This window comes from Lynx canadensis, chromosome A1 (genome assembly GCF_007474595.2).
Source record: "Lynx canadensis isolate LIC74 chromosome A1, mLynCan4.pri.v2, whole genome shotgun sequence".
NCBI classification, from domain to species: Eukaryota; Metazoa; Chordata; class Mammalia; order Carnivora; family Felidae; genus Lynx; species Lynx canadensis.
Genome location: NC_044303.2, coordinates 195,953,252 through 196,240,679, shown reverse-complemented (window position 1 = coordinate 196,240,679; position 287,428 = coordinate 195,953,252). Strand labels below are relative to the sequence as shown.

The window sequence follows — 287,428 nt, the reverse complement described above, 5'->3', positions numbered from 1 at the left end:
AGTCTTGGTCTCCTCATCTGTAAAATGGGCATGGTGATACCAGCCTACCTTTCTTAGATGGATGTGGGTGAAGGGAAATGCTTTCATGAATGGAAAGGCTCTGAAAATCTTAAACAAGGAAAGTGATCTAAGCCAGTGGGCTTGGCCTCAACCTGCCCCAGGGGCAAGGGTTCTATTTGATTTTGCCTGTTGAATGAAGGCATAAGGACCTCCTGGCCTTATTTGCCTGGAGGATTCACAATTTGTCTGTGAATGTAGGTTGAGAATGTTTCTCTTGGCTTCAGGGCCCACCACTTTGAGGTGGAGACTGGCTAGAGCTCCAACGTGCCCTATATCCCCAATTCTCTTATATGTCTTGGCCATAGATGCCATCCCAGACCAGAGGGCTTTCAATCAGCGGTCTGGGGGAGGCCCTGAGACATCCGAGAGCTCACTCACCTCACGCAGGCCCACAGAGGATAGGGCCTCACTTAAGATTGCACAACACGTGGCACTTTCTGTTTTTCTCTGGGCTCATGTGATTCAGAGCCCCTATGCCTGAGACCATGGGGCAGATAAAAGCAGTGGGGTGATAGTGAGCATTTAAGCATCTGGAAACTTGAGTTTCATTTCCTCTTCTAGCATGAACCAGTTTCATGTCGCTGGGCTGTGGCCCACATTAGACAGGGGGGAGAATGTCTGGTCCCGTGCTGGGCATATAATAGGTGCTTAATAGACTCTGTGACACTGTATAATGACCGTCATTTATTGTGCACATACTCTGTGCTGTGTGTGTGTGTGTGTGTGTGTGTGTTTTCTAATAAGCTGTTTTGGGAAAATAGTTTTAGATTTACAGGAAAGTTGCAGAGACACTACAGAGTTCTCATATACTCCTCACCCGGTTTCCCCTCCTGTCAACATCTTGTGTTACCATTGCGCATTTGTCCAAACTGAGACATCAACATTGGCTCATCACCATTAGCTAAACTCTAGGCTTTATTTGGGTTTTACCAGTTTTCCCATGAATGCCCTCTTCCTGTTCCAGGATGCAGTCCAGGGCACCACAGTGCTCAGTCTCCTCTGACCTGTGACAGCTTCTCAGTCTCATGTTTCCATGGTTTGCCAGCCTTGAGGAGTGGTGATCTTACATTCTGTACAGTCTTCTCATTCTCCCAGTAGCCCTGTGAGAAGATAGAATTATGCCCATTTAATAGATGAGGAAACCGAACCTCAAGTGGGTAACTTAACCCATGGTCTCAGCTAGCGCCGAGTGGCTGAGGTATGATTGGAACCCGGGTCTGTGATAGTCACCCATATTTTTGCCTCCAGAGCTGCCCTTACTGGGGATGGCAAATACAGTAGTGTCCCGCCCCCATGCCACCTCCTTCTCCATGGTTTAGCTTTCCATCGTGTCCGTTAGTCCGGTCAGTCGCAATCTGGAAGCAGATGATCCTTCTTCAAATAGTAGCCCAATGCTATATCAGAGTGCCTGTATCCTGCACCTCACTCCCATCTCATTGGACAGGCACTTGGTCAAACCGATCTTCACAAGGAGGGTGAGTGCAGTACAATAAGATATCTTGAGGGAGAGAGACCACATTCACATAACTGTTACTATGGTATGTTATTGTAATTGTTCTATTTTATTATTAAGGTTGTTAATCTCTTCCTGTGCCTAATTTATAAGCTAAACTTTATCATAGATATATCATAGGTATGATATATCATTAAAAAAAGTATGTATAGAAAAAGACACAGTATATATAGGGTTCAGGACTCTCTGTGATTTTAGGCATTCACTGGGGGTCTTGGAATGTATCCCGCGCAGGTAAGAGGGAACCCCTGTGCCAGGCTTGGCCCTCAGTGGGCATTGCTAATCCTTCACGCCTGCTTTTCCAGATGAGACTGGACCCAGCTGCAGAATTCATTGCCATAGAAACCTCTAGTCGGGCACCAGGAAACTGAGTTCTTATGCCTCCCCCAGAGCCTGAAGGACAGGGAGCTTAGGAGAAGGGAGGGAGTTCCTCAGCTCCGACAGGATACTCAAGGCACCTGCCTGAGCCTGGAATCAGTTCTCAGGTTGCCTGAGAATCTGTGAAAGCAGCCCCGGAAAATGGCTAGGCCTCCAACTTACCCTCCAGCCCAACTCTTAAGTCTAGACATTTCTTTGATTTGACAGTGGCCTCCTGACTGGTCTCCCCCTTCCAGACTTGTCCCTCTCCAATCCATTCTGAACCATAAACCAGACTGTGGCACTTTCTTGCGATGGGGTTCCATTGCACTTATAGTAAATCCAGCGTCCCAATTATAACCTGTGAGGTCCTACATTAAATGACCTCACCACCCCTCCAACCTTATCTGTGTCAGTCATCCACTACATCTAGCCCAACGAACGGCCTTCTTGTAGTGCACAGACCAGCTAAGCTTCCCACCACAGGGCCTTTGCCCATGTTGCCTCTGCCTGGAAAGAACATTCTTTCTCTGCACTTACATGGCTGACTCCTCATCCTGCAGGATGAGCTTAAGTGTCATTTCCTTACCACCAGCTTAAGTGTCATTTCCTTACCACCCTATTTAAGTAAGTCATTCGTTACTCTCAACATTCTCTCTGTTAATCATAGTGGGTAATATTTATTGGCATTAGACTGTAAGCTCCTCAAGGCAGGGCAAGAACATTTCTAATTGTTTACCGCTATTAACACAGACTTAGCCCAGGGCCCGTGATCATTGCTCCGTAAATATTTGTGGGATGAATATTGAAGGAAACGTTTATTGGCACTTACCTTGTGTAAGGGGCTGTGGGGCATGCAGGCGTGAATCAGACCCTGTTTTGCTTTTCTTCCTCATGTCATGATGTTTCATTCCAAGGGACAGAAACCAATGCCCAAAAGCTCAAGTGAGGGGCAGTTTACTTGAATCTCATGAAACTAATGGTGGGAAGTGGAGGCTGGGCCATCCAATGGCTGTTTAGTGAGCCAGCTCATGCTTTGGGCCTGGCATTGTGTTAAGAGCTCTATGCGCATGCTATCATCCTGACTACAGCCCTGAGAAGAAAGTATGCAGCCCCCACTTAGAAGATATGGAAATTGGGGTGCCAAAGGGGAAACTGGCCTATAGAATCACGTAATATGGTGGTTGAGCTACACCTATTGACTAAAGCTTTTTTTTTTTTAATTTTTTTAACATTTATTTATTATTGAGAGACAGAGTGTGAGCAGGGGAGGGGCAGAGAGAGTGAGACACAGAATCTGAAGCAGGTTCCAGGCTCTGAGCTGGCAGCACAGAGCCTGACGCGGGGCTCGAACTCACAAACTGTGAGATCATGACCTGAGCTGAAGTCTGACGCTTAACTGACTGAGCCACCCAGGTGCCCCTTGACTATCTTTGATTTACCTTCTGTCTCACTCCAGAGGCATGCCTTTCACTGCTACCCCGTACTGCCTACTGAGATGGGTGGGTGGGTCAGGTGGGGTGACACTTCTGTTCCCTTTTCCAGAAATCAGTTAGTACTTGTCTCTTCCAGAACTTTGGCTTGGCTGTGGGTCACAGGTCTAGGTGTTCTGGCCTCATCCCAAAGGTTGAGCACAAAGCCCAAGTCCTCTTAGTGATTTTTGCCTTAATCACAATTTCCCAGAGGCAGAGAGAATCTGTCAGCCTAACTTGGGTTAGGTGTTTCCATTCAGCCCAGTCGGCTGTGTTGACGAGGAGGATGGGCTTGGGAGCTTGGGGGTGGTAGATTTTCCTTCCAAGATGGGATGTGCATTGTGGGAGTATTTGAAGTATCTCGTAGGTGGTCTTCAGGAGGCTGGGAAGGGTGTGAGTGGGCGAGCAGAGTCTGCACTATGTAGGAAATGTTAAAGATCATAGACAAGCAGGCAGGGTTCTGTGGGAGTGGGGAGTCAGTGGTCATGTGTATCCAGACAAGATGGTGGAATCTGGAGACCTCTAGGGGATGTGGAGAAAGAAGAGGAAGTGGCTCAGCAGAGCGGGGAGGGTGACCCAGATGGGGAATGGCATGGGCAATAGGATGAGAGGAAGGAAGCACTGGTTAAGACTGGTGAAGCTCATTCATTGGGGTTCATCAACGAGCAGCCCACTGGGGGTCTCTCCATGTGTGTCCAAGTCTCTCCCTGGGCCAATTGCATACCCCTTGAGGGTGGGCTTTCCCACAGTGTTAAGTTTCCTATTGTCCCTGGCCATGGATTGGGCACGGGTGTGACCTGAATAAGGTCCTGGACACGGGGCTGCAAAGGTGAATCCTCTGGGGGCTTCCCTCTAAGGAGATACCAAGACTGGCTGGAGAGGGGTGGTTGGGGTCAGGGGTGGGCGATCAGAGAAGGTACCTACTGAGGGTGGATATGAAGCTCAAGGTCTGGTATATTGTACTTTATACTTGACAGCATACTTTTGGGAGATGATGTCTTTCGAATCTTTTAGAATGGGTACAAACGTTATCCTGGGCTTACAGATATGGAGTTACAGATAAAGCCCGGGGAGGGGAGGCACCTTGCCCAACGTCATGCCATCAGTAGCCTGTTCTGTTGTTGTTTCTGACCTTTCTTTTCTTTCTGTCTCATTGTCCCTGGCCATCCCAGCTCAGTAGCTTTTCCTGGGATAACTGTGATGAGGGGAAGGACCCTGCCGTGATCAAAAGCCTGACTCTGGAACCTGACCCCATTGCCTTTCCTGGGAACTTGACTGTTAGCGTCGAGGCCCGGACTGAAGTCCCCCTCACTAGTCCTCAAAAGGTGAGCTTGGGGGTGGGCGGCGGGGTCAGGGCAAGGGGTGCTGGAGGGAAGGTGCCACGGGCCAGCTGGCAGGGGTCCTGATGGATGTATGCTCAGGCAACGGTGAGTAATTGTGCAATCCTGGAATCCCAGAGCAGCAAAGGATGTGGACATTCATAGACTGTCTGATAACTCCAGTTGGGCAATTTTGTTTTGGACAAACAGACACATCACTTAGTAAATACTATGTCATCCCTTTAGAAAATACACATGGTCAAAAGGGGTAAAATTAACTCGCCTGAAATCTCACTACCCAGTGATCAGGGATAAGCACTTTTAACATTTGGTAGGCTCGGCTCTGGAACTGTCCCCACACACATATTTTGAATGGGTATGTATGAAAATAAGCAATGCTTCTTGTAAATGTCCTCCTGTAATCTGAGTCCTCATGAGAGTCATTATTAGCTATTTACATATTGTCAGAATGTTTTATACAGTTGTAAATATATGTACATTTATACTAATGGTTTTTTTGTTAATGTTTATTTATTTTGAGAGAGAGAGGGAGAGCGTGAGCAGGGGAGGGAGGGAGAGAGAGAGAGAGAGAGAGAGAGAGAGAGAGAGAGAGAGAGAATCCCAAGCAGCCCCTGCACTGTCAGTGCAGAGTCCAATATGGGGCTCCAACCCATGAACCGTGATATCATGACCTGAGCCAAGACCAAGAGTGGGATGTTTAACCAACCGAGCCATCCAGCCTCCCCACACGAATGGGTTTTTGTGGCATGTGCTGTTAAACTTGCTTTTTGGGGCATCATACTGTATGTTCTTTCTTTCTTTCTCTTTCTTTCTTTCTTTCTTTCTTTCTTTCTTTCTTTCTTTCTTTCTTTCTTTTCTTTTAATGTTTATGTTTGAGAGAGAGAGAGAGAGACAGAGCTTGAGCAGGGAGGGGGAGAGAGAGAGGGAGTTACAGAATTTGAAGCAGGCTCCAGGCTCACAGCTGTCAGCCCAGAGCCCAACACGGGGCTCGAACCCCCGAACCTTGAGATCATGACCTGAGCCGAAGTCAAACGCTTAAACGACTGAACCACACAGGTTGCCCCTCTATACTTCTTTGTATGGTGTTTGGCATCATTTTTTTTTTTTTTTTTTTTGGCAGAAATATTCTATTGTAGATCTGTCCTGATATACTTAACAAATCTATTGTCAGACATTTAGTTTGTTTCTGGGGTGGTTTTTTGTTTGTTTGTCTGGCTTTTGTTTATTTTTTGGCTGGTATAAACACCTTTGCTGAAATTATCCTTGTAATGTATCTTTTTGTACTTTTCTGACTATCTAGACAGAGACTTTTTTAGGTCTTTAGATACATACTGCCCAAGTGCCTTCAGATGTTTGAGCCCATGTATTCCCTAACCAGCAAGGGATTTGCCTTTTTCCACACATTTGTTGATACTGAGCATTTTCTGAAAATGTTTTCTAGTATTTTATGTCATTCCTAATGAGGTTAAATGTCTTTCATAAGTTTTCTTGCCTTTTGTGTTTACTCTGGGAAGAGCCAGTTTTTTCATGCCTGTTGCCTATTTTGGGGGTGGCTATTTACATGCTTTTTTTTTTTTTTTTTAATTTGCAGCTTTTTTTTTTTTAAAGAACAATGAAGGTTTTTTATATACCATACATTGTATCCTTCTTACTACTTTGAATTGGTGCCTTTATTCCATATTCTGATAAGCCCTTCAGATTATCCTTTTGCAGATATTCTAGCACCAGTGTTGCTTTGATTCTTTAAAAGGTTTCTGCAGGTGCCTGGGTGGCTCAGTCAGTTGAGTGTCTGACTCTTGATTGCGGCTCAGGTCTTGGATCTCACAGTTGTGGCATCGAGACCCACTTTAGGCTCTGCACTGAGTATGGAGCCTTCTTGAGATTTTTTTCTCTCTCTCTAAAAAATATTTAAACGGTTAAAAAAAATAAACAGTTTCTGATTTGGAATCTGTGTCTATAACTGCCCTTAGACTTGGCTGAATTACAGCTACCTCATAGGTTGCTTGTGGACTGTGAGAAGTAAACTCACTGACTCAATCAAAGGGGGTGCGTGGAGACTCAGAGCACAGTGCAGCGAGGCTTTAATGAATGTTCTTGCAAGAGCGGGTGTCTGATGGAGAGGCACACTCAGGGAGGCACACTCAGGGCGGTTACAGCAGGCAATTTATCTCCTAGCCTGCAAGTCCCTCCCCTGATTCCTCATTGGCTGAGCACTACAGAGGTTACAGCCTTACCGGAAGTGGCCTATGCCCATGTAAGGCAAAAAGTAGTCTGATTGGAACAAATGTACATTCTTTGAGGTGATGCAGAGACTTCAGTTCTTTGGTGCATGTTCATTGCAAAGCCGAGAAACGGAGAGGGGAAGAACCAGGAAGTGAAGTGTCGGAGGGTTTGGGACTCCACTGTGGCGGGGGAGGGGTTCGTACATTTTCCAGTTGGTTGTAAACCTGTTGTTAATTAGACAATACAGCTTTTATTTGGTACTTCTGAAAATGAATCATCTCCCTTACTTCTCACACGGGCATTTACTGTGTTAATAACATAGAGTGCTTTGCACAAGACCTGCTCAGTACATGTCAACTCTTGTTAATGGTTCAGTTAGTGTCAGTCTTTTCCTGTGGCCCCAGACAGAAGCCCTGGTGTGTGGACAGCTCTTGGGCCCTGTCTTCCCTTGTACCTCCTTCCAAGTCTTCTCCAAGCTAGATCATTGCATTTTCTTTTTCAACTTTTTCTAATGTTTTATTTATTTTTGAGAGAGAGAGAAAGCATGAGTGTGGGGAGGGGCAGAGAGAGAGGGAGACACAGAATCTGAAGCAGGCTCCAGGCTCTGAGTTGTCAGCACAGAGCCTGACATGGGGCTTGAACTCACAAGCCGTGAGATCATGACTAGAGCAGGTCAGAGGCTTAACTGACTGAGCCACCCAGGTACCCTGATCATTGCATTTTCTTTAGCTGTTTATCAAGAGATAATCTATGAGAGTCACACAAATGCCATTTCCATGCTCCTTCTGCTGAATGTGGAGTGTAGGGCTCTTTGGCAGGTGCCACGATGCTTGCTCTCCTCTCACCATTACACAGAATGCTGGCTTTTCCCTGATGCTGTGCATCTGACATGGAAGGAAAAAGCCAGTGAACTCCTTCTGCCCCCAGCCTGCTTTTCATGGCTTCTTCAAAGGCCATTAAGACGGACCTCCCCTTTCCTTACCTGTTACAAATTTGGGCCATTGCACTTTGTAAAAACTGAGCTCAGATTCTCTTAGCCCTTTCCCTTCCCCCTACATTTCTCTTCGCATTTATTTTTGGTTTAGTTCCTTTACTTTTCAGGGTATATGCATATTAGCTATTAAATGAAAGCCTCTGAACACTTGTGTAGGAGAAAAGATGATTAGCCTCATCTTACAGATCAGGGAAAGGGAGACTCTCAGAAGCCGTGACCTGCCCCGGGTCCTGGAGTTATTAGCACATTCAAGGCTGGTGTCCTTTTGTTGTGTTCCCTGTTCCTGAACTCTTCCTGGCAAGGAGGTGGACTTAATGCTCGGTGTGTTTGCAGGAGAGTGCTCCAGAACTTTCCCTTGCCCGGCAGAGATCCCCTTGGGAGAGTTGCTCAGACTGTAGCCCCTTATGAACCTGGAGGCCTCTTGAGATCAGTGGCTTCTACCCCTTGTTACTGAGGCCCAGGGAGCGAGTGGTCCAGGCCCACACAGCCTGCTAGCAGGAGAGCCAGCCCATCCTCTTCCTCTGATCTTGCTGAAGTAGATTTTTTTTTTTTTTTTAATCCAGAGTTCCATCTTGGACCTGGATGGACTTAGCCCCTGCTTCAGTGTTTAGAAGCTGGATGCCCAGATTCCATGAGCCAAGGGCAAGACTGAACCTACCCCTGGAACTCCCTTTTCCTCTTTTGACTTGCTCCACTGGATTTGGCATTACTAACTCCCTTCTGCGGGTCCTCTCTCAAGTTCCAGCCTGGACCCTAGCTTTCCTATCCTCAGGAATCATAAATTGCTGCTTCGTTTGGCATATGTGCTTATTTTGGGCTTTGAGACATATGGCTTTCAGTCCGGATGGTTTGGACTCCCCCCCCCCCCCCCGGCCCCCCTCCCCGCCCACTAAAGTCATGTACCTGCAGTGCCCCTGCCTGAGGCCTCTATAACTGCCTCCCTTTCAGTTGGCTCCCTTTCAGTTGCTATCAGAGTGTCTAGACCTAGAGCCTTTGTGTGTCTATCCCTGTGGTGGAAGCCAAAAGAAATAATTTCTTTTCAACCTGTAAGAAATTTTTATGCTCAGGATGTCAGAACTGGTAGGTGTCTTTGAGATCATGAGATCCAAATATTCCATTGTTAAGTTGGAGGAGTGGACGCCTGATGGGGAAGGGACCTGCCCACGGGCCCCAGCAGGCGCAGGGATCCTGCCTCGCTTACCTGTCAGTGCCTCCGTCTGTCTTGTTTTCAGGACAGGTCCCATGACCACAAGTTTATTAAGGTAATCTATCTGAGCTACCTAACTGCCAAGGAAGCCTTGGACTGGAGAGACGGCTGGACTTAGGGCCCGGCCTTGCTTGCTTTCCTGAGCCAGAGGAGCAAGTAGGTTGAGAACAGGGATTGGGAAATAAGCCATGATTTGCAATCCCCAAATGGTAGGCATGGCTGCTGCCTCAAAAGCTCCTGTTGCCTTCTGTTCTGAGTACCTCCTGTGCTGTGCTTGTCCTGGCTGGGGGAGGCACGGTGCCTTCTGGCGGTACAGCCCCACAGCCTTCCAGCCTGGGGGGAACACCCCAGGCAGGACTTGGCCCCCGCTGGCCCCCTCATCTTGTTCAGGGCACATCTGGCTCAACCATTTTCATTGGGGTGTTGGTGAAGCAAGGGCTGGGGAGATGGTACTGGCTAAGAGAGAAGGTGGGACAGGTTGTCATGCAGGAGTTAACGTCTGGATTTCAGGCACCGCCACTAAGTGATTTACAGCCATTGTCTCACTCTGTGGTGGGGTGGTGTGAGAAAGCTAGGCACTCTAAAATACCCTGCTTTTGCCGGTAAGGGAAAGGGTGAAACGAGCAGTAGCTCCCCACCAGGGCACAACACTAGGACATGGCTGGAGTAGCTTTCCAAATACTCTTTCAGTGCAAAGGGGCTGGGGCAGGTTTGGCAGGAGAGCAGAAAAGAAGGCCGGGAGGGGACCATGCGGGATAATGTGTGTGTCAGCAGAGCGGCCTGAGGTCAGCCAGAGAAGTAGCTTGAGTTTGTCCACAGGCTATGTTGACGTCTCCCTTAGGCCCGGGCCTGGGTCCTGACCTCTGGGGCAGTTGGATAGCTGACAGCCTGGGGAGCCAGCCTAAAAAAAAACCCAGCAGGCTCTGGGGGAATAAGTGCCCACCGGGGTTTGTCTATTAGAAACAAAAGCCCTAAATCAAGCAAGCCTGAGGCTGAGGAACATAGAATGCTAGAATGTCAGAGCTGAAAGGGATCCTAAAGTTGTAGTTTCCTGCCCATACGGAATCAGATGCTTGAATGAGCTCGCTTCCTTCAGCCCTTTTCTGTTTTCCCTTGATACATTTGGTGGGGCACGAACATGGTCCAGAGAGACTACTCACTTAGTGAATGTTTAGCATGGGCCAGGCTCAGCTGGCATGTCCACCTGGAGGTCTGGCCACTTCTGGGTCAACCGCAAGCTCCAGAACAGGAGTTCAATCATGATGGCGTGGAGGTGTGACACGCATCACAGATCTTCTCATCTAGCTTCTCTCTGGGCTCAGGGGTCCTTCCGTGGCTGGGTCCAGGGAGCCCGCCACTTCTCGTGGTAGTTCTGTCTGTTGCACCCTAGCTGTGGTTGGTAAGAAGATCTTCCTTACATCAATCCCAAAGTGATCTCCCTATGAATTCCTCTTGTTTCAAATTCTGTCCTTTATGGCTCGACAGAGAAAGTTTGATCCACGAATAGCAAATCGGTTTCATGTTGGTCACCAGCTCCGATCGGCTGGTGGTACCGCCTGAAGTTCTCCACAGAGGGGGGTTGTAAAGCCAGGGTTGGGCCGAGAAGGGAGATCGAGGAAGCAATGCCAATTAGCCAGTTAGCAGTTCAAGGACGAATGCATTTCAACTCGAGTGTTAGCTTTAACCAGTGGAAATGACTATCTAAAGACACCTGAGACGGTGGTTCAGTCAACAGGGAGAAAAAAAAAAAAATCACAGCAATTATTAATGTCTGCCTCAGGCACAGGAAAAGGTTAGCAATGGAACATGTGCCGCAGTATTGTCATTTCTGAATCCGAATATCTCCAAGACCCCATCTAGTTAGAGATTCTGTGATTAAAATGAAATGCTGACCTTTCAAAGATGTAGAGGAGCTGGTATGTTTGCCTTGGGATTTATGCTTTTTCAAACTCTGTCTCGCCAGGTGGAGCTAACTGTGGAAAAAGAAGTGGCTGGCTTCTGGGCCAAAGTCCCATGTGTGGAACAAATTGGCAGCTGTACCTATGAAGACTTCTGCCAAATAATTGACACTGTAATTCCCCCTGGAGAGCCCTGCCCAGAGCCCCTGCACACCTATGGGCTTCCCTGCCACTGTCCCTTCAAAGCAGTACGTACTCAGGGAGGGAGAGCATCATTTCTGGGGCTGGAGTAAAGACATGGGGTCTGGAGAGAAGGGTTCTTGCCTTCTCCTCCTGCAGACCTAGATATCTGTGGATGTAAGTGGGTGTGATCTATCCCAAACCGCTTATCTTCCGGGAGCCTTGGTTTATCCACCGGTGTTCGAACCGGGAGACTTGCACTGCAGCGTGCCCTCCCCTGCCCTTTAGCGATCACACTCCGTGCTCTGCAGGGCTATGGCGATCTCTAATCTTGCGTGCTTGTCGGGAGAGTGGGAGGAGGAGCAGGTTCGTGGCTGCAGTCCGACAGGCAACTGCAGGAGAGTCCCATCAGGAGGCTGCCACTGACCTGTGACCCCTGGGTTTTCCTGCAGGGCGTCTACTCACTGCCGGAGAGTGATTTCACCCTGCCCCAGCTGGAGGTGCCCGGCTGGCTTAGCTCTGGGCACTACCGCATCAAGACGGTCCTCAGCAGCGGTGGGGAGCGTCTGGGCTGTGTCAAGATCTCTGCCTCTCTGAAGGGCAAATAATGTGGCACCAGCCACAGCAGAATGAAGGGGTGTGAGGAAGATGTCCCTCTTCTTCTGTCTTGCATTTGCCAAGGTCCAAGTCTGACTCTCTGTCCCCCTTCAAGGCCATTTCTGCAACGACGCCACTACCCTTGCTGAAAATCATTCTGTGCCACCGACATTTTAGACGCGGCCAGGCAGCCCCAACCTAGGGAGGAGCTGGGCAGTGCTTGATAGCCCGCGGCACCTGCCATGCTGGCCGCTCCATTTCCCTCCTCAACCCTGTGGCTTTCTAAGAGCTTAACTCTGTTTCTAAACAGTCAAGGAATGGGACCAATATATTTTGTACCCTCAAGCTCAGACTGACCCCATCTTGGTTTCCTGAAGTACCTTCGTGATTTTCTTTAATTTTTTTTTTTTTTTTTTTTTTTTCACTGACTCCAAAACAGAATGAGAGTATTAACAGTTGGTGTTTTACTCTAATCCCCTCTTACAACGAAGGGGCTGCAGTAGTTCATCTCGGTCTGTTCCTCCATTAACTCCTATGATTAATTCAGTATTCTTTTCTAGATTTACTCAGTGAACGGTGGGACATAGCGTATCCTGGAGAGGCAGGGCATGTAGCAGAGGGCTTCACTGGGAGAGGTATTTAAGAATGCTCCTATGTATTTAAGATAGGTTATAAACTCAGGTGCCTACAGGGCCAAGCACAAGTGACCAGGACCACCAGGAACATATTGCTTCCAGCATGTTTTTTTCCCTTTTTACAGCAGCACATATGCATTGTTACAAGGCAGCTGATGTCCAGTCTTGAGCTGGGATATTATCAGGGATGATGGGGCCTGGGATGAGTCAGAATGAGTGCATTCAGCCCTTAGGGGCAGCTGCTATGGAACTATGGCCACTTGGTGTCACCAGAGAATGTTGTGGGCCCAGTATTGCCAAATATTCTCAATTCCACCCCCCCTCCAACCCCCTGGCGAGGCCAGAAATCCAGACTTTTATATGAAATCTTACAGTTTTTAAATATTGGCAACTAATTATTTTTTAAGACACTGTGCACGCCAAAAGGGCCAAACAGACTTGTCAGTGGGGAAATCTGGCCCCGGATGGCCAGTTTGCGACCTCTGACGTACAAACCTGCATTCCCCCTGCCCTTTCAGTCTTGAGACCGCTCGTCCTGTACCGTCTCTCCCTCCCTCCATACGTACAAACCGATAGTGTCTGACCCACGGAGCAGCCTCTTCCAGCGCTAGGGGATGGGGACGCAGCCTTTCCGAGCTGTGGGCCGCAGGGATCATGACGCAGCCTGCCCCAGCCTGGGAGCGCTGTCAGGGTGAGTGGGGCAGACACTGAAAGAGCTGGAACCCACCGGCAGCTGCTCTGTAGAGCAAGGATCCAGCGAAGAACGGTGGCCTCACATCAGGTGCCTGGATTCGTCCATCGTCCCGTCCTCCATGACAACTTACTGACCCACAGATCACCCCCAGTTTCTGGGCTCATTTGAAGCCCGGAATGGCAATAAACCTTTTTAACTTGCTGACAATTCCTCCTTTGTCTTGGCCGTGTATTTGTCCATGGAGCACATCTCGGCATTTTAGGAGCTTGTCTGGGGTGAGCTGTTCCTGCCAGGGAGGTTTGTCGCGGAGCCCAGGCGATCCCGGGGACCGTCTCTTCTGTTTCTGCCTCTTGAGCTGCTTGGTATCTCTGCTTCGTTCTGCATCATCACCATCCAACTTTCCTTGGTTTGCTTTTTTGCTTTCCTGTCACTCGGTGACCTCTCCAGCCTTTTCCCTTGTTGGCCTTTTTTGGTCTTATTCTCACAGTTGTTCTTTAGTTCAGATCTCAGAATGAAGTCTCGTGAGCTTGGTTAATGTTTCCATTTCATGCCAGGCTCTTGGGTCAAATGCTCCCCCAGTTCTCGGGAGGAGGCAAGAAATCTCAAATCATAGGCAAGAGAGAATTTTTAAGAAATGGTGCTGTGCCGACTGGGAAGCCACTTGGAAAAAGTTGAAATTAGATTCACACTTCACACTGTATGCAGAATAAACTCCAAAGGGATCCAGGGTCTAAAAGTCAGAAAATGAAACCATACCTGTACTAAAAACAGGTGAAAACTCCAGAGATGGTAAAACATGGATACATGTGACTACATAGACCTAGAAAATTCCCTCAGCAAGAAGTACCATAAAGTCAAAAGACTGGAAGAAAATATTTATAGCACACATGGACAAAGGGCTGATATTTCTACTATATAAAGAATTAAACATTTAAAGGACTAAAAACCTGATAGGAAAAATTGAGAAAAGACCTAAATAAACAACTCTTCTCTATCTCTATACACTAAGATGTAAAAATGGCCCATGTAAAAATTGCGCATGAAAAATGTGCAAACTTACCCATGATGAGAGAAATGTAAATCAAAACAATACTGAAAGAATCACTTTTCAGGCTGATGAAAACACATGTACAACCACACTTCTGGGAAAACTATAGGGCAACAGGCCCTTCACAGTTGGTGGGAGTGCAAAGTAGTATGACCCTTGACAACCTAACTAAACTTCAAAAGCGCCACTCTTGGGGCACCTGGGTGGCTCAGTCGGTGAAGCATCTGACTTCGGCTCAGGTCATGGTCTCATGGTTCCTGCGTTCAAGCCCGGCATCGGGCTCTAAGCTGTCAGCACACAGCCTGCTTTAGATCCTGCCCACTCTCTCTGCCCCTCCCCTGCTGCCTCTCTCAAAAGTCAATGAACAAACTTAAAAAAAAGTGCTCGCTCTTTGACCCAACATTCCAGCACTGGGAATTTCCTCTTAAGATACATCTCCAACAAGACGAAAATACACCTGCATGAGATTATTCACTGCAGCGTTGTGATTGCAAATCTTGGAAATGCAAATGTCTATGAGAAAGTGACTGAACATAGCATGTCCACACTGAGTACTATTTGCTATAGAAAAGAAGGAGGAAGATCTTTGAATCCATTTTGAGTTATTTCCAGGATATATTGTTAAGTGCAAAGGCACAGTACAGAGAAGTGTAATGTGCTACTTTTCATGTAAGAAAGAAGGGTTGGATATAAATAAATACAAATGCATTTGCTCACTTGTAGAAAATAAGGAAAGATAAGCCAGAAACTAAAGAGATTAGTTATGTACAGAGGGTAGGTAGGAATATTGTGACAAGAAGGGGAAATGATAGGGTGTAAAGGATGAAGGGGGTGGGACAGTTCTGACTATATCTTTTTGTGTAACTGTGGCTCTTAGAACCATAATAATGTTCCTCATAGCCAGAGCATGATGAAAATCAACCACGAGATGAGTGGAGTTCAGAATTTCACCACTGTAAATGACTTGCTTTGGTCATTGCACTAGGGTTATGGAAGATGTTAACATTAGTGAAAGCTAGGTGCAAGGTATATTGGGAACTCTGTACTGTTTTTGCCACCTTAAAGTCTTTTTCAAGATAAAAATTTGTAAAAATATATTGCTGAAGTTTCCATTTTTGAGAACTAGCTCATGGAACTTCAGTCCAGGAAGGGAGACAAACATTTATGCAAATATGGGATGTGTTCCAAAATAGAGGTTAAGGGAGACTGCAGAATCTGGGTCGGTGCCTGAAGTCAGAGAGGGTTTTCGTGGGGGAGGTGATAGCTGACATCTGAAAAATGAGGAATTAAGTAGGTAAAGAGAGGAACAGCATATATGGAACCTCTGCAGCAAAGGGGGAACATGGTGCTTTTAGGGAGATGGACAAGGACCATTAAGACTGGAAGGAAAATTTGCTACAGGTGCAAGATGAAGCTGGAGTGGGCGGGGATGAGGGTGGGGGAGGGTGGGGAGGATTCAGATCACCTGGAGCCTTGCAACTGGGTCCAGTTGGGTCTCAATTGCCAGGTGCCAGATTTTGCCAAAGAAGCACAGACAGCAGAGAATTTATCCTACGTTGTTGCAACTAGAATGACCACTTGGGTCCTGTCAGTGATCTCAGGGTGCTGGTTGCAATCAGAGAGTGTGTTATACTTGTCACACGGTGCCTGAGCTTCTGTGTCTGGTGGTTTACCCCCTGAACTTTAAGTCTGGCTTCCTAAGTTCGAGTCGTCCTGAAGATTTTCCCTTTCGAGAGTCCTATCATCTCTATTTCACTTTCAAGTGGTATTGGCGTACCAGGTAAAAGTTCTGCCCCCACCCACTTTTCTTTGATCTTTAAACTCAGGAAATTGCTTCAGGGGCAGGCTCCTGTGTCGGCTGGATCAGCCTGGACATTGTTTGCCAATAGCAAATCTTGTCCAACCTTAGGAATTTGCCTTTTAGCGTCATTTCCAGGGGGGCACTGTGGCTTATAAACCATTGCACTGGGGCGCCTGGGTGGCTCAGTCAGCCTTCTGACTCCTGATTTTGGCTCAGGTCATGATCTCGAGGTTCGTGGGTTTGAGCCCTGCTTCGGGCTCTGCACTGACTGTGCAGAGCTTGCTTGGGATTCTCTCTCTGTCCCTCTCTCTGCCTGTCCCCCGCTTGTGCGCGTGCACTCTCTCTCTCTCAAAATAAATAAACTTAAAAAAGAAAACCATTGCACTTATGTCACTAATGTTCACTTGGAGCCAACTCTGAATGCCTCAGCTTCACACGGGTGACTTCTGCTGCTGCCTCCACACTCGCCCAGGGGGGACTTGTACTGCTTAGCAATCTCAGCTTGGGCTCTTAAGTAGCAATCCCAGTTCTTTCTTTCAGTGGGCTTGCTGAAGATCCAAATTAAGCCTCTCTTTAAAATGATGTTGCATATCTTTCCACTCTACACCCCAATCATAGTCCAGCTCCATCATTTTAAGATTGATCATATTTGTCCAGCAGAGAACTGCAATGGGAAATATTTGTGAGGGTCCTGGGGGACAGGAATCCCCCCTCCAGCCAACAACCAGGTCCAAGGCATATGGCAGTGGAGAATTCAGCCTACGTTGTGGCAACTGGAACGACCAGTTTGGGTCCTGTGATCTCAGAGTGCCAGTTGCCATCAGAAAGTGTGTGTTGCATGAGTCACGTGGTGGCCTGGGGTTCCTCGTCTGGTAGTTTACCTCCCTAATCTGATTTTGCAGCACTCTGTTTTGCATTCAAGCCTCTGCCAGTGCCAGATTGGCTACCTAACTGTCTGTATGTAGGTCGTTCAATGTTCTGAGAAGCAGAAAATCTTACATTCCTTTTTCCAGAGGTATTTTGCAACACAGGGTCTATTAACGTCATGGGCTTTGTGACTGTCTCTGAAATTGCATGTAAAATTTAGCATGTATGCGTCTATGTGAATTTTATGGAGGGTCCGTAGCTTCCATTAAAATCTCAACAAGGTGTATGACCATCCCCTTCCCCACCCCCAAGTCATAAACCATGGTCTTACCTGCATTTTATTCTTCTATATTCTATGCGAAGGTTTCCATATATTCCCCAAAGCCTCACCTTCTCCACACTCATGCATGGTCTGGATCCCAAAAGAGCAACGATTTTATTATTGGCTTATAGCTTTCTTATTTAGTGATGGGATGCTCCTCTCCACCTCCCTCTCTTTCATAGCTACTTCACATCTCCTCCAAGAGGTCGTTGCTTGACATTGGACCATTGGTAAAAAAAATAATGATTCACTGAGGATGAGGGCTCTAACTCCAGCTGGGATTCCTGGGATTCCATAGCATCAATCACGTAATAGAGGGTGGCTTTGAAAAGTGACGTTACCTATACATGTTCATTACACTATAGACTCATGCTTTATATACTTTTCCATATACACTGCTACAGCTCACAATAAAACATTTCTTAAAAATGGTGTTTCCATTAGAGTGACACAAATCATCGTTACATTTTCCCCTCACATGAAGTTGCTTTAGTTATAAAATCAATGCATCACTGTTTGTTTTTTTTTAACGTTTATTTATTATTGAGACACAGAGAGACACAGAGCGTGAGCAGGGGAGGGGCAGAGAGAAGGGGAGACACAGAATCCGAAGCAGGCTCCAGGCTCTGAGCTGTCAGCACAGAGCCCGACGTGGGGCTTGAACTCACAAACTGCGAGATCATGACCTGAGCCAAAGTTGGTTGCCTAACCAACTGAGCCACCCAGGCGCCCCAAAATCAATACATCACTGTTAAAAATGCAATAACAGAGGTAAGAAAACAAAAGAAAGAAAGAAAGGAGAAAGAAGAAAAGAAAAGAAAAGCATAAAATTTCACTCTTACGTCAATCGACTTGGTGAAAATTCCCAAAATGTTTTGTGTTCTGCATACACTTCAAAATTCCTTGACTATATGCATATGACTTCTTTTTAAAAAAGAGCCAAAATGGAATCATGCTTCACATTTTATTTTTAATAGCTGTATTGAGGTGTAGCTGATAACCATTAAACTGCGTGTACCTTAGAGACTATACTCGGTAAGTTTTGAAATAGACACACAGAATTGGGAAACGATCTTCCCAAAATTGGGAACACATTATCCATCACTTCGAAGAGTTTCCTCATGCCCTTTTGTAATACTTGCTGCTCATTCTGCCTCCCCTTTCCCCTTTAAGCAACTAGATATGCTTTCTGTCCCTACAGAGCAGGTGGCATTTTCAACTACGATAAAGCTACCATGAACATGTAGCTTTATCGTAGCTTGTACAAGAACATGTAGCTTGTACAAGTCGTTTTATAGCTATATGCTTCCTTTTCTTTTAGGGGAGTTCCAGTTCCTCCATATCCTTGCCAACACCACTATGGTCGGTCTTTTAATAGGGTCGACCCTTCTAACAGATACATAGTGGTATCTCATTATGGTTTTTATTTGGATTTCCCTAATTACGACTGATGTTGAACATTATTTTCATATGTTTATTTACCATCCATATATCTTCTTTGGTAACGGGTCTGTTCAAACCTTTGCCTATTTAAAAAGATGAAGTTGTTTTCTTACCGCTAGGCTTTGAGAGTTCTTCATGTATTCTGGATATGAGTGTTGTTTTTTTAAATTAATTTATTTAAATTCAAGTTAGTTAACATACTGTGTAGTGTTGGTTTCAGGAGTATAACCCAGTGCTTCATCCTTACGTATGACATCAGGTGCCCATCCCTGCAAGTGCCCTTTTAAATGCCCATCACCCATTTAGCCCATCCCCCCCACTCACTTCCCCTCCAACAACCCTGTTTGTTCTCTGTATTTAAGAGTCTCATATGGGTTGCCTTCCTCTCTGCTTTTATCATATTTTTCCTTCCCTTCCCTTATGTTCATCCGTTTTCTTTTTTAAAAAATATTTATTTTTGAGAGAGAGGGAGAGAATGCGCGGGTGCGAGAGTGTGGGAGGGGCAGAGAGAGGGAGACAGAGGATCTGAAGTGGGTTCTGCACCAACAGCAGACAGCCCGATGTGGGGCTCGAACTCATGAACCGTGAGATCATAACCTGAGCTGAAGTCGGACACTTAAGTGACCAAGCCACCCAGCCCCTATCTTTGTTATAATTCTTGAAATCAGACAACATTAGCACACCAACTTTGTTCTTCTTAAAAGATATTTTGGCTATTCTAGGTCCTTTACATTTTCAAATGAATTTTAGAATCAGCTGATCAACGTATACACACACACACACAAAAGCCTGCTGACTTTGGTGAGAATTGATATCTGAACCCCAGAGTCTTCTGAGTCATGAACAAGGTGTATTTCTCCACTTATTTAGGTGTTAATTTCTTTTAGCAGTATATTAGTCTTTATGAAGATTATATAATATAGTTTTTAACAGGTGTTTCATATCTGCCATGAGAGTTACCCCCAATTACTGCATATTTTTGATGCAATTATAAGTGCAACTTCTGATTGTTTGCAGCTAGTATAGAGAAATACAGTTGGATTTTGTATATTGACCTTGTATCCTGAAGCTTTGTAAACCAATTAGTAGTAGCATTTTGCAGATTCCATTGGATTTTCTGCATTGGTATTATGCCATCTTCATAGAAACAGTTATTTCTTCCTTTCCAATCTGGATGCTGTTTACTTCTTCTTCTTGCCTAATTTCATTGTCTGGATATCTGGCACAATATTGAATAGAAGTCTCTGATTTGCTTCTGATCTTACAGGGAAGGTATTCAGTTTTTTCCGTCAAGTATGACATTAGCTGTGGGTTTTCACAGATGCTTTTTACTGGTTGTGAAATCCCCTTGTATTCCTAGTTGCCGGGAGTTTTAGATTAAGGATAGATGTTGGATTTCACCAAATGCCTTTCCGTGTCCATTGAGATGATCATTTATTTTTTCTTTTCTAGTTTGTTAATAGTGGTGAATTACACTGATTTCAAATGTTAAACCAACCCTGGATTTTTTGTGTGTGTGTGTGGTCTTGGTGTAAGAGATGATTCCTTTTGTTTCCTCCAAGTTTTTATTTTTATTATTTTATTTACATTCTAGTTAGTTAACATATAGTGTAATATTGGTTCAGGAATAGAATTTAGTGATTCATCACTTACACATAACACCCAGCGCTCGTTATATAACAAGATCCCTCCTTAATGCCCACCACCCACTTAGCACGTTCCCCATCCACCTCCCTCCATCAACTCTCAGTTTGTTCTCTATCATTAAGAGTCTCTCATGGTTTGCTTCCCTCTCTCTTTTTTCCCCCCTTCCCACATATTCATCTGTTTCCTAAATTCCACATATAAGTTAAATCATATGTCTTTCTCTGACTTATTTCACTTAGCATAATACACTTTAGCTCAATCCATGTTGTTGCAAGTGGCAAGGTTTCATTCTTTTTGAAGGCTGAGTAATATTCCATTATATATATATACATATATATGTATATATATAACATTTATAAATGTTTTTATATATCTCACATACTATTTTTAATAAAACAGCTTTTCCCTACTGATCAACCACAAATATATTTGCATATCAATAGGTGAATTTTTGTAATGTTTGGGGGCATCATACCATTTTATTTGGGATAAATCATAATTTAACCTAACGTTGGATGTTTGTTTCCAACTTTTTACTATTATCAAAATACAAGCTCTCCTTTTGCATAAAGTTTTGCAAACACAAAATATTCTTAGGATAAATTCCCAGGTTTAATGGGTCAGAGGGCTACACATTTGAAGACTTATGTGTCGTAAAATCGCCCTTCAGAAAAGCCATAACAATGTATACCCCCATCTGCAGAGTATAAGATTGTCTATTTTTCAAAACCCTTCCCCAAACTAGGTATTTTTTTTTAAGCAGGTCGATAGTCCTTGCACATGATGAAATCCTTCTCCTTCACACAAATCGCTCAGCCTCTTCAGCCTAAATGGCTGTAAGTGGACTTAAGATATCAGAGAAGAAAAAGAAAGGTGATGTGCTTCTACGTAGGGAAGTTACCATAATGACAGATTGCTAAGAAATAAATTTGTATCCCTACCCTACTTCTGGTAGGCACATATCTCCGGGGCAATAGCATGTCTTGCTGATGGCAAACACCTTGATTTTCACACGTGGTTGAAAGATAAATTAATTTTTTTTCCTCTTTCAGAATGTCAGATCTAGATGAATCCTTAACAGATCCGTCTAGTCCTTCATTTCATAGATGGGAAAACGGTGTCAGAGAGAGTGAGTGAGGGAACTTGCCCAAGATACCACGGGAAATTAGTGGCAGGGCCAAATGGTTGGGTAAAATTACTGCTAAGTTCTGTTTTTGTTCTGTCTGTGACTCTTCCACTTAGAACAACATCGGAGCCTGGGTGGCTCAGTTGGTTAAGCATCCAACTCTTGATCTTGGCCCAGGTAATGCTCTCACAGTTCGTGGGACGGAGCCCGTATTGGGCTCAGTGCTAACAGCATCAAGCCTGCTTGAGATTCTCTCTCTCTCTCTCTCTCTCTCTCTCTCTCCCCCTCAAAATAAACAAACTTAAAAAAAATAAGAATATGTGAATAGAAAATCCCCCTTCCCCCAATATCCACTCTTCTAAATCTTATGCCTTAAGGGCAGCAACTGCAGATTAGAGAAAACAATTGCTTTTGCGTTTCCATCTATGCTTTGTCTGATTCCAGGAATGTCATGAGTGAATGGCATTCCTTTTCCCAGTAAATGAGGCTGATGGTACAAACGGTCAGATGAGGGTTTGGTTCATAGGTACAAAAGACCTCCGAAGCAATCCCAAACCAAAAAAGGCATACCCTGAGGGGTATGAGTACTGACTTGTGTCAGGTCCATTTCTCCTGGAAAGATAAAGATGCCGCTAATTAATATAGAGATGTTGGGGTTTGACGAACGTATATAACATCCACAACGGAAGTCAAGTTGGGGGTGGGAGGAGGGGAGAGCGATTAGAATAAAAATAGATAATTATGCATAGACACCTGTGGCGTTGGCTACGGAATGGCCGATGGGTTGGATCAACTCATAGAGGGCTTGGTATGTCCCGAATACACACCCCAAAAGGCCCAGGATGCTGATCATGATGTCCTTTGCAATGGTGACACAGCTCATGTCTTCAGGATAAAAGGTGATGAGCTCCAGGAGGGGCGGGATGATGAGGGCCAGGGCGCTGCTGCTCACGGAGCCCACAAAGGAGATGACCAGGTCCAGGCGGGGGATGAGGATGGCTGAGACACCTGCAACGAGAGAAGAAATTTAGAATCACTGAGTGTTCCTGCAAGAAGGGAGCTCAGAAACAAACCATTTCTTTGGAGCCTGATAACCCCACAGATGCCTGATCGACCATTTTGGGAAATGATGGTGGGAAATGATGGGAAAATGGGAATGGTGGGGAAAGATCCCATCGAGGACATGAACAGTAGGTCAGGCACTGTGGCTCTGGACTCCCACCTCTGTTTTAAAGACCAATGTAGGTGCTCTCCTTTTATTTTTTTTTAAGCTTATCTATTTATTTTAAGCAAGAAAGAGCACAAGTGGAAGAGAGAGAGAGAATCCCAAACAGGCTCCATACTGTCAGCGTGGAGCTCGGCATGGGGTTTGAGCCCATGAACTGTGAGATCTTGACCTGAGCTGAAATCAAGAGTCTGACACTTCACTGACTAAGCCACCCAGGCACCTGGGTGGCACCCCTCCTTTGGGTTTTTCACATATCATAGTTGTTAGAAAGTCTCCTCTACCACTTATCTATTATTACGTTCTCATTAAAGAGATCAGGAAATCTAGAGGTCTGGAGGGAATGAGATGTGGCCAAGGTCATACATTCTCTGAGATGAGAATCCATTGAAATGCCTATCTAAGCCTCTTTCTGCTCCACTATGCTGCCTCCCTTGTATATGAAAGAACTTGGTATATAGTAAGTGCTCAATAAACGTTTGACTCTTACTCAGACACTGAATCTACTGTGAATCTATACTACTCTACAAAATACAGCTACTGTCTAGAAGCAAGAATGAATAAAAAATGAGAGATGGATTTGTTGTCAGAATCTCAACCACTTGGTTCCCTATTCCTAGAAGGATCCTGGTAAATTAAAAAGAACATAAAACAGCCTTAGGCTGTCTGCTCCCTCCTCTTCTCTTCTCTTTCATTCCCTTCTCTTCCTCCAGGCGAGTCCAATTTCAATAATGTTTGAATGAACAAACATACAATTCATGTGACTTCACTTTGTACAACCATATGATTTTCCTATGAACAAATTAGGGAAAAAACTGCCCTGGGAAGCACCCATACTAGCTTCCTAGATCTGAAGAAAACATCACCTCTTTCTGAAATTGCTGCAACACATCCAAACAGAGAATGAGAGAGACTCATCAACTCTTGCAGGTGAGAATTCATCACCCCTCTGATGGGATGGTCCTGTCTAGTTTTCCCTCCCCAGGTATTTGATAAATTGCTTACTGCAGAAGGCACAGAGAAAGCTCAGTGTCCTCCCGGAGAGCTCACACTGACAGGGCAGAGAAAATATGTTATAGTAAAGCTATAATGCAAGATAGGCTGCAGGAGTTCTCTAGAAGGTTCATATCTGGTCATGCCAACCCACTGCTCACAGATCTTTCGCGGTTCCCCATTGCCCAGTCTCCTTAGCACAAGGTCCCTGATGACTTGGGCCCTTCCAGATCCTCTGCTCCTTGTCTTATCACTCCCCGCTGCTTTTAGTTCTCCAAAGAGGCCATAAGTACTTACCTCAGATCCGTGCATAGCGTGCTTCCTACACGTGGTACATTCTTTACTCCTCCTCTACCTCCTACTTGTCTCTTAGGTCTTAACTGAACCATCATTCCCCCGGACAGGACTTCCTGACCTGGCCTAGGCTAAAGCATAGGACCTTTGTGTGCTTTTAGGGAATCCTCCTCTTATGATCTTAACCATCATATGTTACATCATTATGTACCCTCTTAACACTGATCACAACGCACTATAATTATTTCCTTGCATATGTTTCTTACTCGATGGTAAGCCTCATGAGGGCAGGCGCCATGTCTGCTTTATTATTCATTATTGTATCCCGGGTGCCTAGCACAATAGTAGGTGCTCAACAAATGACTGTTGAATAAATAAGGAATAATGGAACTGACAGATGAATAAAGGAGGAGGAAGTGGTCACCCATGGTATAACAGAAGCAGTGCATATCATTAGAAGGTCAGCTCTGTCTAGCACTGCCTTCCCTGATCTCAAGTGGCCTCAGTTTTTCTCTTCAACTTAGACCATTCCTACTAGGAATGATCTCAAAACAATAGAGCTACAGGGCCCAAATGTCTTGGGTACATACTGGAAACTCTGTGATACCTTAAATCGAGCAGGAGTGCTGTTTCTGCCAATAGAACTCCATTTATGTGAAGCATAACATCGGATAGCATATTCTTCTGCTAGAAGGCTCCTAGAATTACACAATTTCTCCTGACCCTGAACCGAGACTGGATTTCCTCAACTTTAAACTCTGACTCCTGGAGTCTTTAAGACTTCATTTTCTCTCTCTCTTGCACAGTATCCCACAGGTGTTTAAAGACAGATATCCCTTAAGGACAGATACAGAAATTCCCCAAGGCTTTGCTTCTCTAGGAAAAACATCCCTAGTTCTTTTTCCCTTTCCTCACGGGGCACCTTTTCTCATTTCCTTTCTCTGGACATGCTTCAGAGAAAACATTCCCCAGCCTGTTCATGATGTTTCCCAAACATCTACAACAGCGCCTAATGTAGGATGAAAGAGTGAATAAATGAATGGAAGGAAGCATTAAGGAAGGAAGATCGGAGGGGGAGAGGAGAAAAGATTGCACCCCAAAAATGATCGCTAAGACTATAACAAATCAGCCCCTTGTTTTCCCCTGCAGTTCAACACCACTTTAGATAAGTGCCTCGATCTTAATTTAGGATAGGAAGGAATATGGCACGTGATGGAAAACAGACTTAGGCACTACACGACCTGTGGCTCAAACCCCAGCTCTGTCACTTAGCAGCTCTATCATCTGAGTGTGTTACCCAACTTCTCTGGGCCACAGTTCCTCCTGTTGGTGATATTACGTCGCTAGGCTGTCGTGAGTATTCGACAATGTCAGTATGGTGCCTGGCATACATACAGCAGGCATATAGGAGCGTGATTGAATGAATGGTATTTTTTTTTTCCTCCCATAAACCAGCCAGTGTCTACTTTCCATGTGTAGGCAACAGAGATGTCTGCAACATGTGATGGTTCTAGTAAGCCCGTTTTTCAGGTGGAAAGTTGAGGTTCAGGGAGGCAAAGTGTCTTGCACAAGGTCGCAAAGAAGGTAAGTGGCAGAGCCAGTGATAGTGGGACAGACGCCAGTGTGGCTCACAGGCACAGCTTTGGGCAAAGGGTGCCCTTTTATCCTACTCACAGGTCAGACAGACCAAGGCTATGCGGACAGACAGGTCTACAAACAGCGTCCACCTCTCTGACACCTGGGAGACGGCGAAGGGGAGGATGATGTCGGCCGGGACGTGGAACTGGAGGGCGTAAGTGAAGAAGATGCCAATGGAGTAGAGCAGCTTGACCGACTGGTACGGCCTGCAGAGAGATGGATAGGACGTGAAATGTAATGTGGCTCTGGGAAGGGCCATTCAAGACTCACTCATTGCTCAGAAACTGGTACCTTGTCACTGAGTCACGGAACTGGCTAACTTCCATTGACTTGGGCTCGATCCGCCATTAGAGCCGCCTGGGAAGCTTCTAAAAGTGCACGTTCCTGGAGATTCTGATTCAACTGGCCTACGGCTCAGGAATCTGTGCCTTTTATTCTTTTACTTCTTAAAAAAAGTGTATCTGTATAAAGTTTCTAGTTCAAAAGTCACGCAGTGAAAAGCTTCCCTCCCACCCTTAACTCCCAGCCTCCAGTTTTTCTTTCCATAGACAACTCCTCTAACAGTTTTCTTGTAGCTCTTTCAGAAATAATCAGTGTATATACAAGCTTATACCAAACGTATACACGCTTACACACACGTGGTTGCATCCTCTATATAATGCTAAGCTCCATTTTTGTTCATTAGATATATCTTGGAGATTGCTTTCTTTCTTTTTTCTAAATTTTATTTATTTATTCTGAGAGACAGAGAGAGAAAGAATCCCAAGCAGACTCTGCACAAGCGGGGGAGGGGCAGAGAGAAGGAGAGAGAGAATCCCAAATAGGCTCTGCGCCATTTGCACAGAGCCCTATATGGGGCTCAGTCCCACGACCTGGGAGGCCATGACCTGAGCTGAGATCAAGAGTTAGACGCTTAACCCCACTGAGCCACGCAGGCACCCCTCGGAGATTGTTTTCTAGTAGTCCACACAGAAGTGGCTTCTATTTAATCGATGCTTGGTATTCCTACAGCATATACTATAACTTTTTTGACGAGTCTTCAAATCATGGATATTTAGATTATTCCCCGTCTTTTGCTGGTAAAGAATGCTGGGAAGTATACCCTTGCACACAGATATCTATGCACATTTAGCATACAACCTGAGAAGTATAAATGCTGGCTAAAAGTATATGCGATTTAAACTTTTGAGAGCTACTGACCTACTGCCCCTTTGTTGTCCTAGCGTATAGAAGTACTTGCTTCCCCACATCCTTGCCAAAACGCAGCCTGTGTGCTGGTCTTTGCCATTCTGGGTTGTTTTTTTTTTTTCTTGGCATTTCTGTTATTATGAAGGAAACAAATGATCTTTTCAAATGTATAAAATGCCATTTAAAAAATCTGCCTGTGAACTGTGTGCTCATGCCCATCGTTTTCTTGGGCTGTGGGTCTTTCTCTTATTGGGAAGGGGTGCTTGTCTAAGACTCCTCTGGGGAAGCTGATGGCCAGCCAGGTTCAGAGCAGGTGTGATGTGCTCATGGGCTACGTTTTCCAGCCGAGGTCCCCGTAAGGAAAGTGCCCTGCCCAATGTAGCTAGTGGCAGCCCGAACTGCCCTGACCAGGAACAGAGTATTAGAATGATGTCTTACTGGTGTAATGTAAGTCGTGACTTCAAAGAAATCCCATATTATTATCCCATGCCTTATTCCACCACCGCACAATGAGGTGGGTGGGCTGCTGATATTTGTCTCATTTTACAACTGTGGCCTTGTGGGAAATGAATGCCCCGTCATTCTGCTCCCCATGAAAGAACAAGGCTGCGGGAAGACACAGCGATGATCGTAGCTAATACTCGATGAGTTCTTACTCTGTGCCAGATGCTTTTCTAAGCATTTTATGTGCATTAAACCAGTTAATCCTCACAATCACTCTTCGAGATCATGTGACAGTCATTTGTTTCTGCTGTTCACCAGTGCTTCCAGTTCTTCCAGACAACTGGTAGAATTTCACTTCTTCGCCCCCGGGAGTGAGGTGTGGCCCTGGGAGTTGTTTTGACCAAGGAAGTGCAAGCAGAAGAGATGTATGTCACTTCCCAGGGAACCTTTAGCAGCTCCATGGTGAAGGGCATGATTCACTGCACTCTGCCATGGCAATGTTTCAGGGAGTGGCTGTCTCAGCATTCTGTGTCCTGGGGAGGGGATGGTGCAGAGCTGAGCCCCAGCCACCCCGTAAGGGGCGGGCAACTTGAGCATAGAATCAAGCGTGTGTGTGTATTCAGCCACGGAGATTTTGGAGTTGTTTATTTCTGGAGCATAACCAAGCCTAGACAAATAGGCATTAGTATTATCCTCATTTTACTGAGGATGAGAATGAGGTCTGCAAGATGAGGCAGCTTGTCCAGGGTCACATAAGAACCAGGATGCAAATTCCTTTACTTAGTTTTGAAACCTTTGTTGTGAAACGCCTGGCTATACTGACTGCCTAGTCACAATGCACTCACTATAGTGCCGGAATAATGAGGATAGCTCACACTCGATGATGCTATGTGCCAGCCGCCCCCCCCAGATTGGTACCTGGAAGAATGAATGAATGCATGCATAAATAAATGAGCGATCAAATGTAAAAACTCCAAAACTAAATCCCCACTGGAGCACAGCAATGGCAGCCTAGGCCCATTTCTGGAACGTGGGGCCTGAGTAGTGATCCGTGGGCAGGACCCCCAGTCATCGTTTTGGAGTTATACTTTTTGTTGTTGCTGTTTGTGTTTCCCAAACACTCCCAGATCGTTTCATTTTAGGGTCTTTAAACCACAGAGTCGGACAGATTCAGTTTCAAGTTTCAGCTTCTCACACACATTGTGATCTGGGGAAGTTGCACACAGCCTCTCCAAAGAGCAACTTCCTCATCCATTAAATGGAGCTGATGATAATAATGGTAACTCGTAGGGCTGCTGTGAGGACTCAATGAGACAACATACAATGTCTGGATTATCACACCTACCTGTTATTATAATACTAATATTAGCAGTTAATATCTGGTGTTAATGATAACCCTAGGGGATGCCACGTTCTGTTGCAGAGGCTCAGATCCCATGACTCACCTCCCCTTCTCCCCCCAGGCAGGCAAGGATGGGCGTACCAGCAGTTGGGCAAGTTGAGGGTGATGGTGGCTTGGGTGCTTGACCCAAACTTCATGTAGCCCAGTGTCCCCAGGCAGATGTAGAGGGTGATGACAAGGGACATCCCCAAGTACAGAACAAAAGGAAACTGCTGTGGATCCCTCATCTGATTTTTGAGAGGCAAGACCTGAGGGGAAAGGAGATTGAGAAAGAAAGAAAAAAAAAGTAGTAAGAAATGTGGCACCTTGTGAAGGAGTAGGGTTCCCCCACAGACACAGACATCCTTTTCCAGGTGGCCCAGGGTCAAGAAGGGCCACGCCCCTTTTAATTTTCTATTTTCTATGGCCAGGAGTGCCCTACTCCATCTAGGCTAGTGAGTAAATTCACATTCAGTCTTCAAGGCTTAGTGTGGTGCATGGAGCAGTTGGTGCCCAGCGGGTGGGTCCTGATTTTCCTTCCCATCAGGAGAAGATCACATTCTGCACTTCATAAATACTTCTGGATATCTGGAAAAGCTGGCTTCCCTAGAGGGCAACAGGGACCAGCCACGCAGAGCCCTCATCCATCTTACCATACCAACACCTTCAAATGTGAAGATGGCTGTACCAAAGAACAGCAGGAAGGTCTTCCAGCTTGCCATCAAGGGGAGGTTGCTGGGATCTGGAATCTCCTGAAAGGAAGTAGAAGAAGGACCTTCGTTTTGCCATGGCATGGACGTCATCCCCAAACGTTGCCTGGTAGAGAGTTGATAGAAAGCTGGTAGAAAGCTGGGCCATACGTGTCATCAACAGAGACACGGTAGCTAGAGATAGCTAGAGATGAATCAGCCTTCCTGTTTTTAAAAGAAGTTCTTTGTTTTTATTGTAGTAAATTATACATGGCCTAAAAGTTACCATTTTATAAACATGTAAGGGTACAATCCAGCAGTATTAAGTACCTTCCCACTGAGCTACAACCGTCATCACCACCCATCTCCAGAACTTTTTTATCCTCCCAAACTTAAACTTTGTATTATTCATGAAATAGTAACCCCCTATTGCCCAGCTGCACTCCCCCCCCATCACCTCATATAAGTGAAATCATGTATCCGTCTTTTTGTGACTGGCTTATTTCGCTGAGCCTGGTGTCTTTAAAGTTCATTCATGTTGTAGTACAGATCAGAAGTTCATTCCTTCTTAAGGAATACATTGTGTATATTTACCACATTTTGATTTCCCACATCTTTACATGTGGGGAAAGTGGGAGCGAGGGAGGGGAAGGGAGTTGCCCGAGGCTATTCTGAAAGTTAGGGACATGACCCAGATAAGAATTCAGGTCTCCTGTCTTCACGTTCTCCAACGCCTCTTTCTCACCACTGCTCCCAGGGCTGTGCAGTCTAGTAGCTGGTACAGGTGCAGCGGGAATGATTATTCAATAGACTCCTGTGATGGGCAGAACAGTGGCTCTTTCCCGAAGATGTCTATATCCTAGTCCCTGGAAACTCTGAATATGTTACATTACATGGCAAGGGAGCATTAAGTTTTCAGACCGAATTAAGGTTGCTAATCAGCTGACCTTGAAATAAAGAGATTATCCTGGATTATCTGCGTGGGTCCAATGTAATCACAAGGGTCTTTAAAAGTGGAAAAGGGAATCAGAAGACAGAACTAGAGAGATGGTGGCAGGGGAAAGGTTCAGCCTTACATTCCTAGCTTTGGAGAAGGAAGGGGGCCATGAGCCCAAGGCATGTGGACAGCCTTTAAGAAGCTGGAGCAGGCCAGAAAACAGATTCTCCCCATAAGCTTCCAGAAAGAAACCCAGTCGGGCTGACACCTTGATTTTATTCCAGTGAGACCTACAGAACTCTAAGATAAATTTGCGTTGTTTTGAACGGCTAGATCTGTGATGATTTGTTACAGCAGCAATAGGAAAGTAACATAGCCCCAAAGACTCTCCGATTCAAAGAAATGAAGCTATAATGGTAGAATTTCAGGGCCTGTGTTAATAGCAAAGCATGGGCTTGGGAGGTAAACTGGTTGGAATTCGCCGAAAAATTACTTTCAGTTTATCAGTTTCCTTGTCTGTACACTGAGGATAAGGGTAGTACTTGCAAAATAGTATCGTCATAAAGAGTCAATGAGTTAATACATGTAAAGAACCTGGCACCAAGGAAAGAAAATTTCTTTATCATATATGCGTCCCTTGTCAACCTACCATTGTTACAATTTTTGTTGGTTATTTGTTGAGGTTTATCTCCGTGAATGAATGTAACCTGCATGAAGGCAGGTAGCCCCATCAGTTTCGCTTACCAGTGAATCCCAGCCCCATTTGCACAATGCCTGGATCACAGAAGGCGTTCAATAACTAATTGTTGAATGACTCACTGTTACCCAGTGTGACGACGACGACCATGACGAAGATGATGACTAGCTTTTACAGCTCGTGGGGCAGAAGTGTTCACACATGTCCCTTTAGCAGAGGCTGCTCGGAGCAGGTTACCTTCCTCACCTTCACCTGCCCATAATGGTACTCACCTTCCCCAGGTGTCTCACAACCCCCTCCTGCAGTGGTTTCAGGCACAGACCTGAACGATATACTCAAAGATCAGAGCCATGCTCCCCAGCGTGGTGATGTTGGCCAGCGATGAGAAGATGGACAGCAGCTTGAGGTTCTGGATAAACACCAACAGCATCAGGAAGGGCAGGATTGTCAGCATGTAGAAGCGGATGTCCAGGATCGGGGCCAGCACCAGGAACTTCCTGGGTTGGCAGTTGTTGGACGTCATGTGGGCTTCTTCAACCATCTGATGTAGAGACACAATGCGGGGCAGTGTATTTAGAGTTGCCAGATTAAACACAGGATGCCCAGTGAAGTTTCAACTTCAGATAATAAACAAATAGCTTTTTAGTAAAAGGATGTCCCAAATATTCCATAGGACACACTCATAGTAAAAAAATAAAAAATATTTGCTACGTATCTGAAATTCCAATTTAACTGTGTGTTGTATATTTTTATTTGTCAAATCTGGTAACCTCACCTGTAGTGCCCATGACTGTCACAATAGGAAACCCTTAGAATCTTAAAATCTCAAAACTGAAGGGTCCTTTTGTGATCTAACTCAACCTCTTCTTTCCTGCCACATGGTTTCCTTTCATTCACCCAGAGAACAGGAGTTGATAACACAAGAATATCTTCTTTAACTTAAGAGAGCCCTAAAAGTCAGAAAGCTCTGAATACTGAGTGGAATCTATCTTCTTGACTATTTCACCTAACATACTTGGCTGTTTGCGCAAAACTGATTATGCTCCCTCTAGCCCATGAAGCCAAGAAAGAATGCTGTGACTGATTCATAATGCCTCTTGGGAATGCAATGAGGGCAAGATTGCAGCTTGCTTGTCTTATATTTAGTTAGTCACCTTCTGTGTGACAACCCTGCCATACCTGAAGTGAATCTCACCGACACGTTTCAGGCTACAAATTCTCAATTATTTTTGATTGGACATAATTGCAAGCCTCTCCCTCCATCGTGGTTACACTCCTCAGATGTTGCTTTGGCTTCTCAATAATCCTTTACAAAAGTGATTCCCAGGACTGAGAGAACTCCCAAGTAGTCTGATCGGGGAGTCGAAATGCAGCCACTTTTCTCCCATGATCCAAACACTATGCTTTTGCTAAAGAAGCCTTAGGGATGTCTGTTTTTCTCCCACTCTGTCCAGAAGAAGCTTCTTTACCTGTTGTAAATTGTCTGCCATAAACATAAAATAAACACTGCAGAATCCCAGTTGGGTGGTGATTAGTAAGAAGCTGACAGTGTACCTGAGCCAGAAAAGAAGAGACAGAGAGAGAAAACAAATTACTTTTTAAAATGCACTTATTTTTGTTTTTTGAAGTGATCATTTCTGTTGTTATTTGTGATATTTTCCTACATTTTTTTATTTTGGAAATTTTCAAGTTCACAGAAACAATTGAGAGACAGGTATAATGGACACTCATATATCCTTTAAACTAAATATACCAGTTGTTAAATTTGGCCTTAACTGCGTTATATAAATATGTATGTGTATATGAATGTATGTATTCATCCAAACACAGACACACACACACACACACACACACACTCACACACACAGACACACACACACAGACACACACTCACACACACACACACACACACACACAGACACACACTCACAAACGCGGTTTTTTCCAGAACCATTTGAAAGTCAACTGCCGATATCCTAACACTTCAACCTTGACTCTCTCAGCCTATCCCTCTTAAGATCATAATATCCAGAAAATCAACTTCAATATCCTCAAATACATAGTCCATAATTTAAATAGCTCAATTATCTCCAAAATGTCTTTTATAGCTGTTAGTTATTTTTTGGATTCTGGATCTAATCATGGTTTACATATTGCATGTGGTTTTGTTTCTAGTGGTTATCCACATAGAACACGCACATTTTTTGGTTTTCCGTGACATTGGCTTTTGGAGAACGGTCCAGGCCAATTGTGTTGTAGAATGGTCCACACTGTGGACTTGGATGATTGTTTCCTCATGATTAGATTCAGGTAAGTATTTTTGCAAGCATAACACATTAGGGATATTTTGTACTTTTTCCATCATATTGGAAACCACGTGGTATCCTGTGGCTCCACTGTGGTGAAGGCCGTCAGACCTGTCCATTGTAGATGTACATTTCTCTTGTTATAATCCAGAGGTAAAACCGACATGGTATGAATATCCCCTTCCTCTCAAACCAAAGGGTCTTAATGGTCATTGATGATCCTTGTCTGAATCAACTATTTTATCAGTGGTTGCATGGTGATGTTTTTCTAACTCTCATTTTTTCTAAATTCATCAATTGGCATTTAAGAAAGATACATTCTTCCTCTTATTTTGTATCACAAAAAACTGCACGTTAATTTTTTAAATGCAATGTGTCATAATCTTGTATTGTCATTACTCTTTTTGGATTCTTCAATTGTCCCAAATTTGGAGATGCGTTCAGCGTGGGATGGCTGCGGACCTTAGATCAGTTTAGAGCAGTGGTTTGCAAAGCTGCTCTGTAGTACCAATTGTATCAGAATTGCCTGAGGTTTATGCAAAAAATACAGATTCCTGGCTCTCATATCAGCTTATCAAATCAGAAGCTCGGTGGCATCATGTGAGACCAGAGCAGAGATGTTCTCTCTCTCTTTATTATGGAAATTTTCAAACACATGCAAAAGCAATGACAATAATCCACTGACTCCTCGTGTGCCCCTTCCAGCTTCAATACTTATTAATTTTTTGCCAGTCCTCTTCCATCTATCCCTTTACCCCTACCACACACATGCTTATTTTGTTGGAGTATTTGTAGCAAACTAGAGAACTTAAGGCACTTCATCTGTAAATAATTCCATATGCAGCTCTTATGGACAAGGACTTAAAATATATATATATATATATATATATATATACACATACATATATATATATTCATATCCAATGTGCCATTATCATCACTTGCAAAATTAATAATAATTTCTTTGTGTCATTTAATAACAGCCCGCATTCAGATTTCTCCAATTGCCTCAAAACCATCTATTTTACCGCTGATTTATTCATTTATTTTTTGGAGAGAGAGAGAGAGAACTTGAATGGTAGAAGGAGAGGTAGAACTGGAGGCTGATGTGGGCCTTGGTCTCACAAACCATGACATCATGACCTGAGCCAAAATCAAGAGCCAGACGTTTAACTGACTGAGCCACCCAGGCGCCCCTTCCGTCTGATTTCTAAACAAGTCTATACATTGCATTTCGTTACTATGTCTCTTAAGTTTTTAGAACCGCTATATTCCCTTTGTTCTGCTTTCTTTTATTCCTTGTAACTTTTAACTTTTTGGTGGGGGTTGAAGACACCAGAGAATTTATCCTATAGTATGTTTCACTTACTAGATTTGATTTGGTTGATGACTTCTTCATAATGTCAGTTATCATATTTCTCCATCCCCTGTGTTTCCTGTGAACTGATATTAGATCTAGCAGCTTGACTAGATTGAGAGTCTTTCTTTATTGCTCTGCTAAGCATATTTCCAGGTCCCCACTATATCCCATTATAAGACACATTGTGTCTGGTTATCTCATTTCTAAACATGAGATGCTAAGATTAATACCTGGGACCAGGTGGTGTCAGTGTAGTCTTTCTTTATAAAGTTTCCCAGTTACCTTTCACCTTATGGCTTCAGCATCCATTGATGATTGTTGCCTACATCAAGTTCCTAGGTATCCCTTTTGCACACGAAAAATTACAAATCATTGTTTAAGATATTTTCCCAACTCTTTTGCAGTTACTGGGGCTCTAGAGAAATGGTGCATGGAATGGGTGGAAGCTAGGTGTTCTGGATTCTAGTTCTTGCTCTGCCCCTAAATTCCTAGGTAACATTGGGCACTTTTATTGCCCTATCTGGGCTTTATGTTCCTCCATTGAATTGCCTGGATACGATGGTCTCTTAGGATGCTTCTTACTCGAAAGTTTTATTTGGGGTGTCATCAGAAACATAAATCTTGGTGAGAAAGGATGAGCAATTGTGAGTCATTCATTATTACTGCCCCATGACCTCACCTGTCTGATCATTAGAGTGACTCCTGGTCAAGAGAGCGATGACCTACTGAGAGTCCCAAGAGAGGGGCTGAAGAAGGGATCTTGGCAGCCACAATACTGACTCACTACCTCCTGAAGGGCTCTGCTGGGAAAGGCTGAAATGTTAGGTTTGGGTCAAATTTTCGCACAACCACTATCTATATCTATTTGTGGACGTGTTATTTTTTGCCTTATGAGCCTTGGTCATCTCATATTTCCAGGACAATAAAGACCCACCCTGCCTACCTACAAGGTTGTGGAGATGATCAGAGGAGCTAAGACACAGAAAAACATCTTGTGTACCAGGCACTTTCATCAAGCAAGGGACAGCCTGAATGTTCACCATTAAGGGAAGGCTTCAATGAAACTATGGCACACATCCCCACTGAGGAACACTGTGAACCTTAAAAAATAATCAGGTAAGCCTGGGACCATCTTAAGCTGCCACAGGACGCCATGGAGTTGATGCCAGTGTTGAAGCCTGGAGACAAGCCCAGGAAAGCAACATGGTACACCATGACACCACCCCTCCCCACCGCCCCTAGAGACAGCTCTTGTCCTCAGATTGGCCACAGCTGCTCGTATTTAGCCCCAGTTGGTGATGCCAAGAGAGGGAAGGTCTTCATTGTTGGGGGGCCAGGTCCAAACAGGAGCTTCACAGATGTGCACACCATGGATCCGAGAACATACCAGTGGGATTTAGCCACCGTGGAGGGCCTTTGCCCTGTTACAAGCATGCCAGCTTTGTTCCCTCTTGGGCACCTCATACATAGCATCTGGGTGTTTGGAAGTGCTGACTAGTCAGGAAATCAAAATTACCTGTAAGTTCTGAATCCCGAAACTAGGACTTGGACCATGCCAGAGGTAACCAGCCCCCTGCCATCCCCAAGAACATTCTACACATCATCTATAGCCATCGGAAACCAGCTGTATGTCTTTGCAGGTAGAGAGAGATGTGCCCAGCCCGTGCGGGATGTGAATGCTGTGCCCAGCCCATGCGGGCTGCATATGTTGAAGGCAAACACTGTGACTTGGTCACAGACAGAGACACTTGGAAAACCTCCATCCCCCTGGCATGGTCATGTGGTGGTGGCAGCACGGACAAAGCTCTTCATCCATAGCAGCTTCGCAGGGGACAAATTTTATGATGATCTCCATTGTCTTGATATAAATGACAGGAAGTGGCAGAAGCTAAGTCCCACTGGGGCACCTCCCAGAGGCTGTGCTGCCCACTCAGCTCTACATATCCTAGAGGGATGACTCCCACAGGAGCACTGGATACCATGTATCAGTATCACATAGAAAAGTAGCACTGGACCTTGCTTAAATTTGACAGTTTTCTCCCCCTTGGACCATTGGATCATTCCATGTGTGTCATTCCATGGCCAGGGACTTCTGAGAAAGAAGATTCAAATTCTGTCGTTGTAAACTGTGATACTCAGAAAGGGGATTCCACCGACCAAGGAGTGACCCCTGGTGGTGATTCACATGACGAAAGCCATACTGATACATGCTCCCTTTTGTGTTTGGCAGGATGAATACGGAAGGGGAAATATACAGTGATTGCACTGTGACTGTAGTTGACTAACAAATCCCACGTTTTTATTAAATCACAAAAAATAGATATAATCAGGTAGATGTCTATGTCCCAGCGTGGGGAGAAATTAGCGACATGTCGTTAGATGAAAGAGCAAATTTCCAAAAAAAAAAAAAAAAAAAAATGTTCCAATTAGCGTAAAAGAAAATGCAAAATGCAATCTACATTTCCACTCACACACGTATATTCATGCACATGCAGAGAAAAAGTCCAGAGGGATATTTACTAACTAGATGTATCAGTGGATACGTATTGGATGAAGAGCAAGATGGGGCTGGAGTTCTCAGGGAAGGTTCCCTGGGTTGTTTGGTGGTTTGTAAGAACATATTCACCTAGCCCTGTGTAACTAAAAATAAAGGAAGATCAGGTGAGGATTATCATTGTTATTACTACGCCCACCACTACCAGTAGGACAGCAACGAGTCGTACCTGCCCCACGCCGAGTGGGTCCTCAGCCAGGCGTTTGGGCAGGTTTCTAGGCTGTACATCATGGCCTCTCCATAGTTCACAAAAGTCTTTTGCCATCTAGGGAAAGGACAAGAATGTGTAACTGGAACCGTTTTTGTTAAAGGTGCAACTTACTCCCAAAGTGAGTCATTATTATACATTTGTGTGTTAACATGGAACATCCTGGGAATTTCCCAGTAATAGTATTAATGAGATATTTTATCATACACTTTAAAAGCTTTCAGGAGTCTGCCTTTTCTTCTTTTTTGTAGTTGTCTTTGAAACAAAAATTTTTTTTAATGTTTATTTTTGAGAGAGAGACAGAGACAGAGTGTGAGCAGGGGAGGTACAGAGAGAGAAGGAGACACAGAATCCGAAGCAGGCTCCAGGCTCTGAGCTGTCAGCACAGAGCCTGATGCAGGGCTTGATCCCATGAATTGTGAGATCATGACCTGAGCCAAAGTTGGACGCTTCACTGACTGAGCCACCCAGGCGCCCCTATAGTTGTCTCTTTAAACACTAATATTTAAGTGAAAGAAAAATTTTAACTTAACAGTAGCTGTGCATTGACTTAGGTCTGTAAACCAGGAAAGCAGGGACATGAAAGGTGTGAGGTGTGCAAACCTAGTTAGGGGGAGGAGGAAATAGGGGCAGAGGGGTGTGAGTATGGCCAAGCCAGTAATGGTCTTTTCTGGACTTTATTCCTTCCTTCCCACTGCTGAGGATGTTGGGACATTTGAGGTGCCTGCCTCAGACCAGATCCCATGCAAACGTGGTACTTAGGCTTTTGCCCAGCACCCCTGTAGGATGTGACACCCAAGTTCCAGTCTGTCGTATCCCTCTTCCCTAGGTGGCCCTTCCTAAGGGCAGGGAAGGCCCTACTGAGGAACCATCTCTAAGCAAGTGGGAGCAGCAGGTAGCCAAGGAACGGATCCCCAGTGCTAACTGCATGACTGAGGGGAGTAGCTGGGAGAGGGCAGGAGACCGAGACTTGGGTCTTGGGTTTAAATCCCAACACACCCCCTCAGATGGCCAGGAGACCTTGAGCAAGTCTCTTTAGACTTCTGAGCCTCAGTGTTTTTCACACGCAGTCTGGGGTTGGGGGAAGGGACAGGGACAGATGAATGTGGAGACGCTTTGGAAACATGGCTCGATCCTTATTTTTATGATTGCTCATTGTGCTTGGCATTCCAAATACAAATGAGGTCACACTGCATAGGAGTGGCAAACGTATTAGTCTGAGGGTTACAAATTCAAAAGCTATGGGGCCAGACAGGTATCAGTAATATGGTGAGAGGGGCTGGTGCACCAGAAGGGGGAACAGTGGAGACAGTAGCATATACCACCGTCTGTTCTGAAAGTGATTTTTTTTTTTGAGAGAGAGAGGGTGCAAGTGAGCGAGGGGCAGAGAGAAAGAGAGAGGGAGGGAGAGAGAGAAGCAGGGTCACCTGAAGCGGGACTTGAACTCACAAACCGTGAGATCACAACCTGAGCCAAAGTCAGATGCTTAATCAACTGAGCCACCCAGGCGCCCAAAGAGGGATTGTTTGGGATTTGGTGCCCCCTGAGAAATGACGGAATGAGACCCCGGAGGTGCCAGATTGTCTAATTGGCAAGGAGAAGGTGGAATTTGCTTTTTTTTTTCTTCCAATGTGAAATCTCCAGGCCAAAACAAAACAAATCAAAAACTGGGAAGCTCTTAGGCCATCAGTCTGTCACCTCTATATTAAAAAAAAAAAAAAAGAAAACAAGTCATAAAAAAAAAAATCAGAAAAAGGCTATCGTGAATGGCTGAGGTGTCAGAAACCTTCATGGTGATATAATTGTCCCAGTAGGCTTGAGGGGAGAGAAGATACGCAAAATGGTTAGAGTGGGGTCAGATCAGACCGGCCTTCGAAGACCGGCTCTGCCATGTGACCCTGAGCCAGGCATTCAACTCAACCGAGTCTCAGTTTACTCATCTGTGAGATGGGAATAATAATAGTGCCTGCCATAGAGGTTTACTGTAAAGAGTAAATAAAAGGCTCGTTAAAGCTCTGGCCATGTACCCGGCACGTGTAATTGGGCAATACATTTAATTGCTGAATAAGTTAAGTGCTCTTAAAAGTGTTTTGCGAGCTGGAAAGTGGCCTACAAGTTAGGTGTGACTCATGTATTCTCCAGATACACCTATTTGGGTTTGATAATTTGGCTTTATGAGGAGTTTCAGTTGATGTCTCTCTCTACTCTGACCTGGGGGGAGTTTCTGATCTTGGGAGCCCCTAAGTGCTGCAGACAGAGAACCACCAGGCAGGTAGCTGTAAGGAATTACTAATTACCCTCGGCTTGTTGGTTTATAAATACGAAACTCTCTGCATTGTTTGTGTTCATTGTATTTGACTTCTGTTTCAGGATTTTTTTTTTTTTTTGCATTGGGATTTCAAATATGTAAACACTGAGTATTGTATGTATGCTTTATTAATGACAGGGGCCACTGCGAACTATTCATTTCAACTATGCTTTTTGCTCTTACTAAATTGTCCCAAAAGAGGCTTACCTAGAACAAATCACCCTTACAAGGTGTGTGTCTTGGGGCTGGGGGAGGCTGGGCAGGAGGAGATAAGAAGGAAGGAAGGACATCCTAAGTATCTTGCATATTTATGGCAGTGTTTAGAGCATGCTGGCATCTTTTATCACTTTTGATCTTGCCAGGTACGGATAGTTAGGGTCAAAGGGTACAGGAACTTGACAAAGTCATCCAGCAGGTTAGCAGAGCTGGGCCTAGACTTACTTAGGAGTTTCCAGTTGGGACTTTATCATCCTCTCCACCAGCTCTATAGAATCTACGGCAGCAGGTGCAGTGGCTGGACAAGTGGCCGGTCAACTGGGTCAGTGGTCAAAGGAAACTTAACACAGATGGGGCCTGATACAGGGTGAGAGAGAAGCAGGATTCTCACCTCTGACTGAGGTGATGGGCGCAGTTCAACAGGATGACCATGCAGTGCACGGTGAGGACCCCAATGCCCAGCAGGCTGATGGGACCCACCTGGAAGGGAAAAAGAAGTGGGGACAGTGAGCCATAGACTGAACATTCCTATAACTGGCCCTCTCCCAGTCTGGGTGTTGGGCCCCTCTCGTCATAAAGCTGCCTCTGGGATGCAAGTCCCTGCCTGGACGTCCTTGTGCTCCCAGACACTCTAGTTCTTCTAGAACACTTCTTAGCATCACTGCAAAGTGACCGCCCAATCTCTTCTAGGATACTGCCCGTGACTATTCCACCACCTCCACAGACAGCCCATGCTTTTCCTCATCTGCCTTGAGTTCTGCCTTCTAGATCCCTCATTCCTTTTTCACACCCTGGCCCTCACCTCCTCCAAGATACTTGAAGACCCAGGTTCCTCTTATGACTGGGTGCTCTTCCTCCAGCATAGAGTTGTCAACAGGGGCATTAGTGATATTTTCCAGGTGAGTCTTTGTTGTGGAGGCCCTGCTTGCATTGTAGGGTGTTCAGTACGTTACTTGGCCTCTATTCAAGGTGTCAGTAGCACGCTCTTTCCCCATGAGTTGTGACAGCTTAGACACTGTAAATGTCTTGGGGGGTGTATGTGCAAACGTGTCCCCAGTCAAGAATCCTTGCCCCTGGGGGCGCCTGGGTGGTGCAGTCGGTTAAGCGTCCGACTTCAGCCAGGTCACGATCTTGCGGTCCGGGAGTTCGAGCCCCGCGTCAGGCTCTGGGCTGATGGCTCAGAGCCTGGAGCCTGTTTCCGATTCTGTGTCTCCCTCTCTCTCTGCCCCTCCCCCGTTCATGCTCTGTCTCTCTCTGTCTTAAAAATAAATAAACGTTGGAAAAAAAAAATTAAAAAAAAAAGAATCCTTGCCCCTGTATGTCTAATTTGTCATTAATCCTTTTATTTTTTTTAAAGATTGTATATATTTAAGGTGTACAACATGATGATTTGACAAACATCTACATAGCAAAATGATTATTACAGTCAAGCTAATAAAATCTTACTCTCACATAGTTTCCATTTTTTATTTGTGTGATGAGATTAAAAAACAGAGCTAGCTCATTGTTAATTCTGATCTCCCAGATATGATCAGAAGGGCATAAAGAAGGACTCTTTCACCTCCTCTGTGCTGGACACTTGTGCCTTTATAGATATGACCTGATGTAACATTATCACAAAGAAACAAATGAGAGATCAAGGACACCACTAGATTTCACTAGAATTCACTAGATTTCACTAGCCTCCGTATAAGGGAGACTTCCTTTGATCTCGTTTACTTGCACATTCCGAGGACCTAAGAATGCACATAGTAGGTGCCCAATATGCATTTCTTTTTAAAAAAATTTTTTTTTCAACGTTTTTATTTATTTTTGGGACAGAGAGAGACAGAGCATGAACGGGGGAGGGGCAGAGAGAGAGGGAGACACAGAATCGGAAACAGGCTCCAGGCTCCGAGCCATCAGCCCAGAGCCTGACGCGGGGCTCGAACTCACGGACCGCGAGATCGTGACCTGGCTGAAGTCGGACGCTTAACCGACTGCGCCACCCAGGCGCCCCCCAATATGCATTTCTTAAATGAATCATGGTCAGAAGTTCTGATGGGAGTGGGGGGGGGCAGAGAAATAATCTAATGACTCTTGAGAGGCAAAAATCAGAGGATAAAAGAGCTAACAGCAAATACCACACTGACAAAGGCAGTTTGCCTGAGGGCCATGTGGTAATAATACTCTTCAGAAGTTCTAGAACCCTGAGGATTTCAAAGGGGGAGAGTCTCATCTCTGGGTTGGAACTGCGACAGATTGGAAGTCATATCAGAAGAAGCCAGGGTCTTGATATGCCTTCTTTTGACATGGGGACCACTAACCAGGCCTGGGAGAGAAGGAGGAATTAGCATCATCTAAAAGGAAATCGTATACTTGGCCAATTCAATAGACATGAATTGGGACTTCCTGTGTTCCTGTCTCTATAGCAGGTTTTGTGAAGAGGTGTAAAAATACATCAGAAAGTTCCTGCCCTCAGAGCTTTCAGGGAAGTGAGGAAGGTAGGTATACTAAAAAATTATGTCTCCTCTTTGTGAGTGCTGTAAGGATTCCAGGTGAGGTAGATAGAAGTTCTAGAAAAACACAAGGTGAAGGTGGCATTAATTTTAATAGGAAAAAGTAAAGTTTCACAGAGGAGGCAGATTTCGAAAGGCAGAACCAAGGGAGAAGGAACAGCATAAGCAAAGAGACAGAGGTGGGGTGACACAGGGTGTCAGGGGACTGGTGAAGCCTTCATCATCCTCGTCTCTCAAGCCATGTTCTCACAGCCACTATAATGGTGTGAAACAAGAGCTCAGACTCACGTATCTGCAGGGACCAGGCTACTAAGGTAAATGAGTGAAACGGGCTGGATATAGTTCTAGGGAGTGGGGAGGACTGTGGCAAAGTAGCTTGTGTGCCAGTGTGTGAGGATGGTGGGTGTTTAAGAATAGCTGCGGGGTGGGGGAGTTGTATGAAGGGGTTCAAAAGGTACAAGCCTCCAGTTAGGAGATAAACAGGTACTGGGGATGTAATGTGCAACATGATGACCATGGTTGACACAGGTGTATGGTATGCTTGCTTGAAATTTGCAAAATAGATGATATATAATATATATACATACACATGAAGAGATGATGTTAACTAAACTTATTGTAAGCATTTTTCAATATACATGTGTGTCATTATGTGGTACACCTTAAACTTATAGGGTACTCTGTGTCATTTATATCTCAATAAAACTGGGGGGACAAAAAAGAGTAATGGCCTGTCCCCTCCAGCCACACTCCATTTGACTCCACTGGATTGATGCCAAGAAGCACCTTTCCTATTGCAGAGGGTATCCCCAAACTGCCCATTGATAAACAGTGCAAAGACCTTAGGGGCCTACTACCTTCCCCCCCCACCCCAAACAGTGGGTAAACCTAGTTTCCATCACACAGACCCCTCTTACCAATAAGCCGGCATTTTTCATGGCCAGGGGAAGCCCCAGGAATCCTGTGCCAATGTTGCATTTCAGTAAATGGATCAAAGTTTGCATTCTCCTGTAGGGAAGAGTGGGGAGACAAGAGGGTTAGTGGGTGGGAAAGGTGATCCAAAGCTCAGGCTCCTTCCAGCATCTTCAGCACCTGCCACCCTTTGGGAGGAGGGACAAAACCCGATGAGGTGAACTCTGGAACATCTGATCCAGGGCTGGTGCTAGTTTAGGTGACTCAACACATACTTAACCCACAATAGGCTCGAAAGAAAAGGTTGACAATTGCTACCATTCTGGATAAGCCTCTAGTATCAGTTTATTCATTAATTCATCTAATGATTTCTTTCAGTTTATTCACTAAAATAATTTTTTTTAATTTTTTTTAACGTTTATTTATTTTTGAGACACAGAGAGACAGAGCATGAACAGGGGAGGGGCAGAGAGAGAGGGAGACAAAGAATCTGAAGCAGGCTCCAGGCTCCGAGCCATCAGCCCAGAGCCCGACGTGGGGCTCGAACTCACGGACCGTGAGATTGTGACCTGAGTTGAAGTTGGACGCCTAACCGACTGAGCCACCCAGGCGCCCCTAAAATAATTTTTATTGAGACATACTAGGCCTTGGCATCTAGATGGACAATGAAATAATTAATGATTTTCTTAATTTATAGAGTAATTATTGGTGCCAGTTTATTAATTCATTCACTAGAAAAAAAACCCATAACTTCTCCTGCTATATGGAGTATTTACTGGTTCTAGTTCATTCCTTCATCCGTTCACTCAACCAATATTCCTGTGAACTGTTCCATGCTCTTCATTGGATGCAATTTAGTAACAATTGTTATTGTGCATACAGAACGCTAACTATGTCTCGTAGGGTGCTGGGTACCAGGGTTCTAAATGCTCTCCATGCCTGTGCTGGCAGTTTCTGCTAAGGTACCACCCATTCACTGTGGGGGGGGGGGGGGGGGGGGGGGGGGTGGAAGGTGGGGCAGGATCATGAGAAGAGAATCAAGAAGGAACTGAAATGAAAAGCTGAGTGCAAGAGCAATGAACTCAGAGGTATGGAGCACTGATTTCTGAGTTCTAGCTCTGCCATTAACCTATGAAATTTGGTTACTACTTTGGAAAGACCCTTAGCTGCTTACATCTTCTGTTTCTTCATCTGCCAAAAAAGAAAGATAGAGGGAATAATTATTGCCCTGCCTACCTCCCAGGGAAGTGCTAAGAATCAGAAGAGGTAATGACATGATGAATCTTGGAATCGTGAAGTGCTTCTAAGATGTGAGGCATCATCACCGTCACCACCACCATCATCATCACCATTCTCATCCTCATCAGCGACACTACCACCTTTGGTCTGACGTTATGGTGCCTACCTGCTAGAAGGGCCTCCTTGAAGGGGAAGTAGAGCTGGGTGGATAGAAAACAGATAAGAAAGGGCTGGTTGAAGCAGGTGTACGTGTCCCTTCCTTGTGGAATATGGTGCCTTGAGGAGGCCTTTGGAGGTACCTCCTTGTGCAGTCTTGGAACTGTCTAGAGGCAGCCTAGCATGGTCACACAGCTAGTCCCTTAGAGACTGTGCTCATGTCTCTAGGTCTTTGTCTCAGTGGTTAGGGAGTCAGGGCCAGTTCAATACCGACCTGGGAGAGGGTTGGGACCACCCCCCCGACTTCTTGCGTCTTCATTAGCTCAGTCTATTCACCTGAGGATGGTGGGGGGGGGGCCCTGTTACACGTTCACTTCCAAGAGGCCATTTTTATAACCTTTATTTCTTGATAACTGCAGTCATTGGAAAATACATCAAAGCAAAAAGCAAAACAAAACACCACTTTTTATCTTTCATCAATTACTTGATAGTAGTGTCTCCAAAAGATGTGCTCTGTCTCCCCGCTTCCTACCCTCTGTCCTTCCATCTCCCATTTCTTTCCTACGGCAGCATCTTGTCCAAGTTGAATCAGATCTCTTGGAAAAAGTGAGACTAACTTTTGGAGAAACGATGTGCCTTAGCTAACAGCATCCTAGATCAGGGACTTGGAGAGTAAAATACATGTTGGGATTTTTAAAAGCATAACTTTATTTTTCCTTGAAAAATGATACATTGCCCTTATAAAAACAAAATAGTGAAATTCCACTAACTGGAAATAACCACTGTTAGTTTTGGCTAACATCCCTCTGGGCATTTCTGTCTGTTTCGAAATGCACTCAAGTTTACACAAGGAGAGCCATTATAATACTGTATCCTATATTAATTTTATGAATAGTGTGTCCTTCACGCTTTCCACCAACATAGGCATTCTTCATCACTTATAATGGCTGTGTATACAGGTATCACATTTATTTAAATAATCTCCTATTGTTTCCAAATTGTCAATATTATCATTGGTGCTTCAATAAAATTATCATGCACACTTGTGTTATTATTTCATTTGGAAAAATTCCTAGAAGTGGTATTTATCCATCAAAGGATATACTTATTTATATCTACACTTAAAAATACCTAAGTAACACACAGTAGGAAACTCAAAAGGTAAAACAAAAACGAGAACCAAGAAACCTTACATAGTGCATATAAATCTCTCTGCCTCTCAGTTTCCCAATTCTTTTACCCTAAGGAGCTACTGCAGCCAGTTGTGTGTGTGTGTGTGTGTGTGTGTGTGTGCATGTGTGTACTTCCAAAGGAAGCATATACCAAATAAGTATTTGCATGGTTTATTTTAAATTTATTTATTTAAATTCAAGTTAGTTAGCATACAGTGTAGTATTAGTTTCAGGAGTAGCCTTTGTATGTTTTATATAAATACGTGTTAGGATTTGACATACATTACAACACTGCTATCTGGAAAGGTCCCAGCTTAATTCTTCTTAAAAGGTCTAGAGGAAGGACATTTCCTGACATCCTTATCAACACTGGGTACGGTCACTTACAACCTCATTATGCCCAAGGTTATTATCTGATCTGATTAGCAGATAAGAGTCTAACTGGCAATAAAGTTCTAAGAAAAAGTTCCATGTGTCTGAGTTTGTAGCAGTGAAAGTAGGGACATGGGGCCAGGAGGGTTTATAGGGGAGAGGGAGGGAGAGAATAAATACTAGTGGATGTAGCAAGAGAGGAGAGCAGAGGAGACTGGAAGGGTGAGCAGCCAGCCTACGACAGAAAAGCGTTCCTAGAATCAAGCTCATGCTGGGGATGGCTCCTCTATCTGGGTTCTCGGTGACAACCGGGAAGCACGTGTAATACCCAGAGCCGCACGGATCGACCTTCTTAGTTTCTGCTTTCCTGTTTCCTCCATGCGTCTCCTGTTCCATGGGGGTGCAGGTGTTAGGAAGACAGAAGTGGGCAGATGTGGCCCAGAGCTGTGAAGGCAGCCGCGCTTGACCTCAGATCTAGAAGGGCAGGACAGCCACTTACGATAAGCCGCTGGCTTCCTCAGCAGGATGGACGTTCTCTGCAGTGACATTGCTGTTCCTCTCCAAAAGTGACTTGGACACATCATCCAAGGAGCTGTGGAAGTCCCTTCCAAGCAGTGACATCTTCAACAAGGTGGGACGGGGGTGGCAGCTCAGGGGAAAGGCCTGTAACAGCCTTGAACCAGCCTCCCATGGGTTTTTCTCCAGAGAAACCAGGGCTGCAGGCCCAGGACACTGGTTCCCGTTTCCCGAGGGTGCCTGACCCAGACTGACGCCCAAGTGTGCGGATCAGTGGAGCACTGGTGGCAGGAGAAGCTGATGTTGACTGGGCCTCACCTGGCTTTGGGGGCACTTATGAGAGTCTCATCTTGGCATGACCCTCAGTGCCCTTCACGATCGGTCGGCCACACGCCAGGACTCCTCCGGGCTTCCAGTCCCTCCCAGTTCAGCCCTTAACGCTATAGGGCAAAGTGAACAGTGTGCCCGGGAGGAGGAAGGCACCATTGGACTGCAGGTCCTGGTGCCTGGATGTGGGGCCAGGCTCCGTGCCCGTCTACCTCTGCGAGGAGGAGGCCAGAGCTACCTCACAATGGAGGCTGCCCAGCCAATAAGGACGCAGTCCCAGGATGCAGGTGTGGCCCAACCCAGGGCGGGAGTGAAGAGTGGCTCTTCACGGGCCCGAGTGCTACCTGCTCAGAATTCCTGTACAGGAAGGGTGTGTGGACTGTGCCTATTTGGAATGGAGTACAAAAGTAAACTTAAAAAAATCATTTATTCAATAATATCTACCTGTCTATTAAAATATATCTATTGGGCATCTAAGATATACTAGGCACTGTTCCGCCTGCTGGGAATACATTAGGGTAGAAACATACTACAATCTCTGCCCTCATGGGACTACAGTCTAGTGAGGAGACAGATAATAAATATGTCAAGTATGTATTGTTGGTAATAAGTACTATAGAGAAAAATGATGCAGTAAAGGGGAATGGGAAGGGCTGGCTGGGGGGAGGGTTTGCAATTCTTTGTTTTTAAATAAGTTTAAAAAAAGTTTATTTATTTTGAGAGAGTGTGCATGCGTGAGTGGGGGAGAAAGAGGGGGGGGGGGAAGAGAGAATCCCAAGCAGGTTCTGCGTTGTCAGCACAGAGCCGATATGGGGCTCAAACTGACAAATTGTGGGATCATGACCTGAGCCGAAATCAAGAGTCAGATGCTTAACCAACTGAGCCACCCAGGCACCCTGGGGGGTTGCAATTCTAGAATGGGTGGTCAGAGAGAGCCTCACTGAGAAAGTGACACCTGGGTAAAGGGCTGAACGGGATGAGGGAGCACGCCTCATGTATGTCTTGGGTGCGAAACTTAAAGCAGAGGGAAGAGTAAGTACAAAGGTCCTGAGGCAGGAGAGGGCCTGGGTGTTTCGGGAATGGTAGGAAGGCCATGTGGCTGGCTCAGCATGCACAGAGGAGAGGGGAGATGAGTAGAGTGGGCATATGTCTGGTTTGCCCAGGACTGTGTTGGTGTGTGTTTATTGCCTGGACATAATTACCAACAGTGCCTCTTTCCTGGTTTGGATGAGAAATTACATGGTCACACCAGAGATGCACTTAACCTAAGTGGAAGTAATGGAAGGGGGTGGAATGGGACGGGCAGGAACTTGTAGGCCACTGTAATGCCTTTAATTTTTACTCTGAGATGAGGAATCATGGAGGGTTTGAGAAGGGAAGTGATGTGACTTGCATTTTAACAGGATCTCTCCAGGCCATTTGTTGGGAGCAGATGGAAGGAGGGCAAGGGCCAAAGCGGGGAGATAGTTAGGAGGCCACTGCAATGAGCCCGGTGCTAGTCAACAGTGCGGTTTAGACCAGGGCGGTAGCTAAGGGATGATAAGTGCCTGAAGTCTGGGTACTTTTATTTTTATTTAATTTTTTAAATGTTGATTCATGTTTGAGAGAGAGTGTGAGGGGGGGAGAGGCAGAGACAGACGGAGACAGAGGATCCGAAGTGGGCTCTGCGCTGACAGCAGAGAGCCCGATGCAGGGCTCGACCTCACAAGCCGTGAGATTGTGACCTGAGCTGAAGTTGTGCTCACCCAGCTGAGCCACCCAGGCACCCCAGTCTGTGTACTTTTAAAAGGCACTTTTAAGAGGCACCCCAGTCTGTGTACTTTTAGAGGATGTGCTGATGGGTGTGAAGAAGGGGTATAGAAGGGTATAGAAGGAGGGGAAGGGTCAAGAGGACCTCACGAATTTTGACACAACGGGAAGGAAGGAGTTGGGGCACGCAAGCCTTGTCTCGAAGACGCACTTGCGGGCACGCCGTACTTGGCTTGTTCATTCGCGATGGTCTAGACAGGCTATGTATGAAGATCATGGCGGCCAGGTGCTGCCCATGGCAACTGGGTATGGCCGCAAAATCGACTCTTAGGGCTTCTCCCTTCCTCTGAATGTCGAATGAGACTTCTCCCTCCTCTGATGCGCTAAAGGCTTGTTCTCGCATTGAGAATTCCCTTCCCCTACAGCATGTATTCGCTGCTTAATACTTCTTAGAGTATGCCTACCCTGTCAGGCACTGCAAGCTAGCAAGGAGCACTTTTAAGGAGTCTGCGCTTCAGTGGAAAGTAGGGAGAGGACACGAAACCAGAAAACTAGACAGTGAGAGGTTATAACAAAAGCCATGCTCATTTTAAAGCAAGCAAAACACAACTCAAAACTACCAAAAGAAGACAGAATCACCGCCACCATCCAGGGAAGACAACTGTGAACACTTGGATGTGCTTTGTTCACACACACGTGAGCACTTGCACACAGCTCGCCACCAACTTAATGCGTAATAAAAAAACCCTGTGATACATGTAACATCGAATTGACCCTCTTAACCATTTTTAAGTGTGCAGTTCAGTAATGCTAAATGATCCCCAGCCTTGTGCAGCCGATCTCCAGCCCTCTTTTCTTCTTGCAGAACGGAACGTCTGTACCCATTCAACAGCCGCCTGTTCCACCCACCAGCCCACCCCCGCCCTTCTGGGTTTTTATGAGTCTGACTACTCCCGGTACCTCATAAAACTGACACAATGCATCATTTGTCTTTTGGTGACTGGCTTGTTTCACTGGACACGTTTTTGCTCTCTTTCATTTTGACCACCACCATTTGCGCCCTCTCTTGGGCCCTACAAAGGTGTTGTGCACAACTGTGTGAGTCCTAAACCCAACTGTCACTGCATGCTTGATCACCTACAAGTCACTTCATATCTCTAAGCCTGTTTCCTTACCTGAAAATAGGGACAATGACAGTACATACCTCATAGGGTGGTTGTAAGGATTAATCGGGAGATAATCCCATGTAAAACACAGTAAGCGCTCAGTGAGGGAAGGAAGAAAGGGTTTTCTATGATTCTTGATTCAAGCACAAGCTCTGAAACTTAAAAGAATCAGTTGGGATGAGGAGAGGGTGGAGAGCCTGTGTGTGTGTGTGTGTGTGTGTGTGTGTGCAAACCAGTACCAATAAACAAAAAAAACCCCTTAATATCCTCACACTCAGACACAGTTCTAATATTTGGTATTTTTTAGTGTTGCCGACAATGACTAACGAGTCTCACTAGCTTACTTTGATCAGTTACCTCTATGTTACTAAGTTTTTTTTCTTTAAAAACATTTTTTTTAACATTTATTTATTTTTGAGAGACAGACAGAGACAGAGCATGAGCAGGGGAGGGGCAGAGAGAGGGAGACACAGAATCTGGAAGCAGGCTCCAGGCTCCGAGCTGTCAGCACCGAGCCTGACGTGAGGCTTGAACTCACAAATTGCAAGATCATGACCTAGGTTGAAGTCGGACACTTAACCGACCGAGCCACCCAGGCGCCCCTAAATTTTTTTTTTTCTTTGCAAAGTTGAGCTTTAGCCAGATTAGCATAAGTGATAAGATTAGCCTGAGCATCTTACACCGTAGGGGTTTGTGCCTGGACAAGGAGTGTGACAGTTTTTTAATAACAGGACAATCTTAAACTTAGCAAGGTTGGTTGGGTGATGGTGGAATACGGTGGGAGAGGGGAGCTCAGAGAGAGGAAGAACGCTTTGCCGCAGCTCTGAGCCAGTCAGTGGGAGGGCTTTGGGTTTGCTGATGAAACAGAGAAGTACAGGGTGGAAGTGATGAGCCAGCTCCCTGGCCAGGTAGGTTGTGTACCATTGCATAGGCTAAGGGTGTGCTGCCTCCCAACAGGAACTCTGCAGACAGACTATGGGATGTGGGTGTGGTCTGCTGGCCCTCCTCCCACCTGAGCAAGGCTAGTGCTCATGAAGTACCTTCTTGAAGTCTAGCAGGTAGAAAGTAACACACAAAAGGAGCAGACCAGGATTTAGGAATTAGGGCAGACACTCCCCCAATATCTTCCCTAGGCCATATAGGGAGGATCATGGTTGAAAAGAAGCAAGAAAGGGCCTTTCAAACACCGTCTTAAAATGAATACTGAAACAAGCATGGGTCATTCCCATAAATTACAGGAAGTCCAATGGGAAACTCTCTCCCTTGGGACTACAGACCTGCCTCTAATATCTACTCAGTTATTTGGGGGCACTTTCCCAGTTTTAGTAATTTTAGGGATGAAGGAGCAAACGCTACCTGGAAGGTTGAGCTGGTGTTTCACGTTGGCTGGCTCTTGCTGTCAGCCGAGCGCAGACATGAGAAAAGGCCCAGGACTGTCAAGGAGGCAGGTCGGAGTGGAAGGAGGGAAAGGTTCAGTGTCAGGAGACCCAAGTTTTACTCAAAATCCAGTTTGATGGCACCACCTGTGGAAAGCCATCCTTTGTCCTCAAGAGCAGTTAGTGTCCCTCTGCCCTTATAAGGACCCGTTATGGTATCGACTTAGGTGATTACCTACAATTCTTCCCCCCTTGCCTCCCCCCCCGGTGAATAGTAAACTAGCTTTTTTGAGGGCAGGGATGCTTTCTCACTCATTGGTATATCTCCTTTAGAGTATCAGTTAACTTTTGCTGCATAAAAACTCCCACTTCTTATGGCTTAAAACCACATTTATTATTTCTCACAATTCTGTGGATCATCTGGGCAATTCTTACGACTTGGGTCAGCTTGACTGGAGCTGGATGTAGTCTAGGAGGCTTCCCTCATGTGTCAGAAGTTGGCAGGCTGGTTGATCTGAGGGATGGGCTCAACTGGGATGATTCGTTTCTGTGCAACATGGCTTCTCATCCTCCAGTAGGCTAGCTCAGGCTTCTTCCACTGGTGGATCTTCACCCCATAGCATAGGGAGAAATGAAAGTCCTGATGCACAAGCCATCACCAAATCTATGCTTGCATCACATTTACTGATGTTCAACGGGCCCAAATAAGTCACAAGGACAAGACCAGATTCAAGGAGTAGAGACATGGATTTCACCTCTTGATGGGAGGAGCTGCAAAGTCACATTGTCAAGAGGAATCTGTGGCCATTTTTGCAACCTACTATAAGAACCTTGAACTATGCTTGACACACCGTAGGGAGAATGCTTGTTGCAAGAGTTAAGAGGTAAATAATGCCAAATACTGAAATGGCATTATCCATTCCCCTACCCCATGCCATTGGCACATCAACTTCCCATGCCATTGGCACATTGGCACATCACGTTGGACCTCTTTGCCTACCCATTTTGACACAGGAGCCATGCATACCTTGTTGGATTATAGGTTCTGTCCCCTAGTCTTTGCTCATTGAACAGATCTGGAAAAGGGGAAACCCTTGGTCTACCAGATCAGGGTCAGCCTTAGCCAGCTGCAAGTCCTTCTGCCAGTTGCTGTCACTTGGTTTCCCCCTGGGTGGCTTCTTCGTGCCTAGCACCACTCAAGGCGACGTGAATTGCCCAAAAGTTGGATGGAATCAAGAGCCTTCCATGGGAGAGCTCTCGACTTAATGGAAAGCTAGAGATGGAAAGAAAAGGAATAACAAAACCAAATTTTTAAATTACCATCTAGACCCTGTAGCCAGTGAGTCTTTGCTTGTTTCACCACGACTTGCCCAGAAAAGGATAAAGCGGTAAAATAAAGATAGTGCATATAAAAGATATCCACATCAGTAAAAGTCAGGCGCTGGTGGGTACGGACAGGACAGTGCCATGCTCACTGAATAAAAACGGTGGAGTTGGAAAAGGTGAGAGGGCCTCCCGAGAAGATCAGCTCGTCCAGCGCCTGGTAGGTTCCTGCCACAAAGCCCGCAAAGCCCAGGATGCTGATCAGGGCGTCCTTGGCGATGGTGAGGGGGCTCATGCCCTCCGAGTAGTAGGTGGTGATCTCCAGGAGGGGCGGGATGATGAGGGCCAGGGCGCTGCTGCTCACGGACCCCACCAGGGAGAGGACCAGGTCCAGGCGGGGGACGAGGATGGCCAAGGTGCCTGCAGGAGATGATATGCGATGCATGGATTTTTGGGACTTAGCCAAGTTTTTCAAGTTTGGTTTTAAAATCCTTTTCTTAAAACACAAACCAGTTTTTTCTCACATTTAATTGCATAAGTAAAACATCGAAAGTCCTGTAATACTCTGATCATATTCACTAGAGGTTACGCATTAAAAATCTGGCATGTCTCAGGGCCCCTGGGTGGCTCAGTCGCCTAAGTGTCTGACTCTTGACCTCAGCTCAGGTCATGATCTCCCGGTTTGTGGGTTCAGGCCCCACATCAGGTTCTGCAGAGCTTGCTGGGGATTTCCCTCTCACACACACAAAATAAATAAACTTAAAAAAAATTGGTGTGTTTTTAATGATTTTTCTAAAATATGCATTCATATTTATTGGGAAGAGAAATCTTCCCTCTGCCTACTTAGGCCGGGTGGGGGCGAGGGGAGGCAGAGGCTGGGGATGAACTGACAATGGATTAACCGGTCAAAAGACAGTCTATTTAGGGTTAGGGAACCTTCAGATGAGTTGGCTCCTCCCAGAACAGCCAAAGATAGGGGTCCACATGCCTGTCTCATAGGGTGAAAGGAGTGGGCAGAAAGAGCATCTATGTAAGAAAAAGTGGAAGTCATAACTGGTTCCTATCATTTATTTAAGGAATTTGTCTGTGATGATGGTTAGTCTTTTTTTCTGGTTGAAAACCTTCCAGAGAGGGGATCTATAGAGGCTGTACTTCTTCTGGGATCCTCCTTAATTCAGCAATGGACGTTTAGACAAGGGTTTATTTTTCCCTTCCCTGTGGCTGCTGTTTGTTCAAATTTAGTTTAAAATAATTTTTATGCCACCGAGGCACACTTTGAATCCTCCATTATTCAACAACGATTAAGCTCTTACTCAATAAATAATATTAAATATCAGTTCTGGGAACTGTCCCATCTGTTTGGGACGCATCAATGTACAAAAAGACAGAAATTAAACACACACACACACACACACACACACACACACACACCTTGGGAGGGGGGGATGGGCTAAGTGGGTAAGGGGCACTAAGGAATCTACTCCTGAAATCATTGTTGCACTAGATGCTAACTAACTTGGATGCAAACTTAAAAAATAAATTAAATTAAAAAAACTTTTTAGAGCTAACATTTTAATAATTAACACAACTATAAGCACCTCTTACTTGCAAACAATTAGAATGTGAAATTATTTATAGGGGAAAGGGGTCTTCAGCTGGAACAAGATTGCAGGGGCTCATTAAAAGAGTATCTTCTCCAGGTTTTACATCCATGTCAGAAAACATCTAACAGACACTAGAAGCTAAGGATTTTGAACTTATCCATTTTTTACTAGGATATCTTACAGGTGTGGGCTTCTGCATTCCTTGTTTGACCTGTTGGCAGATTTTCACCAAGAAAGCCCAAAAGCCTCCCCCGGGCCTGCTGTGGAGGAGTGTGGTGTATCAGAACCGCAACAGGTCTGGAAGGCAGGGTTCTGGCTTCCCCTTGTGTGGCCTTGGGGAAGTCCCTAGCCTCCTTCTCAGCCTGTTGCCTCCTCTGCAGAATGGGGATAAATGCTATCTATCTTTGTAGGTAGCATGGCGCACACTGCAGGCGGTGTTAAAGTTTTAAACTGGTTTATGTCCCTAGATAACAGAGTTAATTGATGTAAAGCCCTTAGAAAAGTTATCTTTATTGTTACTTCAATTTGTTTCCTCATTTGTGCTGATTGAGGCAATGCATTCAGAAGCTGGAGGCCTCAGGAACTCTTATCTTGGAGGACAAAGTCCTTGATCTCTAAGGTTCCAAATGGTAGTGTCCCTGCTTCCTGGGGTAAACTGGGGACAAATCACTTTAAAGAAAGAAAACCAGTGTCCATTGAATTGCATAGGTTGGTCTAGTACAGCAAGAAGCAAGAATCTCCCTGAGAAGGAGTGTTAGAATCACAATTAAAAGGAACCTTAGAGCGGTGCCTGGGTGGCTCAGTCGGTTAAGCGTCCCACTTCCGCTCAGGTCATGATCTCACGGTTCGTGGGTTCAAGCCCTGCATTGGGCTCTGTGCTGACAGCTCAGAGCCTGGAGCCTGCTTCGGATTCTGTGTCTCCCTCCCTCTCTGCCCCTCCCCTGCTTGTGCGCGCGCGCTCTCTCAAAAATAACACATTAAAGGAGACTTAGGGATAGCTGGGGAATACCACACTCCACACAGAAATCTCTGTCATCTCCTTCGCCCCTGCTAAAACACCTGCACAGATGGGGTGCCCTGGATCATGGGGCCTGGAACATGAGGAGGGCTGCCAGGGGGTGACCGCGGCCAGCTGAAGCCCAGGGGGCAAGTCCAGCTCACTGCTGCCAGTGGGAACGTGAGCCTAGGCTTGCCAAATCATTTTGTTTCCTCCCCCCCCCAATGTTAGAAGTCTGGATGTATATCAGATCTCAGACATTTTAAACGTTGGCTGAAATTTATACAACACTCAGGCTCAAACAACACACCTCTGCTGTCCGATTAGACTCACTGGCCACAAACCTCTGTCTTGGAGGGTGTTGGCTCTGGACTCAGATGATGTGGGTTCAAATCCAAGTTCTGGCACCTCCTGGCCAATTATTTACTGCTCCCTGCTTCAGTTTTCTCCTTTGTAAAGTGAAGTGTATCATAGTCTTACCTCATTAGGGTTCCTGCGGGGCTGAATAAAATACTATGAAATACGGCCTATGGGGTGCCTGGGTGGCTCAGTCGGTTGAGTGTCCAACTTCGGCTCAGGTCATGACCTCACGGTCTATGAGTTCGAGCCCTGCGTCGGGCTCTGTGCTGACAGCTCGGAGCCTGCAGCCTGCTTTGGATTCTGTGTCTCCCTCTCTCTCTGCCCCTCCCCCACTCATGCTCTCTCTCTCTCTCTCTCTCTCTCTCTCTCTCTCTCTCTCTCTGTCAAAAATAAATAAACATTAAAAAAAAGAGCACAGTGGCTGGTACACAGTAGGTATTTAATATCAGTTCTTATGATGATGATTATTGTTCAATAAGCTGTCACTCCCTCAGGCTGGACACCTGCAAATCTGACTAATTAGGTACCTGTAAGAATTAGGTTGTCCTTGAGGCTTACATGAGTTACTACTTGTAAAGTATGGTCCTTGAAATACAATTAGTGCTCAAACAATGCTGGTTATCATGATTATCCTTCACCATCTGGCTGATTCCTGATAGCCCTCAGGGAAATAGCACCATTTTGCTGTGCCTTGTACTCACATGTCAGGCAGACCATGGCGAGGCGGATGGACAGGTCCAGAGGCAGTGCCCAGCGCTTTGACACCTGCGAGGTGGCAAAGGGGATGATGATTTCTGCAGGGACGTAGAACTGCAGGGCGTAAGTGCACAGGATACCCACGATGTACAAGAGCTTGACCGACTGGTACAGCCTGCGGGACAAAGCAGAGCATTGCTCCCTGAGGCCACTGTGCTCTGATGCCTGGGCCCTAGGAACATTAACCTCTGACCTTGGGATAGTCCCCGGGGCTGCAGTTTCCTTGTCAACATGATGGGCAGGGGGCTTCTTGGAGCTAAGAGGGAGTCACAGCAGAGCATGCAGTGAAAACTAAAGAATAAAGTATCACGAATTCGAATGGAAACCGGTCATCTCCAAATAGAATCTTGAGCATGGTTACATGCAACACCTTCACAAGCCACTATCACTTGGTGGTCAAGTTTAGGTTTTAGGAACTACAGGCTCAGGCCAGGTACCCCGTGCAGGGAGACAGAAGTGTTAAGTGGTGAAGACCAAAAACCCTGGGTCTGAAATACTCTCGTCCCTTGTGATCTAATGTCAGTCCTTAGCAATGCTCTGGATTCCCCCAGAGCTCTTGGCACATAACAGGCCCTCAACAAATGCTTCTAGTGGGTTGAGAGAACTGCAGAGTCCTGAACCCTTGCAGGAAGACGTGGTCTACAAATAGGGTCGTGTGCAGGCTGGGGGTGAAAGTAACGCTTGTAGGCCTTGGACTGAGGCAGAGACGGTGTGTCGGGTTTTACCAAAGCCTGTTTTGACCTATGGAGATAAGACTTTTTCCTTTAGTCCACTAATGTGGTAGCTACATCTCACATACTTAAGAAATGAGTGTGTGTGTGTGTGTGTGTGTGTGTGTGTGTGTGCTGGGAGCCATTCCTTAGACTAACTTCCACATTTCTGAGTTTCTTGTTCTCACTAGTCCTTCTGCCTGAAACACCACTTTCCTCCATTTCCACCTGTCCAAATCCCATTGATTTTTTTGAAATTCCCATCTTTTGAGCTGTACTGCACGCCAGATATTTTTAGACATGCCCAACTTAATCCCCGGGGAAACTCTGCATTATCGATGAAGAAACTGAGGGTCAGAAAGGTTGAGGAAATCACCCATGACCACAAGCTAGAAGGTGGCACAACAGAGACTTGGGCCCATGAGTGACAGAGTCGTCCTTGTCTGGACAGAGCTGCCTTGTTGGACAAAAAGATTCCCGTTCTGATGGATTTCTTTCCTCAAAGGTTCCCAAAGCCTCTTTGCTGCTCTGGAGGGCTCCTTTTTCTGTTCCATTTGTGTCTATACACTACCTATCCCTCCCCCATCCTCGCTGGATCACGAGCTGGGGCAGGTAGCGAAGTTCAAGATCTTAGCCTACTCAGTCGGTGCCCCCCAGCTCCCTCGTGCCTAGACTGGCGTCTCCACGTAACTGGCATGCAGGAAATGCTTGATGCATGACATTATCAACTTGAGAAAGGAGCCCCATTTAGGTAAATGAAGCCTCCAAGTGACCCTTAAAAAGACAAGCCCCCTGTCATTAATGACCTGCCTGGGTGTGGGAGACAGTGCCACACAACGCGATATGGGTTCCTGTGTCTATTTAAATCCTGGCTAAGTCTGGGTCAGCTAACTGTTGCATGAATTGGTTGCATTTGAACATAAAATGTTCACAGTGGTCGTCCCAAATTGGTCCTTGCTTCACTACTTTTTTCTCCTACTCTGACCGGGAGGATGTATACCCTTGGCTGTGGCAAGGAAGGCTTGGTAGCATAGGCCTTAGGAAGTGTCGCTGGAAATGAGTGTTGCTGCCCAACGACTCCTTTCTCTGCCTCTTATTCTCCCTGAGGGCCCCTCCTTTCTCTCCTTGGGTGCCCAAGGACTGTCACTTCTCTCTCTTCCTAAATCCTGTCCTCCATACTAAAGCTATCAAGGCCTCACTCAACACGGGAGGCCGTTGTTCAAAGAGGAGCTCCCTGGACAGAGAAACCAGAGCCCAGGGTGCCAACGAGAGTTCTGCTTCTCGCTGTGGAGGCCCTGTAGGCCTCAGTTGCCATCTGTGGAAGGCAGGAGGAAGTAACTCACACATTTCTACCCGGCCCCACATCCCCCCCACCTGAGGGCCTGTGAAGTTACCAGCAGTTGGGTAGGTTAAGGGTTATGCTGGCCTTGATGTCGTTTCCAAACCGCAGGTAGCCCAGGGCCCCGATGCCAATGTACAGGGCAGTGATGATGGACATTCCCAAAGACAGGATGGCTGGGAAGCGGCGGGCATCCTTCATCTTGTTTTCCAGGGGAAGAACCTACAGAAGCATCATAGCATAAAAAGAGAGAAGGAGAAAGAGGAACATGAACATAAAGAAGAAAGGCATGACACTTCTGAGTATATCCCAACATACCGGAAGCAAGGGCTGGAAATGATATTCATAGCAGCATTATTTCCAAAGCCAAAAGGCAGTAGCAACCCAAGGGTCCAGTGATGGATGAATGGATAAACAAAGACGGTATATACGTACGACAAATATCATTCAGCCTTAAAACAAAAGGAAATTCTGACACATGCCGTGATACGGATGAACCTTGAGGTCATTATTCCGAGTGAAATAAGCCGGTCATAAAATGGCACATACTGTGTGACTCCGTTTACATGAGGTGCCTGAAGTAGTTAAATTCAGAGAGTCAGAAAGTAGCATGCTGGGTTCATGGAGGGGGGAGTGAGTGGTTATTGCTCAATGGGTACAGAGTTTTGGTTCTGCAAGAAGAAAAGAATTCTGGGGACGGATGGTGGTGATGGTTGCCCAATAATGTGAATGTAGTTAATGCCACTGAACTCTACACTTAAACATGGTGAAGATGGTAAATGTTGTGTTAGGTGTATTTTACCACAATAAAAGACGAAGGAAGGAAGGAAGGCCGGCCGGCAGGCCTGGACTCACAAGATGAGCCCTGGAACATTCAGAGCTGGAAGGGCTCTTCAGGTTGTGCAGACCAAGGAGCTCAGTGCCCTGGGGCAGCCCCATCTGGCTAGCAGAAGCATTTTGTTAGGCCAGCATAGCCTTTTAGACAATTGAAGGTGAATGCCTTTGGGTACAATATTCTTGCCCCATTCACCAGGCCCGCCTCTTCCCTCACACTGACATATACCTGGCCTCTTTGCCCACATTGCCCGCTAAAGGCATTTGAGTTTGAGACTTCCGATTCTAGCGCATTTGCTGCTTTCTGTCCAGAAGGGGAGGCTGAGACTCGGCTTACACAGTGAGCCGGTGACAAGTGTTGGGACTGGGGGTTCTTGGTTCCCCAGCAGGACGCTCCACTGCACAACGCCTTCTCAGGATCCTTTTTCCCCACGTGTATATCTGGCCCTAAGAGCGTCCGAGTTGAGACCGCCTATCTGGAGCCTGCTGGGCACCCCAAGGTCACGTCTATCTTTGGAACCAACCTTCTGGCCTTCCGTCCCATATACGTTCCTCCTTAGGCTTCTCTCGGCTGACAGTCCGCTTCTACCTTCTCCTTCTCCTTGATCAGGCCGTGGGTAAAGCGCACTCTACACACACCATTAGGCTGATCTGTGCTTCAGTTTCTGTATCTGAAAACTTATCTGTTGGAATTTTTTTTTTTTTTTTGAGATTTACGTGAGGACCGTAATGGCATACAGTAAGGGCTTAGTAAATGTTAACTGTTCTTGTTTTTAATACTGTGAAGACCACATCTCTATGAAGATGGAGCCTATATAATTCTTATTTTGCAGATGAAGACTGCGGCAGACTGGGGCTGTCCCCCAAAGTTCAAGTACTTGCTTGTATCCAATCTTGCCTGTACCCCTCCAGTGCTAGATATATTTATTACTCGGTAGGACCTTAGCATCTAGTCCCTTGTACTGTTAACTCCTTTTTTTGTCCTATACGCATCCCAGCTCCATGCAAATGGAAAATGCTTGATGGGGATGCCATGTCAGGGTCATGGTTGTGTCTTTCCACTTTCTTCCAGATGAGGGGCAGGCTCCTAGCTGCTGCAGGTGCTCAGGAAAATGTCTGGGGGATTATATGGAAAGCGAACAATCCAACCTGAGTTCTCCCACCCTGCAATACATTTTGTTTTTAATTTTTAATGTTTTATTCTTTATTTTTGACAGAGACAGAGCATGAGCAGGAGAGGGGCAGAGGGAGAGGGAGACACAGAATCTGAAGCAGCTCCAGGCTCTGAGCTGTCAGCACAAAGCCCTATGTGGGGCTTGAAACTCACGAATTGCGAGATCATGACCTGAGCCAAAGTCAGACACTCAACCAACGGAGCCTCCCAGGTGCTCCTGCAATACGTTTTTGCTGCATAAATTCTCCAGGCTCACAATGACTTTTTTACACAGTAGCTGGATTTCTCCTTCTCTCCTTTCTCCTCCCACAATCAACCAAGGAGATAAATGGCCATTCACATAAAGTGGGAAGTCCCTGGACTGGGAGTAAGGAGTGCTTGGTTTTAGCCACAGCTGCAGCTGTTCCCAGCTGGTGACCTGACTCAAGTCCTTTTCCTGTCAGGGCTTAGGCTCCTCTTCTGTAAAGCTGGAGACTGGGCTAGAAGATTTCTAGTGGTAATCTGAACTCTGATACTGATCATCATTAGTATCTAGTAGGTGTTTGATACTTACTGAACAATTACTTCCATCATTAGCTGGGGAATTAGAGTTCAGAGAGTAACCCATGGCTGAAGTAAGATTCCAGCATAGTGTGCCTCCAAAGTCATTTACTCAACCACGGCACTCTGCTTTTTGCCATGAGTATCCAACATTCTAAATATAAAGTGCTTCCATTTCCATTAAGATGGTGTAAGCACGTTCCACCATAGCTCTCTTCCTGATTAAACCTAAAAGCCCTGGGCAGGATACACAAAACAACTACCCAAGGACTCTGAAAAGTATGAAGAGGGTCCCTACTTTTTTGTTTCCTTTTTACTCTCAACGCCACACTCCCAGGGCAAGTCCCCGTCACAAAGCAGCATCTTGGTGGACCAGTGACTGTGGTGGTCACACAGGCACCTAAAAATCTGACACAAGTTTTTCTCTTTGAGCAAAGGAACTAGGGGAGGGGGACTTGGGGGTCTATAGAATGTAGGGGTAAATCAGCACTGGTATATAATTTGCAGGGTCTAATGCAAAATGATAATGCAGGGCACCTTGTTCAAAAATCAAGAATTTCAAGATGAGGAAGGCAGAGCATTAAACCATGTACGGGATCCTTCCAAAGGCAGGTCTCTATGTGATTGCACAGGTTGCATGTCCATGAAGAAGGCCCTGGAAGGAATCCCTATTCATTCATTCATTTGTTTTTATTTTAGTTTTTCCCTCTCTTTTCTCTCAGTGCTTAACCCCAGTCAGACTCAGTCACAGGAAGTGTGCATAGCACTATAGGGAGGCTAAAACCCTAGCTTTCTAGCCAGAGAACCAGAAAAAAAAAAGCCACTGGAAGCTGATGAGTGTGCAGGAAAACATGGATAGAAGGATGCTGGAGACACTGATCTCCTGCATCTGTGGGTGAAGTCCTGGGCTCAGCCCTAAGTTGTGCGTGTATGGAAACGGGATGTGAAAGATCAAAACATTATTTAAAGAAATGAAAGAAGACCCAGATAAATGGAAGGACATCCCATGTTCATGGAGGACAATACTGTAAAGATGCAAAGGCAATTCAATGGAGAATGAACAGTCTTTTCAACAGATGATGCTGGAACAATTGGCCATCCTATTAAACAAAAATGAACTCCAATGCATAAACATCTTTATCAAAAATTAACTCAGAATGGATCACAGATCTAAATGTACGATAAAAGTATAAAATATTTAAAAGAAAATATAGGGGAAAATCTTTGTGGACTTATGTTAGGCAAAGTGGTTTTAGATAAAACATCAAAAGCAGGATCCATAAAACTAAAATTTTGATCTATCGGACGTCATCAAATTTTAAATCTTTTGCTCTATGAAAGGCACTGCTAAGAGAATGAAAAGACAAGCTACAGACTACAGAAAATATTTGCAAATTATATATCCAATAAAGGACTTGCATTTGGAATATGTATAGAATTCTTATAATTCAACAACTGTTAGGTCATTTCCAGTTTATGACTATTATGAACAATGTTGCCATTGTCATAAATTGGAAACAACCTAGCTGCTCTTCAACAGGTAAACCGATAAACAAATCGCGGTATTGCCCACACAGTGGATGTTCAGCCATCGAAAGCAAGGAGCTATTGATGGATGCAACAACACAGATGATCTTTTTAAAAAAAAAAAAAAAAAAAAAAATATATATATATATATATATATATATATATAAAGTTTATTTGAGAGAGAGAGAGAGAGAGAGAGAGAGAGAAAGGGCACTCATGTGCATGTATGCACAAGCAGGGGAGGGGCAGAGAGTGAGACAGGGAGAGAGAGAGGATCCCAAGCTCCGATGCGCGGCTCAAACTCACGAACAGTGAGATCATGACCTGAGCCGAAATCAAGAGTTGGGCGCTCACCCAGCTGAGCCACCCAGACGCCCCACAACACAGATAATCTTACATGCAGTCTCAAAAGGTTACATACAGCATGACCCCATGTGTATGATATTCGGGAAACAATAAAACAATAGAGACAGAGAACAGAAAGAGGGTGGTTGCCAGGGGTCGGTGGGGGGGGGGGGCGGGGAGAGCAGACTACAATGGGAGCAGCACAAGGGTTTTTTTTTTTTTTTTGTGGTGAGGGAGTTGTTCTGTGTCCTGATTGTGGTGTATCTATGACTCTATGCATTTCCCAAACTTAGAGAAATGTACACCCCCCCCAAGTGAATTGCACTGTATGTAAACTAGAAGTAAACAAAAATTACATGCACAGCACTTCCCTTCCTCAAGTGTGGAAGCACAAACTATATAATAATCCATCGTAAATGTGTAGTACTTTCCAGCTTAAAACTCCTTTTGTTTGCTTCATTACATCCTGTAAATTGTATACCTCCGTTTGCCTTGCTTTTAAAAGATTAGGAAACACATGTTGGCATGAAGATAAATGTTTAATAGATGTATTGGGACAAGAGGTTACTTTCTCCTATGTGCACACAGAAACCCAGAACCCCAGAGCTCCCGGCTCCTGTTCAGAAGGCCACCCACAGCACCGGGGAAAGGCTACCCCAATTCCAACCTTACCACGCCAATGCTTTCAAATGAAAAAATGGCTGTTCCAAAGAACAGAGGATAGGTCTTCCAACTTGCTACCAGTGGCAACCGGCTGGGGTCTGGAATTTCCTACGGGAGAGAGAAATGTAGTAGGACCTTTATTCTTAAAGCGTGTTTGGGCTCATTTAAGAGTCAGAATAAGAATATTCTGACAGTAAATCTAAATTAAAAAACAAAAACAAAACCAAAAACGAATGTCAAGAACTTCAGAAAACTTCAAAAGGAAGTAGGCACCAAAGCTGATTTTAACACCACACGATACTGAAGAGCCAGAGGAAAGAGACATTGAGGTATTCAAAGTACTGAAGGGTCAGGACCTCATGATGTGAGTATGGCTTACCAGAATCCTCCAAAAGAAAATCTTACACACCACAGATTGGTACCAGCCTGAAATGCCCTTGGACACTTGGTATGTACCAGAGGTTAGGGGTGACAGAAAGTGCTGTGTCTATAGTTTCAGTGATATTCTAGGGAGTCCGAAGTAGTTAGATAGATATGAAAGTCCCCTTTTATAGATCCTCAATGAGTTATAAATTGAAGGGAAGAAAAGTACTGGAATAAATATTTTATGTACCCTGTGACCTGGAATATGACACCAATTACAGAGCTATTTCTCTAACTGGGCCACCTCAGGAATGGTCTAAAAATGACTCGAAGGTAGCTATCTCATTAGGAAATTCACTTTTGTAGGATTTATTAATATATTGTCTTAAGGAATAAAAGACCGATTTGTAGTCCTCCTACAATACTTAACTAATTTGTTATTTTTATTAAATTCCATGGACAAGGGGCGCCTGGGTGGCTCAGTCGGTTAAGCGTCCGACTTCAGCTCAGGTCACGATCTCATGGTCCGTGAGTTCGAGCCCCGCGTCGGGCTCTGGGCTGATGGCCCAGAGCCTGGAGCCTGGTTCCGATTCTGTGTCTCCCTCTCTCTCTGCTCCTCCCCCGTTCATGCTCTGTCTCTCTCTGTCTCAAAAATAAATAAACGTTAAAAAAAATTAAAAAAAAATTCCATGGACACGATAATTTTTTTTCTTGTGACTTCTGAAAGAGAATAACATCTGAAAGGTATGAGGTAGGCCAAGGGTTTAAATTTCTATGCAGCCTTGTCCAATAAATACAATTAGAAAGGATGGAAAAGTAGAAATTGAGGGAAAATCAGTATCCATAATTCAACCTCAAAGGCGTCATAATTTGCATTGTGACAGATTTGCTTGTGGTCTTCTGAGATTAGTCTCTGTGATAATAGGATCCAGTAGGGGATCCTATTTTTCATTTGCCTTTTGCTGCTATCTAACCATTAGAGGAATGGTCTGGTAGTTCACCAATCAAGATGTTTTCCTTACAGAGTATAATTTTTTTCAAAGCCCAGAATTTGACAAGTATTGGAGAAGCAATATAAAAGAGGAGATACCGAGAAGAAGGAGATTGCGCAGAGACACCTTTGCGGAAAAAATGGTACAATGGTACTAGGCTGGAGAGTCAGGTACATACCTACCCTCAGGGCTGGCTCTAGGCAGGTATCTAGAGAAAAGCCTCTGCCCACTGGAGGGGTCAGGTGTGTGGTGTGCACTAACCTGGGCAATATACTGGGTGATGATGATCAAGCTGACCAGCATGCTGATGTTGGCCAACATGGAGAAGACGGTCAAGACCCTGAGGTTCCGGATGAGGACCAGCAGCACCAGGAAGGGCAGGAAGGCAAGCATGTAGAGTCGAGAGTCCATGGTGGGCGTCAGAATCACTGTCTCATTGTAATGGCAGTTGTTGGTGGTGCCATTAACTGCTTCCACTACCTGAGGAAGAAATGGGAAAAGCAAGGGGGAAGATTCAATGTATCTGTTGGCCACACGATGAGCTTAGTGCGTGGCCCATAATCAAATCCCTCACAAAGAGCTGGAATGTCTCACACGCCAGGGCCTCACAAGGAGTTAGGGTGGGTGTCTCTTTTGCTTCTAACCAAAAAACCCATGGCTTACTGTTTCTTAATTGGACCAATACTGGCATTCTGAGTGAGAGAATTATTCTTTGTCAGGACTGCATTCACTGCAGGACATTTAGCATCCCTGGACCCCACCCAATAAAAGCTATTTGCATCCCCCAATCATTGTGATGCACAAGAAACACCCCTCTGCACACAATACAAACATCCCCTGGTAAAGTCAGGGGGAATGGGGGAGAAGAGGGTCAGTACTACCCTCATTTAGAATCAGCCTGAATTAACTGATACAGTTGTATTCTGCAAGCAATACAATTAGAACAATTAGAAACTAGAGTTAGGCAAGAAGAAAACGTAAAAGCAATGATAATCTCAGTACCCGTTGGTAGCCAGGGTAATGTCCTGGAATATATTCATCTATGCATTTTCTTGTCTTTTTTTTAAAAAAATGTTTAAATGTTCTTATTTTTGAGAGAGAGAGAGAGAGAGAGAGAGAGAGAGCACGCACACATGGGGGAGGGGCAGAGAGAGAGGGAGTCACAGAATCGGAAGCAGGCTCCAGGCTCTGAGCTGCCGGCACAGAGCTTGACGCGGGGCTCAAACCCATGAACCCTGAGATCATGACCTGAGCTGAAGTCGGACGCTTAGCCTACTGAGCCACCTAGGTGCTCCCCATTTATGCATTTTCTATACCATATCACAAATTACATGTATCATATGCATCCTTTTCATTTTATAAGACTGCAATCACAGCATATGCTCTTATTTTGAAGTCTCCTTTTCATTTAACATACCACAGCTACTTGAATGAACGATTAAGTCTATTTTTTTTCTGATTCCTCACTATAATAGGAAAAATATTTGGCACATTAGCCAGCACTCATGGTCCTCTATACTGGGCACCATTCAATCTGGAAGGCTCTTCCTCTCCCAAAGCCGACACCTTCTACAACCAATTTTATTGCCTCTCCTGGCCAAGTCCTGCACATTCCTGCCTCCAGGTGTTCATGCCTCCCTTCTTGGCTGCTAGAACCTCTCCTCCAACCTTCCATCAATACCCAGCCCAGATGGACCTCCACAAGGGAGACTTCCCTTGCTCTAATGATCTTTTCTGCCCCCACGTATTTTGCCCCTTAAGTTCACAATTAAGCAGCCCTGCCCTCAGAGTGTTGTCAGTGGTGTCCTGACCCAGCACCAAAATACACTGATGCTAACTTTTTATTTTTTAGAACACATTCTACTGAGCCTGCAAACTCTTCAAGTGAATGCTTGTTATGTCTTTAGACAGAGATGATAACGTTCAGCAGACTGATTTCCAAGCGGCCATCTGATGACGTGTTTTAAGAGCCTTCAAACAATCAAACTCTTTGACCCCCATAATTTTACCTTAAGGAATATATGCTAAGGAAATAAAGGGGTATACAAACATTGCCACAGATTATAGTAGAAAAACAAAGGGAAAAAAAGAAAATATCCAACGACAGAAGACTAAGTCATGGCTAATCTGTGTGATGAAATATGAAACTAGCAGAAGTTATATTTAAAAATATAAGGACAGGGGCGCCTGGGTGGCTCAGTCGGTTGAGCGGCCGACTTCAGCTCAGGTCACGATCTCGCGGTCCGTGAGTTCGAGCCCCGCGTCAGGCTCTGTGCTGACAGCTCAGAGCCTGGAGCCTGTTTCGGATTCTGTGTCTCCCTCTCTCTGACCCTCCCCCGTTCATGCTCTGTCTCTCTCTGTCTCAAAAATAAATAAACGTTAAAAAAAAAATTTAAAAAAAAAAAAAAAAAAAAAAAAAAAAAAAAAAATATAAGGACATTACAAAATGCTCACCAGCTGATACTAACTTAAAACAATAACCTGAGTGGTTGAATTAACAATAATTTTGTTTCATTTTGAAAAGCAACATGGTATGGTGTTCAAGAACTGGAGCTCTGATGTCAAAAGGCCTGGATTTTTGACTGTGCTTCTGTGATCTTGTATACATTATAGTTCATAGCTTTAGTTTTCTCATCTGTGAAATGGGAATAGCCACAGTACCTACTCTGATAAGGCTATGGAGAGAACTGAATGAGGGGAAGCCCATACCATGCTCCCTGTTCCTGACATAGAACAGACGTTAACTCTGAACGCTTACTATTTTTTCCTTCTAATTTCTTTACATTTCTAAATTTCTAAATCATTGACTAAGGATGGCCTTTGTTACTACCCATATTATTTTGCTTATATTGCTACAAGATAACTTCTGGGCTAGATCAAAACAACGTCCTAGAGACAACAACTGTTAAACCGGAGGTTAAGAAGCTAAAGGTAGATAAAGATGGTCCAAAGAATGAGGCGCCTGAGTGGCTCAGTCGGTTAAGTGTCCAACTTCAGCTCAGGTCATGATCTCACAGCTCATGAGTTCAAGTCCTATGTCGGGCTCTGTGTTGGCAGCTCAGAGCCTGAAACCTGCTTCAGATTCTGTCTCTGTCTCTCTCTGCCCCTCCCCTGCTCATGCTCTGTGTCTCTCAAAAATAAATAAACGTTAAAAAAATTAAAAAAAAAAAGATCGTCCAAAGAAGATTAGATATCATCCAAAAAGAACCATATCCATTTTAGGAGAGTTAAGGGTGATTAAGCTCCAAGGCTGGACAACTGACAAGATCCAAGGTTCCTTCCAGCTCAGTTTTAGAGATGGGCTTTGAGAATGGGTCCAAGGTACCAGACCAAGGGTACTATGAAAAAAGTAACCACTTGTAGAACAGACACATGAATTGGGGGAAGTCTAGGTTCTTTGATAACATCTAATTTAACTTCCTTTGTTGTACTGATGAGGACACTAGGAGCCCAAGAGAAGAAGCCACATTTGCTGAACAACTAAATGAGGACCCTCCTCTTCCATGTCTTTTTCCCTTCCACCTTCTCTAGAAGACTCTACCTGTTTTAAATTATCAGCCAGAAACACAACGTACACACAGCAGAAGCCCAGCTGGGTGACTATAAGGAAGAAGCTCACGATATGCCTGGAAGAGAAGGGAGAGAGAGAAAATGCGTTATAAAAGAAGAGTTGATTTGTCAATTCGATGTCTGTCCCTAGGGCTTGGTGTCCCTGTACCAGCACCCTCCGTTCTGCTACCTCAGTCAACAATGGGGCAGTAAGAAGTGAGGTAACGACAGTTCTTTTTAAAAAATGTTTCTCAACCATCCTCACACTCTCAGCTCAGCAAGTGGTGAGATTCCTCGTGGTTAGGAAACTCCCCCATCCCTGGCTCTGTGGCATTCCTTACAATCGATACTAAATTGATGTAGGGCAGTAGGCACCACATTTTTAATTAGCTATCATTAACATTAAAATTTTTTCCACCAGGTGCCAGACACCTCATTAGGCTCTGAGGAAACACAAATAACACATGGCGCCTCCTCTAGGGGTTCATAGAGTCGTGGGTGAGATGGACAAAAAAGAATATGGCACCAAGGGCCACGGTGAAAAGGACACTTTCCCCAAATTATAGAGCAGGGAGCCTTCCTAGAAAAACCAATACCTCGGCGGGAATCCCTTGGGGAGGGGGAGAAAGAGAGATATTTTTAAAAAGAAGACGAGGAGGAGGAGATGGAGAGGAAGAAGTGAGGAAAGCATTTCAGCAGAGGAATTAGGCAGATTTCTCTGGCCGTGTGGAATCCATTGGAGGGGGCAGGACTCAGGATGGGAAGACTGGATAGGAGATTCTTACAAGAACAGAGGTGTCCAGCAGCCTGGACAAAGACAAAGGCATTAAAGCATTTTAAGGTGTACCAGGGATCTAGAACTTAAATAACCTGTTGACCACCTACATCTGGGGGAAAGGGAAAGGAAATGATGAAAGGTGACTGATGGGCTTTGGCTCAGACAACAAAACGAACTGGAAGGAAGGAACAGGTTTTAGGAGAAGGGCATGAATTGACACATTCAGTAACTGAATTGTTGAGCCTGAGGTTCCTAGAAGAGACATTCAGGAGACCACTCATATAGACGACTTATATGTAAGGAGACCCTTATATAGGGTCTGGAACTGCTGATTTGTCAGTAATGGATAAGGTCTTGAGAAGGCAGGTCAGTGCTGGGGAGTATGTGGGGGGAGGAGAAGAGACGGCAGAGTTTCAAACCCTAGAGAACACCAATATTTAAAGGGGAGACAGAAACAAAGGAGCCTGCAATGAAAGCAAAGGACTGGCCAGAGAGGTAGGTGGGAAACTAGGAGTGGGGAGAGGGTTTAGTAGAAGCCAAGGAAGAGGGTTTAGTAGAAGCCAAGGGAAGAGAGAATGTTTGAAGAAGAGAATAGCCAATTGTACCCACACTGTTGAGAGGCTCTCTAGGGCAAAGAAGGTGCAATAAAGAGGCCTTTTAGGACACTGGTGGAAAGAGCTTCAACAGAAGCGTAAGGACAGAAAATCTAGGTGACCCACGGAAGTGGTGTGAACCAGATGTACGGAAGCAAAGTCAGAGGGTGTGCTGTTCTTTCACGGAGCTAAGTGTGAGTCTGGGCTTGATGGGTCCATTCCTTCCATTCATCACTGTAGACCCATTGCCTAGAACACATCCTGACACACTGCAGGCATTCAGTACATATCTGCTGAATAAGCAGCTGCTGAATGTAAGATAGGATGGTTGCTGGAGGATGGCATGAGGTCCAGGAAACTTTATGAGTTTATTTCATTATTTTTAAGATGGCGATGCATGAGTGCATTTAAATGTTGAGAGGAAGAGGGGCGCCTGGGTGGCGCAGTCGGTTAAGCGTCCAACTTCAGCCAGGTCACGATCTCGCGGTCCGTGAGTTCGAGCCCCGCGTCGGGCTCTGGGCTGATGGCTCAGAGCCTGGAGCCTGTTTCCGATTCTGTGTCTCCCTCTCTCTCTGCCCCTCCCCCGTTCATGCTCTGTCTCTCTCTGTCCCAAAAATAAATAAACGTTGAAAAACATAAATAAATAAATGTTGAGAGGAAGAGACCATGGATCAAAATAGAAATTCAAGTTATAGGAGAGGGGATGATTCATGGAGCAACAGCCCCAAGAAGAGCAGGAAAAGCTGCTTTAACTTCATTTTAATTTTAACTAGGCTCAGGGCACTTGGGTGGCTCGGTCGGTTGAGAGTCCGACTCAGCTCAGGTCATGATCTCATGGTTTGTGAGTTCGAGCCCTGTGTCAGGTTCTGTGCTGACAGCTCAGAGCCTGGAGCCTCCTTCAGATACTGTGTTTCCCTCTCTCTCTGCCCCTCTCCTGCTCATGTTCTGTCTCTCTCTCAAAACTGAATAAACAGTAAAAAAAATTAAAAAAAAATTTTTTAACTAGGCTCCACACCCAGTGTGGGGCTTGAACTCATGGCCCTGAGGTTAAGAGTCGTATCTTCTACTGACTGAGCCAGCCAGGTAAATGCTGCTTAATATGTCCCATGATGAGTACAAGGATTTGAGGGGTAAGTGATAGGGGAAGCCTCCTCTTGGCTCACACTCTGGGAAAGTTCTGGTTATCATCCCAAAGTCTTCCCTCGTCCGCTCAGAGGCTGAATTTATTGATTCAGTATGTGAACAGGCTTTGGGCCAAAGGAGGCCCCAGACCCATGATGGTCTGTCGACTACATTACATGAGAGGGCACAGCGCAGGGACTGTAATGGTGTAGGGTATCCGAATTCAACAGCGACTTTGGCATACATGGTGCTCAGTAAAGAGTACGCAGACAGGGTGGGGACAGGCCTGAAAACAAAAACGGAAGAGTAGATTTAGCCCCAAGTACCACAGAATGGAAGGGGTTGACTTGTCAGTGTCACCCCTGAAAGCAAAAGACAGGAGTTGCCGGAGGAGGACTTCAGCACAGCCAAGGGTCCTTGACGTCTTGGTCTTTCTTCCCTTTTCTTCTCACGATAAATTCTCCCTGAGGGACCTCTTCTGACCCCTGCCACCATGGCTGATGACTTCGGTTCTGTATCTCTTGCATGAAGATATGTTCAAATCCATATATATCACTACCCACCTGCCATCTCCACTTGAACTTCAAACTCAACTTGTCCAAAACGGAAGTCCTCAGAAATCTGAGTCAACCTTGCCTTTCCTTTTCCCACAGTCCACGGTCCAAAGCATAACCAAATTCACTTTTCCCCATCCCTATTGCCACCAGCTTGGTCCCAGCTGTCACTGCTATCTGCCTTGATATTGTCAATAGCCTTCTCATGGGTCTCGCTAAATCTATGTTTGCTCGCTTACAATGTATTCTCCTAACAGAAGATTTTTTTTTTAAGATTTTTTTTAAATGTTTTTTATTTATGGAGTACTTGGGTAGCTCAGTTGGTTAAGTGTCTGACTTCAGCTCAGGTCATGGTCTCACAGTTTGTGAGTTCGAGCCCCACATTGGGCTCTGTGCTGACAGCTCGGAGCCTGGAGCCTGCTTTGGATTCTGTGTCTCCCTGTCTCTCTGCTCCTCCCCTGCTTGTGCTCTCTCTCTGTCTCAAGAATAACTAAACATTAAAAAAAATTTTTTTTAATGTTTTTTTATTTGAGAGAGAGATTGAGAGAGTGTGAGTGGGAGAGAGGCAGAAAGAGAGAGAGAGAGAGAGAGAGAGAGAGAGAGAGAGAATCCCAAGTAGGCTCTGCACTGGCAGCACAGAGCTCGACGTGGGGCTTGATTCCACAAACCATGAGATCATGACCTGAGTTGAAATCAAGAGTCAGACACTTAACGGACTGAGCTACCCAGGCGTCCCAAAGCCAGAGAGATCTTTAAACAATACAAATATGATCATTTGCCTGAATAACACACTCCGGTGGCTTCCTGGTTGTTTTGAAGAAAAGAACAAAGCCTTTAGGAGGGTCTAAAAGGTACAGGTTGCTTGGGCCCCTGGGTCATTCCTCAGTGTCATCTCCTTGATTCTCTGCCCTCAAGCTACCTAAGTATTTCTGTGCCTTGAAACTGTCACGCATACTTTCGTGCTTCAGACCTTCACACCCTGCTCTTCCTTCTTCCTGGAAGGCCGTCCAGGCTCCTGCCCACTTCCCCTAGGTAATTCCTCATACTCAAGAATTCTTCCCTTCTGGGCTCATCTCAACTGTTCCATCTTAGGCAGCCCACATGAGCTCATGCGCATCTCCTTACCTGCCCGGTAGCAACTAGTATTTTTTTTAACTTTTTTTCTAAAGTTTATTTATTTATTTTGAGAGAGAGAGAGAGAGAGAGAGAGAGAGAGAGAGAGAGAGACAGCATGAGTGGGAGAGGGACAGAGAGGGAGAGAGAGAATCCCAAGCAGGCTCCACACTGTCAGCACAGAGCCCGATGTGGGGCTCAAACTCATGAACTGTGAGATCCTGACATGAGCCAAAATCAAGAGTCAGGTGCTTAACCAACTGAGCCACCCAAGGCACCCCAGAAACTAGTATTTCTTTCCTTCATCACACTTATCCCAGTGGTTATTAAGTGGCTGTCTCCTAAACTGTGTAATGCTGGTCTTTGCCACTGGATTATGGGTTCTTTGAGAGCAAAGCCTCCTTGCCTTGCTCTCCACAGTATTTCCAGGGCCTAGTACATAGTACAATTGGACAAATGCAGTTTAATAAATAAGCAAACAATATTAAAGCTGCAAGACAAAGGAATGAGCACCCTGTCACTGGAGGTATACAAGGAGGGGGGCTGGATTGGGAAGATTGCCAATGAACCCCGTCCATGTGGAAAGTCCAACATTCTGTGCCACACGAGCCAGCTTTCCAGGGAAGAAGGCATCCCTGACAGCCACACATGTCCTCCTCCTGTACCTTACTCCACTTCAGGTAAAGCAAGAACAAGGTACCTTCCCCAGTGGGCATGGCTCCGGAGCCAGGCGCTGGGGCTGGTTTCCAGTCCGTGCAGTACTGTGTCCCCATAGTCCATGAAGGGCTTGTTAAGCCTGTGGGAGAAAGTACACACACAGTTACCAAGAGGCACTTTAACCTAAGATCATGTACTGAAAAGTCAGGAGACACACAGCAAGGCAGGACCCCGCTAGAGTGGAAAGAACACTGGGGCAGAGACCCAAGTTCTAGTTCAGACTTAGACACCTGGAGGTACTTCTTGGGTGGCTTGTGTTCCTTCCCTGTCAAGTGGGGTGGTTACTACACGACAAGGGTAATAATGCATACCTCACGTGGGCACAGCAGTTTTCAAGTCCATGATCCCAGTGGATTCTCATCACAGTTCTCTGAGGCAGGGTTAGGCATGGATTGTTTATGCCTGATTTCCAGATGAGCCAAGCAGATAAGCCCAGTGGCCTGATCAATATCACCTATTGAGTCATATGGCAGAGCCTCGCCTTAGATCCCTGTCCCACTGCTTTTCTCTTTTCCTTGGCCTTCTTGGACGAAATTCAGAACTCTGGCTTATTTAGGAGGTTTCTGGGATGTCCCTGAGACCCGAGTATCAAAGGAATCACCAGGAGGATGCTGTTCTCCTTACCTGTGGCAGAAGCGCCGGGCACACTTGACCAGGATGTGCATACAGTGGCAGGCGATGAAGCCCATTGCCAGCAAACTGAGCGGGCCCATCTGGAAGAAGGGGGAGTCAAGGGAAATGGGAAGAGAGAAGAGGATGGATTTATGAAGAGCACTGCAAGGAGATACCTGGTAGCACAGACGCCATTCAGCACTCGAGGGCCTTTCCAGCAAACTGCTTTGCAAGTCCCTGCTTGCTAAAGCAGCAACAGCTATTCTTTCGAATATAATCTCAAGTGGTACTCCGATAAAGTACCTAAAGCAATTCCAGTGGGTGTTGTGGTGGGAGTAGGGGGCTCCTTCTGAGACCCCCTACTGAGCGCTAGTGCTCCATAGGACACAACTGGAAAACTAGTCATAGTCCAACCCCTGCGTCCTACAAGGGAGAAAATGGAGTCCCAGAGAAGGGACAGAGTAGCCAAGGCCACTCAGAGTCTGTAGCAGAGCCAGAACTCAAACCCTGGCTAGATGTCTAGGCTCTAAGTCTGGACCCAGCTGCCTCCCAGAAAGACTGCTCATTGCAAGCCACTGAAAACCCTTAGAGCCTCTCCTCCCACTTCCTTCTACAATCCAGTCATACTGGTCCCCCCCCTGCAGCAGCCCCTCTTACCAGGATGCCTGCATTCTTCACAGCCAGGGGAAGTCCCAGGATCCCTGTGCCCATGTTGCCTTTTACCAGGTGAACCAAGGTCTGGAATGCTCTAAAGGAGAAGAGACATGAGGGTGTAGGTGTTTGAAGGTGAGGAGGTCCAACAGGCTCCTCTCACAGCATGCCAACACCAGAGTTCAGCTGGATAGGTGGGTTCCTGGCCATCTCTCGGTCCCCATGGCCTTGACTGGCACCTCTGGGTTTCCTGTGGGGTAACCAACCATCTCAGTTTGCCAAAACTCTTCTGGTTTTAGCAGCTATCACTCAGTGTATACGATTCTAATATTTAGTATATAATAGACACTATGCTAAGTACTTTACCCATATTACCTCATTTAACCCCTTGTCAAGACTAGGAAGTAGGTTATTGCTTTTATTTTGCTGATGAGGAAACTGAGCACAAAGATCTTTTTTTTTTTTTTTTAACGATATGTCCAAAGATAGACTAGGGAGTCAGGATTTGAACCCAGAACTGCCTCAGAGTCCTTGTTCTTTACCCCACTTTCACTGGACTGCCTCCTAGAAATAGGCCCAGACAGATGCATAAAGGGATAATGCTATTTCATAACCGAGGAAACAGAAGCCCAGAAAGGGAATGATCCAAGGTCAGAGAACTAGTAGCTGAAATAGGACTGAACTCAGGGAAAAGGGAAAAGGGCTGGCAGTAAAGAGAAATCACGGTGACTTCTGAATAAATAGGTCAGATGACTTGGGTCTCCAGATGGGGTCTATTGAGACAGGATCATTTGAGGACTGGGCTCCAGAGGAATTTCTTTTGCCCCTCAGGCCAGGACATCAAGCTAAGGAGTGGCTTGCCTCCTTCAACCCCCAACAAAAACAAAACCAAAAACTCAGACCCTTTCTTTAAGACAGACGGGAAGGTTGTGTGAAGGACACCATCAGGGCTAAGTTCCAGGAAGGTGAATTACAAAACAATCTATTGCTATACCTCTTTGTACATGGACCAGGTTAAACCAAGGTGGGTGTTGGGTTCACATCCACAACTTTAGAAACACTGGAAGTTCCCTACGGGAGCTTTCCAGCAAGGACACTGACTGTGAAGGACACTGACTGTGATGTGTTCTGGAAGGAGCCTGGTCTCTGAGGTTGGAGAAACCCGGGATTAAATCCCAAGGCCACTACTTAACTAGCTGTGTCATCTTGGGCAACTCGTCTACTTTGCTAAGCCTCTGCAAATGTTGGAATGCTGGGAGGAATGATATTTTTAAAGGATTGCCCCAACCACCCTCATCTTTATGTTAATCCCTAGATCCTGTAGCTTTCCAAGGATCTGCCCATCCATTTGTTAAGGGTTAAAGAGAACAATTGAGGGGGAAAGAGGGCGGAGAGTCGGGTGCCTTTCTCTCTCCCTGTGGGTGTCAGCATCGCTGACTGAGCACTTGTGCCGGCTCTCCAATAATAGGCTTGTTTTGCAACAAGGGAAGGGTCAGTAGGTCACATTAGACATTTCTAACCAAAGGACTTAGGAAATCAGAGTTTAACTTTGGGCTACTCAGCCAACTTAAAAACTTAGTGGGGTGAGCTGGGCAAAGCACTGGGCTGGGAGGCAGGAGACCCATGATTTATGGCCCTAACTCATTTGTTGACCTTGGACCTTTCTGGGATTCACAGCATCCAGCTTTTAAGGGTGCTGTACTTGAGGGCTTTATGCACAAATCACCTCTGCAGCCATCCTGGGAGGAGTGAAATGTCATTTCACAGAAAAGAAACTGGGGCACAGAGAAAGTTCCGTCACTTGCTCAGGCCAGTTAGCAGCTAAGTGGGAATGTGAACTCGGGTGAGCTGACCTGAGTTCCATGCTTGCCTGACTTGTTTCTCTTTCGCTCCAAAAGCCACAGAGGATCCCTCTACTTCTCTCATGCTTTTATTTCTTTGATTCTTGAGTAGTTGAAATTGCCTCCAAACCACGTGTCGTGTCGGTTTAGGACGTGAAAGCTAGTCTCTTCCCCGAAGGTCTCGGATTGAGAAATATCCCTACTCAGCAGTGGATGGCCCCAAGGCCTGGAGAGTTCACCCTCAGTGTCAGGAATTCACAGCCCCCAGGATTAGCCCCCGGGGCAGCTGAGCCCTGTCTGGTGGAGTCATTGTGTCCACAGGGTCCTGGGCAGCAATGGAAAGGAGCTTTGCTCGCCCTCCCCGCTGCTCGTCCCCTCCCTTCAGGTGTAATTCCCACAGGCAGCCTCTCTAAATTCGCGCTGAGGCCAAATTATCCCCATTTTGCATATGGGGAAAACTGAGGCTTGGGGAAGGGAAGGTGCAGAACCACAAGGTGAACGCGGGTGTTTTTTCTACTACACCAGTGGGGTCAACAGGTTCTCTTGAAGCGGCGGCACTCTCCACCACGCCACCTCACCCACATTTCCTAAGTGGACTGGCCACTCTGCTTGAGTGGTGGATGCCGAGGTTGCTGAGCCCCGTAGCTTGGCTTCCCCACCTAAACTCCTTCTGCAGACCCTTCCTTGTCATGGTTTGCAAGCCCCCTCCACTCCCAAACACACCCCAAGGAGGTGGAAGAAAGTCTTCCTCATACTGTGCTTTTGATGTCCTCACCATTGAAGTAGAGGCCGAAGTAGAGGCCAGGGTAGCTTGAGGATGGGGTGGGTGGTGGGTAAGGCGTGGCTGTCGGTGAGGCCACTGTGGTTTTAAGCCCAGATCTCACCTTCTCCTCTGAGAAGTTGGGGATTCTGCCCCACTTCCCAATGGTCAGGATTGACCAGGAACAAAACTGACGTAGGGCCAGCACTGGATTCTAGCGCCCCTCCTGCCAATGGCCCAGTGCATGGCCTGGGGTAACTAGGCCTTAACGTCCCCATCTGCACCTGTGGAGGGCGGGACCACAAGTCTCTACTCTCATCTGGACCCGGGTCTCTGACTGCTCCGTTTGTGACCTTGGTTTTCCCATCTGCACAATGGGGTGGGGGTCAGACGCAGCCACTCGAGGGTTTTTGCCAAGGCAAGCGTCCGGGCTCGAAGGCAGAAATGGGGGTGGCAGAAAAGAGCACTCACGTTATGCCTGTGGTTTTCTCTAAGCCTGGCGACTCGGAAGGGTGTCCATCCCAGAAACTGGAGTCCTTGCTGTGCAGCCTCTTGGCACTTTTGGGTGGGTACCTGAGGTCCAGTTTGAGGTCAACGGCTCCCTGGGGGCCCCCGGCACTCTTTGTCACGGGCATGACTGCTTCCGAGAGAGGGCTCCGGGTGATGAGGAGGTCTGCTCTGGAAGGAGGCAAGCAGGAAGGTATCTGTCAGGTGCAAACCCGCAGCTCAGCGGCTTGGCTCCTGCCTCAGCAGGCTCTGGCGGAGCTGGAATGAGGACCCGCCCACCTCCCCCGGAGCGCACTCGTCCTGCCCCAAGGAGCCCAGTGCAAGAGAGGCTGGAGCAGGACAGGCAGGAAGGGATCTGGGAGGGGAGTTACCCACCTCACCTGCACCAGTGACTGCAATACCCATTATTTTAAGAACTCACATTTATGAAGCCCTTCACTAAGAGACAGACGTTCTCCTGAGTGCTTTGCCTACATTTTCTCATTTCATCCTATAAATTAAATGCCAAGGAAATCAGACCCAACTAAAGGGACCTGCCTGAGATCACATAGCTAGAAAGTGACAGAGTAGGGACCAGAGCCCAACTCGTCAGGCTTTTTTTTGTTTTTTAATGTTTTTATTTATTTTTGAGAGAGAGAGAGAGACATAGAATCTGAGAGAGGGAGACATAGAGACTTGCGCGTGCGCAAGTGGGGGAGGGGCAAAGAGAGAGGGAGACATAGAATCTGAAGCAGGCTCCATGCTCTGAGCTGTCAGCTGTCAGCACAGAGTCCCATGTGGGGCTCGAACTCATGAACTACGCACGAGATCAAGACCTGAGCCGAAGTCCGTTGCTTAACCATCTAAGCCACCCGGCAGGCTTTTTAACTAACACCTTATTTCTGTCTCCAAGGGAATCCTATACATCCCATCTCCTTATTCATCCCAGGTTGGGGGCTCCACTTCCCACTGGCTGACATCTGTTGTAAGGCCTCCTTCCAGGTGCTTCCCTTTCTCGGGAAAAGTTGGGAGAAAAAAGAGCCAGCACTCACCCACCTCCAGAAGCCTCTTAGCTTTTGTGGAGCTCCAGGGAGAGAGCCGTGAGGGTTCTTTCGGAAAAGGCAGAGACTGTAACAACCCCCAGCCACATTTCACTGGGTAGGACACTGGCGCCTGGAGAGCACGTGATTTGCCTAAGGTCGCACATGACATTCAGGATTGAACTCCGTAGCTAAAGAAGGCCTTGAGGGGGGTTCTCTAGTGTTCCAAGCTCTGTCATTATCTCTGCTGCAGTGACAGATGAACAGGCCAAGATTTCCTCCTTCCTTCAAAATTATAGCATTTTACTCAAGCCACACCGCTCCCTGTACCATCATCTCATGGGCCAAAGGCTTTGCTCCAATGATCTCTCAGCTAACTGGTGGCATCTGAGACAGATTTGTCCAGGCCCTCCCTTCCACGGGACTCCTTCCAAGGTCCTGGGTGCAATTTTGAAATTGTAATTTTGTATTCTTATTCCGAAAGAGGCCCTTTCCACCCCTTACTGACACCCCCCACCCACCAAGTGGCTTAATCGTCAGGCTCCAAAAAATCTGGCTACCTCTCTGGGGAGCATTGCCACTTTGTTTTTACAGATGTGGAAACTGAGGCTTAGAGAGGTAAAGAATAGCATGCCCGAGGTCACAGCCAATCCTGGGCAGAGTCCCAAATCTACCCTAGCCAGATCTTTCTGTCTCTGAGGCCTGTGGCCCTGACCACTACATTGACCCCTTGGTTTGAATCCCGGCCCCACCCTTAAGCTTCTTGCCCTGAATCGACTGAGACACTTGCTGTGGTTTGAGAAACGCCCTCTCTTCGCTAGTCTGGCACCGTCTGTGGGACAGCAGGCTGCAGCCTCTGGTCTGTCCAGCCGCAGCACGGAGACTCTACAATTCGATGCTAATCTCGGCTCTCACCCCACCAATAGATCTGTGTGCCCGCTTAAGCAACAAGATGGAGAAATAAGATTGTCAAGGAGCTTGAGATGTTTGGATATGGGGCCAGTTCCTGTTTTCCTCCCCAGGTTGTGAGACGCCGGAGTTCGTCTTCGGACCTTTGGGAAAGGAGCTGCTGGAATCCGGGACTTTGCTGGGGCTCTTCCCAGGCATCCTCAGCTAAAAGGAAACTGGCAAGGTCACGATCTCGCGGTCCGGGAGTTCGAGCCCCGCGTCGGGCTCTGGGCTGATGGCTCAGAGCCTGGAGCCTGTTTCCGATTCTGTGTCTCCCTCTCTCTCTGCCCCTCCCCCGTTCATGCTCTGTCTCTCTCTGTCCCAAAAATAAAAATAAAACGTTGAAAAAAAAAATTAAAAGGAAACTGGCAGAGTGCTGCCCGTAGACCTCCACCTTGCTGTGCCACCTGCCAGCTGGCCAGAGGTCTTCTTCCAGGATGGGGGGGGGGGGGCCCTCCAAACAAGCCCTTTGACACTGGCCCAGGCACCTGTAGCTCTTGGTTCCACGGTGGCTCTTAACCACGAATCTGCGGTGACGCTGGGAAAGGTATTGCTCCTCTCTCTGTCCCCGCTTTGTGAAAAGGATACAAAGTGGTAGGGGATTTCCAAAGTGCCGAGGACCCCAGGGCTTGTGTTTTTCATCCCCACGGGATGCTGAGCTGCACACCCAGCTTCCCTTGTTGGGACACAAGCAGCTACTCACTCGGCATCTCCATAGAGGGTGGAATAAATGGGACTTAAATAGTGATAATCATCTTTTCTGACCCTGTACAGTAAACAGAGGGCCTTGTTTCTTTGATTCTTTGATGGCAGTTTGGAAAGCTGGAGGGTATCAGAAGCATCTCGGGGAGGTGCTAAAGCACAGAGAGACTCTGACTCATTGAAGTCGGGAGAATCTGGGCCTTTGCATTTAGACCCACTTCCCCGGGTGGTTCCGCTACCGGCCAGAGTTTGAGTTCCACTGTGTAATGGGGTAAAAGTAATTGTGCCCCTTTAACAGATTAGAGAACTGAGGCAGAGGGCTGGGAAGGGCGTGGAGTCATGCAACTTGGTGGAAATGAACACAAAGTAGTCCTTTGGGGCGGGGGGAGTTGGAGACTCCAGAAACAACACTGAAACTCCTACCCAGATGGGAATTCTTGCCCCGCCTTGTTCCCCGGGGAGCCCTTCACAGCCACTGGCTGACCACTGTGACCTTCTCACTGACTGCATGACAATGGTGATAATCGTAATTCTCGTGGATGGAGTCTATTCTCTGTGCCTAAATCTAGACTAAGTGTCTAGATTACATAAGGAAGGCACTATTATCACCCCCACTTTACAGATGAGGAAATCGAGGCTCAAGGAGGTTACTTCACTTGCCTAAGGCTGAGCTCTGATATGAATCCAGGCCTCTTGGAATGTGCCTCTGAAGCTGTAATTTATCCCTGTGTGCCCTGATTATGCTTAATGCATAGCAGAAACTCCAAAATAATAATAATTAGAAAAAACCCCTCCAGGGGTGCCTGTGTGGCACAGTCAGTTAAGCGTCCAACTCTTGATCTCGGCTCAGGTCGTGATCTCACGGTTCGTGAGCTCGAGCCCCACGTCGGGCTCTGCGCTGATGGTGCGGAGCCTGCTTGGGATTCTGTCTCTCCTTCTCTCTGGACCTCCCCTGCTTGTGCTCACTCTCTCTCTCTTTCTCAGCATAAATAAACTTAAAAAAACACCTTTCCATATACGTAATTTATGTGGCTCAAGACTTCGGGATTTCATACAGCTATCAAATTTCCAAATGAATTCTAGGGACTGGCACAGATGGCCAAATTCTCATTTTTCTCTCTAAGTACCTTAAAAGGGTCGCCATTTCCTAAAAGAAAGAACATTTCGATCTCTAAAAGCTGGAAGGACATAATCTCAGGATAAAGGACAATGTCTTTTGATGTTAAGAGCACTCCTTCCCTTTCTGGTGGGGACTGCTCTGGGGTTTCTCACCTGTGACATGCTGACGACGACGGGGTGTCTCTCCCTCTCTAGGCAGGAGGGAGGAGCAGCAGAGAAAAGGGACAAGTACAGTGAGTGCCCCGCTCACCGTCAGCACCCCAGAGAGGGGAGCTCTTTTTCTTATGTCATTTTATCACCAGAAGGAACTCAAAAGGTCATCTTGTTGAGTTGTACTACCTTACCGATCAGGGGACTGGGGCTCAGAGAGGAAAGGGACACAATGAGTTCACGGTGGTGCCATGGCAGGGCCAAGACTATGACCCAGTCCAGGTCCGTTGATTTCCAAGCCCTGATGCTTTCACCATTTCCCAGACACCTTGAAATGCAGCACAGAGGAAAAGTTTCGCTCCTTCCTTTAACTGATATTTACCAAGTCCCTGCCACGTGCCAACTGCTATGTCCCTCATAGGCAAACAAGCATCTGTGTCTTAGCTGGAGCCACAGGACAGAAAACACAGGCTGGGCAGATACAGCACAGACATTTACTCCCTCACAGTTCTGGAGGCTGGCAGTCCTAGGTCGAGGTCTGGCAGGGTCAGTGCTTGGTGCAAGCTCTCCTCCTGGTCTGTAGCCAGCCAGCCGCCTTCTCCTCATGGTCTCCCATGGTTCTCCTTGGTGTAGTGTGTGGACAGAGTGAGGTCCCTCTCCGGTGTCTCTTCTTATAGAAACACCAATCTTGGGGCACCTGGGTGGCTCAGTCGGTTAAGTGTCCGACTTCAGCTCAGGTCGTGATCTCGCGGTTTGTGGGTTCGAGCCCCGCGTCGGGCTCTGTGCTGATGGCTCAGAGCCTGGAGCCTGCTTCGGATTCTGTGTCTCCCTCTCTCTCTCTGTCCTTGCCCCTCTCACACTGTCTCTCTCTGTCTCTCGAAAACAGAATGAATGGTTAAAAAAAACTAGTAAGAAGAAGAATACTAATCTTATTGGATCAGAGACCCACCCTTGTGACCTCATTTAACCTTAATTACTGCCTTAGAGGCATCTCAGAATACAGCCATCCTGGGGTGGCGGTTAGGGCTTCAACATCTGAATGTTGGGAGACACAAACTTTCCGTCAGTGACAACCTGCTTAGTATGGGAGCCAGACAACAAAGGAGAAACAGATAATGGTAAACTGTGGTCAGCGCCTTGAAGGAAGATAAGGGTGGTGGGAAGGGAGAGGCAATCTAGGTAAATTTGTCAGAGAAGGACTTTGAGAAGGTGGCCCTGGAGCCAAGAACCAAAAAAGAAGAGAAGAGGCAAGCTGTGGGAAAACTGGGGACAGGGGCAGAGAGATGGCTGGCAGTGTGTTCCAGGCAGAGCTGGGAAGGGAGGGGGGGCCCAGGGGAGGGCACAGCAGAGTGTGGAAGGGGGCCAGGGAGGGGAGTTGTGGCAGTGCAGGGGACAGAGGCCAGACAAAGGCACAGGCAGGCGGCAGGGGGGGCGGGGGTGCAGGTCCTGGCAAACGGTCTGGATGTTATTCGAAGTATGCTCTGGAAGGTCTGCGTGGAGAAGAGGTGAGTGAAGAGCAAGACAGAGGCTGGGGGACACCGAGGAGGTGACTGCGGACCAAGTGAGAGACGATGGGGGCTTGGGCTGTCGGGGTGCTGGTGGCGATGGAGGTGTGTGTGTATGACAGAGACAGACAGGCAGACAAAGGCCCAAACAATGATACTTCGAGGAGCACACAGATCTAATTACAGATGAAAAAACTGTATCAGATCTAATCTCCAAAGGTCCACCAGGCTTACCATGTCATTTTTAATATTAAAAACTATCCCTCAGAGCTCCTAGATGGCCTAAGAATGTGTTTGTGTAAGCGGCCGTGGGCTCTGACCCATTTCTAGGATTATGGGCTTGTGGGCGGGGGGGAGAGGTAGATGGGTCAGAGAGGGGGAGAAAGTGGCTTCTCCTGGAGGACAGGAACATGGAAGGACACCATGGGGCCTCTTCCAGCTGCTGCGGGGCTATCTCCGCTCATACTATACGGAGTGAGTCGTGTTCCCTTTGCTTTCAGTAGACGTGAATAGCGATGATGGTGCTGATGATAATAATACCATAAGGAAGGCTTCCATTAATGGGCCTTTCCTACGTGCCAGGTACTCAACACTCATCATGTTACTTCACACTCCCGGCACCCTTCATCCTCACTGCCCTCTCCCTCCTCCGAGCCAGTACCACCTCCCCCTGGAAAGGCAGTGGGAGCTCCTTGGGCAGTTTCCTTGCCTTGCTCTTCCCCACCTAAAATCTGTCCTCACAGTGGCCAGTGGTGATGCCCCTCCCCTGCCTACAACCTCCCCCTGCCCCAAACTGCCCCGAGAATACAATCCAGACTCCTCACTGTGGCTCGCAAGGCCCTGCACGCTCTGGGCCCTGCCGTCCTGCCAACCTCGCCTTGTCGCCCCTCTCTCTAGAACAGGACACCCAGCCACGCCAGCTGCCTTTTTGTGCTCCAATGAACTCTGTCCTTTTCTCCTTGGAGATAAGCATTTTCTGCTCCTTCACTGTTTATCCTGTGCATTTGGCCCCTTGGTCTTAGCTCGAGTTTCTTCTCCTCCAAGGCCCTCCCCTGACCACCGTGTCCAAAGCAAGTGCCCTCGGCCACCCAGTAACTGTGTCCCACACCCACCGTTTACTGTCATGTTGCTTCGCACTGTATGTAATGGTCTTGCTTATGCTCTTGCTTCCTCACACTAGAATTTAAGCTCCACGAAAATAGGAAGGCCTTGGGCACCTGGAATCCCCAGTGCGTAGGGCCGGCCCACGATAGGTTCTCAAAAAACATTTGATGCATGAATGTATTTGCATTTAACAGACGGGAATAAGGCTCAGAGAGGTAAAGTCCTTGCCCTGCTTATATCAGTTTCCTTTGGCTGCCTTAAGACACTGCCACCAACTTGGTGGCTGGAAACATCACAAACTTATGCCCTTGGAGCTTTGGATGCCAGCCTAAAATCAGTTTCAATGGGCTAACGTTGGGTGTTGGCAGGGCCCCATCCCCTCCCGAGGCTCCAGGGGGAGTCCGTTTCCTCGTCTGTTCCGGCTTCTAGAGCTGCGTTCCTTGCCTCCCTTGGCTCCTGGCCCTTCCTGCATTTTCATGTAGTGACTTCTCTTTCTGACTCTGTGTCTGTCACATAGTTTTCTTTTGTCTGTCATCACATCTCCCTCTGCCTCCCTCTTAGAAGGATACTTTGTGATTAATTTAGGGCCCACCTAGATAATCAGGATCATCTCCTCATCTTGAGAGTCTTGATTTAACCATATCTGCAAAGTGCCATATAAAGTGACAATCACAGCTTCTGGGATTGGGATGTGGATATCTTTGGGGCCATCTTTCACCTGATTACTTTACACAGCCAGTCAGCAAACCCAGATCTGTCTGACTTTAGAAGCAAACTGTAGACCGTTAAGCACATAGTGTTTATATATAGACATTTCTTTTCCCTGGCTGGGTTAGTGTACCTAGCACATGGGTGTGCACACAATTCCCTCTCACTTAGTGCTCATCAAATAAATGTAACTGTCTCCCTTGGGGCATTAGAGCTTGTCTCATTCCAACTAAAGCCGCAGACACAGCTTCTGGGACAACCCATTTTCCTTGTCATATCTACCCAATACAGATACTGCTGATGGCTCTGGTTCAATTTGACTTCTTCCTTAGTTCCTTATCTACCACTTGATGACTTTGTGGTTGTTTTGTCCCATTTTCCTTCCCCTTCCCCTCCTTTTGCCACCTCCCCCTTCACCTTCTGCCTGTCTGTCTCTCTCCTTTCCTTCCTCCCTTTTTATTCTTAGAATGTCAGAGGCTCATAGAACCTGAAGCATAGAGTAGTTTCTTCATTCTGTAGGTCATGAAACCGAGGCTCAAAGAGGGGAAATGATCATGTACAAAGACACACTGTGTTTGGGACAGAGCCAGGAAAAGAACCTAAAATATGGTTCTCAGTTTAGGGACTATCTACCGAAACCTGATGTTGTCTTAAAAGTTGTTTTATTATTAGTAGAGCAGTTTTAGGTTCACAGTAAAACTGAGCAGAAAGTAGATTGTTCTCATTATACCTCCCGACCCCAAACGCTACAGCCTCTAGCCTCCCCCACTATCAACATCCCCCACCAGGGGGGGACATGTGTTACAATCAATCAATGAATCTACACTGACACATCATTATCACTCCAAATCCAGAGTTCACGTTAGAGTCAACCTTTGGTGTTGTACATTCTGTGGGTTTGGACAGATGTATAATGACATGTATCCATTGTTATATTATCATACAGAAGAGTTTTTCTGTCCTAAAATCCTCTGTCTATTCAACCCTTCCCTCCCCCCAGCCCCTGGCAACCACTGATCTTTTTACTGTCTCCATAGTTTGGCCTTTCCCAGAATGTATGTAATAGAAATCATTCAGTATGTAACCTTTTCACATTGACTTCTTTCCGTAAGTAATATCCATTTAAAGTTCCTCTATGTCTTTTCATGGCTTGATAGCCCTCTTTTTTTTTTTTAATGTTTATTCATTTTCTGAGAGAGAGATAGATAGAGTTGAGCAGGGGAGCCACCCAGGCACCTTACCCATTTCTTTTTAGTGTTGAATAGTATTGTCCTATCTGGGTGTACCACAATTTATTTATCCATTCGCCTACTGAAGGGTATTTTTTTTTTAACGTTTATTTATTTTTGAGACAGACAGAGAGCATGAACGGGGGAGGAGAGAGAGAGGGAGACACAGAATCTGAAACAGGCTCCAGGCTCTGAGCTGTCAGCACAGAGCCCGACGCGGGGCTCGAACTCATCGACCGCGAGATCATGACCTGAGCCGAAGTCGGACGCTTAACCGACTGAGCCACCCAGGCGCCCCCTTAAAGGGCATTTTGATTGCTTCCAAGCTTTGGCATTTGTGAACACACCTACTATAGACATCTGTGTGGATGTTTTTATGTGGACATAAGCTTTCAACTCATTTGGGTAAATACTGATGTGTTCATTTTATGAAGTCTGGTTTATAGAACAGCTATTCTGGAGGAAATGATCTCTTGCCTCGAAAAATATCTGTACTTTGGACAAGTCCCTGTGCTTCTCTGGACATAATCACATGAGCCAAAATGACCTTGGAGAACACAGAGTCCAACCTCCCTATTTTATATATGAAGAAGTAGGCCCAGGGAAACTGACTCTGCCCTGCACCTAGGCCCCCCCTCCTTTAGCTGGGGTTGGGGGTTGACGGATTGAGCTCTGCTTCCATAGGAGGACAAGAAGGAGGGGTGACTCGGGGCTACTCTCCCTCTTTCTCAGTAGTTCTAGAAACAGTCCTGGCACTAGCTACTATTAGGCAGACTGGGACACACACACATGCCTGAAGCAGCCACTGTGAGTCTGGTGGTCCAGGATTGGGTTATACGTTCATCCCTGGAGGGGAGGACAGAGTTGGCCTCAGAACGATGTACAGGGCGGGTGGCAGAAGTGGTTTTCCAAAGGATAATCAGGGAACAATTACCAGAGGAAGGGAGGATGGGTCCTGGGCGGCAGGCAGAGATGCTCATCACATAGGAGAAATAAAACTTGAACACTGGGTGCTGTAATGCAAGGGACAGCATGGTGAGACCTCTCCAATGATCAGAGACAGGCACTTTAAAATAACACTGACATAGCGCTGGAAGTTAACTTGGTGAGATCTATCGAAATTTTAGAAAGCACATTCCCTTTAACTCAGCAATGCACTTTCTAGAAATCTCTCCTACGGAGATGCTTGCATGGATAGACACCAGGGTGTTTATCACAGCATTATCTGTACCAGCAACAGGTTGGAGACCACCTGCACGTACATCAAGGGGATCCCGATGAAATAAACTATTGTAATTCTATTGAGGAAAATGTCGCTGCAGCTGTTAAAAAGATTCAAGTACATCTGTACCTACTAATGTGGAGGGATGTTCAGGGCATGTTATGGTGAAATACGAAATGCCCACCACACTAAGTGTAATGTAATACCCCCCCTTTTTTTTTCTAAAAATAAGAAGCCATCCACACATGCCACCATAAACACCCACCCATACATAAATACACATGCATATAGAAACACTGCTATGGTCTGAGTGTTTGCGTCCCCCTAAAATTCATATGTTGAAATCCTAATGCCCAATGTGATGGTATTAGGAAGTGGAGCCCTTGGGAGATGATTCGATCATGAGGGTAGAGCCCTCCTGAGTGAGATTAGCACCCTTATAAAGGAGGCCCCAGAGAGCTCCCTTTTCTCTTCTACCGCATGAGGATACGATGAGGATTCTGCAGCCTAGAAGAAGGGCCTCACCTGACCATGCTGCTACCCTGATCTTGGACTTCCAGTCTCCAGAACTGTGAAAACTGAAGTTCTGTTTAGAATCACCTAGTCTTTTTTTCTACAGCAGAGTGAATGGACTAAGACACACATAGATCACACCCATGTTTGTACGTGCATGCAAAGATCTGGACGACTTTACAATAGTCCTTCCTACACTGTAGCTGTGTAAGTGGAGACACAGGGGTGGAAGCAGGGGTGAGAATTTCACGTTTTAATTTCAATGCTTTAATTTTTAAAGATATATATGTCATTTTTGCAACAAAAATCAAAATTTTAAAAGGGTATGTTAAGCGTATGGTGGGGATGGGGTGGGGAGTCTGATAAGGTGCTAGAAGAAAAACAGAGGAGTGACAAGTATATGGAGTACCCAGGTCCCCCCTGAGCAGGAGACAATCAGCACCAGGAGGAGAGGGGGTGTGTATTCCTTTTCATTCTTAGTGCTGTGAGCCACACATAGTACATGCCTCTGCTGTCTCCTCCCTGCAATTCCCCTCTCAGGACTGGCTCTCCCCCTGCACTTTTGCAAGGAGAAATGCACACACTGAAGTCTAGCTTTGAGCCACCCTCCCATCCACTCATACAAAGACAAGGCAGGAAGCAGTTCAACAAAATCCTCCCATACTGAGGTTAACTGCTGGGTTTTAGGTTGTGGTCAATCTGTCTTCTTGGCTGTAGCTCTCTGCCATAAATTCAGTAAAACACATGCTATAGAACTGGTGATAATTTTTCTATCTCAAATTTAACTTCAGAGGTGTCTTTCCCCCTCTACCTGCTTATGATTCCTTGTTCAAAGGTGAGGATCATTAAGGAAGAAAAAAAGAGGAAAGTAACTGGGGCCAAGGAGAGAGATCCGGCAGCTAATATTTACCCAGGCAGGGTGCTCTTGTGGGTACAGGACTACGGTTCCCCAGGACTTAACCCATCCGGAATTCCATTGATGTTAACAACCAACCTGGGAGGAAGAAGGGGAGGGGTTATAGTCCCCTAGCTACCGATGAGATACTTGAGGCCAGAGAGGTTTAATGACACGTCCACATGTGCTGGTGGACAACCAGGAAATCCTCATTCCCAAAGTTTCAGTCTTCTATTCAGAAAGCCACAGGCCTGTTCCTAGGTCAGCCTTAACCTCCCTCCCAGCTTTAGCCACAGGCCCACATAGCTAAGGAATTTGTCACTATGTGTAACAGGCAGTAGTAGGCAGAAGATTGTTGGCAGTCAATAGCAGCACGACAAAAGCCATCACTCTCTTTTGTACTAAAAGGAGTCATTGTGGGGTGCATCTTCTGACATGGGAGAGATGGGAGTTTCCATTGCTGATTTTGTAGAGTAAGAGACTTTATTGACTTGTACTTTCTTACAAGATGAGTGGGATGCCAAGAATTGATACTGATCTTGTTTGATTTCTCTTTTTTGTGACATCCGAAAGCAGGGATTGGTAAACTATGACATTGTTTTGGCCAAATCTATCCTGATGCCTATCTTTGTAAATAAAGTTTTATTGGAACACAGTCAGGTCTTCCATTTGTGCATTGTCCATGGCTGCTTTCACACTACAACAGCAGAGTTGCTTAGTTATGACAGAGACTGGCCCACAAAGGTTAAAATATTTACTATCTGGTCCTTCATAGAAAATGTTTGCCAACCTCTGACAGAAGCCAGTCAATCTTTTCTGAACGTGAACTCCGTGCCCTCTTAGTCTTCCACTTGCAGAAACCCACTGCTATTTTACAGGATTAGAACTTGAATTTTGTGACTCGTTTGACATGTTCCCTGTGAAATTCTTCCACTCCCACCCAATGAGTAACCATTACTGGCTGGAGCAGTGGTCCTCAAACTTCAGGGGGCAGGACAACCACCGGGGAAGCTGGTTAACATGCTGATTCCTGGGGCCCACAGCAAACTGTTGATTTAGGAATCTACATTTTTGCAAGTGCCTCAGTGATTCGAAAGCAGTCGCATCAGAAACCATGTATGTGAAATTACTTAGTCCTAGAGATTTAAAACACGTCAGACTAAGGATTTCCTTTCTCCAGAGCAATGACACCTGTTTAAACCACCATGCCTTCAGCTGCTAACGTTTCCACACCTTCCTAAGCTGGCTAACTTTGGCACAACATCCATGAATGTTTTAGATCTCTCCTGGCCGTCCCACTGGACGTACATCTCTAATGCATTTTTTCCTGATGCGAAAAAAGAGTTGCCGGAAAAACGTAAACTTGAAAGGAGATTTTTAAGAGGCAATGGTTGAAGGAGGCATCCTTCTCTTCTATTCTAATGTTCCTAAAAGACTCTCAGCCAGTAAATGAGAGGGCAGAGGAAGAGATTCCATCTTTAAATAGCTTTATTGTTATAATTTACATACCATAAAATTCACCCACTGCAAGCGTACAATTAAATGATTTTAGTAAATCTATAGTTGTACAATCTTCACCACAAGCCAGTCTGGAAGATTTCCATCACACCAAAAAGTCTCCTCCTGCCCATTTATAGTTGATCCCTGGTTCTACCCCCCAGCCCTAACCAATAATTTATCTGCTCTTTGTCTCTGTAAATTTGCCTTTTCTAGACTTCTCACATAAACGGATTCACACAATATGTAGTCTTTTGCATTTGGCTTCTTTCACTTAGAATAATAATTTCGAGGTTAATCCATAGTGTAGCATGTATCAATAGTCTGTTCCTTTTAATTGTTGAATGATATCCCATTCTACGGATATGCCACATTTAGTTTATCCACTTACCAGTTGATGGACATCTGGATTGTATCCAGCTTTGGGTCTATTATGAGTCATGCTGTTGTGAACATTTGCAAATACATCTTTGTGCGGACATCGGCTTTGTTTCCATTTTTCTTGGATACGTGCTTGGATGTAGAATTTCTAGGCTATGTGATAAGTATAGGTTTCACTTTTTGAAAACTACCGCACTGTTTTTCAACGTGTGACTGTTTTATATTCCCATCAGCGGTTTGCAAGAATTGCAGTTTCCCCACGTCCTTGTCAGCACTTTGTATGGCCATCTTTTTGATTACTGTCATTCTGATGGATGTGTAGTGAGATTCCGTTTTAATTACAATAGAGAATTAAAGAATGTTGACGCTATTAAGGCTCTTAGAGCCTCAATTCTCTCATTTTGGATGAGGCAACCTTGAAAGAAGGTGACCTTGCTCAAGGTCACTGACAGATTTAGTCAGGGTTCTTTAGTTGTAAATGTCAGAAACCTCACCCAATGTGACTCAAACAAAAAGAAAACTGGCCCAGGGAATGGGAAGTACAAGGTGGCACCTGCATCAGGCACCTGTGGAGGAAGGAACTCCAATGATATCGACAGGCCTCGTCTCCATCTCTTGGCTTCATTTTCTCCTGCTTGAGACGTGCTTCTGCAGTGCAGTCTGAGAATCTGTTTACTACAGCTCCAGGTTAATCTGTCCGGGTTGAGTAATCCCAGCACAAAGATCCCCTTTTCCTGATATCATTGATCAAAGCCCTTGGGTCACATGACCACCTCCGAACAAAAAACTATGGGCAGGGACGAGTCATGTGCCCACTCCTGGAGTTAAGGTGGAGTCTGCCCTTCTGAAATTACATGGACTGGGAGTGGAGAAAGGGTGGTTCCTTAAGGCAAAATCAGGGCACTGTTTCTAGAATGAGGGAAAGGACACTGGGAAAGTGGACCTTCTACATGTCCACTCCCCAGCTAGCTGAAAATAGCCCTGGGACTAAAAGTCAGTTCTATATGAACCCCTCTGTTCAGTGCTGTTCCCCCAAGTCAAGATGCTGCTCATGTTATATAGACGCTAGGCTAGTGCCGTATCTTCATCTGGTTGAGGTGACCACTGATTGCAAACCCGTCATCATTCCTCTCTAGTTGATAGGCTCAGGGAAAGCAATTATTTCCGGGGCTGCAGAAGGCTGAAGGCAAGGTCACAACTGGCCCCCACAATCGGTGGCAAAAGAGAGGTCAGCCTCTTGTTAAGAAGACTTTGAAGTGTGTAGAGCAAAGATGGCTTAGATTGGGCCCTCAGAGATCTAGCCAACCCTCCCATTTTACAGATTGGGAAACTGAGTCCCAAAGAGATGTCACTTAAGTCATGTAGTTGAAGTAGTTTCATGGTGTAATGGTTATGAACATGGGCTTCATTGCCCAGTAGGCCCGTGCTTAAATCCTGGCTCTGCCACTTACTGAAAGTCTGACTTAGACTGTAACCTAATCTCTAGGAGCCCTAGTGTCTTGTCTCGTAAAATGGAGGAGATACCATTTACCTTATAGGGTTCTGAGGATGACTTAAGGACATAATGTAGGGGGTGCATTTTGTAAATTTCCTGGCCCACGGCAAGCCTGGATCAAGGGTGCCTGTTCCCGGGGTTGCTGGAACCAGGTCTCCTGGATCGCAGATCGGTGTCTTCTCAGCTCCCAAGCTATTAGGACAAGAGATGGGTTAGCCTGGCTTGAATAAAGGCAGGTTCTCCTCATACCTCTCTGGCCCTTAGAGGAGGAAAGAGCAAAGTAACGAGAATCACTGACATCTGTAGAAAATGTATCTTTTCAAAGAATGCTTGTCCACATATCTTCATTTGTTTCTCACAACATTCTGAGGTGGGTGATGCTGGAGACTGTTTAACCACATTTGTAAAACTGAGGTGCCTGAGGGTATGTGGCCTGGCCCAGATCAGGTAGGAGTAAATGACAGAGCTCAGGATAAAAACTCAGATCTTCTGACTCCATTTCTGCCCAGCACCATGGAGGTCCCATAAAAATACAGCCATGGACAATGAAAGAAGGCTCCTTGCTCAAACAAGGCTAGAATTTCAGTTCAGGGAGTGGACGGAGAAGGGTCAAGTTGAAAACTGGTAACTGTTCCAAGATGCCAGAGGAGCTGGGGGAGGTGACAGGGTCTCCCGGCTGGCTTGGTTTGTCCAGGGCTTGGCAGGTCCCCACCACAAAGCTCACAAAGCCCAGGACGATGATCGGGGTGTCCTGGGTGGTGATGAGGGGGCCCACCCTCTCTGAGTAGTAGCTGCTGATCTCCAGCAGGGGCGGAATGAGGAGGACCAGGGCATTGCTGTTCATGGACGTGACTAGGTCCAGTTTGGGGGTCAGGATGACCATGGAATCTGCAGGTGAAGAAGACACCTGGTTTCCAACTGACCTAGAGGGAACATTCCTACGGTAGCAGAATCCCAGCATGGCAGAGTGTTAGAAAACATTTCACTGGGCCACAGAGAAGATTTTGCGGCCCTGCTAATAACGCTTTATAGGGATAGGCTGTTTTGGTGGGGCAACTTCAATGTGGCTATATTGAGGCTACGATTTGATAAAGCCCGAAAAACAAATCAGTAAGCTTCTGGTCTTTTGTAAAAGTATCAAGGAGGGTGGAAATATTTCTCACCCTTTTCTTCAGCTTTATCTCATTTGCAACCCTGGGGTATACCTGCGAGTGAGACAAACTCAGGAATGAGGAAAGAAACAAGCCTCTTTAACCATCACATGGAAAGATAAGCTGGAGTCTGTGGATTTTGATGTATTCATAACAAAATGTCCTCTGAGTCAAAGTGACTACAGAATATTTGCTTTCTGGTGTTTTGTTTTGTCTTACTGAAATACAATTGACACATAGCACTATATAAGTTTAAGGTAAAGAGCATAATGACTTCACTTACATATATCACGAAATGACCACAACAGTAAGTTAACATTCATCTTCTCATATAGATACAAGAAAGAAAGAAAGAAAGAAAGAAAGAAAGAAAGAAAGAAAGAAAGAAAGAAAGAGAAAAAAGTATTTTTTTCCTTGAAATGAGAACTTTTAGGATTTATTCTCTTAACAGCCTTCACTTATACCACACAGCAGTGTTAGCTATGGTCACCATGCTGTATATCACACCCCCAGCACTTATATATCTATTTTATTATTTTTTAATGTTTATTTATTTTGAGAGGAGGGCATAAGTGGGGGGTGGGGTGGGCAGAGAGAGAGGGAGAGAGAGATTCCCAAGCAGGCTCTGAACTGTCAGCACAGAGCCCCATGTGGGCTCGATCTCACGAATTGTGAGGTCACCACCTGAGCCGAAATCAAGAGCCAGATGCTTGACTGAGCCATCCAGGTGGCCCTACATATCTAAAACCGGATGTCTGTACCTTTGGACTGCCTTCATTCAACCCCCACCCCTTGCTTCTGGTAACCACAAATCTGATCGCTTTTTCTATAAGCTCGTTTGTTGTTCGGATTCCACATATAAGGTGAGATTGCCAGAGTATTTTCTTTTTCTGTCTGACTTATTTCACTTGGCATAATGTCCTCAAGGTCCATCCACATAGTCACAAACGGCAGGACTTCCTCCATTTTCATGGCTGAATATATTCTATTGTATTTGTATACACCACACACACATACACCATGTATATATATAAAATCTCTTTTTCCATAATGTTTATTTTTATTTTTTTGAGAGAGAGACAGAGCATGAATGGGGGAGGGTCAGAGAGAGAGGGAGACACAGAATCTGAAGCAGGCTCCAGGCTCTGAGCTGTCAGCACAGAGCCCGATGCAGGGCTTGAACCCACGAACTGTGAGATCACGACCTGAGCTGAAGTCGGACGCTTAACTGACTGAGCCACCCAGGTGCCCCTCCATTCACCTCTTGATGGGACACTTAGACTGTCCATGTCGTAGCTATTGTAGATAATGCTCCTATATGGACATGGGGGTACACATATCTCTTTGACATAGTGTTTTCATTTCCTTCAGACAGACACCCAGTAGTGGAATTGCTGGCTCATATAGTAGTTCTGGTTTTCATTTTTTGAGTAACCTTCATACTGTTTTCCACAGTGGCTTTAATATTTTCTTTATGACTCTTGAACCAGTCACCTGCCATCTTGGAGACTCCTTTTGCTTGTCCATAAAATGGCAGAGTAGGGTAAAGGTGAATCAAGGGAAGTTTGGGTTCTATTGTTGTTAGCAAATGCTCCCAGTTCTGATATCCTGTGGCCCAATATAATCTTTACAATACTTTGCATTTGTTTATTGTTTAGCTGTCAACAAAACATATATATGTGTGTATAATACACATAATAATATATATATATATTAGCTACAATATGTATATATACACACACACACATATATATATATATACATTAGTTAACTCCTAGATCTCTTCAAACCCCCTGAGGTAGGCTGGGTGGGAAAGAAACTGAGGCTCAAAGATCAAGTAATATTCCTAAATCTCAAGAACAAGACTTTTCTCCAAACCTGGAGATTGGAGACTGGATTTTAGCAAACTGATCTCTCCTTTTCGTTATTTTTGTGTCCTTGGACCATCTCTTCTTCTTTCTCTTTATCTCCCGAATGGCTATAGCCTCCTCCCTTTGGGGAGAGACAGAAATGCTTAAATGCCCTTGAAATGCTACTGGGTGCCCAGGAGAAAGCTTGATAAAAGAGAATATTTTTGTCAGTAGAGAGAACTTTTAAGCCTGAAGACTGAACAGTTGACTTCTGCCTTCTGTGTTTCTAAGAGAAGAGAATCATCCTTTTCAGGGGCTGATCAGGATTCAGAACAGGGTCGGTCACCCAATAAGCAGGTGGTGAATGACTGTAGAGACCTCTTGCTATAGGAGCTCAGAACTCTGAGAAGCCTCTGAAGATTCTACCCAGCTGTTCTTTGACTCTAAGACTCTTGTCCTTTCATTCAACCTTTCTCCCCACTCACGTCAATACTCTGTCTTCTAGAATTGTAAGACTGGAAGGGACCTGAGCTGCCGTGCCTTTCAAACTGCTTACGCAGCAAATGTGTGGGTAACCATAGTACCTAGCCCTTAGCAAATGTTTGCTGCTTAAATGAAGGAAGCAATGAGGTTTTCTACAGTCATGAAGAAAAGTTCTGGAAGGCTTTGCCTCCTCCCCTTGGATGTCAAACCTCACAAGCATATAACTGGCATATGTAAGTGCAAATCAGGCACAGAAGAGGGAATCCAAATAGTCAATAAACATACAAAGAGATGCTGAATTTTACACACACAATGAAATAAGTTTTCTTTTCTAACCACTCAGATTGGTAAAATAAAAAAGGAAAACAGAAAAGAGGTTTAATAATAGCAGGTGTTGGTTGACAAAGGTGTAGGAACAGAAGTCCTTCCGTGTTCTGTTAGGAATCTTCTTTGAAAGATAATTTAGTAGGGGCGCCTGGGTGGCGCAGTCGGTTAAGCGTCCGACTTCAGCCAGGTCACGATCTCGCGGTCCGCGAGTTCGAGCCCCGCGTCAGGCTCTGGGCTGATGGCTCAGAGCCTGGAGCCTGTTTCCGATTCTGTGTCTCCCTCTCTCTCTGCCCCTCCCCCGTTCATGCTCTGTCTCTCTCTGTCCCAAAAATAAATAAACGTTGAAAAAAAAAAAAAAAAGAAAGATAATTTAGTAGTAACTTCTTTTCAGCTACTCAAAAATGTGGGTGCTGAAGGTTGAGTTCATCATATTTTCTGGAAACTGCTGTTCTGTCATCACAGGCCCATGCAAGACTCCTATCTTGGTTGGCTCATTTACCTTTCTCCTTTATTTATGTCAACTGGAGGCTATTTTCCCACCTCGCCTCCATGGGGAACGTTTGGCAATGTCTGGAGACATTTTTGCTCAACACAACTGCCATGAGCATCTAGTGGGTAGAGACCAGGGATAGTGCTAAACATTCTCCAATGCACAGGACAGTCCCCACGACAAAGGATTAGACAGCCCAAAATGTCAGCAGTGCTGAAGTACAGAAATGCCGATTTATACTATTCCTTTCCCCGCCCTAGGCAACAGTTCTGATATGTCTGGCCTGCACTGTCTTGTATTTTGTCTTCTGAGGTGTGTATTATTGCTTTGTTGCTCTGTATGCTTCATGTAAATGGTATTATGCTAAAATCTCATTCTGCCTTCTGCTGTTTTGCTTTAGCTCCTGTTTTTAGAGTCCATCCGTGTTCCTGGGTTTACAATCATTGTTACAACTAAAAGTGGTTGTGTCCATTGGCCCGGGGACGCCACTCCTTGGGGTCTATCTTGAAGAAGACTCACATTTCCTAAGAATGCACACACTATAATATTCTTTGTAGCACTGTTTGTCACAGAATATTGGAAGCGAGTTGAATGTTTTGTAATACAAGGTTGGTTACATAAATTGTAATAGAAAATCTTTATTTCCTCACTCAGTATCAACTTCCGTGAGGCCAGTATCTGGTTTAAATTGCTCCTCTGAGGTGTGGTGTAGGATGTTTGGCAGAATCCCTAGCCTCTCTGCCCACTAGATACCAGTAGCTCCGTACCCCTAGTTGTGAACATCGAAAGATGTCTCCAGATATTGCCACATGTCCCCTGGGGAAGGGAGCAGGGGTCACCTCCGGTTGAGAACCACTGGTGTAAGTAAAGAGAGAAGATAAATAAATAAATTCAGGGAGGAACTCTGCATGAACCGCAACAATCACTCCTTATATTTGTATAGAACTTTAGAGTTTTTATATAATCTTGTTTTCTAAAAAATATATTCACTGTAGAAAAAGTGGAAAATATACATAGAGAGTGAATATATACACAATTCCACCACCTAGAGATCAACTGTTATCCCCACCCCCACCGCCCCTCTGGACACACACAAAACACACTCACTGATCCACACACACACACACACACACACACACACACACTCCATTTTTACAAATGGCAGTGGATGATATGCATCATCTTACTACACGTCTTTCTCAGTTAATATATCATTAGCACATTTTAATGTAAAATTATGGCATTTTAAAGCATAAAAAGGGGGAAAATAAAGGCGAAAGGGAAACAGAACAGAAATTGATTCCACTTTAGAGAGGAGATAATTGAGGTTTAGTGAGGTTAAAATAATCTCTAGTTAATAATAATAATCTGCCTTATTATCAGATCCAACAATCAACAAAGATTTGGAAAAGCAAATTTAAGAAAAAGATGCTCAAGAAGGTTAGGGCATAGTCTTGTTTTCTTATCCATTCCTTTTGAGGAGGAACTAAGACCCCATATCCCACAACATTACATAACACTTTAGAGAAGACAAGCTGTGTACTGCTCTTTCTTAGATTTTCTTCTGATCAGTGGCTATGTCATTCCTGGTGTATATGGAGGTGAAGGTCCAGGACAGGGTACATCCTACTTTTATTGTGACTGTGACAGGGAGCAGAGACTGGCCTCCCTCTAGTGGTGCCTTAACATCATCCTCCTGCCTGAAGGAAGACAGCATCTTCCCTTTGAACTCAGCTGCCCTGTGAGCTGGTGAACTCCCTTCCCTGGAGGTGTTCAAGCTCTAAAGTTCAACTCTAAAATCCTATGAAATTGTTTTGAACCCTAGCTTCCAAGATTCCAAGATGACAAGCTTCTAGAATTCTGAGATTCTGTGACTCTAGCAGGGAATCTCTCGGCTGTTACCCTGGTTGTCCTCTTCTTAAAGAGGCTGTTCTCACAGACTGATTCAGCTCCAGCACTGCTCTCCACCACCCCAGAAGGCAAAAAGAATTGAGAACATGACTATTTATGAGTACTTCATGGCATTTCTGAAGTTGATTTGGACAAAATGTGTGAACAAATGGAGAATTCAGTGGGGAGATGGAAACTATAAAAATAGTCCAATGGAAATGCTGGTGATAAAAAAATACTATGAAGAGTTTTTGAGGAAACCAAGGAAAGAGTCTGTGAACTTGAGGATAAGTTCAAATTGAAATACAAAAAGGAAAAAAGAGTGAAAAAACCCTGGAACATCAAAGGGCTGTAAGACAATATAAAACAGTCTAACATATTAGTAATTGGAATCCCAGAGGGAGAAGAATGTGGCAAAAGAAATATTTGAAGAAATAATGGCCAACCAACAGTTTTCATAAACACATAAAACTACAGATCAAGAAATCCAGAGAAAATCACCAAAACAGAATAGGATAAATACAATGTGTGTGCATACACACACGCTCATCTAGACACATCATATTCAAATGAATAAAAACCAAAAATAAAGAGAAAACTTTATTTAGCCTCCATTTTTAGACTCCATCCAGGAGTCTAAATGCAGTCAGGGAAAAAAGACACTTATATGCCGAGAAAGGAATATAAGAAATGTAGCATCCTCATCGGAAATCATACAAACCATCAGAAAATGAATGGCATCTTGAAAGTGCTAACACATAAACACTCTCAACTCAGAGAAAATATTTTTCAAAGGTTTAAGGAGCAATAAAGACTTTTTTAAAGCAGCAAAAACTGAGATAATCCATTACCAGCAGATCTGTGCTATAAGATGGGTTAAAGGACGTTCTTCAGGAAGGAGGAATATGATGACAGTTACAGATCTACAAAAAGAAATGAAGACCTTTGGAAATAGTTAAAGGAAAGGTAAATACAGAAGATACTTTTCCTTTATTTTTAAAGAGATTGGATTATCTAAATATATAAAGCAGGGATCAGCAAACTATGGCCTGTGGGCTATTTTCATGAGCAAAGTTCTACTGGAACACAGACATGCCCATCAGCTGATGTGTTGTCTAGGTCCGCCCTGAGCTATAATGACACCGTTAAATAGGTGAAATATGGTTATACGGACGGAAAGCCTAAAGTCTGACCATCAGGCCGTTGAGGAAAAAGTCTGACTATCTCCAGTTTAGAGCAAAAACAGCAGCCACATATTATGGCTTTATAGCATATATAAAAATAAATACATGAGAAAAATAGCACAGAAATGGGAGGAAAGACTTGGTAGTGCGCTATTGTTAGGTTCTTATACTACACATGAAACGGTAAATTGTTATTTGACAATAATCTTGATTGAACATAGGAGAAGGGAAGCAAAAATAAGATAAAAACAGAGAGGGAGACAAACCATAAGAGACTCTTAAATACAGAGAACAAACTGAGGGCTGCTGGTAGGGTGTTGGCTGGGGGGATGGGTTAAAGGGGCGAGAAGCATGAAGGGCCCTTGTCGGGATGAGCACTGGGTGTTATTTGTAAGTGATGGATCACTGAATTCTGTTCCTGAAATCATTACTATACTATATGTTAACTGACTTGGATTCAAGTAAAATAAAAAAAGAAAAGAGAAGAAAAAAGAAGAAAGAAAACAGAAATTAACCTGTGATTAACTAAAGATGTCTAAAACTGAGGACAGCTCCTAAACAAGTTGAAAGAGGTAAACATACTAAGATGGAACCTTTAAAAATACTCAATCCAAAAGCAAGCAGAAAGAAGAAAAAAAAAAAGAGCAGATGGAATAGAAAAAAATTAGCAAGAGATGGCAGGATGGATTTTAATGTAAGCATATCAATAATTAAATATAAATGTTCTGAAGACACCAATTGTAAGAGGTGGCCAAATTGAATACACAAGCAAGATCCAAGTAACCGCTGTCTACAAAAAAACCCACTTAAACTATAAAGATATAAATGTGTTAAAATTAAGGGGAAAAAGATATTCCACGCAAATACTAATTTAAAAAAAAAATCCTGGATGGGCTTATTAATATTAGAGAAAGCAGATTCTGGACAAGGAATGCTGTGAGAGATAAAGGGAGGCATTATACAGGTGATAAAAGGGTCAAGTCATTGAGACAAATCTAAATGATGTAAATGTGCATTATATCTAACAACAAAGCTACCAAATAAATATATGAAGCAAAAACTGATGGACTTGAAAGAACAGACAAACCCACAAGTATATCTGGAGACTTCCATACTCCTCGCCCAGTAATTAATAGAAAAAGTAGGTGGAAAATCAGCAAGGATATAAAAGCCCTAAACAACACCATCAATCAAGTTGACCTACTTAACATTTATGGAACGTTCCATTTCACACCAGCAGAATACCACGTTCTTTTCAAGTGCACATGGGGCACAGGCTACGATAAACTGTTCTCGGCCATAAATCAAAACCCACAAACTGGAATCATACAGAAAGAATGTTTTCTGACAAAAATGGAATTAAAGTAGAAATCAACTGAAAGACCATCTGAAAAACCACCAAATATTTGGAAGTTGAACGACACACTTGTAAATAACCCATGCATCAAAAAGGAAGTTGTAAGGATAATTAGAACCCTACTTTTGCTGTGACGGAGCATCCCTCCCTCACTGTATGGGGGTCTGGGTGGCACAGTCGGAATTCCCCAACTTCCCTTGTTTAAGGATGGGCATGGGTGACTGAACTCTATTTCCATAGAATGTGCATCTTCAGCAGAGAGCACAAAGACAGAAAAGAACTGAAGGAAATTTATCCCAGGGGCTTTCTCTTCATTCCTCTGACTTTAATCTCAGGTTCTCCCTGATTTCTGTCTTTTTCAAGATTCACTTCTTTAGCTTCTCCCTTTGACTCTGAGCTGCCCCCAAATCCCTTTGTTTCAGCTTAAGTTGGCCAGAGTTGTACGCTGTTTCCTGGCACCAAAGCTCCCCTTAGGTCCAGCCTAATTCCACAAACCTGTACTCTGCCTGAAATTCTGCACTGCCCTAGGGAGGTTCTGGTAGCCTGACTTCTGGAAACTTTTGGGGTCCTGAGGGAGGGACAGGAGAAGCAAGGCTCCCTGCCTTTTACTCATGTGCCGATGGACCACAGCAGTGTGGGTGCCCAGGTGTACCACAAAGGCCCAGTGCTTCAGTGACGGGCAGGATGATCTGCAGAGGGACACAGAACTGCAGGGGAGGCGGGGCAGACACTGTCCAAGGAGAGGAGCTTGACAGACGGGTACAACCTTTGGAAGGCAAAGGGGATCAGGAAAGATCCATCTGTGGATACCAGCAGCCTCTAGAGGACCTGCTGAGGGACAGCAGGGAGACCGGTGATGCCTCAGTGAGGGGCAGAAATGGGGAACTGTCAAACTGCCCTGAATCATCCCTTCAACACCCTAAAATACAGCAATGTGTTTAGAGGCCATACAGTGCAAAAAATTATACACAGATTTCTAGCCACCAAAGGCTTACTCCAGAAAGGGTAGCAAGAGCCTCAGTCTCTGAAGGGCCTGAAGGGACTGAGACCCACAGAAAAGGAGGCAGATCCATGCTTCCCAGCTCACCTTCTTCAGGGACATCTATTCAATCAGTGGGGTGATGGGTGAAACCACCAGCCCTTTCAAAATAGCACACTCTCCCTCTTTCATAATCAAATTCACGTGAGGCCAAAGTGTATGATGTGTATGTTCGAAAAACTAGATTGTGTTGCAGGAGGTCTAAATCCTAACTCATCCTCTACCATTAACTATCTAGAGGGGCACAGGGTGGCTCAGTCAGTTGAGTATCTGACTCTTGATTTCGGCTCAGGTCATGATTCCAGGATTGTGGGATCAAGCCCTGCATTGGGCTCTGTGCTCAGTGTGGAGACTGCTTAAGATTCTTTCTCTCTTTCTCCTTCTGCCCCTCTCCCCTGCTTGTGCACACTCTCTCTAAAAACAAAACAAAACAAAACAAAACAAAACAAAAACAAAACACTATCTAGGTCACTTTACTTCCCTGAACCTCACTGGCCTCATCTGTAAAATGGGGATATACTCTGCCTACAAAAAGGCGGGGCTGTATCTGATGGTCTCTGGTCATAAACTGTTAAATACATGGGGCTCATTTTTATCAAGAATAGAAAAAAGAACCACACTACTTTTTTTTTTTTTTAACATTTTTATTTATTTTTGGGACAGAGAGAGACAGAGCATGAACGGGGGAGGGGCAGAGAGAGAGGGAGACACAGAATCGGAAACAGGCTCCAGGCTCTGAGCCATCAGCCCAGAGCCTGACGCGGGGCTCGAACTCACGGACCGCGAGATCGTGACCTGGCTGAAGTCGGACGCTTAACCGACTGCGCCACCCAGGCGCCCCAAGAACCACACTACTTTTTAGTGGACGTAAGACAGAGAAAAGATGAGTGATTATGTTATAATGCTCAAAAAGCCTTTAATGGTGGTATCTCATCACCTACACGAAAGAGTGTCAAACCTGAGCCTGGGATTAAAAGCCCATTGTGTATCAAGTGCAATTTCACCGATTCATCTCACAACAGTTCCTGCCTCTGCCCCCAACCCCATGCTCAACACTGCAACAGTACCAGACAATGAGAGCCCTCCCCTGAGCCTGAGACACACCCTTGGCATCAGTGCCTTTGCACATGCTGTTCCCTCTGCCAAGAATGCCTTTCCCTCCATTCCTAATCTGTCACATTCCTGCTCATTGTTCAAGTCTCAGAGGCCCCTGTGGAGCCTCTCTGTTCCCTGGTCAGAATTAACTGTCCTTTTGAGTTTCCGTAACACTTGTCCAGGTTACAGAGACTCTCACATAGAACAGGAATTGGTTGTGTGTGTGTGTGTCTGCCTTTCCACGAGGCTAGGGAATGTGGCCAAATCATGTTAGGACTCCTTGACCTGGTGCTGTTGTCTCCCTTGGCAGATGGGGTTAATGAGACCACGCCTGTAAACCATTTGGGAAATTCTCAATAAATATCTGTATTCTCTCTTCTCTATCGTATATTCTTTAATGTTTATTTATTTATTTTGAGAGAAAGCCCGTGCGTTCACACACATGACTGGGGGGAGGGGTAGAGAGAGAGGAAGAGAGAGAGAATCCCAAGCAGGCTCCATGTCATCAGTACAGAGCCCAATGCGGGGCTCGATCCCATGAGCCACGAGATCATGACCCAAGCCGAAACCAAGAATTGGACACCTAACTGACTGAGCCACCCAGATGCCCCTCTTCCGCATTACATTAACGATGAGTTGAATCAGTCATTCAAAATGAAATCTAAGTTACCACATATATTTCTAAGTATTTACTATTTACACATTAGATTAAGAATCTGAATTTCTGTTCTTTAGGGCCATTAATTTACAGTAGCCAAGAATCAACTTAGAAGTCACACACAAGGAAAACAATGTATCTCAGTCTAGATTCTTTTTTCTTTTTTAAAGAAAGGGAATCCCATGTATGAGATTGTATTTTCAGGGGAAGATAATAATAGCGAAAATTAATATTGAGTCACTTCTACGTGACTGTCACCGTGCTAAGCTCTATTTAAATTTACATAGACTATTTCCGAGGATGTTAATGTAAGGGCATAAAGCAGGGAGGAGAATACAAGAGGGGGGGTCTATGTACCTGAGAACCTGAGCACTTCTGGGAAGTCATGATGGTGAGCAAAACGGAAAAGAAGCTGTCAGCCACCCTATAGCGATATCCCATTCACCACCTTGTCTGACTTACCAAGAAGTTGTAAGAACGTCTACCAAATAATCTGTGGTCCTCAGATTTGACTGCAATTATGATATGTGTTCATGGACCTCGGTTGGATTAACTGACCTAGCAACTGTCACCCCATCGGTTAGCAGGAGTGACCCCATCCCTGCTCTCAGTCCAACTAGGTTCCAGGAACTCCTGACCCACCCCAGCAAGGCACAGGGTCCAGGCCAGCCAATCAGCTTATTTCATTTCCCGGCCATAGGACTGGTTCAGAATGGACATGTGACCCTGGCTACGGGAATCAGAATCAAATCGGGGATTTAGTGGACCTTTTGGAAAAGAGAAAAGCTCTTTACACGGGCTGAGAGTAACTGAGAGGCTGTTAGTAGTTAGTTATCTGCCACTGTATGCTGTGTGGGAAGACTATGCTTGATAAAGTCCATGCAGAGGAAAACACGTGACAGATGAAGACAGACAGAGTCCTGCTGATACCACCTAAACAGCTGGATCCAGCTGTGCCTGAAGGTAGATATATGCATGGACTTCTCTCTCTTTTTCTTTTTTCTTTTTTTTTTCTAAAATTTTTTAAAATATTTATTATTTTTGAGAGAGAGAGAGAGAGAGAGAAAGAGAGCAAGCAGGGAAGGGAAGCAGGCAGAGAGAGAGAGACACAGAATCGGAAGCAGGCTCCAGGCTCTGAGCTGTCAGCACAGAGCCCGATGCGGGGCTCCTCACAGACCGTGAGATCATGACCTGAGCTGTAGGTGGCCGCCCAACCGACGGAGCCACCCAGGCGCCCCTCTCTCTTTTTAAATTTAGGCCAGATTGGATTGGTTTTTAGTCACTTGCAAATGAAAGGGATCTGGTTAATACATCAGTCAAAGTTGGGAGGGCACTTAGAAATCATTTAGTCTAATCCCTTTGTTGGGTAGATGGGGAAACTGAAGTCTATAGGAAGAGGGGGGAAATATCCTATCTAGAACATAGGAGAATTAATGGCCATGTTGGACAAGAAGCCAGATCTCTTGATTTATCTAGTCCACCTCTTCCCACGGTCTGGTTTCCTAGTATCTCTTCTCCACCCTGATAGACCTGATCCTCATTTGTGTTACTCCCCTCTGATAAGGGGACGCTTATCGGCCCCACCCTGCACATCAGCCTTCTGGCTCTGAAGCCTGAACGCACTCACCAGAAGTTGGGGAAGTTGAGGGTGATGCTTGCCTGGGTGGTGGTCCCAAACCTAAGGTAGCCCAAGGCCCCTAGGCTTATGTCCAGGGTGGCGATCTTGAACAGCGCTCCATGTAGAATGAGTGGAAACTGAACATGGTACTGCATCTCGTTTTCCAGAGGCAGAATCTGTAAACAGAGGAGCCATAATTATACAGTGGCCCCCGTTTATGTAAAGACCCCATTCACTCACTGTGTATTATTCTAAATTCCTTCATCTCAGCCATCATAAAGCTCGAGAGAGAAAAACTCCAAAGACATGGCCCCACTAGGCACAAGGAACTACTGAATTATAACGGGACCAATTACTGAAAAGACCTTAAAGGTATTCTAGCCCAGCAATCTATACTTGAGTATCCTCTTCCATGCTCAGGAAAGGCTCTACCCCTGAGCAGCTTTGTGGCCCATGGATGATGATGATTTCCCTTACAGAAAACCTCAGAATGTACAAGCTGGGGTCTTTGTAGGAGTTGTGCTTCTGCATGCAGCCCACCAGGGGGAGCACCATCCCTAATTTCAGGTCTGGAAGGGGACCTCCCAGCACTAACAGGTTTGTAGCCTGCAGTATAATTTTGGATTCCTTTTGCTTCGAGTTTACAGGGGAGACTATCTTATACACCAGAATATGCAATGGATCCTGACTGAAGGATGGAAAAGAATATAGATTGTACTGGAGAAATCTGTTTCCTTATGCATGGTGTGAGTGTCTAGAAAAATCTACACATTCATGCTTTATTCCAGCTCCATCTGTCTGTCATCTGTGATTCTGTATCTCGTGGTAACATGGGGGCATCAGCTCTGAATAACAGCTCAGGATGCCCTGTGTGTGTGTGTGTGTGTGTGTGTGTGTGTGTGTAGGGAGGGGACAGCGGAGAAGTCAGTGGCAGGGGGACCCAGTAACAGCACTGTCAAACAAGGGGTGCCTGGGTGGCTCAGTCAGTTAAGTGTCCAATTTTGGCTCAGGTCATGATCTCACGGTTTGTGAGTTCGAGTCCCGTGTTGGGCTCTGTGCTGACAGCTTGGAGCCTGGAGCTTGCTTTGGATTCTGTGTCTCCCTCTCTCTCTCTTCCTCCGCTGCTCGCATTCTGACTCTCTCTCATATAAACATTGAAAAAAAAAAAAAAGGAGAACTAGCAGGGAAACTGAAAAGAGAAGAGGACGGTTGGAAGCAGCATCTGAGAGGACAAGTGCATTGATCTGGAAGCTGGAAGGTGAGGGCTTAAGCCTTGGCTTTGGAATTTAACAGCGATATGCACTTAGACAAGCCTCATTGCTTCCAGTCCCTGGTTTCATTATCTGTGTATGGATGTGAGCATCACTTCAAGCTGTGGATCAAATTCTGATCTCTTTACTTACTTGGAAGTATTCCAGACTTATGGAAAAGTTGCAAAAATATACCCTTATACCCTTCCCATATATCCTTCACCAGATCCCCCGAAGGTTAGCACATTTGCTATGTCACCATCTCCTCTCTATGTGTGAGTGCAGGATATACACGTTCCCACACATAGATGTGTGTGTGTGTGTGTGTGTGTGTGTGTGTGTGTGTGTTTCTGAGGTATGTGAAGGTAACTGGTTTGTATTAAATATTGTGTTCCTCTTGTGATTTCATTCAAAGGGTTCAGAGGGTAAAAAAATATTTGAAAAGCGTTGCTAAACTCCATTTTGTACTGGCTTTTTAAGTAATTTTTCTCTTGTTGCATTAAAATATCTCTAGCACCCAAAAGTGCTGATTAAGGGCAGAGCAATGTAAATGGTAAATTTTTAATATGAAGACACGTTTAAGTGTTTAAGCAGGTTGTCTGCTTGGCAGGGATTGTCATAAAGAGGTTTTCAGTTCTCCTATTTTACAGATGGGTAAAGTAAGGCTCATTGAAAAGATCTGCCCAACATCCACAGCTTTCTGTCAGTTATTTTTCTCTAGCATGTTGGTATTCTTACCCACACTAGGTGAAGGGTTGGTGAAGCTATAATAATGACAGCTACTAACTTTGTGCCAGCAACATGATATTTTACCTACATTATCTCATTGAGTCCTTACAGCATCCTTGCTTTGTAGGCATTATAAACCCATTTTACAGATGAGGAAACTGAGGTTCACAGAAGTGTTAAATAGCTTGTCGAGGATCACACAGGTTGAAAACATGAAGCCGGTCTCAAACCGATGTCTGTCGGCTCCATAGCCAATGCCCTTCACCTAGACTATCTCGCTTCCTCGCTCTCATCAGGGGTGGGGATCCTTGCCCCATCTCAAACCTTCCCACCCCAATACCTTCAAAAGCAAAGATGGCTGTCCTGAAGAATCAAAGGGTAGGTCTTCCCGTTTGCCACTAGGGGTCTGGGATTTCCTGAAGGAGAAATTCAGGAGGGGCGGGAGTGGGGGAGGGTGATGATAACGGTTATGATGAAACTGACCTTGAGAAAACACAATGGAAATCCAGCATACAGAGAGCCGGCGAGCCAGCAGAGTCCTACAATATGTCCAACTTTCTGCCGACCTGCACCTGTGGGGGATGGACTTTGTTTCTTTAAGAGGACAGAGGCAGGAGGACACTCAGGACAGAACTGAGAGCAGCAGGGGCGGAGTTCTAGGGCAAGTGTCTGGACCTCAGTTTCTCCACGTGTAAAGTGAGTGTGCTGGGGAATTGGGTGGGGTGGGGGTTGAAGTTGGCCTTCTGCCCTCAGCCATTCTCTGGAGCCAATAACCTGGAGTCAGTGAGAGAACGAGGGTGTCTAAACAGCACAGATGCCAAGCCCTCTGATCTGATGCCTTGATTTTACAGATGGGGAGCTCGAGGCTCTGCAAGCCTAACAGCGATCCTACTAAGATGGTTCCTGTCTGATACAGATGTGAGCAGCTAATATTTCTTAGGTCCTCAGGATGGGCCAGCCACCATGCTAAATTCTTTTTTTTTTTTTTTTTGCCTTAATGTTTATTTATCTCTGAGAGAGAGGGAGAGACAGAGCACGAGGTGGGGAGGGGCAGAGAGAGAGAGAGAGAGAGAGAGAGAGAGAGAGACACAGACCCTGAGCTTGACAGCACAGAGCCCGTCGCGGGGCTCGAACTCACAAACCGCGAGATCATGACCTACCTCGAGATCATGACCTGAGTGAAGTCAGCCGCTTAACCGACTGAGCCACCCAGGCGCCCTGTGTGCTAAATTCTTTAAATGCCTGGTTTAGCCCTCACTATGACCCTACAGGGCAGGGAGTGTTATCTTCATTTTAAGGATAAGAAAAATCCAGGCTCAGGGCCTCTTTAGTTTCAGTGTCTCCTTCCAGAAAGCAAGGACATTGAGCTAAAACAGCATGTCTGAAACTTCCGCCATTTACCATATGTATGTTCCACCTATTTATGTTTCTCAAGTCAATGTTTTAAAGCAAAATCGGTTTTATGGGGCGCCTGGGTGGCGCAGTCGGTTAAGCGTCCGACTTCAGCCAGGTCACGATCTCGCGGTCCGTGAGTTCGAGCCCCGCCTCAGGCTCTGGGCTGATGGCTCAGAGCCTGGAGCCTGTTTCCGATTCTGTGTCTCCCTCTCTCTCTGCCCCTCCCCCGTTCATGCTCTGTCTCTCTCTGTCCCAAAAAATAAATAAACGTTGAAAAAAAAAATTTAAAAAAATAAAGCAAAATCGGTTTTAAAAAGAAGTATGACAATGGAATTCTGAATTGCCAGGAGTAGGAGAGAACATATTAATACGGATACATAACTAAGAAAACAGGAAGTACTCCCTAAACATCTGCCCCCAAACTCATTCCACACATCACCAGAGGTATGGAAAAACACTTTGAAAAGCCACTGAGTTAAATGAACTCCAGGTCCTGTCCTATCTCTGACTCTGTAAGAACACAGAATCCTGGAGTCTGGTGAGGCCTGACAGCTTAAGAACAACGTCCTTCATGAGACACCAGCCATGATAAAGGAACACCTTAAAAATCCACTTGTAAACAAGGTGATCTCTAGGTTATTTACACAAAACTGGCCTCCAGGAGCCTCTGAAGCTTCTTTATTCTTTCTGGGAACAGAGAGAGCCTTTCCAGCCAGAATGACCTGAAGAGGAGAGTGGGGGCTTCCACTGTGGCTCAGGCTCGGGGTGGGGGTGGGGCCCTCAGAAGACAGAGGCCATCTAGAGTTCACATGCAGTATCTTGTCCTTACCTTGCGTTCGGCTATTCAAAATAGCCAATAGTGATAGCTATTTCAGCTCAGTCCTGATTGGAATTCAACAGGCTTTGAGCCTACTCTAGGACTGGGGCATCACAACACGCACGCATGTACACAAAGCGCTTAAAGCTTGGTGACTCAAAGTGTGGTCAGAGGATTGGCAGCATTGGCCTCACCTGAGAGCTTGGCAGGGATGCAGACTCTCAGGCCCCACTCAGATCTCCTGGATCAGAACCTGCATTGTAACAAGGTCCCCAGGTGGCTTGTACGCACATCGGGGTTTGAGTGGTCCTGCTGAGGTGCCGCTGATGTCTCTGGTCCCAAGACCATGCCCGGTACAGCGATGCTTCAGAGTCATCACCCCAGTGCTTGGCCCATCATCAGAATCAGTTGGGGAATTAAACCACACACACACACACACACACACACACACACACACACACAGATTCCTGGATTCCAAATTCCAAAGATTCTGATCCAGTACAACTAAAGCAGGGCCTGGGAATCTGTTACGAAACAAGATCTCAAGGGATTCTGCTGCTTAGCCAGGTTTGGGGGAGGTGTGAGCTTCCATTTAGTGGTATTTAACCAAGTTCCAGACAGGGGTCCAAGCTCTTCACATCTATTAATCTATCTGACTTTCAGGACAGCCTTTGGAGATGGGTACTAGTATCAGTCCTATTTCCCAGATGGAAAAAACGAGGCACAAAAAGTGAAGTAACTTGCCAAAGTTTGAAATGGAAGGGGGGCTATAAATAGAATTCAGGTCACTTGGCTCTAGAGCAGGGATCTCAGTGCTCCTGACATCCAGGCTGTCCTGAGCACTGCAGGATGATTAACAGCATCCCTGGCTTCTACCTACTAGTTGCTGGTATACAGAACTCTCCTAGTTGTGACAACCAAAAATGTCTCCATGAATTGCCAAAAGTCCCCCGGGGGCAAATCGCCCCTGGTTAAGAACGGCTGCTCTAGAGTCTCTACCTGCCTCCACCACACTTGCTCTGCTGCCTCAGAACCCCTGGGTTTGCACCAAGCACTTTTACACCACAATAGCCTAACAAGGTAAGAATTGCTAGCTCGATTCTAACGTATGACTTACTCAGGGTCATATGGCCTGTACAAAGCTAGGACTCAAATCCACATTTCAGCCCTTTCCTTGATTGACCCCACACGGTGATGTCTGGGGGAAGGTTTTGTGCCTTGCGAGAGAGCCAAGTTGAAGGCCAGGGATGGATCATGCCCCTCACTACAGTTAATTGGTTCAAGGGTGGTACCTGACCCAAGCTGAACTGATGAATTCCTTCTCTGGATTTTTTGGGACCAGCTAGAACTCAGATTTGTTTCCTTCTGGTGCCTAAAGTGGTAAAATCTAAAACTCAAGAGCGGAGAACAGAGCTGGCTCACATTGAGAGAAATAAAGCCAAGACATAGAGTCAACCTGAGCAGAGGCATCAGAAGCACTGATGTGGCGGGACTTCTGGGTTTGTGCTGCTTGCAAAGTCTGACTGCCTCAGGATCCTTCTTGGGGCCTGGCTGTTCCACAAAAGGGCCCTGGATCTTTCTCATACACTCTCCTTTCCCCCCCACCAGTTACTTTTAGTTGAGTTGAATAAGAGTCCTTATTAGTTTGTCCCTGTTAACAAAATACCTACTTGTTGGGGGGGAAAAATCCTTCTTAGTATCAGTAATCTGCTGCTAAAATTTTATGATCCGTGTAAGCATGCTGATAATCAAGTTCCTATTATTTTAAATGGGAAACATTATGTCACATGACACATCAACCCCAAACGTGTAACCAATTTTTGAAACGTAAGTAAAACTCAATAAAATGTCTACATGTAAGCAATAAACTCTGATGTTTGCTATAAATGCTTACCATGTGACACTCAGCACAAATTAATGTGGCACTTACAAGAAGTTGCTTTATCTACAGTAACATCTTCCACATCCTCTTTGTGGACATTTAGTTGTTCTGCTTTCCAAGCTGTGTGGGATTCTAACATTTAATTGTGTCTGCAGCAGAAAAATGTAAGAAACGGCTCAAGACATTTCTCACAGATTGTTTTGTTTTGCCAAATCTGTTATATTGAGTTTTGGGGGCATAAATGTAAATGTTACTTACATAAACAGAGTACAGAAAAGTTGGAGTGGCACAGATGCGTTCATTCTGTGTAGTTTGGGCGTTAAAAAAATAGACATTCTATTAAAAAAAGCAGTGGAAGAAATGTTCTAAGTGAGGATCCTGTATATATGTCAAAACCACATCCCAACCCGAAATTTCCTTCTGCAGGAGAAATGATGAACAGTCTGGAGGGTGTGTTTCCCTACTTTTGTTTCACACGCACCTGTGTGTGTGCACGTGCATGTGTGTGATCACGCGTGCACACACACACGCACACACATCCATCAAGAGGGTGGCCTGGGGTGAAGAACCTGCCTGGAAGAGGTGCTGGAAGATGAGGGCCAGGATTCCAGCATGAGAACGCTGGTGAGCACGGAGCAAGTCCACAGGCCTGGAAGGTTCTGGATGAACACCAGCGGCACCGGGAAGAGGAGTACTGCGCAGATGCGGATGCCCAGGGTGGGCGTGGCAGGAAGGCGCCCTCTGCCCCACAATCGCCGGGGGTCCCGTCGACTGTCTGATAACCTGCGGATAAGGAAGGAAGACAACGAGCCTCCGCTACGACCTCCAGGCCCCGCCCCATGCCCTCCAGGCCCCGCCTCCATGCCCTCCAGCCTTTGCTGCAGATTTTCAGCCCTCAGAAGCACCAAGCCCCTGGAGGTTTCCTTTGTGGAACAGTTTCCGGCGATACGGACTTTCTCTTAGTGACTGGTCAGCCTGCAGGTACAATGCCCCGCAAACCAGATCACGCCGCTAAACTAGATCAGAGCACCTAGCCCATTTCCTCAACAGGGTTCATCACAGACTGTGACTTTACACTAGCTTGATTATGGTTAAATGTTTACCGTCCCCACCGGAGTGTACGTATCCAGTTTGCTCACTACTGTATTGCCAGCAAAGTGACCAGCACCGGGTTGATAGTCAACACCTATTTGCTGAATTGAAAGAGAGCTTTTTAATGAAATTCTGAACAGAGAGATGACCCAGATAACTTCATTTTTAAAAAATATTTTTTAAATTTTTTAAATTTTTATTTTTGAGAGACAGAGCATGAGCAGGGGAGGGGGGGAGAGAGAGAGAAAGAGTGAGAGGGAATTGGAAGCAGGTTCCAGGCTCTGAGCTGTCAGCGCAGAGCCAGATGGCAGGACTCAAACCCACAGACTGAGATCATCACCTGAGCTGAAGTCGGAGGCTTAACCGACTAAGCCACCCAGGTGCCCCCAGATAATTCCTTTTTTTTTTTTTTTTTTAACATTTATTTATTTTTGAGACAGAGAAAGACACAGCATGAACGGGGGAGGGGCAGAGAGAGAGGGAGACACAGAATCGGAAGCAGGCTCCAGGATCTGAGCCATCAGCCCAGAGCCCGACACGGGGCTCGAACTCACGGACCACGAGATCGTGACCTGGCTGAAGTCGGACGCTTAACCGACTGCGCCACCCAGGCGCCCCATAATTCCTTTTTTTTAAATAAAAGTTTCGTTTTATTATTTATTTATTTTAATGTTTGTTTATTTTTAAGAGAGAGAGAGAGACAGAGTGAGCAGGGGAGGGGCAGAGAGAGAGGGAGACACAATCCGAAGCAAGCTCCAGGCTCGGAGCAGTCAGTACAGAGCTGGATGCGGGGCTCAAACTCAAGAGCTGTGAGATCATGACCTGAGCTGAAGTCAGACGCTTAACCAACTGAGCCACCCAAGTGCCCCATAAAGGTTTCATTTTATGATGATAGAAAATATTTATGGTTAAAAATTTAGAAAACAAAGCAGAATTATCTCTGGAGATTCTCTCAACCTTGCTTATAACAGCTATAACATAAAATAAAAGAGAAATAGTCCAAATGTCTGTTAATAAGGACTTGGTAAATAAATCATCTGTGATGAACTTATGATCTATCATTATACAAGAAAAAAAGTAACTAACAGATCAATATCATAGTTTGAAAAGAATGATTAGTACATAGGATATTTGAATATTCATGAAAAAATGTGAAAAATGATTCATATAACTTTTAGTGGTATATTTTCATAGGGGAGAGATTTATAGGGATCTTTAATTCAATAATGTTTATATTATTGTTTGATTTTGTTAAAGAAAGAGCTGTGATGGTTTTGTGTTCTGATGGGATAAAATCAACCCTAATGACTTAAAAATGAAGATAAAAGATACACTTGTAAGTTCATCTCAGAGAGGTAGCCACTGTTACTGTTTTATTTTTAATGTTTATTTATTTTGAGAGAGAGAGTGCAAGAGCTCATGTGTTGGGGGTGGGGCCAGAGGGAGAGAGAGAGGGAGAGAGAGAACCCAAAGAGGCTCCATGCTGTCAGCGCAGAGCCGGATGTGGGGCTCAATCTCATGAACCATGAGATCACTGCCTGAGCCGGAATCAAGAGTTCGAAGCTTAACTGACTGAGTCACCCAGGCGCCCCCAACTGTTGTTACAATTTAGAGTAGATACTATATGTATTTTTACTTTGTATATAGACACATGCAGACATTTGTATTTACAACAGTGAGTCCTAAATGTACGTCATACCTTGTAGCCTTTTGATGACCTATACCACTTGTGTTTGTTTAAGCACTTGGGTTTGAAGAACTAACAAATATCTATGAGCAGTTGCTTTAATAATTCCAGAGGAAATATTCTAATCTCAGTGAGCTCACAGCCTATTTAGAAGGAAGGGATGTGGACACATAACTATATTCAAGGGAGGCTATATCTATCTATCTATCTATCTATCTATCTATCTATCTACCGAAAAGGGAAATATAAGATAGCAATTCTGTGTGGATCAGGGAATGATACCCAGAGGGGGATGGGCACGATTTAAGTACTTGGAGATAACTGGAGGAGGAAGGACATTGCACGTGGGAAGAATAGCATAAGTAGAGGCTCAGTGGTAGGAAAAGACAGGATATATTTGGGAACAGTAGATAGCACAGCTGTGTTGGGACATGGGACACTTACAGAAGAGAAGTGGAAGATCAGGCTGGAGGGTAGGTGGGTGCCAGGTCACCCAGAGTCTTGTGAGCCAGATGAAGGTGTTTAGAATAATATCCTCTCCAACAGAAAGACCTTGATTATTTTCAAGTGGAAAGGTGTGCTTGGTTTTTTCTGTTGCTGCTGTGAGGTAGGGACCTGGAAGTCCCAAAGCAAAGGCCGAATCATTTAAGTTTTCACTAACTTGGTTGATTTGGAGAAAGCTGCTCAAAGCTCAAGCTGGGCTATCTCTGGCCATCTGTGTTTCTGCTCCAGGGCTCTGCCTGCTTACAGTTATCTGCCAGAAACATAAGGAACGCATAGAAGCCCAGGTGATCCACAACCAGGAAGAAGAACACGATGTACCCGGGTGTTCGGAGGAGATTATTATAAAAAGGAGGAAGGCAGAGAGAATATGGGGCCACCTCGTGTGTTGTGTTATCAGCCCCTGCCTCACCTCTCCTACTTGGATGCCATTGCCACCTACAGCCACAGCTATGAAGGCCTGCAGCAGCCTCAGACCTCCTCCAGCTCCAGAAGGCACAGGAATGACCCTGGAAGGCTCATTACCCCCATGTCCAGGTATGTTTTTAGGCAGAAACTTTGTGTCCAGGTAGTTATGGAGTCAAGACCTGCCTTGGCCTCCCTATCCCATTGCCTGCTGCCCAATCTCATCTGCTTGGAGAAGGAAGGCTCTGTCCTCCTGCAAATTCCAACTGGCTTGACTTGGACACTGAACACTTGCTCGGAATTGGCCATCCTTTCCCCCGTGGAATGAATCTGTTTCCACTCTTGTCCTTCCAATCTATGCTCCACACAGCAGCTCTAGTGGTCTTTTAAAAACTCATTGATTATATCATGCCCTTCCTCTGCTTCAAGAGGGGACTTTTCTCTGCTCTTGAATTAACATTCTGATGCATGATTGGCTCTTGCCTGCCTTTCCACTTTTTCCTTCTACAGTCTCTTCCTCCTCAGAATGCTTCGCCAGCTTCTGAAGGGCTCTGAGTTCTTCCCACTTCATGGCCACTGGCGATACCATTTCCTAAGGAAGTTCTCCTTTGCCTCTTCAAGTGGTTGCTCTTACTTGTGCTCCAGATCTTGGTTTAAACCTCACCTCTTTAGACAGGTTTTCCCCAACCCCCTATAGCTCTTATTAATTCATAATTTTCCTTATGTACTTTCCATCTCTACTGCTAGGTAATAAAACTCCATCAAGGCAGGAGTCATGCCTGTTATATTTACTCCTGTCTCCCTAGCACCTAGCATGGGGGCTGGTCTAGAGTGAGTACTCAGTGGATACTTGTTCAGTGAGTGGGTGAATGAATTAATGAGCAAATGGATCCTTGGTTTCTCGGTGAATGGACTCCTCTTCTAGAAAGTACACACAGTCCATGTGACTTTGAGTCATTGTATACTGGTTGGCATTCCCTGATGTTCAGGGTCATGAGCCATCTCAGACTGGCCCAGGGCCTCCTCAGCTTGACCCCTTTTTGCTTATATCACCTTCTGGTTTCTTGGCCCTGGCCACTTCAACCACTGGAACTGGAGGGTCTCTACTGCCCATTTCCTACCCCCTGGTCCAAGGCAAGCTGGACCTAGGCTCTTTCTGTTTAGACAGGTCCACAATTAGCAGAACCAATAGGGTTAAATAGATATGTTCACAGAGTACCCCAAATCACACTTATAGCAAAATGTGATCTCAAAAGGTATTTATTAATGATTGCCGGTAAAGGTTCAACCCCAGCATGACACCCATTGAATTAAGAGTGATTTGTTTCACACTGTGAAAGCAGTATCCAGTAGCCTCATTATTTAATCTTTTGAATTCCAATGACTATGGAATAGTGGGCAGTGGGGGGACAGAGAGGAAGAAGAGCTGACACAAAAAAACCAAAAACCAAAAAACACACACACACACCCCACAGCTCTGCTGTCAGAATGTCCCCTGACTGCAGGGAGAGGTGACTCCAGACTCTAGCCACCCAGAATCAGCTAATCCACACTCAGAGTAACTAACAGTTGTTCTTTCCCAGGAGAACTAGGAGCTAAGTGCGTTTAGATCACATGTTTACCCAGAGTTGTGGTTTTTGGCCTGTTATGATTCACTGTGTGACTTTGGGCAAGTTGTTCCCTGTTTTGAAGGTTCACTTTCCCCATCTGCACTTTTAGGGGGCTGGGTTCTAGAAACTCCTGGCTCTGACCCTGTGAGAGTCCATCTTGGCCCATATGCAAGGCTCGAGTCTTGGTTATTGTTCCGTTGCTGTCTTCCTTTCAGGATTAAAGAAAATCTTCCCGTTAAGCACAGGAAATGTCAATTTTTTATATATATATTTGTTTGCTCCTAGAGGCCACTTCTATAGTCAACAGTGTATGGTTGTTTCTCAAACTTTCATACACATCAGAATCATCCGGATATCTTGTTAAAAGACAGATTGCTGGGGCCCATCCCCAGAGTTTCTGATTTACTTGCTCTGGGATGGGACCCCAAAATGTGCATTTCTAACAAGTTCCCGGGTGACACTGATGCACCTGGACTGGAGACCAACTTTGAGAACTACTTTAGGACACTCAAAAGTGTTGATATTAATTATGTGTTTCTGAGGGACAGATATCAACATTGGACTAGAGGCTGTCTGAGACCTCAGTGGGACTCACCATCCTACTCTGTTCCAGGCAAGGAGAGGACAAGGTACCCCTCCAGGGGGCATGGTCCCAGAGCCAGGTATAGGGGCTGGCCACCAGGGCTGCCTCATCATATCCCCATGGTTCATAAAGGGCCCATTAAGTCTAAGGGAGAGGGCACAGGAAATGGGTCTTTGTTGGGTTTAGCAGCATATCGTGAGATGAAAGCAAGGCAGGCCGTTAGCACAAGGCTGCATGGAAAGGTGAAAGGTAGATGTATGGCAGAAATGCTAGGTGCTAATGCCCACTGGTGCCCACTCTGCCTCCTCACTTCCCTGAAGGGTCTCCAAAATCATCTACAACTCACTAAACATTTAGTGAGTGCCTACTGAGTGTTTGCAGCTGTGCAAGGCACTAGGGTACATATTATTGAATAAGAGAGGCAGGGCCCCGTCCTCCTGGAGCCGTCTGCTAAGCAGATTAACAAGTCGCATGTACTCACTGAACGAATGGTGACAGACACTCAGGCCCAGAGGGGGCAGGGCACTTGTCCAAAGTCACACAGCGAGCTGACCTCTGGTCTCCTGGCTCCCACCACAGTGATTTTCCTCTTTTACGCTGCTGCTTCCCTGAGACCGCATAACTTGCTGGTCTTTGCGGTAGCAATGAAGATAATCATGCACGCTGCCTCTTGTTGCAACGATTTTTACCAGGAGCGTAGGGACTCATGCTCCTCTGGGCTCATCAGAATTTCAGGGAAATATAACAAGGAATGTGACTTCTTTGCCATTTAATTAAAAAAATACAGCGGTGATGAATGCCTATTATAAAAAGGTCAAAGGGTCTAGAAGTATATACAGAAAAAAGGAACATCCCTATTTATATCCTCCCCTGTCTCATTCCAATTTCATTCTCTTCCTTCTTTCCTCAAAAGTAGCTACTTTTCACAGTGTGGTGTGCTCACGTCCAGACCTTTTCTATGCATTTGTAAACATTATGTACACTAATTTATAAACATTGTATATATAAGCAGGCACTTAAAAGTGAGTTTTAAAATCATATATGTATAATATATATATTTTTTTAGATTTCAAATATACCTTCATTTCTTCTGAAAATGGAGGTATTCTTGGTAAAACTTCGGCTACCACACCACCCTTCAGACCAAATTCTGGCACAAGTTAACATAAATAAAACACACCATAAGGTCCTTTACAATTTACAAATGAATATCATATAGATTTTTTACTTAATCGTCAAAGCTATCCTATGAGGTAGATTCAACTGAATGTCTTACGACAGTTTTTCTACAAGAAAACCGGTGCTCATAGAAATTGAGGGAATTGCCCAGTGAACCACAACACCCAAGAAACAAAGCTAGATCTCAAACCCAGCCCTTTTGCCTCCAAATGATTCCCATTGCATTGTGCCCTATACTATGTCCCAGTGGATTTAGCAGGTTTCTTCATTCCAGTGTTGAGCCCAGTGTTGTGAGTATCGTCCATCTCTGCCAAACAGCTCTTAAATAAACTGGCTAAAGCCATTCTGCATTAAGGGTGTGGTAGAGCTGGGGCAAAGCATATGTAATAGTATTTTTTAAATTGTGTGTGTAAGGTGAAAAGTGGACACTGCTTTTGTGATAGAAACTGCAGAGACAAAAACTGAATAAGCTCTTGGCTGATGGGGCATGACTGAGAGGCCTTGTTCTGGGATGTGCGTAAAGAAAAGTGGCAGGAAACAGGGCAAACCATGGCGGTGGAACTAAAGCAAAGCAAGCCTTGTTTGCAAGGAGGCTTGAAGGCTCTCCCTGTAGCAGAAGTAGTGGGCACAGGGGTGCTTGGGGGGCTCAGTAGGTTGAGTGTCGGACTCTTGATTTTGTCTCAGGTCATGATTCCAGGGTTGTGGGCTTCAGCCCTGCTTGGGGCTCCTCGCTGAGCATGGAATCTGCTTAAGATTTTCTCTCTCCTCTCCCTCTGCTCCTCCCCCCTGCTTGCATGCACTCTCTCTCTCTAAAATGAATAAGATAAAATAAGATAAAAAGAAGTGGTGGGCATAGTTCACCAGGACACCCACACAGTGCATGGCCACGAAGCTTATCACCAGCAGACTGAGAGGACCCAGCCAGAGATGGGGATGTGGTCAGAAGGAAGAGAGTTAAGCAGGTATGTTAGGATGAAAATACAGGACAAAAATGGATTGGACAAGAGAATGGGAAGACAAGCCATAGATTAGGAGAAAATATTTGCAAATCACTGAAGAAGGACTGTTACCTACATTAACATTCAACAATAAAAAAAGCAATCTAATTAAAAAGGCAAAAGACTTGAACAGACACCTCACCAAGGAAGACACACAGCAGGCGAAAAAGCATATGAAAACATGCTCCACATCATATATCATCAGGGAATTGCAAATTAAAACACTACACACCTGTTAGAATGGTCAAAATCCACCACCTGACAACATCAAATGCTGGCAAGGATGTGGGGCAACAGGAACTCTCACTCTCTGCTGGTGGGAATGCCAAACAGCACAGCCACTTTGGAAGACAGGTTGGCCGTTTCTTACAAAGCTTACAAAACATTCTTACCATATGATTCAGCAATAATGTTCCTTGGTATTTACTCAAATGAGTTGCAAACTTATGTCAACACAAAGATCTATATATGAATACTTAGAGCAGCTTTGCTCATAATGGCCAAAACTTAGAAGCGACCATGATGTCCTTCGGTAGGTGACTAGATAAACTGTGAGACATGCGGACAGTCTGAATATTATTCAGCACTAGTAAGAAATGAGCTATCAAACCATAAAAGACATGGGAGAAACTTAAATGCATATTACCAAGTGAAATCAAGCTGGTATGAAAAGGCTACTTACTGACTGATTCCAACTATACGGCATTCTGGAAAAGGCTAAACTATGGGGACAATAAAAAGATCAGTGTTTGCCTGGGGTGAGGTGAGAGAGGGTTAGGCAGAGCACAGTGGGTTTCTAAGACAGTGATACTATTCTGTATGATACCACAGTGGTGAATACCTGTCATATATTTGTTCAAGCCCCACAGAACACACACCACCACGAGCGAACCCTAACATAAACTATGGATTTTGGGTGACGATGATGTGTCAGTGTGGATTCATTGATTGTGACGCACGTACCACTCTGGTGGGGGATGTTGATAGTGGAGAGACGTGAGTGTGTTATGGTAAGAGGTATACAGGAACTCTGTACTTTCTGCTCAATACTGCCTGTGACCTAAGACTGCTTGAAAAAAATAAAGTCTATTAAAACAAAACAAAACAAAACACCTGAATATTTAAGAAACGTGGACAGGGGGATCATGAACTCTGCAGTTTGACATTATTGATGTAAGTTATATAGCTAGTCAGTCTCACATGGACAGCCAATAAGACCCTACAGAGAGCAGACCAGAGAAGTAAGTGGCCATGAGTAAAGGAGGGACAAGAAAAAGGAGTGGCCCTAACCCCTCCTGTCATGGGCTCTATCAGAACACTAGAGACTCGTACTAGGTGGCTGTATGTATTTGTGCTGCTGATAAAATTATGCTAATCAAAAAAAGCGTGTGTGTGTGTGTGTGTTGTGTGTGTGTTGTGTGTTGTGTGTGTGTGTGTGTGTGTGTGTGTGTGTGAGAGAGAGAGAGAGAGAGAGAGAGAGAGAGAGAGTGTGTGATTTGTAACCCTCCCCTCCCCCCACCCCCTGCCCCCCGGCTTGTGGGGCAATGGAACAGACCCTGACTTGGGAACTCAGTTGCCTGGTCTCCATCGTGGCATCGCCTCTGGTTTCCTGAGGCAGACGAGGTGATGTTAGTGGGCACAGGGGGTGGCTAGCGCCCTCCTCAGTCTCCAGGCTGTGTCTCCGGGCCCCGGCTGGCACAAGCAGAAGTGAGTTCGGTGTGCTGCAGTGACCCTCCTGGATCCATCGTTCATCCCTGTTCCCTTGGCACAGCTGCTAACTCTAGATCTAATTGTACTCAGGGTTCCAGGACAGGAAGCCTGACCTTAACTTAGGGGTGTTCTGGGGACAAGCGATACAGAGCATTTCCTCTGCCTTTCCCGTGATCTCTTGAGGACAAAGCTTCTCATAAAATGGGTCAGGTTGTGACAGAAGACCCACGGGATGCCAGCACCAGGCTCAGACCTGCCCTGCACAGGCTCTGAGGGAGAAGTGCCTCATGCAACCCTCTCAACGCCTCGGAAAGCAATAGGATTTATTCTCACAATGCTACCTATGGCTCAGAGATGGGACAGTTGGCCTAAGGTCACACAGCTACGGTGGGAATAGCAGAGCCGGGATGGGGGTGAGTGCATTTTCCTGTGGTCTTACACAGGACATCCTGGAACCTCAGAAAGTCATTCGTTTCAATATTCTCTTCCCTCACATACAATGCTTCAATTGTCCTACTACAGTCCCCCTCTATAGGCAAACCTCAAGCAGACTGGCCCCTTAAACCTTCAAGGACAGATGATAATTTATCTTCCTAAAAAATCTCTGTCCATAACGCAACCTTCTTTAAAACTCCTTCTAGGTGGGGCGCCTGGGTGGCTCAGTCGGTTAAGCGTCCGACTTCAGCTCAGGTCACGATCTCGCGATCTCTCGGTCCGTGAGTTCGAGCCCCGCGTCGGGCTCTGGGCTGATGGCTCAGAGCCTGGAGCCTACTTCCGATTCTGTGTCTCCCTCTCTCTCTGCTCCTCCCCCGTTCATGCTCTGTCTCTCTGTTTCAAAAATAAATAAACGTTAAAAAAAAAATTAAAAAAAAAAAACTCCTAGGATTCAACAGTACTCATTCCCCTAAAAAATCTTCCCTTACCTGCAATTTAAGAGATTGATAAAGAGGATGTCGCCTCTGTCTGATCATTCATTTTGCAAACCTACACTGGCTCCTTGTGCCCAGTGATAGGCTTGGGAGGACGCAGAGGTAAATGAGGCCTCGTCATTGTCCTCAGACTGCTCAAGGTCTGAACAGCGAGTCTGATCCATGCTAGAATTAGCTAACCTTTTCAGCAAATAATTGCTATTTGCCAGGCACCATGTTAAGTGCTTTGCATGACTCAACTTAATTGGTCCTTAACAACAATCATCTGAAGTAGAAACTATTATTATCCCCATTTGACAGATGAGAAAATTGAGGCTAAGACAGGTTGAGTAACTTGTCGCAGGTTATATAGCTAGTAAGTGGCAGAGCTGGGATTTGAAGTCAGTTCCATCTGATGCCAAAACCAGTGCTCATTTCCACAATGTTCTACTGACCCAGGTTAATGTCAAACCTGGGATTCTTTGATTCTGCTGGCAAAGACTTGGCCTGTCTTCTTCAGTAGAGGCAGATAATGCTTTATAGGTGTCCTCACTGGCAACACCATTTCTCCAAAGAGTAGCTCAGACGCTACCTCTAATGCAAGCCTTCCCTGCTTTGACCATCTGGAAAAAATACCTTTCTCTTCTGAATCCTTGATTTCACTCATGCCATTCTGTCTGGGATTTCAGCTATGTGTGTACATATCTTCCTCTGTGAGTTGCGAGAGCCTTAGAGAATCGTGTCTCATGTTCATTATTGTAGCCCCATTATGACTGGGTCCTCAATAATGTTGAAAGGATCCCTAAAAAGTTATGCTCATGTCAAAAGCATTATCTTCAAGGAACATTATTGTTGCCCATCTCTACACCTCTCTTTGCCTGTCAAAATGGAGAAGAGCCCAGATTTAGCTATTTGAGCTATTGAAAAGAAGGAAAGAATTCCCACAAAAGTCTCAAGGTACAAGATCCTAGACGCAGGAGCTACTGTTGGGGAGGAAAGGACATTTACAAGATCCCACTGGCCTCCTTAGACAGCAGGAGCCCTGATGGGAGAGTTGCTGAGCCCTGCCTGGGAGCCCCTGGGACATTCCTTGGGCTGCACCATTCAGGGACTGGCTGCTGGCAGAGGTGCCCCCAGCCCCAGGCAGGTGGATACATCACTCTTCAGCTCCAAACACTGTGTGTGAGGGGTGGAGAGCCTCCATCGCTTGGCAAAAGCTTGAGCAAGAACAGCCTTGGCATGTAGGAGCTGCAAGGCCCAGCTCTCAGCTGCTTGAGCCTTAGAAGCCTCAGGAACTTCAGTACAGCTCCATCCCACTGGCCTGGAGTGATGCAGGCTCTGATCCTCAGGAAGAACAAAAGACCAAAAGCACGAATGAATGTGCTTTTCCTCCACTCCCACAGAGACTTCTCACCACTGCTCTAAGAGTCTGTTCTTTTCCTTCTACCAGTACTGATTGAATGCCCACGTGCCAGGAACTTTTCTGGGTGCTGAGGATCCCCCGGTCCCAGGCAGTGTGGTGCCTGTTTTCCAGGAGCTTAGTTAGACACCATGAATATTACTCAGGGTTTCTCATAAATAAGTAAAAGTTTCAACTGTAGTAAGTGCTCTGAACACTTGAGTGTAATAAAAGCAGTTGGCTCTTGCAACGAGGTCAGCAAAGGTTTTCCCGAGGAAGAGGGAAGTCCTCTGTGTGGCAATGTTCTTTTCACCTCCTTGCTCTAATTAAAATGTGGCTCCCCTGAGGTCACCATTTTCTCTGCAGGTCACTGCTTCCAGATAGTTTGCCCTTCACCCCACCTTAAACACTCACTCCCCCCATCATAGCCTAGGCCTTGTCATCACCGGAGACTACACCACCTTCAAAATCTCTACTGCAAACATCCTATTCTCTAGATGGCTTACCAACTCCTATCGGTCCATCTTCTATCCATGAGTCTGCAGACCGCACCAGATCTTTGACATCAGGGCCCCCAGTCTACCAGTGCTACTCTGCTCCCTATCTACTGCTCGTCCCCTCATACCCTCACTGCCATCTTAACCCAGCTATTAGACAGTCATTGCAGTCACCCCTGCCACTCACTCTTATCCGTCTTATCCCTTTCCTTGTATTGGGTCCAACTTTCAAAGCCGTAATACTGGGTAGATGCAACTTCGCCTCTACTTTGAGACTACACCCAAGCAGTTGAATATGGGTTGAGAAATATACACAGATTTGCCAGCTGGTTGCATCTTAAATTTATGAACACGACCCTCAGGTGGGTCCCAGCACTGTTGGGCAGATCTATGACCTATCTTGTTTCTGTTGCTTTCCCATTCTTCAGGAGAACTGTTTCTTATCTCTTCTCTTGATTCAAACCTCCAGTATTCTCCCCTTTTCACTCTCAGCTGATGACATTGTTTTTATTTCATTGAGGAAATAGAAGCAATCAGAAGAGAACTTCCTTATCCTCCACCCATGAAATCTACCCACTGACCTGTGTCTGAATCATATACCAGGCTTTTCTCCCACAAAAATAGGTAAACTGTCCTCACCTGTCGTTAAGTTCCTTTATCTTGCACACTGATCTCCTCCCCTTCCCTTTACTTAACCAAGAGTTTTGCTCTTGCAATGATCCTTCCTTCTCTCTTGGACCATCAAAATTCCCCTTCCTGCTGCATTGTTCCAATGAACATATAAACATAATAGAGTAACTGTTCTCTCATCTGTCTGTTCTCTTTCATAGCACAACTCCTCGAAAGAGGTGTCTCTACTCACTCTCTCCAATTTCTCACTTTCCATTCTCTTGAATCTATTCCAGTAGACTTTGATCCTTATTACTTCATTGAAACTATTCTTGTCAAGGGTAACAATGCCTTGCATTCCAAAATCCAGTGGCTAAACCTGAGTTCTCATCTTGTCTTAGCTGGAGTAGAGATTTCAGTCTTTTTACACTTACAGTTTTCACCACAATGGTGGATAGACTGTAAGGTGCCACCTCTGTTGATATTCACGGTATTCGTGCTCTTGTATATCCCCTCCCCTTGAGTGTGGGTGGGGCCCATGCTTGCTTCTGACTAACAGAATGTGGCAAAGGTGATGGGATGTCACGTTCATGATTACATTATGTCATCTAAGAATTTATATAACCAGCAGACTCTCTCTAGAGTCCTCAAAGCTCAGCTGGCTTTGGAGAAGTGGCATGTTGGAAGGCTCACATGGCTAGGAGCTGAGGGCCAACAAGAAGCCAACTGCCAATGAGAAGCTGAGGATTTCAGTCCTACAATAGCAAGTAAATGTACCAACAACCCAAGTGAGCTTGGAGGAAGATTGTTTGGCAGTTGTGCTTCCAAATGAGAACACAACCCAGCTAACACCTGACTACAGCCTTGTGAGTTCCTGTAGGCAGAGGACCCAGTTAAGCCACCCCTGACCCACAGAAACCATGAGACAATAAAAGTGTGTTGTTTTAAACCACTAAGCTTGTGGTAATTTATTACACAGCAATAGAAAGCTGATATAACTGCTTATCTTTTATATGAGGTCATTGCTATGTTTTTTCCATAATGGCATCTTATATTGGATTTTTTAAAGACTCAGATACAATTTATTTGCTTATCAAACGGGTACCATTCTGTGTCTTCATATGCAAATGGTAACCATAGAACCCTAGGGTCTAAGTGAAGGTCATCGGAAGTTACCAAGTATGACCTTGAATGAACACCTTTGTCTCGCAGAGGCTGTTTCCCATGTGTAAATGAATGGGTTGCAGCAGACCATCTCAGAGAAACTCTGAGGTGTGACACATAATGATTCTCTGGCTGACCTTGGGCCCGCCCAGTCATCTTTGGAAGGAGGAAGATTTGGGAGGTGAGCTTCCTTCCCCTATTCATTTCAGCAGCTAGGGGCGGAAGCCCAGACTGAAAGGGATTTGCTAAGTCAATGGTAGAGCTGGCCTCAGCCCTTTCCTTCGAGCTCCTATGTCAGTGCTTTTTCAGTGGCAACAGGAGGCCCTTCTCTCTTCTCAGCTCTCCCAGGCCCTTTGTTAGCATTGTGAGGTAAAGTCAAGGTCTGCCCACCCTACAGATGGGGCTTTGGGGGTTTGCTCCAGATCTCTCGGACCCTTGCCTGGGTCCAATCCTGGGAATATTCCTTGTCCAATGGTGCCTCTTCCTGCCTTATTTCAGGAGGACCTACCAGTTGGCCTTATCTTGTGCCAAGGAAGCTGTTGGCTGAGTAAAAGGTTAGGAGAAGTTCTGTGGATGAGGGGGAATCTGTAAGCAGGTTTCAGGTAGGGCGGGGGCTATAGCTTTGGAGAACCTGAGCCCAATAAGCTCTTGGAAACTTCCCCCCAAACAACCTTACTTTAAAAACTAATACTCAAAATAAAACATACACACCCAGGTTTAGACTATTAATATTTTAACCAGAGGATTTATAATAAAAACTGGAGTCTTCTCATCTAACCTTCTCCATGAAAAGTCCTTCTTTCTGTGGCTAAGCTTTTTTAACATCTGTTTTTTCAGTTCTCTAGTTTTCCATCTCTCTATACAATATAATGAGTTTTCAATTTATTAATACAATGTTAGTGCAAATTTGTACCTGTTTTAGTTATTTACCTTTATAGCTTTAAATTATATAAGCATAGAGATAAATTTATTGTCAATTACAAATATTTGTACTGGTTTTCTATTGCTGTTGCAACAAATTACCACAAGCACAGCGGAGTAAAAGAACACAAACATTCTCGTACAGTTCTGGAAGTCAGAAGTCCTAAAATCAAGATGTTAGCAAAACTGTTCTTTCAGGAGGCTCTGGGGAGTATCGGCTTCCTTTTTCTCCCAGCTTCTAGAGCCTCCCACATTCCCTTGGCATGGAGCTTCCATCTCCAAAGCCAGTAGAATAGCATCTTGCCTCTTCCCTGACCTTCTAGCCTCCCTCCTGTAAGAGCCCTTGTGATGTCACCAGGTCCATCCGGATAATCCAGGATAATCTCCTCATCTCAGAACCCTTACTTTATTTTTTTTTTATTTATTTATTTTTTTAATTTAATTTTTTTATTTTATATATGAAATTTATTGTCAAATTGGTTTCCATACAACACCCAGTGCTCATCCCAAAAGGTGCCCTCCTCAATACCCATCACCCACCCTCCCCTCCCTCCCACCCCCCAACAACCCCCATTGTTCTCAGTTTTTAACAGTCTCATATGCTTTGGCTCTCTCCCACTCTAACCTCTTTTTTTTTTTTTTTCCTTCCCCTCCCCCATGGGTTCCTGTTAAGTTTCTCAGGATCCACATAAGAGTGAAACCATATGGTATCTGTCTTTCTCTGTATGGCTTATTTCACTTAGCATCACACTCTCCAGTTCCATCCACGTTGCTACAAAAGGCCCTATTTCATTTTTTCTCATTGCCACGTAGTATTCCATCGTGTATATAAACCACAATTTCTTTATCCATTCATCAGTTGATGGACATTTAGGCTCTTTCCATAATTTGGCTATCGTTGAGAGTGCCGCTATGAACTTTGGGGTACAAGTGCCCCTATGCATCAGCACTCCTGTATCCCTTGGATAAATTCCTAGCAGTGCTATTGCTGGGTCATAGGGTAGGTCTATTTTTAATTTTCTGAGGAACCTCCACACTGCTTTCCAGAGCGGCTGCACCAATTTGCATTCCCACCAACAGTGCAAGAGGGTTCAGAACCCTTACTTTAATCACATCTGCAAAGTCCCTTTTGCTGTCTAAGCGTTGCGGGGATAAGGATGTGGACATCTCTGGAGACCATTACTCTGCCTACTCCATCATACATCCCAGTTTACCTGGAGCAGTCCCACTCTATGCCGATTGTCCTGATGCAAATATTAACAAGGCCCCTTTCATTCTCAAAAGTGTCTCCATTTGAAATCACATCGATACTCTACTTATCCAGCGTTTCCCACTCTTTTTTATATCGTAACATGTAGAAAATAACATTTTCTAGGTCCTCAGGATGAAAGAACAAAGCCTGTTTATGGTTAGGGCTAACTGTCTCAGGAGCTCTAGCCACTTTGGGACCTGCCTGGCTGCTTCAAGGGGCAAGAGTATCAATACCTCAGCACCCCATAACCCATTTGTGATACCCCACTGGCCATCGCACAGCACTGGGAAAGTCTTCCTTCCATTAAAGCAGTATAATACGTTTAAAGCGTGCTCTTGTGATGCCCTCCTGTGTGAGCAGCCTTTGGTTCCAAGGGTCTCACACACGTGCATTGACGCTCCTGTCATTGTAATCCTGGGGGCTAGTGCAGGTTGTCGGACTGATGCACCCCTTGCCATCTTTTCACCTGCGCCTCCCAGTTCTGTGTCTGCAGAATCTTCTGTCCCTCACACACTCTCCCAGGCATCAGAATGCCAATATTGGTGGCACAGCACTCGTCCTGGATTCACAGGAGGGGCTTTTGAAGCACTCGTACATTTTTTTCTCTGGGACTCCAGAGCGCCTAAGTGTCTTAGCTTTGTAACATACTCTTCTTTCTTTAAACGTACTCCATTTACCGCAGAAATACTCGTGGTAAAACATCTTATCATTATCACCGCCTTTCAGATCATTATAAAAATCACAACAGCTTGGCCAAGAGGCACATTATAACGGGTCGATCTGGCACCAGCACTTTTCCTATGTACTTGAGCCGGTATTTGCTTCCTTAGCAGGGTCTTTGCTTTAAATTGCTGCTTTTCATTTCCACTCTGTTCCTAATTTATTTTGCAGGATGCACTGTCCCTAGTCCTCAGCATGTGGTGTCATGATGGTGTTCAGCCTTCGTTATAGGAATATTATGTCTTCCAATACCCATTGCCAAACTGAGGATTTTAAAATTCATTTTTCAGCACTTGTGCCGCTTAATGAATCCTTGAATTGTATCGTTATGGCTTACAGAATGTTTTAAATTATACTAATGATGAATGCTCACGCTACAGCTAATAACTACTCAGACCTCTCACACAAGTGCCATGTGACCAGGGCATTTCTCTCTGTATTCTCACAGAAGGACCAGGTGGGCACTTCTGCGTCCCAGCCAAAGTGGCCGCCGTATGGAAGTTATAGTGTAGCACAATTCACTGTGCCCTTCTGAGCATCAGTCTGGCTATTATGACATACTTTGTGAAATTTTGAATTTGGGTGGGATTCTAAAGGCTGTAAATTCTGCATACAAAGTGGATCTTTACTAATATTTTTATATCACACTACCTTAAATTCACGTAACTCGTGCATACAGACTGTGTCGTGTGCATATGCACCCTGTTTTTTTTTTTTTTTAACAAAATGTAATCATTCTCTATATGTTATTTTGTTACCTTTGTATGATGTGGGGGGCCAAGGGCTCCAAAGCAAGGGCTCTTTTCTAGAGCAAAGAGACACATGACCTGCGTGAGACTCTGGGTGCATCGCTCCTCCTCTCTGGGCTTTGGTTTCCCCACCAAAGGATAGGGGGCTGGACTCACTGATCCTAGAGGCCTGCTCCTGCCATTGCCTTCCTGGTCTTGTAGAAGGCAGCTCTACTCTTCCTGTGGTTCAGTCCAAAGTATTTATCTCCTCTCTCTCGTACTCCATTTCCTCCCATCGACATTTAACATTTCCAATCTACCATAAAACTATTTTTCAGAAATTGACCACTTCTCACCATCTTCACTGTGCTTATTCTTGTCAAATCATCATAATCTTATTCCAGATTATAGAAACTGCCTCCTGACTGGTCTCCCCTTTCTGCCCATGCCTAAATCAACCCAATAGGCAGAGCATCCTTTTTTTTAAAAAAATTTTTTTTTAACGTTTATTTATTATTGACAGACAGAGAGAGACAGAGCATGACCATGGGAGGGGCAGAGAGAGGGGGAGATACAGAATCCGAAGCAGGCTCCAGGCTCTGAGCTGTCAGTACAGAGCCCGATGCGGGGCCTGAACTCACAAACCGTGAGATCATGACCCGAGCCGAAGTTGGATGCCCAACCGACTAAGCCACCCAGGCGCCCCCAGAGCATCCTTTTAAACCCAAGTCAGACCATGGCATTCATCTGCTCAGACTCCTCCAATATCTTCCCATCTCACTCAGAGTAAGAGCCAAAGTCCTTAAAATGGCTCACAGAGCTTTATACGGTTTTCGCCCACTTGTGCTTGCTCTGGCCTAATTTACTTCTCTTGCCATAGCTTATTCTGCTACAGCCACACTGACCTCCTTGTATTTGTTTAATTCTAATATAGTTAATGTACAGTGGTATATTAGTCTCAGGTGTACCGTATAGCGATTCAACACTTCCATACATTACTCAGTGCTCATCATGATAAGTGTGCTCTTAATCCCCTTTTCACACCACCCCCCCCACCTCCCCTCTGGTAACCATCAGTTTGTTTGCTATAGTTAGGAGTCTGTTTCTTGGTTTGTCTCTTTCTTTGTTCATCTCTTTTGTTTCTTAAATTGCACATATGAGCGAAATCATATGGTACTTGTCTTGCTTATTTCACTTAACATTATATCCTCCGGGTCCATCCATGTTGTTGCAAATGGCAAGATTTCATTCTTTTTCATGGCTCAGTAATATTCTGTTACATATACATACCACATCTTCTTTATCTATTCATCTGTCAATGGACACTTAGGCTGCTTCCATAATTTGGTTATTGTAAATTATGTTACAATAAACACAGGGGTGCAAATATCTTTTTGAATGAGCGTTTTTGTATTCTTTGGGTAAATACCCAGTTGTGGAATTACTGGATCATATGATAATCCTATTTTTAATTTTTTGAGGAGCCTTTCACAGTGGCTGCACCAGTCTGCATTCCCAACAACAGTGCGAAAGGGTTGCTTTTTCTCCACATCCTTGCCAACAGTTGTTGTTTGTTGTGTTTTTGATTTTAGCCATTTTGATAGGTGTGAGGTGATATCTCATTGTGGTTTTGATTTGCATTTCCCTGATGATGAGTGATGTTGAGCATCTTTTCATGTGTCTGTGGGCCATCTGTATGTCTTCTTTGGAGAAATGTCTGTTTTATATTTTCTGCCCATTTTTAAATTGGATTATTTTTTATGGTGTTGTGTTGATAAGTTCTTTATATTTTTGAATACTAATACCTTATTGAACATATCATTTGCAAATAGCTTCTCTCATTCACTAGATTGTCTTTTAGTTTTGTTGATTGTTTCCTTTGCTGTGCAGAAACTTTTTATTTTGATGTAGTTCCAATAGTTTACTTTTGCTTTTGTTTCCCTTGCCTCAGGAGACATAACTAGAAAAACGTTGCTATAGCTGATGTCGGAAAAATTACTGCCTCTGCTCTCTTTTAGGATTTTGATAGGTTCAAGTCTCACATTTAGGTCTTTAATCCAGTTTGAGTTTATTTTTGTGTATGGTATAAGAAAATGGTTCAGTTTCATTCTTTCCATGTAGCTGTCCAGTTTTCCCAACACCATCTGTTGAAGAGATTGCCTCTTTCCCCTTGCATATTCTTGCCTCTTTGTCATAGACTATTTGACCATATAATCATGGGTTTATTTCTGGGCTCTTTACTCTGTTCCATTTGTCTGTGTGTCTGTTTTTGTGTCACTGCCATACTGTCTTGATGACTACAGCTCTGTAATGAATCTTGAAATCTGGGATTGTGTTACCTCAGGTTTTGTTCTTCTTTTTCAAGGTTGTTTGGCCATTAGGGGTCTTTTGTGATTCCATACACATTTTAGGATTACTTCTGTGAAAAATGCTGTTCTAGTTCTGTGAAAAATGCTGTTGGCATTTTGATAGGAACTGCATTAAATCTGTAGATTGCTTTGGGTAGCACGAACATATTAGCAATATCTGTTTTCCCAATCCGTTAGCATGGAATATCTTTCCATTTGTTTATTGCCATCTTTAATTTCTTTCATCAGTGCTTTATAATTGTCAGAGTACAGTTCTTTTACCTCCTCAGTCAAGCTTATTCCCAGCTATTTTATTATTTTTGGCACAATTGTAAATGGGATTGCTTTCTTATCTTCTCTTTCTGCTACTTCATTATTAGTAACAGATTTCTGCATATTGATTTTGTATCCTTACTGAATTCACCTATCTGAATGAATAGGCCTTACTGAACTCACCTATCAGTTCTAGCAGCTTTTTGATGGAGTTTTTAGGGTTTTCTACATACAATATCATGCACACACTGACTACTTTTTAATTCTTCAAATAGGCTAGGCACATTCCCTCCTGGGCCCCTAGAACATGCTATTCCCCCTGCCCAGAATGCTCTTCTCAAAGAAGTCCACAGGGATTGTTTCCTCCCCTATTTTAGGACTTTGTGGAGATATCACCTCTCAGTAATATATTCCTGACTATTTAAAAAGGCTTCAATCCCTCCTCTCTGCCTCTAGACTCCCTCTCCCACTTTCCTGATTTTCCTCCATAGCAGGTACACCCGCTGACATAACATGGATATTACTTATTTATTTTTGTTCTCTTCCCTCCCTAAAATGTTTCACAAGGGCGGGGATTTTTGTCTATTGTGTTCACTGTTTTAGGCCCAGTGCCTGGCACATATAATAAATATTCATTAATGAAAAAGAACCAATTTCTTTATTTTCATCTTCTTACTCTTCTATTTGATTCTTCATTTTTGTTATTACATTCTTAATTTCCAAGAGCTGTTTTTTTCCCCTAACAATATTTTTTAAAAGCAGTATTTTTGTTGTTGCTATCGTTGTTATGTCATGATGGCAACAACTTGTCTCTCTGAGGATATTTGTCTGCGTGTTTGTTTTTTGCATGGTCTCCTCCAAAAGGCTTCATGTGTTTGTGCATTTGGTTATTCTTTTGTCTTGGAGGTTTTCCCAGATGTCTTGTAATCTCTTTACAATTTTTAAATGAACCTTTAGGAGTACAATTTATATACAATCAAGTTAACGTATTTTAGGTTCCCTCCCCACCTCCCCCACCCCCCCGGCCCATGTGGCTCAGTTGGTTAAATGTCTGACTTTGGCCCAGGTCATGATCTCACAGTTCATGAGATCGAGCCCTGCATTTAATAAGTATTTAATTTAATAAGTAAAAAAATAAACCCACATAACCAGCATCCCAATCAATATATAGAATGTTAGCATTACTCCAGAAAGCTCTCTGTGTCCCTTTGCAGCCAATCCCCACATGTTTCTTTGACACATGTCAAGAAACCATTGTTCAGCTTTCTGTCACTAGATTTGGTTTTGCCCATTCTTTACATTTATATAAACCGAATCATATAGTATGCAGTTTTGTGTGTATGGCTTCTTCCACTTAGCCATAATGAGATTCATCCACATTTTTGCATGTATCAGTAGCTCCTTTCTGCTCTGTATGCCACAATTTGTTTACCAATTCACCTATTGATAAGTGTGTGGGTTGTCACCGATTTAGCTTTATTAAGGTGTCTGCTGTGAAAATTTGAATACAAGTCTGTGTGGACCACACAGCCTGGACCCGGGTGAGGCAAGACAGGAAGCCTAGGTCACAAAATTTAAGAAGGCACCCGCTCTTGTGTTCATGTAAGTGCCAACCCTGCGCCTGTACAATCCTAAAAGTGAGTGCCTCTTTAAATGTCCCATCTGAGGCACCTTGCTTGCCTCCCCCTAGTCGAGGCCCTGGTGTGGATAAATACTTTTATTCTCCCTGGGTCAATACCTAGGAGTGGAATTGCTGGATCACAGGATATGTGTTTAACTTCATAAAAAACCATCAAAAAAACTTTTCGAAGCGGTTGCATCACTGTCCACTCCCCCCAGCAGTGGATGAAACTTCCAGTTGCTTTACATCCTCAACAAGTGTATTTCCAGTCGTTTCTGTTTTATTGCCATAGACCAATTGCTTCCTGCAAATATGGCTCATTCCTGTGCTTCTTGCTGTTATTTTTATCTTCCTGGCTTCCTGGATCCAAACCAGATTCAGGAGAGCTTTTGTTGAGTCTTGCTGAACTGTTTCCACACCCATTGTTGCAAACAAAACAAATAGAGCCGAGCAGCTCTAAGTGAGCTCTTCCTCTTCAGGAAGAGCGTTTTCACTGTTGCATTCCTGAGATCTGTCCCCACTGGGTCCCTTTGCTTCTCTTTGAATTTCTTTTCCATTTCCTTTATAGCTTCTGTCTGATCTCAGCGCTTTTGTTAGCCCTTACACATATTTCAGGATCTGTGGATTCTATCTTCTCCCTTTGCTGAAAATAGAGTTTTCAGAGTTTTTACGTTTTGCTTTTGCATAGTTTTCGAGGAGTAAAAGAGTCAAAGTGCTTTTTTATGTATACTTCCATATATTTTTAAAAATATTTTTTAAGTGTTTATTTATTTTCGAGAGAGAGAGCGAGAGAGAGCACAAGCAGGGGAGGGGCAGAGAGAGGGAGACACAGAATTTGAAACGGGCTCCAGGCTCAGAGCTGTCAGCACAGAACCCAACGCGGGGCTTGAACTCATGAGCCATGAGATCATGACCTGAGCTAAGTCAGACGCTTAACCGACTGAGCCACCCAGGCGCCCCATAACTGTGTTAATTTCTAATTATGACTGCATAATGATAAGCTTGATAGAATCCTAACAGTATCTGAAAATGATGCAAAGGTCTTTCTAATAAGAGTGTGGTGGCCAGATATAAGAAAGAATCCTTATTATAGTCAGTGCCTCCCAGGAGCCAATTGGGGAAGGCAAAGTCCCCCTTGCATCAGTAATTCCAACAGGGAGCTCTTTGGTTCTCTTAAGATCGGGCTTTCTTGACCATGACATCAGAAGGAGCCATAGAATCAATGAAATTCAAGACCTGGAGGTAACCTGGGCTCAGAAGCATTCCAAGCACAGTTTCTGGCACTGATCAGTCAATAAATTGCTGGGTTCTTCCAGGGATGAGATGAACTCACTGGCCTTGCTATTTTGAATTGAGCACGAACCTGCATTCTTTTATCTTTCCCTGGTGAAATGAACCAACTGGGGTAGATATTTTAAAAAATATGGTGGGGTGAGGGGCACCTGGGTGGCTTAGTTGGTTAAGCATCCGACTTCAGCTCAGGTCATGATCTCATAGTTTGTGAGTTCAAGCCCCATGTCTGGCTGTGTGCTGACAGCTCAGAGCCTGGAGCCTGCTTCAGATTCTGTGTCTCCCTCTCTCTCTGGCCCTTCCCCACTTGTGCTCTGTCTCTTTCTGTCTCTCAAAAATAAATAAATGTAAAAATAAATAAATAAATAAATAAATAAATAAATAAATAAAATATGGTGAGGTGCCTGGGTGGCTCAGTTGGTTAAGTGACTGACTCTTGCTTTTGGCTCAGGTCATGATCTCCTGGTTTGTGAGATCAAGTCCCATGTCAACACAAAGGCTTCTTGGGATTCTTTCTCTCTCCCTCTCTCTCTGCCCCTCCCTAGCTTGTGCATTCTTTCTCTCTCTCTCTCAAAATAAATAAATAAACATTAAAAAATATATATGGGTCATAGCACATACAAAGGCTTTAAATATATATAATAATATATGTTTATGAAATAATTGAGACAGTATATATAGATAGTTAAGAGTAAGAGTCTTAAGCAAAACAGTAAATACTGTTTTTCATGATTCTAGATTTTAACGCCACAAATCTGTATATGTCTCTCTGTATAAATATTTCTATAAATGCATAGTATAGTGTATGGAGAACAATACTCACATGCTGGCAACTGTAAGTCTTTGGAGGAAAGTGTGAATTTGGGAGCAGGGAAATTTTCACTGTTTATATATCTATATATTGTCTAACATTTCTAATAATACAATATATTAATATATATTTCTACTATCTTAACAGTTTTATGGAGATATAATTTACACTAACAATAAACTGCACATATTTTAAAAAATTTATTTTTAAACTGCATGTATTGAATGTGTATAATTTGATAACTAAAATCCATATTCACTTATGAAACCATCAGCACAATCAAGTAGTGAAAATATTTGTCACCTTGAAAGTTTTCTTATGCCCCTTTATAATCTCTCCGGTCCTGACCTTCCCACCCACTCCAGGCAACCACTGACAGGTTTTCTGTCACTGGAGACTATTTAACATTTTCTAGAACATTAGGTAAATGGAATATTTTTTCTGACTTCTTTTACTCAGCAGAATTATTTTAAGATTTATCCATTTTGTAGCTATATCAAGAGTTTATTCCTTTGTGTGTGTGTGTGTGTGTGTGTGTGTGTGTGTGAATGGTTACATAATTTCAAATTAATTAATTTGTTAGTTACATAATTTTTAAAGGAAAAATTCAGGGAGAAGGAGGAAGAGAAGGCTAGGTAACACATACACCTCAAACATACTGAGATGTTGCCATCCATTTAAAATTTTAAATATGTTAAAAATTTAACCTTGCCTTACCTCACAGTCCCATTTCCAGGAGCAACCACAAATGAGTTTGTGCAAGCTTCGAAAAATAGGACAAGATGATTTTAAAAAGATGTATTTTTTAAAATTATAAAAGCAACATACGCTCCCCGAAACGTGTTAAGGAAAGCACACCATGTGCAGAAATGAGCGCACGGCTCAGGGGACAGAGCTCTGGGGACTCGCCAGCCACGCTCCGAGCTCAAAGCCCCGCCCAGTTCTGCCGGGCCCCGGGCCCTGCCTGCCGTGTCAGCAACAGGTCGCCAGGTGGTGCTGCGGAGCCGGGCTCCGGAGCTTCCCCGGTGGAGGGGAGCTGCCACGCGCTGGAACACGTGACCCGGGTCTCCGGCTGGGGAGCCGGGATCACATGACGGGGCCCGGAAGCGGCTGTCCCGGCAGCAAAGGTGGGAGGGGGGGGATGGCTGGGGCTCCGAGCTGAGGCGGGGACGGGTGGGCTGAGCTGAAGCGGGAGCCAGAGCCGGAACCGAGCCTGAGCCGGAGCCCGAGCGGTGCGTCCGCGCGCTGATGGGCCGGGGCTGACGGCGTGTCACCGCCTCCTGCAGGACCCACCTCGCCTTCCTCTGGGGCTCAGCGGATGCTCCGGGTCAGGCACCGATCGGCTTGGGGTGCAGGTCCGAATCTCCTCGGCTCCCCCGCCTCAGCCGCGGTAAGATGCGGGCACCCCTCCCAGGATGAGGCCAACTGGAGAATCCCTTTTCCCTCGCGCTCTATCCCTTGACCTCCCCCTGCCGTTTGACAGGTGGGGAAACTGAGGTGCCCAGATGAGAAAGGTCACCCTACCTACCAGCCAGGGCTTCTTCCACGCTTCCCAAGGGGGTCCTGTCGCCTGGGACGAGTGACCGGCCCTGTGGGAGCCCTGCCGGGGACTTGCTAATAGTGGGTCTTTGGGTCATAGAATACCAGAATTGGGATCCTGGGAAATCACTTGGTGCAACCCCATTCTAGGACAGTTGAAGAAATGGAGGATCTGGAAGGGGTCGGGGCTTGCCTAAGGTCACCCAGTGAGTTAGTGGCAGACCTGCGCCCCAACCTCCGGTGGCTGTTTCCTAGCCTTTCCCCACACTGCCTCCTGCGGAAAACTTGACATGTGGAAAGGCACCTTCTTCCTGTCCTCTTCTCTTCTAGCTCTGCCTTTTTAGCTCTACGGTCTCCATCTCCCGGATTGGCTTGGCTCTGGGTGTGGTTCCCTGTTTCAGTGTTCACGGTTTTTCTGCAGACTCATCATTCTGGAGGCTTTGCTTCTAACCGTCCTGCAATTTTGTGTAAATCATACTGAGATATGAAATAAGAATTGCAGAAGGTGGCTCGCAGCTGGGGCTGTGGAACGCCCTGGCCATTAACTCGAAGAATGCAAAGGCCTTGGCTTTATGTTTTCTGTAGCTTGTGTTATTTGGGGAATACTGGTTACTTGCTTGCAGTCGTTTGAGGCTTGCTAAAATAACATAGCGGCATGGTGTAACGGAAAGAGCCGAGATTGGGGAATTGAGAGACTGTGTTCTAGCTCTGACACTTGCTTTGCAACCTTGGGTGACTCCCATCCTGGAGTGGGTGTAGGTTTCCCAGCCTGTACAGTGATGAAGTTGAATCCCTAAGGACCTCGTCTGCTCTGACATTCGGTGCATCGGGGTCTGTTTGTTTTCTAATCAGAGAGGGTTTTCCCCTGTGTGTAGTACTACCACTGTGCAACAAAGATTAATCCAGTTGTCCAGGACGCGGTTCCCTACTTCAGTTATTTCTGGGTTGCCATGAAATCCTCCTCTTTCTTCTTATCTCTGTATTATGTCCAAGATAAATGCTGGACCGCTGAAAGTCATTTTGATGGTCTTTAATCACTTTAAACATGATCAAGCCCCTCTTGACTCTTGTCAAGGGCCTAGTCTATAGTCGTTTCACATGTGCACTTAGAGTATGTTTTCTTTAAAGATTTTTTGTTGTCAAGAAGTAAAGGGGACACAAAAGACTGGATCTTTGCTCTGAGTTTGAGACGTGGGGTGGAGGCTGTATGAAGAAGAGGCTGCTGCGATGATGGTATTAAGTCTCTTTTCCTTTGTTTGCTGATGGTGCCGTTATAATCACCTGCCGTTGAGTCCTTATTTTCCCCTTTAAACCGTGTAGCCGTTCATTCAGCGTCATCTCTGTGGCAGCGTGACGGGCTCGAGCTGTCTTTGTCTATTCTAAAGGCAGATTCCATTTCTTCTGCGTATTCCAGAGGTTATAACTAGGACCAGTGGATGCAAGTGCCGAAAGGGAAGGGTTTTTGGGTGAGCAGAAGAACTTTCTAAGAATAAGTGCTCTTCATGTGGCAACACAGAGCACAGAGCTCCCTTCACTGGAGATAATTGTCCCTTGGCAATTACTTGTGGGAATGTCATGGATTAGATTATTGTATTGGGTAGAGCTTTGGGCTAGATAGAGTGTTAGGTTTTCTTCCAACTCAGGGGTTCTGTGAAATTCTAGGACTGGACTTGTTAGCATGGAGAATGTGAAGTAGGGTGGGTAGGACAGATGGCCACTTTTGTGAACGCGTTACTTTCCCCTTTGTCTCATCTCCTGTTAAGTACCCCTCCTGGTTTTTTAATTTTTTTTTTTTTATTATTATTCCTCCTCCTCCCTCCCCAGGGAGTGTCTCAATTCTTTAAATGCTTGATATCTCTCCCAAGGTCGGATTCTGAAGAGTCATTGTGCTGTTAATGATACATTTCTTTCTACCATGACCTGAAAGCAAGGTCCTCGAACTGGGCTGAGTAAATGGACTTTGGGTTCTACTTTTGCTGGCCTGGCTCTGATAACCCCTTCCAGAAGTGTGTGACTGGCTGACAACCACTAACACCTAGGATAGCTTTTCTCTTTGTCCCGTAGAGGAAACTCACACTGAGTCTTTTTGCCTCATCCGGGGCCGTGGAGGAATCCTGAGGCTCCTTCCTTAAGCCAGGCCTTACTGGGTCTAAGTACACAAAGCTAGCTGTTTTATGGGTGTGGGGTCCAGTGGATGGGACATTCTAAATGTACCAGAATAGAAACTACATATATTGCATTTGCTGCCATCTCTTATCTCCCAAACATTTCTCTCGGAAGCCTTAACACCCAGGGCCAGTTCTCAATGACCCTCTCCAGTAGAAAATACTCCACTGTGCCTCCCTATTCCGTGAAGTCAGAAATCTATCTGGGTTACTGGGATGCTCATGGCACATAGATCACCATTTCCAAAATGGGGACTCATTCCAGGAGTGATGGAATGGAAAAGAACTGCAGAACCATAGGTGTGCATAGTGACCTTTCTGACTTTTTGTTCTTGAACTTCTCTGCGGTGATAATCACATCTAACTTTGAACTTGTTGTATCTTTTATTATGCAGAATTCCCCATGCACACCTAGTCCTGGCCCCAGTTTTGTTCCAGGGAAGATGGCAGGGAGGAGAGAAAATTTATGGTGTGATAGAAACGCTGACTAAGAATCTGGAATGTTATATTCTAATCCCAAGTCTTTAACTAGCTGGGGCCTTGGTTTTCTCACCTTTGAATGAGAAGCTGGGGCTTTATCTTCTATAAGTCACGCCTGGTTCTGACGTTTAGTGGTTTTTATGACTGTGGGTAAAAAGTGAGCGTGTTTGTGTCTTTAGCCCCTCCTGGACAGAGACTGCTGAGGTCAGCAGCCCTCTCACCAGGCTCATTTAGGCAGGAGTCAAATTATGGAATGCACTTCTGTGGTAGGTTAGATGGAGTTTTATCTGATGCCCTTTAAAAACAGCAGATCATGTGGAAGTTAGAGATTTTCACTTTCCTCCTTGTAGATCACAGACAGCAAGCAACACAATCTGTGTCCTTGTTCATGACTTTGGAATCCCAGCAACAGAGAAAAGAAAACACATCTAGAGAATTCGCTGTTTCTCTGGGTTCCAAAGTCTAACCCAGTGTAATTGTTTAGGAATGATGGGTGGCAATTTTAGTCTGCAAATATCACCAATCCTGGTAGGAGGTGAGGCCTGGGGTACACCTATCATAATAAGATCATATGTATTTTTCTAGTGCTTAGTATGAATCCATCTGTAATCAGGATCATCTAGGAAGCTGGTTAAAAATAAACTGTTCATGTTGAATCAGACTGGGGTCAGAAATCTGTTTGGTTTTTTAAAGCAGTTTTATTGAGATATAATTCAAATGGCATGGGATATACTTCAGCCATTTAAAGTGTACAATTCACTGGCTTTTAGTATATTCACAGAGATGTGCATAAAATCCATTTTAGAACATTTTCATCACTCCAAAAGAAACTCTGTCCCTTAGGTGTCACTGCTAATTTCTCTTAACTCCCTACCCTAAACCGTAGGCAACTAATAATCTATTTTCTGTTCTAGACTTTCATATGAACAAAATCATATAATATATGGTGCTCATTTTTTCAACTAGAATGTTTTTAGGGTTCACCCATGTTGTCACATGTATTTGTCAGTACTTAATTTATTTTTATATTTTGTATTATGTCAGTATTTAATTTATTTTTATTGCTAAGTAGTATTGTGTGGATACAGCACATTTCGTTTATCCATTCATCAGGTTTATTTTCACATTTGGCTATTAGGAATAATACTGGGATCACCATTTGTGTACGAGTTTTTCTGTGGACATAATTTTCATTTCAGGATATACCTAGGAGTAGAATTGCTGGGTCATTTTAGCCTTTTGAGGAACCGTGAGACTTGTGTCCAAAGTAGCTACACCATCTCACATTCCCACCAACTGTGTTAGAGGATTCCAGTTTCTCCACAGCTTCACCAGTATTTATTATTATCTGTCTTTGATTTTAGCCATCTTGGTGGGTGTGAAGTAGTATCTCATTGTGGTTTTTGATTTGCATTTACCTGGTAGCTAGTGATATTGAGTATCTTTTCAGGTGGTATTGGCCATTTCCACCTCTTCGGCAAAATAGTTATTCAGATGATTTGCCTATTTTTTAATTGTATTGTCTTTTTATTATTGAGTTGTAACAGTGTTTGTATTTTCTGGATTTAAGTCTCTGATCAGAAATATGATTTGCAGAAGTTTTCTCCCACCGTGTGGCTTGTTTTTCACTTTCTTGATGGCGTCCTTTGAGGCACAAATGTTTTTTAATTTTGATAATGTGTAATTTACCAATTATTTTTTGCTTGTGATTTTGCTGTCATATGTAGAAACCACTACCTCATCTGAGGTCATGAAGATTTACACTTATGTTTTCTTCTAAGAGTTTTATAGTATTCACTCCTGTGTTTAGGTCTTTGATCCATTTTGAGTTAATTTGTACGTATGGTGTGAGGAAGAGTTCCAGTGTGGATATCCAGTAGTCCCAGCACTATTTGTTGAAAAGATGATTCTTTCTCCATTGACTTATCTTGGCACCCCTGTCAAAAATCAATTGACCATAGATGTGAAGGTTCCTTTCTGGACTCTCAGTTCTGTTCCATTGATCTGTATGTCTATCCTTATGCCAGTACCATATTGTCTTGATTACTGTAGCTTTGTACTGAGTTTTGAAATTGGGAAGTCCTCCAACTTTGTTCTTCTTTTTCAAAATTGTTTTGGCTAATCTGAGCCTTTTGGATTTCCATATGAATTTTAGAATCAGCTTGTCAATTTCTGCAGCAAGGCAACTAGGATTTTGATAGGGACTTCACTGAATCTGCAGATCAGTTTAGGAAATATTGCCATATTAACAACATTGAATCTTCTAAACCGTAAACATTGGGATGTTTTTTCAATTTTTTAGGCCTTTAACGTCTTTCAACAATATTTTATAGTTCTCATGTACAACCCTTATACCTACTTGGTTTAAATTCATTCCTAAGAATTTTATTCTTTTTGATGCTATTGTAAACGGAACTGTTTTCTCAACTTAATTTTCAGATTGTTCCTTGCAATTGCATAGAAATACAACTAGTGTTTGTATATTGACCTTGTATCCTGCAAATTTGCTGAACTTATTAATTGTCTAGTTTTTAGTGGATAATTTTTATGTGTTTACAAGGCACCCATAAAGGTATTGTTCAGTTTTTGATAATGAAGCTAAATAAATAACACTTTAGTACTGTCTCGCCATCCCTTCATTCCTTTTTTTCCCTCCCCTACCTTCCCATAGGCCCCAAAGAAGAGCTATAAACATGTATAGGTGGACTCTCCTTCCTTTGTTGGAATTGGCCTTGTTTATTGTACTGAATTTGGAATAGAAACCAATCAGTAAACTCTTATTTGGTTATTTTGAGAACATTTTCATATTTTCAAAAGTGACTTGCTATGAGGCCGATAGGTGGATGAAAGATGCTCAGTTTTTATTTTTCTGGAAATCAGAGAAATGTAAAATAAACAAGTACAAGGGACCACCCAGCCATTTAAAAGAACAAAAATGATAAAAGCCAACATTGGCAGAGTTATGAAGAGACAGTCATATTCCTAGTGACACTATAGGTTAGTTCAATCATTTGTGTGGCAAGGACCATAAAAATGATGTATTCACCTAGTTTTACTCCAAAAGCGTATCTCCAAAATTAAAAAAAAAACTATGTGTATGAATTCCTATTAGATGTGATGTAAGAGATTTAAAAAAGAAAGAAAGCATAAGCTTCATATCCAACAGTTGGGAGCTAGCGAAGCAAATTATTATATCAATATAATGATGGACTGTTATATTGCAACTACACATCATTAGTGTGTGTACTTTATGGATTCAGGGAATAGTAGATATGAAATAAGTGGGGGAAAACCTTCAAATAATGAGAATATTGCTAACTAAAAAATAGTTTATGTAAGAAAAAAAAGTAAAAGTTATTAAGATTATATAGATAGTTGATATTTCACTGCAATTTTGGTTGAATGTATATTTAAACTATTTTTTTTTTAATTTTTTTCCACGTTTTTATTTATTTTTGGGACAGAGAGAGACAGAGCATGAACGGGGGAGGGTCAGAGAGAGAGGGAGACACAGAATCGGAAACAGGCTCCAGGCTCCAAGCCATCAGCCCAGAGCCTGACGCGGGGCTCGACCTCACGGACCGTGAGATCGTGACCTGGCTGAAGTCGGACGCTTAACCGACTGCGCCACCCAGGCGCCCCTTGAATGTATATTTAAAGAAAAAAATTTTTTCCCACCGCACGTGTAGACTTTTCTTACTTTGTAGTGTTCACCCTTTTGGGTATAGGTATCTAATGAAGATTTTGAGTTTGTGTTGATGGGCCACACATAATGTATAAACTCTCTTCTTTGTCCTCAAGAGCCTAAAATAAAGGACAAGCTTGTCTTGAATTCTCACATATTTTGCCCCTCATTTAAAAGTTAACAGGTGCTATTAAAATCTCCCACAGGGCAGAAATCTCAATTGCACAATAGACTTGGAAACCAGGTTTCATCAAAGGGAGCCCAGAGGCAGGGTGGCCTTGGAGGCTAGCACTCAGTGTGGACAGCTAGAGAGCAAGAGGAGGCTGCCTTGATGGCCAGAAAGAGCTATAGAAGGAACTCCGAAGAGTGATTGCCCGCACCCTCTAGAGCGCTTGGACCCCTCCTTCACCCGCTCTGAGAAGGGTCTTCTGCTTGGGACTTTCCCAGGGGTGGGGGAACACATTGTCTCCCAGAGTGGTCTGTTCCATTGGACAACTCCTTCTGATAAAGGCTCTTCCTTATGTCTAGCCACAGGCCTGCCTCCCTCTACTTCCCACCTCCTGACCCTCTTTCTGACTCATCTTTGAGGTCCCACAGGACAAGTATTACCCATAGGACAGCTTTTGGAAGCAGTTTTTATACCTCCCAAGTTGCTAGTTCTCCAGGTTGAACTTTCTCATTGCTTCTAGTCGTTCCTCATTTAGGTGTTTTCCACTCCCTCCTCCTGTTGGTGGTGAGCCCTCACTATACCACAGTTTAGCATTGTTTATAGTGTACTGCCTGGAACAGAATATCGTGCGTGGCAAAAACAGTGCTGTCGACTACCGGGGGTTCTCTCTCATCCTAGTGCAACCTAGAATTAGCTTATTTGGCATCTGTTATTAAATCGTTGACTTCTGTTGAGCTGATCATCAGCTAAAACCCGTAAATAGTGTTAATTTTTTCTTTTCAGCATGCATGCAGTGGCCAAGCCACATCTCCCACGTGCTGTGGTTGTTTCTCAGACTTCAGATCTATAGATTTCAGCTTCTTTTTTTGAGCAGTTTCTTACCAATATTGTGCTGTGGGTAACTTCAGTTTTTATATATAACATAAAGACACCTCTTTGCAGTATTTGAAATAAATTGAGCATCTGTGCCAAGTAATCAATAGAGTAGTTTCCTGGTTGTTGGGGAGGAGTAGGGGGATTTGTCAGTCCCCATATTCTGTCCCTTCTCCCTCAGTAATATGCATGAGTCACCTGGATGGCTCTATTCCTCAGACACTTGGTATGTTGGAAAAGAAATTCTCTTCTGTTTGCATAAATAATTAGTTGATTTTTGGAATACTGGAGCTAGAGAGAAGCTGACAGATCTTTCAGTTCACTGCCCTCTACCCCTTTCTGCACATTTGGGATAAAAGAATTGTTCCAAGTTAGTAAGGAAACTGGCGAGAGAGGCAGGCTTAGAACCCAAGCCTTCTGCCATACATAGAACCTGACCTATTAGCTCTTGCCTAAATAGCAGCTTTCAACTGTCATGTTAAGATATTTTACAGATTTTCTCCCCTTGATCCTCTTATGAGTTTAATTGCCCTAGAACTAGAAGACTTCTTTGAATCCCTCTGGCTTGTGAGTAAATGATGCCCTCTTAGGTATTTAACAAAGTCGCCCTAGTGGTGAAGCTGGGCAGGATCCTCTGGGAGACTTCCACAGCCCTTACTGGCTTTCTGCCAGGCGCTTTCCTTGTGGGGTTATGTGGGTCCTCTCTCCATTACACTTGGGAGAAAATGAGATCACCCTGGGTCTCTTCGGTGCCAGAGTAGGGCCAGTTTCCAAAGAGTCCCCTGGGACTTGACCTGTGGGAACACTCAGCACAGAGCTGTCCTCTGGCAGCTAGTGTTGGGGGCTAGGCAAGATGGTATCGTGATGCCCGTCATTCCTGTCTCCTTACCAGGTGTCTGAGACAGCACGTCAGGCTCCGGGGCTTAGGCTGGGGAAGAGCCCACTCACAAGGAGGCAGGTATGCCAGTCTGCCAGTGTCAGAAGGATTTTCATTTGTAATCTTTAATGTACGTGTACCTTCCTTTCCTCACTCGATTGCAGATTCTTGGAGGCCGGGAAGTTGGCTTCCTTTCATTGTAATATTCCCTCATTGCCAGTGGCAGTGCATTCAATAGGTGTTTCCAGGTTCGGGCAGGGCAGCACAATATACGTTTCCTGCTCTGCTGCTACCTGGCTGTAGCAGACAGGTTCCTTCATCGTTCTGGGATTGATTCTGCATCCGTCAAATGCGCAGTTTGTGGAGTGACCTCTGAGGGCTCTTTTAGTGTAGCGCCTAGGATTCTTGAGGCTTCCGGAACTGCCCAAATGTATCCTTCTGGTGTAGCTCAGAGGAGTCATTGTTCTTTCTCTTTTCTGTGGTAGCATTACTGAGAAAATCCACCCTGGGGACGATACCCTCGCCATCTTTCCCCAACACACAACACAAAGGGTTTTTTCTTTCACCATCTTTAAAACGTTGGCAAATCCGTAACAATAAAAACAAGGGGAGTTGTGGAGGGGAGGTCTTGAGATGAGGGCCAATGGAGAGCCCTCTCATGCTCCTGCTCTTCCTCTGAGCTGCTTGCCTTTCAGGCTGGTTGCAAGAAAAGGGGATGGGGGTCGCCGGTGACCTCCAAAAAGTACAGGCCGGGCCAGAGGTCATGTGGAGAGGGAGAGGAAGTCAGCTGTGGCTCTGGAACCTGGTGGGGAATCTGAGCAGGCTTGGATGATTTGGAGGGGGTTCCTTGAATGCAACAGAGTCCTTTTTCTAATGCACGCAGAAGAAAAATAAGATGCAGTGAGGGATATTCAGGTTCCCATCCTCTGAGAGCTTGCTCCTGGGGAAGATGGGCAGAGATATGATATAACTGTTGTTCAAGGTTCAAAGAAATTAGCTCAAAGGAGGGGATAGTTACTCCCAACCTAAGGAACGGGGAAGGCTTCCTGGAAGCACCTGTCTGCATCTTACCCACCCATCCCGGGCAGTGCCTCACCTTTGCTCTGTCCAGGTATGCGGTGGCAAATTTAGAAATTTATGAGTGGGGCACTAACTGGAGAGGTTGGGAGACAGAAGCTGAGTGAGCTCAGCCCGCCCATGTGTACTTTGCACTTTTTCCATTTCCCTTGGTATCAGGCACTGTCACTGTACTTAATTCATAGTGCAGCTGTCACTGAGCTGTTGTGACCATGGCTGCTCCTGCCCCAGAGCCCACTACAGGCTTGGAGCTAAAGGCCCCGGCCTCTGGAGGTCTTAGCGCTGACCCTGTCCCTCCAGCTACCATGTCCACGCAGAGACTTCGGAACGAGGATTACAATGACTACAGCTCCACGGACGTGAGCCCAGAGGAGAGCCCATCCGAAGGCCTAAACAACTTCTCTTCCCCTGGCTCTTACCAGCGGTTTGGGGAAAGCAACAGCACAACGTAAGTTTCTTTACCCTCCTGGGTGGGATTCATGTTTCTACATTCTGTATTCATAATGTAGTCTCCCTTAGAGGTATTTTTGCTCCCCCATTTTTATCAGTTCCCCACTTTACAGATGGAAGGAAGATATAAAGAGACTGGGTGAGTAACAGTGCTGAGATTTGAGTTCCTTGCCAGCCACCTTCCCATCTGTTTTATATTCTTTGCTCCTTTCAGCTGCGTTGGTCCCCGAACGCTGGTGCTGAATGTAAGAGAAACTTCTAGAGAGAACGTTCTCTTAATTCAGAAGCACGGGTCATCTGTCTTAGAACCTCAAATACCTCTAGGCTCAATTGGAAGCTTCCTTTGCAGAGTCTTGCCCAGACTTCTGTCCCCATCATGAAACAGCCAGTTCATTTGGTTGAAGAAGTGGTAAGAGGGAGGAAGGAATAATTTCTCCTGCATTTGAAAAATTCAAGAGGTTGAGGAAAGGAGGTCTGCTTTGCATTGCCTAGGGAGGGCTTGAGTTTTATTCCTGGAAACTGAATCCCAAGGCTCATCTGAGTGCCCTCTCTGGGCCTCAGTTTCTCCAAATGTAAGAGAAAGTTGAGGACCCCACTGTGAAGGTATGCTGACTGTCTGGTGCTTACCCACTTGAATTAGAAGGTTCAGAAGAGGGTTTTCTACCCCACTGAGTTTTCATACTCAGTCCTGAACCTCAAGTATGTTTTCTCCATCTTTTTTGACCCCTTCTGTTTATTCCTCAAGCTTAACTGTTACCCTTTCTGTGTTCCTTTGTGGGTTGGGTGTGACTTAACTGAGGGATCCTTTATGTGCTAGACTTGTCCCATGTGACTGCCCAAGGAGGCTCTTGAAGCTTCTCTTGGAGGTCATTACTGGTGAAGCTCCCTTTGGCTGCAGGCTCTCCTGGGGCAGGGCATTTTCTCTTGGGATAGAACCAGAAGATATGGTCTGTCCACATTACCACTAGGTGATTTCTGCTCCTAAAGATTCAGTCTCTATAGCTTATGTCTCATGTGGCATGCTTTTGTAGATTCCCCCATTTCCTTGCAGTGCTAGCTGATGGGAAAGATTGTGCAGAGAACAACTGGCGGCAGTGAGGACCATCTTTGCCCTCTTTTCCCTAACCTATCCTCCCAGCTGGCCTCCCCCCAGGCAGAAGGAGCTCCAAATGCAGCCATTGACATGTGATAGCTTCCCTTCAGAAGTCATACGCGTTGTGCAATTGTTTTTCCAAGCTTCTCTCTCTATAGTTTCTCTTCCAGTTTTTGCTCTTGTTATCAGGCATCAGCTTGTCTGTGTAATGCTTGTCATATGGGGTCTAGATTTTCATTTTTAAAGGGACCTCCCTGAAGTTCAAAACCAATCACTAGCAACTTCAGGATGGTAGCTCACAAGTTTTGTGTGTATTGAAAGTTATGTGTGCCTGTTAGCTATTCTGAATATCTTTTTTTTCACATTGCGTTATAACTAGTATCAACCCAAAACTATTTCTCCTTGCTTGTTAGAAATTGAGAAAATCAGGAGATACCTTCCTTGGGCTTGTACTGGGATGTTTTCCTGGGTATACTTTGTTGTGAGGGCCTATCCTGCCCTGATACTGTGCTATAGGGTAGGTGACCAGGAATGCCCATCTGCAAGTGATGTCCAGTATCACAAGTGGGAGAGGGAAAAGTACTCCCTAGGGACTGGGAGGGTTGGTTGAGTAACCAGCTGGTTACTCAGGCTGGATCCACCTGAGCATTTAGGTGTAGAAAGCATGCCAGGTGTCATTAAGATATAAGCTGATTCAGGAGACCTCATTAGCTCAGGTGGATTTCTCACATATCAGGGTGTTAGAGACAAGCTCTTGAGCTGGAGTCCTTGTCTACTGTGCCTTGCCCCACCCTGTTATCTGCTTTGTCCAGGAGCAAAGAACATGGAACAAAGTACAAGGAACAAAATGCAAGGAATAAAGTACATGCTTGCATATACCTGGCTCTTCTAAGGGTTAAGGGCTCAAGAAAAATCCCTAATCAGGGGTGCAGATCGGAACCCCAGACACTTCCATAATGGTGTGTTTAGTGAGTTTATTTCCTAACACTTGGTCTTGCCAAGCCATTGACTGCTTTGACAACAGCCTCATTTTACTCTGTTGGGCATTTTTCTTCTTGTTGCCCTGTTGAGTTACATTATACCAGCTGTTGGTTCAGCTTGGGTCCTTTTCCCCCAGGCTGGCAGGCTGAGAAACCAGTTGACTGCTCTAGGTTATCTAGAACAGCTGTTTGCAAAGTGTGACTCTTTGGGGTTCCCAAGACCATTTCAAGAAGTCTGTGAGACTGAAACTATTTTCATAATAATGCTAACACGTTATTTGCCTTTTCACTGTGTTGGCATTTACACTGATGGTTCAGCAGCGGGTAAAATTGCTGGTGCGTTAGCATAAATCAAGGCAATACTACCAACTTATGCCAGTCATCGTATTTTTCTCTGCCACACGTGTACAAAGAATAAGCCAGTTTCACGTAAGCAGACCCTTGATGAAGCAGTCAAATTACTCATTTTATTACTTAATCCTTCATGCAGGTTTAATAATCTGCGTGACAAAATGGGAAGTACATGTGAAATACCTCTATTGCATACCAAAGTATGACACCTGTCTTAAGGACAAGACCTGGAGTGATTGAGTTACTGAACTCAACTACCTCTGAACTACAAGCTGTAGGTTATTCAGGCCTGAGGACTTGGCAAACATTTTCTTGAAAATGAAAATAATGAGACCATAACCTCATGAAAAACAATGGTATTTGTGGTCCACAATAAAATTTAAGTTTTCAAGCAAAACTAGAAAAAAACCTGGTATCCAACACTGACCTTGACAGCTTCCCTCTACTTAAAGGCTAGTAGGGTGCCTGGGTGGCTCAGTTGGTTGAGCATCTGACTCTTGATTTCGGCTCAGTTGATGATCCCAGGGTCGTGTGATTGATCCCCATGTGAGGCTCCATGCTGAGTATGGAGCCTGCTTAAGATTCTCTCTCCCCCTTTGCACCTCTCCCCAACTTGTGCTCGCTCTCTCCCTTAAAAAAAAAAACAACAAAACTTCAGTGATATTAATAAATGTGAGTTTTTCTGATATTGTGTAGTGAAATGTGCCAGTGCTTGGAAGATCTGCATAACTCAGGGAACCAGTATCTTCCAAATGGCCAGCCTGATATTAGAAAATTGCACGTGGGTGAAAGATTCATGCAAAGGGCAAGATCACCAGTAGATTTTTGATCTGATAGGATATTGAAAAGGCCAGACTCCATGTTGTAACTAACTTCTAAGAAACAACTACATGTCAAGTATCAAAGGAAAACTACCATAATCGTCTAAAGAGATTGCTAAAACACATTCCAACTGCATGTCTTTGTGAGGACAGATTTTCTTCGTGTACTTCAACCAAAACAACATATCACAACAGACTTAATGCAGAAGTAGGTAGTGAAGCTATCAAGCAAGACATTAAAGAAGTTTGCAAAAAAAACCTGTAAATTAGTACCAGTCTTCGTTTTGGAAAAGAGAATTACTTTTCATTAAAAAAAAAATCTGTTGGGGTGCCTGGGTGGCTCAGTCGGTTAAGCGTCCGACTTCGGCTCAGGTCATGATCTCGCGGTCTGTGGGTTCGAGCCCCGCGTCGGGCTCTGTGCTGACAGCTCAGAGCCTGGAGCCTGTTTCAGATTCTGTGTCTCCCTCTTTCTCTGACCCTCCCCTGTTCATGCTCTCTTTCTCTCTGTCTCAAAAATAAATAAATGTTAAAAAAAAAATTAAAAAAAAAATCTGTTATTTATAGCGATGCCTGGGTGCCTTAGTTGGTTAAGGTGCTTTCAGCTCAGGTCATGATCTCATGGTCATGGGACGGAGCCTCCAGTTGGGCTCCATGCTAAGCGTAGAACCTGCTTGATTCTCTCCCTCCCTCTACCTCTGCCCTTCTGCTTGCACACACTCTCTCTCTCCCTCAAATAAAAAAAGAAAAGAAAAAAGAAATTTAAAAATCTGTTATTTATATTAACATATAATTTTATTTTTAAATTAACTTAATTTTAAGTAAATTAATTTAAAATAGAATTTACTTATTTTATTAACATGTTATTTTAATTAATTAATCAATACATATTTTAAAATTTCCCAATTTTAATTTGTAATATATATCAGCAGACATAATCCATATAATCAAAAGCTATTTGGTATCCTTAATACTTTATAAGTATATATAGGGTTCCTGAGACCAAAAAGTGTAAGAACTGCTGATCTGGAACATAAACTGAACTACAGAGATTTGCAAGGTTTCCTCCCTGTACTCCCCATAGTTAAGACTTTGCAGTCCATGGAGTTGATTTTGTGATACTCATGGTTTTGGGTAATCTCAGCTTGGGGCCATTGATTAAAGAGAGTAATGTTGGCCAGTTGCTTAGAATCTTGGTGTTTTGGAGCTAAAGAGACCTTGGAAAGGATGCTGTCCTATCCAGTCCCCTCACTCTACAGCTGAGACTAAAGTCCAGACAAGGGAAGGGAATTGTATAGAGTTACTGGCAGAACCAGGGCTAATAGGGTCCTGGTCTCCCACAAAACCCAGCTCAGAGGCATTTTGGAGAGGCCTCTGGTAGGCAGGTGGGTTTGATACAATGCTTACCTTTGCCTTGAGTGGATTAAACATTTGCTAAGGTAGACATTTGCCTCGCTTATCATCCTGCTTATAATCTTCTGATCCCTGGCTGCTGATAATTAAGCAGTCACCCCTGTACTCGTGTGGTCCTTAGGCTGTTTCCTCAGGATAGTCCGGGAGAGTGCTCAGCCTCTTCTCATTTAGATTCAAAGACATTTTCTTGATCTTTCCTGAAAAACTTGGGGACAGTAGGCAGGTCGAGAGGTCTTCTTCCTAGAGGTAGAAGGAAAAAGGTTACCAAAAGTAAAATTCCATTCCAGAGAGTAGAGATAGGTCATATTTATTATGGTCTTTACGAGTGAACATATGTTATTTGCTTTTGGTTTCTTCTGAATTGCTGATTTGAAGAAATATATGGAAACATCATTTAGGAGGGATTTAGGGTATTTGTGCGGAAGAATTTCCAGATGGTGCCAGAGGCCAAATCCTGAGTGAGTCTATGTATTGGGGCAAAGCGATGGCGATATTTGACCTGTTTTGTATCCTTCTGGAGGTAGCGGGATAGAAAATATGGCAGATGAGGACATTCCTCTGCTGTCAGTCCTTGAGGAAACACACTCCTCTGTGCTGATGCCCCGTGTCTCTCTCTAGCTTTGTATTTCCAGGCCTTTCTTCCCCAGGGGCACCCTTGCAAGCTCTGCCTGTCCTCCCGGACTCAGCTCAGATCTCCACTCTGGGACCCTCACCTGCCTCCCCCTCCCTGAACACTGTTCCCAGGCACATCTTAAGAAGGCGTCTCTCTGCCTGGGTGGTTATTAATGTGTCTGCCTTATTTTTTCATTGAAACATTATTAATTTCTAGAGACCGAGGTCCAGGTCCGTATCTGATTCATACTTCTTTCTACCACAGTATGAGCACAATGTTTTACACAGAACAGATAGGATTTGCTGGGTGAAAAAATGAATGAGGGTGCGGGATAGGCTTTATAATCACAGCGTGAGATGGACAGTCTATAATAGGTGAGGGGGAAATCTGTCCTCAAGGCAGAATGATGAACTAGGTGACGTTTGAAGAGGGCTTCTCCAATCCGACTTTTAATTTTATTATTTATTTATTTATTTATTTATTTTTGAAAATGCAAATTCTTTTATTTTATTTTAATTTTTTTATAATTTACATCCCAATTAGTTAGCATAGAGTGCAACAATGATTGCAGGAGTGGATTCCTTAGTGCTCCTTAACCCATTTAGCCCATCCCCCTTCCCACAGCCCCTCCAGTACCCCTCAGTTTGTTCTCCATATTTGTGAGTCTCTTATGTTTTGTCCCCCTCCCTGTTTTTATATTATTTTTGTTTCCCTTCCCTTATGTTCATCTGTTTTGTCTCTTAAAGTCCTCATATGAGTGAAGTCATATGATATTTGTCTTTCTCTGACTAATTTCACTTAGCATAATACCCTCCAGTTCCATCCACGTAGTTGCAAATGCTAAGATTTCATTCTTTTTGATTGCCAAGTGACATTCCATTGTATATATATATATACCACATCTTCTTTATCCATTCATCCATCGATGGCCATTTGGGCTCTTTCCATATTTTGGCTCTTGTTGAGAGTGCTGCTATAAACATGGGGGTGCATGTGTCCCTTCGAAACAGCACACCTGTATCCTGTGGATAAATGCCTAGTAGTGCAACTGCTGGGCCGTAGGGTAGTTCTCTTTTTAGTTTTTTGAGGAACCTCCATACTGTTTTCCAGAGCTTGCATTCCCATCGACTTTTAATTTTAAATACAAAGTATTCCAGGGACTGGCCGTTTGTGGTACCATATTCCTTTTGCTCTGTTCACTTTGCATACAGTTTTCTTTTAAGGGTTCTGGGATTCTGTTTTTTATGTCCCTCTTTTTTCTCTTACACCAGTGTCTTGTCCTTCACACTGAATGCTTGTCATCCTCCATTGTGGTTTTGGATACGAGTCTCTGTAGTGGGCAGTTATGGTGAAACCCAGACCAGACCCACTAGGAAAAGATAAAGCATCTACAGAGAGCCGTGGTGTCCCTCTGGTCTAATGTGCCATAGAGATGGGGTTCTTGGAGATCCCACAGGGAATGGAGCTCATAGCACAGAGGCAAGGGGAGGGCTTGCGGGTCAGACTGCCTGGGTTTGAATCCTGGCTGAACTCTTTATTAGGTATATGACCTTGAGCAAGTGTCTTCCTCATCCATAAAACAAAGTTAACATCTATTTCATAGGGTTGTTGTAGACATTGAATGAGATAATGCATGAAAGTGTTTAGCACAGGGCTACGTGCTTAGTAAATGTTAGCTGTCATTATTGTTAACATGCCCTTGTCTACCTTCTTTCCACTTCAGATGGTTCCAGACTTTGGTCCACTTGCTAAAAGGCAACATTGGCACCGGCCTCCTGGGGCTGCCTCTGGCAGTGAAGAATGCAGGCATCTTGGTAAGGATCTGCACTGGCAGGGGGAGTATCATGACAAGTTTTAGGAGATGGTGTGTGTGTTTTTTTAAATTTGCTTCATTTAAAACACTTAAAAATGAAAAGCTTTTCTCTTTAATTCAGCTGAGAAGGAGCAAAATTCAGGTGTTCGTTCACTTAAACATATTTATTTAGGGCCTTGTGTGTGCTTGACATTGTTCTGGGTTCTGAGCGTTATCAGTGAATAAAAAAGAGAGATTCTTGCCCTCATATAGCTTACTCTGGGGTGAGGAGGAGTACTTAAAATGTCTCAGGGAGTTTCTGTCAATAATATTAAGTAATGTATTCGTAACAGAAGTCTGTTGGTTTCTTCCACAGTCCTTCCACGTCCCGCTCCTAGGAGGCCAACTCTGAGAATTTTACTTTTTCTGTTATGATTCATCCCCTACAGACTGCAATCTAAAGCCATTTGGTTTCTCTTAGAGTTGGAGCTAGCTCAGAGATGTGGATTGCCCTTAGCTAAGGGCATCTTTTCCTGATCTGGCGTTGCTCTAATGAGACCTTTCCCCTTCCCTCCACCCCTTGCCTGTCTCTTCTTCCCAGAACTTCTCCTTCCCTCCACCCCTTCCCTGTCTCTTCTTCCCAGAACATAGGAGCCTTCTGTTCGGCTGAATTGAAGCTGTTTTGGAACAGCCTTATGCTGTGTCATTCTTCTCCATGAGGTTAACTCTTTTGAAAGCATGCTAAGGTTCAGATCATGCCCTTCTCCCACGATCACATTCCTATCTCGAACGTTGTGCCAGAAGTTCTGTCACTGGAAGGTGCCTTAGTAGTGTTTTGATCACTTGCAAATCCACTCTCCGTTGGGTTCACTCCTAATTCTACCTGCTTGTCTCTCTCTCCCTCTTGCCCGAAACACCTGTCCCCAGATGGGTCCCCTCAGCCTGCTGGTGATAGGCATCGTGGCTGTGCACTGCATGGGTATCCTGGTGAAATGTGCTCACCACTTCTGCCGCAGGTGAGCGCTCTGATATGCCAAGTTGTCCTTTGGGATTCTGTTAGCCGCGCTGAAAGAGAGGACTTAGGCCACTCTAAATTCTCTGCGCTAGCTGCAGGTGGCTGCTGATTATTGCAGAACTCCCTTCCCCTGGTTATTTTTGTGTTCTTTTTCAGTTTGTTGTCATCTGTTGTATTTGCTTGTGTCCAGTGGACAGAGACCGCATTCTCATTTTATGTGCTTTGTAGTATTTACCCCACTGAAATGGTTCTGCCAGATGGTCGGTAATTATATGGAAGTAACTGACCTGTTGATTTAACACTTCTGATCCTTGAAAGCATTAGACGCAGGACTCAGTAGTTTCTCCAGGGTGACAGGTAGGGAACTGGCCCAGGTCTCAGGGAGCTACCTGTGTTCTGTCACTTTGTTGAACCCACACACTCTGCCTTTCCTCTCTCCCTCTCCTCCCAGACTGAACAAGCCCTTTGTGGACTATGGGGACACAGTGATGTACGGACTGGAATCCAGCCCCAGCTCCTGGCTCCGGAACCACGCGCACTGGGGAAGGTAACCACTTCCCTCCTTCGTTGCAGCTGTGGCCTCGCAGAGCGGAGGCCCTCCGACAGGGAGGTGGGGTGCGGCACACGGTATAAGCAGTGGAAAGAGCATTGTTTGGGTCAATGGATTTGGCTCCTAGCTCAGCTCTGCCTGCAGTCATCTGGTGACCTTGGCTGTGTGACCCCTTTCTTCTCTGGTCCTCAGTTTCCTTATTGGCCAACCTGGCTGTTCCCAGCTTTGGCAGTCTATGACCAGTGATTATTTTTTATTCACTCATTTGTTCAGTAAAGATATTTAAGCACTCTCTTATAAGTCATGCAGAATAATTCTCGATACAGGGAGGGGGTTCCCCCTGGGGTGAATAGTGTGGTCCTGGCCCTTTGCGGACTTGTAGTCTCTGTAAGGAGAAGGATATGTGGAAGGCTCAAGGACAAGAGATCAGGAATAGTCTATACCTGTAGAAAAAGTGTCAGAAGCTAGAAGCGCACCCTAGGGGCTCAGACGGGGAGGAGATTTAAGGACGGTTACCTGTGCCAGATGCAAAGTGCACATGATAGGTGCTTTAAGGGCAGGGCACCGGGCAGGAGAAGGAAGGCTTTAAGGAAGAGATGAGCTGAGCTAGAACAAATGGGTTTGTTGGGGAAAGAGACATTTCAAGGGGGGAGGGGGGCGGGGAGTGTTTGGAAATTTCTCCTTAGGGTAAGTTTCCAGATGCCTGGAGAGAAATATTCTAATTTTTGTTTCCTGTTTGAGGAAATGGTATATTTAGAAGTAGAGAGTTGACATCAAAGGCTGAATCCTTTAAATTCTTTTTAAATGGAACTGCATTAAATCTATGTTCTCCAGGAAAACTCCCTTTTTGTGTTCATAGGGAGGTTTTATAGTTTCACACATAGCTTCCTCCTGTGATACAGGTTTATTTTGCGATTCTTTTAGCAGAATCATTTTCTGTGACTGGGAGAAGCCATCGTGCCAAGTGGCCACCGTTGGTTATTTGGTTGGCTGGTAGTTGATTGATTGTTTCTCCCCGCCCCCTTCCCTCCTTTCTTCTCTCTCCTCTCCTCTCTCTCTGTTTCTCTTTCTCTCTCTCTCTCCCCATTTCTCCTCCCTCCTTCCTTATTTCCTCCCTTCCTTTCTTTAATGAAATTAATGTCTGTTCATGGTAAATTTTTTTTTTTTGAGCAAGATACACGTTCATAAAGTGAAAAATAAAAGTATCTATTGGTTACACTTGCTTGGGTAGACTTTTGGCATTTTCTGTACGTATACAAACATACACATGTTCTTAACATTTTTTACACAAATTGACAGTACTATAAGTACTATTTGGAAGCTGTTTTGTTTGTTTGTTTGTTTGTTTTTTCAGTTAAAGGTCCTGGACCTATCTCTATCAGCACATATAGATTTAACATACTCTTTTTCCCTGCTGTATACCTCTCCATTTAAGAATGGTCTTGCATTTACTCATTTTCCTTTTGATGATCTTTTAGGTTGTTGCCAGCTGTTGTTCAGGGCTTCCATCAGTCGTCTGTTTTGGTACATCTGTTTCTGTGTACTTATGTGAGAGTAGGCTGTTTCTTAGATCCATATTATAGGAAGCGAGCGTAAAGGGCTCCACCTCCTGGGCTTTTATGCTGAGGGCTCCCTGTAGCTTTAGAACAAACAGTGTGAGACAGGATAGGCAGGCCGCGGGGAGGGGGAGGCCAGGGGCTGGTCATTGGTCCTGGGGTGTGTGCTCCACTCTAGCCATTCTGATCTCGGGATCACCCGACCCCATGCAGCATTCTAGAGAAGACAGAGGAAGGGGACCTCAGCGTCGTCTTCACCCTCCTCCAAAGCTCCAGACTGGTGGCACCTTGCACGGTTTCTCCTTTTGTCAGGGCACCCCCATCCTTGTCACCTGGTGGGAAGGGGCTGTGACGGCCTGGGAAGAAGCACTGTTGGAACACCTCTGTCTCCGGGACTCTCTTGCTTTTCATTCTCATGATGTTTGTATTCTTTCCTTCCCCATCTACAGGCACCTGGTGGACTTCTTCCTGATTGTCACGCAGCTGGGGTTCTGCTGTGTCTACTTTGTCTTTCTGGCTGACAACTTTAAACAGGTAGGGCCCTGGTTTTAAAAAAAAAAAGAGAGAGAGAGAATGGCAAGAGATAAGTGGATTTTGAGTTTAAGATTCCTTCTAAGCCAGTTTTGGTCAACAAAAGAATTAAGAGTTTAACACATTATATAGAACGGTGTCTTTTGTGTAATTTTGTCTAAAGACCTATGACACTGAGAAACTTCCAGGTACCTTATCTATCCTCCTGTCTTTAGGTAAGATGTGATCAAACCCAGCTCAGACAGTTGGGTTGCTGATGACAGTTATGAAGATCTCTGAAGATGGTTCACCAGCCACAGACTCCCGAATGGCGTTGTTTTCCTCCTGAGCCCCCAGTTAGGAACCCTTTTGGGTGGGAGGTCCACCGGCTTCTGTCATTTGAGAGATTTTTCTGTCGCTTTCCTTCCCCTCATTCTAGGTGATCGAAGCGGCCAATGGGACCACCAACAACTGCCACAACAATGAGACTGTGATTCTGACGCCCACCATGGACTCCCGACTCTACATGCTCACCTTCCTGCCCTTCCTGGTGCTGCTGGTTTTTGTCAGGAACCTCCGAGCCCTGTCCATCTTCTCTCTGTTGGCCAACATCACCATGCTGGTTAGCCTGGTTATGCTCTACCAGTTCATTGTCCAGGTAAGAGCCCAGGCTCTCCCTCCGCCTGTTACATAATCAAAGCAGCAAACAAAACAAGTAAGTGGAACATAAATAGGGAGATGTTACTTACGTGTGGTATATTTCGATTAGGGGTTCTCAACTTTGGCACTGTTGACATTTTGGGCCAGATAAGCTTTGTGTCGTGGGGACTGTCCTGTGCATCGTGGGATTTTAGCAACATCCCTGGCCTCTACCCACCAGGTGCTAGTAGCAGCCACTCCCCAAGTTAGGCCAGCCAAAAATATCCCCAGACATTGCAAAGTGTGCTGAGGGTGGGTATGTGCGTGCCAAGTCACCCCTATTGAGATCACTGGTTTAGACTTTTCCTCAACTGGATAGTTAATATATGGATCATCGTGTAATGGGAAAATAGACAAATATTAAGATGAAAAGAAAAATCAACTTCTCTAACTCGATATTTATTTATTTATTTATTTTTACATGTTTGTTTTGAGAGAGAAAAGAGAGAGAGCACAAGCAGGGGGAGGGGGAGAGAGAGAAGGAGAAAGAGAATCCCCAGCAGGCTCCGTGCTGTCAGCGCAGAGCCCAACATGGGGCTTCCTCCCACGAACTGAGATCACGACCTGAGCCGAAATCAAGAGTCGGACGCTTTACCGACTGAGCCACCCAGGGGCCCCTGTAACATGATATTCAGATAAAGTAATTCCTTACCACTCCAGTTATATATTTATTTGTCAAAATTATAAATCCAGTATTGCTTCCCCTTGCCTAGCCCACGGGGGCAGGTCTGTGGGGCAGTGCAAGAGAAGATGTATGTGAATGGGTAGAAGACGAGGCGAGAAAAATGTGCCCTCAAACAGCGTGGCCCTCTATGGACGAGACAATGTGTTTTGCCAACACTCCAGAAAAAGAGGAGAATGAAAGCAGGTGAATAAAAGCATAACTTTAAAAAAAGGTATTTAGATGTAATTACTCAAAGGACTCATCAGTGCATACTCATTAAGATGCAGACAACACGAGCATCGAAAACCACATCTCCACCCCGAGGCTCTTTCAGAGACTCACTGTGTGTGATTGGTCTGTCTCCATCTAGGTCCTGTGAATGCGTCTACACATAACACAGACAGTATCCTGGTTTGAATTGTGTCTAGTACGTAGAGAAATATATAAAAAAAAGAATGTTTTGTTTTGTGTTTAACCTAATTTTAAAAATTATTAGCTGTGCTGTTCCTCTACTTCGCTTTTTTGTTTCCGGGACAGCACCAGCGTGGCAGGGAGCTTTCCATGTTGTTACACATAGTTTTACCTCATCCTTTTTAATTGCTGCATAGTATCTCAGAGAATAGATGTGCCCTAGTTTATTTAACCAGTCCCCAATCAGTGGACCGTCAGTTCGTTTATAATTTTTTAGTGTTACTTTAGTATTCTGGCAGTGAGTTTTCTGAGGCCTTTCTTTTTGTGGCCATGTAGAAATACTCCCCCAAGGTATTTTTCTAGAGGTGTAGCTGTTAAAGAGTATGCACTTTTGAATTTTTATTTTGCCAAGTCGCTTTTTCCAAAAGCTTTTGACCAATTTCGTCTAGGCTCCCTTCCATAGTATGTAAGTAGCCATCACTAGACATATCAATCTTTTTAATATTAGTCAATCTGACAGGTGAACATTAACTCATTTTCACACGGTCTACTTAACAGTGACCAGGTCACTCACTGATACGGTTTCTAGGAAAGCTGCACATTGTGAAACAGGTTTTCCTCTACTGAGGAAATGACATAATGAATTTAGATTAACATTGTACTCAGTGAGCATTTACTGTTTTTCTTCTGTCTTAGTGAGTCAGATGGGTGGCCGATACTGACTTTTCTTCTGCAGAACTATTTTTTAAGAACAAAATAAACTGCTGTCTGGATATGTCCCATTTTTGATGAGCATGGAAGGAGGACCCATGAACGCATGATTGACCATTTCCAGAGAGTTTTCTTCTCTACCTCTGGCAAATTAAGTTAAAACAAGGAAGGGTAAATAAATGCATGATTTAACGTTGTAATTAGAGATCTGAATCAGTGCCTAGGACACACCGCAGTGGACGTTAAAGCCAGCGAGGCCACCTCACATAGACGTGCACACACACTGCATTTAGTCGTTGGACTGCGGTGGTTGCCGTGATCAGAGGGCTGGGATGGGAACGTGGCTTCCAACAGTGTCTCCACCCCAGTGGAAGGCAGTGTCCGTTTAGAGCGTTGTCTGTGCGTAGAGCAAACTTGCCCTTGCAGATGAGGCAGCCCTGCCAATTTCTTGAGCGTGAGTGTGAGCCTGCCTCTGGGCTTAGCCAGGAGGCGTGTGTGGTCACACAGTGCTCTCAGCGCTGGGGCGGCTTGGGAGAACGGTGCTGTGGCTGTGAGTCGAGCAGCATCATTTTGATGTGCATAGGTCAAGATGCTCCCTTTGGGTCGTTTTTGTGGCTGTGTTGCTGCTGTCTTGTCTTGGCATCTTCCGCTGTCCAGTGTTTCTGAACCCTTCCGCGGTCCCGAACGTGTGTGACCGGTGCGCTTGCTCCTCGTGCAAACACCATCTTGGAAGCCGACCGAGATCCTCCACCTGTGCAGGCTTCCCCATATCTTCACCACCTGGAATGACAGATGGCATGGTTCTGAGCAGAGGGCCTCCCCCGGAGGGGGCTCCCAGTAAATGTTTTTATCGCTGCATTTCCTTAATTCTGAGATGCAGTGTTTTTCATAGTTAGGATATTTCCAAAATTGGAGTAGATCTTGCAATCCTTATGTACATTTAACAGCATTTTCTCAGGAAGCTGTTGTCACTGAAATTAATAATATCATAGAACCGAGGAGGTAATATGTCGATAATGAGCTGATTTTAATTTGTATGTTTCTTTGCACGTTAAACTTTTTCCATTTTTTTAAAAGTTTATTTGTTGGGGCGCCTGGGTGGCGCAGTCGGTTAAGCGTCCGACTTCAGCCAGGTCACGATCTCGCGGTCCGTGAGTTCGAGCCCCGCATCAGGCTCTGGGCTGATGGCTCGGAGCCTGGAGCCTGTTTCCGATTCTGTGTCTCCCTCTCTCTCTGCCCCTCCCCTGTTCATGCTCTGTCTCTCTCTGTCCCAAAAATAAATAAACGTTGAAAAAAAAAAAAGTTTATTTGTTTACTTTGAGAGAGAGAGAGAGAACACGCACAAGCAGGGGAGGGGCAGACAGAGGGAAAGAGAAAATTCCAAGCACTAGCAGTGCGGAGCCTGATGTGGGGCTTGAACTCATGAACCGCAAGATCATGACCTGAGCTGAAGTCAGGAGTCAGATACAACTGACTGAGCCACCCAGGTGCCCCTAAACATTTTCCACTTAAGTGGTTGGTCTCTTAAGTCAGTAGCAATTATTAAGTATGGAAAATTATAAATTCCTTCTGCTGGTCTCATTCACACCAGTATCCCCAGACATGGATTCTGAAATTCCCTCTCTGATACTTCAGCCAGATCTGATGTATGAGCCTGGATAACAGCCACTAACGAACAGATTGCTCCTGTTTCCAGGAAGCTTCCAGAAGTTACACTGTGACTCAGGAGTAATTTCAAGGCACTGTAATTTCACTCTTTGTCTCATCGTAGAGCAAAAATATTTATTAGTCTGTCTTCATTTCAGGTACTGAAATACTTCTTATAAAGAGATCTAAGCAATTTCTTAGTAGAAGCTCAGGAAGGAAAAAAAATGCATTTTTAAAATTATATTTTAGGGAAACTATAGTATAATTGCTTTGAAAACTTTCAAAGAGAAGCCTATTATAGAGATTAACGTTAGATCTCCTTTTGTTCACTGGTACTATTCTGTCACACTGTTAGAGCATGCCCCATATTTGTCTAAATACCTCTATAGTTAAATCAATTTTAAAACAGTATAAAGGCAGCTTAAAATTTTTTTTTAATGTTTATTTATTTTTGACACAGAGACAGAGCGTGAGTGGGGGAGGGGCAGAGAGAGAGGGAGACACAGAATCCGAAGGAGGCTCCAGGCTCTGAGCTGTCAGCCCAGAGCCTGACGTGGGGCTTGAACTCACAGACCGCGAGATCATGACCTGAACTGAAGTCGGATGCTCAACCGATTGAGCCACCCAGGCGCCACAAAAAACATTATAAAGGCATCTTAAAAAGCAATTCTTATATTTAAGCTGTGTATTCGCGTGGTTTCAAAAGCCGCATTCTGAAAGGACAGCTCCTGTCCCTGTTGAGTCCTGTTCCTTTGATGCTCCGTCACTGGGGGCTGTTGTTCAGTGGTGAGCCAGCTAGGATTCTGTGTCTGCACCTCCATTAACCTGCAGTTAACAAGTGCTATGGTTTTCATCTGCCTATAATTTTAAATGCTTTTTATTTTTTTTGCCATTTTATCCCTAATGTTCCAATACTCCTATCATGTGTGTATCAATAAAATTTTTCAGGTGTTCAAACTGTTTTATAAGAATTAAAAGAGAAAAGCACCTTTATCCATGTGGAGTGTTTATGTAGTGGCATTATAGTGAATATGCAAATTTTAAAAGTGAATGTTCTCACTATTATTTCGTAAGTGGTTTTTCATGTGCTCTTAGTTATCTCAATTTTTACTTTAAAAATAGCGCATAATCAGGTCGCCTGGGTGGTTCAGTTGTTTAAGCGTCCGACTGCGGCTCAGGTCATGGTCTCACGGTTCGTGGGTTTGAGCCCCACGTCGGGATCTGTGCTGACAGCTCAGAGTCTGCTTCAGATCCTCTGTCTCCTCCTCTCTCTCCCCCCCCCCCCCGGCTCACGTTCTCTCTCTCTCTCTCTCTCTCTCTCTGTCTCTCAAAAATAAATAAGCATGTATATTTTGATTTTTTTTCCCTACTCGGATTCAATTTCTGGAGATGGGATTACCTAATGAAAGAATGTGACTATTTTTATGCAAGCTCCAGCATTTGAGTTTTTTATAGTACACTGGGATATAGTCTTTCCCCAAAGCAAATAGGGGTTTTCTAAGCCTGAAGGGAAAAAAAATACAAAGACTAAATGTCCCCGAGCCATGTCAGGTGTCAGACTTTCTCCTTTTAGAGGATCTTGAATCTAGGAAAAGGTTATGACCTGTCTGATGTTGGAGTTCAAATCTCGAATCTCTGTATAGCCTTTGCTTTGTTTTATTTTCTCTTTCAGAATATCCCAGACCCCAGCCGCCTCCCCTTGGTGGCTCCCTGGAAGACCTACCCTCTGTTCTTTGGCACGGCCATTTTTGCGTTTGAAGGCATTGGGATGGTAAGAGTTTCGCTGTGATTCTGTGTCGCCCTTGGTGTCCTTGAGGTCTGTTCTTTGGAAGGCTGAGGAAATGCTGTTAGAAATTATCTTCTGAAACTTATCGGCCAGCTCCTGAACAGCAATGCAGGGATTCCACTGGGGTTTTGGAAACAAATTGTATGTGATTTGAGAATGTTTGCCTTCAAACCCTCTCTGTTGCATATTTATCACCTATGTGGGCAATAAGCAATAATACATGGCAATTGGGAGTGCAGGGTCTAGAGTCAGACTGACTGGGGGTGAGTCCTGGCTCTCCCAGAGAACAGCTGTGTGACCTTGTGTGAGGACTTAACTTCTTTGTTGTTCACTTCTGAAAAGTGAACTTAATGATTAGTAGTTGTTAGGATTCAATGAGATGTGTGTAAAGTACTTTGTGTAGCCCCTGACACACAGTAAGTATTTAATAATTTTTATTAATAATACTATTGATTTTAGAATTAAATCAGTAGCTGCACAAATAATGTCTCTGCCCTGGAACATTGGTGTGCTGTATTTTTTGTGTGTAGATAAATGGCTTAGCTCTCACTGCTAGTTAGCTTCCCCCACCATTGCTATGATTTCACCAAGTTCTTCTCCTAAAGAGAGGAATCTGCCACTCATTTGCACCTAATTTGATTTTTATTTATATTTTTTCATAATAAAGTTCCAGAATTCTTCCTTGAAGAAAATTAGTAGTACTGTTGGCCAACAGCTTAGGAAAAGGGAAGAAGGCACTTTTCCTTTCATGGAATATCTTTTTATCCCCATTTGGTTTCCCTGTCACTTGATATACTTTTAAGAAAACCTAGAAGCTGGATCGATTCTTTCGTCAAAATACTAAGGAGTTGCCCTGGTGGGATTGGTGCGATGTGTTAAGGCCCTAACATCACGGGGGAGACTTTCTGAGGGATCAGTGTGTAAGTTGTTGTCCCGAGGTTTTACACCTTTCCCTTTGCTCTTTCTTGGAGCTTCTCGCTGCCCAGGAAGATAGTCTCACCTTGACTCACAAACACAAACAGAACCCCGTATTGTAGCAGTGAGAAACGAGCTCTCAAGTGCTTGGGACTGGAAAGAAGAGATTGAGTAAATGTGGAAAGCTGCCTGGAGATCCTGGTTCTGAAGGAGCATTGTGCAGAACTTACCAGTTTTCCCTGGCAGCACAGTGCAGACGTTGTTCTTTGCTTCCTTTCTTTAGCCAAGGCCTGGATGTGGAGTCATCCTGTGATCATCATTATCTGTTGCTTGAGATTTCTCTGTGTTTCGACTCTTAGTTTGGATTTGAGGGCTGTTGAGCGTGTGTGGGTGCAGGGCCCCTGCTCACTCTTTGTTCATGGTAGGCTCTGTGTTTGTGCCACTGGCCCAGGCCTGGCAGACACGGGGAAGACGGGCTGCCTGCCCTCTGGCTCTCTAGACTGTCCACAAAAGGTAACCAGAAGCAAGCTTAGCAACTGTTTCTAACCGGATGTGGATCAGCTGAAGCTGGAGGCCCCCTGCGCTGGTGGGGGAGGGGGGGTGGTGTTGAGGGCCGGTTGGAAGTGCAGGGCTGTGGCTCCCTCACGGCGCCGGGCCTGCAGCGGGCCCTCCCTGCCCGCCGGGGTATGTCTGGCACAGACCCACTCTGCCTCGTGACCGCAAGCGTTCAAGGAAAATGAGTGTCATGACAAGATCAAAGATGGTTTGTGGGACAGCTCGACACTGTCACTCTTCCTTGTGAGCCCGGCCAGGTGCAGGTGGTAGCAGGTTGTGAAGTTTCCGAGAACTAGAGTGGCAGTGTTCCCTGACCTGTGTTTTGCATTCTTCGGACAGGTTAGCAGAACTGTGGTCTCAGACGAGGTCTGTTCCCCATCGTGCCGGGTGGGCATGAGGTGGGAGGGCTGCCGGCGGCCGTGCGGCTGTGCTGAGGGGCAGAGAGCACCCCCCCCCCCGCCCATGGGGCTCCTGGAGCCGGAGGCAGAGCACTGGCCTGGGCAGGGGTCCTGGTCCCAGTCCGGCCCACGCTCGCCTCCCCGCACTTCCCGGCTCACACAGCGGGCTCTGCCTCTCCTCCAGCTCTGAGGAAATAGCTTGGATTTGTTTCTGTCTCCTGGGGCTAAAGCAGTTATTTCTGAGCCCATTACAGTTTTGTTTTTCACCATTAATGTTCCTTTTTCCTGTGTTTTCTCTTCTTTCTCACTACTCTTATAGGTTCTGCCCCTTGAAAACAAAATGAAGGATCCTCAGAAATTTCCGGTCATCCTGTACGTGGGAATGGCCATCATCACCGCCCTGTACATCAGTCTGGGGTGCCTGGGGTACCTGCAGTTTGGAGCTAACATCCAAGGCAGCATAACCCTCAACCTGCCCAATTGTTGGTACGTGGGGAAGGATGGAAGCGTGGGAGCCCTGGACGCTTGTTTCATTTAGTTTGTAGTTTTTAAAATGTTTACTTATCTATTTTGAGAGAAAGAGAGGGGGAGAGAGAATCCCAAGCAGGCTTCACGCTGTCAGTGCGGAGCCTGATGTGAGGCTCGATCTCACGAACCGTGAGACCATGACCTGAGCCGAGACCAAGAGTCGGATGCTTAACTGATACCCCTGGATGTTTTTTTAAATTCATGGGTCAGAACGTGGATTTTCTTCCTACTCACCCCTTAAATCAGCTTACTTCACTTTAGCCCACCACTGCCACCCCCTACTCACCCCCGCCCCTGCCTCTGGCCAGCACCATCCCTCCTTGGCCCCCCACTGAGCCCTTTGACCCATCTGCCTGTCCTAGTCTTAATCCTTCTCCGGGTCTGTTCTCCCATTCCCTGTATGAGCCAGGACTCCAGTCATGGGTGCATTCCCTTGGCGAGAGCCCTCAGGGGCCTCCCTTTGCTCCTCCAGCAGAGACAAAAATCTGCAACGTCCCTGTCAGGACCACTCCAGCTCTAGCCCTGCCTGCACCTCCTTCCTAGTCCGTGAGGAAGACTTAGTCAAGGAGCCACTCTTTCTGAGAAACTTTCTCTGCTGTTCCACCCGCCACAACCTCCAGGCTAGGTCAGATGCCCCTTCACTCTGTTCCTACAGGATCCCATTCGGACCCTAGCCTAATTCCTGTTCCAAAGCGCTATAATGTTCTGTTTACCTGCACTGTGATCTCCCTCCACCGTAAGCTCTGCATTCTACCCCAGCCCCGGCACAACGCCTGGCACACGATCATCACCCAGTAGATGCCTTTTGAACAAAAAGGAGGACTAAACGCTAGAACTGTGAGGCATGTTGTGAAGAGATGTTTTCAGAGAGCAACTGGGGCATAGAGGGTAGGGGCGGTCTGCCATGTTCACCTCTGTGGCCTTGGACAGGTCACAGCTGCTCACTGCCTCAGCTCCCACTTTGGGGAACCAGGAGTAGTCATTTCTTCCAGGATTGTCAGGAAGACCAAATGCTGTGTGTGAGAAAGTGCTTCGTCATACTCTCCTGGTGCGATCAGAAGGAGAACTCTGCCCTGAGCTTTCTTCTTTGCTTGGAGGAGGGATTCCTCTGGAGGCGTATGCCACATGGATTGGTTGATCAGGTGGTATGCCATTTCTCCCTAGAAATCTGAACCTGGAAGGGCCAAGCATCCCATCGGTTCACCTCAAGCATTCCAGACAGGGAGAAAAGAGGGCGAATAGGCTGGGTTCCCAGCTTCTGCTGTGCCTCTCCCGTGGCAGTCACCGGCTTGATGAGTGGGTGGAGGCCTCTCACAGTGGACTTGGGGCTGTGGGGAGCCCTTCTGTACCTCACTTTGCTTAACTCTTGGTTACTATCTTGCAGGGAAACACTGAGACATACTGAAATGCTTCCTGAAAAGGTAGCTGTCGCAGGGTGTGTCTGAAGCAACAGTTCTGTTTTGAAGATGAGAATTTCATTGTGGAGGGCAGCTGAGCAGACACTGAGAAGCTTGTTGAGTGCCCTGGGGACCAGGGAACCTTTCAGGCTGGCCTGGTTGACCTGCCTGTGCATGTTGTTAGAGCTCTGATCAGCGAGGCATTGTACAAAGGCAGGTTGAAAAAATTGAGAAGAGTGTTTATTCGGTTGTGTCGTCAGTGTTTAGCCCAGGGTGCCCTTAATCAGCAGGGGTCTGGGGACAAGGGTTGTGGTGTGGCCAGCCAAGTGGCAGTCCTGCAATGGGCTGTTGTTTTCAGAAAGTCTTTCCCTTTCGCTCTGATGCCTGCTTTTAAGTTTCCAAATGTTCCTGCCCTTTCAAGAGCCAGGTGGTAGGTTGGCATAACTGAAGAGGAATGGATCAGGGACAGCAGAAGCAGCCCACATAATCTAAAGCCGTGGATGAGCACCTGTCGTCGTCCCTTTGACACTCCAAACCCAGCTACTCTCATCTTTCTGCCTCCATTCAGGCGTGATTTATTTAGCCGTCCCTGCAGGTGACGATCCTGCTTCCAGACTTCCCAGCACTCCAGAAGGCTTTGGTGTTGTACCGAGTTTAATTATAGAGGCACCAGCTGATTTTTCCAAAGCGTTTTTATTATCTATTCTTGGAGCAAGTAAGACCTTTTGTCAAACTCAGTCTCTCCCAGGATGTTCTCCTGTTTATAGCATCAGAACATCTTCTAGGCATTAAGTTCAACCACAGAGAAACTCCATGCACAATATACACAATGCAATCACCACTTTTAAATAGATTTCCAACAAGGTGGGGGAGGCCAGTGTTTCTTGCTGCTGAAGGCATGAAGGTCTTGCTTGAAGGGGAGCTTTTGCTAAGGGGCAGGGTAGCCTTCCCTGGATTGATCATTTCAGATCCGTGAGTACTTATGGATCAGGCTTGTTTTCTACTCTGCACAAGAGTTCTAGGCAAGAGATAAGACAGAGCTATCTGTTGGTGAGTTAACCATCTCCCTGAGGAGCCACATGTGAAGCAGTGGTAGGAAGACAGCCACAGTGGTGTGGGAAGATGGGTTTTGCTCTTGCTTCTTGGTCATGTGGTCCCCTTCTGATTCTAGGGAACAGGGAATTGAAGGGGAAGGATAGAAAAAGGCCTGTTACGCTTAATTGCATTTTTAATTGTTTTGATTTTTGAAAGGTTATATGTCCATGGTAAAGATTCCAGCTGTTCAAAGTGTAGACAGAATATGTTCGTTTCCATTTGCTTCCCCAAGTCCCCAGTTTTACAGTTTACCATTTCAGAGGCAACCACATTACCGATTTCTTGTGTTTCCTTTTGGGGATGTTTAGAGTATGTAAGAATGTCATATGCATGTGTGGGGTGGGGGGAGGGAGTGTTTTTTCCTTCTTTTTCCTTTTTTTGGACAATTTGTAGCACACTGTAGGCACTGTCCTGCTTCACGCATTTTTCACTTACGTATCCTGGCGCTGGTTCCATATCAGCACCTGTAGTTCTGCCTCCTACTTTTTCACAGCTGTATGGGACCCTATGATGTAACTAGTTCCCCACTGGCTAACATTTCAACTGTTTTCAGCCTTCTATACGTAAACAATGCGACAGTGACATACTTGGAGGGAAAAATGTTACGCAACGTGCAAGTATATCTGCAGGGTAAATGCCTCGACATGAAATTGCTGGGTCTGAAGGACACGCGCGTCCGTGACTTGGATAGACATGGCCACGGCGAGACCGTCTTGCCCCCTCACTGCTAGTGCTGTGGCACAGAGCAGGCTTTGGAATGGGTCTCGGCTCTCTCTCTGCAGGCTGTACCAGTCGGTCAAGCTGCTCTACTCCATTGGCATCTTCTTCACCTACGCCCTTCAGTTCTACGTCCCGGCCGAGATCATCATCCCCTTCTTCGTGTCCCGTGTGCCCGAGCACTGCGAGCTGGTGGTAGACCTGTTCGTGCGCACTGTGCTGGTCTGCCTGACATGTGAGTAGAAGACGAGATAATTGCTTTGTTTTTTTTTTTTTTTTTTCCCTCCCCAAAGGGCACCCAGTCCTCAGGGCTTTCTTGAGGGAGAGCCTGGTGTACTGAAACAGTTGTAGTGTGTGAGCGGGGAACATGGCCTGATGTCTCAGGTGCGTAGTTGAGGCCCGGTCAGACGGTGAAGTGAATTGATTGTATATGTACTCGAAAGGGCATGGGAAGGAGAACACAAGTTTATTTGTAGATATGGCGTAAAATGCTATATCAGAATTCATAGTAAAGATGTAGAATTCATAGTAAAGATGTAGAATTACTATGGTCAGAATTCATAGTAAAGATGGTGGTGGTCAGAATTCATAGTAAAGATGTAGAATTACTCTCCCATGTCCTTGGGGTAAAATAAGGCAACAGTGTAAAAGAGAGCCATTTAAACCATATGCATGTGAGTATAGGTTACTTTGATAGCCACTACATGTTTATTTGTGTTTTCAAATAATCCTTTTCCAGTGTGACAATCTATTGCTTAGATTTCATGTTGAGCCTATATGATACTCTTCTAGATGTTTACTAAATGTGTTTCTTAGAAAATGTATACTGATTAATCTAGGTGTTTGATTTTTACCTTTGTGTTTTATTTCTCCTCCCTGACCACACACCCTGGAGTGTGAGTTAAGAGACAAGATATTACTCTATTTGCTGTTGGTGGAAACTGATGTACATTTTAAAATAAAAATCAATTTTTCCTTTTTTTTTTTTTCTTTTTTGGTAGGTTCTGTGAGTTGATAGAATAGAGAACCCCTGAATAAATTGGTCTATAATACCTAATGTAAATTTCTACGAGATTCGCAACTTTTTTCCAGATCACAGTACTTGAATCTAGATGTTACTTTTTGGCTATGTTGGGCTTTTTATTTTATTTTTAAAACTTGTGTTATTTTGGGAAAAGAATTATCTTGACTTATTATATTGAGACTTCCCTGGGAACTTCTTAAATTATCTAGTCCAAGGCTCTATCTTTGGAATAAAAATAGGCCTGTATGATTTTTAAATTGAACCAGAATGGAGTGTTTTAGGGATAAATGGTGTGAAAGTTATCTAGCATTTACTCATAGTGTGGAAGATCAGAAATGATGGTATGGGTTAACTGTTGACAAGAGAAGGGCAGTAGAGGTTAGACATGGGGGACAGACTAGTGCCTATTCCAGAATGGACCTCCTCAGAGAATAGTATTGTGCCTACCTAGAATGGACCTCTTTAAGGGAACAGACTACTTCCCATCCCAGAATGGTCTCCTCAATAGAGCTGATAGTGCTTATCTCAAAATGGACTTACTTGAGGAAACATTCTGATGTGTATTTCTGAATAAACTTCCTCAGAAGAACAGTCTAGTGCCTATCCAAGAACAGACTTCTTCTAGGGAATGGACTACTGCCCATCCCGGATCAGCCTCCGCATGAGAACAGCTTAGTGCCTATCCCAGAATGGTCTCCTCAGCAAGACTAATAGTTCTTACCCTAGAAAGGACTTGAGACACCAGTCTCAAGGAGACAGACTAGTGCCTATTTCAGAATGAACTTTTTCAAGGTAACAGCCTAGTGCCTATCCCAGAATAAACCCTCTTCAAAGGAACGGACTAGTGCCTATTCTAGAATGGGCTTCTTCCAGGGAACAGATGAGTACCTATCCCAGATGGGCCTCCTCAAGGGAACGACTTAGTGCCTATCCCAGAATGGGCTTCTTCAAGGGACAGCCTGGTACCCGTGCTAGAAAGGACCTCAAGGGACAGCCTAGTGCCTGTGCTAGAAAGGACCTCTTTAAGGAAAGTGCCAACCCCAGAATGGTCTTCTCAATAGAACTGACATTGCTTACCACAGAATGGGCTTCCTAGGGAACAGGCTAGTACCTATCCTAGAATGGTCCTTCTCCAAAAAATAGACTAGTGCCCATCCCAGAATGGACCTTTCAAAGAAATAGACTGGTGGCTCTACCAGCTAGGACTTTCCCAAGGGAACTGAACAGTGCCTATCTCAGACTCATCTGCTCAAGGAATAGACTGGGTCCTGTCCTAGAATGTCTCTTCAAAGAACAGACTAGTGCCTGTCCCAGAGTGAACTGTCTCAAGGGAACAGACTAATGCCTGTCATGGAACAGATTTCTTCAAGCCACCTGCAGTTCTCTTTCTCATTTCATTTCAAGGATGTGGGTGAAGCTCAGCGTCCTGAATCTTTGTATGGAAGGAGGTCACTAGAGCTGAGGAACCAAACCTTCTGACTTAATGTTGGGCATATTCTGTCTGAGGATTTATTGCAGGGTGGGGCTGGGGAAGAGCCAGGCAACGAGTGGACTGCTTGCATTTGCCAACCCTAGCAAGCTGATGGCAGCCAAGAATCTGACGTCTCCTTATAGCCTTTGTTTGGCAGACCTTCTGGCCCTCTGTAGTCCAGCCTATAGAAAAAGCCCACTCAGCAGCTAATTCAGTGCCCAGAGCTACCTACAGGCCACTGCTGCCCTAGAGCAACTGAAAAGGAAACAATTGTAGTGTATCTTTGCTTTTCTAGCAATTTGCCTTAATGTGCACTAAGATGCTCTGGATTTTGTTCCTGTCTTCTGCCTGCAACTCTCATTCTTCAACACAGATACGTGTGTTCCTCTGTGGATGGTTACCTCTAAGGATTGAAGTCCAGCCTTCATGTGCACAGTGTATAATGTCAACTCTCAGTGTTCTGATTCTGGAATCCAAAGGGTGCTGGAAGCAAGGATGGGATGGTTCAAATAACTGGCTTTTTTCAAAGTGGTTTCTCTAGAAAAGGTAGGTCTGTCTAGGCAAAATGTGCTCTAACTGCCTAGACACCAGCTTCTCCTTGCCCGGAGAGCTGGGGCGGTGATGCTGGGCCTGATTCCTGTCCTGGCCCCATTTTCTTCTCAAACCTGGCTTAGCCTCCGGTAGCATATGTCTTGCTTCCTGCCAGGTTTCTTTCCACCGCGCCCTGCAGGAGCCAGGAGTCTCTGATTCATAGACCTCATGCTATCCTTAGATGTCTCCTGGATTTTGCTTTGCTTTTCCTGACTCTGTCTGTGGGTCTCATCTGCCTTCTACAGCATGATGCTCAAAGGACTCAAGCTGCTTTTGATCTGCAAGCGCATTCAGTTATTTCCCTTTCTGTGATCTATTGTGACTTAGCATTGCATCGTCAGCCTATTGAATGATGCAGCCTTTTCATCTCTGAACACCCGGGCTTCTTTTCCCTTCCCTGGAGACTGTGAGGTGATTGTGGGATTCAGGAGAGGCATTTCACTGCAGCACCAACTGAAATGTATTTATGTGAGTTTATTTTGTTTTTGTTTTTTTCCTGTACTTTCAGATCTTTGCTGCATAAGGTTATTTGGTGTATGATTTTAGAACTTTGCTGAAACTGATTGTTTTCTATTACACCCATACATTTTAGTAGCAGCTTATTTTATTGGTATTTATAGTGTTTTCTTATCTCTTTTCCTCCTCCTCCTTACCCTCCACCCACCAAGGGAAGCAGGGGAATTTGGTCCAGACTCAACTTTTTTTTGCATTGGGAATTCGACTTTCTCGCCACTCTCTCCCTTTTTGCAAAGACTTCTGTGTCTACTCTTTGGTGCTTAATTTCAGACTCTTGGACAGGAGGGGAAGGGAAAATACATGCATCAGAGAATGGTGTTCATTGTGTTGCGATTTCATATGAAACAGTATTTCTTTCCAGCCCCTATGTTTCAATTGCAGACTTCGCAGGTCACCTATGTGCAAGGAGGAGAGGCTGGAAGAGGCTGGTGCCAGAGGGAGTTCAGAAGTGTAGAAAGAGTAGTTCCTTTGGGTTCCATGAGGCATTAATCTGTCCTTCAGTGCTTTGAACTAATTCTCTGTGCCATTTCCCACGTGAAGCATCTTCCTTCGGTTACATATGAAAATTTCAGAAACCTATTGTTGAAGATGTAATAACATAAAGCCTTATCAATTAAAAGGCCTGTTTGGACTGGAATGCGTAGCTCTGGAACATTCCAAGCAGCCAAACCCTGTCAAGCATGAAGCTGCCAGGTCCGAACAGAGTGGCTTCTCAGCAGCTTGTGCTCCCTCCCATCCCTCCATCTTGCAGCTACAATGACAAGGGGCAGTGGTGGTAATAAGCCATGCACTGTGGGTCCCTGGGGAACCCTCCCGAGGCCTCAGTTTCCTCAGCCAGAAGATAGATGTGCAGGGTACCAGATTGCGAAGATTTCTTTCAGGTCTAAACTTCTGTGATTTGGCACAGGTGCTTTGAGCCTGATTTGAAATTTCTACCAAACTACTGCTCAAAAAAAAAAAAAAAAAGTTAATGTAGAAACATTTCAAGAATGTCTAGATTGAAGAAGAAATTCCAAATATCCCACTGACTTAACAAAATAATTTTTTTTTGCATTTTGTTTTCTGTGTTCATCCTCGTAGGTGCTTTTAAAAATAGTTGCAATCGTAGTATACACAGGAAACTTCGTCTTTTGCTTTTTATTTGATATTATGTCATGAATATACGTATCCTTCATAAATATTTTCATGACCATATAATATTCTATTATATTAGTGGATCATATTTACTAAACTACTCCTTTGGTGTGGGACATGTAAGTTGTTTTCCTTGCTTTTGTATTTTTTTAAATTTATACTCCCCCTAAATGAAATGACATATTGTGTCCAAGGCTGGTATTAATTTTTTTTTTTTTCAACGTTTATTTATTTTTTTTTTTTTTGGGACAGAGAGAGACAGAGCATGAACGGGGGAGGGGCAGAGAGAGAGGGAGACACAGAATCGGAAACAGGCTCCAGGCTCTGAGCCATCAGCCCAGGGCCCGACGCGGGGCTCGAACTCACGGACCGCGAGATCGTGACCTGGCTGAAGTCGGACGCTTAACCGACTGCGCCACCCAGGCGCCCCTGGTATTAATTTTAAAGGTACATTTCTAGACATTCAGAGTAACACAGGTGGGCTGCACCAGCATTGAGCACAACGAAACAGCAGGAAGAGCTTCCAGACATAGGGCTGGCTGTAGGTGTCCAGCATATTTCTGTAAGTGTGTGTTCTCTAAAGTGCTTCGTCTTCTCTTGTGCACACGTCAGCTCTTTCGGTTGCCGATCTAAAACCACAGGCTCCAGAATCCCAGTCAGTTCCATCTCTGAACATGGTCGTTTGCCCCCTGGTGCTTCAGCAGTCAAAAGGTCACATTTTTAGTGTCTCTTAACCCAAAGGGAACATGTTTTGTAATACCGTTGGAGCCCTCTTGACTAATCACGTGGACTAGCTGAGTTGTCCTCAGTCCCCCATTTCTGCACATGCCACAGCCAAGCTGCTACAGAGGGCGCTGCCTTGCTGTTTGGGAGTGCGCTGTGGGAGTGTTCCTCTTTGTATGGGGTGCGCTTGTGGGGGAGCAGGGAGAGAGTAGGGAGAGGATGCTGCTTTGAGATCTCTACCTTCTGGAGTTTCTCTTTCCAGAGGGCTTTAATTCCGAGTAAAGACATTTAGTGCTAGAAGAGGTTTTGGTTACTCCCACATCTTTCCTAAGTACATGATTCCCATGTCTGGAATTAGCTGAAGCTAGCTGGCCACATTTTGCATGATGGCACCCCTGCTGTTGAGCCCTTGGGGCCATTTGTGCTAATTTGGTTGGGTCCTCTTGTCTTCCCCTTCCCCCTGCATTATTAGTGCGAGGCTTACTGTTCTTGCCTTCTCCCCACCCCCCTCATTATCTTTCTCCAATGTCAGGCTTTATTTGGGGTTCGCTTGTGGTATCTGGTCCAGCTAGGATAGCCCTGTGATCCTGGCCTTAAAAGTTTTGCCACTTTAAAAAATCTCTATTTAGAGATATTTTTGTTAGGCACGCTTACTGTGTATATCCTTTGTAGCAAACACAAGGGCAAGTTTTTAGATTGCTTTTAAAATGTCATGCTGAAGTGGAACATCTCTGTCTAATCTGAGAAAAGATTCTAATCGCAGGAGCTTGTGTCACTGTTTCCACCTAATGCTTATCATAGAGTAGAGCACATCTGACCTCACTTAAGTCCTATCACGACGTACCATATGTCCCCCAGGTTAACGTGAGAGAGGAAGAGGGGATGTCAGACTCAGAGCTGGGAGGGCGCAGGCAGGTCATCTGACTTCTTTCCTCCTCGGGCTTATTGTCTCTGATAAGGGACACCCTTCTCTTTTTTTTTTTTTTTTTTTAAATTTTTTTTTTTAATTTTTTTTTTCAACGTTTATTTATTTTTGGGACAGAGAGAGACAGAGCATGAACGGGGGAGGGGCAGAGAGAGAGGGAGACACAGAATCGGAAACAGGTTCCAGGCTCTGAGCCATCAGCCTGACGCGGGGCTCGAACTTACGGACCGCGAGATCGCGACCTGGCTGAAGTCGGACGCTTAACCGACTGCGCCACCCAGGCGCCCCGGGACACCCTTCTCTTGAGTGGGGTGGAGCATCCATGGAGATCAGGGGCTGGCACCGGAAGAATAACTCACACTCCCTTTAACGGCACAAAACCAGGCAGGCTGGAAGCTGTGTTTAGGGCATACCCATCTGTTCTAGGAGAGGAATCCCATTGCTCTGCTGTGCCACAGTCGAGCAGGACATGGTGCTTCCCACTTGACAGTGAGTTGAAGGATCCCACAACACACTCCTAAGTGACTACACCTGCTTTGTACAGTTCCTTGAGATGTCAGAGGCGGGTGAGACTTCGGTCCTCATCCAGGGCTCGTATGGTCACCTAACCTCGTGGGTGAACGAGCTGAGGCTCCAAATGGTGAACCCGTTGGTGCTGGGACCGGTGATTGTATTAACTCACATTTCATTTATTGTGCACTTAAGTTCTGAGTGCTCTGAGATCTCGATGTGAACGGTCTCATGTGACCATTCCTATTTAGTGGTAGGTTAAGTAGCTGGCTGGTTAGTGGTGGAGCTGGGATTGGAGTCCAGGTTCTGAGTCCAGAGCTGCACTCTCAACCACGTTCCTTTACCAGCCTCTCCCGGGGCTCAGATCTGATTGCTGCCCCAGTGCTATTGCCACCGCACCCCTCACCCACATTGGAACCGTGGGAGCCGTCACTGTGAGGTTGACATTAGGCAGATGTAGACCCAGACCCCAGAGAGGGGAAGGGAACACACAGCACGGACCACACAGCAGATCAATTCTCGTTGAGCGCTAAAGTTGTCCGTAATGAGAACGCCATTTTGTCATCAGCTTACAATTTAGTCTTTTTTTTTTTTTTTTTACGTTTATTTATTAAGAGACAGAGGGAGACTGAGCATGAGCAGGGGAGGGGCAGAGAGAGAAGGAAACACAGAATCTGAAGCAGGCTCCGGGCTCTGAGCGGTCAGCACAGTGCCCAAGGCGGGGCTCGAACTCACAAACCTCGAGATCATGACCTGAGCCAAAGTCGGACGCTTAACTGACTGAGCCACCCAGGCACCCTAGTTTACAATTTAGTTTTATCCTTCCTCCAAATTCAACCCTGAAGATTTGAGGGATATCACCAACTCTATATAGAAATAGCTAAGGGCTGAAACATACTGTTTTTAACTTGCAGTGCAAGTTAAAAGCCTACACTTTTTATGGGCTTCCTGAAGGCTTCAGAACAGCGAGGGTGTTGATGGATAATTGCCATTACGGTTGAACACTAGAATAAGGAAAGAGGAAGGGATTGCCTCAGGGCTATAAAATGATGCTAGAAGCAGATCTGAGGCTCAGTATCCTTGTGCCCCCTTTTGTTATCAGGCTTCAAAACACTTGTCTTACTTCCTTTGCAAAGCAGAGAGAGGTCAGGGCTGACTGTATACCGGTTCTCTGCTAAATGATTGCAGTGCGTCCCTGGGAAAGTTAGCCCGACATCTGACTCCCCCAGTTCTTCACAGACAGGCTCTTTGTGTGATCAGCCAGCGCCCCTGTTCTCCCTCCTGCAGGTGTTGTTCTGTATGTTCTTAATCGTCAGGTGTGTGACGTGACCAGACACTTGAGGGTCTGCATTCTGTCCCTTCCTATCATTGAATCTGCCTGGGGACAGTAACCATGTTGTGAAGTTACATACCCATGGACCCGAGGCAGATTCTGCCAACGAGTGGCTGCCTCGCAGTGCTGCCTATCAGACGCTAGATGTTCTGCCGCGAGGGGAGTATTCTGGGTCTGTGCTGTCCAGGACGGTAGCCATTAGGCACAGGCAACTGTTAAGTCCTTGAAATATGGCCGCTGTGAATGAGGAACTGGATTCGTTTAAGTTGACATCGCTTCAGAGGAAGTGTGAGACGGGAGACGTGTACCTGTCCCTCTCCTGGTAAGCCCCCATCCCATGTCGCCTCCTCTCTTACTACAGGGAGTGCTATTCCAGTTTAAAAGCAAGTGCGTCTCACAAAACCTGGCTTCTACATGCAACCCAGTCCATTTGTCTGTAGCTTAGCCAAAGAAACAGTAATCGATGTGGACAGTCCCATCTGAGGAGTAAAATTGATCTGAGGGTAAAATGGGGTGCATCGGCCTGAGGTGTCTGTCTGGCAGTCTCACCACTGTGATGCCTTCCTCAGAACGACTTGGCTACACTGCTTTGTGAGATGAAGGGGGAACTGAACCCCCCCCATGTAAGATGTGACTCGTAGGAGCCAGTGAGGTATGTGCTCTGGAGCACGGTCTCCATGCTGGGGACCTCCGGTTGGAGCCTGCCGTGGGGAAGACAGTAATGAGTCAGTAATGCAGTTGCATGGGCAGCAGCATATATAGTAGAATGATGCTCTGAACTCTAGCGTGAGCCTCTTGTACCCCAGGCCTTTTGTGAGGTGCCTGTGCAACCCCGTTGGGCCATCAGGGTATCTCTGTGACATAGGAGCCATTTGTATCCTCATTTGCCAACAAGAAAACCGGGGAATAGAAAGGAGCGGTAACATCCCCCCCCCCCCCCCCGGTCACCGATGCCAGAGCCCGCAGTCCTTGGGGCACTTGTGGAGCAGTGGCCTTCGCGCCTCGCCCCCGGCGGAAGGCTGAGTCAGATGAGAACGGCGGGCTCAGCGGGCGTTGGAGTAAGTGCGGTCAGCGAGGCCTCCTCCCCCTGGTGTGACAGCAGCACCGTCATTGCCACGGGGTGGAAGCTGACGGGGTTTCCTAAGGCGGCCTGCGATTGGTTCTTCGCCACTTCCGCCTGGTGTGGGAGCCACGGGCGCGAGGTCATCGTGTGGGCCTTGCCCCTCAGGTGAGCCTGCACGCTGAGCTACATCTACTTTCCCTGTAGGAAAATGCTCTGTGAAACGGGGTTTATTCTGATAGCACTCCAGAAGGATGGCTCCCCCCCCCCCATTTTGTTTCTTGTCAGTTAAGTGAGATATTTGTGGGGGAGGTACCCTCGGCAGAAGAAAATAACCAGTCGCACAGAAACAGTCCACCTCCCTCCTCTGGTAGGGACCAGGCTGCCCAGGAGTGTAATTTGGTTCCTTTGCTTCGGAAAGATGGAGGTCGTATGCTGTAGCGGGAAAAGCTGAAAGCCAGGAGATCTGGGTTCCAGTCCCAGCCTTGCAGTGAGACCCAGGTTGTGCCACACCTGTGGCCATTTGTTTTCTTATCTGTGCAAAGAGACACTGGATGGGACAATGTCTAAGTTTCTGCAGAGCTCTCCATTCTGGAAGAAGGACTCGTGCTAAATTTGCTCAGCAGTGAGGCGGTCTCTCCCGGCTCTGGGCAGTCCTGAGCAGGCGTGTCCTCTCTCTCCTGCAGGCGTCTTGGCCATCCTCATCCCCCGTCTGGACCTGGTCATCTCCCTGGTGGGGTCCGTGAGCAGCAGCGCCCTGGCCCTCATCATCCCACCCCTCCTGGAGATCACCACCTACTACTCGGAGGGCATGAGCCCCATCACCATTGCCAAGGACGCCCTGATCAGCATCCTGGGCTTCGTGGGCTTTGTGGTGGGGACGTATGAGGCCCTCTACGAGCTGATCCAGCCAAGCAGTGCTCCTGTCTTCATCAACTCCACCAGTGCCTTTGTATAGCGATCTGCCCGCCCCGCCCCTGTGTGTTCCCCAGCCCCTGGCCCCAGAGCCTCAGCTAGGGTCCGGGCTCTGGGGAAAGGCGAGGTTGCTGTCCAGGAGCCCCTCTACCCGGCAGCTGGGTGCCCTGGGCCAGGTAGGGCTGAGGGCACAGGTGAGAGTGGGTAGCAGATATGCAGAGGCCCCTCTTAGTGGCAGGGCCACCCCTGTTCATTTGTACTTACATTAACCCAGACCTTTGCAACTCTTTTCCCTCATCCTGTCTCCTCCCTTACCTGCCTCCCTCCTTCTGACCCACCTCACCCAATTATTCCTGTTGCACAGCTCACTTTATGTAAAAATCTTAGCATCCCCACCTCCTGTTTTCTCCTTTCCAGGCCCAGGCCTGGATTAAATGAGTGGGAGGGCTGGGCCTCTCTCTTTCTCATACCTCTCCCAGATATTTTACCTCAGTTTCCTCCAACCTGTTCAAGTCTCCAGGAGGTGCCTGGACCTACCTAGTAGTTAAAAACCAGCCTTCCAGAGCTGGAGCTTTTAATCTTTACTCTCTCTGCCTGTGACCCTTGGCAACACCTCCTCCAAATTCCTCGTGTGGGTCACAGTGTTGTATTCTTAGATGCTTTACCTTCCGAAAGATATCAAGTCCTGCCTAAATTGAAAATATTTATATTTTATTTAAAATTAGCTTCTGTTTTTAGATTGTCTCTAGATCTGGGGTTATTGTGGATTGTTTCTTCCTCAGTAAGCTTTTACTAGGTTTCTCCTGCTGAAAAGAAACTTGCTCTAGGAAATGTGTGCTTAGGTCCTCAGCACCCTTGTCTGAGTACCCCAGAGGTTTTAATCAGGATCATTTTCACGTGTACCTCTGTGGGGAGGTATGGACTTTGCCTCCCACTGACCAGCCTGGTTTCATATTGAGAAGACACGCAGGACTCAGGATATGTTTGCCAGTGCACTGGGCCGAGGAAGGATGGCCGAGTGGGATGTGCTGCTTTCCGCAGGAGGCTTATAAAATGGTCGCGTCGTGCGCTGAGGCCCCCGACGGGCATAGCGTTCAGTTGCCAGCACGTCGGGAGGACACCCACACTTCGCCATGGATGAGAAGACAGGGCCAGTGAGCACAGAGCGTGAAGTTCAGTTCACAGAATTAAGAAGCAGCTGGTCTGACACTACACGTGGTGCTTGGTTGTTTACAATCAACGGGGGACAGGCCGGAAGCAGCTCCCCACCCCGGGCTGCCTCCACGACCTGGACTTCTTCTAAAGGGAACCACTCGGTAGGGACTTTGGTCCCCTATGTTTTAAACACTAATCGTGACCCCGTCCCTCCCCCTGCATGCCTCCCTGAGTGTCAGAAATAGCCTCGGTGTTGGCTCACCTCAAGGCCAGCCTTCAGATTTGGGAACAAACTGTGGAGAAAGCAGAGGAAGGTTCGTGGCCTTGCTTTTGGCTGCCTTTTCTCCCCCCTGTTGGTGTGAGAAGTATTTCAGAAGGCATTCATTAAGTCTCCATCCCCTGAGCTGTGTGTGTGTATGTGTGTGTGTGTGTGTGTGTTCATGTGTGTGCAATAGGGTCCTGCTGTCCTCCTCTCCTGTCACCAGGCCGTTTCTGACCTGGAGACACAGTTCGCCCTGAAAGTTGGAGAGCAGCGTAGCTTCATCAGGGTCCTGTTTGTTTGTGTTTCCCCAAAGCTTGTAAGGGCTCTGACCGCCCCCGCCCCTGCCCCCAGCCTGGCTTTTTCTCTCTCTTCTGTTCCAAAGCCAAATTCTCATTGCAATGACTCCCAGCCTACTAATAATTTATGAACTTAGGGAGATGGGATCACTTGTGACTTGGTCTCCATTAGGAGAATGACGGTTTTCACCCACCCTTTCTGTGGTCACCAGTAGGTGCTTATGGGACTCAGATTCTAGCTGAAGGGGGCAGCGGCCCTGCCCTGTGAAACCTCAGGCGCAGAAGGTACCAAAGTGGGTTCAAGAGTTGCGCTCATCTGTTTGCAAGCCCTGGGCTCCAGCCGTCTTTCCACGGCAGTCCTGAGAGCCGTTTTCAGTGAGAAGGCACATGCCAGAAGAAGGGAGTCAGATGTGTGTCCTGCCCACAGCCTCTGTGCTGGAGGCCTCTGTAACTCAGGGAGCTGCTAGAGGCCATCCTGTCCAGTGGGTAGCAAGACTTGACCTGAGGACTGGGTGGCACAAAACAGTGGTCTTCTGGTCCCAGGTCTTAGCAAAATGCAGACTACTGTTTCAGGGTCCCTGGCCTAGAAAACGTGTGTGGGAGAGACGGCACCACTAGCTTTGGGGCTTCTGGAAGCTAATTTGGCACAGCCTTGTCCCCGTTTGATCTTTTTCCTGTGCTCCTGCTGCTTCAGAAGAGCCAGGCAAGGGGGGCCCTGTCCATGGGCCTTTCCGGTTGTGAGGTTGTCAAGTAAAGGGTCAGCCAGAAGATGGAGGGTAGGGGGAAGCGGCCCTCTGGGCCAGCTCAGGATAGCTTGCTCTTCTGCCCACGAGGCTTCTGCAGTCAGGGGGCCTTCCCTGGTTTCTGTCCATGGCTCATCAGGAACCAGCTGCCCAGCCTCTCCCCGTGCCCTGCTCTGGCCCCTGGTGAAGCAGGCCCAGCATACACAGGAGTCTGATTAGGGGCAACGAGGCTCTCGAGTGTGAGGCTGCATCTGCCGGGCCAAAGGCAAACCGTGGGATTCTCGGGCCGATACTGTTAGGCTCTGTGCCCCTCCCCCAGCCACCCCAAGTGCAGCCTCAGATTTCCAGTAGCCCCGAGGTGGCTTCTCAGAGCCCCTTGTTTTGTTTGTTTTTGTTTTTGTTTTTGTTTGCAAACGCTGCTCTTAGGAGGTTTCCAACTCTCTGTCAGCAGCGTACCTCCCCTCAAATGGCTGGGAAGAGCATGATCTGTCATCTTGTGTGTAGTTTTCTGGAAGTTGTCACCATTCACAAGTGTCATTATTTGTATATTGTGCTGCTGTCTGGCTGCTAGGAGCCCTTCGTCTGCACAAACCCGGGCCAGATGCGTATGAATGTGTGGCGTATCTTAGCTCAGAACCTGCAGCTTCCGCCCTCCCTCTCTGCCACTCACCTCTCTGGCCGGATTCATTGGCTGGTGCTCACTGCTCACTCTACCCCCATGAAAGGTACAATCTGCAGTTTATTCACTTGTCTTCAAGTGATGATCCCAGAAAGGAACATGGGGAAATCTTTCCTCCGCCCCCATTCTCCTGGCTTACTTTTTTTTCCCAAACGTCTCCCTTCCTGAATTGTAGAATATCTACTCTGTATAACACTACATATTCACCTCATGTTTTTTGGAAGTGCAAAATCTCAATTTGTGTCTGTTTACAGCTCTCTCTATTCACTGCTCACAGCAAAGGGGTCTGTATCAATGGCTTGTATTTCGCAGCCGATCAGATGTTAAGGCGAGCCCCCAGCATCGGCCCCGGTCTGAACCCAACGCCACTTCCTGACAGCGGAGGCACATGGTACAAGTCGCGTGACCTCGTGATTAGGGAGTCGGCTCCAAGTCTGCCTTAGAATTAAATTTTCCAAAGTACATTACAAATCTCCAAGACCGTTAGGGGAAAAGGAGAGGGTGTGGCTTGTCTTTGAAATCATGGTCAATACTTTTAGACGATTTAATTAGTCCTGCTGGTTGCAGGGCTGTGTGCTCTGACAGCATCGGCTTGTGGTATTTCTTCCCTGTTCTTTGTACCACCGGGTCATTATCTGGCCCGGGTATGTAAGTGGTGCTGATATGTGGTCACCAGAACGGGGGGGGGGGGCGGGGAAACGAGGGTTAAGGGTGCCTGCTGTAAGCCGTGTTCTTTTGTTGAAATCAAGGCGATGCTGGGGAAGCTGTTTTTAGCGAAGAACGAATTTATGTGACTTGTAAACCATGTCGATGAATGTGCAAATAAGACGAATATGAAAAACTGCCATCCAACAGGTGTTGGTAACCAGACGGTAGCGTGTATATTATACCGTGTATGTGCCTACATGGGTGTCATTTCTCACAGGGTATGTGTAGAGAGGTAGATCATGCAGGAGCTCATAGAAGAATTTGTTTTGGGTTCTGCACTTGGATCATGTGTTAAACTTTTCCTTCCTCAATAAATGAATTTTATTTTTTATTTTTGAGAGGTTGCAGTCTGCATCTTTGTGTTTGCCTTTTTGTTTTGTTTTGTTTTTTTGTAGTATCACTCAGATCTCTTTACTAGATCTTGCTAGGTTGAAATGTTTTTAGTTGCTGTCCCAGAGCTCCTCCGGGAGAGCAGTGCAAACAGTAGGACCACCTGTGGAATTGAGCGTTCCCAAGAAAGGGGCCAGGTAGGTATTTTTCTGTCAGACAGTCCTGCCCTTCCTTAGCCTGCTCCTGCTTTTTATTGAAAACTTGAGTAGAAACTCTCAACCCTCTCTGTGTATATCAGACGACCGTACTTGACACCTATGATGGGTAGTTTCACGTGTTAACGTGGCTGGGCTATGACGTTGAGTAACCCAGTTATTCAATCAAACACTAACCTCACTGTTGCTCTGAAGCTATTTTGTAGACGTGGTTGATGTTGATAATCAGTTGCCTTTGAATACAAGTTTATCCTTAAAGTGTGGGTGGGCCTCCTCCAATCAGTTGAAGGGCCTTAAGAGGAAAGTCGAGATTTCAGTGAGGAAGAAGTTCTGCTGCAAGACTGCAGCGTCAGCTCCTGTCAGGACGGCCAGCCTGCCAGCTTGCCCTGTGAATTTTGGACTTGCCAACCCTCACAGTCACATAAACCAATTCCTTGAGATCCCACCCCCTCCATGTAGGTGTATATGTTTAAAGTGGGGAGACAGATTTCAGGACAGTGGAAGAGAGGACTTCCTTTCCCCTTTTGTGACATTAGGAGGGCAGACAAGACCATCTGAGCTGCCTCTTTAGGGGATCAGAAAACCAATCTTGGGCAGCTACTGAATTAGACTCATTCAAAAGCAGAGCCCCCGAGGCACAGTATTGAAGTATATAGCACATTACAGAGAGAGGAAGGCAGGGAATGGATTTTGACTACTTTCCGTTATCAATATTATTTCTGGAACTGGAGGGTCAAAGGGATTCAGTGACTGTTCCAAGCCATCAGCCAGTGGCAGAATTAGGACACATACGCAAGCACAGAGATTCCAGAACCCAAGCGCTTCCCCAAGGCACTGGCTACCTCCCCCTCTTTGTTACAGCCTCAGGAGGGAGGCCCACCTTTAGGGATTATGGCGAGAGTTAGAATGTGCTAAACTGCCTGGCATGGAAGCTTATGAAGCATTTTCTGAAATATCAGTCGAATGGAAGCAAAGCAAGACTCAGAAGCAGTTTTAGTTGTTTTGTGGGTTTACGTCCGTTCTTTAGTCCTGTCTTGCTCACGTTGTGGAGAGCATTCAAAACTTTTTAGGTTTTCCACCTCTTCACATTTTTGGTCCTGCTCACGTTCACACTTAATGGTTGTAATCCCTCCTTCCAGATAACAGGGACCCTCGAGGGAAGCCCACTGTACTGCTAGAGGCGTAAATTGAGTGACAGTGGACTGAATTTGGGCCCTAAACTTGGGACTCTTGGCTAAGTAGGCTTGCTTCCTCAGACTCTGCCTGTTGCAGACATACGCAAGAAACTATCCTTAACTGGTGCACTTTACTAGACCCTTGGTCATTGGTCTCCCCCCATTTTGGAGGAAAAAATTGGAGTATAGTCTACATGTAATAGAATTCACCTGTTTCTTAAGTGTACAGTTTGATGAGTTTTGACAAATGCATGCCATCATTTGACTACCATTTCAGTCAAGATGTGCAATGTTTGCTTTACCCTGAGAAGTTCCCTTGCAGTCAGTCCCATCCCCATGCCACTGGACTCCTTGGCAACAACCGACCTTCTCGGTCTCTAGTTTCGCCTTTTCTAGAATGTCGTCTAAATGGAACCATTAAGTATGTAGTCCTTTATGTCTGGCTTCCTTCACTTAGCAAAATGCTTTCTATATTCATCTACATCATTCCACGTATCAGTAGTTTGTTTCTCTTTATTGCTGAATAATATTTCATTGTATGGACGAACCATAATTTGTTTATTGCCAATTGTTGGATGTTTGGGTTGCTTCCAGTTTTGGGCCATTATGAATAAAGCTGCTACAAATATTCGTGTACAAACCTTTGTGTAGATACAGGTTTTCATTTCTCTTGGGTAAATGCCTAGGAGTGGAATTGTGGGTTGGATGGTAAGTGTACATTAACTGTATAAGAAATTGGAAAATTGTTTTTCCAGAGTGACTCTGCTATTTTGGATTCCTCCCAACAATTTATAAAAGCTCCAGTTGCTCCAATACTTCATATTGTGGTCTTTTAAATTTTGGCCATCTTGATGGGGATGTAGCAGACCCTCTTTGTGGTTTTGGTATGCCTTTGTCTAATGACTAGTGACGTCCTGCACTTTTCCTTGCTTAGTTGCCATTGATCTATCTTCTTTAGTGACGTATTTAAGGATTTAGTCTTCTTAAAAATTTTAAAGTTTTTTTGTTTTGAATTAACTATGGATTCACGGGTGTGAAGAAATGTATGGGGGGGATCCAGTGCAGGGGGATCCCTTCTTCCGGTCTCCCCCAGTGTTGACATCTTGTATCACTGTAGTACATGATCAAAACCAGGAAATTGACATTGGCACAAAACATACAGCTCATTCAGATTTCTCCAGTCACATACACACTCATTTGTGTGTGTGTGTGTGGGGGGGGGGGGGGGGAAGATTCTTGTCTATTCCATTACGACGAGACTCCCAACACACTGCCCCTATGTACCCACACTCGCCTCCTGCGCTCCCCCACATCCCTCACCCTGGGCACATCCCTCACCCTGGGCAACTGCTAATCTGTTCTTCGTCTCTATCACTATGTGATTTCACAAATGTTACATAAATTGAATTACACAGTATGCACCCTTCTGAGACTGGCTTCTTTCACTCAGTAAAATTTCTTTGATGATCATTCAAGTTGTTACCTATTTTAATAGTTTGCCTTTTTTTATTGCTACGTTGTACTCCATGGTATGGACGTACCACACTTTGTTTAACCACTCACCCAGGGAAGGAAATCTGCATTGTTTCCAGGTCTGGCTATTACAGATAATGCTGCTGTGAATATTCATTCATGTACACGTTTCTGCATGAAAACAAGTTTTCATTTCCATGGGATAGAAATCCAAGAGTACAATTGCTGAGTTGTATGTAAGCCCATTTTTAGTTTTAAAAGGAACTCCCAAACCACTTTCCAGAGTGGCTGTACCATTTTACATTTCTATCAGCCATGTGTGAGTGTCCCACTTTCTCTGCATCCTTGTCAGCGTTTGATGTTATCATTATTTTTTATTTTAACCATTCGTCAGATCTTATAAATGTTTTGTTAGACGTACACCTAAGTATTTAATTTTCTTGGAGCAATGGAAATGGTAATATGTTTTTAATTTCAATTTCCATGTGTTCATGGGTACTCTATAGAAATGCAATTGATATTTGTTAATTTTGTGTCCTACGACCTGTCTTGACTCACTTAATAGTTCTTTGAGTTTTTGTCTAGATTTCTTGGGATTTTCTGTGTAGACAGTCAGGCTCTTTGCATGTAGAGATAGGTGTATTTCCTTTTTTCCTGTTCTGTGTACTTTTTTCCCCCTTATTACTGCAATGGCTAGAACTTCTTGCACTATGTTAAAAGAAAAGAGCGGTGAGAGTAAACATTCTAGGCTTGTCTCTGTACAGAGAGAACATTCATTCAGTCTTTCACCGTGAAGTATGATTTAAACTTTCAGATTTTTATAGAAGTTCTCCTCTGTTTCTGTACTGAGATATATATTTTTTTAAAAATCATGAATGGGTGAATTTTGTTAATTTTTTTCTCCATCACTTGATACGATCTTATAATTTTTCTTTTCTCACCTATTGATATGGTGGATTAAATTTATTGATTTTTCAATATTGAACCAGCCTTGGTTACCTAGAGTAAATCCTACTTAGTCATGGTACATCATTCTTTCTAGATACTGTCGGATTATCTGTTATTTTGGACTCACCCTGATATTTAGTCTGACAAATGTAGACTCCAGAATAGTGCCTTTTTGTAAATGAACAAAACCATTTTGCCATAACTGCTGTTCTTGGCATGAGAGTTTTTTGTTTTTTGTTTTTTTTTTTTTTTTTTTTTTTGCCTCAGGCCAGGTTCCCAGCTGCTGTAATGCTACATAAAGCCCGCATATGTTTCCTTAGGACAGTTTCTCAACTTCGCTATTCTGTATGTTTGGTGGTGAATAATTCTTTGTTGTGGAGAATGTCCTGTTCATTATAGGATGTGTAGCAATATCCCTGGTCTCTAGCCACTAAATGCCAGTTGTGGTGATCCAAAGTGTCTCCGGACATTGCCAGAGGTACTCTTGGGCGGGGGGGGGGGGGGGGGGGGGGGGGGGGGACTGGGGGGTTCAAATCATCTCCCTCTCCTATTGAGAACTACTACCTTAATACGTTTAGCCCCGTCTTACCCCTAGCTGGGGGAATAGATTTTTTTTTTTTAATCTGGCCATGGAACAAAGGTAAGTGTGTGGTTATGGATACTACGAAAAGATCTGACTTTTTAATATTAGTGATAAAATAGCTAACGTCTTTTGAACCTTTACTATGCTAACTACGCTAAGCATCATTATTATCACTTCTAGTACTCCGATCCAGTGAAGGGAGGTGCTGGTAAAGTCCCCATTTTTCAGACTGAGGCATGAGAGGTTAAACAACTTAACCAAGATCACACTTTCTAAGTTGTGGAGCCGGGTCTGTGTGGCTCCAAACCTTATACTTCCCGTGAGATCTTCCCTGCCACTCACTCTGTCTCTCAACACCCCTCAGCGGACACAGGACGTTTCCAGGCCCTAGTCTCCCACATTCCGACTTCAACCCACCAGGACTACCCGCCATTGCCCAAATACTTAAAACCTCTAGGCCTGGCTGGCCCTTCTCTCTGTGCTAAATCTGAAGCTCAATTTTAAGGCCCAGTTCAGATGGCTGCTCCTCTTTAGAAGTCTCCCTGGCCGCGTCAGTCAGAATTTATGGTTCCCTCCTCAGCAGAGCGGTAACATCCCTTGCCTGGGTAGCTTCATGTCTACTTATGCTGGATATTTGTGACTGCTTGGCAACTCCCTAGATCATGAGCTTCCTGAGCAAGGATCAGATCAGCCTAGATCTCCCCGTGCTTGTCTGTGCGGGGCTAATTATGTATCTGGAATTAGCTGGTGACTAATTGGTTTGTGTGGTTTCCTTGAGTAGGGAATAGTGCCTGGCCTCCAAAGAGCTGATGTCACTATATTTACTTTTAGTTTTGCATCAATCTAAGCAAGCCCTTTCCTTGGTCCGACCCTGGAGATTTGTTGAGGAATCTTGAGAAAATTCTAAATGTCTTTTCCCAGCGGGGTCCTTGAGAAAGTCCCTGCTTTTTACTCAGTGAGACCTCTGGCGCCTCTCCTCAAGACAGAGCTGGCAGAGGCTGCCTGAGGTCTTTGAAAGTCTGTCCTTAGACACTGCAGCGTGGGTGGCTGTCCAGCACTTGGGGCCAGGTGCCCCCACAGGCCGGCATTCACCACTTCACCGTGGGGTACCAGGAAGATGGGCCTGATGTTCCACACTGAACTAGCCGTGGGCCTTGGGCAAAGCACTCCGTATCTCAAACCTTTATATCCTGTTTTCTCCCCCTTCTATCTTTTCAAATATCTGTAATCGTCCTTCCAAATGAGAATGGTTTTCCTCCCAAGGCCTTTGGCTCTACCCTTCTTCCACCCCAGATAAGTCCTCCCCACAGGATGTCATGTGTCCCCGCCCCCCCCCCCCCACCCTAGGCAGTGCTCCAATTTCTGGAAGATACATTGGCCTTCATCAACCCAATGTGATGGTACGGTTGTGCAAGCCCGGCCTCCCATCACGGCCCTTTGAATGAGCAGGCTCACAACTCCTTTGCTGTTGTCTGGTGAATTCCAGCTGCCCTTCTACTGTGGACATGATTGTGAGTCCTCACTCCCACCCCTCCTGGCTGCCCTCTAGCCCCCACTCAAGGTTGCTGTGGCACTCTTAAGATCCGGCCTCAGAACTGGACGCAGGATCACAGGAGTGGCTTGGGGTTGAACCCCAGGGTTGAGCAGACCCCACCTCCCAGGATCTGGACACTCGCCTGTTAATACCACTTAGAATAATGTGACACTTTAGGCCTTGAACTCATTAGACTGAAGCCTCTCAGTCCTCCTTGCTGCTGTCCCTCAATCCCCTGATGTGCCCCTGCAGTTTGTTTCATGAACCCAAATGTAAAGCCAAGATCGGGAGTCAGGCAGCCCCATATTGAATCCCGGCCCTGTCACTTGTGAACTTGGTGACCTTACTTTAAGTCACTAATGTAAGTTACAAGCCACTTAATTTATGTGTGTCTCTGTTCCTCCGTCTGTGACTGGAGGCGACAGTACTTACCTCATGAGGTTTTTGTGAGGATTCAATGGGACAAGATATGCCAAGTGCTTTCACAGCACCTGTCCTATAGCAAGTGCCAGTAAGAGGTGGGAATGAAGATGATTATGGGGAACTGTAAAAACGCCCAGCCTGGTAGTCAGGAAACCTGCCTGTCTGCCTTTCTCTGCCACTGTTGTGCTGTGTAAGACTCGGATGGTTGGAACCAGAGCCCCAGTGACTTGAGATGGGAGAATTGCCCTAAAAACCTTCGGGTCTTCCACAGCTCAGTAGGCTGATCTTGATCTCAGAGAGCCCTCTGCTGGTTGGTACATGAAGGTGCAGGCTCAGGAAGACTGGGAAAGAGGGGCCTGTTCTGGAAAGGGGGGGCTGGCTGGAGAGAGGCTCCCCCATCCAGGGGGAGAGCAAGTTGTGTTGAAGGGAGATTCCCAGGCTGGGTACAGACTTGACTGTGGGCCTCACGCCTGTGAAGTTCTACCTGCGGGACCTCAGACAAACCCTTCTCCTCTGTGGGCCTGGGGATAAGGCACATCAGGAATGAAGTACAGTGGATCCGCGTTTCCCAAAGTGGACCCTGGACAGTCATTTAAAAAATCTGAATGTTTATGTGTTTTTGTGTGTTCTAGAAAACAAATACCGACTTTCAAATCCTTTAGTTTATGCATATATCATTTTGGGGTGAATACAAATGTTTTTTTCAAATCAGGACGCACTGAAAGAAAATTATTAAGTAAACAATGGCACAGGTGGTATTCTATTAGGGCAAAAATCATAAAAGTGGTCAGCAAAACAACAGAAGTCTGGGCAACACCGGACTAGCCTGTTTGTGATTTCCTGCACAGCTCTGATAAATTAATCCGATCTATATACTATCTAGTATTACTTCCTAGCATAGGTTACCATTTATTGTTTATGCTTCTAAAAATCGGAACGCCAATTCATACCTGCCCGGGGCCACGTTGCTCTGTGGCAGAGGGGTTTGGAGCCCAGCCTATCTGGCCGCAGAGCCACAATGTGCGGTGGTGCCTCCCACGATGTGTCTTCTCTGCCCACCCCACTGGGACCGCGGCGGCAGGGACTGGGCTTTCCAGTCTCAGTGTCACTGCAGGGCCTACGTGGACCACAGTAGCCCGGGACCAGCTGGGCCTCAGGGCGAGCCATGGAGAAGCAGCCCAGCCATAGACTGGCTCTGGGCACCGGGAGGGCTGGCTCCCCCAGGCCTGTGCTAGAAAGTCCCCTCTCGCCGACCAGTGCTGTGAGGTGCAGAGAGTGTTGGCCGGGGTCAGCAGCCCTCCAGTCTCGTCCTGGGCCTTTCCCCGACCTGCTGACTGGCGGACTTGTTCCCTCACTGCAGGCAGTTGTGTTGGAATTGGAGGCGTTTTTCCCAAGTGTTCGGGGCCCCGCCGCCAGAGGTTTTGATTTTGTTTGTCTGGGTTGGGGGCTCACAAATCTACATTTTAGCCATTTTGCTAGGTTTGGGAATCACGGTGCTCGATGACCTCTGGGGTCCCTCCTAGCCCCCAAATTCCATGAACCTCAGCTCAGAAGGGCCCGTAGACCCTTGGCCCTTCCCCTGACCCAGCCCCAAACAGGATAAGTGACACAGAAAAATAACAGTAAAAAAGATACTTTATTGTTAAAAAACAACAAATGACCAATGTAAACCAGTCATCCTGTCACACACACCATCACGCACAGCTATGAACCAGTCATGCAAATACACCCTTACCCACACAGTTCCCTCTCACTATCAGCAGCAACCCGGTGGGTGAGAGTCTCTATTGCTCTTCCTTTTGACTTTTGTCTCCAGAAACAACACGCATGAAAAGGCAGTGGACCGGAGAAAGGGATTGGCAGGGGAGAGAGTGGCACGGCCACCCCGGTCACTGCCGCTCCTGGCTACATACACTCTACACGTGCCCACACTGACCCTCCATGCATAGGGTTGAGTCACTGCAGGTAACACTTCAATTGGCAGGCATCTGAGCTGGCAGGGAGAGGCAGGGAAAGGCAGAGCATCCGGCTCCGTGCCTCCCCCCTGCCCTGATGCCCTGAGTGGGAGTTCGGAGTTCCTTGTGTCTAGGGAAGGAAAATCCCTTTGGCAACTCATCCAGACAGCAAGGTTGAAAAGTGCCTAAGAATTTTAAAAACGAAGAATTATGTCCTTCTTGCCTTTGGCCCAAAGTGCTTGAGAAACTTGGGGTGAAGAACCCAGAGTTCCATGAGGTCTGAATTCCTTAACAAAGAAGGCGCAGGGCTGCACGAATCCTGACCGGCCCTGGCTGGAGGAAGGTCATGGGACTTGATAGAGGCAGAGCAAGTTCCTTGGAATCTGGATTCGAGTGGGACCCCAGGAGACTGAGCCAAGCGACGCTCCTCGGGAACCCTTGTCACCCTCATTCACATCGTGCCCCAGGCCTAGCGCAGTACCCGACACGGAGCAGATGCTGGAGTAATGTACGAATGAGGCAGGGTGCACAGCCGGCTTGGTCCCTGCTTGCGTACTGCTTACCTCTCAGCCCCTAGAGGACGCGTTGTGGCCCTCCAGGGTCAGATGACCCTGGGCCCCGTCTCTGTGGCCTGTCAGGCGCGGACCTGCCTCTGCCTCCAGAATGGGGCTGTGAGTAGGTGTAAGGGTGCACCCTGGCAGAGCGGACTCAGTAGTTCAGGCCCTGCCTCCCTGGGGACTGAGAGGTGGCAGGCAGCCAGACAGACTGCCTCTTGTCCATCCCAGGAATCAGTGTGTCCTGTTTCTCCAGGGTCAACTGCTCTGCGCAGCCCCTTGCTGCGGGGGGGCCCTGGTGCTATTTCTGGAGCTCTTCCCTCAGCTTCCCTCCATCCTCAGGGGCTAGCCGGGGGTCTGGGAGAGCACGTTTCAAGGCATGGCGGCCTGGACTGGGGGCTTCCCTCCCCTTTTCCAGCCACGCTCATCTCACTCGTACAAGACGGAAGGAAGATGCCAAGTCCTTGGCCTCCCACCTGCCTCCCTCTGAGGACAGCTAGAACATGACCTCCTCACAGCTCCCATAATCACTCTCCACCATGTCAGAGCCCTCATAGTGGGGGGGAGCCTGGGGCTGGCCCCGCCCTGTGGGATGCCCACCCCCAACCTCACAGTCGGCATAAGAGGGCCCAGCCCGGCTGAGGCGCATACTTACCCCTTTGTAGCCCCCCTCTGCCAGGCCGGGCCCTCCCCCTCCCTGCCGGAACTGTGAGTGGTAGTAGCTGATGGCCGTGTACTCATTGAGACAGGGGGCCAGCAGGTGTTCCCGGGGACTGGGGGGCCGTGGGGGCATCAGATCTTCCAGGTTCTGGTTGCTGTAACGGGGTGGGAGAGGTGCCCGCTTGTTTTCCAGCTCCAGTGGGAAGGGGAAGCCCCCATAGAGGCCAGTGGGGTCTGGCATCACGGGTGGGGTCTGGTGGCGGTGAGGCGATGGTGGCAGAGGGCCAGGGGTCACTTCAGAGTGGGGGTATTCCCAGCGTTCCTTCCTGGAGTAAGTAGGGGGCCAGACCGTAGCTCCAGCTGGGCACACTGAAAGAAAATGGAAAGTTAGGGTGAGCTCTGAGTTTCCCTGGTAAAGGTTTCCGCAGGCCTTATAGGTACTATACATGATTCAGCATGTGGTAGAAATGGGCAAAAGAGTGGGGGGGCGCGGGGCGGGTAATGTGGCTTTCTACGTCGTGTTGTCTCTGACAGCTTAGGTTGATATCTAGAATTCAATACGGCCGACTTCACGGCCAAAGGTTTAACCCAAAGCCAGCTCCTCTTGCAAATATGTGCCGATGATCCAAGAGTCAGTGAATAAGGGAAGAATATGGACGACTCCACACGGCCCACACCCCGCTGCTGGGGCCAGCTACTCCATCCCAGCTCCTACCGGTAACTTACGTCTCCTTGACTGAAGGAAACAGACACACGGTTTGGGGGGTGTGATGGCATCTATCACAGAGCATGATTAAATAAGATATGGCTTGGAAGATTGGAGACCAGGCATCCTTGGTCCTTGCTCTGTCCTTGCTACTAAATAGTTGGGTGAGTTAGAACAAGTTACTGTGTTTTTATGAGCCCCAAATTACCCTATCAGCAAAAAGTTTATGAAAATACCTGTTTCAACTATTGGTGAATAAACCAGAAAATATACAGCACTTTATGAATTCACCTCCTAGTGAGCCAAAAGTGAGAGGTCCCTCCTGTAAGTCAGCCAGGTCTGGCCCAAGGCTGCTGTACCTCCAGACTGGATGGCCAGAAGTTGGGACTACTGCTCTTTCCTTTTTGAAGAAAAGCCTAAAGGTACAGAAGCCCCGCTCCCCTTCACCACCCCCCCCCCCCGGGATCCCATTCACCCCTATCCAGGGTCTACAGGCTTCTGCCATAGATATCAGTCCTCTGGAATGAGTTGAAATGTGGATGAGGGGGGATCATGGTGCAATGGAATGAGCCACAGAGTCTGAGGCCAGAGACCTGGCATCTGGTCCAGCCCACTAGTGCACTGTGACCTTGAACACATCCCTTCATATCCCATCCCAAAGGGATAGACTGGATGGTGGCTTCACGTAATGGAGTGTTCAAGTCTACAACCGTATTCCATCAATACCAGAGGCCGAGGGCCTCTGGCTATACTGACCCATCTCCTCGCCTGACCATGTCCTCTTTATGATGGACTCATTGTCAGAGTGGGAAGGGACTGCAGCTGGTGGGAGTCTGGGAGGCACACTGCAGACCACTGGCCGTTGCTTAGAGCTGGGTCCAAAAGTGACAAGTTCATTTGGACCTGAGGTCTTGCTGGGCTCCAGTTGGTTCAGGTTGTTGCAGGAGCTGGCGCTCAGGGGGTTGAGCTCGATGGCAGGCATAGTTTGTGTGTCTACACCAACACTCCTGGCCAGGAGGTCTGGGTCCTCCATGGCCACGGGCTTGTGGGACTTGCAACGGCGGCAGTAGAAGAGGAGCCCAACTGTGCTTAAAACGATAAACAGTAGGGCCGCTATGATGATTAGAATCTCCTGCTGTCCCCAGTCCCCCCTTGTGATCTCAGGGGTGACTAGGCAGTGACCTTCGGAGCAGCCCCTTGCTTCCATTTCACACCTGCAGAGACAGAGAAGTAGTCGGGGGGTTGAGTCACTACACTTCCCTTTCCGTGTCCCCTCTCACAAAGATTTATGGACTCCTACACTCAAGCCCACCTTCTCCGATTTTCAACCAAAAAAAAAAAAAAAAAAAGAAAAGGGTTGGTAATGATCACACGTATCAAGTTTAGAACTTTCCACCCTCCACCAGTAGGGTGTGGGAGTCAGTTACATGTTCATTCATGACCTAGATTTGGAATCTAGGCTCTAGGCCCATCCACTATTTCCCACTCATGAGATCTAGGTTTTGGATATACTCTCCATCATTAAGGTGAGACTTCCAATCGTATACTGTGGTCGAGGCAACCAACATACCCAGCTGTCCTCAGCAATAATGTCAGAGTCCCAGCTACAAGTCAGCAGTCACCCAGCCGTGGCAACAGGGTGCCAGTGTTACCCACTGTTCTTCAGGAGGTCACAGAAACCCAACGTGACCCTGCACAGACCTTACATTGGACAACTTATTCAGAGAGAGTACTTGGAATTGTATGACGTCTCTGATCACCGTCAGCTTGGCATTTCATGGAGCAAGGCACATAGGAGGGAGGCTTCTGTGGCCAGTTTTGTCCACTTTTGAGGGATACTGGGAAAGGCTTCCTCCAACCTGCTTGAGTCCCAGTGTCTAAAACTTCACCACCAACAGTTTGTCCTTTGGGGTTAGACATTGTCCTCCCCAGTTCCTCTCGTAAAATGCAGACCCCACTTTCAGGCAGGAAGTACCCTGTGGCACATGTACTGCAGAGAGGTGTGCTGTGAGGCCAGAAATGCCAGGTGCTGAGAGAAAGGACTTGGGTCATAAACACGTGGAGGGATTTGGACCAGCCCTTTCCTTCTCTGGGCCTCAGTTTCCCATCTGTAAAGTGAGTGGGTGAACTACATCAGTGGCTATCTTAGGCACACACTGACAGCAAGGGGATCCCTTGGAAGCTTGTTCTAATTAGAATCCCAGGCCTCACTCCTTGGATATTCTGATATAGTAGGCCCAGAAATCTGTATTTTCCACAAGTATCCCTGATGATTTTTTAAAGGCTCCCAAGCTGGGGAGCCATAAACCTAGATAATTGCCAGGCCTCTTTACCTCTAGGATTCTAGGGATCTGAGGATTCTTGAACTCCCCCAGGCCAACATAATACAAGGCACAGGTAGCTTACAGTGGGGTTCGAGACCCACAACAGTGCGTCATTGTCCTAGTGGACAATGGGGAGTCATTTGTCTAGAGGAGTCATTGTCCCCGGGCCACTCTCTGAGAAGTCGCAGTCCAGAGCAAGAGAGTAAGAACTTTAGCCATGTTCAGACTTTGGCAAAGATTAGAAAAGCCTGAGGAGCTGATTAGAAGTGCAGATTCGTGAACCCCCACCTAGTGAATCTGATGCAGTGGGTTCAGAATAAGGCTTGAGAAATCTTAATAAGAACTCTCCTCTGAGTGCTCCGATGCAGGTGGTTGGAGGGAGAAGCCTCACCCATGGAAAAGACCAAGAAGCCAGGTCGCTGGAGCACTCCACTCCTGGTCTCCCATTGGCTTCTCCGGAGGTCAGAGTGCAGACGTCATTCATTCCCTCATGGGGCCAAACCCAGGGTGAGGAGTCAATGGCAGGTGGTCTCCCCTATGCTTACCTGTCTCCCATGTAAGGGTGAGGGCAGTTACAGGAGGCTCCTTCAGGGGAGGGGATGCAAGTGCCACCTTCCAGGCACGGTGTCACAGTGCAGTTTTCCCTTCTTTGTTCACAGTGCCTCCCAGAGAACTGTGGGGGACACCTGCAGACATACCCTGGGAGGGAGGGAGGAGAGGGGGGACAGTCAGGCAGCTGCAGGCTGAGAGGCCCTCCGGGACAGAGGAGAGGCCTCGGCATGTTTGCAGACCCACGTGTTCACGTTTAGTTATCGAATGCCTCCTTCTGTGACGAGCACCACGTGCTGCCCTGCTGGGCAAGAAGACGTGATTCCCTGCCCTCACACAACTTATAGTCTCCGGAGGACCGGCATCTGAAGAATAGTGGTGGATATCCTTCTCATCGTCCCAGACAACACTTATTCAGTGCTGGTCACCATTCTAAGAATCTTCAAGTGTTAGCCCATTTGAGCCTCATAACAACTCTGAAGCTGGTTATGTCATCCTCAACAGGTACAGGTTGATGGCGGGTGAGGAAATGAGGCACAGAGAACATATGACGCTTGTTCGCGCTCACACAGGAGGTAAATGGCAAATTTGGGACTCCGACCTATTGAACCAGTTGTGTAGAATATCGGTGTATTAGTCATCACCATTGAACAACAGAGCTTAGGGAGCCAAGGGACAGTGGGAGCTGCAGGGCCAGGGAGGTGGGAGGGGCCAGAGCACCGCCAAGAGCCTGATGCAGGAATTAGGAGTTAGGACTCCATCTTAACAGCAAGGGGAAGCCACTGCAAGGTTCCAAGCAGGAAACGGATGCACTCAGACCTGCTTTGTATAAAGATCCCTCTGGAGCCCTGCTGGAAAACGCAGGTGGGGGCAGAGAAATGAGAGAGCAGGGAGGCAGCTGGCACAAGGGTGAAAGATAACGGCTGCCTGGTAGTGCGGCCAGACAGGAGGGCTGGCCTCCTTCGATATTTCGCAGATGGAAACGACAGTCCTATCACCCGGGCAAACATGAGAAAACGGGAGGATGCCGAGTGTTGACAGAGATATAGGAGCCTCATGCCCTGCTGGCGAAAGTGCAGGCTGTGTGGCCACGCTGAAGAGCGATTTGGCCCTATTGAGTCAAAATGATGATCTGCATTCTCTGGGCATGCGAATCCCATCCCTGGGCGTGGTGTGTGTGCATGTGTTGGAGGAAGTTCTCCTGCAGGTTCCCAAGAAGATACGTGTGAGGATATTCATGCAGCATTGTTGATGGAGATGGGATGTTGAAGCCACCAGGGTGCTCGCCGCTAGCTGAGCGGAGAGGGAGAGAATGAGGGCGCGTGGGCACGCTGGGGTACTGTGGCAATGGACACGAACTGTGGCAGCGTGGATGGACCGGTGTAAAAGGTTACGTATCACTTACACAATCAGAAATTCAAGCATGTGCAAAACCAATAATGTACAGTTTGCAAGAACTCATTTAAAAACTTTAAATCCTTGGGGCGCCTGGGTGGCGCAGTCGGTTAAGCGTCCGACTTCAGCCAGGTCACGATCTCGCGGTCCGTGAGTTCGAGCCCCGCGTCGGGCTCTGGGCTGATGGCTCGGAGCCTGGAGCCTGTTTCCGATTCTGTGTCTCCCTCTCTCTCTGCCCCTCCCCCGTTCATGCTCTGTCTCTCTCTGTCCCAAAAATAAATAAACGTTAAAAAAAAAAAAAAAAACAAAACAAACTTTAAATCCTTGCCTATGGGCTTGGGGAAGGGGAAAGGCAGCTGAGTATAGATTAAAAGGCAATAAAAAAGAGAAACTTGGCACCGACCAATGTTAACCCTACGGTGTATGATGAACTCAACCTGTGGCACCAGAGGTCCCTGTTAGTGCCTGTCTCATCCAAACAAGTCAGTCCTTGTTGAGGAAGAACAAAGACTCCTGCCTCCCCATGGTGTAAACCTAGCAGATCCCAACCCGTTACTCAAGAGATAGTAAGGGGAGGAGAGAGACGTTTGGAATCAGAGGGCAGGAGTGCTCCACTGGGATCTACACCCCAAACATGCCTCTCTCCCCTGACAGCCATGTGCCTTTCACCAATCTGGGTATCCCTTACACAACCCAGCAGTTTCCTGTGCTGTCAAGTGGAGCCATTGGTGACTTTGTTCCAACGCCCTCTCTCCCTCATGGCGCTGTGCTGAAGGAACATACTTTGTAAACTCTTCAGTGATATATGATTGCTAGGTCAACAGGCTAGGGTCTTCTGAAGAGCCTCCTGGGATAAGCCTTGGAGTCGTTTCCAGCCCTTACCTGCCCCACGGGTCTGTGAGCACCTTCCGCCATTGAGACATGGGTTTTGGCTGCAGTCATCACTGTGCACGCAGCACTGGGTGAGGGCCTGCCTTTCCAGCAAGCCTGATGCCTTCTTGCCATGGACCAGCAGCTCCAGTGCCTCTCCGTTGACCACAACTGCATCCAGGCAGCCTTCGAAGCCCTGGGACACATTTGGGGAAGAACTCAAGAGAACAAGGCCACCCAGAAAGAGGTCCCCTTCAGGCCTGAGACCCCGGCAGTTCTTTGGGAGCATGAGGGAGGTGTCGCTGGATCTGTCAACCAAGAGGCGAAGGGAAGTGTCTGTCTCCTCCACCACAACGGAGTGCCACTCTTGGTCATTCACATGGAGCCAGGAGGAAAGATTTCCATAGAAACCACCTGGGCAACGGTATTCCAGCTGGAGCACTCCATCGACCAGCTGCAAAGAAAGCCCAGATGCCATCAGCAAAGCCAAGAAGTCCTTGGAAGAGCACTGCTAACAAGCTGCCCGGGCAAAGAATGTCGGTTGTGTCTTCATGGGTCAGGGAGGTAGCGTTTGGTGACTTTTAAGGCTGGTTTAGACATTGTCTTTGTGGAGTATAAAAGCCCTCAAAGTACTTTTCTGTCTATGGTCTCATTTGGCCCTTACCACACGCCATGGATGATCTGGGTAGGGATGGCATCTCCTTTCACAGATGAGGAAACTGAGGCCCAGAGATACCTTGCTGACTGAGACCGTGTCTTTTGGAGTCTTCTTTGCAGGCCTTTGTAGTGCATTCCTCAACATTGGCCTTCAGGGACACCAAAAACCTCCCTCACCCCCCCTCTTTTCTTCAACAGTTCCACTGTAATCAAAGTAGGTCTCTAAGACCTTTCAAGAGGATCCACAGAGGCAGACCATTTTTATAATAATCCTAAGATATTATTTGCCTTTTCTCCTCTCATTCTCTCACGAATATACTTCCAGACATGTGCTACCACAACTGATGAACACAGAGGTACATATAAAAATCCAGCTGCCTACTGTTGAGCCATACATGTGTAAGAGAGATATGCAAAAATGTAAAACAATGCCACTCTTTTCTTTTTTCTTAATTTTGGAAATGTAATTATTATTCACAAAAATATGGCATTTGTGTTAACGTGTAATACGTTTCTTGTTATTTTTATTTTTTTTTTAAGTTTATTTATTTTTCAGAGAGAGGGCAGGGGAGGGGCAGAGAGAGAGGGAGACAGAGAATCCCAAGCAGGCTCCACAGTGTTAGCACAGAGCCTGATGTGAGGCTTGAACTCATGAACAGTGAGATCATGACCTGAGCTGAAACTGAGAGTCAGACGCTTAACTGACTAAGCCACCCAGGTGCCCCTCTTTTTAAATGAATTAATAAATAAAGATTTTAACATTTCTCAGTTTTAATTTCTAATACTGAAAATAGTGATAGCTGTAACCCACATAAACAAAACTTCCCTAGGATCTTCAATTATTTTTAAGAGTGTGAAAAGTCCTGAAATCAAGAAATCTGAGAAAACACTAGGTTAAATCATTTTAGTTTACCTCAGCCCAAGAAATAGGACTACTGTGGCCAAGAGATAGAACTTCTGCTTACTCGGCTGTGTAGAGCTTTTTCTGGGTGAAATTTGAAAATCCAATCCAGTGTTTTATAGGAAGTAGCTGCTTGTTTGTACCCCACTTTCCCAATTTTTGCCCTGCTTGAATACTACCTATACTGTTATATACTTAAAAAGGAAACTTACTATTACTACAGAATGTAGACTCAAAACATTGTCCTTAAATCACTCCTTTCACTTGGTTAGGACCACAAATCTACTGGTCCCATCATCTTTCCATTGTCTCTCAACCTCTGTAAGGGCCTCACTTGTCTCCTTATCCAGTTTAAATTCCATAGCCAAGTTCCTGTCCTCTCTTTCTTGGTAGAAGTCACTTGTCAAACCCACAAATCTGGTAAAGTCCAACCGTCCCCCAACTGTATGTGAGCATCATGGAGGTAAACATGGCTGGAGAAAAACATTCAGGCTTGCTTATTGACCTCTCTTTAATTTCATGACCGTGAGTCTCAAATGAGCCCTTCATGGTGCCTAATTATGGTGCTATCTTCCATAGTCGGTTTACTCTCCCAGATGACTATTCTCACAACTTCTCCCTCCTGAGACTCCTGATTCCCCCTCCCCATCCTTGCTCTTAGCAACCAGGTCGGGACTTATCGGCACTCTTACCATCACATCTGCCCACCTTGGTGGAGGCCAGTCTCTCCATTCATGCACTAGATCACAACCCCCTTACCTCCTCAAGGATGAGTTTCCATCAACTCTTTCTTTTTTTCTACATCACAAATTGTTCATTCTCTACTGTGCCATTCCAGTCATCACAAAAATGCTGTTATTGCTCTAATCTTAAAAAAAAACTGTCTTGAACCCACTTCACCCATGAGATATCACTTTCTTTGCTCCCTCTTTGTAGCGAAATTCCACCCACCATCCACCATGATACAGAAACCACTGGTTTCAGGGTATTCAGTGACCTCTGTGTTGTCAAATCCAATGATTAATATCACTTCCCATCTCATTTAACCTCTCAGAGCAGCACATTACCAGCTGGTCCCTCCTTCCTTCATGATACGTGTTCTTCATTCAGCTTCCTGGATACGATACTCTTGGTTTCCCCCCCACATCACTGGCTGCACCTTTTCAGTCTCCTTTGTTGGATCCTCCTCTTCCCCCAGGCCTCTCGATGTTGAAGTGTCACAAGGATGAATCCTTGGTCTAATCTTTTTTCCAATCTACACTCCTTGGTGATCTCACTCAGTTTCATGGCTTTCGATACTGAGTATATGCCGAATGCTCCCAGATCTTCATCTCTACCCCAGACCTTTCTCACAGACACTATACTTGTTTATCCAGCTCCACTTAGAAGTTCAATAGGCATCTCAGACTTACACCTCCAAATCTGAGCTATCAATCTTCCCCAAACCTGTTCTACCCATAGCCTTCCCAGGGTCTGTTGGCAGCCACTCCATTGCTTCTAGTTACTCAGGCTGAAACTTACTCCTTGCTTTCTCTCCCAGCCCTCATTCAATTCGTCAGGAAATCCTGTTGGCTTTACCTTCAAAACTCTACCCGATTCTGAACCTTCCTCCCGTTGCACTGTCATTACCCTGATCTAGACCACCACCATCTCTCACCTGAATTATTGCAATGGCCTCTTGGCTGGTTCCCTCTGCTTTTATCCTTGTTTCTCTAAAGTTGCTTATCAACCGGAGCCATGGTGACCCTTTTGAATATGTCACATCATGTCAATTCTCTGCTCAAAACTTCTTATGCCCTCCATTTTGCTTGGAATAAAAGCCGAAGCCCTTAAGTGGCCTATGAGAACCTTATAGGTATTCCCTCATCCCATTATATATCTGACTTCGACTCCTACTACTAATGTCTGGGATGTTCCTTAAACATGCTAAGCATTCTCCTACCAAAAGGTTTTTGCATTGCTATTCCCTCTCCCTAGAACGCTGTTCCTCCAGATGTCTACCCTCACCCCCTTCACATTATGGTTCACTTATCAACTCAGTGAAGCCTTCCCTGATCACCTTACTTAAAACTGCAAACCCCCCCCCACCCTCCTGATCCCCCTTATCCTTTTTTTTTAAGTCAATGCACTTATCACATTTGGACAAACTATATTTTCTGAGCCATTATATTTATATTTATTGTCTTTCTTCCCCCTGTAGGGTGAAAACTCTGAGAGAGATTTTTGTCTTATTCACCAATGAGACCCAAGCATCTAGAACAGCGCCTGTCACTAGGTAGATGGTCACTAAATATTTATGGCATAATAATTTCTAACTAGCTGCCAAAGTCTTTTTCTTTGTCAACCTGGGAGATTGGCTTGAGTGTTGGAGGCAGGCAAACTGAGATGTCCTATGAGATGTAATCAGAGGGGCTGAAAAAATTCACTTTTCTTCCATGTGAGTCCATGTAACTTAATGCTGGGTTTGTAGCCTTGAACACCTTGGTGTAGCCAGCCTCCCACCCATCTTGGGAAACACTTGTCTGTTACGCAGCAAAAGTGACAAAAACAAACAAACAAACAAACAAACAAACAAAAAACCACCCTGGCCAGGTGGCCTCATCCATTTCTCCCTCTATCTTCAGAGGCTCCCTCTCCTCCCACAGAGCAGTCTGACCTCTGGTTGTCCTTGGATGTAGATCTCCAGGTTGGGGGCTTTGGCCTTCACAAGTGGAAGGCCTTGCATCTTAACTCAGTAGTCACACTATCGTCCCTGAAAACCATGCAGGATTTTCTTTGCCAGAAACTGGGCTTCTTGGCTCTTCCCCCTGCTGCCCCCCAACAGCCTGGCACATCCACGTGAAATCCCTCAGGCTGTAGTGCCTTACCTTCAGGGAGATACACACTGTCTCATTGCTGAACAGGAGAACAGCCTGTGATTGGAGTGTTTTCAGACGGAACCGGATGTGCCAGTTCTGAGCCTCTGGAAGACGGTACCGTCCAAAGCTTTGACCGCTGAACCGTGTGGCAGTACCTGGAGAAGCAACCAGAGATGTCAACTCCTTATGAAGAGGTCCCCTTGGAGTCCCCGAGCTGACTTTGTCTCATTCAACCCTTGGGTGACATTGCTCACATTTTATAGATGAAAGAATGAGGCTTCTTGAGGGGGGGGGGTTACTTGTCCAGGGCCATGCAGCTAGACACGGGCCGTCACCTTGCACGCTTTCTTTTGGCCCCAGAAACTCTTGCCTTGGGTCCCAGCTTGAGGGAGGAACTGTGAGCCCAAACCAGTAAGAAAGCAAGAATCAAGCTGGAAATGTAACCAATGAAATATGTGGACATGAAAATTTCTACCCTATGTAGTTTCTGTGTTATTTTTGACATCACTGGGGGAAGAAGGAGGTAGAATTGGAGAGGATTCTGCATATATATGTGATTTCAGGAATACCACAAAGGTCATTTGCCTCAGGATCTCTCCTTCACCATTAGGAGGGTAACCATTTGAGTAAGCTCTTAACCATATGAAGCACTGTGAGAGGTGGAGAGGACCCTTCGATAAAGGAAGGGGCCCAAACTTCTGTAAAGTCCTGCACGCACGTCGCCCTGTAGCAATTGGTAACACACAGTTGCAGAGTAAGGAGTCTTCACTTAAACTTGAGTTTCTCCTGCTTGTTTGACCAGGGGACCCTCTTATGTGGACCACCTATTCAAAGCCCTTGGAAATAGCGTTGTGTGGGCCTGCCTTGGGAAATGCTACATTATACAGATTACTACCTTCCCCAGAAGTGAGTTCAGTTGTTGAATCCCTAAAAACTCAGTGTGGATAAGCTTATCAGTTGTCCAGCAAGGGGAGCAGCTGTATAGGCCCCAGATCTCCCAGATTGTTGAAGAGAGAGAATAAAAGCCAAGAGGAGAAGGAAGAACCAGAAAGCCTGAGGCACATGGCATTTCAAGATCCTAAGAGTCTGTTGTACTCTAAGTCTAAGACTCTCTGATGCTGGCAATTCCGTAGTAGTAGGTCATTACTCGATGGGATATTGAAGATGATGGAGATCAGGAATTCTCAGACCTGGCTGAATATCAGGACCAGCTGGAGAGAGTTTTAAAATACAGAATGCCACGCTCTACCCTCAGAGAGTATGACTCAGTAGTTCTGGAGGAACAAGAGAATCTGCATTTTGTTTATTTATTTATAAAGTGTATTTTTTAATTTTGATTGAGACAGAGGCAGAGTGAGGGGGGAGAGGGGCAGAAAGAGAGGGAAGGAGAGAATTCCAAGCAGGCTCCGCGCTGTCAGCGCAGAAAGGGGCGAAGCAGGGCTCGATCTCACAAAACCGCAAGATCGTGACCTGAGCCGAAACCAACAGTTGGACGTTTAACGGACTGGGCCACCCAGGCGCCCCGAGAGTCTGCATTTAAAAAAACCTCCCGACGATGGGTGTAGCGACTGGAAGGGAGACAAGGGAGGTTCCCGAGAAGTGATCCTTGATACAGGTGCTAGTTACACGGATGTGTTTGGTTTGTGAAAACTAGTTGTGCTGTACAAGGGGTCCATGGATCCTTCTGTGTGCCGCATTTCACCAAAATGTTTTAAGAAGTAACAACACAACCCTAATTGATTCTGGTGATTGGTGAGCCAGCCTCTCTAATATTTCTCCAAGTGTAGACCTTGGACCACCTGCTTCAGAACTACCTGAGATGCTGTTTAAAAATGCCAATTCCAAGGAAAAAGAGAGAGAGGATGAGAGAGACCGACAGACAAACCAAGAAACAGACTTTAAACTGTAGCGAACAAACTGAAATTTACCAGGGGGGAGGTGGGGGGAGGGATGGGAGAAATAGGGGGATGGCATTAAGAATACATTTATCATGACGAGCACTGAGTAATGTATAGAATTACTGAATCACTCTATTGTACACCCGAAACTAATGTAACACATACAGTATGTCAACTGTACTGGAATTGAAATAAAAATTTTATTTATTTATTTATTTATTTATTTATTTATTTATTTATTTTTAACATTTATTTATTTATTTATTTTTTCAATATATGAAATTTATTGTCCAATTGGTTTCCATACAACACCCAGTGCTCATCCCAAAAGGTGCCCTCCTCAATACCCATCACCCACCATCAACCCTCAGCTTAACCCACCCTCCCACCCCCCATCAACCCTCAGCTTAACATTTATTTATTTTTGAGACAGAGAGAGACACAGCATGAACGGGGGAGGGTCAGAGAAAGAGAGAGACACAGAATCTGAAACAGGCTCCAGGCTCTGAGTGGTCAGCACAGAGCCCGACGCGGGGCTCGAACCCACGGACCGCGAGATCATGACCTGAGCCGAAGTCGGCCGCTCAACCGACTGAGCCACCCAGGCGCCCCTAAAAACTTTATTTAAAAAATGCCAATTCTAGGCCTCACCCAAGACTTTCTGAATAACAGACTCTGGAGGTGATACGCAGGAGCAGTTCTCTTTAAAAACACACTCCTCAGATGATTCTGAATAAGCATGAATTTTAGAACCTCCACTGTCTGGTGCCAGGTGACCGCATGAGAACCTTCAGCCAGCACAGCGTTCCCTGCAGGCAACCCTGGGGCAAGAGACACAGAAGGGAAACCCTTCCCTCCCACACCCACCCAGAGTAGCTCACCCAGCCTGAATACAGTGGGACCTAGAAAAAGCCCACAAATCTTTGGAGAAAGAATTTCCCTAATGCAAACTGGGGAGACCCATAAAGGTAGGCCAGGCCAGTCAGGGGGCAATGGTGAAGGGGAGGCGATGCCGTTTTCCCTTTGCCAACATCCCTAAGCGGGTCCAGAACACTGATTCTTGACGCCAGGGGTGCTGGAGTTGAGTCTAATCAGAAAACTAACTTCCTGTGGGTTGCGGTAAAGAGCTCAAGCTTTAGAGTAGGACACATGGCTATTTAAGTAACCAGCCCTTCGTTGGAGGCTGTGCAGCGTTGAGCAAACCAACACAATCCCCATCCCTCAGTTTCCACTGTAGTTGGATCTGGTGACCCTGCTTCTCAGGGTGTTGGTGACAGTCAGTTCAGGTAACGTAGACACAGTGCCTGGCGCACAGCAGAGTCCTTCTAGCAACCACCGCCACCGTGTGAATGGCAACCATCACTGACGGGGTGCTTATGATGGGCCCGACAAAGGTTAAGTGCTTTTATATCCATTAAATAATTTACTCCCCAAACCTACTCCAGAAGGCAGATGGTAATATTTTCATTACCTTATAGTTGAGAAACTACAGTTCAGGGGATTTGGCAACCCACCTAAGGTCACACAGCTAGCAAGAGGTGGAGCTGGGGTTTGAATCTGAGCTGTCTAGTCTAAATCTTGAGATTATAAGCACCACACTGTAGCAGTAATAACAGTAGAAGAAGTAGCAGTAACTCGTGTTTACTGACCACTGTCTGTATGTCAGGCACTTTTTTTTTGTTTGTTTATTTTTGAGTGAGAGAGAGAGAGAGAGAGAGAGAGAGACAGAGCATGAGCAGGGGAGGGGCAGAGAGAGAGGGAGACACAGAATCTGAAACAGGCTCCAGGCTCTGAGCTGTCAGCACAGAGCCGGACGCGGGGCTCGAACCCACAAACCGTGAGGTCACGACCTGAGCCAAAGTCGGAGGCTTAACCAACTGAGCCACCCAGGTGCCCCTATCAGGCACTTTTCTAAGCAAGCCCTTGATACTTATTTGTTATTTTTATTTTATTTTATTTTTTCACTTCTATTTGGTTCTTTTTTTTTTTTTTTTTTTTAGAAAGCCCTTGACATTTAACACTCATTTAATTCCTCTAACCGCCCAAAGGCACGGAGAGGCTAGATCATTTTCCTGAGGTTAGTTGGCGAGCAAGGGGCAGAGCTGGGATTCAAACCCAGGCAGTCTGATGTCAGAGTCTGCTCTTAGCCATCATGCTACTTACTTGCCTCTTGATTCCTGACTGTTATTTTCAAAACTCCAAAAAGTGGCCGGGAATGGGGTGCTGTTCCATGACCAGATTTGGGGAGGCTGCCACCTGTCTCGCGGTGGCCTGTGGACTGTGGCCTTTAGCCCTGTTAAAACCCCCCTCTCACTACCCCCCGGGGCCTCCCTGGGATCTCCACCCCCAGAGCCAGTCTGGCTGAGCCCCGCAGTGCTGGGTGTCTTGGAGAAGCCCGTCACTCACCATTGCAAGAGCAGCTCCTCTCCAGGCGGTGCCGCGGGGTCAGGATGCTGAGCCTGGCTGTGCTGTAGGTGGGTCCCACCCTGGGGTCCAGGTGCACCGTCTCTTGGCACCTTTGACCCTGGCAGCGCGGGCCCTGGCAGGGCACCACGGGCATGGCTGACCTCATCTGAATTCCCACCGACTGCTCCATCTCCTCGGCCGAGCGAGTGATGATGGATGCCAGCTCCTGGAGCTTGTAGAAGGTTCCGGAATGCCCCTCAAAGACCAAGAGCACGTCCACCCCAGCCGTGGTGTCTGCAGGCTGAAGGCTGGCCAGGTGGATGTTAGCTCGTCTGATGTCCAGTTTGTTGCTGAGGAACCTCTGCAGGTTTCTCCAGTGGTCACTTACCAGCTCCTCCGGGGTGAGCTGGTGGAAGCCCATCCACAGGGCCTGCTGCAGAGCCTCCCGCCCCACGTGCCACACGTGGACGTGGACCCCGGCAGTGGTGGCGAAGGTCCCGTCATCGACGGTGACGTTGAAAGCATAGCGGCCGCGAGACAGGCCCTGGGTGGCGATAATCTTGCCATCAGTTGCGCCCACTGAGAAGTGCCTGCCCAGGGTCTCCTCTCCTGCCAGGCTGTAGGTCAGCGTGTCCTGAGGGTCTCGGTCTGTGGCGTGGATTTTGCCCACCATGCCCCCCTGGAACTCCTCCTCCCCGACGGTGATGAAGATCTCCAGTGGCAGGGCCGAGGGTGGGTAGTGGCTCTGCTCCGTGATGTGGACTCTGACGGACGTCGAGGACGAGAGGGGAGGGATGCCGCTGTCTGACACCTGTGGACAGAACAGGCACTGCCGTCACCATGGGCTGCAGCTGGCGGTGGCCCAGACCAGGCCGGGCCTCCTTGGGCAGCCTGGTCTCTCCGCTCAGGGGGCAGGCTCCACGCGCTGTCAGAGGTGAAAAAGAAAACAAGGACTCCAAACACACCGGAGGTTTTGTGGAGGGAGTTCCATCCCCTACCACATGATAAAGCTGAGCTCCCTTTCCTCATTTGACATCTCTCCGAGCCTCTTCCTAAATCTCTCTGGCCACCCGAACGCGAGCCTCCTTCCTCTCCAACGTCCCTCGTTCTGTCTCCTTCCTTTTTTTTAATTTTTTAACATTTATTTATTATTGACAGACAGAGTGCCAGCAGGGAAGGGCAGAGGAAGAGGGAGACAGAATCGGAAGCAGGCTCCAGGCTCCAAGCTGTCAGCACAGAGCCCAATGCAGGGCTCGAACTCACGGACCGTGAGATCATGACCTGAGCCGAAGTCGGATGCTCAACCGACTGAGCCACCCAGGTGCCCCCTGTCTCCTTCCTTAAGCGACACATCACATGTCTCTTCGTGATTCCTATGTGCATCCTTGGTGGTCCCTGTCAGCCTAAGGAGGTTCTCCTTGGACACCCCTTTACTATGTGATTGGGGCTGGAGTGGGCCTTTGTCCCTCAGCTAACAGATACTCGCTGAGTCCTTTCCACAGGCCAGAGACAATAGATACATCACTAAATACACAAGGGAATGTCAGACTCGGAGGAAGTACCGTGAAGGAAATCACTGGAGCATGGGGCAGAGATGTGAAGAGTGAAAGGGACCTAACCCAGATCAGGTGGGAGGGGAGGCATCTCTGAGGAGCTGAGTCCTGAGGGGTGAGGAGAGGTGAGAAGAGCAGGTGACACAGGGAACAGCAAGCGTCAAGCCCTCGGGTGGAAAGAGCGTGATGAGCTCGACCAAGCAGAAAGGGGCCCCGGCTGCTGGAGCGAGTGGGCAGGGCTGAGGGCAGAGGAGGGCTCGAGGGAGGCCGCCCAGTCACTTACGGGCTGAGGAGCACAAGGTCAGGTTTTATGTCAGAGTCATGAAAAGCCACGAAGGTTTTAACAAGGCCATGCCGTGACCTCAGTTAAGCAAGGAAGAGAATGTAAATAAAAAATGCCTTTTTCCTTTCACATTTTGCCAAGCATCCCTGCAACTTTGTGTCCAGATTAGCAAGAACGAAGTATCCTTCCTCTCCTCAGGGACGTTATCATTTTCACAGCTGTCAGCCCAGGGCCTCCACGACTTTCTCTAGAGTCGTATCTTATTCCCGTCCTTTGAAGGGGGGGAGAAGGTTGTGAAATGACACCTAGTACTGGGATTTGTGCGTAACACTGATGAGGTCATCAAGAGCAACGACAGTAGTTAAGACTACTGCTAAGTATAACATACAGCTGGCATCACTGTGAGCAAAACTGTGTGCCAGTCACTTTTAAATGTTTCCGGTGCATATATGAGATAGCATATCAGCACTAACCCAAACCCTTGCCTTTCTTACGAGATAGATGCCACAAAATCTCCCATTTTACAGCAGGTATAACTGAGGCTCAGAGAGGTCAAGTAACTCGCCGAAGGTCACACAGCAGGTTAAGTCCCGAGCAGAATCTGAACTCCTACCTGGGTCCATAGCCCATTTTTTTGCTGGCCTCTAGTACCTCCCAGTGAAGGAAAGTGGAAATACAGGACAAATGCAGGAGATGGTGATGCCGATAGTTACCGAGCGATTGTCTGGGTCAAGAAACAGAGTTCAGGAAGCTGTTCTCTTTCATCTCTCCCTAGGCAGTCATGTCCATGCCCTGAGCTTTGAGAACCCTCTACATTAGCCCACACCTGTGTGCTGAGCTGCAGATTCTCATTCCCAACTACCTGCTGGACACTTAGATGTCTCATGGGCACCTGAAAGGTGACCGGTGCAAAACAGGATCCTCACTTTACCCCATAAACCTGTTCTTCCCCCACCCCACCATCTTTCCAGCCTCATAAGTGGCCCCACCACCCAGTCTTCACTGGAGCCAGGAACCTGGGAGTCACCCCTGATTCTTCTCTCCCCCGCCCCCCCGTTTCCAATCTATCACCAACTCCTGTTTATTTCCATGCAGAGCTTGTCCCTAATCTATCCACTCCCTGCGTCTTCATTATCAGCTCAAGGTTTCAGCACCATTGGCTCCAGCTGGGATTGGAAGTAGTAATAAAAGTAATACCAAGGCTTATAGTTAGGATTGGCTGTACTTTCTGGTTTGCCCGGGTCAGTCTTGATTTTCACTAATTGATCCTGTTGTGGCTCAACGATCGCCAATGAATGTTTTTAGCGCCTCTCTCCCTCTCAAGAGCGTCGCAGTTTGGACCTCACGTATATGGTCACCCAAGCTATGAGACCTCCATGACCCAGCCACCCCATGTCTTCAGCTTATTCCCATTATAGATCACCACGCCGACCACATTAGCTCCATCTGACGCCACTTCAAGAGCTTGTTCCAGAGCTTGAACTCTTGGCTTGAGACATTGGCTCATCTTGTCCTGCCTGTGACACTTTCCTGCCCATTTTCACACAGCTCACTTCTCAGGTCCCAGCTCATAGGTCCCCTCCTCGTGAGGGCAGCCATCCTCTGAATATGTCTCCCCTGTGCCCTATGAGCCTCTCATCACTTTCTTTCTTCATCTGTTTATTGTTTATCTCCGTGATTGGAATCAAAAGCCCATGAGGACCATCCCCTTCTTTCCACCTGCTACATTATTAGCAGCAAGCATAGGGGCTGACACGTGATGGGTGCTCAATAGTTGTTCAAAGACTCAGTGAATGACTGACTGGCTGGCTGGATGAATGGATGGATCCGTCATCCTGATCCCAGGGAAGAAGTTCACAGCACAATAGGATCCACTGTGACTTGAGATTTAAGAAAGGGATTTGAGGGAATTAAATGAAGAAGAAACGTTTAGCCACCATCTTGACAACTTTACTTTGGCTGTTCTCGGGCTGCCCTTTGCAACATCACCGTAATCCCCTTCACACGTATATATGTTCTCCAGTTTGGACCCCACACCGATTTCTGTGAGGTTCAGAGAGCTGTTCTGGCTCAGGGAGTTAGAGCCAGAGTGAGGGTATGGTTCTGCCTGGAGGCAGTGTAGGAATTAAGAGCTTAGGCTCTAGGGTCAGAGTGTTTGGTCTGGAGCAACCCACCTCTGCCGCTTATTAGCAGTATTGCTTTAAGCCAGGCGCTCAAGCTCCCTGTGCCTCAGTTGCTACATCTGTAAAGCGGGGGTGGTAATTGTACCTGCCCTAAAGCCCATTGCGAGGATTTAATGCAATGAGACCCGTGGAGCACTTAACCCAGGGCCCAGCACCTAGTGAGAGCTCTGTACACTTCCCCCTAATAATAGGAGCACTGACAGTGCTTTTGCCAGCACATTACTGTCCCCATGGTCACCACCAGTGGCCCAACACAGCTCTCACCTTGATCTGAAGCTGATACCACTCCTGGACTCTCTTTCTCAGGCCCATGGTGGTCACCAGCCATCCATCAGGGGTCACTCGGAAGGCAGAGCCATCATTCCCCTTGGTGATTCGGAATGAGTAGGGGGGGCCGTTCTCGGGGGAGTCTGGGTCACTCAGGATCAACTGCAGGACTTTGCTGCCAACGGGTGAGTTCTCCTGAGACAGAGAGTGACAGGAAATCAAAGAGCAAAATGAATCCCAGTCCTTCCTTTTGCATCTTTCTGGGTCCCCTCCTCCGGGCTGAGTCCTCAGCACTCTGGCTGCTCTCAGGCCATGTCTGGGCCTCGAGCTGTCATTCATTCATTCATTCATTCATTCCTTCTGCCAGCCTCTGAATTAGTTGTTGGCTCCGCCAATCTTGACCAAGAGCTTCCTGAGGGCGGTGCTGGGTCTTAGAAACAAAGCCCTTGGAGGCCAGAAGGGTCCCTAGAGTCCCCTTATCCTACAGAAGGTGACTTGTGCAAGTTCACACAGCTGGCGATTCATGTATATAAATTCGTAAGCGCCTGGGATCCACGTGGAAATTTTGGGATTCGTAGGGTCAACCGAACACTTATAAATGGTTTCCTGCTTAGAAGACCAATGGAACAGCCACTCAATGAGAACATTTAAAAACGAGTAGGAATTCAACTAAAAAATAGATTTCCTGGGTACTGTTCCAGTCTTTGCTCCATAACATGGGAATTCAGTATCTATAACACAGTGGTGGTTCACTGTCTTTTTGCAACAAAATCCTATCTATGAACAGAAATCCGATGGACAGAAACTAATGGTTGCCTATCCAGTAGACATTCCTTCCTTCCTTTCTTACAAAACCTGACTTTTTGTAAGTCAGGTGTGGGGTGGCCGTATCTCAGAAAAGTTGTGTCCTTATTAAGAAGAGATGGACTATGATTGGTCTAAGTCAGTTATAAAATCTGATTTCAAGTGCCAGTTTTTGGTTTAATGTTGATCATGTAATCTGATTCTGATCATTGGAGAAGTCAACAAGATGAGGGTTTTAAGAAGTTTTCGTCTTTGCTAAAAACAGAGTGGGGGAAGTCCCCTTCTGTTTGCCTTTGAAGATGGTTAGACAAGGATGTGATGCTGGAGCTGCAGCAGCCATTTTGTAACCATGAGAAAGAAGGTGAGGGAATTTCAAAGAAGCTAGCTCAAAGCTGTGATACTGTTTTTCTGGTGAAATAACCAATTCTGGAATAGAACTTCCCACCATCATACCTTTTGTTACATGAAATAAATCTTTATTATTTAACAAGGTTTTAGTCAGATAATCTGTTATTGGCAGTCAAAGCATCCTACCTAATACTCATAATACACAAACAAGTGAATGACTCTGGCTGATACATAGCAGGACCCATGATTCTGCCGTCTTATCCTCGTCCTCACCTCCCTCACTTCTTATGGTCACAATTCCCCGGTGAATCCCTAGGCCCTCTTCAAATCCCACTTGTAAACCATCAGTATGATGAAAATAGCATGAGATCTGGAAAATCTTCTGCGTTTAAATCCCAGATTTGCCACATTCTAACAATGGCACATTTCTGCACCTCCATTTTAAAAACCTGTAAAGTGGACAGAGTAGGCCTCCTTTTCCTTGGTGATATGTTCTAACATCCCCAGTGGATGCCAAAAACCATGGATAGTAACCACACCTTGTATATACTGGGATTTTTTTCTATACGTACATACCTATGATAAAGTTTCAGTTATAAATGAGGCACAATAAGAGATTAATAACAATAATGATAAAATAGAAAATTATAACAATATACTCTAATAAAAGTTATGTGAGTATGGTCTCTCTCTCTCTCTCTAAGTATCTGTATTCACCCTTCTTCTTGTGACCATGTGAGGATAGTAAGGTGCCTACATGATGAAGTGACGTAAGATGAACGACATAAGCACACAGCCTGTGTGATGTACATTAAGCTACTACTGACCTTCTGATGATATGTCAGAAGGGGATCACCAGCTTCTGGACCGTGACTGACTAGGGGTCAGCCTGGCTGAAACCACAGAGAGCAAAACCACGAATAAGGGGGCGGGGGGCAGTGGTTACCGTACTACCTGTTTCATGCAGCTATGCAGGTCCCAAATGACGTAATGGATGTGCAAGTGCCTAGCACATTGCCCGATTATTTGTTAATGCTGTAATTCATAGTCCCCTTTTGCAGGCTGTGTTGCCATTAAGGATATCAGTTGGCAAGGTCACAGCCCATGTTTGGGTGAACTGATATCAGTGGTGAGCACCCTCCACTAGGAGGGAGATGAAGGGAGGAAGGCCTCAAGATGTCTTTGGAAGCTCAAGCGTACCTGGACGGAGGTGCTGTAGTTGAGCTGGAAGAACCTCGGCGGGTTATCATTGACATCAACCACTTGGATAGCGATGTCTGTGTCCCCATGCAGTGGGGGCCGCCCGCTGTCTGTGGCTCGGAGCCTCAGGGAATAGCTAGAAGTCTGTATAGCAAGATGCCAGTAGAGAGTTAGCAACAAGACCCCTCAGTTCTGCCCCATGACTCATCACTAATGTTTTCCCCAAAATAAGATGGAGACGCTCCGCTATGCCTGCCTCCATTGCCCGTACATACTATTTTAGGGTCCAGGTTTTGGAGTCAGGAAGAAATAGGTTTGATTTCCACTTGAACCATTTCCTAGCTGCGAGACATGGAGAAGGTGACTAAACATCTGTGAGATTATTGGGACCCACGCCCTAGGATTATTTTAAGGACCAAATGTATGTAAAGCACTTAGCAAAGTTCCTGGCACAGAGCAGGTGCTCAGTAAACAAGAATTTATTATTGATTTATTACTATTGATTTATTATCTAATGGCTCCTTGTCAATAGTAAGAAGCTAGCCTGAGCTCCTCTAAGGGAGGTTAAGGGTCACTTAGTCCCTCTCCTGCCTCTGGCCTCATAGGCCACAGAGACCACACAGAGAAAACAAGTGAGGGCAGGTCTGGAGAAGTCAGCATGGGGTGCTGACCACAGTTCTCTGGACCTGCACTGGGACCATACCTCTGCTCTGATGAGCTCGCGTCGGGCCCCTCCCACATGACTCACCTGTTCCCAATCCAGGGCCTTGGCCACCTGCAGCTCCCCCTTCTTGGGGTGGATGGTGAAGTGCCCGAGCTGGTTCCCTCCTACCAGGCTGTACGTGATGGCACTATTTACAGGTCCGTCTTCATCAGTGGCTGACACCTGCAGCAGTGGGAGGGTAGTTGTGAATGGAGGTCAAGAGGGACCTGAGGGAATATTGGCCCCTGGGAGTGTAAAGGGAACAGATGAGTGTCCCCTCCAATGATTGCCATCGGAGTGGCAGTCCCATGGGCCACAGTCATCCCTACCAAAGGAATCTCTTCATTTTATATCGTAGTATAGATTTCAGCATGCCATGGTTCATTCATGTACTCATTCACTCGTACCGACAGGATGCTAGGTCCGGAACTAGGAGGTGAGGGGCATGCCAAAATGAATATGCCCACCGGGAAGTTTAATGTCTAATGTTATGGGTCATTCTGATTCGAGGAAGAGTGTGATCAGCTTTATGAGAGCACAGAGAACACAGTGGTAAATTCTACCTGGGGAGATTAGCAAAGCATTCATGAGTCCCAGAAGGATAAGAAGGGTTTCTGGGAGTGGAGCCAGCATTCCAGACATGAGCCCAGAATGTATGAAAGTGCAGAGGCTGTTTGGGGAAAGGCACATCTTCTTCCGTGGTTGGAGCATAGGATACATGTCAGAGAGTAGAAGGAGATAAGACCAGAAGGCAGAATAAGGAAAGGTCATGGTCAACTTTGAATATGGACATACAGTTTGTTTTCACTCTATATAGTAGGGAGCAATTACATGTTTGAATGCAAAGAAGTGTTATTTGGTGCCCCTCCCCCCACACTGAGTCTCCACATCACACACTGTGACCAGGTCCTTCCCAGGCCTTGGTGCCTCTGGACAGAGACCCCCTCTAAGGCCTCTCCCATGCCCTGCTCTATCAATACATGATCTAGACCTTATCAAACATGGCCCTGAGACCCTCTGTCACGAGAAACAGTTTGGCCAAGTGGCTGCAAGTCAGAATCAAGTCTATAGTATACAAACTGATTAACTAACCCATGCTCATAGACATCTGGGGGAGGAGGAGATAAGAACCCACCCAAGTCCATGCCTCCCAAAGGGCAAAGTTGCAGATCCTTACTGTGAGCACGACATCACCCACGGCAGCGTTCTCCAAGACCCTTGTGGTGTACAGATCCTGGGGGAATCTGGGCCGGTGTTCGTTGACATCAGTGATGTTGACCACGATTGTAGTCATGTCACTGAGGGAGGAAGAGCCTTTCCGGCTGCACTCTATGGATAGGAAGAACTTGGGGCTTGTCTCAAAGTCCAGGCTCCTGTTGACATACAGGATCCCTGAAGAAACAAGAGATAATGAGAGCAATGAAGCATTTGGGACCACAAAGGCAGAGGGCTGAGGGGTCTTGAGCTGAACCCCACGAGAGGCAGCTCAACAGGGTTGGGAGAAACAGATCTCCTCCTTCCTGTCGTCCATCATCTCTTCCTTCCTCTTTTACATCACCATCTTTGTTTTCTATTTCCCCATTACCCTCCTTTCCTCTTCCCTTTCATCTCCTCTCACTTCCCTTACTGTCATTCTCAACAGCACTGTTTCCCTCATTTATTTTGGTAATACTTCACTGAAATTTCACTTAAATCTGTAATACTGAATCTCTCTCATGTAGATCTGTAATAACTCTGTAGAGCAGGAAGAACTTGTCGTTCCCATTTTCTAGGTGAGCCAACTGATGCCCTCAAGGTAAATGAGCTGCCCAAGTTCGCCCGGCTAATAAATGACAGAACTTAGTTTTCAAAGACTTTTATAATACTCCAAGTTGCTCAACGAACTGCTAGGATGTAGATTTATTTCTCTGACAGTTGGAAAAGAAGAAGGATGTATCCGGCTGTTCCTGGATAACCAAATATTTAATGGTAGAAAAATCTTCTTTATAAAGAATTCTAGTTAGTAAATGAATGAGGAATGATAAGATTAGAAGGCTGCCCCTTTTCTACATAATGAAATCATGTATCTAGGAAATAATCATCAGCGTTTGCTAAAACCATTAGAAGGATCCATCTATAATGGATGGGTCAGGTTCACAACATGCAAGCTCATTGTCAGTCTTAACCTCAGAAAAAACCCATCAGTTATCATATGCCTCCCACCATAGTACAAAGTACAGCACAGCCTCATCTCTGAAGCACTGTTGCCACAAAATTGAGCTTGAACCTGATCAAGGTCTTTCATTCAAATGTGATTTATAAGGAATATGAGGGCTAGAGAGATGTATGACATCATAAAGATACAGCTACTAGTCAATCCAAAATAGAAAAGTTCTGCCTGACACTGACCCACATTTCATTAGTTAGACCACACGGCAAATAAAGGAGAGGAAAATGTAAGAGATTAAAATAACTAACCAAATGCAATATGTGTGCATGGGGGTGGTGGTGAAGGGTAAAGATGAAATCAGACTGGCCTATGTTGACAATTACTGAAGCTAGGTGATGGGAACATGGGGTTCATTACGCTGTTCTATTTTTTTATGTAGTACAGCCATTAAAAAATACTGCTCAACGACAAGGCAGCTGCTTTAGGAGGTAGAGAGTATCATTGCGGGGGTGCTGTGGAAAGGGATCTGACCTGGGCAGCCTCTGAGGCCCCTCCACGAGGTTCTGTGCATCTGACTTAGACTTTTCTGTGGCCAGGAGGAAAGAAGAGACTATTCCCCAGTTCTCTCTTCATAAGAATAAGGGGAGAGGGGGTAGTGCTGGGATATTTGGGGAGGGCTAGAGGTGGGAAGCAGGTGGCCCTGCCCTGGGCTGCTTATGCCCCAGATTCCAGCAAGTGCTTCATGCCTCTGCAGCCGAGGACAGAGAGTGGCCTCAGCCTCCAGAAGGTGGCCCGGAGCTGGGAGCATGAAGCTACAAACTGTGAGAGAAGACTGGGTCGCCAAGGGTCCTGGGTAGGGATGCGGAGGAATAAAGGGGGTCCCCAGATAGGCTGGCCCCAGGGTAAAGGAAGGAACATGGGACCTGGAGAGATGCACAGAGCCAAAGGAGTTCTGCCCTGGGAGGGTCTGCAGGGGGCACCCCCCATATGTGAAGCCAGTGCTCCCCAAGACCCTGTGTGTGTAAGTGCACGTAGGGGATGAGGTTGCCTCAGGTGCTGGCTCACCTGTGTGGGAATCCAGGCGGAACCTCCCCTGTTCGTTCCCACTGACCACACGGTAGCCGGTCTTCTCGGCGCCGGGGCGAGTGAGGGTGGCCAGCTGCAGCACCTCCGTGCCAAGCTGGGCGTCCTCGGGCACCTGCACGCTGTGCTCAGTGCTCAGGAACACAGGCAGGTAATCATCGAGGCCTACCACTGACACGGTGACCGTGCCCAGTGTGGACAGCGGTATCGGGGAGCCCAGGTCAGAGGCACGGACGGTGAGCTCCAGTGCTTCCTGTGGCTTGACCCGTAGCGGCTTCTCCAGCCGAATCACACCCGTGGTGGCCTCAATGGAAAAATGGCCTTCGGCAGAGTCCGTCAGAGAGTAAACCACTTGGGCATTGGCACCTGTTGGGGAGACCAAGGGCATGGTTCCTTCTGGCCCTGCTTGCAGTGAAATTTCTAGCCACAGGAGGGCCTGGGGAGGAGGGTCCCCATAAGGGCTAACATGCTCAGGCTGTGTTAACAGTGAGAACCTCTCTATTGGGGCACCTGGGTGGCTCAGTTGGTTAAGCAGACGTCTGACTTCAGCTCGGGTCATGATCTCGTGGTTCACGAATTCGAGCCCTGATCGGAGCTGTGTGCTGACAGCTCAGAGCCTGGGGCCTGCTTTCGATTCTGTGTCTCCCTCATTCTCTCTGTCCCTCCCCCACTCATGCTCTGTCTCTCTGTCTCTGTCTCTGTCTCTCTCTCAAAAATAAATAGAAACATTTTAAAAAATTAAAAAAAAAAAAAAAGAGTGAGAACCTCTCTGTAGGGGATTCTTCACCAGGGGCTTCAAGTCCTCATAGAAAGGTTCTGGAGGGTAGGACATCTGCAAACCCATAAAATTATCTGAAAATGTTTATGTGGGGTTAGAGTCTAACATCAGCTCATAAAATGAAAATTGTACAAGGTCAAAACCATCTATGTTGAGTTGCTCGGTTGTGATAGAACAATTCTGTATCTTGGTTATGGTGGTGGTTACATGAAACTCTATGTGGAATAATATGGAATAGAACCATACACACAAAAACATGTGCTCACATGCACACATTCAAATGAGTGCATATAGAAACTGGTAAAATCTGAATAAGGAGTAAAATCCAGTTACCAGTAATGTCCCAGCCCCAATTTCCTGCTACAGCCAAAATGCCACCACTGGGGAAAGTTGGGGGAACCGTGCAGGGACCTCCCAGTACTATTTTTGCAGCTTCCTAGGTGTCTATAATTATGCCAAAATAAAACACTAAGGAGACACACATCTCCATGGGTATGGAAAGTTCTTAGTAAATCAAAACACACAATGTTTCTCCAGCTTTGGCTCATATTCTGTTATTTTCTTTGGTTGTGTACGAGCTGAAGCAGTTGGCTTGTGTAGGGGCTGACATGCAGGAAGAAGAGCGAAGGCTTATCTACAAGATCCTCACCCAATGGGAGGAGTGCATCCCTGAGCCTGAGGGTCTCACATCTCACACACATTTGGGGACACACACCCTTTCGGTCGAATGACGGCAGAAACTGCCTATTAGAATAGTTGGATTTACATAAATTAAATGTGCGTGCCATGGAACTCCCCCATATATACATTTTTCTAGAGAGAGGGAGCTTCTGGTCAGGCCACATTTGGAATATCTGGGTGGAATATTTGGATTAGAATAATAACAGTTTTGAAGGGTTAATGGTAAACTGGTATAACGCCACGGGATGTGTCCTCGAAAGAAGGCATGATCGGAAGCATGTAATTGAAGGAACTAGGTCTCCTTCACCCAGGAAGGAAAGCTTGGGGCTGGAGCAGGTAATCGCCACCTCCCGGCCTCAGAAAGGCTGTCATGGGCGAGGGTCTAGGAGATCTGTGTGGCTACAGAGGGCAGGACCAGGAATGACAGGTGTCAACTCAAAATAGGTAGCACTTGATAATTATCTGAGGCACCATGGAAGGTCAGTAGGTAGCTGCTAGGAAGTAGGGAGGTACCTTGAAAGGCAGGCGAGTAGTTGCCTAGGAAGTAGGGAGCTTCCTGTCCCAGGACGTGTCCAAGTACTAGGTAATTGAGCACTATGTAGGGCCTGGTAGCCATTAGATGACTTTGCTCTATTTGCCTTCTCTTGAACTCCTAGATCCCCTTAAAATCTTCCATCTCCTTCAATGCCTGTCTAAAACTTAAGAAAATTGGGTATATGCACTGTGTGTATACATATATATGTATGTGTGTGTGTGTGTGTATACATATATACATACACAGACATGCACACACACTACTTCATGATAGCAGAAGTTATAATTGGTACAATATGGAACAAATACTCATGCATGAATCAAACTTGCCTTGTAAATTAAAAAAAAAAAAAGAATTAACCCTAATGCAAATAATGTCATTAAAGTTAAGATGTAAAATATTGAAAATGATTTCACTTTATCATATAGAAAATTGATCAAATAATTTAATAGGCTTAATAGAGTTCATGCCCCAAATTCCTTTCTTGTGGCAAATTCATTGGAGTTGAATAATTCCGATTTGTGTATTTCAGATTAGATGTTTGTATTTAAAGTGTCCTTGAGGTTAAATGGCAGCATTGAAAGGGCTCAGGTCTAAGTGCCAGTGACAAACAATGAAGCCGAAATGCCCTGTACTGGCCTCAAAACATTGCCCAAATCTTTTGTCACATAGCACTTAGGTTTGCGGTGTTGTGGACATTTTCCTCTTGTGTTTGCAGACTCAGCAAGGAGGCAGAGTCCTTGCTAAGCCCCAGAGCAACACACAGAGAGCCAAACCCTCATCCCATCCCAGGTGACCCCATGAGCAAAGGGCCTCCAATCATTCTCCTCCTCACCTTGGTCGGGATCCCGGGCCAATACCACAGCCACGGGGGTCTTCACCGTGGTGTTGTCGAAGACAGCCACAGCACAGTGGCTGGGGAAGAAACGGGGAGCATTGTCATTCACATCCTCCACGTAGAGGGTCACATCTGCCTGGCACGACTGGCCGCCTCCGTCCGTCGCCTTGGCAACAAGGCTGTAAGTATCCTTCTTCTCTCGGTCTAGGGCTGTAAGGGTGGTCAGCTCCCCTGGCCAGAGAAACGACAGCCAGTGAGCTTTCTCTGGGGGAAATTGCCTCCAGCACCTGCCTTCTAGGTATCTACGCAAGGCAACCACAGGGACATAGAGTTTTGTCACTCTGTGACAAAAAAGGGGTCAGAGAAAAGGGAGTATATACAGTTAGGAAAGAAGCTCAGCCCCACACCTGCCTGCTTCCCTAATTCTCCCAAACACATCACCAATTTCAGATTCTCACCAATGAGCTACAAAGAGGCACAACGTTTTTAAAAGGCGACTAGACAATTTCTAACAACACATAAAATGTGTTTATCCTTTGGCGCGCCTGGGTGGCTCAGCCAGTAAAGCGTCTGACTTCGGCTCAGGTCATGATCTCACAGATCTCACAGATGGTGAGTTCAAGCCCCCTCGGTGCTGACAGCTCAGAGCCTGGAGCCTGCTTCAGATTCTGTGTCTCCCCCTCTCTCTGCCCCTTTCCCTGCTCGTGCTGTTTCTGTCTCTCAAAAATAAAATAAACATTAAAAAAAAATGTATCCTTTGGCCCACGATTTCACATCTAAGAATATATCCTATGGAATAATCAACCCAAGGATGAAAATGTATGTATAAAGATATTCTCTGTAGCACTGTTTATAATAGCAACATACTGAAAATATCCTGTATGTCTTTCAAAAAGGGACTGGTTAGATATATTACGAATTAGCCATACAGTAAAATACTGTGTGACCCAAAAGGAATTATGATAGAGTTTTATGCAATGCCTTGCTAATACCTTCAAGATGTTGCTATGTGAAAAAAAGCAAGTCACAAAATAGTATTCTAGAGTGCTTCTCTTTGGGGAGGGGCTGATTATTATACAGACTTTCCAGTTTCTGCATAATACACGCCCACGGTGTTTGGATTTTTGTACAATGAGCATGTATTATTTCCATATTTAGAAAAACCACCCCGTTTTTTTAAGACCCCACCAATCATCCTGCAGCTGAACAAACAGCCCCAGAGAGAGATTAGGTAACCTGCCTGGGGTGACTCAGCACGCCCATGCTGGAATGAGAAAGGACACGGTTGTCTCCTATTTATCCAGACAGCTTCCTGGGACACCACTCTCACCTGCCACCTCCCTGCTCAGGAATCTCCAAGCCATCCTCTGAGCTCTTGGTTCCAAGCCAAGTGTCAGCAGCTGGCCGTCTGTGGCCTGGGCCTTCTGTGCTGCCCATGCCCACACCTTCCCCCATCGCAGCTGGATGGGGATCCCACTGTGCGGCTGTTTTTCCAAAGGAAGCAGACCCCATCCTGTCTTCTCCATCAGACTCTCACAGCCCATCCTCTCCCAGGCATTGGTGGTCTACCCTGCAGGGCTCTCTGCTTCCAGCTCTGGGCTTTGTCCTCTAATAATAATGACAATGTCAACTGCATCCACTGAACTCGTACTACGTGCCTGACCTGGGCTAGACTTCTATAGACTTTCTCTCTTGGGATTTTCTACAATAATATTTTGAGGTCTGCAACATACACGTCTTGAGATCATGTCCTTGACCATGAAGCTCACCTGCCTAAATCCTCTGATGGCTCTAAAGGTGGAGTTTGTGCCCCCCCCCACCCCTACCCTTGGCCTATCTCCTCCCCTCTGTGCACTAGTTTCTGGCCTTGCATCAGGACCTCAGATGAATGTGCTCTCTCCTAAAACAAGGTCCTTGTATAAATTCTCCTTGAGTGTCCATCCCTACGACCCCCTTAACTCTGCCCCCAGGGCTCTCTCCCTGTTCCTGTCAAACCTTCCCTTAGCATCTTGCGTCTTTTCTTAACTCAGCACATTCAAACCACTGATCTGATCACTGCTTTTCCCATAAGACCCAGAGCCCGTCCGTCTATTGATTATGTCCCGCCATCTAGTGCAATACTTGGCACATAGTACCAATATGTTTGCTGAGTGAATGGATGGATAGACAAGTGAATTCTCGCTTCTTCTCCAAGGAGCCTAGCATGGCACTTGTCACTGGTATTCACTAAGTAAGTTCTTGGCTGGATCCCACAGCTCAGGAAACCCACCTGTATGAGGATCCAGCTTAAATTCATCTGCTCCAGGACCATGCAGAGAATATGTGATCTGAGCGTTGGTTTCGGAGTCCAAGTCTGTTGCAGAGACTTTCAAAATGAAGTGTCCTGGAGATATATCTTCACTGACTTTGCCAGTATAGAGAAGCTGGAGACGGAACACAAAGAGGAAGATTGTGGGAGATACACCTGACTGAGAGAGAGGCAGAATGACAGAGAGGGAGAGAGAAGCAGAGAGAGAGAGGTCAGAGAGCAAGATGGGGAGAGGGGAAGAGAGGGAAGCAGGGCGTGGTTAAAACAGAATAAGGTGAAACTGCAAGGAAAACGGAGATTGCAAACAAGGAGCACGATGGCAAGAGGACTAGTCGGAAAAGAAAGAGAATGAATGGGGAGTGAGAGAGAAGATCCACCATCAAAAGCCCACACTCAGAGCTAGAAGGACCTGCTTCCACCTACTCCACACGGGTCCTTTGAGGCTTCTGGAGGAGGTTGGTGAGATGAGCCTGATGTGAGGCGTTCTGGAAGGTGTCAGGTCAAGCCACTCCCTCCAGGCCAGGCATCCTGGTCTCTGTGGTGAGGCCATGCTGTCAGGCTCACCTGCCTACACCCCAAGACAGACCCTTGGCTGTTTGAGTCAGGTCTGGACCCTGAGAGCCCCCAGGGCCTGCCCCCATCCTCCCTTCACTGCAGGTACCTTCATAGCAGGGGATATGGCACAGGGGAGAGGCTGGAGCTCCCCAGGAGCCCAATGTTCCTCTACCTGCTGGCTCTGGGCACAGGTTCCAAGCAAACTGGTTTCCCCCACTGCAGGGTGTGGGTGAGCGTGAGACCCTGCTCTGGGTGGAGGCTTTGGGCCTGGGTGGGCTGTATAGAGATGGCCACCCAGACCTCTTTTCTCTGACTCTAGTGATGCAGTTGACCACCTCTGGGAAGGCCAGGGCGAGCTTGGTCCTGGCCTCTCCCAGCATGGGGAGGATGCAGGCTGGTTGCAAGGATAGTTAAGGGGAAAGAGGAAGAAAGTATGGCCACCATCCTCCCCAAGAAAGGCTGCCCTTCTGAGACCCAAAAAGTGGTCATCTTGGATCCCACGAAGGCATTTTCCATGCACCTGATAATATAGGTTCTCTTTTTCTACTACGATTTTCTGTAGTCGGTGTGTAGAAGACAGAGGAAGAAAAGGTGATGGGATATATGTATTTTTTTGTGTTATAAGGTATGCGTTGCATCAATGTGTGCAAATAAGTGAAGTGCATATATATATGCAATGCACATGTAAGTATGTTTGTGTGAGTTATATATGTGTATTTCCATGTCTGGATGGGTATACAGATGGATGAATGTTGTGTGTATGCAGGTATATGCTTATGTATCTGTGTGCGTATATGTATGGGTATTTGCATGTATATGTAGAGTTGTAGACAATCCTTTGTGTGTGTGTACATGAATGAGTATGTGTAAGTTTGTATTTATGTATATATACTGAATGGCTGGATTTTATGTAAATTTGAATTACTGTAACTTGAAATGTTATAACAGTAAAATGTTCTATCTGAAAACTTTGAGGCAATGCAAATCACCAAAGTTAAGAATCATTTGCTGTATTTTAAAAAATATGTTTAGGGGCACTTGGGTGGCTCAGTCGGTTGAGCGTCCGACTCCAGCTCAGGTCATGATCTCCCAGTCCGTGGGTTCGAGCCCTGCGTCGGGCTCTGTGCTGACAGCCCGGAGCCTGGAGCCTGCTTCGGATTCTGTGTCTCCCTCTCTCTCTCTGCCCCTCCCCCTCTTGTGCTTTGTCTCTTTCTGTCTCCCAAAAATAAAGAAATGTAAAAAATATGTTTCAACACAAAGCTACGTGGCAATGATTACTCGCTTAGGTCCTCTAAGAACACAGTTCTCTTCCCAACATACACACACGTGCACACACACACACACCACCACCACCACCACCACGATTCAACGTTTGTTTTCAAGAGTAATTTAGGGTTGAATTAAGTGAAGTCCTCAGCCAAAATGCAACTGCCCTGCCTGCATGTTTGTGTATACTTACAACCTCGAGGAGGGCATCTATGGTCTGTGTTATCCACGTAGGTGTGGGGATATGTATATATGGGCATGAAAGCAGTGCGGGGTGTCTCTGGGGGCAGGTCCCTTTGGATGTAATGAGCCAAGCTAACAAGCTGAGTGGAAGAGGGGTTTCTCCCCTGGGCACAGCAGATTGTGCTTGGAGAATAAAGAAGTTACTTTACTTCTGGATGTATTTTGCAGGGAAGTAGACCTTTGTAGGGAGTATAGGGGGAAAGGTATGGACCAGGGGTTCTAAAGAACTTGGTGACATCCCTATGGCAGGAGTCGAGGGAGGGAATTGCCTAGAATGAACCCTGCCTAGGGCACTAGTCTGAGGCCAGCTGGGGAGAAGCAAGAGCTGGTCAGTGATGCCAGCCTCAGAGATAGTCCCGAGTCCTTCTCCTTCCTCTTCTGCCTCCACTGTCACCTCACCCTTACCCGGCCCTTACCTGTGAGCACTGCGGGCTGTTATCATTGATGTCCAGAACAAAGATCTCCACGAGGACCGAAGCCTGGAACTTGCCGTCGGAAGCTGTGATTCTGAGCAAGTACTTGGCCGTGTGCTCACGGTCCAGGGTCTTCCTTGAGAAAATCCTCCACTCATCTCCAACTTGGCTGATGCCAAACTGGCCCAGGGGGTCTCCCTCTAAAAAGATGGAACAGAGCTTCCAGGAGCTGAGGAAAAGGAATAAACCAGGCTTTGTGCCATAGGTGGCTGCCCATGTGACACTTTTTCCAGGATTTCTGGGAAAGACAAAATTTTCCTCCCTGAATAAGGGACCCATATTTCTATTGAGTCAGTTATTTGGTTCTGGCTTCAAAGGCCTCCTATGAAATGGAATTATCACCGTGAGAAGCACCACTCTAAAATATGTGGCTGAGGGGCAAATTTCCTATTTTTTGTGCTTTGGAAGGCATTGTGGGGAAGTTAAAGGGAAGTAAATTTCAATTCTATACAAGAAATAAAGAAACGCCATTTTGGGGCACCTGGGTGGCTTAGTCGGTTAAGCATCTGACTTCAGCTCAGGTCATGATCTCACAATCCGTGAGTTTGAACCCCGTGTCAGCTCTGTGCTGACAGCTCAGAGCCTGGAGCCTGCTTCGGATTCTGTGTCTCCTCTCTCTCTTCCCCTCCCCCACTCAGCTCTGTCTCTCTCTTTCTCTAAAAAATAAATAAACATTAAAAAATTAAAAACAAAAGCTCCTTTATGGCCACTGGCTAGCTGGTTCAGTCACTGGACAGGGATTGGGGTAATTTAAGTCTGCAATAGGTATCTATTGCTAGGGAAAGCAGCTCGTAGAGTGTGGTTTTAATGCCAGATCTGACTCAGGCCTGGAGTGCAACCTTGGTTGAGTTTCTGCCCCTATCTGGGCTTTGGTTTTCCTGTGTGTGAAATGAGGGGACTGAGCTGGAATCATATCTATGAGTGTTTTCACTCCAACACTTAGGTCCTATGATTGACTTAAGGAGTCTTTCTGGTATCCACAACTTGCTCTAGGCAGAATACACTCCACAAGGACAGTCATCTGACAGAGTTGTCAGGGATCATAAGACTACTGATGGCTTCTCCATCCTCTAGAAGCCGAGAACAGTTACAAGTATCTCCCTTCTATTCTTTCTACTTTACCTAAAGTAATAAGAGATCTTCTCTGCAAAACACTTTCCAATTTACAGGGGGCTGTCTGAGCTTTCTCAAGTTAGATCTTACCAGAATCCTTGTGAAGTGAATGAGAATAGGCATGCCAAGTCTATAAATGGAATCTAATAAGCCACAGAGCCAGGACTTAAACCGTGTCTTAGGGCACCTCTTACTAGACTTTTTTCAATGTACCCCAGTGCCGCCATTCCAAGACAAGTATTCTTACCTGTAATGTAGCAGGTGACCTGTCTGTTCTGCTCAGAGACATCAGCATCCAAGGTTTTAAGAGTGGCCACGAGTTCACCAGGTTCACTGTTCTCAACCACAGATCCTCTATAGTCTTCAGAAGCAAATCGGGGAGCATTGTCATTCTCATCTGTAATGGAGACTTCAACCAGGACCTGAGAGGAGAGCTGGATGGTCCTTCCATGGTCATGGGCCACCACATAAAAGCGGTAGGTCTGGCGTGTCTCACAGTCAAGCTCCTGGAGTGTGGTGATCCAGCCAGTCTCACTGTCAATGGCAAAGAGCTCATGGATATTGCTACCGGGATCCACTGGCAGCCTGTAGCTCACCTGGCCATCATTCCCAGTGTCCTGGTCATTGGCAGTCACCTGAATGACTGAGGTCCCCACTGGCATATTCTCAGTGAGGACAGCCTTATAGGGATCGGCCTCAAAGATAGGCCTATTGTCATTGACATCCTTCACTTGGATATTGACAGAGACCAAGGAGACCAAGGGAGTGTCATTATGGGGACAATGTGCCATCAAATCAATCTGGTACCATTTGGTGGACTCATAGTCCATGGCCTTTCTCACCTTTAGAACTCCTGTGTTTCGGTCCAAGGAGAAGACACCATCCTTGTTGCTCTCTGGTGTGGTGCCCTGCACTAGACTATAGATGACTGGATCTTGAGCTGCCACTGCTTTAACAGAACCAATTTCAGACCCTTCTGGAAGATCTTCAGATGCAGAGAAAGTATACAAAGGTTCAGAAAACTTGGGCAAGGATACTTCATTAGGAACCACCTGAAGTCGTAACAGCACCAGAGAGTTCCAGTGAGGAGGCCCCCCGTCCTGGGCTTTGATTTTTAAGTCAAAGGCTCGGTTTTCCAATCCCACCAGGCTCTCTTTCACCTTGACAACACCAGTAGTTGGGTTGACTTCAATGACCTCTTCATCCAAGTCCTCCACTGAGTCCACTGAGTAGGTGACATCTGCATTCCGACCTTCATCTGCATCATAGGCCAACACCTGGATAACTGGGGAGTCTTTACTGACATTGGATTGAATGGACACTGTGTACTCAGATGCTTTAAATTGTGGAGGGTTGTCATTTTCATCCGTGAGGATGATCTTCACGGTGCAGAAGGCCACTCTTCCTCCTCCATCCTGAGCCATGACTTTAATGGCAATAACTCTTTCTGTTGAATTTTCCCGATCCAGTTTCTGCAGAGTGGTGATCTGGCCATTGGGGTTTATGGAGAACTTCTCACCTGCTAGTTTATTGATGATGGTATAATCTACAGTGCCGTAGGGACCACTATCTTTGTCTATGGCTAGCAACTCAATCACCTTGGTTCCCACCTTTGCATTTTCTGCCAATTCTGCCTCATAAACATGCTGCTGGAACTCTGGGCTGTACTTGTTGGCATTTGTAGTGTTGATATACACAGGCACAGTTGCTCGGAAGACCCCATCAGAAGCACCTACCCTCAAATTGTAAGAAGAGTCCAGGTGCTTTTTGCAAAGGTTGAACATAGAAATTATTCCTGATGAGCTGTTGATGGAGAAGTGCCTGTCCTGATTGCCAGAAAGAATCAGGTACTCCAGGCGGGAGGTATCCCTGCTGTCAGGGTCAAGAGCTTGCACTTTAAGAACCAGGTGTCCACATGTTGCCAGCTCACTGACATTGGCTTCGTACTGAGGTTGCCTGAACTCTGGGGGGTTATCATTGATGTCCGATACATTAACCACCACAAGGGTTTCACCAGTGAGTGGGGGATCTCCTCTATCCATGGCCCTGACCTTCACATGAAAGTGTTGTTGAGTTTCATAATCCAACTCTTGAACGGTGGACATCTCCCCTGTGCTCCCATTGATCTGGAAGAATTTGGAAATATCTGAGCCATCCTCTACAATCTGATAGGAGACATCACGGTTCTGCCCTGAATCCTGGTCAGAAGCCAACAGTTGGATCACAGGGGTCTGGGCAGGCAAGCCTTCCGATACTGAAGTCGTGTAGACCAACTGAGAGAAAGTGGGAGGGTTATCATTGACGTCCTCCACCAGGACTTCCACTGTGGCTTCAGAAAATGACCCCAGAGCTGTGTCTGTGGCTCTAACTGTGAACACGTGTTTGGTCTTAGACTCATAGTCCAAAGGGCCTGTTACTGTTAGAACACCAGTCTTGAAGTCAGTGGTGAACAGCATCAAGGGCTCTTCCTCCACGATGTTGTAGATGAGTCGGAGTCCCTCTGGACTTCGGGCCTGGGTGTGGAGAATTGGGGTATAGAGTGTGATATTTTCAGGCACTCTCACTTTGTAGTAAGGAGTCTGAAACAGCGGGTTGGATTTATTTCTCACGGTGACAAGTACCTCTTCCTCAGTCTGGAGGGTTGGGGTGCCTCCATCCCGAGCAATGACTTTGAGGTGATACTTATTTAAAGCTTGATAATCAAAGGGTTTCTTCAGTGATATGTCCCCAAGATAGGGGTCAATTCGAAAATATGCATAATCTTCTGCAAATGCATATGTGACAGCACCATTTACCCCCAAGTCCTGATCAGTGGCAGATACCTGACAGAGAACATCCCCTGGTTCTGTGCCATCTTGGATAACTGTGTAATAAGGTGCATGCTTAAATTCAGGGTGATTGTCATTGACATCCTCAACAGAGACCCTGACCAGAGCCTGAGCCACCCGCTGAGGGGTCCTGTTGTCCCTCAATTCCACCGCTACCGCATAAGTGTCCTGCTGTTCTCGGTCAAATGCCACACCTCTTGTCTGCAACACACCTGCTGACCTGACCATCCGAAACATATCTGTGCCATTCAGTAGGAAGTAGGAAAGCGTGTCATTCAAATGATTGCCCTGGGCACCAAGAATCACCAGTGCCTTTCTATCCTGTAAATTCTCCTTCACTGTTGCCTTATAGACGACCTGATCAAACTGCAAGCTTGTGTTAAGAGCCTGTGCCAAAGAAATTTTTACCAGTGCAGTATCTTGATATAGGCCATCAGAAGCCCTGATGGTGAGCTCCCGAGAGACTCCCAGGAAAGCAGGGTTCAACACAGATATACGGCCTGTGATGGGATGGATGGCAACAGCTTCGTCAGCATTGCCAGTTTTGATGCCGTAAGTGACTTCCGAGTCATCATCGTTGGCCTGCACGATTAGGAGCTCCATACCCCGATGGATAGGCTTCACTACTGCTACTTCATATACCTGATCTGAGAACCTGGGAGGGGAGTCATTTACATCTTTGACATTGATGGTGACCTGGACAGGCCTGGGTGCAAATAAGATGGGGTTTCCTTGGTCATGGACGTAGACGCTGAATTGGAAACAGGGCATGCTCTCGTAATCCATCTCTGATATGATGATCAGGGTTCCCATGCTGGGATCAATTTTGAAAAACTTCAAAGCCTCTGGCTCCAGAATTTCATAGACCAATAAGGAATTAGCTTCTTCATCACTGTCAGAGGCACGAATCACAAGGGGGTTGTTGTTTTCGTCCACGATCATGCTGTACAATGGAGCTGCTTCACTAATTTGGCCCACAAACACGGACTTGAAGAACATGGGAGCATTGTCATTTTCGTCAATGATGTACACAAGAGCCATGACATCAGTAAATGCTCCTGCCATATTGATGCCTCGTATTTTCAGCTGGTAAGATGAAATTTTCTCATGGTCCAGGTTCTTCTGGGTGGAAATGAGGCCAGAATATGAATTCATGGAGAACACACCATCCTTGTTTCCCTCTCTTAACTCATAGGTAACTTCCGAGGAGCTTGTAGCTGACACTAGGAGGACTGGGGAACCAACAGGGATTGATTCAGGGATCTCGACAAAGTACTCGGCTTTGGAAAAGATAGGGGCACTGCTATCTGATGGGTAAACATTAATGATCACTGTAGCCAGGTCATGCCACTGTGGGGAGCCTTGATCTTCTGCCTTGACTGTCAGGCTATACCGGGCATGATTTGCCTGATCGAGTTTCTGGGCCAGAGTGATGATGCCTAGCAGGGCATTTATGTTGAAGAAACCCTCGCTGTTCCCTGAAACAAAAAACAAGACAAACTGAAATTTACCCCATGTTCAAGAGATACCAAGTAGGCTTTCTAGATCAGTAAAGAGGCTATCACACAAAACGTGGACAGGACAAAATCCACATCCTGTGCTATCCTGGATTTAGTTATGAAATGGTATATAGGGAAGACACCTATTTTATAAAATACCTTACACAAGGCACATAGTAGCTACTCCATAAATGGCAGCTTCAATGATCACTCAGTCTTTGGGTCACAACTTCAGCTACAAACCAAAGCTGTAGAAGGTCTTGAAAGCGAAGAAAGAAGCTTATGCTTTGTAAGAAAAGAACACTCCACTCTATATTTCGGTGGCGACTTTTATAGGAGAGACTTTTAAAAACCACCCTATCTGCTCCCCACATCGTCTATGGTGGGAAGGTCCTTGTTGGGCTTGGAGGTTGGGTGGGGAGAGACTGAACCCAGACCTTGAGGCTCCTGATCAAATACCCTTTCCACCACACCTGGATTTTCTAAATGTCACGCATTCTCACATTGCCTTTATAGTTTTTTCAATATCCAGCCACCACCTTCGCAATTTTATACCATTATTGAGTGCATATTTTCCTTTAAACGGATTTGTTTTTTTAATTTAAAATATCTTAAAAATAATTTTTTTAATGCTCATTCATTTTGGGGAGAGACAGAGAGAGACAGAGTACAAGCAGGGGAAGGGCAGAAAGAGACACACACACACACACACACACACACACACACAGAATCTGAAGCAAGCTCCAGGCTCTGAGCTGTCAGAACAGAGCCTGATGTGAGGCCCGAACTCATGAACCATGAGATCCTGACCTGAGCCAAAGTCAGATGCTTAACTGACTAAGCCGCCCAGGTGCCCCTAAATTTAAAATAACTTAATAGGCAACGTTTGTATCACTACTTTAAAAAAGAAAATCCTTATTGCTTGCCATACATCAGAGGCTACCACAAAAACAAGTCAGTGGAAAAAAACATTTGGATAAAATACCTGGGTAAAATCTGGATAAAACCTATTGCTTGCTAAAGGATGTGAGCCTGAGATCTATCCTCTTTCTTTTGTAAAACTAGGAGTAGCAAGTGTTAGAGAAGAATGAGAGATTCGAGTACCCAGTGAAGCCTTTGTCCTTGACTAACCAGGAAGCCCCCGTGAAAATCAAGGGGAAGTATTTTCTCCATATCTGATTGCCTATCTTTTATAGGCCTTTTAAAATTTAATATGTAGGAGCTTCTGGGTGGCTCAATTAAGCATCTGACTTCGGCTCAGGTCATGATCTCACGGTTCATGAGTTTGAGCCCCGCTTTGGGCTCTGTACTGACAGCTCAGAGCCTAGAGCCTGCTTCAGATCCTGTGTCTCCCTCTCTCTCTGCACCTCCCCCACTTGTGCTCTGTCTCTCTTCCTCTCTCTCAAAAATAAACATTAAAAAATTGTAAAAAACAATAAAATTTAATATTTATTTTGATAAATGCATAATAACATTTCAAATTTAAGTTTTGAGGAAAGTTCTGATTATACAACATTATGATTCCCAAAAAATAATGTTGAAAATATAATTAATTATATTCCCCCCAAAATAGTGTCTCAAAGTTATTGCAGTTTTTAAAGTCTGACTTTATTTAGACAACAACCCCTTCCTCCCTCCCTCCTGCTCGTTCTTTCTTTCTTTCTTTCCTTCTTTCTTTCTTTCTTTCTTTCTTTCGTTTATGGTAAGAACAGATAACATGAGATCTACCTCTTAGCAAATGTTTAAGGGTATATAGCACAGTATTGTTAACTAAAAGCACAATGTCACATAGCAGATCTCCAGAATTTCAACTTGCATAACGGATACTTCCCTCTCCCTAGTTTTATTGAGATGTAATCGACATACAATGTTGTACTGGTTTAAGGTATACAACATAATAATTTGATGTACCTTTATATTGCAAAAGGATTGCCAGAATAAGTTTAGCTAACATCTGTCATCTCACACAGTCACAATTTTTTTCTTGTGATGAGAAGATTGCCTATTTAATGCCATCACTGAGTAACACCTGAATAATTTTGCTCACCTCCAGGGGTATAGGTCTTCACTCAGGGAAGACCTATACTTTACTATTCTTGTTCTGTTTATCACACAGGTGCACATTTCATTATTTCAATAGTAACCAAATAGCCAGGCTTCATCACAAAACATTCCATCTGATTCTCCCACTCACGGAAGCTATTCTCCAGCTGACTAGTGAGGTGATTTCCCAATTTTCCCTGTGATACAGACCCTGTTTCATCAAAAACAGTTTTGATAAGTAGACTGCAGTTGAAAAGTAGTTCTATTAAAAGTAGCCAAGTAAACTACCTGGGCATAATTATACTTTTTTATGTTATGCTGCTGAGAGAAAAAACTGGGGCACAAAATTGTATATTCACTTCAATCTTTGCTTTTAAATGTTTATTTTTGAGAAAGAGAGAGAGTCCACATGCATGGAGGAAGACAGAGAATCCCAAGCAGGCTCCGCACTGTCAGCGCAGAGGCAGAGATGGGGCTCGAACTCACAAACCATGAGATCATGACCTGAGCCAAAATCAAAAGTAGACACTTATCTGACTGAGCCATCCAAGGTACCCCCCCACACACCCAATCTTACTACTGCAAAAATATGCATAGGAAAAGATAAGAGGGAAATACACAAAATTATTTTGTCTGGTGAAAACTATGGCTGAGTGCTATTTTCTTCTTTATTCCTGCTTCTCCCATGTTTTAAAAAATGAGCATGTGTGACTTCTATAATCAGAAGGATATTTTAGAACAAGTCTTAATTTATCTATAAAATAAAATTAGTACCTCCATCAATGGGGTTGTGAAAGAGATAAAATGAGCTAAAGGTGTGATTATGCTTCATAAATCACAAAAAGTAAGCAATTAATGGGTTAGAATTTGTATTATCATTCTTCAGTGATGTATATATAGACTTCTGCCACCTGGCAAGGCATAAGAGTTTCTGTTTCTTAAAAAAAAATGTAAAAGCTCTGATTTCTGGAAAGTATATAGGCAGTAAATGAACATTATGCTCTATGAGTCCCTTTGCAACATCTAGCTCGCTGAGTTTTACTTTTATTAAAGATCATTAAGAATTATCAAACATTAAAAATTATCATTAATGATCATATTTGGATACTAGATATTATCATTTTTGTTTCTTTAATTATTTATAATTAACATGTATCAATGATAGCAATAACCCCTGGCATTTGTATAATATGTGACAGTTTACAATATGTATTAATGCACATTTTCTCTTTTTCTCTTTACAAAGACTTTCTGGTACAGGGGACATCATTCCCAATTTTGAGAGGAAGAAAACCATATAATAGATATGAAACAATGATACGGCCTTAACAGAAAATGTTACTCCTGAATGTAACTCCTAAAACTGTGCCATACATATTACAAAGTATTTATAGGTCACTTCTATTGTAAAGGCACAAAGATATTACAAAGATGTTACACGGACTCCATAAGCATCCTTTATATATACATTGTCGCTGAATTTATATAATATGTCTATAAATTCTCCCGTAACTTAAGTAGTCCCTTCGTTATTATTCTTACCATCTTTGGAAGTGGATTAATTTAGGTTATTATAATCCCAGAGAATGCTCTAGAAATGGTATTTGCCAAAGCTTAGAGAGCCTGGCGTCTGATTCACTTGCAAATTCATGCCTCCAGTGGTTTATCTTATTGCCAAAGACTCTTCCCTCATGCTCTGGACTCACGGCCAGCCTCTCACCTTTCAGGAAGGAGTAGCGGACCTCGGCATTGGCTCCCCGGTCACCATCCATGGCTCGGACCTGGAGCAGCTCTGTGCCAGGGGCCGTGGTGTCAGGAACACTCGCCTCATAGTAGAGCTGGGTGAAGTGGGGTGGGTGGAGGTTTCCAGCCTCCACGTGAATAGACACCCACACAAAGTTCCTCTTGATGGGCATCTCCTGGTCTCGGACCTACGGGCCCAAGCGGAGAATGCCGTGAGCAGCAAACGGAATGGGAGGCGGCAGGGTTACATGAAGGTCAATGAACTAGAATGCCAGTGAAAGATACATCCAACTGTAACTCTGTGTTGCTTTAAATTTTGCTCTCTTTTATGCTCTTTTTTCTTCAAAAAAATTGTTTTAATGCTTATTTTTATTTTTGAGAGAGAGAGACAGACACAGAGAGACAGAGTGTGAGTGGGGGAGGGGCAGAGAGAGAGGGAGACACAGAATCGGAAGCAGGCTCCAGGCTCTGAGCAGTCAGCACAGAGCCTGACACGGGGCTTGAACCCACCAACTATGAAATCATGACCAGAGCTGAAGTCGGACGCTTAACTGACTGAGCCACCCAGGTGCCCCTGCTCTTTTTTCTTTTTAAATTAACTTATAAATTAGTGATTATTAGGCTTAGCTGTATTCATGGACTATCCCATTTTAGGAGAAAGACAGAAAGAAGTACAGAAACCGTATTTTCCAACTGAGGTCTCAGATGATATTTCTTCAAGATGTTAACATGTTATGCAGGGGAAAAAATTCTATGGTCAACTAAATTTAGGGGGCGCTGAATTAAATGATGTTAAAGTTTTCTTTGCTGCAGGACTTTGCAGAGCCTTTAATATATATTAATGTGCCCAGAGGATGATAACCTAGCATATAAAATCCTGCTCCTTGAGTCAGGAAGGCTGGATTTGATTCTGGTTCCATCATAAAGAACTGTATGATGGTGAGTAAGCCCCTGTGGGCCTGTGGTGTAAGAGGAGAGAAATGGGTAGGATCCGGGCTGGGACTAGAGTGTGGCACTTGAGGCGCATAGGGTGTAGATTTAAGGAGGCTCACTCTCAGGGTCATAAGGTGTGGGCACAGAACCCTGAAAGTGAGTCCTTCTTAGTTTTTTGTGCCCTGCCAACGCCTCTCTTGCTCACCCTAGTGCTTGCTCTAGGCGGGAGGGTCTCTGGGTCCTCCCCAGCTCTGACACTGTGTCAGTCTGCATTGTGGCCATGCGGTCGTAGAGCAGGGAGAGAGCTGTTGGGGGGGTGTGTGGACTGAGCCCAGAGAAAGCCCAGGTTGTAGGAGTTTCCTTGGCAGCTCTGTAATCTCTTTCTTTACTCTCAGGCACCCCTTATGGAAGGTGCCTCTGGCAGGCTGGGAAGTGTCACATCTCATGTCATGCATCGTCATGAGCATCAGCATACCTGGCTAATCAGGGAAGAGGGGACCTTCGGCGTGCCTCCAAGGGCGCCCACCCCCACATATCCACATGCAAGTGCATCTTTCCCTGGTTTTTCGGCTTACTCACCATAACTGTCAGCATGTGCTGGGAGGGGCCCAAGCCAAGGTCCAACTTCCCCACGGTTACCAGGACACCACTGCTTGGGTCCAGCTGGAAGAGGCCGGCACTTGCTGGGTCTTGGCTGCCATGTATGGTGTAGATGAGGCCTTTGCCCTTGTCTGGATCCGTGGCCTGAACTCGGAGGAGCTCCACCCCAGGCAGTGTGTCCTGGGGAACTCTGACCTCATAATGAGCCTCCAGGAACTGGGGCCGATGGTGGTTGACATTGGCAATCATGAAGATGTAGACCTAGGGAAAATGAGAGGGAAAGGTAGCCTGTAAGCTCTAGGGGGTCCGTGACCTTGTCTGTCTGGTTCTTCGCCATACCATCAGTGCCTAGAACAGTGCCTGGCACACAGCAGCCACTCAATAAATATTTGTTGAATGAACGATACGATTTCAAAATCACAAGGCTTTGAAATAATGTGCAGTCCAGTGGTTTTCAAAAATAAAATTTCGGTTAAAGGGACCTTTTCTTCAAGTGAATTTTTTAATGAAATTCCAATATATGAAGCAGGTAAATCTCTGGCTGAAACCACCGTAGATATCTAGAGCCCCCACTGACCAGCATGCCTCATACCCCTGGCAGCCTCTATGGAACTCTATCCTTAGTGGAAAACTGTTCATTGAGACAAAGCCCTTCGTTACACGGTGGGAACAAGAATTCTCCCAAGAGCACAGAAGTAGAAAATCTATCAGATAAGACTGGAAGGCAGAACCTTAATTCCAAATTCGGCATCTTCTGAAGTACACCACATCCACTGAAAGCCTTGTGTAGCTTCTTCCCAATGAAGGAAGCCTCCCGTCCCCTCTCAGCTCAGGGGGTCCCCAGTCAAGCCTCTAACCTGAGTGGCAATGGTGTGTGACCCATCGGTCACCTCCACGGTCAAGTTATAGCTCGACCTCCTCCTTGTGTCGAGAGGCCTAGCGATGACAATGCTTCCTGTGGTCTTCTCAATGTCAAAGTCCATGTCCTGGTCACCACCTGGAGTGGGGGTGGGGAGGGGGAGGGGGAGGAGCACACACAGCCTCAGTATGGAGACAGTTAGGAGAGCAACGGGATCTGTCTGGCACGTTTAGAGGAAGGGGTCGTAGATCCTGTCAAGTTCTTGTCAAATTATTATCAAGATCTGAGCGGTGATACAGAAAAAGGTAAACTTATAAGGCCTGAAGAGTGGCGGAGGAAGACCAATGTTTTAGAACGTGTTCTGCTACCAGGATGGTAAACACAGGAGTAATGGAGCTCTACCCCCTGGCCTATAGGACAGTTTGCATAGCCTAAAGGTGCCTATGTGCAGGAGAAAAATGAAAATAACTCTGTTCAGGGTGCCTGGGTGGCTCAGTCGTTTAAGCACCCGACTTTGGCTCAGGTCATGATCTCACGGTTCATAGGTTATAGCCCTGGGTCGGGCTCTGTGCTGACAGCTCAGAGCCTGGAGCCTGCTTCAGATTCTGTGTCTCCCTCTCGCTCTCTGCCCCTCCCCTGCTCACACTCTGTCTCTCTCTCTCTCTCTCTCTCTCTCTCTCAAAAATAAATAAACATTAAAAAATAAAAAAAAAAGAAAATAACTCTGTTCAAGAGGAAATTGATGTAGTAAACTGTAAATATCTAAAATGTAGAATTAGCATGCAGCTATTTAATTGTTTACTCAACAGAAATGTGTTTAGTGGCATGGAAATATGTTCATGTTATATTTTAAAAGGTTATAAAACAACATTTTAAGTGTGTGTGTGTGTGTGTGTGTGTGTGTGTGTGTGTAAAGAAAAACCACTAAAAGGAAAGACAGCAACATATTAACAGTGGATTATCTTCTGATTGGTGGGGGTTTTGGTGATTTTATCATCCTCTCTGCATTTATTTGTGTCCTCTAAATGTTCTACAGAGTACATGTGTTAATTTGTGCCAAAGAAAAAGAAAAGCCAAACAAGAGGAACAGTTAGTCAGAATTGAAAGCCAATCCAGGAAGTCAAAAATCTTGGGACAAGTGTACATCCAATCTCTGAACTAGGCTGAGAATCTCTCTAATTGGACCCCAAAGTTCATGTGGTACTGAAACTCTTAGATATTCTTAACCTGGAATCCCTGGCTGCGTTTCAAGGGATCTATAAATCCCTATATTTGTATTCTCGTGTGTGTGTGTGTGTGTGTGTGTGTGTGTGTGTGTACGCACGTGCACATGTGCACACCTTTCTGGGAAGAGAGCCTAAGCATTCATTAGATTCCCAAAGGATTCATCAGATTCTCAGAGGGGTCTATGCTCCCCTCCCCCCGGATATTTTAACAAAATCTTGGTTTAGAGACAAAAGAAATTTCAGAGAAGACCATGAGAGCTTGGACCCAAGTGTCTCCTACAAAGAGAATGGACCCTTTCCCCTGATCGTGAGGACGGAACCTGGGATTAGAACATGAAGCATGGCCCCAGGGACAGCGGTCCTCAAGCCATGGTCAACGATATCAGCTCTGCAGGGATCTCACACTGAGGCAGAAGAGGAAACACAAAACTTGTGCTTTCTCCTCTGACTCTCCTAGGCACTTGGAGTAACTGGGGGACTGTCCCACTCTGGCTGGGGTACCAGTGAGGCCATGGAGGCTCGACCTGAGATCACAGCTGGTGCGGAAGGAAAGATTGGCAGGAGTGGTGCTTCTCCTCACCAGCTGCCCCAGAGAACAAGGGCAGAGACAGTCACCACTCACAGCCAAAGGAGGGGCTTCCAGGGAGCGTGACCTGAGTGAGCGCGCTCAGAAGGACCGTGCTGTGAAGACCAGGCCTGGGCTATAAGGATGGAAGGGGCTGACCCTCCTAGGGTCCTCACCGGAGATGTTGAACCAGAAGAGACCGGGTCGGCCCTCCACACTGATGACCCCCACCATGTGGTTCACGGGGTCCGTCTCCATGACTGTAAAGCTGTAGTGGGCCTCGTCAAAGGCCAGTGGTATGGAGGAGGGCCGGGGCTGGGGGATCCACTCGATGTGCAGCCGGACACTGGCTGAGAGTGGTGGCTGTCCACCGTCTGTTGCTTTGACCTGAAAAGAAGCCAAAACTGAAATTGAGGCCTTGTCTGCAGGGCTGGGCTAGAAATAAGAAGACCCAGGTGGCCAGGCGAGGGGCAGAGCATCCTGTGACTGCTGGAGCCGGCCTCCCGTCCACTCGTCCATTCACTCCACACACAGAGCAGGAAGCCCTGATGTCAACAGGCACCACACTGGTTGCTGCAGGTGCAGTGGGCACGAAACAGGTGACCTGCTCGAGAACTTCACGCGTAGTGAAAAAATAATCAAAGCCCCTCTTAACGGAAGGCTTACTGTGTGCTAGTTCTAGAGCTGGGCTTGGCACACACGGGCCCTTCTTAACAACCAAAACCATAAATTAGATGAGACTTTACGGAGCTCTCACTAGGATCAGGCCCTGCTCTGAGTGCAATATCTGATTTAATCCTCATGACAGCCCTGAGAGAGGTCCCGTTATATCTCCCTTTGCAGGAGCAAATGGGCTCAGCACGGGGAACTTGGCTGCCCGGGATCATCTCCCTCACCAGCAATGAGGCTGCTGGGGTTTGGAGTCAGGCTGTCGGACAGGAGAGGCCATATCCCAACCGCTTGCTGTATTGGCTCCCTACAAGGAAACTGTTCTTATCCGCATTTTATAGATGCTAAAACAAAGGCTCAGAGAGGTTAAGTGGCTTGGCTTTGGGCAGGTGTAAAATGGCAGAGCTAGAATTGGAACCTAGGCTTACTTCGATTCCAAAGCCTGTGCTACTCTCACCAAAATCCTTATCTCTAAGAACAGATCAGGTTTCCCAGGCAAGGACCCTATTGCCTTCAAAAAGAAAGGCCCAGAATTCTGATCCTTTGGCTGACGCTGGGGCTCCCATTTCTCTGGGAGAAAGCCAGGGAAGGGAATAGCACCTCCACCATGCCTGAGGGCTGTCTCCCTTTTCTTGTATCCTCAAAGAAAATCCCTAACCGGTTATGACACTCCCCCCTCTACGGCCTCCACCCCCCCACCCCCCCCCCCCCACACACACTACTCACTGTTAGGATGTTGTACTCTCCGGCTGTGAAGGTGTTGCTGGATGACACCATGCCTGTGGCTGGGTCGATGCTGAAGCTCCCCTCATCACTCTCCTCGATACTGTAGATGACCCTGCCATTGAGACCCTCATCAGGGTCTGAAGCCACCAGCCTGTACACAGGTCCAGGGGTTGCTGGGCTCAGCCTCTCTGGAAGGCGGACATTGAAGAGTTTGTGGGAGAACACAGGGGGGTTGTCGTTGACATCTAAGATGCGGACCACCACCCTGGAGGTGGACTTTAAGGAGGGCTCCCCGTTGTCCAGCACAGTCACCTGGGTACAGAATGGAGTATGAATTGCCAAGTGCAAAGCAGTGAATATGCATCACCACCCACTGCAACCCTTCTGCTATCCCTGCCTTGCACAGCCTGGAAACATTAGCCAGGCTGTGTTTTGGTATATACTTGTGATTTTCATTATCATAACTTCACCTACTTGGAACCCAGCTCTCTGGTGACCTCGCCCACGGGAAAGCCAGCAAGAACAGAGAAGCCGGAAAGAATTGGAAGAAAACAAAGCCACAGAGGCTCTAGAGAAAAGCTCATGTTCTTTACTCAGGAGGCCCATGGGCCATTTCTCGGAGACCATTTACTTTTTATTTGCTTGTAATTCTCATAAGCTTTGTTCTCTGGTTTCCTTAAGCTACTGGAGGTTAGAAAAAAAAACAAATGGGAAGATGTTTATGAAGGAGTGGGTGGTACCTTTTGAGTCAGACATGCCGACCGATGCATGAAATAAAATCCAGGGCAAGAGAAAAGGCACTAACTACTAAAACAACTTCAGAATCAAGGGCTATTTCATGTAGGGGCAAATCGTCCCATGCATCAAGGGCCCCGAGGGCATCATACAAGATAGGACATTTCCACTCTAAGTGGTTCTGAATTTTTAAAATATTTTGGTGTTTGAAGAGAAATACCTCTGCTGAGCTAGGGAGAATGCTTGGTCCCTAGAAGGCCGTTTAGCAACTGCTTACTAATAATACCTGTCTCTTTCAAAGGGGAGGTGCAGAGCCTGAGAGCATAGAAGGCCAGTTTATTTCAATTCTGCTGAAGAAATGTGTGTCCCTCCCACCTGATGTCTTTAAGACTGGAAGAGATGCCCGCTCATCAGTTATGGATAGCTCCAGAGGGGGCATAAGTAGATTCCTTCTGATTTACTCCATTCTGGGTCAAGACTGATTCCTCTTGTTGGAACGGGCACCAGGGATGTTTACGTGATTTTACAAACATCCTAGAGCCCACAGATCTAGAGAACAAAGGTCTGGGCTTTCATCTGGGTCTGTACTGACCTAGTGCTTGACCTTGGGTATAGGGATGGGCTGGAAACCAGACTCAACAAGTACACAGCATGTGTGTACCACTCCCTATTCCTGCACTCACCAGAGACATTACTAATCAATCAGCGCTTCCTGCCCAGCCCAGACACGGTTTCAGATTCCTTCCCTTCCCAGTGCTGGAGAGCCAGGAAAGACCCTGAGAGTCTTCACCACCAACCACAGCAAGACTCAGCTTAAGAAACTCCTCCGCCCTGAGCCTCAGTCACATTACTTGGAGATGCGCGTGTGGCCCCAAGGCCTGGCTCAGCTTCTGCTTGGCCTCCTTCAGGAGGTTTTTGAATCCAGTGAATGAGTTCACCACCATTACTCACCTCCAGGATGTGTTCATCCTTGTTCTCTCTGTCCAGCTGCCGGGCTGTGGATAGGAGACCTGGGGGAGAGGTGGAAGGAGGGACACCTGAGCAAAGGGCTCTCAGGGCCACTTTATTGAGAGTGTGTTCATGGATACATTTAAATCCTAGGGCAGAATTTTTCTGGTGTTTGGAGAGCAAAGGCATTAAGGGGAAATGGGGCCCGGAAGGAGGAGAAGGGGAAGTGAGGAAGGAGAGTACAGCAGAGACCATGGGATCCGCAGGTGTTCCCACCTACGTCCAGCTTTCACCATTAGAAAGGATGCTGTGGGGGCACCTGGGTGGCTCAATTGGTTAAGCATCTGACTCTTGATTTTGGCTCAGGTCATGATCTCATGGCTTGTGAGTTCGAACCCCACATTGGGCTCTTCGCTGACAGTGCAGAGCCTGCTTGGGATTCTGTCTCTCTGTCTCTCTCTCTGCCCCTGCCCCACTCGCTCTCTCTGTCTCTCTCTCAAAATAAATAAATAAACTTAAAAAAAAGAAATAGTAAAAAAAAAAGGGGGGGAGGGATCTGTGAGCAATGTATTATTGGAGGCTTGGGGGTGGGGAGGCAGCTTGTGTCCCCTGGCTCCTCTCAGCTTGCCTGTAAGTTGAGGAAGGTGGATTTGGGTGTCTGTGAGTCTAGTTTTGATTTCCTGTGGCACTATGGCTACAAACTGCAGGCATCTGAGGCCAGAGAGGAGAGAAAGTGCCAGCTGTCTACCGCCATCAGGAAAGTCAAGATGGAGGTGATGCTACAGGTGATGCATCAGCACTGGGTAGGAAAGGTCTCTTGAATGAAAGCAGAGCAGGCAGGGGTGAGTGGGTCATCTGAAACTTTCAGCAAGTTTTTTTTAATCTTGTTTAGGCAATTAAATGATGGAGTCATGGAATGGAGTGTGAGGAAGGGGGCTCAGTGAGGGGAGAGGGGATCTGGTACTGGGTGGAGACTCCCGGTGCTGGAAATGGGAGCATGTGTGAGGAGTGGCCTCTGCTAGAAAAGTGTTACTGCCTTGTGAGGTAGAACCAAGTCACCGTGACTTTTTCTTCCCTGGCTGAGGGCAGGCATGGGGCGGGGGGGGGGGGGGGGGGGAGCAGAGAAGGTTCCTGGAAAGCCCCACAGCTAAAGGCCCTTCCAGTCAGGGAAGAAAGACACACTTCTCTGGGCCAGTGTGAATATTGTCCCAGGTCACCTCACTCAGCTCATCCCCAAGCTGAGGGGCCTGACGGGGAAGGGCCCAGGATCCCGGGCCCCCCAGGAAGAGTGCAGGGACGAAAGGGCCTCAGCTAGTAAACCTTCCTTCTGGCTCAGTCCTGGCTTTCCTCCTGCTTCTCTCTCTCCATCCCCTCTTGTCCCTTTCTCTCCTCTCTCGCTCTCTCTCTCTCTCTCATTTATCCCTCACCGTCCTCCTTCTCTCTTCCTTACCCGTCTCTTCCTCTCTTCCCTCCCCTTATTTACCTCTCTGAATATCCGACATTGTCTGTCTCTGGTTTTTCTTCTCTCTCTCTCTCCCTTGTCTCACCACCGCATCCCCAGACCTTCTAAGGGCCAGTGTCCCTGGAATTGCTGCCTATGGCTTCCTGGATCATTGCCTCTGTCGTCAGCCTCATCCTTCTCTCTGAGGTCAGCGTCAGGATTCCCAGGGAGTGCCGTGTAGAATGGGGACATGGCAAAGCCGCCCCCATGGGTCCTGTGTGAGGATCCTTCCTGGCATGAGGTGGACCCTCGTCATTTCTCCTCCCCAAACAAATGTTTCCCATCACCCATCTCAGGCCCATCTTTGACTTTCCTCTCCCTCATCCAGTGATTCTCCAACACCTGTTGATTCCACCTCTAATGGATTCCAGATCCTTCTACTCCATTCACCCCGCCCTACCACAGTCTAGATCTTACTCCAACCACCTTTGCAGCTCCCTCTCCTTCAGGGTCCCAACAGCCAACACTCCTCCGTGTCCAGCTCTGTATAGATCTATATTGATTAACTCACTTAATCTTTACAATTACACAGGAGGTAGCTATCATCATGTCCATTTTACTGGTGGGAAAAGTCAGGCATAAAGCAGCTGAGTAACTTTACCTACCTCTTGCAGTTAATAAGTGAGGGAAGTTGGGGCATCTTGGTGGCCCAGGGGGTTAAACATCTGCCTGACCCTTGATTTTGGCTCAGGTCATGATCTCATGGTTCATGAGATCAAGCCCTGCATCAGGCTCTGTGCTGACAGTGTGGAGCCTGCTTGGGATTCTCTCTCTCTCTCTCTCTCTCTCTCTCTCTCTCTCTCTCTCAAAAATAAATAAACATTTTTTAAATTAAAAAAATAAGTAGGAGGAATGGGATCTGCATTTAGACAATTGCCCTACTTGCTGTCCCTTCCTCCCTGCTAGCTATTGCTCCAGTCGCTCTCCTTGCCCAGGTGTCCTTGCAGACTGCTGTCAGTCCTTCTCACCCTTCAGCTCAGCATGGCCACCCCTGCTCCATGAAGCTGTTGCTACTGCACCACACCGAGCAACTCTCCCTCTCCTCTGGGTGGCTGTGGCACCGCATCTATACATATCTTACGATGGGCTCGTTCGCACTGGCTTTCTAGTTTTTTATACCCAGATCTTCATGCTCTTGATGGGTTGAATTCCTCAAGGCCCCAAACTGTGTTTAATTATCTTCACATCTCAACACAGCACATAGTTTAAATGCTTCATGAGGGCAGACACCTTTAAACATTTGTTGAACAAAGGAACGAAGCTTGGGCTTCACTAGAGATGGTCGATGCTGGCAGAGATTCATTCATTAATGACTCTCTTATTTCTTGAGGTCCTACTGTGTGCTAGGCACTGAAGATATTAAAGAAGGAAAAAACAATCAAGGTTCCTTTTCTAGAAAGCCTTTGAAGTTTAGTGGAGGACATAGATAATTCACGGAATAATCACACACGTGAATATAATGTTCTGTGATAAGTGTTTAAAAAAGAAAGGAGTAAGGGCCCCTGGGTGGCTCAGTCAGTTGAGTGTCTGACTTCGGCTCAGGTCATGATCTCATGGCTGATGAGTTCGAGCCCCGTGTCAGGCCCTGTGCTGACAGCTCAGAGCCTGGAGCCTGCCTCAGATTCTGTCTCTGTCTTTCTCTGCCCCTCCTCTGCTCACGCACTGTCTCTCTCTCTCTAACACAAATGAACATTAAAAAAATGTTTTTTAAAAAAGTAGACTGAGCTGGGAGATGTATTATAGTGTCAGGAAAAACTGTAAAGAAAGAATGGCTGGGCTGGGATCTGAAAGAGGAGTGGGAGTTAGCCAGACTAAAGGAAAGGAAAAGGAACTTCTGGAAGAAAGAACAGTGTATGCAAAGGCCATGTGTCAGGAGAGGGCATGGACTGAAACAGGCCATGTCGTCGGAGCCAGAGTGGTAGGATAAGAAAGGCAGGATGAAGCCCGAAAGGTCCACAGAGACCATGTCAGACACAGTGTGGGAGACATGGCAGGATCTGGCTTTATCTTAAGGATGTGGGGGAACCATTCAAAGTATCCAGGCAGGGAAATAGGATGATGTAATGGTGGTGATAAGAAAGGGGGGCTGGGGCCTCCACTCCTGACTTATTATTTTATTTTTAAATGTTCGTGCTGGTTAAAATGTCTTCTCCTCAACTGCAGGAAGACTAAGGACATCTCTGTTCTCTGGGGCATTTTGCCAGACCCTGTGTCAGGGAACTGTTGACAGTAAACAGGATGGGGATTTGGAAGACATTGAGAAGCCAATGCCTTAGGTGAGAGACCTCTTCTCTCTTCTGCAAGGTCGGGTGGGGGGGGGGGGGGGGGGACAGGATGGGCCCAGTGAGAGCCAGCTTAGGCCTGTTTTCCAGGGTGAAAGGATCCTTCTTAAAGGACTAATCCATTCCTTGAGATCAAAGGTTAACAGGAAAGGCTCCAAACAAATGTCCCTGTGCAAATAGATACTTGCGTCCTCCACACACCGTCTGTCCCAGGACTTCCAGCCTCTTGCTCCTCCTCATTTCCTTCTGTCTTAAGGATGGGGAGCTAGTTTCTCCCTTTCCACCTCCTCCAATCTCGCCAGGATTTTGTCCTTCCAAGAATGAATTACTGGAGCCAGAGAATAGGATCTTGGGTTCGGAGGAGAGAGCGTCTGCCCTCTCTGCTATCATATCGCTGTCCATCCTCTAAGAGAAAGATGTGGCTTTGGAGACATATCCACAGCAGCGGGAGCTGGCTCTCAAATTCCAACAGCGACAGGAGCCAGGCAGGTAGCCTCAGTTCGAGAAGCAGGCTGAGGGTAGCACAAGAGGGCGGAGGGGCCCATGGGGACCAGAGGACAGGCACCTGCTCTGCATGAAGAGCTGCTGTTGACTTCAGGTAGTTGAGGCCCTGTGCAAATGTGAGCTCAGTGTGGCCAGATCTCCTAGTTCTTTATGATCCACCGGAAATCTGGAGTGTTTTGTGGAATTTTCTAATTTTTAAACGCTGGCAACAACTTGAAAAATCATTGTTTAAGACTTGCACAAGCCAAACAAAATGCCTTTGTGGTCTATGAACCACCCACTGTCTTGCCCCAGGTGGCCTTGGGCCAAGGATAGATGTTTGTGAGATGGTTGACTCTACTGGAGTGGATCTCCACTGCCACCGCTCTGTGGGCAGGCTTGAGATCGGTTTAGAACTAGGGTTAAGAGATTGGATCTGTGGCTGTGACTCGGGGGAGGGGTCAGTTTGGGAGCACTCAGAGATCTGAAATAGTCCCAGCGTGGCCACCCAGGCATCCTGCTTAGCTTTCCTAGGCCCCAAGGAAAGAAAGCCAATATATTCTTGTTTTCCCAGAGAGATAGACTGCACAGCAGTGGTTCTCAAACTTAGCACCCCTGAGAATCCCCCGGATATTTTGTTAAATAAAAGATGGGTTTCTGGGCCCCGGCCTGTGGTAAGGTGGGGCTTGAGAATTTGAATTGCTAACACGTGGGCAGGTGATGCTGAAGATGCTGGTCCAAGACCAAACTGTGAAAAGCACTGTGGTAGAGACTCCTATTCAGCCAGATTCCTGAGGTCCTTACCTGTGAGCGGGTGAAGAACAAAGAATCCCATATTGTTCCCACCGGTGATGTTGAAGGTCAGCTTCCCTTTGGAGCTGGAGTCCGGGTCCCAGGCATCCAGCTGAAGCACAGAGGTGTGCAGGGGGGCATCCTCCCGGACGGAGGGGTAGAACACCGGCCTGGACATCCGGGGTGGGTTGTCGTTGACATCCGTAACCTCAATGTAGACTTCGGTTACGGAAGAGAGAGGTATGGAACCTCTGTCTACTGCCAGTACCGTCAGCCAGTAGCAGGACACAGATTCTCGGTCCAGGGGTGCCAGAGTCTGGATCATACCTAGGGACAGTCGAGCACCAAACCCCAAATCTTTTAGAGCTCACAGTAGCTTTCGGAATCACTTTACCTAACGGTCCCCGGGCGATACTGTGGAAACAGGAGTGTTCCACAGGAAAAGGGACCTGCTGTCAATGTGGTGTGGGAGCTGCTGAGTTAAACGCATGCAAGTCGTAGCCTTGCTGTAGAGCCTCTCAGAACCGTTCTCTGCTAAGATAAGCCCGTGACAGTTGTCCTTAAACCGGTTCCTTCAAGTTTCAAATAGTATAGATACCCATTTAAAGGTTAGGGATCTGATGACTAAATTGCTGTTCCCCTTTCCAGCATCCTTATGATTCTAGAGATCTCACTTCATGCCTCAGTTTGCTCGCTCCAGAGATTGCTTACTATGGGCCAGCACTGTTCTAGAAGTCGAGAGTCCGACAGTGAGCACAAGAGGGGTGCACCCTAAGTTCTCATGGGCCACGCTCAGCCGGAAGGACTTGTACCAGAGGACAAGGCCCATGCTCACAGCTGTCGTGGGGCAGAGCGGAAGGAATCACACTGTTTTGTCAGCTGGAGGGACGAAGGCCCAGAGAGAGAACGTGATTTGATCAACATCGTGTAGCAAGTGGGCCTGAAGAGCAGAGTCTCTTTTAACTGACTCTCAGTCTAATGCTCTTTCTACCACATCACCCTGCCCTTCACCCTGGAAATAAATCACCCATCAGATTGTAAGCTCTTTGAGGACAGTGACCTACCTTTATTCACCTGGGACCTCCCCCAAGGTGTCACTCTCAGAATCTCACAAGCAGAAGGTGCTTGTGAGTGTTTGGTGAATTGCACTTATTTTCTATGAAGCTTTAAAAGGAATAAATAGGGAAGTTCGGTCAGTTAAGTGTCCAATTCTTGATTTCAGCTTGGGTCATGATCTCTCGGTTCGTGAGTTTGAGCCCTGGGTCGGGCTCTGTACTTACAGTGCAGAGCCTGCTTGGGATTCATTCTCTCTCTCTCTCCCAAAATAAATGAATAAACTTGGGGTGCCTGGTTGGCTCATTTGGTAAAGTGTCTGACTTCAGCTCAGGTCATGATCTCATGGTTCATGAGTTTGAGCCCCGAGTCGGGCTCTGTGCTGACAGCTCAGAGCCTGAAGTCTACTTCGGATTCTGTGTCTCCCTCACTCTTTGCTCCTCCCCTGCTTGTTCTCTCTCTGTCTCTCAAAAAGAAATAAACATTAAAAAATTTTTTCTAAATAAATAAATAAACTTTAAAAAAGGGAGTAAATAAGCTGGTGCCAACTTTTTGGAGGGTAATTTGGAAATTATGTATTAACATTGAAAATATGCATTATCCTTTGACCCAGCAACTGCATTTTTAAGAGTTTTCCCTATAGAGACTCATGCATATGAGTAAAAGTATATGATCAAGGATGTTACAGCTAGATGATAGAATAAAATGCAGCCATTAAAAAAGAAGGAAAAATATAGGTACTGATACGTAAGAGATCCTGGTGTTATGTTATGTGAAAAAAAAAGTGTTGCAGAATTCGTGTCTTTTGTATAATTTTCTCATATAATAAAATGAACAGTGATAAAATGTCAGACACAAAGAAGAAAAATTTACAAGATTATAGACCAAATTGTTAATAAAGATTATATCTAGGGAGATGGGACGCACACACAAAAAAAACATTCATATTTAGGGGCATCTTGATGGTTCACTCAGTTGAACGCCCAGCTCTTGATTTCAGCTCAGGTCATGATCCCAGGCTTGTGGAATCGAGCCCTGCATTGGGCTCTGCACTGAGCCTGGAGACAGATTGAGATTTTCTCTCCCTCCCCCTTTGCCCCTCTCCCCCACTCTCTCTCTCTCTCTCTCTCTCAAAAAATTTTTTTAAACATTCATTTTTAAATTATATATAAAAATTTATAGCCATGATGCATTACTTTTATAAGCATATGCATATACTGTATGTTTATGTGTGTGTATAAGTATATACACAAATGCTAGTGAGATGGTTGATTTGACTTCAATGGATACACACACACACACACACACACACATGCGTGCGTGCGCACATATATACACATATATATATATCTCCAATATGATAAAGATTAATTTAAAATAAAATAAAAGGGACAAGAAGGAGAGTCCCTATTTATTGCCTTTTCTTTTTAGCCTGGAGCCTGACTTCTTTCAGGACAGCCCCTGATCCCCTTAGGCTCATCCTCTCCAAGCACCTGGCACTCCCGTCCACCCCACTCCCAGTACCTGTGTCTTTGTTGATGCTAAAGGCTGCAAGACTGGTGCCAGCCCTCAGGAAGTACTGGAGCTCCCCATCCAAGCCACCATCATCATCGTGGGCGGCCACTACCATCACCTGCGTTCCCGAGGGACTGTTCTCCTGCACCTGGCCCTGGTGCACAAAGGAGGCAAAGCGGGGAGGGTGGAGATTCTCATTCACATCCAAGACTATCACTTCCACGTGGCAGAGGGTCCTGCGGGCCAGGGGCCGCCCACTGTCACTGGCCCACAGGCTCAGATTGTATCCAGCCCGCCTCTCAAAGTCCAGCTCTCTCTCCAGACTGAGCGCGCCAGTCATCGGGTCCACCTGGAAGGTCCCGTGGGCATCATCCAAAAGCACATAACGCACTTCTCCCGCAGGGCCCACGTCAGGATCGGAGGCATCCAGAAACGTTAGAACAGTCCCGGGGGGCAGATCCTCTGGGACTTTCAGGCTGCTGAGTTCCGTGATACACTGAGGAGAGTTGTCATTGGCATCTTCCAATGTGATTTTCAGGTCAGTGACGGAGAAGAGCTGGTGGCCCTTCCTGGGCTGATCCCTGGCTTCCACCTTGAGTATATATTGTGGCTCTGATTCCCGGTCCAGGTGTCCTGTGACAGCCAGCTCCCCAGTGAGGGGATGGAGGGAGAACTTCTCTGTGGGGCTTAGCAGAGTGTAGCGAACCCTCCCATTGTCATCGGAATCGGCGTCTTTTGCTTTCAACTCGGCAATTGTGGTTCCAACTTCTGTGTTCTCCGAGACGGTTATCTGGTACCCACCAGGAGGAAATCTGGGTGCATTGTCATTCCAGTCTTTCACATTCACTGTCAGCAGCTTCCAGGATGACTTCTGGGGAGTGCCCAAGTCATACACTGTTACATTGAGGGTGTAGAACCGGGTGGCTTCATAGTCCAAAGGGGCAGCTACCGTGAGCAGCCCTGTCTCCAGCTCAATGTCAAAGCAGCCCTCGTCGTTGCCGTCTGCGATCACATAGACCAGTTTGCCATTAAATCCAGTATCAGGGTCAGTGGCTGCCAGGCGGGCCAGGGAGGTGTTGACAGGAACACGTTCAAGGATGTCAATGGACTGTGGGAAGTGGTCCTCAAACTGGGGCGTGTGATGATTGATCTGATATGCACTTAAGGAAATGAAGTCCTCATCACTGGAGTCCTGGTTCTGAAACCCAACAGAATGGAGGATGGCCTTTGTGAAATGTGTCAATACTCCTGTTTTATCACATGTTACGGGGACCTCAAAACGAGGATCTCTCACTACAGTAACATTCAAAGTTGTGGGTGAGGCATAGTGTTTCCCATCTGAGGCTGTAATTTTCAGGGAGTAGTTGATGGGTTGACCAGTAGTAGTATGATTCATAAAAGAGCGCTTGAGGGATATCACTCCAGAGAAATGGTTTAGATCAAAATACCCTAGTTCATTGCCTGACACAAACTCGTATTTTAGGTTCTGCAGCTCGTCCACATCTATAGCGGACACAGTCATTAGTGATTTTCCTACCGGCCAGTCTTCGTGGATAGACCCAGTGCAGTTGACTTGCTCAAACATAGGCTTGTTGTCATTCAAGTTCTTGAGCCTAAGAGAAATAGACACTTCCTTTTCCTGGCGAAATGGGGAGCCCCAGTCTGATGCCCGCACCCGGAAGGTGTAAATTCTTTTCATGAGCTCATAGTCCATGGGTTTGGAGGTGGAGATAATCCCCAGGTAAGGGTCAATAGAGAAGGGCACAGCTTTCGGACGAGTGATGGAATAGGTGACGTATCCGTTCTCCCCATGATCCCGGTCTGTGGCAGTAACTGTCAGAATGCTGGTGCCTGGAGGGATGTTCTCATCAAAGGTGCCATCATAGGAGGACCTGTTGAAGATGGGGGCATGGTTGTTACAGTCCACTATATCAATGACCACGGTGGTGGAGGCCAGCCCCGGTGAGGTTCTGATGTGTAGCTGGTAGTGGGCTCGGTCATGGAAGTCCCTGAGCTTCGTGGTGGTGATGAGCCCAGTGCGAGCATTAAGTTTGAACCCTCCACTCTCTGAGGACGGCTTTAGAACATACTGCAGGTTGGGGAAGGTTCGGGTTACTTTCACCATCACCACGCGGCTGCCAGGCGGGGAAAACTCACTGAGCCGCACTCTGTAAACAGCCCTCTCAAATCTGAGGGAGGCCAGTTTGGAAGGGGGTAGGTGAAAGCCCCTGATCTGGGAATGAGAAGAAGGCCCGCTCCCACTCCTGGCCTGCAGGCTGAGGTTGAATCCATGAAGGTGCTCCAGCCAGTTGATGTCTTTGACAGACACCAAACTGAACTCACTGCCGCGGGCGTAAGACTTGATGGCTTTGAAGTACTTTCCAGGGTCACCCCCAACTATCTCCAGCGAGTCCACTTCGGCGCCGGAGCTATTTGCATCTACCGTGACGGTGGCGTAGGTGGCACCCTCCTTGCTGTCTGGCGGAGCCACCACCACCGAGGTGATGGCCGGGGGCTTCCTGAGGGCAGGCTCCACGTGGATGACCAGGGAAGCCAGATTGCCAAACCCGTTGCCCTCTGAGATTTTCCGCATGCGGTCCACAGCCAGCACCTGGAGCTCGTACCTCCCTCGCCAGGTGACGTTGAGCTTCCCAGCCAAGGTGACCACGCCGCTGGTGGGATGGATGGCGAACGTCTCCGACCTTGTGTTGAAGGCATAGTAGAACTTGGCATTCTGGCCCAGATCCGCATCTGTGGCGGTCACCTTGCAGATGGGGCTCTTGAGGGGCATGTCCTCAGAGATGGTGACTCGGTATGAAGGCGGGGAGAAGAGGGGCTTTAGGTCATTCCGGTCCAGGATGTGGACCACCACCCGGGTCAACGCTTCTAACTCCAAGGTCTTCTCCGTGGCTTGGATGATGAGGGTGTAGCTGTCTCGCACCTCCCTGTTCAGAAGGGCCGTGTTACTGCTCTTTGTTCTTATTCTCAGAAAGCAGAAGTCACCCACCACGTACTCCTCTGTTTTAAACACATTGGCCATGTCCCCGGAGATGATCCGGTACCGCACTGCCCACTGGGGCTCAGCGAGGTAAATGCCCATTTTCACGGAGCTCTCCACGTAGGTCTTGGGGGCAGAGTTTTCGTAGATGGTCGCATTATAAAGAGAGTGTGTAAAGCGCCAGGCGGAGGAGGAGGGGATCCCTTCTCGGGGCTTCTCACAGGTTGTACAGCGGAGCAAGAAAATGACAAAGCCCAAGAAGGCAATAATCATGATGGAAAAACTCCTGAAGCCCTACGCACAAAAAAAAAAACCAAGTATGAGTTAGTAAAGAAATGTTTCCTACTGCGATGGTTCTTAGCTGGGATGATTTTGCCCCACAGGGGACACTTGGCAATGTCTGAAGACACCGTCAGCCATCCCAGCTTGTTGGGGAGGATGCTACTGGCATCTGTGGATCGAGGCTGGGGTGCTTCTAAACACCCTGCGACACACAGGACAGCCCCCCAACAACAACTAATGATCCAGCCCCAAATGTCAATACTGCTGAGGTTCAGAAACCCTGTATCTAAACACTAACAGACTAATTTAAATGCTTTCTCAGGGGTAACTAGCAGATACAACATAGTCCTGACCACTCAACTCCTTTTCCCAAAGAACCTTCAACGGCTCCCCAGTGATGGTGGGATAATTTCAACCAGGTACCCAAGTTTAGCAATCTGTCTCTAAGTACTTCCTACAAGACCCTATCCATCAAGGTGGAGCTCCAGCCAAAGTGAGTTGCGTCTGCATGTGCAGGGGCTGCAGAAAAAAACAAAGTGACCGAGATCACAAGCCTGGCCTCCGGTTGGTTGGCCATCAGCCCTGGTTCCACCGCTTACCAGCTGGGTGATTTTCTGCTCAGGTTATTTGACCTCTGTGAGCCTCGGTTTCCTCTTCCGTAGAATGGGGGTAAGGATATTATCTACCTCATTGGATTGGTGTGAAAATTAAGTGAAACAACAAAGGTAAATGACCCAGCGGGGGTGCCTGGGACATAGAAATTATAACATAATATTGGCTATTATCGGTAATAGGCAACTCAGTTTCATCAAGGGAAGGGAGCCACCCAGGGCCTTATGACCAGATAGAGGCAAAGCAAGAATTTGACCTGGGGCTCCTTGCATTAAAGGCCAGGACTGCTTCTTCCACCCCAGACTCACCTGTCCCTGTCCCACTGCTAGTCCCTTTGGACAGAGCCCGATTCTGACTCATCTTGTAACTCCCAAACCCCTGGAATGTCAGAGCTATAATGGGGCTTTGAGACACAGAGTTCTGACCCCACTCCTCGTGCATAGATGGGGAAGCAGAGCCCCGGAGGGGGAACGTGTCTTGCCCCCTTTCACATAGTGGGGGGCCTGGAAAGAACTAGTCCCTGATAATTGTTGAACTGGCCACGAACGAGTGCTTCCCCCCTCTAAGACCTGCCGCGTTTCCCATTGTGTCCTGTGCCGTTTCCCACACGGCTTGTCCCTGAACTCCAGCCTGAGTTCAAAGTGGAGGCTCATCAGGATTAAGGAGAGGGAGAAGGGGGAAGGGGAGTAGGGGAAGGCAGAGGTTCGTTGCCAAAGTGCCTTCCAGAAGCAAAGTGCGAGGCTGGACACAGCAGGCTGGTGCCGGGCCTGCCTGCCCGTGAGAGTCTTGACTCCCAGGAGCTTCTTGGCTGCCAGCCAGATGTGCAGAGCATTCCTGGAGGCAACAGGCAAGACTCGTTTTTCCAGTTGCCTTGCTCTTCAAAGACAAGGAAGAGTTAAACTCCAGGGGCAAGAGGGGAAAGGAGAGGCTTGCATCCATGCCTTTCCAGAGTCCTGAGAGAGCTGAATGGAGCTTCTTTAAGACCTGGCAGGTAGCATCCCAACATGGGAGGGAGGGTGGAAAAGTCTGCCTAACTTGGGATCTGCAAGCCTGTGACAGAAAAGAATTTGAATATGCCCCGTCCTTGCAGCCTCCCTACCACCCACCATCCTTCCCCTGAAATCCTGTTGGTGGCACCCCAGGCCCAGCTCCTCAGAGGAGAGGGGTGGGAATGGAGGCAGATTTCTACACTTGGGGTGTCTATTCCCATCCTTCCTGCCCCTCTACTCTTCCCCCTGGCATCCCCTGCACCCACAGTAGAGCTGGCCCCGGGCAAAAGCCATATTCACCCCATTCCACTCACGCATCCCTGACACAGCAAGAGGAGAGGGACCCCTGAGTCGTGTGGGCCCCAAGCCCCCAGGGTGGCGTTGCTTTGGAGCCCCAAGGGAAAGGGAGTCCTTACCCCAGTCCCAGGTCCGCTCCCTCTGCAGCCCAGCGAGCCCAGGGTGCACCCAGCCTCCCGGCTCGGCCTGCCCTGTTTTGCGGAACGCTTCCTGTTCACCAGGTCAGCACCCGTGGAGGGCAGGCCCCAACAAGACACGCTGCTCAGCAGCTCTGCTCTGCAGGCGTCTTGCAGAGATGAGCTTAGGGAAGGGAGCAGGGGCAGGGTCTCCCTGGAAGAGATAAGGCACAAAGAACATGCACCCTTGGGTAGGGCGTGGGGGGGCCCAGGGCTGTGTTCAAGTTATAGGACCCACAGACCTGGTGTGCAGTTTGCTGAGGAAGGACCTCAACAAATGTGTCTGGACATTTGCTCCTGGAACTATTCCTGGGCAAGTGAACGGGCTTGCGGGGTGCACAGGCACGTTGGGCTCCCTGGGCTGCCCTCCCAGCCCACAGCACCTAGGACCACTATTTCGAAATATCTTGTGAAAACACAAGTCAATTCATATCACTTCCCTTCTTAAAATTTTCCAGTGGCTTCCCATAGCATTCAGATTAAAATCTAAACTCCTTGCTATGACCTACAAGGCCCCACACCATGTGGACCCTGCCTGCTTTTCCAGTGATACCTCCCAGCACTCATTTTTCACCAAGCTGCAACCACATGGGCCTCCTTTCTCCTCCACAAACATACCAAACTAGAGTCTGCCTCAGGGCCTTTGCACTTGCTATTCCCCTTTACTGAAGATTCTCACATGGCTGGCTTCTTCTTGTTATCTTTCTTCTTGGCTCAGCCCAACCCATCCCTCATCCTAAGTTCCAGTTTGATGTAGCCTCCTTCTTAGCACCCTTCTTTTTTTTTTTTTTTTTAAATTTTTTTTTTCAACGTTTATTTATTTTTGGGACAGAGAGAGACAGAGCATGAACGGGGGAGGGGCAGAGAGAGAGGGAGACACAGAATCGGAAACAGGCTCCAGGCTCTGAGCAGTCAGCACAGAGCCCGACGCGGGGCTCGAACTCACGGACTGCGAGATCGTGACCTGGCTGAAGTCGGACGCTTAACCGACTGCGCCACCCAGGCGCCCCAGCACCCTTCTTTATCACACCACCCCATTTTCTTCATGGCACTTATCACTACGCAATATGTTCTTGCTAATTTGTTTAATGACTGTCTCCTACACTAGCCACCGGGCTCCATGAAGACAGGGGCTTTGTGTATCTTATTCATGCATGAATTCTCAGTGCCTGGTACATAACTTCCAGGTACGTAACCCTACTCAATAGTTGAAAAATGGTAGGATCCGGACTTAGGAAAAGCAATGACAGAATGACAGCTGAAAGCACCTTTAGTGATGATCTCTTCCTTTCTGAAGCTGTAAAATGAAGTCCCCCCAAAAGAAAGGGACTTGCCCAAAGTCACAGGGTAAGGACCAGAGTCAGGTTCTTTCCTCTCAACCACCTTGCCAGAAAGAGGAACCATGGCTACCTGTGAATCTGACAGTTTGCGTTCAAATTCAAGCTCCACTGCATGCTAACTACATAACCCTGGGTAAGCTAACCTCCCCAAACCTCTGTTTTCTCATCTAGAAGATGGGGCTGTTAAGAGAACTGCTTTCCTGGGGTTTTTATAAAGACTAAAGAAATAAGACCATGCACGTTGTTGTACTTAGCACAGTGCCTGGCCCATAGAAAAGCACTCAATAAATATTAGTTATTACTAGTTTTCAAAGCCAAGGCAGAATCAAAGCCTGAGGTTGGGGTGAGGGTGGGGTCCACTGAATCCTCTGGAGAAGGTCCAGCCTGTGCCCCAACGGAGCAGGAAGCCACGGGTCTCTGGTCGAGTCTAAGCTTGCTGGCCCAGCCACAGGCTGTTCTGGTAAGCTGCGAGCAGGCGCTTGTCTGGGGTGGGGCCTCTCGTTCTTGGCTCCCCAGACTCAGAGAAAAATCTGCATGTGGGTGAATGTGCACATTTGCAAGAGAACACGCATACATACTTAGGAGGCACTTTTTGAATAGCTGTATGGGCGCATTGATTGTATGTGCCTGCTTGACAGAATGAATATGATAGGAGCAAATAAATTGGTAGCTAGGGGCTTGTGTGTGCAAAGGTGTGAACAAGTGCAGGTGTGGGGTTCACGAATGGACCCTTTTAGGATATGCGTCTGAATCAAATCTTCCTCCTTGTAACTCCCAGCCCCATTTCATAGGTGGGGAAAGCGGCAGAAAGTGGTTTCCAACACACAGTTTCTGGCTGTGTGACCTTGGGCAGGTGGCTTACCTTCTCTGATTTTCATTTCTCTACTTCGTAATATCATGTTGAGAATGGACTTAGTTAATGTGCATAAATACTGAATACAGTATGTATTACCCAGTACTATGACTTTTAGCAGCCAGCTCATACTATTGATGGCTGAGTTTATAGGTAATGAAAACTCTCAGATGCATTATCACACCATCCCCAATCTGTTCTTGCACAGGCTGGCTTTCTCCAACTAAATGCTGTAGGGCTGTAATGAGACTACGATGCATTTCACCCTGTGCTTTAGCTCACTGCTCCGGCTTCTGAGAATCTGGATTCTAACATTCAGAAACTTGGTGGTTGTGACATCCGCGTCTTTATCCAAATCACTGGTGAAAGTCTAAGCACAAATGGGAGGAACGGTGCTCTGAGATCTTTCCTCAATTTTTTGGTTAGTGACCTCGAGTGCAATTCCGGAATGAGTCGTCTCAGAATACAGAGCTCCCTGTCACTGGGGAGTCCAGGCAGAGTCTGGGTGCCCACGTGTGAAAGATGTGCTATGCTAGAGGGATATATGCCCTCAGGGGAGACGAGAAAAACTCGAAAGTCCCTTCCAACTCTTACAGGTATGATTCTTTGGCCTGGACAGGCCTGTGGTCTCTATTAGACCCTAAATGAGCCCGCAAAGGCAGTGAAGGGATTTCCTCTGGCTGTGGCTGAGGCTTGCACCCTCGCCGATGCTTGCTCAGTGGTCCGTGTAGCAAGTCAACCTGGTTCTTGGGAGACCTGGATCTAAAGTCATTTCTTCCCTGTGTGTCCTTGGTCAAGTCAGTCACCTGAGCCCTGTGGACCTCTTTCTTCCTCTGTAAATGATGTGCTGTGTGTTGGGTGAAGGGCTGGAATGGATCCATGATTTCAACCCCCTCTATGGCTTTCAGGGGTGGAATCTCCCTTTTCCTAATGAAATTATACCTGGAAACCTACCTGGAAACAGAGAAAAGCAGAGCTGCACTGTTAAGAGTGGGGATGGAGGGCTAGAACCTGCCCACAGGTTTGTCCCTCACCCCCCTGGGGAGCACAGGCTTGAAAAACTGGATAGATGGCCTCTAGGAGCCCCTCCAGATCTGACAAGCTGGACTCTGCTATTGTCCTGTCATAAAATGTCCTAAGACACATAGCTGGAGGTGCTATGATTCTTTTTTTAATTGTTTTTTTAAAAAGTTTTTTTTAATGTTCACTTATTTTTGAGAGAGAAAGAAAAGTGCAAATGGGGGAAGGGGCAGAGAGAGAGGGAGACACAGAATCTGAAGCAGGCTCCAGGATCTGAGCTGTCAGCACAGAGCCCGATGCGGGGCTCGAACCCCACGAACCGTGAGATAATGACCCGAGCTAAAGTCGGATGCTTCACCGACTGAGCCACCCAGGCACCCCTGGTTGTGCTGACTCTGATGCACTATGATCTATATTTGTAATGGTCAATGTGCAGTGACTCTAGTCTTTGGTTCTAGAAGCCTATGACTCTGTGACTAATTCCGTCCCCTCTTTGGGGAAGCAGATGTACTCGGAGGAATTCATAGCCAAACCACTCACTAAAGAAGCTTTTACCAAATTTCTTCAAACTGTCAGGCTTTGTTTCTGACAATGGACCAGTGATGACATCCTCCCTCATGGCCCAACACCTTCTCTTCTCTTAGACATGTCCCAGATGTTCACCAGTGGCCCACATAACACTCCTAAGAAACACATCTACCCTTTCACTCCCGCTTCTCAGATACAGGAAACTGAGATTTGCACAGCACACCCAAGGCCACCCAGAAAGGTGGTGGCTGAACTGAAAATAGACAGCCAGACTTCCTAAACCTGACTACTCAGAATTTCCTAGGCTCCAGGAAGAAGCAAGGAGATAAGATGTTGTTTAAAGTTTGGAGAGCCTTTCATATATATATATATATATATATATATATGTATTTTTTAAAAATGTTTATTTATTTCTGAGACAGAGAGAGACAGAGCATGAGCAGGGGAGGGGCAGAGAGAAAGGAGACACAGAATCCGAAGCAGGCTCCAGGCTCTGAGCTTGTCAGCACAGAGTCCGACGAGGGGCTCGAACTCACAAACTGTGAGATCATGACCTGAGCCGAAGTTGGTCGCTCAACCGACTGAGCCACCCAGGCGCCCCGGAGAGCCTTTCTTGAAAGAAAGAGTCAGTGGATTCATTCCTCTGGAATTGGAGAACGTCTACACTCCCTCCAGAATCCAAATGTAAAATTACCGTGGATTTGGGTGCCCTTGGGAAGTATTTCTGACCCCATCCCCTCCCCTCCACTGTGTCTGCCTAGGCATCAGTGTTAGGACTGGCGCTTGTGGCTCTTAAGAAAGAACTCTCCAAGTACGTTCTATTTGTGACAATAGCTTAATGTGGGGAGGGACAGAGGGATTGTGCCTTTGAATCAGAATTAAAATCATAAGTGAAAGAATATGGATATTCCAGATGCCTGCTAGTCATGAAGTCTTTAGCTGCTGAAGTTATTTTTTCTCTTAGTAGGAGGGAGCCATCGAAGGCTTTTGAGAAGAGGCAGGCCCAGAAGAGAACTACATGCTGAGAAGAGTAATCTCATATCAGATCAAAAGGGAGATTTTTCCGTTCAAGACTCCCACTCTGGTGTGGGACTGGGCTTGAACACTGGCTCCATTAGGGTGAGCCAACTGGAACTCCCTGTGGGTAGAGAAGCTTGATTTATTTCTCAGAAAACTTGGATGAACCCTTGAGTCATTTGCTAGTTTGTAGTCAGCCACTGCCGGGTTCTCGTGTAACAGAACAAGTCAAAGAACTGGAACGCCAGCAGGAAAGGAGCCGGTGTCTTGGGCCCTTGATGGGTTGTGTGACCTTGGGAAGGCCACAGAACCTCTTCTGAGCCTCAATTTATCTGTCTGTAAAATGCAGATAATAATAGCTACTCCTACCTACTTCCCAGGGCTGCAGGGGGGACAGATAATATGAGAGGTGAAAGCACAGGGAGGAAGGACGCAGAGTAACACCTTATTAGGACCCATAATGGCTTGGTAAAGGGCAGCCCAAACCACCAGTGGACCAAGCGGCTTTTAGGAGAGCTGTAAAAGGCCAGGCCTGCCCAAGCCTGAAATTAGAAGGCAAAGAGGACGGAAAAAGGAAGTCCTCACCTACGACATGGATGGAAGGGAGCTGGGACGGGGGTGCCCCTTCTTTATTACTATTCTGATATTATTATTGATGACAAATACTCATGTCTATGTGTAATCCATAAGTTTAAAAAAAAAAAAAAACCTGCATGCGTTATCTCACATGGTTTTGAGGGAAGGGGTGCGGTACTGGATGGAATTCATAGTTAAGAAAGTGGGCTCTGGAGTCAGATAGACCCGGTTTCAAATCCCAGCTCTACTACTCACCAGCTGTGTGGCCTTGGGCAGTTACATCTCCTCTCTGGTCCCAGTACAAGGGATATGGGATAAGTACCTATCTTGTGGAGTTGTTGAGAAGGCTGAATGAGTCAACATATGGCAGATGCCCAGCTCTGGAATCCACTCAGTACGAGTTAATCATTGTACGGAGATCACCACTCTTCTGACAGTTATTATGACCCTTGTTTTCTTTTTTTTTTTTTTTTTTTTAATTTTTTTTTTTCAACGTTTATTTATTTTTGGGACAGAGAGAGACAGAGCATGAACAGGGGAGGGGCAGAGAGAGAGGGAGACACAGAATCGGAAACAGGCTCCAGGCTCCGAGCCATCAGCCCAGAGCCTGACGCGGGCTCGAACTCACGGACCGCGAGATCGTGACCTGGCTGAAGTCGGACGCTTAACCGACTGCGCCACCCAGGCGCCCCATGACCCTTGTTTTCTAAATGAGAAACTGAGGGCCAGATAATGGGAAAGCTCCACCCAAGTTCATCCACCTAATAGGTGGTGGACTTTAGTGCCAGCCAAGGATTGGAATCCACATTCTAAAAAGAGAGACTTGGAGAGGGCTGATGTAGCTGCAGCTAATTCTCTAGAGCAACACTCTCCAGAGGAAGTTTCTACAAGGATGGGGATGTTCTGTATCTGAGATGTCGGGAGCCACTAGGCCCGTGTGGCTATCAAGCCTTTGACATGTGGCTGGTACAACTGAGGAACTGAGTTTGTAATTTTATTTAGTTTAAATTTAAATAGCCACATGTGCCCAGGGGCTCCCGTATTGGCCGGCTTGGCTCCAGAGAGCATGGTGCGGGAGCCAGGAACCGAGGGTGCGTGGGGCTCAGAGGAGGAGGCAGGGCCCCCCTATCTGGTAGGCACAGTGGGCACACCCAGGGCCCGCGGTACTTTTAGGGACCCATGAAAATGTTTTAATTTCTATTAAATCCAGAGAAAGCAAGCAAACTTTTAGGCTGAAAGAAATGTTACCATTTCTAAAAACATATTTATCTTTATACAAATATTGCCATAAAGATACAATTTCTAATTTATGCCTAAGACCCTTGAAAGTCATAAGGTGACCCAGGGGAGATGGATATTTGAAGGAAACAAAGGGCTTCAGGCACCTGGGTTTTAAGGAGGAAAAGGGACAGAGTGGGGAAGGATGAGAAAGTGTTTTGTTTTTGGGTCTCTTCTGCCCAAGCCACTCATTCAATGCTTATTTACAGAGGTCCTGTCCTATGAGGGCATTCAAGACAAGACAGAGGAGGTCCTTGCTCTTGTGGGGGCTCTATTCTAGTAGCAGAGAGAAAGAGATGACAGTTTCGGGTGGTCAGGGGAGCCGTCCATGACAAGGTGACATTTGAGCAGGGGGAGGGCCACAAAGCCTTCTTGAGAAGGAGCTTCAGGCAGAAAACACAGGCAGTGCAAAGGCCCCAAGGCAGGAGCAAGGCGGTCATGCAGGCTGACTAGAGGGCACAAGCCCTCTCTAGAGTTAGCGCCCCACCCCCGCCACCCCCAGCCTCCCAGACACCGAGGCTGTTTCAGCCACAGTTCATCACCAAGGTCAGCTTCCTAATGGGAGAGAAACCCATTCGTGCCCACATCTCCATCCAAACTGTGAGGACAAGGGAGTCCAGGAGGGGCCCTGCTTCACCCCTCGGTGCTGTTCCCCGCTGGCTGCAGGCATTCTAGCTTGCAGACCCCGACACTCGGTGAGGCCCAGAGGGCGCAAGAGGCCTCTTCGTCTTACATGGATCTGTAGGCTTTCCATGTGGGGCTGAAATCTCCTAAGCCAGAAGCGTCCCCAGGATCAGTGGGCCTCGGGGGTAGAGAAAGGAGGGAAGGCGCCCTGCCCCACTTCTTGAGGGGCCCTCTGGCCAGAGTGGTTTTTAAGGTGAAAACCCGCTCCAGTTCAGTAGGGCATGGAATGATATTTATCAATTAGAAGCTTGGGAGACAAGCAGGGGAAACAGAGCATCCCCTCTGGGTTCTACATCTGTGCCTTGGGACAGATCAGGACACAAGTGTGAACTCAGCCTTGTGGGAAAGCCACTGGGAACCTTTGATTCTTCCTCCTGGGCGGGAAGATACCGGAGGTCCCTGTATGGGAGAAGCAGGGGAGAAGGGCTGTCCTGAAGGTCTGGATTCAGGGTGGCTCTCTGGGAGTGAGGAGGTTGTATTCTGAAGTCAGGAGATACTCTCCTAGAGGACTGAAAAACTTCTTTTCAGAGAGTAGAACAAATTGCAGAGACCAGAACATCCCTGCTCTACGTAGCTTGTCTAGCGGGTGCTTCCTGCAACTCTGATCCAAAGGGATCCTTTGCAAAGGGTGAGTTTTTCAGCCGTAGAGACACCAAGTTCCAAATTGGGTGACCTTTGGAGAACTAACTTAACCTCTGTGACTCTGTTTTTCCTCATCTTCAAAAGACACGATACTAAGTGAACCTACCTCAATAGTTGTTCTTGAAGGTTTGACTAACTACATCGTTCCTATTAAACGTTTAACACAGTACATGGCACCCGGCAATCACTAAATAAATGCTTAGCTGTCGTTATTTTATGTTTTTTATTTAAAAAATATTTTCTTTAATGTTTATTCATTTTTGAGAGACAGGGCACGAGCAGGAGAGGGGCAGAGAGAGAGGGAGACACAGAATCTGAAGCAGGCTCCGGGCTCCGAGCTGTCGGCACAGAGCCTGACCCGGGGCTGGAACCCATGAACTGTGAGATCATGACCTGAGCCAAAGTCAGACACTTAACCGACCTGAGCCACCCAGGGGCCCTAGCTGTTGTTATTTTAAAACCATCATTATTATTATTATGTGAAATGGATTAAAGAGAGCTGGCGCTGTGATATCTGTGAGTTGGGGGTATGGGGCCCCCGTCTCCCATTTGTTGCCCGCCTCTACCTTCTCAGGCATGTCTGTGAAATTCCCAAGCCGCCTCAGGGCACCGCCTGAAACCTATGAGGAGTCTCATCTATTTATAAAGATGGGACAACTATGACCAGAGCGGGGAACGCATTGTATTAAATCACATGTGACGGTGGTGGTGCACCTGGAACTAGAACCCAGCGTCCCTGCCCAAGTTGCTCCCCTCAACCCAGCTTTCCTCCCAGCTTGGAGGCTCCTTGGGAACCCACAAAGTCACCGTCCTCCTACTCACTAGCCAGGAGGAGGCCGCAGGGGGAAGGAGCCAGGCCTTGGGGTCAGACCCGGCCTCAATCCTGCCTCGGCTTGCACTGAGGGGCATGGCTTTGTCCGTCTGAGCCTCAGTTTCCCCATTGGTCACATGGAGATATAGCAGTGCTAACCTCATGGAGGATTTAATGGGCTTCCGCATGGAAAACATATAGCACAGTGCCAGGCACCCGGAAAATAGCTAATGTTATTACTATTACTAATTATGACCATTGTAAAAGTACACTAATGCTTTTACCATTACATTAGGTGTTCAAAAAGCACGTGCGGAACGAAGCAGTTATTCTCTGTATGTGTACTGATCCCTGCCTGTGTCTCAGGAGCTCCTTGCCAAAGCACACTTCACACGGAAACACACACACACACACACACACACACACACAACACACCTGTGGGTTTTTGTTGACATCCCTTCTCTCCTCACAATGGTCCGTCGCAAAGCTCCAACAGCAGCTTAAACAGCCTCAAATAGTAGAATAACTTCTATTCCTGTCACCCTTTTTCCCATTAACAGGTGCAGAGAGCTAACAGATGCGATGTCATTCAGAGGCTGAGGGGGGCAGTAGGGTGGGTGTGAGGTGGCAGTGAAGACAGGAGGTAGAGAATGCGGTGGACACACCACAACAACGTGAACTTCGACCTTTTTCGTTCTGCCGCTGACATGCGGGGGTGGCCTCTCTGGGCCCCATCCTATGTGATCTGGGTAGGGAGGCCATGCCGGCATTGCCCCCCTCTCTGTCCAGGACACAATGAGCTACCTTCCCAGGAAATAGCAGGCCACTGTAGCCGCCGGCGACGTGAGTCCCGTTTCCCCTTAGCTGGTTCTGAGATGCTGCTGGGATAGAAGCTTCTCGTGGTGCCTTGTGCGTGTTACTGTCAGCACCTGTGGCCGCTCCCAGCCAGGTCTACCTCTAACTCAGGACCCCAGGGGTGGGGAGGCTGTTGTCAGGGCCACATAACCTGGCGGTCACGGGCTCAGGCTCTGGCCTGAGGCAGCCCGCTTTTGAGTCCTGCCTGGGCCCATTGCTGGCTGTGTGACCTAGAGTAAACTACTGAACCTGACTGAGTTTCAGTGTCTTCACGTAGAAATTGGAGAAGGTGATCAGCAGGCTGTAGAGGAGGCTCAGTTAAGAAGAAGTGCCTTTGGTGCCTGAGACAACCCACAGGGCACCCCGCTCATGGGCCCCCACCTGCAGACCCTGTGGGGAAGATGAGTCCCCACGCCTTGGTGTCAGGAGTCTTTGGTAACCTGTCAGAGGCCCAAGCATGGGTCCCAGTGGAGCCCCTGAGAAAATGCCCTCATTTATGGGACCTCCACTCGTCCATCTGGGAATGGGGACTGGTCCCTGCTCTCCTGCCTTAGCAGCTAACCCTCCACTGAGCCACTGTCAAACGATCCCCCTTGGGTGGTGACATGTGGGGAGTAGGAAATGTTTACAGAGGCACAGACACCGGTCCCAGCTGATGTTTACTGAACATTTACTCTGTGGTGAGGCCCCGCCCTAAGCACTTGGCATGCGTTATCACTTTTAAACTCGCTCACAGTAGCCCTAGAATTATCCTCATTTGTACACGAGGTAAATGAGACTCAGAGAGGTTACTCAATTCACACAGCGAGACTGTGGCCGAGGCAGGATTAAAACTCAGATCACCTGTGTGTCTAACAGTTCCCTGGCCTGCCTCCCCATTCCCCGGGGGGGTTTGGAAATAGCACTTGCGATTGGAAATAGCACTTGCGAGAAGGGAGGGATCATATAACCACGGATCCTCTCAGCCTAGCCACACAGATTCTCGGCAAAGGCTCTGTCTCCAGCCTTCTCTCTCCATCCCATTCCCTCGGGCCTGGCCTCGCCTAGCCATGCTGTCTGTTCAGCCCCAGTCCAAATCCCGCTGAGCAGAACTGCCTAGAACAAAGCCGGCAGGCGGGCAGGCCTCAGCAGGCAGGGAGCGGCACTCTAGCAGTGGGACACGACAGGCAGTTCCGCTGTCCGAGGCCCCCCCACCCCAGCCCCTGTAAGTGCAGTGGAGCTGGCTGTACCTGACTGTGGCGGTGGGGGGGTAGGGGCACCAAAGGGTTAGGGATATGTGTGAGCATCAAGGTGCGTGCTGAGATGCTAAGCAGCCTCTGCTGGCGGGCTCCTGGGCCAAGCTTTGGAGTTCCCCACTCCAGCCCCCTGGGCTCCGTCCACACCGATTCCACTTTCCCCTCTTCCCTGTGACTCGCGTCCACTCAGCCATGGCAGACACGGAACAGAGTCACTGGGCCCACTGTCTTCTCACAGGACAGGACTGGCCATTGAATTGAACCAGTGGTTCCCACCATTGGAAATTCCCTAAGGGGGTGGAGGTGGGGGTTACGTATTCCCAGCCCACCCCAGATCTACTAAACAAAATCATTAGGGGTGGGGCCCAGGAATAGATGTTTACCGGAGTTCCCGGGGTGATTTTGGTGAGACTGGTGTTTGAGATCTGCTGAACAAGGTCACCTCTTCTTTTAGGATCTTATGTTTTACCACGCCTCCTTTCAAAGTGGATAGCCCATAGGTGGCCCTCTCCTAGGCCCCAGTGGAGAGGGGTGGGGAAGAGAGGAAAAGACTGCAAGCTCATAAGAAGTGCTTTGCAAATGCCAGTGTGTGAAAAATCACAGCCACATCTCAAGGAGTCTGATTTAGTTGGGCTGAGGTGGGCTGGGGGTACACGCTTTCCCCTGTAGGTGGTCTGCTGACCACACTGGGGGGAAGACTGGCCCTCAGGCAAAGCAGACACAAGGCCAACTCTAGAGTCAAATACAAGAGCAGACCGGGGAGGGAAAGCAACAGGTCTGATTCCCCGTCTTTCACCTGAGAGCCTCTGAATCTGCAAACCTGTCTGTGCCCCCAGCACCTCAGACCCTGGAGGCAAATATTTATCATCCTGTGGTCAGGTCTATCCATCTCTTGAGTAGAGACTCAATCCCTCAACCCCATGAACCATGTTCTACTTGGAGTAAATTGAGCTAAGCTTCAAAATAAAAGGGTTCGAGGGGCCCCTGGGTGGCTCAGTCGGTTAAGCCACCGACTTTGGCTCAGGTCATGATCTCATGGTTTGTGGGTTCAAGTCCCATATCGGGCTCTGTGCTGACATCTCAGAGCCTAGAGCCTGCTTCGGATTCTGTGTCTCCCTCTCTCTGTCCCCCCCCCCATTTGTGCTCTGTCTCTCTCTCTCAAAAATAAATAAACATTAAAAAAAAAACTAAAAAATAAATAACAGGGTTCGATCCACATACATATACCTCATGACCCCGCAATTCTTCTTAGGGGACACAACGGAAGTATATTCACCAAAAGACTCACGCAGATTGCTCCAAGAAGCACCACTATAATAGCCCTACATTAGAAATAACCTGAATGTCCATCAAGAGCAGAATGGATAAGTAAACTGTACAATGGTCATATAAGGGAATACTATGTATCAGGGGAAACGAAGTATTGTTCTGGGCAACAATACAGATGAATCCCACTCACATACTGTGGACCGAAAGCAGTCATATGCAAAAGAGTCCGTACTGTACTCTTCCAACTATATAACGTTTAAAAACAGGCAAACTTATCTGTGGATTAGAGTAAGATAAAGTTTCCCCTGTGAGGGGGTTAGTGACTGGAAGGGGCACAAAAGAGGTTTCTGGAATGGTGGTAATGTTCTGTTTCTTCATCTGGGAACCGGTTAGTTTCTGGAAAATTCATTGGGCCATACGCTTAGGATTTGTGCATTTCTCGTATGCCTATGACACTTCATTAAACAGTGTTCTAAAAATGCCAGTAAAGGGCTTCAAAGAGCTTTTAATAAAAGGGAAGACATTGAAATAATAAAAGCATTCTGGCTATGGCACATTGCACGGGATTTCATCGCTATGGGATCTTGGGTTCTTCCTGCCCCAGAAGCCAGGAAGGAGACAGTTGTCAGAAACCAAGAAGCACGGGAGCTGTGCCAGGGCATACCAGGACTGTGGAACACCAAGGTCTCAGCAGCTCCCTCTCCCACCCCCACCTGGCCCGCCCTCCGCTAACCGCAAGGGCAAGGCAAGACCGCTTTCCACTGGGTTCCCAGGCTCAGCTGAGTCCCCATTCATTGGAGTTTACTTCACTCAGCATTTTTCTGTCCTCAGCGCAGTCTTCCGGTCCCTTCTCTTGTTTGATCCCCTCAAAGACCCTATGAGGGCAGTCGAGACCCAGAGAGGGGGATCAAAAGATTCGGCCAAGGTCATACTGCCAGCAAGTGGCCCAGTCAGGACGCAAACACAAGGCTTCAGATACCAAATCCAATATTCCTTTGGCTACACCACAGAGGGGCTCTTCCCAGTAATAGCCCTGCTGACTATGACTTTTCACTTAGTGAACATGTGCCTGTCAGAGCCCGTCAACAACCCAACAGTATAAGTCCTATCATTGCATCTCCATCTGACAAGTGAAAAACCTGAGGGTCAGAAAGTCCGAGAGCCTTGTCCAAGGTCAGTGGCCAGTAAGATGGAACATGGATTGGAAAAATAGCCTCTCCAAGTTGAGTCCGAGCTCTGAAACACTAGTTGAGTGGTTCCCAAAGCCAGCTGGACCTCACCGAGAGCTTGTAAAAACACAGATTCCCTGGTTCCACACCAGATCCCACATTCTGGTGCTGTAGACCCAGGATGGGGCTGCGGAATCTGTGTTTTTAAAAGCAGGCCTAGGCATTTTGGGAGCTCAGCCCTAAACGAGGCTGGCACTGAAGTATGACAGTAAAAACAAAACAACTCAAAGGTAAAGTTTAATCGACAACTTCCAAATTAACTCACCGAGCCTCTCTAATAATTTAGGCTCTCCTAATGGATACACACTCCACAAGAGGTATTTGACAACAGCCAGCTGGCTGGAGAATCACTACGTTTTGTGTGTGTGAGGGGGGGTGTAGGGACTGCGAGGGAGCACAGGAGGGCTGGGGGACGGCGGGGGAGGGTGCCTGGTCGTGTCTGCTTTGCTCCGGTTGCTGGTTATCACTGCTGTGAGCGCTTTGAAAATCGTCAAGTTTAACTTACAATGGTTGATGCACCTTGCTCTTAAATGTTTACGAAAAGAAAAAAAAAGAGTACAGAGACACGGTGTAGGGAATCTTCACAGAATAGAGACTTATGCTAGGGATCTAATAGGGTTCTTCTAATTATATGCTTCCAAGAGTTGAGATTCTAGGATTTGAATTTCCAAAATGCTGTGATGCTGCTGAATCGATTCTCCAGACTTCAGGAGACTCCAAACTGAATAGTAGCTAATGTTTAGTGAGCTTTTCATATGTCCTGGCTACTATGACTAAGAAGAGGGCAGCAGCCCTACGAGGTAGATGGCATTATACACCCCGCACCCTCAGAGAGGTGACGTTACGTGCCCAAGATCAGAGGCATGACAGCGGTACAGGCTGAATGGAGCGAGAGGCTGGCTCCAGAGCTCATGCACCCAACCATGGTGCAGTGCTGATACCAAGCTCTGCCTCTTCCCCAGGCTAAGCTCCTGGGCATCTAAAACGATGCATTTTGTGCCAGTAGTCTTGCGTTTGCTGAGAGGACCCAGAGAGAGAAGGGTGCCGCAGTTACAGACAGCAGCTCTGACTGGGCACGTGAGCACACGCACACGAACGTTGCCCCACTGCTGGCATGCACAGTCCTGCTCAGCTTGCACCCAGACCAACTGCTGTGGGCGCGGATCTGGCAAATGGAGAGTTCTCATTGTGGGCTCCAATTTTCCCAGCCAGGGGACGGGCAGGTGCCTCACAGGGGCCACTCCAGTCTGGGATGGAACAAGACTCAGGAGTGGGAGAAGGGAGGGATTTCTCTCTTCCCAGGCTCTAAACTGGAACATGTTTAAGGCATCACCTCTTCCGGAAGGAGATGAGTTTTAGGAGATGCTTTGTTAATCAGCGGGAATATCAGGCATGTGCTTGCCCGAGGGGGAGACAACAAAATACTCCAATCCCTTCCTCAAATTCCTGCTTTTCCCCACAGCCAAGGCACCCTTCAACTGAACCTCATCACACAGTCCTCCAATATTACAAAATAAAAGCCATGCTGCTCTGATGATTTTCTGAAGTCCTTCTGTTTTAAACAAAACATACGAAAATATTTCAGATGCAATTATATATCTGGGATCTGCTTCAAAATAATCTGATGGGGAAGAGTGGTGGAGGAAACACAATTCTTGAAGCTGGGCGATTTTTTTTTTTTTTATTTTTTAAAATGTTTTTTGAGAGGGGAGAGAATTGAGAGAGAGAGAGAGAGAGAGAGAGAGAGAGGATAAGTGGGGGAGGGCAGAGACAGGGGAGACACAGAATCCAAAGCAGGCCTGTCAGCACAGAGCCTGATGTGGGGATCGAACTCACGGACTGTGAGATCATGACCTGAGCAGAGTCAGATGCCCAACTGCCTGAGCCACCCAGTCATCCCCAGTTTTTTGTTTTAATCTTCTTTGTATGTTTCTACTTCCTCATTAAAAAAAAAAAATCACGTATAGGGGCAACTGGGTGGCTCAGTCAGTTAAGTGGCCTGATTTCCACTCAGGTCATGATCTCACAGTCCGTGGGTTTGAGTCCCACATTGGGCTCTGTGCTGACAGCTCAGAGCCTGTGAGCCTGCTTCGGCTTCTGTCTCCCTCTCTCTCTGCCCCTCCCCCCACTCACTCTCTGTCTCAAAATAAACGTTGAAAAAAATGTTTTAAAAATCATGTATAAACTACATTGAAAAAAAAAGCCAACTCCTTGGCCGTCACATAAGGCCTTTGATGACCTGGCCCCATCATACCTCTCACTGCAGGTCTCCAAATGTTCTCCCACCAGCTGACGGTTCCTGCACACCCCGGCAGCACCTTGACACATGCTGCTTTCTTCTTTTCTGAATTGCACCTTCCCTACTTTTGGTTCCTATTTAAGCCTTATTCAGACTGAGTGCAGTGCCACCCCTCCAAGAAGGCTTCCTTCATTGGCTCTGTAACTAGGCTGACCTATCGCTCCTCTGGGCCCTCATTCCACGTCTTGAGTTTGCCTCTATTTTGCTACCCACCTCAAGCTATTAAACCGCTCAATTTATGGGCTGCTGCACCACACGGTGAATCTCTGGGGACCTAGCACATCGTAAGTGCCCATTAAGTGCCGTGTGACTGAAAGGAAGTGGCTTAGCTTTCCTGAGTTGTCTCTTGTCTCCACACCAGAACACAAACTAGCAACAACAAGGGAAGCGCAGCAGACTAGAAGGTGCACGTGACAACCTGGCAACAGGCGCGTGGAGGGGTCAGTCATGAGGCTCTCTTCTCCATACTTAAATCCCATGCTCAGAAATGACTCCCCGTTGGGGGCCTGGGCGGCTCAGTCAGTTGAGCCTCCGACTTCGGTTCAGGTCATGAGCTCGAGCCCTCATCGGGTTCTCTGCTGTCAGCGTGGAGCCCACTTTGTATCCTCTGTTCCCCCTCTCTCGCCCTCCCCGCCTCAAAAATAAAACATTGGAAAGAAAGAAAAGAAAGAAAGAAAAGAAAGAAAGGAAGAGAAGGAAGAAGAGGAAGGAAGGAAAGGAAGAAGAAAGGAAGGAAGAAGGAAGGAAGGAAGAAGGAAGGAAAGAAAGGAAGGAAGAGAAGAAGAAAGAAAGAAAGAAAGAAAGAAAAAGAAAAAAAGAAAGAAGGAAAGAAAGAAAGAAATGGATCCGTTTCGGCTGCCCAATGACCCAGGACACCATTACAGACTGGTGACTTTAGGCGAATATTCAAAATCAATGGTTCCCTCTGTAAAATAGGACCACCGATTCTTGGAGACTTCAGGGAACTCCTCAGGACCCTTCTAGTTGTACAGTCACAGGCACTGCAGCTTGTTGGCGATAGTGACAGAGCGGTGTGCAGGCAGGAACGTGTGCATGTACGTGTGGGGGTGTGTGCGGTGGGTGATGGGAAAGGGGTCTGACTGATGAGGTTTATGTCCCCTGTCCCCTGAAAGGCAACTTTTCAGTCTAGCGGTCAACCTGCTTGTTGGTCCCAAATTGCCTTCTGGGGATTGGGATGTTTTCACCGGCCCTCCTAGATGACGACCCGCATGGGAAGCAATACCTTCTGAACCGGACTCGGCAGAGAGGCAGAGGAGAGTTGAAAAGGCCTGTGTTGTAGTCCTGCCTTCCCCGCTCGCTTGCTGTGTGACGTCAGCCAAGTTCTCAGCCTTCTCTGGTGAGGCTGCAGGGGCTCCATCTGTCTGATTCGATCCTCTCTAGGATCTTTCCGCTCCTACTCTTAGTTATCTGTGGCTGGGTCACGCTAATCCTCCGTCCCTCTAAGGACCGTTCTCCTCTATGAATTAGAAATGAAGATTCATTTGCTCTCTCAGCAGATATGTGATGAGCTTCTCGGATTGGCCAGGCACCGTGCTAGACGCGGATGCCAGAGCATGTGAGCAACCCTTAGTAGGAGCCAGGAGGCAGGAGGACAAAAACACAAATAACTAATAACCGCAACAGTGACTTGTCTTACGAAGGAATACTTCAGGGTTCCTGTGAGAAGGCGTCCGCCCAAGGAAGCACAGGGAGCTGAGTAATTGATGACCACAAACGTAACCAATAAGGCCCTGTGCACTACACGCGTGACCTCATTCAAATGTCACCTCAATCGCTGAGAAAGGACTGTCATTCGCCCTATTTTTCAAATAAGGAGACTGAGGTTTAGGAGGAGCTGAGGCCCCAGGTCACACAACATTAAAAATACACCAGGATTTGGACCCAGGCTTTTCTTGTAAGCCTGTCTAGAGACCCCCATTATAAACACAAGCATTAGGACCATTAGCCATAGAAACAGTAGCATTGAGATTGTGGGCCAGCTCAGCAGGTGCTGGGGACCCAGGAAGCATGGGAAACTTCCAGAGGCTCTGTCCTATCCAATTTGGAAGAAGCCCAAAGGGCAGGGCCCATCCAGGGGGTACAAAGGTCCCTAATTGTGCCAACACCATTGCCTGGTTTTCTTTCTTTCTTTTTTTTTTTAATTTTTTAATGTTTATTTATTTCTGAGACAGAGACAGAGCATGAGTGGGGGAGGAGCAGAGACAGAGAGAGGGAGACACAGAATGTGAAGCAGGTTCCAGGCTCTAAGCTGTCAGCACAGACCCCCATGTGGGGCTCGAACTCACAGACCGTGAGATCGTGAACTGAGCCGAAGTCGGCCGCGCATCCAACCGAGCCACCCAGGTGCCCCTGCCCGGTTTCCTTTAAGACGCGGCCCTTGCCCCGCATTCTCTCCTACCTACCTGGCCCCACCTGGCCACCAGCAATGCCAGCACCACAGCCTATCATGGGGCAGCTGGAAGGAGAACTTGTAGACCGGGGTGAGTTCATTTGTACCCAGGGAAGAAGGTGCAGGGAGCAGAGTACAGCGGCCCAACTCCCAGAGGACCGGTGTAGAGGGAGCCTGCCAACCCCTCCCCAGAGAAAGTACAGCCACAGATGACATGTAGGGGTTGGAGAATGTCCGTGTCCTTCTGGGTCTTGTCCCCTGAGTCCTTAAGGAGACCACCAAGCGTCATAGAATCAGAGGGGGGTTCCAGGGAGAACTTGACTCTCTCTAGCTCCTCTTCCATTTTACAGATGAGAAAACTGAAGCCTGGGGAGCCCCTGGCAAAGGGGGGGGTGTCACTGTTGCACTCTATCAGGCTAGCCAGCGTCATGAACATAGCATGTCCCTGCCACAGTGTAACCCGTGCTCCGTGGAGAGCCCTGGGGGAAACCTGAGCTTGCCCCCGCTTCCCCACCTGCAAAATAGCCAGTCCTTCCTGCTCTGCATGACCAACACGCTTCCTGGGGTGAATCAGTTAAGAATGGGTCATACACTAATCTAGCCACCTTTATTTTCTGTGGAGGGAAATGGGCCCAGAGAGGTATGGAACTGTCTCAGGCCACACAGCCTGCTGAGTTGCAGAAATTCAAATAGTGAAATTCTCTTTCCATCTTCCCTGCTTCAAAAGCCCACAATTTTCAAATGACCATGCACACTCAGCCCAGTCCCTGAACAGAGGAAGCACCCAGCAAACATCAACAGTAACAATGACTGAGAGTAGTGTTCCGCGTGCAGGGCACTGTTATTCTGCCCAGGCTCAGCTCCCCATCTGTAAAAGGAGCCCTGTGCCTGCTTCTCGACCTCCCTCCTGTCTCCTGAGCCCAGGCGGCCAGCTCCAGAGCGTGGCTGGCGACAGAGGCAGCCCTCCTGAGCAGTCGGCAAACCCCAGAATACTCTGCTGTTCCCCGCATCCGGGCATACAGCACACCCTCTCTCCAGTGGAGGGCTGAACCCTGGCCTGGCATCTCTGTTCAGCGTTCCACTTGAGCTGTCCTGCCTCCAAAGATAGGCATCGGATTCCTGCTTCCCCCAAGACAGGGGAACAGAGCTGCCCCCACTCACCCCACCCCCCCCCCGTGCTGCCTCTGGTGCCTCTTAGACCCACAGCCTTCCGCAGCCCCTGGAGATGGTGAGCGCCCTCATTTTACAGCCAGGAGAGCTGAGGTCTCGTCAGAGTGCCTCAAGAGTCACACAAAGGCCACGGCTGGCCAGGTTATCTGACTGTCCCTTAGATCCTCCCTCCTCCTCCACACCAGGTGGCTTTGTCCATAATAGGACCCCTCTGCCTCCCTGGACACACAAGAAGCCAGCACCTCTTGGCCCCCTGACCCCAGCACTTCCCCCTAAAACCACAGAGGAAAATGTCCCCACATGCCCCCTGAAGGCTCATCCCCTGAAAGCCCAAGCACAGACTTCCCATTCTTCCAAGGACATGAGTCCAACTTTCTAAGCCTGCAAATGTGACCTTGCTCCTCCATGAGATCAAAGTCCTAGCCTTGCCCGTTCCCCGGCCCCAATCCCCAGCCCCAAGGCTCGGGCTGGCTACATCTGGCTTGGATTCATTCAGTGTACCTAGGTGCCCCTGTCCTACCCCCACCGTGCCTGCCCCAGCCATCTCCTGGTCCCGTCTCACCTTCAAAGAGCCCCCAACCGTGCCCCCCGCACCCTGCTCTGGGACAGGGCACAAGAATGGATTCGCTTTGCAACCCCCTCCCCCAGCCTCCCACCCTCCAGCAGGCCTTACCTATGCCTTTCAGGCAGGGGAGGGTGCCCCGGGCTGGGCTGCTGGGCTGGAGCCCTTTCCCCAAGCACCAAGCTGACAGGCTTCGGAGGGAGGTACAGAGACTCCGAGCAGGAAAGCCCGCACACACTCCCAAAGAGGCTGCTGAGAAAGTTGGAGTAGGTGTGTCCCAGCCCAGGAGGAGGAGGAGGAAAAAGGAGGTGGGAGAATTGAGGCGGATCATCCCCTCCTGCCAGCTCCCTGTCTCACGGAGAGGGAGGGAGGAAGCCAACTGGTTTGTGGCCCAGAACTCACAGTGGGGAATCGAGTCATGGAAAATGAGGGCTGGAAAGTCGCTGAGAAATCAGGCCCATTTCCACCTCCCTCCTCGGGCTTCCAGAAGGATAAACTGAGGCCCTAGGCAGGTAGTAGTCACGCAAGGACACACAGAGACCGTGAGGGGCCTGGGGAAGCTCTCAGCCAGTGTTCCCCACAGTCCTCCCTGACACGCAGCCCTGAGATCCCCCCAGCCTCCCAGGCCCGGTTCAAAACGCTAGCACTGCCACCCACGAGCTCAGTAACCTTGGGTGAGTTACTGAGTCTGAGCCTCAGTTTCCTTTTTTGAAAAGATGGGGATAATAATAACTCCTACCTCACGGGCTTGTTATGAGGATCAAAAAAAAGATAAAGGTTAAATGGATGTCACTTAGCAGGAAAGCCTCCCATAAAAGGTAATTCTTCTCACTGTGATTAGCTGTGAGTTTTTCCAGAAGCGACTTAACCTCCCCAAGCTCCGGTTGCTCCATCTGTGAAATGGGGGTAAGAATAAACACCGGCTTCATAAGGTCATGCAGATTCACGGGACGGATCATGCATGGAAAGTGCCAAGCCCAGTGTCTGCCTCTCGCTGGAAGGCAAGACAGCTTAGCCTCCGTACGATTTATGGGGCGCCTCTCTGCCCTGGCTCCCCAGGTGTCTCTGCCCTGGCTCCCCAGGTGTCTCGAATGTGCTCCCTGGGTTGAGAACCAGTGTTTTAAGGGAAGGGAAGAAAAGCCAGACAGGAATCAGCTCTCCCTCCACCCTCTCTCGCTGCCGCCGTGCTTTTTAGTTACAGAATGTAATCATTTGCTTGTTTGTGTGAGGCCCCATACTTAACACGTTTCCGGGGGCTGCACCTGGTGCCGAGGACAGAGGGGTAAATGAAATAGTTCCTGCCCCCGCCCCCAGAGCTCAAAACGGCTCTGCAACCGTCTGACCCAACCCTCCCCACCCAGGGACTTGCATCCCCTCTGCAGCTTCCCTGGCGAAGAAGTGAGTCTTTGCTTGCACACCTCTAATACAGGGGGCTCATTACCTCCCTCCGCAGTCAGTTCTGACTCTTAGTGTCTCTGCCTGATGCTCCGCTGAGCCTCGACCCTTGAACCTGGTTAATAAGCAAGAATGCTACGTATTGTTACTGCTGTTGTTCTAAGCTCTATGACCCAAGGCGGACGACTTAAATGCGCTAAGTCTCTGTTTCCTCATGTGTTAAATGGGCTGACAACTCCTGGGGCTGCTCAGAACAGAGCTATTTTCTCTGCCATGTGACCACAACCGAGGCCTAGTTCTGTGGCTAGGACGTGCTTTTAGAAGTTCTGGCTGGACCCTAAAGATAAGTGGAATCATTAAGGTTCTGGTCTTGGTGCTTATGAGGGAGTAATGAGGCTCTTGGCTCCTTTCCCAGCTCTCGGAAGGTATTCATTCATGGAGCTGCTGCAGCCACTGTGAGCCACACCCTTGGGGACCTGTCACCAGCATTATGGATGACCACAGTGCCAAGCAGGCTGCTGTGGTATGTTGCCCAAGACCTCCAGAGGACGCCCCTGCCGGGGAGGGGAGTCTCCCAGGCCTCTCTCCTACCAGCTGCCTCAGCCCTGGAGGAGACGCCTCGGGGTGTGCAGCGTGAGGGGAGCTCCAGTGGGCAGACTAACCTGGGCGGTTATCCACTGACTGATTGCTGCCCAGGTCCTCGGAGTCTGGGCTGATGAGGCATTATAACCAGAAGGAGGGTGGTGGGTGGCCCCTAGAGCCCTTTGAACTAGTCATGTGTGGAGCGGCAGGCGGCTGTCTTCCCTCGGTGCCCCTATCTGGGCCAAGGCTGGCCTCCACGTGTCCAGTGCAGGGACAGCCTGCAGCCCCGGGGTGGGGGGAAGGGAGGAAGGGACGGGTGATTGGGATGGACCTGCTGAACCGCATCATGACGCTGCCATTCTTCCCCCTCCGCACTTCCCCGCCACTCCTGACCCAGGCTCGGGTCCTTCTTCCTTCTGGCCCCAGGACCCGAACCAGGGGACCTGCTGGCCCTCCATTGCCCCATGCACCATGGAAACCGGACTCCTCAGTGTCCCCCCAAGCATGCTTGGAAACTTCTCGTTCCTGAGCTCCTGCTTTACAGCTTCCTGGACATCAAAGACTGTTCCCATCCATCTTGGTACAGCCCATATCCACCTTCCCTCCGTGAACTCCCCGACCATGCCCCTGACCTGAGCAAGAAGTAATAATAATAACAACAATGGCTAATCTTTAATGTCAGCACTCAGCTCAGCAGGGATTATCTCATTTCTCTGTACACCACCCTGGTGGATTAGGCACTTTTATCATACTCTATTTTTCAGATGAAGAAACTGAAGCTCAGAAAAGCCTTAATTACTTGCCCAAGGTCACAGGCCTAGACTAAGCTAAGTTTCAAGCTCCCATCTGTCTGAACTCCTTAACCACTGGGCTGCACTGCCCCGCGTCTGTCCCTCCTCCCTGTAGTCCTCTGGCTGAAACTCCCGTGTGACCCTCTGCTTTGTGTTCTGCCTCCGTGTGTACCTCTCTTCACTTCAGCCCCTGGCCCACTCCATTTTAAATCTCCTCGGGGACAGATCTCTGTCTGACTCGATGGTTCTCAGCCAAGGCTGCACATTGGCATCACCTGGGAAGCTTTTGCCAATCCTGATGCCCAGGCCCCATCCCAGATCAAGCACATTCTACTCTCTGGTGCTGGACCCAGGGCACCCATGTTTCCTACACAGTACCAGGCATGTTGTAGAATTAAAAGGAATTATGTCTGGGGCACTTGGGTGGCTCAGGTCGGTTATGCACCCGACCCTTGGTTTCGGTTCAGGTCATGATCTCACGGTTTCGTGAGTTTGAGTTCCACATCCGGCTCTGCTCTGGCAACCTGGAGGCTGCTTGGGATTCTCTCTCTTCCTCTCTCTCTCTCTGCCCCTTCCCCAGTTGCGCTGTCTTTGTCTCTCTCAAAATAAATAAAATAATAAGCTTTAAAAAAAATCCTTAAAAAAATAAACAAAAGGAATCACATCTGATTCTGAACCCTCTTTAGGGACCTCAGTTTCTCTATCTCAACAAAGCAGGTGTTGAACTCTGATCTTTAACTTCTACCTCTGACGTTCTAAAATTCTAATGTTCTTTTTTTTTTTTTTAATGTTTTTAAAACGTTTTTGTTCGTTTTCGACAAACAGAGTGTGAGTGGAGGAGGGGCAGAGAGAGAGGGAAACACAGAATCCAAAGCAGGCTCCAGCTCTGAGCTGTCAGCACAGAGCCCGACACGGGACTTGAACTCACGAACTGCAAGAATCATGACCTGAGCTGAAGTCTGACGCTTAAACCGACTGAGCCACTCAAGCGTCCCTAAATTTCTAATATTCTTTACAAGGATACTGTAGGCTTCCAAAGAGACACCTAGCAAATAGTCTCTGTCCACTGCCTTTACCTGCCCGAGGAAAGCTGTATTGCCTTTGTGGACTGGGTGAGCTCTTTCTCCTCCCTCCTAGTTTTCCTTTCTGGAGCAATCCGTCCACATTCGCTGTGGGGCAGAGAGTATAAGTGGGGTACCTGAGCAGTAATAAAATCTGTGACTAGGTGGCAAACTCCAGGGCACCTATAAAGTCTGAGAGCACAGATCATATTATCTTCATGTTTACAGACGGAACGAACCCTTTTGGTTCCTTTGGGGTGTGCTAAAGTCTCAGGTTTCTTCAGCACAAACCATAGACGCAAATCATCCGAGACAGACAGCACATCACAGATGTGTGTGCAGGGTCAGCTGACCAACATGTGGGTTGGCCCAGGGCCGAGGGGTTCCCAGGGACTAGGACTTTTGGTGCTATGACCAGGACAGTCCTGGGGAAACAGGAATGGCGATCACCCAGTGGAGGGAACCGTGGCGTCACCACGTCACCCACAGGTGTCGCATACCCAGAGCAGTCCCTAGTGAGTGGGGTCCACCTTGGAAGACCAGTCTTCTTGAGAGAAGATTCAGCTCATGGGGGACAGTTGGCTGACAGACTGGCTCCTTTAAGACAAACACGTCGATGAACTTGAAATGCAAACTGGCATTTCCACGGCTGGGGGCCCTTCCATCACACTGCCTTCTCTCTGGAGAGGGTCGCACAGCAGGATGGGAATGAGGCAGGGAGACAGGTACAGAATGGAGATCGTGAAGTCTGGCCTATGGACCTGTGGACAGGAAAGGCTCCAGAGGCCTGGCTATCAAAGGGACACGATACCTTTAAGGAGGATGAAGTCATCGGGGGCCCAGGCACCTGGCTCTGTGAGGGCTGCAGCCTGCAGCCGAGAGGGAGAAGCAGAAGGTGGAAGGCAGTGTGGGCCGTGGGGGCTGAGCCTGGGATGTCAGCTCTGTAGCGGACAGACGGGACCCAGCAGGAGTTGGAACAGCCAGCCCTGGCGTTGCCTGGGGTGCTCGGGAATGTAATCAAACACTCAGCAGACCTGCTGGCCACGGCATCTGGGCACCACCGGGTTCGCCAGCTCATCCTGACCCCCAGCTGGCAGGTTCTGACAGGCTCCTGCCAGGAGAAGCGTCCGGCCTTGTTGGCCAGGCCGGTGAGCATGAGCAGCTCACCTGCTACTCATCCAGCCCGCGGTCGGACCCGCCCCAGGCTGGCGCGGGCAGGTGGGGCTCTGACGCTGAGAGCTCTGGAGCCAGGCTGGCTGGTTCCTGTGGCCTTGTTTGGGTCACCCCAACAGGAAGCTGGGATGGGCGGGGGGAGTCACTCTGAGGTCTTGAAACACAACCTCTGATGTTATCCCCAACCTCACCTGCCCCCAGACTTGGGGCCCGGAGGTGGCCCCGACCAGGAACCAGTACAGCTCCCATGTCCCCCTTTCCACAACCATGAACCACTTTCCAGCCTCATCCCCATTTCTCCCCTCTTGTGTAGTGACAACAGCAATAATCATAACTGCGATAATAATAACTGGCGTGTGTTATAAATTTATTAAGTGCTCGGCCAAGCATCATCTCCTTTGCTCCTCAATAAATCTTCCTGATGCGATACTATTATTCCATTCTCATTTTGCAGAGGAAGGAACTGAGACTCAGAGAGTTTATTTTTTTGTTTTGTTTTTATTTTTTTCAACGTTTATTCATTTTTGGACAGAGAGAGACAGAGCATGAACGGGGGAGGGGCAGAGAGAGAGGGAGACACAGAATCGGAAACAGGCTCCAGGCTCCGAGCCATCAGCCCAGAGCCTGACGCGGGGCTCGAACTCACGGACCGCGAGATCGTGACCTGGCTGAAGTCGGACGCCTAACCGACTGCGCCACCCAGGCGCCCCAAGAGACTCAGAGAGTTTAAAGTGACTTGTCCACGGTCGTCCTGCCCTTAAATGGCAGAGGGGGGATTTGAACTAAGTTAATCTAGTGCTTCTAGCCTCCACCCTGAGGTTATGCTCCAACCAAATCACGGGATTTGCATCCCTGGGCTTGCCACCCGCATTTAGGAAGGACTCGATTCAGTGCTCCGGCTGTCTCTGTCTTGGAAACCTCAATAGCTTGGAATGAGGTTCTGCTCAGCATCCTTTTGCCCTAGGCCCTGTAGGGAATGCGTCAGCCAGCCCACTCTTCCCCAGCCCCAGCCCCGCACCCTCTGTTTGCTCTTGCCTGGCCTCTGTCCAGACTGCCATCCATCACGCATCTACTGGTTCATCACAAGGCTGCCTGCTCAGGGGACATCTCTTAATCTCCCCCAGCGGCCTCCCCACAAACTGCTAAAGGGTTTCCGGGCCCTTGTGGAGCAGGCTGTCCTGTTCTGGTCTCACCATGAGGTCAGGGCAGGATATCGTGTGGTCCTCACCCCACCCCGCCCCCACCTCTGCTGTATTTGTCGGGGGGAGTGGAGCACACAGTGAGGTTTGGATTTGAAATTAGACAGGTGGATTCCAACCCAGCTCTGCCATCGCACGTGTGCAGCTGTGTGGCCCTGGACAAGTTACTTCACCTCTCTGGGTAGCAATCTCCTCATCTGTCATCTGGAGGTGGTAATGGTTCTTATCTTGTAAGGGTTGTCGGGACTCAATTAGGGATGAATCGGTAAAACACTATGCGGCGTGCCGGAGGCAAAAAAATGGTAGTTTTCTGGATCGGTTTGGTGTCTAATTCATCTGTGAGTTTCCCATAGCTCTTCGCACCGCGCTAATGAAACGTGATAGGTGCAGAGGATGAATAGATGCCAACTCCTTTGGAAGGGCCGCGAAGCCCTGCACGTAGAGAAGTAGGATGTGGTTTTACAGATGAAGAAACTGAGGCCTGATGAGACTTGCTGGCCGGCTCCGGGCCTCACAGCCCTCCCTCACTCCACTGTCAGTGTATGCGTCCTGCCAGGTCACTTCAAGGCTAGCAGGGCAGAGGCCCTCCTGAATTCCAGAGGCAGGGCTGGCAGCCGACCAGCCCTGTCTCCCCCCTCCCCCGCCAGCCACATTCCAGACATTCCACCCAGGTAAGGAAGAGGCCGGCCGGAGGGAGGGAACCCCGGAACAGAGGCCGAGGGGCCTAGACAAGTGGCAGGGACAGAGGCCAGGGTCTCCTGGGAGTGGGGATTGCTGGCCACTCTGGGTTCCTCAGCACCCCAGGCCCTTCTTACAGGCCAGGCCTTAGGCTCGCCTGAGGCTTAAGATGCAGAGAAGTTTGCTCAGGGAAAAGACACTAGTAACCCAGTGGTTTTCTAACTTCAGATTTGTAGGAATCATCTGGCCTGAGTGGGGGTGGGGTGTTAAAAATGCACATTCCAGGGGGCACCTGGGTGGCTCAGTTGGTTAATCAGTTAAGCGGTTTAAGCCAACTTGAGCTCAGGTCATGATCCCACAGTTTGTGAGTTCAAGCCCCACATTGGGCTCTGTGCTGATGGTGCGGAGCCTGCTTGTATTCTCTCTCCCTCTCCTCTCAGCCTCTCTCTCTCTGTTTCTCCTCTCTCTCAAAAATAAATAAGTAAACTTAAAAAAAAAAAAAAAAAAAAAGCACATCCCAGGGCCCATCCCCCATTACGGAGGGGCCCAGGATTCTGCTTCTTAAATGAGCCTCCAGGAGGGTGCACAGCCAGGTTTAAGAGCCACTGATTCAGTCCACTACATAGGTGATAGATGAGGAAGCTGAGGTCAGGAGACAGAAGGGATTGCCTACACTTACCAGCACCAAAGCTGTCCTCACAGGAGCCACTGCTCCTTCTGGAAATAGGCAGGGCTCAGATGCAAATCCAAACCACATGGGGACAAGGGAATGCAGAGGGGTGAAAGGCTGGAACAGTGACTCTCAAAGAAAAGTTAGAAAGATGGGCAATGTTTGCCCTTCTGGCCCCACACTGTCCTTTGTGTCCCCTCCCCCACAGAGGCTTGCCAACTGGCCTAACTCGAGGTGCACAGATCCCCAGCCCCTCCACTTTGCTCTGGAAATACATTCACGCTGCCTCCATATCCAGTTCCCAGTGGTTTTCCTTTTCTGGTCACTGTGTATAAGAGAGAGCACCGCCTTGGAGTAAAACATCCCAGGGTCAGATATCAACTCAGTCGCTGCCATGCTGTGTGGAGTTGGGCAAGTTCCTTACCCTCTCTGACTCCCAAGTTACTCATTTGTACAATGGTGGGCTAGACTAGCTTTCCTCAAAATGTAATTCATGGATCAGCTCCACAGAAGCCCCCAGAAACTTTGCTGAAATGCAGATAGATCCTCGCACTTCCAACCAGATAAAATGGGCAAACGAATTTGGAGACATCTTATTTAAATTTTGCATTTACATAAGTAATACATGGTAATTTTCCTTGTGAAATAATAAAACATTACATGGACGGTTAAAGCCCTCTTCGTTACTACCACAAATACCTACTTGCAAAGGCGACCAGTATAATCATCTAGGTGTGTGACCTTTGTAGATATTTATATCCATACATAGATATTCCAGAAGGAAATATATAGCATTTGGGGCCTTTTATTTGTCTGGGGAAGGAGAGTGGTTGTGAAAATCGCATCTTGTGTGTCGTTCCACGACTTACTCAGCAGTTTGTCGTGGGGTCTTTTCGTGGAGTTCACACAGATCCACCCACGCTTGGAGCTCTCCAGGTCATTCTGGGGCTCACTCGAGTTTGAGAACCACTGAGCTAGATAAACACTGACATCATACCTTATGAGTCTGATTGTAACGTAGAGAAGGGGCAGGGTTAGCAGGATATTTCCCAGGGATGAGGGGAAGTGTAGCCTGACTGGAGAGTCTTGGGGCTGGACTCCACTGCTCAGGTAGGGCCCCCCACTTTCCCTTCCCTTCCTCCTAGGTCCCCTCCACTTCCCTTCCAGGGCCTGTACCTTCGGGCCACGCCCCCCTTCCCTTGCCAGCCCCCCGGTCACCCTGATGTCATCTGTGCAGGCAGGGACTGACTCAGGCTCCTCTACCCCCCAGAAGGCAGCTCCCTGTGGCTCGTGATGAAGCCAGACTGGTTTGACCTGGTAAGGTAGATCGTGCTTTCCCAGTACCTCCGCTCTGGGGAACTTCAAGCACACACCATCTGGCTCTGTGGGGAATTCAGGAGCTGTCTGGGTCTAGAGTAGTGGCAATCTCTTCACTGTCCTCAAGGCTCTGCCATAGCTGTGGGACCTTGAGCAAGCCCCTGTCCTCAGAGCTTCCCCCTCCCCAACTGTAAAATAATCAGTAATCTCTATGCCTGACAAGCACATCTTTCAAGCAAAGCTATGCGAGTTTTGTTGAATGAATACAAGTTGAAAAGTCCTTTCCAACTCCCAAGGACTATGAATTTAGGGCCACCATTATGAATAAAATTCTTACCGCGTGCGTAGCTCTAGACTGGGAACGGAAATGGAACCCTGGAAAAGAATTGATGCAAACATCTTAGCTAGGAGTCCAGTCATCCAGTCAATCAATATTTCCCTAGAGTCTAGCATAGGACAGGAATGGAAGAAACAGGTGAAAGCAGTCAAGAAAGGTCAAGAAGGGGGGGACATGGGTGGCTCAGCTGGTTAAGCATCCAACTCTTGGTTTCGGCTCATGATCTCATGGTTCATGAGTTCGAGCCCCGTGTCAGGTTCCGTGCTTGCCGTGCAGAGCCTGCTTGGGATCCTCTCTCTCCCTCTCTCTCTGCCTCTCCCCTGCTCATGCTCTCTCTCTCTCTCTCTCTCTCTCTCAAAATAAATAAATAAAAAAGAAGAAGAAAGGACAAGGGGTCCACTCACAAGCATGGGGGTCAGGAGAGAGGCAAGTGGAGATTGCGGTCACACAGAGTATGGGTCCTGCAGAAAGGTCAGAGGAGAAAAGCATTCAGTGGGAAGATGAAGTCTACGGAGAGTGGAAGCAACAGATACAATACGTACGATATGGAGAGTGTAATAGACTCTGAATAAATGTTTGCTAAACTGAATAGAGAGATTGTTACAGAGACCAACTCATGATAAATGGATACATAGAAATAGATGAGTTTATTAAATAGATAAGGGAAATAAGCAGATGAAAGTAAATTAGCAAAGCATGGATGGACGGACACAGAGATGGATGGGTAGATGGATGGATGGATGGATGGATGAGTGGTTGGATGATGGATGAATGAATGGGCAAGAAGAGAGGTAGGTAATCTTGGTCCAGGATTATTGGATTTTGGATCACATGTCTATGTTTAGATTTGGGCCCCTCTGTTTATTGACTCCTACTGGCCATGTAACCAATGAGGGGGTTGTACTAAAAACAGAGATCATCAGTCCAGTGTGCCACCTTCCCCAGGAAATTATGAGAACTGCCTGAAAGACTAGCTGAGACAAAGCCTTGCCTAAAACCGCATGCAGGGGCGCCTGGGTGGCTCAGCCAGTTAAGCGTCCGACTTCGGCTTAGGTCATAATCTTGCTGTCCGGGAGTTCGAGCCCCACGTCGGGCTCTGTGCTGCCAGCTCGGAGCCTGGAGCCTGCTTCGGGTCCTGTGTCTCCCTCTCTCTCTGTTCCTCCCTGTGCAGGCAAGGACTGCCTTCAGCATAGGGAATAGAGCCAACGATACCGTAACATTGTCCGACAGTGGCAGATGGTGGCTATACCAGCGGTAAGCATGGAATAATGCGTAGAGAAGTTGAATCACTATGTTGTACCCCTTGGAACTAATGTGAGATTGTGTCAGCCATACTCAGATTTTAAAAATTAAAAAAAAAAAAAAAAAAGAGAGAGAGACTGATAGAGGAATCGATGTAGGACCCGGAGTTTATATGACACACTGTAGATCCTACTCCTCCGAGTGGCAGTTGAGTAAACCGAGGGCCTGGTGTGTCGGGGCAGCCTGAGGCCTGTGTCTGGGCGACATGCTTCTGCCGCACCATCCAAAGCATGCCATCCTCCCTGACACAGCCCCTCTACTGTGATGCTCAGCTCTGCTTTCCTCTTCAGAGTCACCCTGATAATCCAGCCTCCAGGGCAGCGTCCAGAGACCAGCAAGAGCAGAATCACCTGGGTGCCTACTGACAAGCGTGGCTTGTGGGTCCCCTCCCCTGTCCCCTGAATCAAAGGACTTTGATGTGCCCAGGTTAAGGAGAGCCGGCTGGGCGCCTTGCACACAGCGACTGGTCGATAAATAACCTCTTCATTTTGCAGCTGCTTTGCTCGTCCAGATTCATTGGTTCGAGTGTGGTGGGGTTGAGGCTTGAACACAGCTCTCCCGCTGCCTATTCCGGGGCCCCTGCCAGTGCCTCCCTCCCCCCCCCCCACCACCACCCGAGGCAAGGAAATGGCCCAAATGGCCTCTTGATGGCCCACGGCTCTAAGATTTCAGACCCCTCAACAACTGCCTGACCCAGGCTGCGGATTTCAAGCTAAGCCCACTGGCTTTCTCCAGGCTGCTGCTGGGATCCTTGAAAACCCAGGGATAAGGGAGGCCTAAGGGAGATAAGTGGTTCTTGTTCCTCCTCCCATCTGGCTGCCACCCAGATGAAGGCCACTCTGATGCTTCTAGTAAAGTCCCAGGCATGGAGCCATGGGGCCTTGCAGGAGAAGTACTTGTAGAAACACCAAGGTTGTTTCCCACAGTTGTTCTTGGCCCTAGCTGTTCATTGCAATCACCCGGGGGGGGGGGGGGGCGCAGCTTTACAAAATATTGCTCCCTGGGCCCACCCCAGAGATTCTGAATTCATTGGGATGAGGTGCAAGCCTGGGCATCGGACTCTTCAGACTCCCTAGGTGGTGCCAGTGTGGAGCCAGGATTAGGAAGCAGGGCTCAGAGGCATCCCCTCTCCAGGGATTTGCTGTGCTTTCCAGCTGGAGTGCTAAGCATTGAATCCACATTTTCCAGATAGGGAAAAGGAGACTCAGGAACCTTGGGCAACATGTCCCAGAGCACATAGTGGGCTCCTTAAAAGGTGGGGAAACCAACCCCACCTACCTGGTGCAGAAGGGAAATTTAATGCGCGGGTATGAGCCCAGAGACTAAGAAGGCAGGGGTGACTATCAGACCGCCCCCAGAGAGAAGAACCAGGAATGAGGGGACAGGCCACTCAGGCTGTCTCCCCCTCCCCCCGGAAATACACCCCTCCTCTCAAGATCCAGATTGCTTACAGGGGTGGGGTTGGCTGAACCCCTGGGGTCCCTTGCAGGGCGGGGATGAGGGGAGGCTGAGCCTGTGCTTGTCTGACCCTGAGAGTGAGCGCATCCTTAAATTTTGCCCCCTAGGTGCCTTAGACCTTTGGTGCCCATCACCCTAGCGCTAGGCCAGGCCTGTACTTAGAGGGCACTCGGAGTGACTGCCCACTGAGACCACATCAAATATGTACTGGATGACTCCCCAAAGGACATCTGGATACTGTTAGTGAGAGGAGGGAAATAGATGCTGGGCAGGTGAAAATACCTGTGCTCGTGCCCAGGCTTTGG

General features: G+C 46.7%; 5 protein-coding genes and 1 pseudogene across 7 annotated transcripts in view; 3 read left to right on the top strand and 3 right to left on the bottom strand.

The window, feature by feature from the left end:
- The window catches only part of GM2A (GM2 ganglioside activator), a 14,534-nt gene extending 1,154 nt beyond the window's left edge, over positions 1-13,380 (top strand). Inside the window, exons 2-4 of the mRNA XM_030329004.1 lie at positions 4,575-4,727; positions 11,130-11,312; positions 11,697-13,380. Of these exons, the coding sequence (XP_030184864.1) occupies positions 4,575-4,727; positions 11,130-11,312; positions 11,697-11,852 (492 nt within the window). The 3' untranslated portion in view covers positions 11,853-13,380. The remainder of the gene's footprint in view (positions 1-4,574; positions 4,728-11,129; positions 11,313-11,696) is intronic.
- An 8,564-nt stretch (positions 13,381-21,944) lies between these two features.
- On the bottom strand, positions 21,945-46,832 carry SLC36A3 (solute carrier family 36 member 3). 2 transcript variants are annotated; one of them, XM_030328972.1, is made up of 11 exons: positions 46,711-46,832; positions 43,278-43,368; positions 40,254-40,342; positions 37,300-37,395; positions 32,380-32,464; positions 31,233-31,451; positions 29,241-29,339; positions 28,690-28,856; positions 25,611-25,780; positions 22,178-22,432; positions 21,945-22,036 (listed from the first exon to the last, which is right to left on the bottom strand). In XM_030328972.1, the coding sequence occupies exons 1-11, from the start codon at positions 46,830-46,832 to the stop codon at positions 21,945-21,947; spliced, it is 1,485 nt and encodes a 494-aa protein (XP_030184832.1). The 2 variants fall into 2 exon arrangements, with proteins under 2 accessions (XP_030184832.1, XP_030184841.1); XM_030328981.1 differs by lacking the exon at positions 21,945-22,036 and having other exon boundaries at positions 22,164-22,432.
- Positions 35,504-36,946, top strand: LOC115523224 (annotated as a pseudogene).
- A 5,984-nt stretch (positions 46,833-52,816) lies between the features above and the next one.
- On the bottom strand, positions 52,817-77,797 carry SLC36A2 (solute carrier family 36 member 2). The gene is made up of 10 exons (XM_030306664.1): positions 77,634-77,797; positions 74,568-74,658; positions 73,923-74,011; positions 73,282-73,377; positions 68,414-68,498; positions 65,134-65,352; positions 63,527-63,625; positions 58,490-58,656; positions 56,331-56,500; positions 52,817-53,088 (listed from the first exon to the last, which is right to left on the bottom strand). Exons 1-10 carry the CDS (start codon positions 77,795-77,797, stop codon positions 52,817-52,819), a joined length of 1,452 nt encoding a protein of 483 aa, XP_030162524.1.
- Positions 77,798-114,926: 37,129 nt separating this feature from the next.
- SLC36A1 (solute carrier family 36 member 1) lies at positions 114,927-180,109 on the top strand. 2 transcript variants are annotated; one of them, XM_030328934.1, is made up of 11 exons: positions 114,927-115,188; positions 146,843-146,990; positions 153,984-154,074; positions 154,980-155,068; positions 155,519-155,614; positions 157,623-157,707; positions 158,123-158,341; positions 163,488-163,586; positions 165,789-165,955; positions 169,272-169,441; positions 179,180-180,109. In XM_030328934.1, the coding sequence occupies exons 1-11, from the start codon at positions 115,077-115,079 to the stop codon at positions 179,449-179,451; spliced, it is 1,548 nt and encodes a 515-aa protein (XP_030184794.1). In that variant the 5' UTR covers positions 114,927-115,076; the 3' UTR covers positions 179,452-180,109. The 2 variants fall into 2 exon arrangements, with proteins under 2 accessions (XP_030184794.1, XP_030184810.1); XM_030328950.2 differs by lacking the exon at positions 114,927-115,188 and adding an exon at positions 136,800-137,067.
- Positions 180,110-192,005: 11,896 nt separating this feature from the next.
- On the bottom strand, positions 192,006-253,299 carry FAT2 (FAT atypical cadherin 2). The gene is made up of 23 exons (XM_030328923.1): positions 250,038-253,299; positions 247,473-247,787; positions 242,406-242,464; positions 240,720-241,031; positions 239,501-239,711; positions 237,532-237,671; positions 236,654-236,935; positions 235,119-235,329; positions 227,276-231,334; positions 225,859-226,055; positions 223,340-223,493; positions 221,068-221,301; positions 218,221-218,604; positions 216,184-216,398; positions 215,052-215,189; positions 214,304-214,447; positions 211,949-212,146; positions 207,666-208,476; positions 203,371-203,516; positions 198,958-199,399; positions 196,677-196,830; positions 194,564-195,021; positions 192,006-193,470 (listed from the first exon to the last, which is right to left on the bottom strand). Exons 1-23 carry the CDS (start codon positions 253,297-253,299, stop codon positions 192,938-192,940), a joined length of 13,059 nt encoding a protein of 4,352 aa, XP_030184783.1. The 3' UTR covers positions 192,006-192,937.
- Positions 253,300-287,428: the final 34,129 nt, after the last annotated feature.

Bases quoted from the DNA above. Each gene is read 5' to 3' on its own strand.
- SLC36A3 (XM_030328972.1), bottom strand. From the start codon at position 46,832: ATGTCACTGCTTGGAAGGGACTTCCACAGCTCCTTGGATGATGTGTCC. The intron at 40,343-43,277 runs GTAAGAGGGGTC...TTTCCCTTCCAG, and splicing joins TGAAAAATGCCGGCTTATTG to GTGGGTCCCATCAGCCTGCT. The intron at 22,037-22,177 runs GTGTCTATGCAT...TTATCTTTCCAG, and splicing joins TTCCGTAGCCAACGCCACAG to GAGAAATGGACCTGACACAA.
- SLC36A1 (XM_030328934.1), top strand. From the start codon at position 115,077: ATGCCATTGCCACCTACAGCCACAGCTATGAAGGCCTGCAGCAGCCTC. The intron at 158,342-163,487 runs GTAAGAGCCCAG...TTTCTCTTTCAG, and splicing joins TCTACCAGTTCATTGTCCAG to AATATCCCAGACCCCAGCCG. The intron at 165,956-169,271 runs GTACGTGGGGAA...CTCTCTCTGCAG, and splicing joins CTCAACCTGCCCAATTGTTG to GCTGTACCAGTCGGTCAAGC.
- FAT2 (XM_030328923.1), bottom strand. From the start codon at position 253,299: ATGATTATTGCCTTCTTGGGCTTTGTCATTTTCTTGCTCCGCTGTACA. The intron at 223,494-225,858 runs GTAAGGGCCGGG...TTCCGTCTCCAG, and splicing joins ACAGCCCGCAGTGCTCACAG to CTTCTCTATACTGGCAAAGT. The intron at 216,399-218,220 runs GTGAGCCAGCAC...TTGTTTCTTCAG, and splicing joins CCGCCTGGATTCCCACACAG to GGATCCTGTATGTCAACAGG.
- SLC36A2 (XM_030306664.1), bottom strand. From the start codon at position 77,797: ATGCCCGTGACAAAGAGTGCCGGGGGCCCCCAGGGAGCCGTTGACCTC. The intron at 63,626-65,133 runs GTTAGTGCACAC...TCTCTCCCGTAG, and splicing joins TCACCCAGTATATTGCCCAG to GAAATTCCAGACCCCAGCCG. The intron at 53,089-56,330 runs GTGAGTACAAGG...CATCTCCTGCAG, and splicing joins CGCCATGGTCTGCCTGACAT to GCACCTTGGCCATCCTCGTC.